The 256,466-nt window shown below is 37.2% G+C and overlaps 1 protein-coding gene across 10 annotated transcripts; it reads right to left on the reverse strand.

The window, feature by feature from the left end:
• Positions 1-3,187: 3,187 nt before the first annotated feature.
• ptprt (protein tyrosine phosphatase receptor type T) lies at positions 3,188-241,808 on the reverse strand. Of its 10 annotated transcripts, XM_084425072.1 has the most exons (35): positions 241,499-241,808; positions 195,287-195,408; positions 164,519-164,790; positions 158,596-158,677; positions 156,763-156,878; positions 155,488-155,662; positions 134,448-134,741; positions 107,938-108,234; positions 101,241-101,350; positions 94,298-94,499; positions 92,529-92,631; positions 90,145-90,418; positions 82,726-82,762; positions 80,810-80,866; positions 73,798-73,933; positions 68,869-68,901; positions 62,043-62,072; positions 57,846-57,997; positions 54,754-54,831; positions 52,315-52,350; positions 42,775-42,962; positions 35,998-36,085; positions 28,830-28,906; positions 27,285-27,321; positions 25,454-25,551; positions 24,461-24,577; positions 22,371-22,525; positions 18,482-18,617; positions 15,907-16,056; positions 13,939-14,112; positions 12,370-12,501; positions 11,376-11,501; positions 7,997-8,160; positions 6,821-6,956; positions 3,188-4,874 (listed from the first exon to the last, which is right to left on the reverse strand). In XM_084425072.1, the coding sequence occupies exons 1-35, from the start codon at positions 241,576-241,578 to the stop codon at positions 4,821-4,823; spliced, it is 4,518 nt and encodes a 1,505-aa protein (XP_084281198.1). In that variant the 5' UTR covers positions 241,579-241,808; the 3' UTR covers positions 3,188-4,820. The 10 variants fall into 10 exon arrangements, with proteins under 10 accessions (XP_084281198.1, XP_084281192.1, XP_084281194.1 ...); XM_084425066.1 differs by lacking the exon at positions 68,869-68,901 and having other exon boundaries at positions 12,361-12,501; positions 62,043-62,069; XM_084425068.1 differs by lacking the exon at positions 68,869-68,901.
• Between the last annotated feature and the right edge of the window lie 14,658 nt (positions 241,809-256,466).

The raw sequence follows: 256,466 nt of genomic DNA on the forward strand, positions 1-256,466 counted from the left end.
ATATGTTGAGCAATAACGAACAAATCGTCCTTTCTACACGTTTCTAGCACCGCATCACTCGGTTGATTTATAAACTCATTTAAATCAAAAGTTGGCATAATAAATATTATTATTAATAATAGAACAAACGATTCCGGACCTAAACCTATCTACCCGTAACCTAACTAAGACCTCTCTAGTCTTCAGAGGGTACCAATTGAGAGGCAAGCCTCCCCAGAATACCTCCAAAAACAAAAAATAACATAATAAAGAAAACAATAAACCAGTAGACCGTAGTGAGAACCGGCGCTAGACACGGCTCCCTGGTTTACTCTACCTACCCGGAGATCGCTTAGCACCACCATTATTATTATCGGCTCAACAAAACAAAATGAATCAGAGTAATCCCGGACGAGCCCCCAATTTATGTTACGAACCTCTGTTTAAATTTGGTACAAAGGGGAACATAACATAAAGAAGGACACGTGAACCAAAATACGATGCTTAATCATTTATTTAAATAACGAAACTAACCGTAACAAAAAGGAAACGCAAGAAAAAGAAAAAGATTTCTAAGATAACACAATATAAAAAGATAAACAATAATAGGACAACTCCAAAGTACCAAAGTACCAAAGCAACAAATTATTAACAAAACCACAATTAAGAAAAACCCAAAGGAGACAGAACAAGTCATTATTCACTGAAAATTGTGGTTGAATACATTTTTATGGTACTTTTTTGTCCTTTTCATAGCTTTTGGTAGCTTTTTTTTTCTTCTTCATTTTTTGGGGTGAACTATTGCTTTAATTTGAATCAAGATGTGCTTGTTTGTCTTGGTGCAGTGAAATGAGAATTTCAGCGTAGCACTAACTTTTTTTTTTTTAAAGAATAATCTTTTACCTCTTCGTTTGAACGAGTAAAGCTTTTCCAGCTCATGAAGGAGCATAATTGTTGTGTTGTGTGTGAAATAGCAAGAAGAGTTATAATGATTAGTCCTCAATATAGTGAACGCTTCACCTATAAACCCACACAACAGGCTAACACAGTGGTTCTCAATTCCAGTCCTCGGGACCCGCTGCTCTGCACATTTTGTATGTCTCCCTTATTTAACACACCTGAACCAGATCATCAGCTCATTAGGAGAGACTCCTGAACTGAGTGTGTCAGATAAGAGAGACATACAAAATGTGCAGAGCAAGGGGTCCCGAGGACTGGAGTTGAGAACCATTAACAACACAGTGATGAAATTCAAGAATTACATCTCTCTAGTGTGGCCGGAAACAAATATGGTACTGTCAAAATTACATTTTCAAGAAAAACAGCCCCTACTTATTATTGTGGAAAATTACTTTGGTGTGAAAATTACCCATACAGTATATCTTTTCTTAGCTAGTGCTAATCATTCGAGTACAGTGGCTTTGTGTACATGCAGGTCATGAGTTAGTTTTAAGGATGACTTTAGGTAACAGTGTTGGGAACGCTACAGGTACTTTGAAACTGTAGTTTGCTATGGTTTACTATAACTATATAATCTATAAGTTTACAGTTTACTATAATATCTCATCATGTAAATTCATCCATTTCTCCCAAAATACATAAAAGTAAGTGGCCGTTAATTAAACAGGGAGAAGAATAGATTAAACTTTATATTTTCACTTCGTCAAATTATAATTGAAAGGATTATTATTTCAGCTTCCGTCAGTGTATGGAATTTGTATTTAACAAAGTATAAATGTCTTTTTTGTAGTACCTCATTTAAATGTCTATTTGAATGTCTGAAACCTAAAATAAACATTATGTGGTTAAAAACACTGAATAGTTGGGGGGACAAATTGAAAACTGATCTGAGGGGTCAATGCCCGATTTTGGCCCCTCCTGGTACGGGCCCTGGACTGAACATGTAACACGCATGCGCATGACGTCACCGTTTCCACAAATTTGTGTTTTATTAGTTTACACAAAGACAATAGAGGTATCGTCTACAAAAACGTGCACTTTGAAACCCGTTTTCCACTCTGCTCTTGCTGGGGAAGTAAGATGTAAGATGCTGAGCTTTTCAGTAAGATGTAATTTAAATCGAAAACAGCACAACTTCTTTCTGTAGTTTTAACTCCTGTTTTCTATCAGATATCCTCTGCTTATATGACATCAAAGGTTATTTCTGTACTAGTATATGGAGTGGATCTCAGAAGACTCGTCTGCCTTTATACGAGTCTCTGCTGCAGTCTGGGTCTTGACTACTTAAAGAAGCACCTTCACCCTTCACAGTTCTCATTGTCTTTGATGTCGGTCCAGTTCATGAGGGCAGAGGAGATGAACACAGTCTACTGAGCGCACGGCCTTTTGTCTATCACAACCATCAAAATCATTTTCTTTCTCTGATTTTTAATAGTACATTATATGCAGTCTGCTAATGTTTTAAACAGTATTGTTTTAATGTATTCACGTGACCTCACTGCATTTCCTGATGTCATAATGCGTTGCTTTTATGATTTTTGCTGGCTAATCAAATGACTAAGGGGCTGTTTACACGACCCTGTTTTCAACTAAAAACTTTTTCTGCATTTTGGCGTCCATTTACGCGAGAATGGTGTTTTGGGGTCCTGAAAACAAACTTTTTTGAAACGTTTTCAAAAACTTTACCGTTATCATCTCTGTGTAAACAAAAACTTGAATTTGTGAAAACTGACGTCATGCGCATGCGTATTATATGTTCAGTCTATAGGTGCGTAGTGACATCGCCAGCTACTGGCCTGGCAGCAGAATGCAGTGTTTTTTGTGGGTTTCACAGATCCATGAGAATGGGGATCGTTTTGACAACGCTGTCGTCTGTACAAGAAAAACACACAAGAAAAGGTTTTCTGTTTTTAGTACATCATTCTCGTGTAAATGGACCCTACATGTAATTTTGTTTTGTTTGATATGGCATCCGTTTCATGCAACGCATTGGAAATAAAAGGTCAAGTCGAGTGCCTTGCATTATGGGATACTGCCTCCCACCTATTTTAAATTAAACGATTTAACGAAAAAATTAAATAACCATGAAATTTTCAGACACAGATGGCACTGTTTCCTCAGAATGACCCCATACCAGTTTTGTTTCCTCAGTGTCTGTAGGGTTGTAAAGTGTTGCAGATGTTCAGATGTCATTACTGGGAACTGTGGGATAGTAAACGAGAAACAGAATCGGCGCTTAAGAAAAGTTGCTGTTCAACATTTTGGTCCCTTTATTAATGTTGTCACAATTCCAAACAACAGAACCACCATGGTCATGAAATTACCAGCTCTACATACCACTTTGCTAGACAAATAAATGATAAATAATCATCGAAGAAAATAATGAAAAATACACATAGTGAAGTCAAACAAAAAGCAGGCAGTGAATTCATTAAAATTCAAAAGGATAAAAAATTAAATCACAGTCCAAAAAAAAGAAAGAAAAAAAAGTGCCGTAACCTTTGTTTTCAGTGAAACATTCATATATTCTTCTGCAAAATACGTTTCAGCAGTTCAGAAACAAATATCACAGTCAAGTCACAGTTTTCGTGCAAAACTCTTGGATTTACAGTTAAGTTCACTTGCTTTTTATCACACTGAAAACATGTAGATGTTTTGGAAAGCTTGAGGAGTTTGAAAAGCCTCTCAACCAAATTCTGGTTTAGAAAATGTTGTATTCAGTTGCCAGCTGTTTATTAGTCAAAATGTAGCGACACAATGTTCCTGATATGCATCTTGTCTATGGTTTGGTGGCAGTCCTTCAGTTTAACGTGAGAGTATGGCACTTCAAATCAAACGATGCAACAGGATTTACAAATACTGTAGATACAAATATACTTTGGGGGTAAATCTCACAAAAAAAGTTCCAGGACATAAAAAAAAAAAAAAAAAAAAGTACATGATTTCAGTTAAATTCTGTTTTTTTTCATAAAGCAATTATTTTATTTCTTTTTTTGACAATGTTTTTTTTTTTTTTTGCCTTACAGTAGACAATTAACAATGAATGGTCTTAAAATAGCCTCTATTTTCTTGATGCTAAATATAATTTCTTATTATACAGTAGTATATCATTATTTGTGAGATTCACCCCTGGAGGTAACAGACATATAAAGTGCAAATGACAAACAGAAAATACTTCAGATACATTTTTAATCTTTACCATTCACTGCCTACTAGAAACCAAAACGGTAACATCTATTTCTAGAAAGAACAAACACTAAAAGAAAAGACAGAAACAGCAATAGAACAAATATTACCCAAAACCTCCAACTTTCGAACACCTTTATGCTGGTCTGTAGGCGAGCGGCATACGTGTATGAGAAAGCAGGCAGAGTGAAAACGCACCGAAGGGAGGAACCACAAAAATCATCAGAATAACAAAAATATCCATCCTCACACTTCTCTGCAAATGCGCTGAAGCTTTGTTCTGAATTTTTTTCCGAATTTTCTTTAAATCTGTACAGAGCTCAGGGAAAGTCTATTTGGTTGATCCCAGCTGGCATGTAGAAAGAAGCTTTTTTTTTCACCGTTGTTCTTTACATTGATGGGTAACATTCAAGGCGTATAGCTAAAAAGGAAAATAACTGTACAAGATCACTTCACGGTCCAGGATACACGCTCTGATGCTGGACATTGACAGAAGAAGAAAGAAATGGCAAATTATGTTTTGTTTTATTTATACAGTATTTTACAGTGAAGGGTTGAACTTTAGTTCCCTGTTCTCATCACAGAAGCTCAGAGGAAAGCCTGAACGATGAGTTTGTGATGAGATGAGATGTCATTCTGGAGGAGAAGAGAAGATTGCTTTGCTTGTTTTTCCCTCTTCTTCACCTTTCGTACGTTCAGAAGGCGTTCAAGCTTTCCAGAGCCACCTCGTAACAGAATTTGTACTGCTCCTAAACAAAAACAGAAGCGATTGCAACATGTCATTAGCAGTTCAAAGGCAGAGAAAAGGACATTGTCCCTTTAACCCCTGCATTAATAATGCAGTATGATCAATATACGCTCACGTTTATTAGAGGAAAAACATCTGCTTATAATGGAGAAACAGGGTCAGCAGCCATAGCTAGTTGATACATTTTCACACTGTAATAAGAATGTCACTCTAGCCAATGGCTAGATTATTATTTTTTATTATTATTATTTTTTATTATTTTTGCAAGCACGAATGCAATTATTTATATAGAGACACTACTTTTTACATTTTCAATACCTCCCCAACCAACCAGGAACAAACTCCCTTAGAATAAATGAATTAGTTAAAATTCTAAATAAATTAGCTAAAAAAATATTAAAAACAATAATAAAAAAATAAATAAAAAAAAGTAAATTTTTTCTGTTTTTTTTTAAGAGGTTGCACTCACAAATAGGAAATTATAGCTGCTAACATATTTTTTTTTAAGAGAGTATAAATAACATAAAAATCACAAAAGATATTTCCGTGAATTTATTCAGATAAAAGATTAATTTCTTTTCCAGGCCCGGAAATCTCATGTTTTCCATGGCCAAGGGTAACCTAGTCTCGCACGGCCAGACCTTTCATTGGCCCAGGATCGCCCAGAGGCCGTTTGACTGACATGTAAAGAAACCAATCACAGTTCGTTTTGTTACGGATCATGTTTAGGGGAGTGAAAATGTAACGTTTGTCCCTACAATATTAGACCGGTGTGTAAAACTCTTGGACGTATTTTAAAGAGTCTTCACACTTTTGAAAATCCAGTGTTTAGTTGATCCTGATAAGCACTCATTGGGTGCGTTCCACTTCACTTTTAGACATACACTCGCCAACTTCCCTAAGCACTTCGTAGCCTCCATTTTGAAGTGAGTTCCACTCTGTCAAGTGGGCGAGGGAAGTTTATGTGAATAAGCCCTCATCAATTTACACTTCAAGCAGCTCTAAATCCCACAATTCAGTTTGATTGTGACGTCACAGCAGATTGCGCCTAACTGTAGTGTATGATATATTAATTATTTTGAGAATTACTTGCATAATAGTTTATAATATATTAAGATTTAATCACATAATACTTGTGGCTACCTTATGTTCACAGTCAAAGTTTGTACGATTGATATTTTTTTTCCGTTATTTTATTTTTCTCCAACAGCTCACCTATAGGATTTTATATGTTTCCTCCAGCGACTTGTATGCATATAGAATGGTGCATAAAAAAAATCATGCAACACACACACATCTCCTGGAAATCCTGTAGAATTCAACCAATCAAATGACGACTTCGAAACTCCTGAAGTGTTTCCGGTTAAGTGTGCCATATGCATTAGACGTTCATCCAGCAGTCCGTGGCCAAGACGTCTGGGAAATATTTTCGTCAAGGATCATATCAGATGCACAGCTGTGGAATCGTTCAGTTTTCTCCAACTGAGCGAGATGTTTCGAGAGCAATCAGTGAAAAAAGTACAGGACAGATGTCTAAATATGCCTGAAATGGCCTTCAATTGGATACAAGATGGGGTTTTTTTTTTAGAACTGCAGAAAGTGCAGCTGTCTGTCTCGGGTTTGAGGTGAACCAATGATTACTCTCTTTTTCTGTCTCAGAGCGATGAAGATCAGCAGACAAGAAAATAGCAAATAAAAAAATAAAACCTTCCCTAGTTGTGATCAGAACTAGTGTAGAAGAAGCTAACTATTACAAATGACTAACAAAGAAGCAACTCATGTTAATGCCTGGAACGTAACAAGCCTATTGGCTTTTTCCCCCCAAAAGTCCATTTATTATGTCCAGCCACATACTAAATATAAATACACACATTAATTATACACAATAAAACTAAAACACACTAGTTTATAGCAGATATACTGTTGTGACAGACAAGTGTAGCTCACCATTGTCTCCACCATGTTGGCTTTGTTGTTCCTCAGTGTCTTTACTGTGTGGAACACGTCCACGATGTTCTGCTGCTGGATCATCTCACAGATGCTACAGATGGCACAAAACGTCCCGCTGCGTCCTCCACCAGTCCTGAAGAGATCAACAACAATAAGCCATGAGAAACAAATCACACGTCCCGTAATGTCACAGATAAGCAGAGTTAATATCCCATAAAATCACAGCTTGACTTATGCTACGTTTCTGAAGATCGTTTAAGAACCTTAAAGCTGAAGTGTGTCGTTTTATTTTCACGTTAATATAGTTTCTCGTATCCCAGTGTAATGTGCATCCATTCGTAGGATGATTCCCTACAACCTCCAACCATTGATGTTGTATTATGCAAGGTTTAGAAGAACAGTCTTTACCAGAACTGAGATTACTAAAGCAAGACTGAGGGTTGGTATTTGAGTCTGGATGTCTGCTTAAACAGAGGACATTGCAGAAATAATGTTAAATCAAATAAATATCACTGACCACGGGTCAGTTTTACACGATTAGTATCAGTACAATAATGTGAGACAATCATCTTCAAAATGAATCGTGCGGTTTGCAGAATGTCAGCATTACTGTGACATCTTTAAATAATTTCTCTCAGGGAAACTGCTCTGCATTCAACAGCTGAACTTTTTTGACAGTGATGGGAAAGTAATGAAGTTGTCAGATCTTTTGTATCGCTCTGTCTTTAATTTGTGACGGTGATAAGATTGTCCTTGGCTCAAAGGCTGTGCGGTTTCATCCTTTAGTCCTTTTAAAGCTGCAGTTTTAATCTACGATTCTGTATCGACTGGTTTAAGGTGCACGCAGACTTGGATGAAAAGCTATGAAATGCACATCTTGAATGGTCTAAATGTGCTTTATTGAACTCATTTGAGCTACATTAACAGTGTCTGTCAAAAACTATAAAGAAATAAGTCTGGCATTAAGTACAAAAATTGTACAATTAAGATATGATCAGAAAGGCATTACATTTCAGGTTTATACAGCACATACCATACAACATGTGTTTTTCTCTGTTTTATTAGTCAAATCTGCTCCTCCCAGGGTTTCACCAACCAAGACTAACTCATTCATACGTTTCTGTGTTTATGGGTTTGTGCATAATAGCGTTGTGTTGTGGAGGTCACACTCACAGGCAGTGGACCACCGTGCGTCCATCGCCTCCGTCATACTGCTCCTGCCACTTGGCCAGTCGTCTGACCAGCTGCAGGATGGAGCGTTTGGACAATGGTGTGTCTCTGTACGCTGGCCAACCAATGAACTGGAAATGCTGGACCAGCCGGTAGCCGTCTTGAGGCTGGAAGCAGAACAGGAGATATTTTGAGAACATTTATCCAGAAGCCATTACTGTCAACTCATGTTTCACTGAGTAGAGGCTTTCACTTCATGATCAAATCAATTGATGGATAGTTTTTAGGGTTAAAGTAAGAGGCTTAAATGCATTTTCAAGTTGACTTTAACATTTTAGTTGTCTCTCCAAAGAGGCCTTATTATGACCTTTTAGAAAGTCTTGATTTAGTTTTTGGAATCTACTAGCTTGAATGTAAAAATTTTTGTTTGTGTGTGACATTTTACATTGTTGCGGCTCCTCTCTTCCCAGTCTGTCAGTAACACTCTGTTTAGTTCCTGTCAATATGAAGCCCCTTCTGAAAAGCACAGTGTACTCTGATTGGTCAGCTGGAGCAGTGTGTTGTGATTGGTCGACTACTTTGAGTGTGTTTGGGAAATGTCACGCCCCTTACCATATCAGTTTCAACACACTACTAACTCAACTCAAAAAGGCTCCGCCCACTTTTTTTCCTTGCATTTGACTTGGGTGGGAATTATGTAAATGAGTGATATTGTGACGTACGTTCCCGGAAGAAAACTCAGGACTACAATCGAGGCATTTCACGGAGTTCAGAAACACTGCGCACTGATATAGAGAATACTGTAACTCCCTTTTGGAGTGACATTTTGCAGACCCTTTTCATGCTCAAACAGCAACATCACACACTAAATATAAATGTAAAAACACAATAGGTTCTCTTTAAATGGAGATCAAATTGAGACTTTTGCTTAAGTCTACTGCAACTACTAAGATTGTTCTTCTAAAAAAAGATCTCAGATTTCAGAAAAGATCACAATATGGTCTCAAACTGCCAAGATAACCAGCAATCCTTTAGAGAACTCAATATGAACTCAAACATTTCTCATCAATCATCTTCCTAGACCAAATGATCTGAGCTGCTATTCACATACAGTACATGTTGCACTATACTCTTACTGGATGTCAACTATATTTTTATCTCTACGTATTTTAGAAGAAACATCTGAAACAAAGTTGATACTTAAATTAAAAATAACTGAGAACTAGCTTTGAAATAGCAGCCTGGGAACAATAAGCAACTGCAAGCTGGTAAACGATTGTAAGCATTTTGTCTGGATATATAACACTCACAGTACCTCTAATTCTTGCAGTGACACTGAAAAGCAAAAAATAAAACATCAAAACAGAAGCAAAAGCAAACAGAGACGTCAGCTGGATACTACAGTCAGACTGGATCAGCTAAATGAGAGTCATATTTCACACAATTTGCCATCGATGGAGCCATTTCATGGCAAATTTGTGAAGCTGTGGCACTTATTTATTTTGTGCCGCTATGCTGCGCCGACAATGATTAGCTACCCGGTAAACCTCGCCTGTCACCAGCAGTTAAAGAGAATGAGGGGGAAGAAAAGAGAAGGAAAGCAGGAGGAGGCGGGATGAGTCTTCTGTAACGTTTGACGCTCGGAACACGTCAAGCTTCAGTAATGACTGCTAATGTGCACCAACAGAACGCCGAAGCTAACTCGCATGGAAAAGAAGAAAGAAGAAGAAAAAAAACCTAAAAACTATGATCTGCTACACAAAACCGATCCATGGCTTATATCAGCTGGTGCAGGATGGTGGTCAAATTAATGTGATTTTTGTGCTCATGCATATTTCGCTAGCAAAACGAATCACGTTGAAAAACGCATGAGATGTGCTGAGTGTTGAAATCATGTGGATTGAGAAGGACTATATAGTCGTGGCCCCTTTTTGGCTTAATGTAATTTCTCACTTCACTAACTCAACTGCTGTCGCATTAGGAGTCAAATCAAAGGGACTTAAGTGAATTTTTATCTCTTCTTGAGCTGTAGGATTTTTGTGATAAAAAGCAGTTTTATTTTAGTGAGTCACAGTAAGGATTGTTTGATACAGTGCACATGTATATAAGGACATACATGGGGGTTCAAAATGGCTAATCTGTTGAGGTTCATCATCAGGAAATTGGTTTGAAAACCATTTTTTTTTCTAGTTCAATTTGATAGTGCTAAAAAATGAAGGTAAAAACTTTCAAGGTAAAAAATGAAAGTTTTAAACAGTTTTTATTTTTTGATAATGACACTAACAGGAATAATTTGATCGTCTTACTGTTGCTACGGTTTCCTCAGGTGAACGTGACTTTTGTTCACAAGCATCTATTTAGCAGCAGGAAAAATACACACTAACTTTTAAATTGATCTTTCGTTTTGATGCTGAAATGTTTGAAAAGTTCTTTATGAAATTGGTTATGTTATGTAAAAAAGTATTTAGTCAGTCATTATCACAAAATAAACCCCAACATATGATCAGAAAGCAAAATTAATATGTAAATATCATACATGTATACACACATATCGTCGCTGTCGGGCGCAAACCTTGTTTCTCCATATTTCTCCATTTTTTTCATCATTCCTATTGGTCACCCTTTACATCTGTGGGTTTTGCAAATATTTAATGAGTGAAAAGTATTGAAGGGAGCATGAGACTAAACCTCATAACTCCATTGGATCCTCAAACTGTCAGTCAAAACTCGTAACTCTGCCCAGCCTCGATCTTGAATGAAGTGCCTCACACATTTTGGACAGTCTCTGCTTGTTTGCAATGCAAAGGTTAATAAAGAACTTGTTCTTTGAATGAGTACAGCATTTCTTTACTCAAGAAACACTATATATAAAGGCTCATGTTTTGTGTGTTTGAGGAGAGGAGAAGAGTGTCTTAGTCTATCATTTGTCATCCAATCATAGCCAAACTGCCATAATAATCTTTAATAACATGGGATTTTGGCCAAATGACATAAACTGAGCTCCCATATAGCTACAATAAACTTTATAACCTGTAAGTTGATGAAAACATAATGCAATGCACTTACTGCCTCAGACGTCGCCGTTCTAATGATGGACAAAACATGTATGTCAGAAACTCCATTTGAGCTTGATTTTGGTAAAATGTGATTATAATATAATGACACATGCAAGTAATATCTTACAGACCCCAAACTTTTGAATTGTAGTGAACATATAAAATTTGCACCGTGGTCCGAAAAAAACTCAACTCTGACAACGCTCTGACAGACCTGATTGGAGCTTGTGGATCAGCCAAGGATAAAAATGAACACATTTCTGACTCAGTCACGCAGAGTTATTAAACATCCAACAGTCCCTTCCCTGTGCACTGACCCCACTTACTCGTGCCATGTTGCAGATCCTAAAAATGCGATTGATAATGTCCTCGTCAATGTCAGCGGAGATGAATTCAACCTGAATGGGGCCGTAGCAGCAGGAGCCTTTCTCTGGCCAGTACTGCATGCAGAGCTGCAGCGGGGGCAAGAATTACGGCAAATAAGAACACTGAGCAGAAGTTCACATCCAGACAACGTGACTCAATAATGGACATCTAAAGAGTGCGGGAGAAATAGAAATAACTCAATCATTTCAAAGTCTACTAATTTGAACTCAAATTGCAGTGTGCCAATGAAATCTGTTCCAATGATCCCTCACTTACTCAAACTTAAATGAGTCACATCATGATGAATCAAACTTCCTTTGATCTTCTGAGATAAAAGAGTTTGTTATACTATGAAAATATACTGTAACTTTCAGAACTCAAAGGAAAAGAGCAGAGAACTTCAGACCATTTATTGAAACTAAACAACTGAATCATCTCATTCTTAACTTCTTAAAATGCAGACAGTGATGGAAACAAAAATACAAATATGTTATGTTATCATATTAAAAGTTATATTAGTTATATATTTTATATACACTGAATGCATAAACATTTGATTATTATCAATGTTGAAAACAGTTGTCATGGTTAATATTTTTGTAGAAACCAATTTTTCAGGATTCTTTGATGAATAGGAAGTTCAAGAGAACAGCATTTATTTGAAACATAAATATTCTGTAATGTTATAAATGTCTTTACTGTCAGTTTTAATGCATCCTTTCTGAATAAAAGCATTAATCCCCCCCCAAAAAAAAATCTGTTGAACAGTAGTGTATATATAGTGTATGTACAAACACCTTTTGTTTTAGACTGCAATTTTGGATTAGCCCTCTTATTAGATTGAGAATCATCCAAAAAAAGCTATCTAACAATATGAGGAAAACAAACCCTATCATCCACCTTAAGAAGTGCAATAGATAACAAATGGAGGCGAGGGTCAAGTACCTCACATACCTGCGCAGCGTCCATTTCATTCAGCATCACAATGGTGGAGCAGTTGTAGTCGAACACTAGCCTCCAGAAGTCGGCCACGGTGTTGGGCAGAGGGTGCTGTGTTACGATGAAGGCTGCCGGCTGTTTGTGGCTCTAGAGCAATCAATAAGAGAACAAGTTAACTCTTCCTTCCAGCACTGAAGATGTGCCTGGACCCAACACATCCCAACGTGCCTAACATGTGTAATGACCATAACTAAATGGAGACCTGCAGAGGGACAGGAAACACAGAGACTGAGTGATAACCTTGCCAGGGGATTCATTGACATGGACTGCCGAGGCTCCGTTTTGAGACAAACACACACACTCTTCTACCACGGGTTGGCCGTTCAATTCATTTGCTTCTTATCTTCTTTTTTTCATCTTGTTGTTCTTTATCTGTGGTGCGTGTCTTCTGCCTTGATTATCCTTTTTGGATGCTGCGTGAAGATGCTGGTTTATGGTACGAGTGTGATTATGATCTATGTGTGGAGATTACGGAGATGTGATCTAATCTTGTACTTGTTAAATTGGCTTGTTTGTGAGATTGTCACTGTGTGATCTCCTGGGCGTTCTGCTCCGCTTACCTGGGATTTATCAGAGCGCACTATGAGAAGTGATGTAATATAAAGTGTTTTAGTTATTTACTTTAAAATACTATAAAATTATATATCCGTTATAAATACATAAAGGTAAGTATATATTAGCTTCCACACCAGCGGATAATAATGTTCTGTTTATAAGCGTGATCTGCAAATTTGTCGTCTGCAGCTTTAAAGGTTTGATCTCTTTAACTCAGGATGCATTCTGATTGGCTGTCAATGTTATTGTCATTCATCAGCAAGAAAAAAATAAATGTGAAAGTGATTCCAATGATATCCGTTATAGATGTTGTGTGAAGTCTGCTATTCTTTTATATTTAGAACGATTTTCAGAAGTCAATCTTCATCGTTATAGTTTTCGTCCTTGGTCATTCATTCTAGTGAATCTGTTTGTTTAGTCTTTAAATAAACCAATCCAAAAATGACTAAACTATTCAAGGCCCTACATGGCATTTTAGGTCTTTTAAATATGTAGCTTTTTAGTAGTATATAGTGTAAATGTATCAGTTCAAGTTTGATGATGTTAAATGAGTTTATTCGCTCAAAAAAACCCTCATTGTTTTTGTGCCCAAAACCTATTGCTCTGATTACATTATGAATTGCATCATTGGAAAGTTATATATCGTCTTTTATGTAACTTCAGTGTTGCTAGTTACTTGTTAGTAGCTTATAGCTAACTACCTTTTAAAAAGAGTATAGCTTGACTCTAGTTTAACTATTTTAAATTACAAGTAACCTATAGCTTCAATGTAGTTCAAATGCAGCCGCCAACGATTTAATTGCAATCAATGTAAAAAAAAAGAAGAAAAGTGGCCTATTTTTTCCAGTGTTGTAGAAAAGATGTGAAATGGTCATAAATACCAAAATAAAGACTGTTATACCATTATAAGTAGGAAAAAATATGACCCCTTTAAAGTTCAATGCAAGACAACAAAGCAATGAAACTTACGTCCATCAGCGCTGCATTGATGTAATTGCTGGACTCGCCGTCAACAGAAATGAGGAAAGGCAGGCAGCGGTCTACAGCGAGGACGTCCATGCTGCGGTTCTTATCGTGGTTACGCGGGAGCAGACCAACGCTGCAGTCCTCCGGACGAACACGCGGTGTCACTATATTCAGAGTCTGAGGAAGAAGACATGAAACACCTTTAAAACAGAAAAACAAATTGCTCTCAAACATAAAGCTGCTCACTTGGGGAGAAATGGTACATTTCGCACTGCTGGTCCAACCACAACCAATGCAAATATTTTAGTAAACTGAAGGTCAGTCATTACTTATGTATAAGACACACTGAAGAACATAGAGACATTGAAAGAGATGCAGATGGAGAGAGAGAGAGACAGACAGTGAAAAATGGCTTACAAGAGAGAAAGATGCAACGCTAGATAGAGAACGAAAGATCTGGGAGGAAAGAAAGATCGAAACATATTCATCATATTTTATGAGACGCCTCACAGATCTGAAGCTTTGCTTCCCCTCAGACGGCAGCAGCTCACTCATTTCACAGGGAATACAAAACATAAAGGCACCATGAAAAGAAACAGCTCAGCTCTGGGCTTTATGGGGCTCTTGCAGATCGCCAATGGCTCGTACAAAGCGCTTTCTCCCCTGGCGTCTGAGTCACTGTCTTTACTCACCTGCCTCATCTAATGCATTAAGGACACCACCACGCTTTGCCGATTGACTTTTTTAAAAGCACTTCGAATTTAGGGGAAATCATGCTGAAATCACACCAGAGAGCTTGATAAAGTTGTTAGAAATAGCCGCGAGGGCTTCAGTCATAATACAGTACTGCCAATCGACAGCAAAAAACCTTGGAGGATTCCGTAAATTAGGCCTCCATGTGGGCTGCTCGCTGATTATAGTTTAAGAGCCGAAGGAACACGAAGCATGAATCTTTAAAAACACGTATGTTTCAACCGTTTTTTAAGATAAATCACAAATGAGATATCTTCAGTGTCTCAATTGTTCCTCCTAGATTGTAATGGGATTGAATAGAGAACAAATGCAGGACAATATTCTGAGAAATTGGATGTTCTTTCAGAGGAGATTTCAAACAATCCCACAAGCTAGGTTTCCATTTTAAGATATTGCATACAAATTGCTGGCTGGAAAGCCAAGATGTGCAAAAATTAAAAAAGTGTGCATAAAAATAATTATTGGGGTGGATAATTTTTTTATCCAACAAGAAGATGTAAGCATGATCTACATTGGAAACACATTTACTGAATTAATCGCTCGATGCGCAACAAAAAACTGACTTTGTATCAACAGAGGATGTGATTAGATAGCTGGACTAATTAGCAGACCAATTTCATTGCACGGCATCTCAAATGTTGGTTTGGTTATTCTCAAATGCCTGCGCCAAAGGTTTCATGAGGTATTCCAATTTTGTGCATAAGTTAAATTCTCAACTTTGGATAAAAACATAGCTACAGACTGTTCATAGCTACAACTGCTCAAAGGTGAGAGATCTCAATATGAACTCCTGTTACTTCTGGTCAAATTCTAATAAGATCAAATGATCTGAGCTACGCTATTCACAATAATGTTTTAGGTCTGTACTTTTACTGTATGTCTACAATTGTCTCATACAAAAGAGCAACCCGTGAGAAATAAGAGTTGTAATTTAGACACAGTGATGCAATTCTTGTAAAATCAGAACACAGTTTTTTTTTGTAAAATAATACATTCAAAAGAGATCTCCTGGTGTAAGAATCGATTTCAGATTTTTTTCATAATGTTGAAATGTTTTTTTTTTTGTGTGTGTGTGGTGGCAAATAACAAATGATCAGCATTTTGTTGTATCTTCAGTATTTTCACATCTAAGAAGGTATCTACAAAAAAACTAAATAAAACAACAATGCTATTTTGGTGGAAATGTTTTATCGTGGTCCATTTGTGTGGATTTCTCACCTGAAACTCATCTTTGATCTGGCTGGAGTTGGTCTGAGGGTCCAGTCTGCTGATGTTGTAGTAGATGGCTCTGAATTCACACACTGGGATAGCCGTGTTCCCACACAAACACGCTTCCAGAATGGCATCATGCACAAACACATACTGCTCCTGCAGAGAGAGAGAGAGAGATCAACACTTACAAAAAACACTGTGGTACAGCCTTGGTAAGAGATGCTAATATCACGGTGCTTATGAAATTCAGCACCACGGTGTGTGTGTGTGTTAGTGTGTATGATACATATATGGAAGCACTATGTTTTATGAATCATGTTTTGTGCTTGGTGTCCAACATTTTCTAGTTTGCCTTGTTCTTTCTCTGCTGTGAGCTGTTTTAAATTGTAATAATGTTTCACAATATTACTGTTTATATATACATAACAGTATGTGTGTGCGCTACAAATATATTTGAATATTATTGAATCAGTTTAAGATTTAAAAGTAATGCAATATCTAGATTTACAAGTCAACCATTTTGAAAGCACTTTTAATTATCTCACTGATTCTAAATGATCGTAGGTCATATGAGACAACCTCCCTTTTTTAATGATAAAAACAATAATCACAGCTCTAAAATAATTAAGGGTTTGATTTAAACTTTTACATCTTCAAACCAGCCAGTGTACATAATTCATGAACATCCAAACACATACGTTTCAGAAGCCCAAATTCGAGCTGAGAGTGAATGCCGCACAGCATCATGGCAAATCATCAGGGAAATATGGAGTCGATACCCCTCACAAACGTTCGTATGGAGCAGTGCATGAACATTGATGCAAGAACCGCAGTTCGCTGAAGGGGACTCCTGCCTCAGGGACGTTTTATATTGATTTAAGCGTTGCAACCTCTGATGCTAAAGTCCTGTGGCGACAGCAGCATCCCTCGAAACTGCTTCAACCGCTGCCTTAAAAATGAGATCAAGGGGGCTAATATTAAACTCCTTCCTAAACCCCAGCCCCACATATTGGCCCGAATTATCCATATTTTAGCTCAACAATGCCTCCGGCTTAAAGGTTTGAATGCTAATGTAGGCCTTTGATCCACGCTAAGCTACAGTCAAGCTGAGCTGACCTCTCGTACCTATTACTCCATAACCTGGTGAGCACTTCTGCAGAGGTCTGAGGACAAAAGACGAGGAAAAAGCCTTTTAAAAGATTAATTGCTGTGTGTTGTGTCTGTGGAGGATTATCTTTGAATGGAGCTGCAGGCTGACACAAAGTGCCTCCCAGAAGCCATTATCACCGCCACTGTGTTTAGTGTTAGCCCTTTAAAAGCATGCTGTCCTCACAGCAAAAACCTGGAATATCTGAATAGAGCGAATAAAACAGCACGTTGATTTGATGTAGTATGTGATTTAGCAATTTATTATTATAAATGATTTATAATAATAGTACATTTATAAAAGTAATCAAATGTATCCAAAATGTTATATTATTTACAATAAAAGTCATTTAGTATTATACATAGGCTAATAATAATTATACTAAATAATAATTAGTGCAAGAAGGTTTTTCATGTCAAATGAGGCTTAAAGAGTTTTTAAACAGTTAACACTAGAGTCAAAATATGAAGAGTAAATTAATAAATAAATAAATGTATTAATTTATACTTACAGTGTATAATTATTGCTTTGTTGCATTTTAAAACAGTGCAATACTAATTTTCATCCACCACTAGGGGGCATGCATTTAAATTCCAATATTCAGTAAATTCTGCCTGTCATGGTCTGGGCAATTTCATGTTCAGGCTGTTTTGATGTTATAGTGTGTGGATTAATGTAGGGAAAAGAAAGGTTATCTAAGTTTTAAGTTGAAAAAACAGATGGCTTCAATATCATCTTCATAAAAGGCTATGCGAGTAAGCGAGTGAGGTTGCAACTGAGTGTTGAAAGTAACACATTTTTTTTTTAAAGAAGTACGACAAGTTTCTTTGTTTTCCCATTTATTGACTGGCAGCTCTCCTGTCCTCATGTTGAGAGAAATCAGGAGTAAGTGCAGAGGCGTTGTGTGAGCTGTGTGAACATGAGGATTATTGTATTTCTGGACTAAATGTGAGCAGGCATTCGCTCATCTCACTCAAACTTAATAAAAACAGTGAAATGCAAACTGAGAATATTACACAAATCTGCAATAATTAAATATGTTAACTTACATATGTATTTAATCACTTTATTATCCAATGTGTTTGCTGCTGACTTTTTAAAAAAGTAACCAAGTAATGTAATTAGTTACTTTATTTGGGAGTAACACAATATTGTAACGCATTACTTTTAAAAGTAACTTTCCCCAACACTGGCGACTGAAAAGTACAATAGTGACACTGGATAGTAAACGACTGCATTAGTGAGACTGAGTTTAGTGAGTGAATAATTAAGAAAGTGAACGAATTATTAATTTAGCAAATGATTAAATAATTCAATGAGTGAGTATCTAAGCACAATCTGCTTGCCTGAACGACAAACTCTGCGGTGAAGTTGTACAGGGTCATGTAAGATACACGGTGAAACAGTGTTGTTCAGGGCTGTAGGGCTGCTCACCTCAGTCTGGACCATGTTGACTCTCTGTGAGCGCAGCTCTCTGATGCAGTTGAAGATGTCCACTACACCCTCACTCTCTGCCATGTCCAACATAATGTCCACTGCAATGAAACAGCCTGTTCTTCCAGCACCAGCACTGCGGAAATTACAGAAGGATGAGATTCTTCTAACTGCATGATAACCTTCCACCAGCTCCATTTCTGATGGAAGACTACACTGTGATGGAGAGGACAGATCTAAATTCTCATTTTAAAATATTAAATGAAAAGACAACTTAATAAATGTATATTAAATTGTATAAACTACATATTATATTAATTTATATTAAGACAATATTAATAAATAACTCATTCATTAATTTAATAATTCATTCGTTTTTATTATAGCTGAAAAGCAAAAATGCATTTGGTTTGATGTCATGGTGGAGACTTTCCATTGAATACTATGGTTTTATTTTCTATCAATGAACATTTCCACAAAAATATTGAGCAGCACAACTGTGTTTAACATTAATAATAATAAGAAATGTTTATTGGGCAGCAAATCAGCATATTAGAATGATTTCTGAAGGATCATGTGACACTGAAGACTGCTGCAAATTCAGCTTTGATCACTGGAATATATTACATTTTAAAATATATCACAACAAAAACCAGTTCATTTAAATTGTAATAATATTTCACAGTATTACTATTTTTTACTGTATTTTTAATTAAATAAATGCAGCTTTGGTGAGATTAAGAGACTACTTTCAAAAACATTAAAACACCTTAATGTTTCCAAACTTTTAACCGGAAGTGTATACACACTATACACACACAAAACTGTTCAAAAGTATGGGTATTTTTCATAGAAAATAATACTTTTATTCAGCAAGGATGCATTAAATTGATTAAAAGTGACACAAAGACATTATAATGTTATACCTAACCTACAGAAAATTATTTTGCTTTTTTTTTTTTTTATAAAGGCATGTGTATTTAAAGCATTCTTCTCGCAGGAACTGCTGGTCTCCACAATCTACGCAATTTAAGATTTTACTATGCTTCTGGGGACATTCGGTCCTCACAACATGGATAAAACCTGACCCACACACACAACACATTCATAAGGCGGAGATTTCTGCTAGGATCCAAATGTTAGGTGTTACGAAAACAAGGTTCTGGCAGACCAAGATGCGTGTGTGTGAGAGAGAGCATTTGGACAGAAGATGTGCTATCAGTCACTCCAAAACGGCTCTCACACACACACACACACAGAAATACAGAGCAGCTCCACGGTGCCACAGATTGGCCGTCACTCACAGTGATTAATGGTGCGAGTGGTAAACAACTGACAGAAAGAAAGCAAGGGACGGAGAGGGAAAGAGACAGGGAGGATGTCCTTTACACCTCACATCTTCAGTCACTCATTCACTATTATTATTATCATCCCCGAATTGCCATAAGATACAAAGTGTTCATTAGTTCAATGTGCCCAAAATTATTATTTTTTTTGTTTTGCTTGTGTTCCTTTTTAAGGAATAATACCTAAAATGTTCTGTCATTTACTCAGCCTCATGTTTTAAATCGGTAAGACTTTCTTTCTTCAGTGGAACACAAAAGGAGATGTTTAGTAGAATGTCTTGGCTGCTCTTTCACATACGTTTAAGTAAATGACAGACACTATCAAGCAGCAAAAATGACAATAGAGCTTCATTAAAGCACCATAACAGTAGTCCATATCACTCATAAGTCTTTAGAAGTCATATGATAGGTTCTTGTTACAGTCCAAGATGTAACATTATTCACTGGTAATCTTCCCCTCTGTAAATCTTACATTTTAAATATGGCACATCAGTTTGTTGGGTCAGGTTTAATACAGTGAGCAACATTATTGGTTCTCAAAATACCTCATTATTGACATCAAACCTGTTGTGAGCAGCCAAGACATTCTGCTATAAGTCCTTTAGTGTTCCTCAGAAGTAAAGACAGTTTGTAACGTTCTGAAAAACTTGCTTGAATCAAAATCTTAATCTCTGCACCAGGAGCACTTGACACTTGGGCTAATCTGTTCTGGAAGTTTCTTCGTCACATCTGCTTCGTCTCCGGCATTGCAAGGCCGACTGCAAATTTACACTGCCACTTCACAGTCTCCTGCTGTCACCTTTCATTCCCAAACCTTCTTCCCAAACGGCTCCCAATTACTCCCCACAATTGTGAGTGCGTTTCTATCTATCCATGCATCCATGATGCGGACAGATTAATGGGTGAGTGTCTATCCATGTGCCGAAACGTCCAACATTTGTGAATGTGTCTGAAATGAATATGAATATGTGTGAAAATCATCGTTTCTCTTGTAACTCCCTGGGTTCTTTTCCTGTTACGTGTAAAATTAGTTATAATAAATAATTTATTTTATTTATGGGCGCCTTTCAAGACACTCAAATAATACAAATAATAAGATACATGAACAATAAAAAGAAATGAATACAAAAAAGCTGTATCAAACAAGTTATTCTGTCAGATGAGCATGTACCTGTTGAGCAACAATTTTTACCAATCATTTAGAAAGAAAACGTAAATTCGAAATGGGTCGAACAGGTTCTGGGTAATTATGATATCCGCACCAGGTTTCTTAAGTTTGGGAGTTATAGCTGCTACTTTAAGGGATGAAGGAATAATAGGAATAATATTAAGGGAAGAATGTATGATTTGAGTTATCAGGACTTAACCAGATGTGAATAGGATCAATAGGACAGTTCTTCTGGACTGCCAAACATTTGAGATAAAATAAATGTGTTTCATTAAATACAGTTAATGAAGTCAATTAATTTACCTAATTTCACATTAAAACAGTTCCACTTTGTTCTGATCTTTTACTAAATACTCATGGGAATAAAATAGCAGCAGTATCTGTGTCCAACACAAACACAACAATCCTGTACTCATACTCTCGTTTATCAGTAAACGATGGAGAAGAGCTTCTGAAGGGCAATGTTTGTCAGGCGCTATTTAACATCATGGAAGCTTAACACAAATAAAATATCATCTACCAGAAAATTAAAACACTTGTGGGTGGGCAATGTTATTTTTATATAATTTATATACTATTACAATACTTATTATATTATATAATATTTTGAATTACTTTTGTTTTTAATATTTTCATTTAAGTTTAAGTTTTAGGAAATGTGCTTTTTCATTTTTATTAGTTCGTTTTCATTTATATTTCTTTCTTGCTTTAATTCATTTTAAATTTTTTGAGATTTACTAATTTTAGTACTTAAATTTACACTTAAACAAGACATTTGATTTCGGTTACACTCTATTTTTAGGTGTCTGTGTTACAGTATAATTATACATTAAGTACTGAGTAATAGTAATTATCTACACTTACTATAGGGTTAGGAATAGGTTTTGGTTTAGGGTTAGTCGCATGTAACTATGCATAATTTATAGTTATTACTACAGTAACTACAAGTACCGTGGAATAATGACACTGTAAAATAAAGTGTTACATTTATTTCTAATAATTAAAATGTTTTTTAATAGTTTTACCCTAGCAACTGCATAGCCTTAATCAGCAAGTTTAATTCAATTTTTTTTGTGCAAATTTAATATATATATATGAAATGCATAATAAAAATTACTGTTTATGACATCACCTTGAAGATCAGCCTAAACAAACCTAAATCATTTAAAATTATAACTGGATATTTGTAGCAGCCACTGAAAGGCCTCAGAGAGTATGTCTAATTTAAATAATCAATGGATTTCTCGTTGTACATTCATAGTCACACTGTTAGCCCAACTTTACACCATACTTTGAACTTACAGTAAATGTATGTAAGAAAAGTGACAAAGGGACAAAAAATAAATAAAAAATAAAAATCAGGATAAGAACACACCTGCAGTGCACAGCGATGGGCCCTGCGTCTGGAGGATTGAGGAACTTGACCTGGCGGATGAAGCCCAGCAGGCCTGTGGCGTAGCAGGGAACGCCGTGATCGGGCCAGCTGGTGAAATGGAACTGCCGGATTTCCCGGATCTCGTGGTGACCCTTCTGCAAACAAGAGCATGTGGTGAGCTTAATATCTACAGGTGTCATCAACTGAAGGTAACAGGTATGTGATTATGGTAGAAGATGGGTAGGATTACGACACCCAATAAGTGCATGTCAATAAAAATCAACACCATGTAGTATGTTTTGCCAATAAAATACATTTATTGGTGAACCCTCTCATAATTAAGGTATCATGACGTCAATATGACACTGTAACTTAGTTCCCCAAAATGAGTGTAGCAAATGCGCTGAAAAGTCAGTCAGGGCCTCATGGTCAGTGTTTGAACCACAGCACAACATTACACATGTGGTTCGATCTGTGCGAGCGCTGAGGCTTTTCCACACACAGTGTTGTGTTACAGTAGAAACCTTTTCCCATTACTTCCTTACTAGCACTTAATGCTCTGATAAGCTTTTAATTATAATTTGGGTTTGAGAGCGGCGTAATCCATGCCTGGAGGTGCTGATACCACCAAGCGAGGACCCATGTAGCCGTTAAATGCGGCTTGTGTGCATTAGTGTGTGTGTCTGGAGAGTCGTAACTGAGCTGCTATAGATGATGAGAAGTACTGAAAGCTGAAAAAAAAAAAGAGAAGACGCTCTAAAGTCCAACTTGGGGATGAAATGCATACCTAGACACACAAGGACACTCAAGAATGATCATAAGAAAGAGTTAGCGTTATTTTTCCTCCCCCCAAATAAATAACATTTCACTTCGAGAAAATGATAAAAATGTCATTAACTGTCATTAAAATAATGACACAATGCAAAAAAAACGTAATGCAAATTATAATTTATAAAATATAATATACGTATAAATACACTTAAAAAGGTCTATACATATAAATCCTTAATAAAATAACTTCTAAATTAATTAATTATTACTTGGCATGCAATGTGACCCAGACATGTTTTCGTTAGATTTAAGGAGAAATATCGAGGGAGAAAATTTTCTCTGGAGAAATATCTGAGAATCAGAGATTTAAGCAAAAGTCCCCATTTGATATCCAGAAACCATCTCTTGTCATTTTCTGCTCGCACTCATTATGAAGCACAACTATGTGCTGAGAGGAGGATGTACCCTAACAACTCTCTTTCAAAGTTGAGGAAGCGTTTGAGAGGCAGCAGCCTCGTGAGACAGATGGATTGAGTGATTTAAGAAAGTTGCTGATGACATGCTGTTCCATACCGCGTTCTCCCCCTCAAAAACGACTCTCAGACACTAATTTCACCCACTATCAAAGCTTCCCTACATCTGTTCTGTTTGGATTACAACATTCAACAACAAAACTCTACCGTTCCTAAGAGCTTTCTTTGCGATTTACTTTCATTGCAAAATATTGTCTGTTGGCTTTTGTTGAGATCTTGTAAAGTTTGTTTGTTAAAACATTGTGGTTAGGTTTTTTTTTTTCCTTCAATTTATGCAGATCTGACATCAAGCTGTTCCTGTATAATAATAACAATAAAAGTGATTGAGTGAGAGATGCATTATGAGCTTAAACACAAGCTGATGGTTCATATGGTATGGATGAACATAAGTCTGGATGAACATAAGTCTGGATGAGGAGATGCATGCAGAGAGTGCTGAAAAGTTTTATTTCTGAATGTACTTGCGAAACAAAATGCATTAGTTTTCATATTTTGAATCAAGTTGATTTTTCCTATCCCATTGGCAGTTTTAATAAAAAAATGGTTATATATATATATCATTCTAATATTTTCTTTTTAAATATTCTTTTTTGTTCTCTTCTATAAAATTGCATATTAAATTACATATAGGCACTATATTATCAAACAGTCTCCATTTAGCAAAATTCCATTTTGGAAGCATTACTGTAAACAAACTGAGAACACCTGAGCAATGAAAGAGCAACCTCTGAGCAAATTGAGAGACATTTCTTTTGTATGGAGTACAGATGGAGGATGGGTTTTTACCTTCTGAACAGTAAAAGTCCTGATCACATATTCCGCAAGAGGCTCCGTTTCGATCAGCGTCACTTTGATGTCTCCGTACACCTCGGTCTCGTCAGGCCAATACCGCACACATTTCACCTTTACGGACACATACGTACACATTATAACACAACACCTGCATCTTAATTTGTTTCGGTATTACTCTATTTTACAGCAAGGTCTAAGTCAAGTCGGCATTTGCAGAAACAAGTCCCTGATGACATTTGAAAACACAGAGAGGTGTAATTGGCCACCTGTCAGAGAGGATGTTATCTCTGAATGAACAACCCCTGTGGTCCGAGTTCACTGGAGCCAATCATTGAACACCGCTCAATTATACTCATTGTGACATCAAATGGCTCTCGTTGGGGATATTGTGAAGGACTTGTGCACCTAATTGTGCTCCATTTTAGGATGTCCTCCAAAATGCTTGACTCACTCGTTTAAAGTTCCCCTTGTATATACAGAAACATCCTTCTATACGATTTCCGCTTGCATTTACAATAATTGGTAGATCATTCACACAAACTACACTGTAAAAAATATATATGATCAGTAAGTTATGACAACATATGTTTTTACATTGCTTTAACAATTTTTTTTGTCATTTCATGTAATTTAAGTTGAAATGACTTAAACATCCAAGTTGATTGTACTTAAAAACAGTCAATTCATTCAAGGCAGCAACCTTTTTGTGTTCGGATGGAACCCACAACCATGACGTCGATTGCTATGCTTTATTCTTTGAGATACAGAAACATATTGCACGTTTGCAATGATTTCTTGCTAGATGCTACTTCTAAAACACATTGCGCAAACATGCACCTCACAGATTTATATATTTGCGTGTTGTATTTAATGTTGACACACTGCTAGACCGTAGTTAAACGTGTAGCAATTGGAGGAGCGCTTTGTAAATAACATTCTTAATCCTGTGATATTTATTAAGGAAAGAGATAATTACAAGAACCCTACCCTGCCCACTTCCACCAGGTTGGTTACCATGACGATACTGGCAGAATTCTCTTGCCAAATCATCCTCCAGAAATCCCTCACGGTCTCCTGCATGGGGCCTACAAGAGAGGAGGAGGGACAAATTTAGAAGCAAACCACCACCAAGATCACGCAACACTCACAAATCAACTAGAAATAAGATGCAATGTTTCTTTATGGATTCACAAACAGTCCCTGAGGGAAACAGTAGTTCATGCTAGTATATCCTGGGTTGATCTTTCTGGTGACCAATACAGTTGAAGTTAATTAAGCAGCATGGTGGAATACAGCACACTAACAGTGAAAGCTACTTCAAAACTAATCTAGTTAGTAATTTGCATTTTTACAGTTGTACTATAAAATCTAATTCATTTTAATAACTTTTTTTTTTTTAGTTGCAGATGCACTAACTCCAGTTAAACTATACTTAAACTAGTAAGCTACACTGACAAACACTACCTACTCTGATACTATTAAAGTGGGCAATATCTTTTTAAATATGAAATACTAAAAACAATGACATACTTTATATTATATTTTATTTAATATTTTATGTACCTTGCATATAATCAAAAGGATCTCAATTAGGGTGACATTTTACTTAATTTACAAATATTTTACACTAAATACAACTAATAGAAGCAGAGTAAGCATTCAAAACCCAACATAATAGCTGCGTCCCAATTCAGAGGCTGCATCCTTCGAAGGCCGATTGCGTCACTGCGGCTCGGCGAAGGCTGTCCCAATTCAATGGCTCCTTCAAATGTGTCCTTTGTTTCCAGTGCGTTGAAGGATAACATCCTTCACGGCCTTGTCTACCCCAGAATTCATTGTGCGCCAGAGACGACAAGATGTTTTTGAGAGAAATTGCCAAATTACACTTTTAAACGCAAGTATTGGGTTTCAACTTACTCAAATATTGACTCATATCTTACTAAGATGAGATTATATATAATTTATACTCTTTATTATATAGAAATGGACCATGGTGAACATATTTTGACAGTTTGTGAACCCTGTTTTGTTTTTAGACAGTTTAATATAACTTTCAAAAAAGTCCAGTACAAACGTTACTGCCACTCATCAATGACAGCTGTCACAGTTGCTAGGCCACAAGAACAATTCTCCATAGGCTAAACCGTCCCATTTAACAACGCTCAGTCCGACCTTCATGGCCCTCGAAGGATACAGCCTCTGAATTGGGACACAGCTATAGTCTTTTAAATGGGTCATGAGACATCAAATGTGCCTTGATCTTTTGACAAATAAGATGTCTTTGTACCAATTCAAAAATCCTCCTCATTACAAACAAAGCTTATTTAATCAAGCTCTGAAAACGGCTTGTTTTGATATTTGGGGATCTGTGACATCGCACGGGCAAATTCATTTGCATTTGACTGTCATCAGGCAAAGACATTGACAAATTCATTCATCAATCATACATCATTGCCCACTGTTATTCAGACGCTTAATGGCTGACATTCGCCTCCACTGGATGTGAGCGTTGTGTCGCGTCACGTCAAAAGAAAATAGAAAACATTATAATCACTGACGCTGTCTACAATGGATACAGTATACAGATGCGCGTTCAGTTTCTAAAATATTCCATGCACTCGAGTCTGTCGACAGCAGGACAAATGGAAGAGTGAAAGAACGTTCGCTTTGACGTGTCCATTTTAAACAGCTCGTTCGCATCTCTGTACAGACTTAATCTAGGATGTTCTAATTAATCATATTTTTTACTTTGAATATATCAACATAGATGTGTAGATTGCGTTCATGTCAGAAGAGTTCTCTTGGTTTTGTTAATTACCTTGTGTGGCTATGTAGTGCCTTGGTCTGTGGTAGCCCTGGGAAACAGAATGAAAAAGGAAGATGAAAATTATTCAAATGAAACTAATTTCTCTACCTGCTCAAACCACATGCAACAATGAACTTGCATAAAGACTTTGTTTGAATCCAATTCAGCACTCAATGAGACATTATAATTTCACCTTTCTGATGCCTTTGGTTCATTAGCATTTTAACCACTGTGAAACAAACTGGCAACCAATGTAGCTTTGCTCCTGTCAAGCTTTTAAAGCATCGCTGCAGTTTACGACCGGGTCTGTGGTACGACGGAGAACATAATTGTTTTATTATCAGGAATAAGATTGGGTGGCCTGATTATAGCTGCTGCGGGGCGAGAAGCCTCGCGCTGAAGCATATCTGCACATGTTTACTCTCCATTTTGTAATGATCACAATCATATCGACTGTGTCTTTATGGTGTTCAGATCAAGTTAGTGGATTTAGAGGAGCCAGGGAAGCACTTTCATTCGAGCTGTCGCTAGCTGTGGACATGGAGCGTAGAGTCATTTGCAGCAACTCAGAAGAGCGTTTAAGCGCAGAAATCCACTGTATCTTTTATTTGTTGTAAGTGAGGCTCTCGGAAGCGTAACACATAAATGATGCATTAATCTACTAAGCCCTTCTTTGACAGCAAAGACTGAAGTTGTTCTGGCATTTTAAGGTGGTTGCGCAAGACACATTTTAAAGGTCATTAATATTATATTCAAACTTGAAGATCATTATTTCTTTATCAGCATATACTAAGCTTGTTTGATGTTTAAGTCAACTTATACATATACAAGAAACAAACATATACTGTACCAGAAATCTGGATATATGAATATACATCACCGTTCAAAAGTTTGGGGTTGGTAAGATTTTGTTATATTTTTGAAAGAAAGTCTCTTATGCTCACATAGTAAAACACACTAAAAACACAGTAAGTAACAGTAATATTGTGAACTATGTTTTACAATTTAAAATAACTTTTCTATTTGAATTTGAATTTTAAAATGTAATGTATTCATGTGATGGTAAAGCTGAATGTTCTGCATCATTACTCCAGTCTCACATGATCCTTCAGAAATCATTCTAATATGCTGATTTGCTGCTCAAGAAACATTTCTGATTATTATCAATGTTGAAAACAGTTGTGCTGCTTAATATTTTTGTGGAATCCATCATAATTGTTTTAAGGATTCTTTGATAAATAGAAATAACATGAAATTTGATCAAATTTTGACATTATTTGAGGCTCAGAAAACGAACAGTTATGTCTGGGTGAACGTGATTTCACCAAGTACAACATATTCCTTGATCAACATCTTTGTTAATCCTGGAACAACACCACAGTCAACCAATCAGATTTGAGGGACAGGTTTACAGTTTATGTCAGGTTAAGGCTTGCTCCTACATCACCAATCATTTCCCTCTGATTTTAGGTTTAGGGCTAAATTTTCAGACAGGAATGTTGTTCTAGGATCAACAAAAATGGTCAAGTATGCGGAATGCATATGTGTCATACTCACATCTATATAGTTGGCGTTTATGTAGTCAGAGTGGGGGTCTCCCTCCAGCAGTTGCAGTCTGACACGAGTGTGATCGTCTGTGGGGTCAAATATTCACAGAAGAGCCGGTCTAAAGTTACACATACACTTTAAAGGGGAGCTACACACACATGAGCGGTCCAAGAACCACAACTCTTGTATTCACAATGCCATTTACCCATGACAGACGTTTTGTGTGTGAAAAATGTGTGTGAAAAATCCACGTTTTTGGTTTCCTCCAGGGTCAATCCAAACAAGGATTGTCAATTTGAGTATACCACTTTAATATAAGGCACAGTATGAGATCTATGCCAGCAATCCATTTCAACAAAAGACAACACGTTTAGTGTGATTTACCAATGGGGCAAATGAATTGTGTTTTTTGAAAAGACCTGCAAACCTCAGCATCTTCTTTTTATATATATTTTAAAGCACTAGTTTCTAAGCAACTCAAGTCTGGGTGCCCCAAGTTCAGCATTGCACTCTGAATTGAAAATGAGGATCAGACAATTTTCCCCATGTACAGTTAGTCAAATGATGTAATTGATTTAATTAATCCAGCACTGCCAATCTTCATCTTGTCTTCGCTATAAATACTTGACCTGCTCATGTTTAGCACGGGTACCATGCCTTTCCACCCTTGAAAGGTGAAGCTGCATGTCTTGGCAATTACGACGACACTTCTGGAAAAGTGGAAGAGGGTGGAAACGGAAAGAGAGGAGGGGTAAAGGAAAGGTCTGACACTAGCTCCGCAAACCCGTGTGGCGTTCTGCTTTGATCACATGGAGAATGCAAATGCGCTGTTGAGGCATGTCGACTCCAAGCCAACGGATGTTCTCTGATGGCAGGCAGCTCCACAGAATCCCTCCAGATTTCTCTCCGTCTTTCAGTTTATTTCATTCCAAGGAGAAGTAGGCCCGTGTCTAGAGCTGTAAGCGGGTCGTGAAGGTTGTTTACTTTCAGACAGCCCCTCCTTCCTGTCCAAACCTGCTGCGTTTCTTATTCTATCTGCTCAAAATTCACAGGCTTATATTTTTTTATTTTTTAACTTCAGACTTTCTTTATTTGCTCCTCCTCTCTCGTTCGCCTCACAAACATCTCAGCTGTCTCTCACCGGTGCTTTGGTCTGGCTGCTGACCTCTCTGCTCCCCGAAAGGGAACATACGTGAGGGAAGCAGAAAAGAAGGAAATTGAGGGATGCGGAAAGAGAGCGAGATGGGGCTAATTAGACGCCACCGAGTCAGTTGTCATAACAGCGAGCGCTCGGCAGGGTTCTTCTCCGCAGTGAGGGGCCAGACACAAAGCTCTAATTGGGAGAGAATGTCCAGACTACAGACGAGTGCTGTGATGCATGGGTACAGTAGCTCTGAGTCAGCCCTGCTAAACTATCCAGATGTCTGGATGATCACCTAGACGTTACAGTGACGTATGATGATGAGTAGGGTTGCGTCAAAGTTTGAACTTTGTACTCTGTGATTTTTGTACAACCTGGTACTTTTGCTTGTTTAAAAGAACCGCCCCAAAAATGTCAGCAGTCTCTTAATCAGCGCGTCCTCTCTGCTGCTCTTATATATAACCTCAGTGTGTGAGTGCATTATACACCTAAACAGCCTATTAAATCCCCGCTTGGCAGAAAAGAGTGTCAAATGGGCCAAGTGCTGTCGCACACACCTCGTGGCGTGAGAGCGAGGCACTCTAATCCAGTTTAATCCATTTCCATCCGCTCTGGGATAAGACGCTCTGCTCATGAAGTCTACCTGAGAGGGTTTAAGAAAGTAGCAGAAGTGTTTATGCGAACGCTTGAGCTTTGAGAGCTTGGTGTTAGGACAAGTGTCATCCTAATCTGAAAGAGATTCATTTCGGATGGTTAATTTGCACCAATGGCAACAAAAAGGATATATTTCCCCACATACACAGGACTTATTATTATAGAAATTAATTTCCATCTGTTATTCGCACCATTTTGAAACCTCAGATTGGTTTATATGACTAGCTAAAGGAAAGAAACATCACAAATGAGATCCATTTAAAATCTCAATTTGTTTCTCCTAGACAATAATGAGATTAAATGGAGCTCAAATAGAGACTCTTGCTGATCTTTTCCACTTTTGGAATGTTTTACTGAGAGAAAGACCCCATCTCACAAATATCTCAAATGCTCCTGAGGTTTTTCTCTTAAGGAAAAGGCAATTACAAGGCAGAGATTTGTTGATAGGCAGATGAAAAGTTGATACTTTTGATACTGAGCTATGAAAGAGCAACCTCTGAATATTGATGATGCCTAAATCGATTAATCCTAATAATGTAAATAAGGTATGCATCTGACTTGGTGTTTATTATTGGTTAAGAGCATTAATCGATGACGATAAACAAACAAACAAAACCAAGGGCATAATACACTACACTACACGGCTCATGTGAATGCTAATACTCTTGCTTTGGTCAATACATCAGAGGAGTTTTTTTTTTTTTTTTTTTACCAGAAAGACTTCAAGGGAACATGATGATTCTGGCAGCACTACGTGAAGGGAATAAATGTCAGAATTTTAGGGAGCTCAGAGAGAAGAAATGAGAAGGTGTCTTCATCCAGACACATGGATCCACACATGCAGAGCACTTAAAAGAGCAAGACACGCTCTCTTCTGTGTTTGGACTAATGAAGACGAACAACCTGGACATTTATTATTCAGCAGGTGCCTTACCTTGCATATTTTAACCTCAGATCCACAAAGGAAATTATACTAACTGTTTAAAATGAGTGACAGTTTGTATAATGAGCCAATGTGTGCTGGTTATCCGTTGGGGTTTCATCCCTCTTCATGGGATGATTGTGTGATGTTAGTGTTAGCTACATGAATTGCATCATGTGAGAGTTTTTTTTCTGTAAAACACCCGAATTTAGCTCATACTATGACATAAAGAACCATTTCCTCTGCACTACAAGTACAGCTAACAAATCGGGTAACAGCAAAATGATGCAGCCAGAAATAAAGATGATGTCATCATGTGCTCACCCCTCATGTTGTTCCAAACCTATATGACGTCTGCGGGACACAACAAAAAGATCTTTTGAAGAACGCTGTTCCAAACAACATTGGATCCATTGACTTTCACTGTAATAACACTGATATATTTTTCAAAATATCCTTTTTTGAAGTTAGACAGGTTTTGAATGACATGAAGGTAAGTAAATGATGACAGAACATTCATTTTTGGGTACACTATTCCTTTAACTACCCCCCCTTTTTATGTACTTCTCATAAATATACTTAAAATGATCCTTAAGTATACTTGAAATATACTAAGTATATTTGGCCTATAATGTACTGAATCTTTTGATTAAAAGTATAATTAACCATTTTAAGTACACTTGGCTTGTAGTTGTGTTTACTCTATTGATTGAATAGCCTATATAATACTTTTTCCCACATATTTTTACATGCTGTCTTATAAAAAATCCATAAAGTATACTTAAATATACTTGAACTTGAAGTATGCTTATTTTTTGTAAGGAAACTTGTCACAGCAGCCACTGTACCTATATTTCTACAGATAAAGTGTTGATTAAAAATCGCTCCATGTAATATTTGCATGTATTTCACTCATGAGAATATTTAAGAAATTAGCTTAGCAACAGGTTTAGGGCCAGGCTCTATTTGCTATTTGTGTTCCTTTACAAAAATAATGTTGTCTTGGCAACTAACTGAAATAACTACTAAAATTACTAAAACTGAAACAAACATTAAAGTAATATAGAAATATATTATATATAAAAAAAAAAACTACTACAAATGACAAAAGCACATATAACAAAATTACTAAAACTTATGAAAACTAAAACTATAAAAAAAGTCTAAATATGAACACATTATATAACACTTTAATACTCAATACTAAAATAACTCTTAATGGAACAGACTTTGCTTCAGGAACATTCCTGTGATGCCTATGCCTATTTTCTTCTGCTTTAAAGATCTGAGGGTTATCTCCCAGCGAATGATTATAACTTTTTGAAATTCGACATTAAATTCATGAAATTCCTGTAAAATACTTCAATTTCAACTAAGTACAGAGCTGCTATCTTGTTTGATATTTTTAGGTGCTGTTTTTTTTTTTTATTCATTCATTTAAAAACAAATGCAACAACAGCATTTAACATGAATGAAAAGGAGCAGAAAGAAGTAAAACTTATAATGTCTGCCCCCTATCACCACAAAATCATTTACAGTTCCAGTCATTTGAGCTGTCTCATGCAGCCGTCTCTTTTTCTAAGACATCAAAACATTCCATTTTAACATTCCATTACCAAGCTCTCTCTGTTTCACTGTGTGTCGTTCACCGTGATGTCATTGTCCTCAGCTTTGGGATCAGACCCTTAGCTATGCTGTGACTCATCCGTTCCTTTACAAACCTGCTGCCAAAGCATTTACTGCAATCTCAGTCCAAACAGAGCTTGCGAAAGTGCTCAACAGCATGCATCTGTCAAACACCCTGTGCCAAATTATAGTATGCTCACTGTCTGTACATACCTCCCTCCCGACCATAATGGACGAAATATAATAATGAGGAATCATTTGGAAAAGATACAAAAATCTCAGTGTACACAGGGAAGGAGAAATTGGTTTTGAAGGTGAGCAAGAGTAAATACGAGCCGTCGTTCCAAACCACCCCCCCCTCATTCTCTGATATGTAAATGTTTGCCAATAACAGTTTATTTTGGGTGTAGAGTCTCGTGAATTATAGATGACCATATGGGCTTGAATGGCTGACACTGCCTGCTGAAACACTGAAGGGATGAGCGAGACTGGACAGATGTCTCTAATTGAAACGGCTTTCCTCGTCTCCCATAAATTGTCAAAGTTAATCAAGCAATGCACGGCCAATTTTGTTTGTGGGTTAATTTTTTTCTTGGCTCAGTTTGTAAGACATCGCTCCAATTTGGGGTGGTTAAACATGAATTCACATAATGAAATGCTTCACAAAACATCTTCCTCCTTTGGCTGGTTGACTTAAGACTTTTCAGTTACTTAAAAACCCATTTTCCAAGTCCAAATGCAATACAGTTTGATATTAAATGTAGTCACACATTAAAGCTAAAGTATGAAGCTATTATCATATATAGTAGGATGGGAACTATCTGCTTCAGAATATATATAATCATAATTACTATATCATTTTCATATTTTTACCATTTTTTGTGCTACTCTTTTAGTCAGTATGAGGCATACTTATTTAACTATTAATGAGATGTTTTGTTAAATGCAATATATTATTTTAGGCTAAAGTCACAGTTACAAGCAAACCAACGCCCTAGGCACATGGTGTTAAATAAAGCCATCAACATTTTCACTATTTTTCCACAAAAATGATCCTTTGTACTGATGAACAGCCTGATGGACAGTTTTCATTAGCAACTCGTATAATTAAGCGGGTTTAACTAATAGCAAATTCATCATAATACCCGCTGGCCATCAGCGACTGACAGGTTATTTCATTTAGCCCACTGTTTCATCTCATTTTAAGAGCGCCGTGGCAGTGACAACTAAATGATGTAGGAGAAATATATGTCAACAACTAGATATTACTGAATGCTGCTACATTAACAAAATAATTAACATGTTTTGACATTTGAAAGAATTCTTTGAAATACTTTTTTGTAAGAAGTGGTACAATATTGTGCAATAATGCGTTTTTTGGACATGGTACTACCTTAAAGCGCTGTAAATGTTGTAAATGAATATGCTCACAATTCCGTACCACACTATTTATCAAAAGTGCCATGATATTACTTTCTGACATCCTCACTGTAGCAGTGTACTTTCATAGTACTTTTCTTATTGTAAATATGATATATTAAAAACAGGGCATCTCACAGAATATACACTCACCTAAAGGATTATTAGGAACACCATACTAATACTGTGTTTGACCCCCTTTCGCCTTCAGAACTGCCTTAATTCTACGTGGCATTGATTCAACAAGGTGCTGAAAGCATTCTTTAGAAATGTTGGCCCATATTGATAGGATAGCATCTTGCAGTTGATGGAGATTTGTGGGATGCACATCCAGGGCACGAAGCTCCCGTTCCACCACATCCCAAAGATGCTCTATTGGGTTGAGATCTGGTGACTGTGGGGGCCATTTTAGTACAGTGAACTCATTGTCATGTTCAAGAAACCAATTTGAAATGATTCGAGCTTTGTGACATGGTGCATTATCCTGCTGGAAGCAGCCATCAGAGGATGGTCAGAAACAATGCTCAGGTAGGCCGTGGCTTTTAAACGATGCCTAATTGGCACTAAAGGGCCTAAAGTGTGCCAAGAAAACATCCCCCACACCATTACACCACCACCACCAGCCTGCACAGTGGTAACAAGGCATGATGGATCCATGTTCTCATTCTGTTTACGCCAAATTCTGACTCTACCATCTGAATGTCTCAACAGAAATCGAGACTCATCAGACCAGGCAACATTTTTCCAGTCTTCAACTGTCCAATTTTGGTGAGCTTGTGCAAATTGTAGCCTCTTTTTCCTATTTGTAGTGGAGATGAGTGGTACCCGGTGGGGTGTTCTGCTGTTGTAGCCCATCCGCCTCAAGGTTGTGCGTGTTGTGGCTTCACAAATGCTTTGCTGCATACCTCGGTTGTAACGAGTGGTTATTTCAGTCAAAGTTGCTCTTCTATCAGCTTGAATCAGTCGGCCCATTCTCCTCTGACCTCTAGCATCAACAAGGCATTTTCGCCCACAGGACTGCCGCATACTGGATGTTTTTTATGTTGTGCGTGAAAATCCCAGTAACTGAGCAGATTGTGAAATACTCAGACCGGCCCGTCTGGCACCAACAACCATGCCACGCTCAAAATTGCTTAAATCACCTTTCTTTCCCATTCTGACATTCAGTTTGGAGTTCAGGAGATTGTCTTGACCAGGACCACACCCCTAAATGCATTGAAGCAACTGCCATGTGATTGGTTGATTAGATAATTGCATTAATGAGAAATTGAACAGGTGTTCCTAATAATCCTTTAGGTGAGTGTAGAAATAAATAGTAATTTGTGTGATCGAGGTGATGAGGTGAAAGAAGCCCAAAATTTGACATTTTAGAATTTTAGAACACTATTTAGAATCCTTGTTGTTTCAGTACTCACAAGCGATGATATTGCCGTAGCGATTCTTGTTGCGGTTCTCGTCCTTCTTGGCAGTTTCCCATGGGGCCGTTTGTCCCTCAGCCAGACCCTGGAATCAAATCAAAAATACTTTCAAATCCAAATGTTCATCCATTACAGAGACTGTGTATACATACACAAATATAACTAAAAGACATATTAGAAGTTAAACTTTTCACACTTTGAGATGTTTTTCTGAAAAAGCAGGTCAGGTTAGGTGACTATTTTTCCTTGATATCACTGAAAGACTCTTGAGTGTGGAAGAGTCTGGTAATTGTAGACTCATTCTTTTGCCTTGGGGCAAAGACAAGACTCTGAAATTTCAGACAAGAGTGCTGAATGGTGGCCACTTAAAGCTGTAGTCCAATCTTCATCCTGTCCACCACACACACAAGACAAGCCATTTACTGTGACAGATCAAGAGAAACAACAGTGATCTGTGTCTGCATTAAAGAAAGACTTCATGGACAAAGTGATTCAAAACAAGCACATTTTAAAGATGAATCTGAGGGTTGATGCCGCAGTTAACCGAAGGCCTGTGAAATAACAGAAACAGAGATTCGGACGAAGATAAGAGTTCGTTCACAGAGCTCATGATGTGTCTCTTTTCTTTGCTTATGTTTTTCACATTTAATAAAAATTATGAAAATTCACCGGAAGGTTTCCATAATTGATAATGTTATTGACATGAGCTCACATACTGTCAGTCAAAGAACTCATTATAAATTCATTACCAGTTTGTATAATTAAGCGAGTTTAACTAATAGCAAATTCATAATAATATAACATAACATAAGATATTTCATTTGGCCCACTGTTTCATCTCATTTTAATACTGACAACTATATCTTTTAGGAAAATCACATAGTGAATTGTGCTGCTGCATTAATAAAAAAGTAATACTAAATAAATGAAAATGAAAGATCACACAAAAAATATCTATTTTTATATATAAAATTCTTATATAAAATGTTATAATTTTTTAATAACATATATAAAAATATCTATTTTGGTTCTCTTTTCATAGAGTGGATTTTACAGATTGTTTTAGTTGGGTGAATCAATCTGCATCAGATGGGGTCATGTATGTAGAAGAAATGTTTCTCTCTCCCTAGGCTGTATGATGCATCCCATCTGGAACTAGTGAAGCATCGAAGCCTGAACATAAAGACCGTATCATCTCTGCTGTACTGTTCCTTCACGTGCATTAAACATGATCTGGCACCTGTGAAAATCCAAACCTTACAAAACCTCATTTTTGTTGAACCTCTCTTTCATGTGCGAAATAAACATGATCTGGCAACCCTTCCAATAAATCAGTCACATTCCACTGCAGGGATCTGGCAACTCTGTCCATGGTCTCTTTATAATCACGGTACATTAAGGGTAACTGAGTCAGTTATAGCCAAACTCTGTGTCTGCCTGTCAGAATGTCATGCTAAAACTGTTTGAGGGCTTCTTAAATGAAGACATCTGGAGAGAATCGCTACACAAAAGGCCTTAAACCTTTGTCTTCTGGTAGTGAGCCAAACTTATTCTTCATTTGTTCTGTACTGGATTTCTCATGCAACCGCCAAAAATGCCTCTCTCGTCTTGTGATCTTCTGTTTTTGACGCTATTAAAGGTTTTAAAGGTGGGATCAGTAGTTTTTGAAAAAACACGTTTGAAAACTGTGTCGGACCGAGTACCAAAACACACCTGTAACCAATCAGCAGTGAGGGGCGTGTCTACTAATGATGGAGGAGAGAGCGCTCAGTGCACACAGCACAGACATTAGACGAACCACTACAGAAAGACAGATGGCAGATTAAAAAAAAAAAAAAAAAGAGGAAAATGTCTGCGGAACTTGAAATTAAAAAGAAGGCTTATGATCAGAGGTAGAACTCGTGTTAATATCAGAGAAGCTTGAGAGAACTCAAGGGGCGGAAAGGCCAAACATCGGACGCCGAGTTTGCTTTATTTCTTCTCGATAGGCGAGTAACATTGTTTAGCTTTGATTCACAGAAATAATATACGCTGGCCATTGCTCGAATATGCTCGTGTGTCATCTTTTCATTTGCGATCTTATTGTCATTCGCTTCAGCTATGAAAAAGACACATTCATTTCCACACCATATAAGCCTGGAGCATCTAAACCTCCTCCACTGTGTGTTTCAAGCGTCGGCTCCCAAAGTGTGTCTGAAAAGTAAGATAATATACTCCTAATATATGTTTGGTTCCTCATTTAGTGATCAATATAACCCCCTAATCTTGTTATAGTTGTACTATATTCGTTACTATGACTGTCATGCTCGCGCTATCGAGTTGATCATGATAACTTTGTGTTTTTGGGATGGGTGTTGATCGTCGTCTTCCACGTGAAACGGAGCTGAACCATTGACGCGTTAAAACACAAATTACTGCCAAAACACATTCGACGTGAATTACCATATAACACATTGCTTTCACTGATTGATGACATCATACCCTCGGCCGGCAGGCGCAGCAGATTCCGCCATAGTCGTTGCCTGGGTTACGGTCGCGTACGTAAGAGTGGGGTGGAGCTATCGAATTAGGGGCGAGATCCTTTTGGGGAAGTAGGGGTGTGTTAGTTTTGGTGATTTCAAATATCAACATTGGCAAAAAGTGTTACTCAAAAACTACTGATCCCACCTTTAATACTTCATAGAGGTGACAAAAAGACAGGGAACAAAAAACAAACAAACAAACCGCCTTTACTATGTGTGTGTGCACAAAGGCAGCAGACAAACTGTCAGACCTCTTCCAACCCCACATGATAACCATCATCTTCATCTCATTTCATAACCCTTACACACTTTCTATTGTTCATCACTTTGTTAGGTTGTTATCTAATGCAATGCCAATCACACATTAAATGTGTCTTAAATGTTGAAATACTTTATGGGACCACTGTAACCTTCTCCACTTTTTAATGTACCATTAACTACTCGCTTTTTCTTCTCTCTCTAACATGAGCACAGATGCAGGATCACACATCTGTCAGGCTGAGATTAATGATGCGATTGTGCTGACATACACACACAGGTGGCCATCATCAGCTTTTACCAACATGATCAGATCTGCATCATTCACTCCCTGTCCATCATATCTCATCCGTACCCTCTCCATCCCTTCTCAACGCTCTCTCTCTCTCTCTAGACACAGTAAAACACAGAAAACTTTCAGAACAAAATATATTTTTAAATGACTGATATACCCACTTGATATATTCATAATTGGGAAAATTATTTTGAACAACAGCCAACAATTTTAACCAATAACATGTTCTTAATTAAATTCATATATTAAATTAATTAAATTTTTTTAAATATGAACTTAAATTAAATGAACTTAAATTAAAATATTAAATTAAATCAAATGAGTCAGATTGTCTACTGATGAATCATAAAGTCCAGATTCAAAGCATTTTATAACACCTATCTGTCATGTGAGTGGATTTTAATTCATTAGCTAATCAGCTCATCGCTCTATTTTAGAGTGTTAAAAGGCAAAGTTAAATTATTGAGTAGCAGTAACATTAAAATCTCATTTACAGTAAAAAAAAAAATTCACAGTAAAACATGCAATATGGGAAATGCAGTATTTGCCCCTAATGTGCTCTCTCTCATATCAGCCAGTCACAAGCCAGTAAGCAAACACTCCATTCAACTCAGTGTAAATGTATTGAGCTTCTCCTCCTTCACTGCATATAGGAAAAATGACTTATTTCTGAGGCAAGGATAGAGATGGGCTGATGCAAAAAGCTGCCAACTTCATTTGCAGGAGGCTGAGAGGAACTTGTGAGGCAAATCAGGTTAGAAGAGAGAGGCGATAACAAAAAGGCGTTATAAAAACGTCTGCCTTGATGAATGACCCTTTAAACAAGGAGGCACGAGCTCTGGTGCTATCAGACTGCCTATGACAGGCATGAGCTGCCAGCAATACATCTATCTCATGTTTACCTCTACACTTCGGACGGCCCAAAACAGCCTATATAGGCCCATTCCAATTGTGAAATTAGGCTAGACCTATCCTAACTCTTAATAATCAAGTGATCCTGAGAAAGAGAAGAGGTTAGGGCTGACCTCTTTCTAGATCTCCTTTAGGCTTTGTGTGAAGCGCATTATCCTGAAGGCTAGATTTCTTTATTTGTGAAAATGTAAATTGGACAAAGTATATATACAGATCATGTACCGCAATTTTGATATGCATTCTGTTGTCTCCGAATAGTAAATCAGATGTATGACAGACATTTCTTCTTTAAAAATCCAATATCTTTGCCCTTTTAAAGATGCTCTCAATCCAGGTGATTGAAAATTTGGACGCAGAGAGCATTCCCACTTTAATTCAATGATATCTATTGTTGCCAGAGCTATCCATCAAGACTGGGTCTGAATACACAATAATAAGCAAAATATGATTTATACACTTAAATAAATTTCTCTGCTGAATCATGTTTATACACTCTTTTGATAGCCTACCTAAGACTATACCTACATTATTAAGCATGCTCAGAATAACTGATTCTAACATTCTGAATATGTTTACAAGGCAAAATATTCAGAACATGCAAACACTGCTTTCACTAATAATCTAATAAGTATGATCATACTAAAATAGTTACTACATGACAACATTTCTCTCATCTTGGAGGGCAAAAGGATCAAAAATTTCAAATAGTTATTTTTCAAGAACATATGGCCCCAAAAATGCAGAATTGTGAATCATCTTTTACTCACCCTCACATATTTATAGTCTGTTTGTCAAAAAAAAACCCCAAAACTACTTCATAGCTTCAGAAGACTTATATAGCTCAATATATATATATATATATACAGTATATAGTGCTTTATTTGATGCTTTAAAGCTCCACTCCCCATTCATTTTAATTGCGTGGACAAGAGTGGACAGATATCTCAAGCCTGTGTTTCACATAAGAAAGAAAGCGTTTAGAATGACACAAGGGTGAATAAATGAATTGTCATTTTTTAATGAAAACAAATTACAAAGTGAAACTGGAACTCACACAAAGCAGCTAATTCAAAGCCACAACTGGTAGGTAAAAATAAACGACCTTATCCTTCCTCGAGAGCAATTCAAGTTCTAAACAAAATGACAGAGCCACAACAATGCCAATGCACGCTTTCCAATCATAAAACAGTTTACCCTATTGAAACATCTGCAACTTAATAATGGAAAAAATCCACACAAAAAAACAAAAAAAAAACACATTTTTCTTTTCAAATGACAAGGAGACAATCTAACAGACGCAGTTTTTATGTTGGTGACCTTAGAGAATAAGCAAAGGAATTCTGTATTTGTTTTATTAAAGTGAACCGATCATTTGAAGAGACTGCAGACATAAGTTATCCTTCAAACTCGAGGTTGGCGTGCTTTTTTTAAAACTAGAGTATGACATGCTATTGACACAAGGGTCTTTGCATATTCCTACCCATACAATTTAGACAGTGAAAGATAATTGGTTTTATTGTCACGGGGATTGATGTTTTGTGAACCACTGTGTGGGCAGATTTTTCCTAGATGAGCTTCGTATCTCACGTGACCTTTTCTGAACAAAATGCCAGTATGTCATAGAGATCCACAGGCCTGCTTCTTTTAATAAGCACAGAGGCACTTTAATTAGTTATTCAAATGTTTTGGAAATAAAACAATATGAAAAAAAAAAAAACTGGAATCTGGCAAACAAAACTCATTATGGAGTAAAAAAAAAAAAACAAAAAAAAAAAGTATTTTAATAACCCCCTAAATAAAACAGTTTTAAGATTCATTTCACATCAATATTTTTTGGGTTCACTGTGCATACAGAGACAAAAACAAATTTCATAGTTGCACGGCTGTTATAATTACCACAGAGAGGCTTGGTCTAACAAATTCAGTGTATTCACTTTTATATTGTTTTTGAACATAATGTGTGTACACAGTCACCCTATGGTGGTAACAATTCATCCAATCCGTTTGTTATTTTCCCCATAAATCTGAAACAGTGTCTCAAAATGAGACGTTCAGGAATGTGCTCCAATGTGATGTCACATCGCACAGGCCCCGCCCACGACTGGCGTCAGAATCTGCCCTATTAGCTTAGCTCCTCCCCTGAGTGAGCTGTACACAGTCCGTCATGTTTATCTCCTTGCCAGAGCATTTAACAGCAACACTGCAGTGCATCCAAATAATACACTTTCATGATGCTGAAGAACTGCAATGTCACGTAATGGAGTGAGAGGTTAAAGGTTGTATCAGTGATTTCAGGCCCAAACATTTTTTTTTATTACATTCATCTGATCTTTCCTAACGATCCGCTAGCTAGGCTAGGCTGCCTACAGAGACGCGTTTTTTTGACGGCATGCTTAAAAACAGTATGTTTTGCTTCTACTAAAAAATGGGCATTAACAACATGATATAATAAATGATCTGTGGGGTATTTTATTTTGAGCTGCAATTTCACAGACACATTCTGGGGACACCTGAGACTTATATTAAATCTTGTCAAAAGGGGCATAATAGGTCCCATTTAAAACGTTAGCAAATTATATTTTGAGAGCTACAGAAAGATTTTCAGCAAAGTCTCACATAAAGATATTTTATGGCTTCATTCATGTATAAGACTTAAATATTACATGCAAATCATTGTCAATATTCTTTAATCTACTCTAGTGTTCAGGGAAGAAAGAAAGCAATATTAAAAGTTTCATTCTCGTTGATGTCAATCACTCAAGCTCAGCACACAGATTTCGCTCTTACCTCGTACTCCTCTTTAAACCCGTAACCCTGCCCACACTTCATCTGGGTGATGTGTTGGAGTAAGTCTGCCACTCTGATGGCCGGTTGGAACTGGCCGGCCTGGTAGGACATCTCCACTGACTCACAGCCTCCATATGGGTATGTCTGGATGGTCATCGAGGGCTGGGACATCTCACTGTGGCTGCCATCTGTGGAGGAACAATTCAAAATCCTTGAGTACCCATCACCAATGTCTGATTGCTGGTTTGATCCCCGAACCATGAGCAAGGCACCGATCCCTGGGTTGCACTTCCCTTTATTTATGGCAGAAAGCAATGCAAAGAAGCTCTACCAGCCCTGGTTATTTTGTATTATGAATAAAAATGAGTTGTTCTGTAGTGTAAAGTTACCTTAGAGCAGTGTGTTTAATTTACAATTTATCTTGAAAAGGCATAATTCATTTACATTTACAATCTCCCACGTATGTTACAATCTATAAATGTAAAAGCCTTAGGCAAACTAACTAGAAAATGTGCAGGTTGAACTGCTATAATTAAAAGTGGATATCTGTTTCAGACCATCTGAAGATCAAATTGGATTATTTCAATTTTTCCTACTGCTACTAATATTATAAATATTAAAATGTAAAAATATAATAAATGTTTTTTTCTGCACATGTATATAATCCCTATACAGAAAAAACAACAACAACATCTGTATCATTTTAAATGTGTATAATAGGCTTGCTTCAGTAGTCTGTGTTATCGGTGTCAAACGGTTTTCGGCTGTACACCGATTACATTACTTACCAACCACAACACAGCCCCCACTGCCTTTTTGATTTTTTTATAGAAATAAAAAGCATTTAATTCAGTTGGACAACGGACACTACAATTATAAACTAAAAGCGTCTGCTTTGCTCCATTCAGCAGGAGCTGCAGGGTCACAGCACAGTGCAGCAGGAGTCAGATTTCACTTATCATGTGACGAGAGTAAAGAGAGATGACTGACAAGACAATGGCAGAGGATTCTGTGTGCAAAAGATCCTGAGCGTCACTGACAAATATCTTATCTTGTAAAATGTGCAGTCAGTACCGCTGCGTGATACCTATGCGTGATCACGAATTCGAAAGCGAATGTGAATAGCGAGCACGCATTCAAAAGCGATTGCAATACCCCGCATATTGATAGCAGCTCCCGATGCCCGCAAATTATAGGCCTATACACAGAGTATGCATGATTGTGAAATAGAATGCAAAAGTGAAAAGCGAGCGCATACCCAGTGTTATCGATAAATACCGGTGTTGTCGCAAGTTGGCCAGAGGAGAAATGGTTTCTCCCAAGGTTTTTTCTCCATTCTGTCACCTGATGGAGTTTTGGTTCCTTGCCACTGTCGCCTCTGGCTTGCTTAGTTGGGGACACTTAATATTCAACCATACTATTGATCTGACTGTACTGACACTGTTGAATGAGAACTGAACTGAGCTTGACAATGACATCATTTTTTGCAGAATTGCTTTATAGATGAAATTAACTGATTTAATAATTGATGATCTTTACAACCAACAGCCGAAATGCATTATTTTCCTGTTATCACTGTGAAGCTGCTTTGAAACTATCTGTAATGTATAAAGCGCTATTGAAATAAAGGTGACTTGACTTGACTTAATTTTAAAAATATCCTCACCATGACATCCCTAGTGTATACTTAATTTCATATATAATTTAGGAGTATGCTAGCTTATAGATGAGCACAAAGCAAACAGACGTGGACTAAAATACACAAAACATCATTTTGTTTTTATGGGGTTTGATTAACTTAGCCAATCACAGCATACAGATACCACAAATTCTGTAGAACTTTTTCAAAAAGAAAACAAAGAAAAAACAAATATTTGCAATCTAGGATATCATGTTGCTCTCAAAAAGAGCACAGCTTTGTTTACTGTGCACTAATACCTCTCAATCAAGACCAAACCCGTGAAATCTCAGCTAAGACCTAGACTACTGTGAGCTATCTCTGCTTCATTCAATCACAGACTTCAGCGAGCACTTATGGATGACAGTATACTGAGATGCAGACAGTCCGTCATTGCAAACTCTTTTATTAGGATAAGACTGGGAAGTAGTTTATTGATGTTAATGAGTTCATTAACTAGAGGAACGGGGGAAGCAAATGATGGAGATTTTTTTCATTTGGCCTCCTTTAACCAGATAAAGCATAATTTAGATGCATAAAGGGATGGAATATCACTCAACAAATTATTAATGTGGCTATTTGCATCTTAATCGCCTTGAAAATTCATTATACACTTAAAGTAATTCTGGGGCTAAAAAATTTATAATCCACACCAAACAACTACGCTTTCGACATGGCAAAATATGAGTAATTTTGCATGACGTGTTAGTGCCATTGCACTTCTAGCGCCAGAAGCAAAAAGTTGAAAGTATTAGCGAAGACGATGCATTATGAAGAAAACGATTATGCCAGAATCATAGCTTCAGGAGGGTCTTTTTAAAGGGCACAAAAAAATAACCAGCAAAGAGATGCTGAGACTGCTCAATGTAACTGAACAAGTTCACAACCAGCACACACAAAACATCTCTGACTGACTGATCAGTGCACTTTGACATTTGTTAAGCCTTCGAAACATACTGTACATAGGCAGCTACTGAGTAATGCACCAAAGAGTTCCGGTTCCCGTTGACTCGTATGGACAAAAAATACAATGGAAGTCAATTGGAACCAATCTAAAACTGTTTGGTTACCAGCATTCTTCAAAATATCTTCTTTTACATTCCATAGAAGAGAGAAAGTCATACAGGTTGAGTAAATGATGACATAATTGTCTAACTATCCCTTTAAGTTAGTTATTTACAGATAGTTTTTTCAGATGGTCACACTTTTCCAACAATAAATGGTCCAGTGGATCTCTAAAGAACAATGCAATGACACCAAGCCAACATCTAAACCCAACAGCCTCAAGTGAGAAAAGCATAGCATTTTAACCTTAAAAGTAAGACACTGACAGCAGCAAAAAATGTAATAAATACTATAAACACTATTGTGCACAAAACCATGATACTTACACATTCCAAGTCATGATATTTATTTTGGACAAGGCAAATTCAAAATGGGAAAATATGTGCTTATGACTTACAGTAGAAACAGTAAAAGAGAAAAAAAAAAGTGTGCGATAGAGAAGTATACACTGGAGACTAAGGTCACTCAATTTTCTGCCCCTCCTTCTGCCTTTCTCCTATCAATTTTTTCTTAATTAATTATTCATGTGTTTTTGTCTCAGCAGCATGAAGCGAATCCCAAAGTGGCGGCCCAGTGGGTGTATTATGTTGTTAAAACGCGCGTCTGCCACATCCAACCCAGGGAAATATCGAAGAACTCCTGCTCTAGAAACAAAAGGTCAGCTGCACATTGTAGGTGATCTTATATATCAGACAAGTTAACGGTTTATGGAAAAACTGTTAGGTTTTGTAGTTTTGAATCTATAGAATGAAGAGTTCTGACAGTTGATACAGTTCATAAAATAAATTAAACTAAACCATTAGCACATTCTACTGTGAGGTCATATGGGATGTGTTTAGTCCTACAAACACCTCAAGATGATGGGAACATAAAACCATGTCAAAAAAACAATATAAATACTAAATATTCTTATATACGTCATTCCTTAAAGATAAAGTGCGTAGTTTCTGCACCAAACAGTAAAATAAATAGATTTTTACATTTTCTGAAAGATGTTTATTCATTAATAATGTTTTACATTGAAAAAAGTCGCATCTTTATTTGTGTGAAAATTGTGATAAATGACAAACAGCAGAATGTGACTTATCTGCATGGGTAACCACTATCCATGTGCATGAAAGTACACAAAAGAATATTTCTTTCTATTACATTCCTTTTTCTGACAATAGCGAGATTCATACAGGCATAGCGAGATGTGATTCATACAGGGCCAAATTGCATTTGGAGATCTTGTTCTAATATATTGCACATCTGCACATATGTATCTTCTCTTTGTAACACATTGCTCTCTCTGCATTCCTCGCAGTTGCAAAACATAGGTTTGAAATGATAAAACAATATAAATACTGTTCAGAATGAATGCAAAAACAAAAAGGTAGCAAGAGATTGTGTGCTTTTGAAACTACTCATGCATTTAATGCACATGCTACGCAACTCAATATTACAATGTGTGTATTGGACTATATTATTAAGCATACAACAGTTCGTGTTATATCAAGTGAAAGAGAGAGAGAAAGATGCATGCCAACTAATCTCCAGTCCTTACAGAGGTAATTTTCTCATTTCGGTCCTGTTCCATCCCATAATGGCTTGCATGAACTCTTTGTGGCCACTGCATAATGTGCATTCAGATGTAAACAGCTAAAATCACATTAAAGCTCAATTATCGGCATGCACAATTACATTATGATAAACTACTATGGTGTTTGCCATTAACAATAATTACCTATTGTTTATCACAATAAAGCACAGGTGACTAAATAATGACATTGCAAATTACTTTCAGATGTCATATGTGAATGGGTCTGCTCTATAAAATATGAGTATATGTACACAATGCTGTCAGGTAAAAAGAAATTAAAGTCATTATTATTATTTGCAAAAGATTATAAAAAGCTTTACCACAGGCATTGTTGCATCACATAAAATATGCAATATGAGGCTTTGCTATTTCTAACTTTTGTCCTTGGCTACAAATACTGCATGTCAACAATGCAATTGTGTCTATTTTTTATTTTTAAGACACTCTATTAAGTCTTGCGAGCTCTAAAATGTACGCTGAATGTCATTACGCTGAGTTGAGCTGGAGTTGTCAGGCGTCTTTCAGCTAACCAGCAGAATCAAGCCCGTCCCATAGCGGGTTATCCATTTCCCGGCTCTAAAACTATTGTTTCTCCATGAAACAGAACCCTTGTCTCTCTCTCTCTCTCTCTCTCTCTCCGTTCCCATTTCTGTCCCTCCATTCTGTTTTTTTTTTTTTTTTTAGTTTCCATCGATCCTACAGATACACTCCACTACAACATCTAAATCTTTCACTCTTTATCTTGCTCTAATACACTGCACATGCCCTTTTTCTCTACCATTATCCTCTCTTTCTAACACAATGTCCTCTCTCTCAGGTGCAAAAAAATGTTCACAATTGGACTACTCATCAGATGCACTGATGATCATCATCTCTGCGTGGTTTACCGGAGAAATGATTTTAAGAAACAGTCGGCTCGAGTCCTCCCTGACAGTTCCAACTGTATGTGATTACCAGGGCTTTCATCCCGCAACATGATCGATAGCCTGTAAATGAACTGGAAGCCTCACATAATAGGCAGGTTTATAAATGATTAGGGACCGCCAGTCTTTCTCGACCTCGTAATCTCAGCGACGTCATTTCGGCAGGGAGCATCTCCAGAACAGAAATATGACCGTCTCCGCTCGGAGCGAGTGATGGTGTCTGTAAAACACAATGAAAAGGCCTTCTTCCTCATTTAATGCCCCATTCTTTTATCTGCACTAGTGGCTGTATTTCCTGCTATCTTCTCTCCATCTCACTATCTTTACCCTCCACTCGATTTCACCTTTTCAATTCTTCTTTACACAATCCCTTCTTATTACAGTGATTGTTAGACACTAATCCATTCAACCATTGTTTTGTAGATACTCTCAATCTTAGTTGTGCTATCTATTCCTTTTTAAATAAACATTTTCACTTTTAATTTTTAAAGCAATTCAACAATAGAGTCAACAAGCATTTGAAACCCATTTTACTGCCGTGACATATTGAAACATGATATTCAATAGGGAAAAAGCAGACCAAGACATAATTTGACCCAACAGAATCACCTGAAATAGAAAGTCATTTCATATGCAAAGGCAAAAAATGATGGATTGCATGTGCACAATAAAACTAGGAGCGTGTTTTAAGAAAGCAAATTGCATGTTGATATTAAAATTGGAATTTGTTTTAAACTGTATCTTACTGACAATGATTACATCATTCGAATTTGTACCTTCTGATTTGTGATTGGTCATTTCTTCTTTTCTATTTAATCATCTACAGCAAAGACTTTAGATAAACACAGAATAAATCCCGCCCTCTGAATAAAAGAGCCAATCGCTGATTGGTAAAGTCATTGAGTCACTACAGGCTGATCCAGCCTGAATTATTATTTATTTTTTTGTCATTATTTGAGCGTTTAGAAACAAAATTTATGAGACAGTTGTTGTCAGATTAATCGTAAGCTTTGGAGAATTTGATGTTTCCCATTTCAAAGAAATATGAGCTGTACTTGCATGACTGAAATAGCTGCCCGAGGGGCGTTTCAAAGATGGCAGCTGAGTGAAATGACTTGCCTTAAAGGGACTTTGTCTTGAGCCACAAAGACAGTTTTGTATTATGTATTGATTCCTGTGCACAGCAATACACCAGCAAAATACACTGAAAACACTATATATAGTAACATTCAAAAGTCAAGTCAAGTATATTTGTATAGCGCTTTTCACAATACAGATTGTATCAAAGCAGCTTCACAGTATTAAATTAAAATAATACAACAAGGTTTGTTTCTAGTGGAATTTATTGATTGATAAAATTAAATATCCCCAAAATATCCCCAACTGAGCAAGCCAAAGGCAACAGTTCAGGGTCAGTGAGACTTTTTTTAAATAAATAAAACTTTTATTCAAGACTTGTACTTTGTTACAAAAAATATATATTTTAAATAAATGCTGTTCTTTCCTGATGTTCCTTAACTTTCACAGAATCCTGAAAAAATATATCATGGTTTCCACAAAAATATGAAGCAGCACAACGGTTTTCAACATTGATAATAATAATAAGAAATGTTTCTTGAGCAGCAAATCAGCATATTAGAATGATTTCTGAAGGATCATGTGACACCGAAGACTGGAGTAATGATGCTGAAAATTCAGCTTTGCAATCCGAGGAACATATGACATTTTAATAAATACTAAAATTGAAAACAGTTATTTCAAACTAAAATAATATTTCACAATATTACTGTTTATACTGTATTTTTGACCAAATAAATGCAGCCTTGGTAAGAATAAGAGACTTCTTAAAAAAACATTTAAAAGAATCTTACAGAACGGTAGTGCATATACAATAGACAATATATAATATTTATACAGAATCAAAGACTAAAATCTAAATATACCAACAGCGTCAACAATACTTTGGCTTGCGATTGCCAAGTATTTTCTTTAGCATATCTTCAGACGTCACAAAGTTCCACTCTAACTTGTATTCTTTTCCTCTGATCCATTCCTTTCTTCCTCCAATAACTCCCTCTCATTGCAGTTCATCTCTCATCCTCCATCACTCCCTACTGCGCTCCCTCAATCTCAGGTTTTCTACATGTTATTTGTCTGATCATCCCTCTGCATCACTGGGTCAGGTTGGGATGAATCTCTCAAACAAGAGTTATGAATGTAAAAGTACGATTGTTGCATATTCCACATCCAGTTTCCAAATATCTCAGTCCAAATGTATTGCTCCAACTGATAAATGCCAAAATCAACTACCCAAGTGCTTGATGGTTTTTCCCCACTTTGCTCTCTCTCTCTCTCTCTCTCTCTCTCTCTCTCTCTCTCTTCCTTTAAAACATCACCTGTGTGATCATCTTGCACTAAGCAAGCCGTCTCCACCTTTATAACCTCTGTAAATACGTTTACTCTCAGTGGTTTATTGGCGTTGAGTGCGTTTGTGTATGGGGGAGTCACAGTCTCCACTGCTGAATGTATCTGAAACCGAGAGTTTTCAAACTCCTACTAGAAGCTGTCTGGATCAGAGGTGCGTGTTTAGAGACCCCTGCATCTGAGCCTTTTTAGAGTGAACCTTTGAAATGAGCTTTCAGACTGACTTTAAGCCCCGAGCCCACAAAGATATCTATCAGAAATCCCTTTTGAAAAGCTGCCTGTAAACGCTTTCAATATCTCCTGAAGAATGAGTAAAGGATGAAGCTTTCCGTGACCAGGAAAAACTTGAGAATGTCAGCAGTCGAGCTGAAATACTGTAGTTTACTGTAGCTATTAAAGTGAGTCCCTGGTATGTTTTCATTCATCAGACGTTAGTCAGTGAAGGCCACGTAAAATGGCGGGTCATTGCTATAAATTTGAGACATTGTTGAAATCCAATTGTTTGATTTTACAATTCAGAAAATGTTATAAACTGCCACTTTGCAAATGTCTCTCAAAGCTTTCAACGAATCAAGTGCTGCTGAGATTAACTGGAAATGATCAATAATGATGAAAAATAGTGATGACTCGAAACACAAGAAGGAAACCATGCAAGAAGGCAAGCAAGAAAGCTAGAAAGAAAGAAAACAAGAAACATACAAATAAATGTTCAAATGAAAAACAAAAGATAGAATGAAAGGATGGATGGAAAGAAAGAGGGAAGGAAGGAAGGAAGAACAATTGAATTAAAAAAGAATGTCAGAAAGGAAGGAAGGAAGGACAAATAAACAAATACATTAACAAATGAATAAAAGAAGAAAGACAAAAAGGAAAGAATAGAAGAAAGGAAGGAAGGGACGAATGAACAAAAAAGAAAGAATAGAAGAAAGGAAGAAAAAAACAATGAATTAATGAACAAATAAAAGACGGAAGTATGGACAAATGAAAGAAAGAAAGAAAGAAAGAAAGAAAGAAAAAGAAAGAAAGAAAGAAAGAAAGAAAGAAAGAAAGAAAGAAAGAAAGAAAGAAAGACGGACAAAAGAACACAAATGAGTGAATGAAACAACAAACAAACAACAAAAGAACAGAAGAAAAAACAAATGAATCAATAATTAAAAGGAGAAAAATGAATGAATAAATGAAGAAGTTAATTAAAGAACTAAGGAGGAAAGAACAGAAGAAATGAAGGATGGATATGTTTGTATTATAAGCTATTGCCATTGGCTGTGAAATGGTCAAACTGTCTTTGAAAAGACACATTTGTGTGTGTGCATGTGTGCTTGTTTGAGTGTGTTTGTGTGAGCGTGCAAAACCCTGTCACACACCAATCTGCCAAATCTGAAAATTAGCATTCCGACAGCTAACGATCCGATTCAAATCACTTTCCACACATTGGGATATAAACATAGACTTTGTTTGAACTGACAGAGGGCTTTCATTCCTGTAATCTTGCTCAGCGTGGGACGGACGCATCAGCGTGAGGAGGACGCCGCTGACTCTACTTAAACCACATTAGCTGCCGCAAAATTACAAGATGCAATTAGTTTGATCGGGTGGGAGCAAAAGTCTACAGCGCCTGCTTTTGACTTCAAAGGTCAATGTTATGATCTTTCATCATCTAAACCCATACTTTATGACTCAGAGATTTTTCACAGATACACACGCAGGTTTGGAATGGAACTGGTGATTCACCTCTGAATATTCATATTGTCTAAGATCAGCTTCCTCCTACATTCAGATCAAAAGTTACAGAAGTAAGGGTTTAAAGTAATCCACATCTGTAGAACTGAACAGCGTGATTTATAAGTAGAGGAGGAAAAGTGTCTTACCTATAGATGCTGTGGCAGGGACTGGCTCCTTAGAAACTGTAATTAAAAACAGAATACAACTGTAACCCAATTTTTGCTTTGACACAAATGCCACACAGCTATTGTTGTAGAGTATTGTTCTGAGATATTGAGCCAGATTTACTAAACAGGGCAAATTAGTGTGAGAGCGCAATCCCATAAAAGCACAGATGGAAGTGGAAAGTTCTGCACGTGATCTACTGCAAATTAAAGACCACAGTCACAGCCGGATCATTTCCATAATGGAAAACGCAATCTACCAAGAGCAGCGCAAATTAGCGTCTGGTTTAAGACATGCTTTTTTTGGGTGGTAAATAATGGCGCAAATACTAGTAAATTGACTAGCGCAAACCTTAGTAAATCACCTAACATGATTCAGCATACTCTCCTCCCATGAATTTTGCATCTGAAAGGGAAACTTACGGTGGCCCAGTAGTGCACAACACAACGAAATCAAGCCACAACACAACGGAAATGCTCCCGACCACTAGGGGCTCTCGGAGCGCGGTAAAGTTAGTTTTCCTTGCCACTGTTCTATAGAGTCGGCAGTCTTACAAAGATATCAATACCACGATTAGTTTTAACAGTATGTAACCATTGTATATCGACATGAAATATCAATTTAAAATCACCTACGTGCATTATAGCTTATTTATACTCGAGAATGCTTTGACATGCTACAACGGTGCATGATGCCTAAGGTAACGTCTACCAGTTCCACCAAGTGGTTAAAACGTATAATTTGTATTAAAGGTACAATATGCAAGAATTTTGCATTAAAATATCCCATAATCTCAAGGCCAGTGTTATATATTTTGTTAAGTTGATTACTTACAATATCCCAAATGTTTCCAACTATTTTTAAATCGTGAGAAAATTGCGATTTTAACCAAGGAAACGGGGCGTTAGAGCAGGGGTGAGCTGGGAGTCGCCAGTCAATTGCGTCATATCCGCGTTACCCTCGGTTTCCGCTCGTACTGCGTGGAGTCCTGGACAAATGCGGAAGTTGTAGTTGTAGCGTCTATCAAGCAACAAACGTTAGCTTGTTTCGTGCAGTCGTTATGGAACACAATTATTCTTTACCGATTGCAGCTGTTTCCGTCGACAAAGCATGCTTAATTTTATATTTTCCAAATGTAGCATTCGGTAATAGTTATGTTTATGTAAGGGAAGTATTATTGCTTTAGATTTGTGTTTAGTTTATTGACATTGTTTATCACGTCTGGTGTTTATGGCCATGTAAATAAATATAGCATGTGTTATACATAAAGATTAATCAGTATTTTGGCAAATGATGTGGGTATGTTCAAATGTACTTTTACAACAATTGTTTAGAACACGTAAAACTGCGCCGCGTTATCACAACAATGAATTCGACATACAGTAACATCTATGATAACCAATTTAGTATTAAACCTTACTTTTCTTGCGGTTAATTCATTTTAATGAAATAAAAGTGTGATGAGGTTCAAGAGTCAGGAAGGAAGAAGACAGGGGTCGGCGTGACTGGGACTCGTACTTTATTAAAATAAAGCAAAACAAACAAAAGTCGCGCACAACGCGCATTCACCGTGGCAACCGCGACGGCTCAAAACAGTTCAAAAATGAGAGCTCGGATCCACCGGTTTTCTTTCTCTGCGTCAAATTTTCTCTTCAGTCTCTCTCTCTCGTTCCAGCGCGCGGCTTATAAGCGGTCTCTCCACGCGGATCACTGCAATAAGACAGGTGTTCGTCATTTGCACTTGACCTACTTGCGGGACGCTCGTCTCTTCTCTCTCCCATTACAGACCGCGCTGAACCACGCCCCCCTCGCCACAAAAAGCATGTCATTATAAAAATAAAACTTAACCTCATCCATGAACATGATTTTTCGATTCCCGTCTGACTGATTTACATCCACGGTGGAGTTTAAAACGACAGTTCACATCATTCCACGCTCCTTCACACCGTCATCAAGCTACGCCGTTGTTGTTGTTTGGAATGTAGCGCCCTCTAGCGGCAAAAAATTCTTGCATATTGTAGCTTTAATTAAAATTACTTTTAACATTTAAAAACAAATTCCAAATTCTTGGTTGTATTGGTAGGACTGACCTCCCTTCATGTATTTACAGTAAACAATTAACTTCAGGAAAAATTACTGTATTTCACGTAAAGAGTTTTTTCCATGTTCCAATGGTTTAAACATGGTAAAATGCATTAAACGTTCTGCATTCCTACTGGAAACTGAAAGCATAATAAAATTAGCCTAAATATTTCATAAAGGAACACAAAAGTGGTAGGAGAGCTTCTGCAGTTCTGCAGCTCTTTCTGTGATGGAACTGCTGATACATTGTAGGGTTCAAACCCACAACATTCTGGTTACCAGTCCAGGTATTTAACTACTATGCCTCATGAACGCAGTCAACACAGAATGCTACATACCTGAGTAGTAAGAGTTGAGGAGGGTTTTGCTCTGGAGGCCTTTACCCTGGATGGAGAAGGAGCATGGAGAAGAGGAGGCTGGGAAAGAGAGAGGAGAGCACTTAGACAATTGCTTTACATCCACCACATCATGTCTAGATTAATAGCAGTGCTGCGTTGTGACAATATCAGTAATACCAGAATACTGGATTATTAGTTCACTTTCTGCAAAGGAGACATCTCACTAATAAACTGCATCATGCTGTAGTCAGCAAGACCTTTAAATGCCATGGACTATTTTGAACATATCCTAGATCTGTATATAGTTTATAAAGGATGTCTGATTTTTGAAGACTCACACACACAAGGACTTGTTGAAAGTCACAAAAACACACTCCGAGCATCACACACTCCAGCAAAACTTCCTTTTTTACTTTCCAGTTTAATCACCTATCACTCCAGATCTCCATTTACACAAATCCCCACGTCTCACATGTGTCGGAGCATACGCATTCACTGACTCACATAAGGATCTCTACAGAAAATGCTTTCACAGCAAAAGCTCATGGGCCAGTGAGGTGAGATCGAGAGCGTCTGAATGAGAGAAGCGTGGAAGGTTAGAGGCAGGTGTCTCTGTGTTCATTTAAATGGTAATACAGCTAAAATGCTGAGTGTGTAGGCTGGGATCGCTATGATCTCTATCTCACACATCTTACGCTGAATCATCTTTAAAAAGCCCTGATACAAAAAAATATAATAATGTGTGATTGTAAGTGTGGAGCCAGTGAGAGGAAGGTCTGGATATAAATGAGAAAAAATGTCAGTTCCAATATGAGATATAAAGGCCCACAAGAATTTGGAGCCCAGATTGGAAGGTCTGTCATTCACAAAGTTCTATTCTCTACTCCAAAGATTTTCCTCCTGGAATCGACGCAAAATGTAAATTAAATTAAAAATATAAAATTCATAAAAAGAAATTAATTGGAACAAAAACAGTAAAGCCAGCTGTGGACTGGTTAGTACACATCTTGAGCGACCAATAAAATTAAAATAAATATTTTTTTCACTAAAAGAGGTACGTTGATTAGTCTATATTTAATACATTTTGTAATGTTAAGATCATGAGAAAATAGGATTTGCACTGCAAAAATAAAGCAAAATATTAAGCAATTAAATACTTTTTTTTTTCTAATATAACAGGAAATCTTAATTCAAGATATATCCACTGAAGACAAGTTTTAATATCATAAGAGTGTAAATGAGTACATTTATCTCATTGAAAGAATGTTTAGATATTTTTCTGAACAACAGGACAAAATATCGATTAAGAACATTATTTTGACAGATAAAAATCAATTGCAATTCGCAGTTCCAACACAAAAACTACCTGATGCAGCTTTAAAGTTTTAGATTAAAGTGTCTGATAGTGTATCACAAGGCCTTTGACACTTTTAAAGAACTGCTTACAAACAGCAGTTATGAGCTGGGCTGAGCTCTAGATTGTTTTTGCTTCAACACCACAGCTGAGATTCATGTCTATAATAAAGAGCCTGTACTTGTGCTATAATAGTGACTCTCAGACCATTAGATAAACAACAGATACAATAACAGTCTCCAACTACTCCGTGCCTGTAATGATCCGAAATAAACATACCAAATGAACTGCATTTGCACATCAACTGACCAAGACATTCAAAAGAACTGAGAAACACTATACACGCAGAACAATCAATGTTGATTTTAAAGGAAATAAATGTGATCATTATGCATAATGACATTCTCTCTCTCCATGCATCTTGCTCTTACTCTCTATTGCCTCCTCTTCGTCCAGCTCCATTCAAATTATTCTGTACACAAAGGCCACAGTGACATTTTGTGCAGAAAGCGACTCAGAAAGACCCGTCCTAATTACAGCCCCTTCACAGCATGCCAGAGCCCACTTAAAACTGAGAATGAAAGCACGAGAATGAAAAAACGCGTTGCCCAAATGCCACTTGCTATTCTTCTCTAGCGCCTTAAAGCAGCACGTCAATAGCGGACTCTCTTGATATGTAGAACGCTTCAGTCCATGCTGTTTAATGACAAAATAGCTCTCTGTGATTAGCGATGCTCAGATCTGTGAATGGCAGGTGCGAGACGGTGGCGTCCCATCATTTGGTTTCCTGACGGACGCTTAGTACAGACAATCAAGGAGAACGGTGAGTTGAGTTAAAATGACAGATTGTTGACCCCTTTTGATCCCTTTTAGGGCTTCCCGAGCTCATCACCGGGATGGTGGGACGTGCAGGAGGTTCGTGTGATTGCAGTAATGAGTCCTGAGACTGGAGCGCACACACACACTCAGGTGCTCAAAAGATCGAGGTATTTGGGGATCGTGGCTATTCTATGACCTTTGGACTTTGACTTTTGAGACTAGTGGAAAAGAGCAGGAAGTTCTCTAAAGAGAAGCAGTGTAAAATGTCAGAACATGAAACCATTGCTGTATCTTTGAACATACCTTCTGATGTTCATTTGTGTTTAATTTGCGCTACAACTAGTAAAGAGGAAGAGATGATCGGTTCACACTGCTGGAACTGAAGTGGCTATCAAAATTACATTTAGTGTTTGGATATACTCCATGTATGTATGTATGTTTGGATGTACTCCAAAAGTATAATTGCGATTACTGTGTGACAGGTGCGCTACAAATAATGTTTAGTGAAGTTTAACACAATAGAAAACAGCATAGACCAAAATATGGATCTTGGGATTTAAAGAATAGATTATAGTTCATCAAAATGAAGATCGATTAAAATATTTATTTTTTTACATTTTCAGTATTTCATTCATGCTTTCGGTTCATTTTTATTTTTATTTTGTTCATTAATGAATTTATTATTTCTTTCATTCGTGCATTCATTTATTAATTTGCTTGTTCTTTTAATACTTCAGTTCATTCATTAGTTCATTAATGTATTCATTCATTGCTTAATTTGTTCATTAGTGCATTTGTTTATTCTTTAATTTCTTTATTTGTTAATGCCAACTTTCCTCTTTAACTCATATTGTTATCAGAGCACAGGATAAACAGGTAATATCAAAAAACAGGGCAGCACAAAATTTGCTGAACTCACAGAATCCATTGAGGTCCTGGTTGCTGGTGGAGAACGGATCGTCCTTGTGTAACGTGCTGACTTTTCCTGTGCTTTTATCCGCCGTGCCTACGGGTCCCATCTCTCTCTGCGTACTGCTGCTGGCTGTCTCCTTCTGTTTTTTAGCTAGTTTCCTTCAAATTCAGCCACAACAGGACAAGTTTATACACATGATCAAAAAGAGAAACTTCATTGTGTTGTTGCAATGCTTTTGGCTAGTGCAAATCGTTTCACTGTTTTCCAATGTAAATGTCTGAAAAGTGAAAGTAATGACTTAACTTTTTTTTTGTGGACAAATTCTTAAAATCAGTTAGTTACTGCAAGACTTGCCAGTTTTAGGTTTGACATTCAGTATGTACAACAGCAAGAGAGCACTAAACCAAAGCACCGCCAAAACACTGACATACAAGATATACAAGACAAGCTCACACAGACAGACACATCGAGGAAAAGAAGTGAGAATGGCTTTTGACTATTCAAATGGCATCGACTGTAAGATTTCTGTAATATGATCAAAACAAAATTCTGCAGTGATATTTGCCAGTAAACCTCAAATCAAGAGAGAGAAAACTCAAAACCTTGCCATGCAGAACAAAGACACTAAGTCTATTGATCAGGAAGAATTTGCACATAAACATATTCACTCGTATATACTGCAAACAAATACATTTAAAACAGATGCTTTTTATAAAAGGGTTATTATAGAACTGTTGCAATGGGTAGAGAATATATATATTGACACTGGATAACAGATGCAATATTTCATTACCTACAGATTTACTACTCCTTGAAAGTTTATTTTCCTGATTAAAACTGTGGCACATAGGTAGTGACCAAGCTTTTAGTACTCTTGACACAATAAGCTGTTTTGTTCAAACCTGGTTTGCAACATTTCCTGATCTCATCCCACCTTTTCACCTGTAATTCCCTGCATTATTAACCATAAAAATGGGCCAAAAAAAAATCTATGGCAGTCTTTATAAAGGCAGCAGACTTTGATTTGTTCATTTGTCTGGCGGTTCATAAGCTGGAGTCTCCCCACACGTTAGTACACAAAACTTCAAGGAAGATATTAGTGTCAGCGATGGATTGGAGTCATCCAATAAAATGACTCTTTGATTCTCTAGGTCCCACAGAACACCATTTGACCTCAATATGAGCTCCCTTCTCTTACGGGGCCGTGCTGATAATAACTCTTTGTTTTGTTATTTTCTCTGCTGGGAATTTATAAAAAATAAAAAATAAAAATCAAATAAAGTTTCAGCTTTCACAAAAACCAGGCCAACCTTTAAAATTGGGGCCATTCTACCTAGGTTGGAAAATAAATTCAGTGTAACATTGGTTTTTAGTGAATGAGGATCAAAAGAGGACCAGCAACTGTTCAGAAGCGGGTCTCAACATCAAGCAGCAATAAGAGCAGGGTCACGACTTTCCAATTAAGCAGTCAAGCATCAATGTGATTGCTAGTGCTGAGATTTCGCTGTAGAAACTGCAAAACACAAACTCTACAACAAAACCTTGCGTGTTCCCTAAATGGACGGCATTTTCAGACAAAAGCATCAGCTCGTCCCACAACGTATGCTGAAGGTCAAAGTATTTTATAATACAACACCCATCAAATAATAAAACTAATGGAATACTGCAGTAATGGGTCTCGTTTCAAGTGCCACAGAATCTAGACTCATTGTAAGTGGAATAAACTATAGATAATCCTTATTTAATTAATGTCAGAGCAGCACCTCATTAAAAGTGAAGGCTCTACTATAGTTAGGGCACCATAAACGTCTTTATAGCACCAACTTTGTTAATGGCATATTGTAAAAGAGAGAGAGATAGAGAGAGAAGCGGGGAACAAGAGAGACATAGCTCACGTTGGTCAAATAGAGATGAAACGGTGTTAATTATAATGACACAATTATAATGACCAAAATAATCACGATTATTGTTCAAATTTGCTGGAAATGTAAAAAAAATATCATTACACTAACTTAAATCATTTAACCAAGTTTATATCGAAAACCAACAAACAAATAATAAAATTAGGAGCACTATGCACATTAGCTTATTTTTCATCAACTGGTTAAAATTTACAACAGTGCATAAAAAAAATGTAAATGTAAATCCATTCTCTGACTCTGACAGTAGGTGGCGCTTATGGAAAAGCAAAAATAGAGCTGTTTCCTTGCACACACAGCAGTGCTAAGCTAATAAACACTACTTTATTAGGCATTACATGGAGGTAAGATGAAAAGAAAATGCCATCGAAACTTTTCTGAAGACAGTCGTTTCATTCAAAAATACATTCATATACTTTATTCATTCATAAATTCATATAATTTCCCTCAGCACTCAGTTTTAAAGGTTGTAGCGGTGGTAAAACCTCACTGCCTTCCGTCACGTTTTCACACAAAACAAAACCTATGGACAGTATTTACCATGACTCTTTCAAATCGAAGGTAATACTAACCTTCAAGAATTTTATCATGGTTTATCGTCAAACTGGTAACCGTTTCATTTCTACTGTAAAATGAGTTTTTTTTCTGTTTTTTTTCTCTTAATTTAAGCATGAAATTCACCAAATGTTCATTGAGAAAGATATCACATTTGGTTGATCTAAAACTTCAATGGTGGAAATAGCACAAAGCATATGCATTTGTGACATGAGAACATGCAAAGACAAGGCAGCTAGCCAGGAGGTGCATGTCAAAGCACAATTAGTAAGCATGCAGAACATCTCAAAATAGCATTTACACTACCCCCTATTTTTCAGTTGCATGCACGCACAAGGTTGCAGTAGGTTAACTTGTAGTGCAAGGCATTAGCAAGGATAAGGTCATGGGTTTGATTCCCAGGGAACACAGAAAATTGTATTGACTTCTTCGAATGTCACTTTGGATAAAAGCATCTGCCAAATGTGGAAATGCATGCACACACAAACTTAAACATGCTGATAAATCAGGAATAAACATTAACAGCATGATATATTATGATTGCTATATTACTATGCCATCCTAAAATCATAGTACATACTAAAAAATATGCCGACAGTGATATTGGTTTTATTACAGTATATTCTACTAATATCTTAGTATACTTAAAAGTATGTACTTTTGTATGCAAAAGTTTCAGTTTACATATTGGAAGTTTTTATCAAAGCTTTTACAACATGCGAGATCTCATATCTCTTTGCTAATGGTAAACTCAGTATGTGAATGGGCAAGGACAAAAGGGAAGACACGATCATCGACTGCAATACTAAATCCGCATGTGCCGACCTCAACATGCATACTGAAACCATCACTCAATCACGCCCAGAACATAACCCCATTGAAACTGAGAACGAATCGTTCTCCGGATTTGGGGAATATATTGGCGTCACGGCTAGCTTAGCCTGTAGCTGTCTGTCTATGCCCTCTTAGATGCTATCCTTTTGAAAGAGCTCCTCCTGGCTGTGTTGTTACTTTCATCTATATTTCAGGAGCAGGGAGAGAGGAGTGAGAATGCACATAGTAGTCCGACTGTGAATCTGAGCTTTCAAATCCTTTAACGTGTGAGGTAAACATCCTGCAGCTAGGCTCTGTTGCACACAGAGCAAATTAAACAATCCCGAGTAGTAAAATGCTGAGGAAGGCATAACAGTCGAGGTAACAGTAAATAGTTTAAGCGTAATGGAAAAGTATAGGTGGAGTCCGCAGACCTCCACCTAAGGGAATAACATAACAGTGGAGCCACATCAATTTACGTGCACATGAGGGATATTTATAACTGTAGGCCTGCTAATATTTCAATGCAAACTGAAAAACTGTTAGATATATTGCACATAAGATGGTTTATGGGTCGAAAATGACTGTGTTTGACGGAACATGGAAGTACAGCAAAGTTAAAACATTGGTGTAAAGTGTGATGAAGTATAAGACTGATTTAACAGTTTACTCCAAATGAAAGTTCTCTTAGTTTCGAAAAGCTTTGTTCGCCATGGCAAAGTTAAGGTCCTAAGATAATTGTCACTTATTTTCATTTAATTCTTTCATTCTCTCACCTTATTCTTTTAATGAAATAAGGAAGTTTTAAAATACTTCTCAGAAACTGGTAAAAGAACTTTGTAGAAATGGATAATAGGAATGCATAAATTTAAGACAGGGATTGTTGTTCAGATGTTTTGTATTTAATGCTACTTACAGGTAATACGAGTAGGAATACGCATTTCTTCTGGAGCAGCAAGATGAGGACAAAATAAAATAAGAATATGTAAAATAAATTAAATATAAAAAAATAAGAAAATTAAGCAATTGTCAAATAAAGTATAAAAAAAATAAAAATATTAAAGTTTTAGTGAAAATATCACAAAATAATAAAATAAAATATCAATATGTAAAATATAATAAAATTAAATATAAAACAATATGATAATTAAAACATTACCAATTAAAATGTAATCAAATAAAAATATTAAAGTATTAGTGAAAATATCACAAAATAATAAAATAAAATAATACCAAAACAAAACAAAGGACAAAAAAAAAAAGACAAACACATTGATTAGTATCAGTACTGTAAATAAATAGATATTTAATGATAAAACTAGTAAAAACTGTTTCATGTGCTAATGACCACATAATGTTTTGATCAAATAAAAGAGTGCTACACAGCTTCATGTAGATCAGCTACGGATGTCTGCTACCTGAGGCTGTGCGGCTCTAGTTGCATTTAGGTTAGTAAATATCCTTTGCATTAGTAATAGTTAGTAATAGTAAAATGACCATTAAGCAATAAATGAAATGCACATCTGGCTCCCCTTCAAGTGAAAATAAAAATGAAAGAGAAAGAGAACAAAGAGAAGGAAGAGAGTGTGTGTGTATACTGTATACATGTAGGGTACAACGGAGCTAAAGGCACACCTCAACAAAAATGAGCATTTCACTGTTCTCATAGTGTATGATTGCAGACAAAATAGACGTTTTTCTTGAACATTGATGGATCAACACATTTTGTATGAAAATAGATCATAAAAGTGGTTTGCTTTGTTTAAAAATCGTATAAATTTATGAGGTGGCAAGTTGGGTCTTTTACCCTACACACGGGGTAAAAAGGGGCACAAGGCACAACGTATTTATACAAATTAGCTAAAGTAATACGTTTTGATTCATATCGAAGTTAATACTTGTTCAAAACAATCACTTCAGCAAAGTTACTTTATTCTGCTTATTTTGATAAATAAAATAAATAAATATACTGTCATTAAAATAATTTTAATAAAAAATATATATATTTTAAAAAAGTAAAGATTCTGAAAACATTCAGGGAGATCCCATAATTTTTTTAGCTTTACAATAGTAACAATAAATGTGATATTTTATAATATGTTATAATTAATATCTTTTTTTTTTATGGTTTCCTTATAAATATAGTGATTGATTATCTCTAGGTGGACACCTAACTTAATATACAGTATGATATTTACCATTTGAATCTAACCATGTCATGTCAACAAATGGAAAAGTCAGCCAGCTGTTTATTATCATGTTATTTATTGTGCATTAAGAGTGCCTTTTACCCCAAATTCCATACTTCCGTTATTGAAAAACTTTTGCTTTAATTACGTTAAACAAAACTAAAAAAAACATTAGCAAGACCTTTGCCTCAGAATATACTCAATCATTTCATTGATTCTCATTTGCTACATAAAAAAAAAAAAATTGATCAAATTAGCGCAGAATAAACTTTGTGTTGCTTTCCACGATGGCGTCAAGGATCAGCCAAATTTCCACGTGCATAGTCAAATGTGGTTGTTAGGAAAAGTGCTGGGCAAAATTGTATCCATCTAGTGTTAAAGGAGAAAGTCAATGCGCCTTTAGCCCTGTTGTACCTTATTGGTGGGAGTGTGCTTGGACAGCTAAAGGGATGGACAGGAATGGTGGGGGTTTCACAGACATATTGTAGCTCTGTTCTCTGTTATGAGCTTAACAGAGACAGAAAGAGAAAGGAGGAGGACAAGAGACACCAAAAGCAGTTGGCAAACACATCACGCTTTTGCTACTCCAAAATGAGGCCTTGTCATCAACGTGTGTCAGTGTTTACGTCTCTGTGGACTGGTACTTTCCAGGTAAAGACAAGAGGAGATAAGCTAGGACAGCAATAGTCTGATATGGTAATAAAGACCAGATGGTGTCTGTTAATGGCGATTCGATTAACTGTAATATTGGTGATGACATGCAAGTGAAGTTGTCAATTAGCGACTTCGTGGCCGTCTGCTTCCTGACTGCGCTCTCACTGATTTTTATCATTCTCCTGAAACACATTTTACAGATTTGTATTTTTTACAATTTACAAATAACCTTCACATTTGCCACTTTGTGCAAATCTTTACGCTAAAACGAACCCAGTAAAGGAATCATGCATTAGTTATTAGTAATTGCTAACAATTGACAAACCCCCTTTTTTTGCCACTTTAATCAAATTATTTTAATAATAGGAATTAATAGTCACTCTAATGAAATAAAAACACCATTCAGAATTTGCCACTTACTGTAGCGCAAAACAAACCCACAAAAGTAATGATGTTTCAGCCTGGGTTATCGCAGTTCATGCGAACAATATACAAATATCTTTCGAAAGACCCCACCATGTATAAACCTTTATGATTAAGAAATCATATACTAGCCTGAGTTATTGACATGTATTTCACACTAACGATTTGTAAATAATGTTCAAAACCTGCCACTTGTCACAAACCTTTACAATAATACACACCCGAATAACCATGCATCAGCCTGTCAGCACACACACAGCTGCATTGAGTCACACACACACTAAATTCCCGCCTGTACGCTTCCTGTATCATAAAAGCAAGCTATAGCACCCAAACTGCTCACTTTATCGCTAAAGCAGCACCAAAGTAAATATATTTAATGACCCTATGACTTCTCTGTAGGCAATAAAAACACAGTGTGGATATGGGCCGTTATGGCAAATGTGTTTTGCGGCGGGCTGACGGTGCTAAAACAGATGCAAACAGTCGATGCGTTTGGCGGCATGCATATGCAGCGGGGGCATCCATCTTTGGCCATTTCATCTCAATGGCCCTTTAAAATGGCCTGCTGACATTGTTCTGATGATATTAATAAAAGAGAGCGAAGTGAAGAGCACCACGGCGGGCGAAGGTGGCCATAAATATTAATAGAGTAGAACTGCGAGGAGCTCACAGCATAAGTGGCCTCTTTATTATTTTTTGGGGGCTCTCCTGTGATTTATCATCATTTCTGCTGTGAGGAGAAAGTGTGATACTCACAGTGATGTTGCACGCCTGTATTGTGACTTTACATGGGAAAGAATGAGGGTGAGGGAAGATGAGAAATGGTTTGTTAACTTGACAAAGGTTGGTTTGCCAAAGACTTTGTACAACTTTATTTCAGCTAATGACTAAATAAGATGCTCTGGTTTATTAGATCATAAAATTGTTCATTCATCCATTCAGGCTTGAAAGCATACGCACAATCGGCTGACAGGCACGTAGAAGTGTGCACACATGGACAGCCTCACACACCTACTCTATTGAATTTATAGAACACTATCTTTCTGTCCGTCCGTCCGTCTGTCCTATCAATCTGTCTGTCTGTCTGTCTGTCTGTCTCTCTATCTATCTGTCTATCTGTCTGTCTGTCTGTCTGTCTGTCAGTCAGTCCGTCCGTCCGTCCGTCCGTCCGTCCATCCATCAGTATTTAGTACCATGGTAGCTAAATCTGACATAATCAAAAGTAAAAATGTATATACCTGAAGCATTATATAATAGCAATACCATAGCACTTTGCTATATACCACAGTAATGAATGATTATCATGTTCACATATTATGGAATTTACATGGCACTACATAGTGTAAACCATGCACAATACTACCATGCACCAACTACCATGGTAAATGTCCAAAAACAAAGTATTACCATGCCATAATATGTAGATTATAGTTACAATTGTGTTGGTATTTGCATGGCACCCCAAGGTTATTCAAATGTTACCACAGTACCACTTGCATGTGTACCATGTTACTTTCATATGCACCATATTACTAAATCTCTTTCTCTCTCTCTCTCTCTCTACATCTACATACATACACACACACACACAATATATATAATATATATAGTCTCAGACAGTCTAACGGCAGATGAAACTAAACAGTAAATAAATTACTTAAGTGATTTGTTACAAAGGTGCACATCAAATATGCTAAACACAGAAATTTGAACGTGTGTGTGACGCGCTGGAACAGACCTTTTTGGTTCTAGCCACCACGCATACACGTTTGAGTTTCCGTGTTTAGCATATCGCCACCTACTGCACGACACCTGCACTACAGCTGATGTAAAATAAAGGATTGTGCTTAGAATAGCCGGTACTGTTTGGTTAAAAAAATGCTCAATCGGTCCCGATACCGATCCTTGAGATCGGCTCGGGACGTCCCTAAATATATAGTGTTTTATGCAATCACATTGCCCTCCGGTAGCAATCATCTATTATTTATGTCATGCTTTATGTCTAGGTCTGTCATTGATCGAAAGCGTAGATGTGCAAGAGCGTCACTCCTGTGTGTTGAGTGCAGGGTCTCACTTAAATCTCTGTGTGTGTGTGTGTGTGTGTTTAATGGTCTGGGACTGAGTAGTGTCCAAACGAACTCTGTCCGAGATCGACTCCCTCATTGCTCCAGAATGCTGACCGAGGTAGAAATAGATCAACACTTTGTGAAATAGCTGTCCTGCCTATGCATATGATTACACACTGAATCATCACATCCATCTATTTTCAGCATGGTCAGTCATAAGCCACTATATTTTACATATAATATATCTGCACCTCATGAGAGCTCTTAGCAATAAAGCACTGATCTGGAATCAGATAAAGCCACTTGTGCACTTCTTGCTTCATGCCAAAATGGATCCTAAACCAGGATATCTGATTGAAGGTATTTAAAGGGGCCGTGTCATAAAAAGTCCAATCTTCCTCAATCTTTTGAAATAATAGGGTTCTACACAAATGAAGGATCCCAAAGTAAGGAAAGTTTATTTTTAACAAGGTATTTTAAGCATTCAGGCAGAACAAGAGCAGATCAAATCAGCGTGGATTGTTCTATGAATCTGTCACAACGAGTCTGCAAAGAAGATGATAAGATAGGGCAGAGCCAATTATTTTACCTGACAGTAAGCACTGATACTTATTTCACCCGCAAAGAGGTTAGCCAATAATAACAGAGAGTGTTCACATATACACCACAGTCTTTGCAGATTCTTTGTACTGTGAAAAACGTAATTGTGGAAAATTATCTTTTACTTTAATTTGCAAGAAAGCATGACTGAAGTACTGTACGGAGCCTGTGAAGTGAAATTTACAGAAAAAATATACATGAACTGCACATTTTAATATTTTAGTTTTGCATTGTTTTTCAGGAAAACAGCATTTCAGTGCTTTGAAATACAAGACAGAAATTGCTATTAAAAGGGGCTGATGCATGTCAGCTTATGGAATATTGCTATAAATATTTCAGTGCTGTTATGTTTAAGAATTTCAAAGAGACCTTATTTTTATTTATATTGATTTATGGTGCTACAACATTCTATTTAACCGGCTGTAAAGAAAGCCCACAACGCATCGCTTTCTGGTTCCGTATTACAAAAAGCCACTTAATAGCCTATGCGATTCCAAAAAGAAAATGTACCATAAACCGTAAATCGTTCACCTGTTACTGTTGCCCTCTGTAATCCAAGCCAAACGACCTTAAGCACTGACATTATAATGTCTTCTCAGTAATGTTGCAGTTGTGTGGATTTTATAAGATTACAGAAAAGACCTGGCAACCTCGGAGCTTTAAGCTAAATCCTCTATACAGTTGGCTGTGTAGGTGGCTTGGCGTAGGAGTAATCATCCTTTGCCTTCATGAACATAACATATTAGCTTAACGGCGTAGTGCAGCACACGAGGCAGGGTTGTGACAGTATTAAAGAGGAATAATTACCAGCTAGCCTGGATTGTGGTATAAAGTGTCGTTTGAAGCCACTCTCAAAACGAACAAGAGCAAATGAAGTGGCCTTTTCACTGTAATTGTTGCACCATGGGACACATGCTAATGCTATTTATGAGAAGGTGATCTAACAGGCAACAGGATTCGCTATAGAAATTAAACTTATTTTAATATGCTAATGTAGTGACATTTGAACCGCCCTTAAATTTTCCCGGCACAAATCACTGCAGATTTCTCGAACATTTAACAGCGACAGTGCACAACAACAAGCAATTAAAATAAGAGTGAGAATGCAGAAAAAAAAAAAAAACACATTAAACACAGGCCACATTGATAGCGAGCAAAAGCGTAATACTTTCACAATTAACACCAACAACCATTATTACTCTGCTCCAAAACCTAGTGAACTACCTACGGAGTAAGCATTTTAAGGCATCATAGATGCTCAAAAGATGCTGCCTTATGAGACTCCTTGTTTTTAATGAGTCATCGATGTATCTTTCACCTCTTGGTATATATTCAATGCAAACCCAAAATGCATCATGAGCTCATTAAAAAAAAAAAAAATCTAAAATAGAGACGACGAAGAAAAATTTCAGTTCTTTTTACTGATAATAAATTATATAAGCTATTTTAGGCAATTTAGTGTTTTGCATGGTAAATTCGATTGAAATAAACATTCTGTATGACGCATGGAGTTATTGCATATGTACAGCGTGTTCCAAATCGGTTGCATTAGACGGCAGGTGGCTAAGTAGGCCGTGAGGCAGCTCACTAGGTTTCGGAACAGAGCTTATATTTAATCACTAATACAAACAAATCAAGATGATAGATTCCATGCATGTGCCAAAATGTGAATGGCAAATACAAGCAAAAAAAAAGTTAAATAAATGAAGATACGTGTGTAACACGACACAAATGGGATCAAATAAAACATAATGGTGTGCGAATGGGCTCAGGATGCGTACTGTGGCTAGAATTAAACATACAATACCCCACACTTAGAGTTCTCCAGGTGTGGATTTCTCTAGCAGACGTAGCCCAGAGGAGAAGAAATAAAAGACAGGGTATGATTTTAGGTTAAGTAACATACGCTCACACACGCACACAGACTGACATCACCTCTTCATACTTCACAGCAAATAATACAGCATCTGAAGTTTCCTGTGTGTTAGGCCAAACAGTGAGTGTATATGTTGCGTTGCATGCAACTCATTGAGGTTTGACTCTAGCTGAAATGGAGAAGCTTGAGTGCTGAGATGGAGATGTTACGTTGTCCCATGCCTCACATGTAAATGTTTCAGCTTAGCGCTTGTTATACATCAATCTACATTATAAACTTTAAAAAAAAAGTATGCCTTAAAAATGCAAAATGGCCAGTATACATCTGATATTAATCCATGTGAGGTTAGTTTTGAAGTGTCAGGAACATGTCTGGGTCACATTTCTTCCCAAAATCAAAAGAAAAAATTAAGACCTTTCAAGTAAATTTAAATCTTTTTTAATAAGCTGAAATTCTCATTATGGTAATGTGGAGAATATATGTAGATAGATATATATATATATATAAATATGAATGTATGCATCATGATAATGGTAAAGTGCTAATGAATTCTGAAGTATTTAAAAATCTAATGACAATCATCATAATGAGAAATGAGAATTCGAGGGAAAATGTTTTTAATTGTCATGAAAATTGTCACAGTGCAAAAATAGCCCATAATAGGCTTTCTTTTATTAAAAATACTTTGATTTGGATTGAAATGTGACCTAAACCTGTTCTTGACAGCTTTTGCGAGAGAAGGAACAATATGGCGTATTGCACAGGCAGAAATGTGAAACGGCACATTAGACTTTATGGAGTACCATCCCCAATGCATGTTCTTTCAGGTTGAGTACGTTTAAGTATCCAAACTGAGCGGCACCAGAGCCAAATCTCCTGTGACTCAATGCAAGAGGAGAGACACAATTCCAACTTTAAAAAGATATGCGAGCCATCCATTATTAATTACAATCTATCCAAGGCTTGGTCAAAGATGCCTGAGGGGACATTTTATTACCAAGAAGTAAAACATCACTTTGCCATTAGACTCAGCCTGTCCACTCCATTCGTCCTTGTATTATTAGTTTAAAAATGAAGTCCATCTCTCCTGCTTTTAAAAAAAACATGCTTTACACAAGCTCTGAGAGATAAAAAAGCATAGCTTATGAGCTCGCAAGCATTTTTGACGCCATGCACAGAAATAATTCATGGTGACTGAAAGACATGTAAAATGCTGCAATTCATGAGACATCATCGCCTGACTTAAGTGCTGGTGTCAGTGGCTAAAATATGAATGATCAAAAGAAGTTGAGGGATAAGCAATTTAGTCTTTTCTCCCGAATACAAAATGCATTAGTAAGCAACTAAAGAGCAGACATCTACAATCATTGCAAATTGAATTCTTGAGTTCTCGGATGCTAAATTCTTGTGCCCTAGAATTGGTTCCACATCCTCGTGAGCCGCTTCCCAAATTCCCTAAATTCACCTCAACGTATGTTATCTATTAACATGGCTGACCTTTTAAACAGCAAAATGAACATAGACGACATTGCTGCATGATAATCAGTAAATTAACAAATATCTGACATTATCACTGCTGATTTAAGAATGCCTTTAAAATTCCAAATGAATTTCTGAATTTGAATTGAGGTGGAAAACGAGATGCAGAATTGCAACACTGCCTGATATAGTCTTTCACTGGTACAGAAAGGTACTTAAAATGGTGCTTAAACATGTGCATGTGCTATGTATTTTTGTTTTTGCTAGCTCAGCAACACTTAAACATAAACTTTAACCGACTGCCTTAAAAGGTAGCTGCCTACATAGATAGCTGACAGGGATGCGGCTCACATGCTACAATACATTGGTGTCTAAATGTATGCATGATAGCTGTAAAGTTTTCAAACCAACCACAGTCTGATCTATTTATGTGAATCCAGACTTGTAGAACTTTTGTATTTGCATTTTACTTCTGCTACTATGACTCCCACACATCAGAAAACTGACAAAAAAGCACAAACTATTATTGTAATATTCAAGCTTCAAGATTCTGCCTTATGAATAGCAGAGGAGCCCTTCCTTCATCGACCGTGGAAGATGAACACCTACTAAGGCCATTCATGGCTAACCTTTTGATTCCTGCTCTTTTAATAGCGAGATCTATCATTAAGTTTCAATTCACACTGCTCCAGACAGTGATGCATTAACAATAGTGCTGTCAAGCACTCCTTTACACTTCATGGTAATTAGAGCTTAATGATTTAGCTGGTGTTTTCAACCACTATTGTATTTCTGACTGTGGCTCGTATTGGCAATGTGCAGTGCACTCTAACTAAGCTCCCCGTGATCGCCTTGTCCTTGTGAACAATCAAACAGGTTTAAAAAACAAAAATAAAAATAAATTAAAAAGTCCTAGGTTTAGGCTAATATGCATAAAGACGTGGTCAACTTAATCAGCTATTTGAGTATAGCAGCATGAGTGCGGACCATAACTATACCGTAAAGAAGAGGAATGGTCACAGTGGGATCTATATTCACTACTGCCCTCCTAGTATTGGACAATGTGAAAATTATATAATAACTTTCATCGATGTCAATGTTTTAAAGGACTTTCCATTGGTTCTTAAATGTGTAATCCATATATTTCAATTTTTTAAATATCTTCTCCAATTATAAGTAAGATACGTACAGTAGGAGTCAATTATAAGTACGATTTTAGTAAGCAAGGACTCGAGAATCGCTCTAGACACTTAAATTGGCTATTTTAAATGCAGAAAGTGTGCTTAACTACAGTGTGAGTCTGGATATGTGCCTAGTTATCATGCTCTTCTCCATCATTTGACGAAGTACTTCTGTTGTGTCTTCAAGAAAATGTACACAAATATTCCTTTAAAATAAAATACTATTTACCACCAGTTTTCAGTGTTCAATTATAGGACATTGTTAATTGTATCAGGCAAATAGTCCTGATGTTTGTAAAAATATTAACCTAAATGATGGCAAACTTACTTTCTTCAATGCAGCATACTATGTTTAGTATGTGATATATAGTAGCTGGTGGTCAATGGCCTATATATTGGCAATATATTATAAATAATTCAATTTAATAATGCAAAATGAGACATGCACAAACTTATTTCTTATAAAGACATATATATTTAATTATAAACTTTCATTTTTTTTATTGTGAATTTTCATTAAATATTAAGTTGAATTATTTTGCAATATAACATTAAATTATTATTATCTATAAGGTGAATATAGTGCCAATTCATTATTATTAATACAAAATGTTTAAAAACAGAAACAGTTTATCATCAAATATCTATATGGGCAATAGAATGCCAATGTAGTAGTGTTGTCTAAAATATAGTTTTTTCGATACATATCGATACTGAAATATATGAAACTGTTCTGATACTAATTTCCTGCGGTATCAAAACACTGATACCTGCTGCGCTTTCTCACTCTCTATTCTCTATTCTGAGTTGACACACACGCCTTCTCTCACTCACTCCTCTTATTCGCTCTGGTTGTATAGTGTTGGTGTTGAAGTGCCTGCATTTTAGCATAATTTTATTAATTCTCGCAGGTTTCGCATACACACATAAAGTCGCCTCGTAAAACAGCTCACAAGTCGTAAACACAGTCGGTTAGGTATATGCTGTGTGTTAGCTATTGCAACAAAATGACCTCATTGTAAAAACAACCAAACATTGAGGTGAGACAACTGTAACTCCCTTTCAGTCGGTCACTTTCGGCGTACGTCTCCATTCCCTCCTTCAGTGGACGAGGATTACATGTGTAACCGAGACATTGTAACTGATCAATATAATTTGAATAAAAGCCTAAATTAAAATCTGTTCATCATATAAAGCGATCGTGTCTGTTAAGAAGACTTGGATTAAACCGCTCAATTCATATGGATTAGCTGTTACGATGTGTCATGTACTTTTAGAAGCTTGAAAATATTGACTGACTAGATTTTCAATGGATAGACAAAAAAAAAAAGGAATAATACTAAAAACATACAATGGTATCAAATATCAGTATTTTTCAAAGTATCACATCACATTTAGAAATTCCAGTATCATGACAACAATACAATATAGGATAAACATTTATGATGTAATATTAGTATTTATAAATATCAATAATGCAAAATGAGGTATGCATAAAATGTATAAAAGATTTAACAATATTTACTGAAAATTCACTAAAATATTTAAAAATAAAGTTTATTATTAAATATCGATACATTTATAATGTAGACAAGACTGCAGATATATTTTGTAACTGAGAAAAGGGAACTACTATTTCTATTAATCTCAAAATGGCCAAACATCGGCTTATCGATATCTGATATATCAGTTTATTGCTAATAGGATATTTTTAATCGCATCCCATCTATCTCAAACTTTAGTTTTGACTTCAATTTAAAGGGTTCAGACCTTAAATAGCAGGTCGGACAAACACCCCCGTAATTCCTGTCTAGACTGAATAAACTGTTCCAGACGGACACTAGAGGAAAGACCTATAGGAGTGTAGAGCTGAGAGCGAGGTGTGTTGGCGTGCGGCAGGGACAGCAGAGGCACTATGGTGGGCTCTTGTAAGGCACAATGACATGAGGGGGTGTGCTGGGGGGGGGGTAAAGATGGTGAGAGGAAGTGATGTAATGAAAGAAAGCCAGTGTGCATGTTTCACCAGGAGACACAAAAGCTGATTATGTCAAAAGCAATGCTAACTAACACCTTCAAATTCTCCTGAAAAGAAATGTGCCTCAGCTATTGTACATTCAAACATGAGCAACTATATATATATACAGTACATACATTCTATTATTTATCATAATGTTAAGCTAAAAGTGTGTGCAAGCAGTACCTGCGTTTGAAGGTGAGAAGAACGCCCAGGAGAATGATGACAAACATGAGGATTCCCGCAATAACGCCTGCCATCTTTACAGTGCTGTCCACCTGTTTTTCAGGCTCTATGTCATTGGAATTCTGGGTAGATGCACCTTTAAAGCAACAAGTACATCACAAAGAAGAGAAACGGTCTTTAACTAAGACAAGAGCTGTTGAGAAATGTTCTATGGTGACACACACAAAACCAACACATACAAGAATCAAATGAAAACACATAATAATGAAGCCCAATCAAGCACGTCCCACATTCACACTCTTTCATTTGCACAATCAGTCCAAATGAAACATATTCAAAAGAAACACATTCAAAATTAAAATAATTAAATGCATTTAAATTTAGACAAAACAAATGCACTAGTGACACTGATCATTACTGTGTGGCGGGTCTATGGCAAAGGGGAATCGTTTATTGAATGGCATTAATTAACAGGCAACAGACAAAAAAAAAAAAGACCTTAAGGAGCTTTTCAAATACTGGATCACTGTGGTGAAATGAAACACTTTAGGGCCTTTGGATTTTGGGTTAGAGAATGCAAATAAACTGAAAGACAATTCAATGCAATAAATGCAGGCGTGAATTATGGATACAAGAATGATTAGAAAAACAATAAGAGGATGAAGGCAGAGAACAAGGGTAGAGATTCATGCAGATGTACAGTATGTGTGTCTTTGTGTACATACGGGTGTTGCATACTCGCATGCACCACATCTTGCAGGACGTTTTGTTGACGATATATTGTTATTTTGATATCTGTATAAAATCTATACAACCATGCATGACTTTTAGAAAATACTGTTCGGATTAGCGTGGCTCCACACCAACGGCTCGTTTTTTCCTTCATCGGGCATGAAATTCTACTGTGAAATTGCCATTATTTCTATGAATGAATTTCAGCTGTTTGCTGTTGCCGTAATTCACTTTTGAAAAGATCATAATCATCTTGATATTTTTGCATTTTATTTTCAAAATATGAACTAAATGAAACATTCCACCATTCGATCATAATCTACATCAATCTTAATAATGCAAAGAAGAAAGGATGCATATACATACAAAAACATTTTTTATATATAAATAAATGGTTGCATAAAATATCTAAAGATGCACAAACCTTAGAAAAGCATGTAATCCCTGCCTTCAATGATTAAACAATTATGTTGTTATTTTTACCTTCACTTTGCACTTTGAGAATTTTTCTTAACCTGCCAGTGCGACATCTTTAACAATCTGCTGCATATTAACACATTGATCTCTCTATGTGGGTGGTTTGCTTTCATGTAAGCTCAATCATTTGATTTATTTATTTCCCTCAAACCGTACAGTTCTTTTAAGCGTGAGAAGATTAAACATTCAAAAAAAAATTCTGGAACTGTATGCTGAAGAGCTAAACCTACACAAAAAGTCCTTTTATTAATCAGTATTTTTGGCTTGTTTTTCAGTTCTAAACTGCCAATGGTGTAAAAACACATTCAAGAAATTCTCACTATTTCATGCAATTTTGTTTAAGGATGTTGAGATTTTTTCACATAAGAAACCATGACGTAAATACTGCGGATGTGTGCCGACAGCGATTTGCAGTGACATAACAATCAGAAATCATTCATTTCCAGTGAGTTTGCCATTCACACAGAATGTTTTTGCGGTTAAAAACTCGGGTCAGTGGAGTTTTAGAGACGTGTTTTTAACTTGTTTTAATCCTCTGGGGTCGACAAACGTGCTGGCACTTTTTGGTTGATTTTTTATGGATTACACATTTTATTTTTGGTGGTCATTTATGCTAAACAATACATTATTAGAAACTACTTTTATATGTGTCCACTTACAATGAAAACAAAACATTGTGCTTTTGTAAAATAAAGAGAAAAAAAAAAATAGGGTGTGCTTTTTGCCGTCTCGTGTTTGTGAACTTTTTTTCTGGAGCGCGTCACAAAAATGAAACAAAACTCAGCGAATTCTTGCCACACCGACAAATATAGAAACATTTAAATATCTACTTTTACATTTAATATTTTCTGTTTATGTATGAGCATGCATGAGACGCTGCAAAAAACGCGATACAATTGCGCAACTGTTAAAGATGTCCATGTAGCGCATTTACATTGAAAAACAACAGAAAAGTAGCGCGGTGGAATGGAAAGATGCATTACGTGTGAACTTGCCCAAAAGCAACGTACGCAAACCCATGGGCGTCGGAACCATTGGATATGGTTCTTTTAAGGCCACTTTTAAGGCCAAAGAAATTGGACCCACTCACTTTTACCGTCTCTAATTCATGTCTGTTCACTTTTCAGAGCGCTGTCAGTCAAATCCATTCCACTTGAGGAATGCCCTAAAAACATTAAACTCCATTTTAGCAACAGCCTTGACTTCCACGTTGCTGCTTCTTCAAATCCATTCCACTTGGCTCATTCAGAGTCCAGGTAGATCTAAGTCAGTTTAATCACCGGTATATATATTAATGCGTTGTTTTCATTGAAGCTGCCCCCCAACTTTAAGTAATAAAATAGCTTCGCTACTGAAACGCTACATTATATTTCTCAGCAACAAGGGGTTACATCACTATTCTATTACTACTAATAAGTAATTAAACTCTGTTTTCACAGGATTGTAAATGCAACGCAAATGTTTGTTCATTTATTCATTTTTAGCATTTAGTCATTTACTTGTAATAAACAATTTAAGTGGGCTATTTAAAAAGTGTTATTTATATGTTAAATTATGTTTTTTTAAAAACATACGCGCAGAGCGTTACGTAATATTGTGTGAGAGTAGAAAGAATTCGTCCGCAGCCACTCAGAAAAAACAAACTAAAAAACTCCTGAGCTAAGTCAAAAATGTGATGTGCAGTCAGGTTCGAGTGTGTGCGCTGTTCAAACGAGTGTTCTCACTGATACGCTTGTTGTGATTCACAGAGTTTTGACGAGTTTTATAGTCTTGATATTGTTTCTTATTCAAAAGTGTGACAGATTTGAGATTTTGACTACTAAATTCTTGTCGTAGAATTGTCGAAGAAACATGTCTTTACTGGCTACCAAAGTGGCGTGTTAGGTAAATGCTAATTCTAGAACTCGCCGGGTTGCTGAAGCGCTTCCGCTATCGTATTTATCTTTTTTCACTCTGTTGTGGTAGTCCCTCGAGGACACATCATTAAGGCAGGAGTATTGTTTCCATAACTTCACAAACCTTTCCTCCATTGCATAATTCCACCTACTGTAGCAGCACCAACAACAGTTTTGGTTTGCCAAAGAGCTTCTGTGCTCCTATTGGTCAATGTCACAGATGTGACGGAACCCGTTTTTTAAATGCTAGTCTTTCTGTCGAGACGTTGTGAAGATTTGCAGATGCAGCATCGGTTGTCGTCTACTATAACACACTACAATAGATAAAACAATAGATTCTTGCGTCCCGATGCCCATTGTCATTTACGAATCACCACGACACCCTACGACAAATGAATCGCGCCAAAATTGGGCTGATTGTGTAGTCTGAACGCGGCAAGCAAGACACATATATTTTAAACTGGAATTTGAAAACGATCACAAGTTTAGTTTCTTCTGACCTTTGAAAGAACACTAAGCCAATCTCTTCTAACCTTGCTAGTCTTTGGAGTGTTTTCTAGCCAAACACTTTTTAGCTCCATCCAGAGCTGTCAGAAGGTGAAGGCAGCGCTATGGATGGTTTACGCGGATGGACTATGTGTTCTCCTGACTCTATCAATGTGGTAACTAAACTCCATGTCCTCCAGTCTGCTCTGATCAGATTGGGTTCAACAGTTCATGATTCACACACACAAACACATTCACACACATCCTAATAGACACTTTCGCCATGATGTGTTTTTTTTTCTGATACCATCCTCCCAACCAGCACTATCTTCACAACAACAATATTAATCTTGACCTACCAATTTTGACTCATTTTACCAACCCTTTAAGACATCACAAAATCACTTCTCATAGAGCTCTATACGTCAGCACACACCTAAAAACCAGATGAATTTATAGCACATACATTTAAAATACTGATCAATTTAAATGTGTGTCCAATCTACCCTCAAAATGCCATCTGGATAGAAAATGCCACCTACTTCTGACCAGTAATAGCAAGCAGTACATCATAGTTTTGGAAGTTTGTCTTAAAGTAAAATTTATTGGCCACTTAAAAAAAATAAGGAAAACCCCTTTGATGGGTTTCAAGAAAGCTTATCCAAACAAAATTGCTAAGATAATGCTACCCAACACAATTCCACATTGTAAAAGATGGCCAATACAATACGGAAAAATGACACACTTCAGCTTTCAATGGTGATTTTTACAACAGTTACCACACTTACCACTCACAACCTAGTGAAGGCAATGCAATAGCTATTCTATGTGCTTGTAGTTCTATAATTTTGACATATTGTTGGTTCTAATGACTCTCACACCTATCACACCTATCTGAATCATAAGGATCTTCGCAATCATGCAGAAGTGCTCTTTTAAGACCTATGCTATTTCCTTCCCAATATACGATTGCAAAATAATACAAAAAAAACCTCAAACTCCCCTTGATTAGAAACACTCGCCATGCATTTCCCTTCAACCACTTGCTCTGTTTGTATGCCCAATAAAAATATGTGAGTATGCAAATCCTTTTATTTTGATGGGGTAAAATTAAGTATAAAAGAGGAATTATTATCAAAGCCCATCATATTAAAACTTAATCCCTACCATATACAGGGGGCGTTGGAGTGGGTGCATTTTAATTGCCGACATTCAGCGATACTCTGTGGTTCTGTTAGCGTGTGAAAAAGGTACTTTTGTATAACTTTATTTAAAGCAGGTCTGTAGGCCGAGGGATTACGCAAGGGTTTATGGGGGTGCATATCACCGTTGAAATCTCCACGCCTATTGTTCGCCAGTCGACAGGATTACGGATGCATCGTTGGATGCATCTAATAGGATTATAATCTCAAATGGACTCAGATTAAGACTAGGCAGTCATGTAAACAACCCATGATGCTAATGGCTCAAAAAAGTGTCCCCCTTTACCAAATACAAAGAGGTTAAAGGGTGGATTTTAAATACATTTGACTTAAAATCCCATTTGTTTCTAATTCACAAGTGTATTTGGGTTAAAGCATTGCTGGTGTTTTTTGTTAAATTTTGTTAAATTCCAGATGGGAGCATCGAGAAACAAAGGGTATTTGTGTAATCAAACTGTCAATTGATTTCAAGCTCAAAGTGCCCATGCATAATGCATGATGTGCTGTGTTTGTTTCTTTTGCTTGTTTTTGGAACTGTTGGGACAATGCGGCAAACACAACTAGGTTTTGCTTTCTAATGCTTAGTGAATATTACTGGCCCAAAAAAGTGTTTGGAAAAGTCACATCTAAAAATGTATGAATTTCATTGCATAGGAAACAAAATATCAAACCGAGTGTATTTGTATCTGCAAATAGATATTATTTATTGATGCAAATTTTAAGTTAAATACTGTATAAATGTTCATTCAAAGCCCAACAATCTTCTTTTAGTAAATTGTGTTGCTTGAAGAGTGTGCTTGTACATTCTTTCTTTACAATAAAAGCTGCTTTCTTTGATATTTTTTTATATTTTCAATTAAGTTTGCAATTACTTTTTGGGGCCAGTGTGCACTCAAATTCAGCTCTCAAAATATAATTATGATCCTTATAACTGCATGTCAATATATATATTCAAAATGTAAAAAATGACGACAGCTTTAATCTGCATAATTCAGACGATTAAGCATTGTAACGGTTCACTAGCTGGCTAAAAGTCGACTATCTCCTGTGCAACGCAGATATCCAGCAAGACCCTTCAGAAATGTGAGACATTTTAGTGCAAGCAATTTGTAATTTCAGTCAGGGCAATTGAGCATATTGTATGTGACTGTAGAGTGAAATGGAGAAGCAATGAGACGTGGACTATATTGCACTGGAACTAAAGAGCTGACACCTGTGCATGTGTGTGTGTGTGTGCATGTGTGCGAGGGCTTGACATCTGATCTGAACAACAAAACCCTTCACCCTTCAATATATAATAGAAATAGAAGGAGGATCATATGAACATACAATAAGCAAATATAACAAACACACTCAATACTTCCACACACACATTGTATATGTGCACATGAATATATATCTGTAATAGAAACACACACAAACATACAAGCGTACTAATGTACACAAAAAACATGCTGGCAAACACACTCACACTCACATGCAAACACACACACACACACACACACACACACACACACCGGTTAGGCTGGCAGGGTCAGAGTGTATGACTGGGGTTATGTCGGGTGAAGCGGTCACATGTAAGGGGTGGAGTTTTGAGGTAAGGCAACGTATATCACTTTACGCTCACATTTTGCTCAGAAACTTATTAAGCTCTACTGTAAAATATCTTTAGGCATATCCACATTTAAACAATGGTCTGAATTAATAAAAAAATGGATTTAAAGCCAGCCATAAAAAGTATATATTTTATACACATATATAGCAAGCCATAATAAGTATATATACACTGACCCCCAGTAAGCAACAGATCATTCAAAAGCAAGATTATGTAATTTCTAAGAAGGCAATATTTGAATAAAAATCATAATGAAATCAGTTTTTCAGAGCATAACAAGGTCATGAGCAAAACTATAGTAGAAGGGGATATTTGTTGTTTTTAAACATGAAATATTAATATTTAATATGATCATTTAAAACATGTGGGCGGCACTATACATTCTCAGGGTACCAAATTACATTAGTGTCAATGAAGTCAATGAGAATCAGCTAGACTTTTTAGTGGACCAGACATGCAAAAAATGCATTGAGATGTCGATGGAGAGAAGCAGAATAAAGGAACAAGGTCTGGAAAAAAAAAAGAGAGAAGGAAACAACAGCAGAAGAAATGTGGATGAAAAGAACAAAGAAGAAAGAAAAGTTTGACTATGGTATAATATTCACCTTCACTGGGAATGACAAGTATGTAGGGCGTGGTATTTTGTCCCCTACCTATTACCACTAAGACAAGGTTTTACGTTCCAGGCCGGCATGCATGAGAGAAAAGAAGGAAAGAAAAAATAGTCTAAAGAATTATGCTTTCAACTTGATCATCTGAGCTTCCTTCCAGTGAGTAATATTTGGCTGGAAAGGAAACTGAAATGTATATGATACAACAGGTAGGCTAATGCGCAAGGGAAAATTACAATTACTCCAGAATCATCTAATGGAACTGACAGAGTAGGCATAAGAGTTAGAGAAAATCGTATATATATATATAAAAAATGCAATTTATTTCTCCAAGTTGAGGCCTTATGTGGCTTTTGTCTGCAATTCTATGAAAAGAATAATAAAACTGTAATAAAAAATGTTTTAAAATGAGGGGGAATACACTAAGACTGAATTGCGTCTACTGTCATTTATTTGCATTTGCATTGTTTAAGCACTCGATTCAATAAAGGAATTATGCTAATGAGGTGCCTGTGCTAATGAGACTACAAAATGTGTGCTGAATGTTAATATAATAGTGCTAAGATGTGGAGGATGCAGCAGATTCCTGCATTTTGACATACTTAACTGCGACCCACACACCTGAATTGGTTCTTTAAAATACAAAAAGTGCACTCTGAAGACAAACATATCTTAATGATAGTTTGCTGACCGCCTACTCAACGTGGGAGGTAATATTTCCACAATAATCGTACCAGGCACAAAACACTGGGTTTCGTGAATAAGGCGCAATCTTAAACCAGTTGCACACAAAAAAGAAATGTACAGTGCAGTGCTATTTCATTCTCATTCAACTAGAATTTAGATGGAGAGTGAATAAGACGAATAAGGTTTTTACTTAAATAGAACGCGCAAAAGTCACGCAACCGTTTTAGTGAATTCACCCCGTAATCTAAACCTACTAAAAACTCCAACATTAAAAAGACAAGGAAAGGTAGATAAACCTTTAATGTCTGTATTCAAGGCATCACCAATTTTAAACCATGTCTTTCTAAACAAAAGTAATTGTTTTTTTTTACAATCATAAGAACCCAACTCAGGACGGATCTATCTGGGATATGAAAGGAAAACAGGCCGTGGGAAGAAAAAAAAGCCTGACATGGAGCAAAATAAAATGAGTTCAGCAAAACAAACAAACAGGTGTGTGCAGAAGCAAGCTTATTGAATAAGATGGAGAATAAACCATAAGGAATGAAAGAAAACTGGAAAAGAAAGAATGGGGAAGGAAAAAAATGCGATGAGGCTGAAGCGCTGCACGGCTATAGTGTCTCTTTATCCGTGATGTCCATTAAATAATAGAAAGTCTCTTGTGATTGCTCTTTTCCTGGAAGTGATTATGTAAAAGGGTATTTTTTTACGGAGAGAGGGGGAAATGAAATGGAGCAAAAGAAACTGAACAAAATTGTTGGCCAGAGGCAGATAATCATGCAGGTAAAATAAAATGGGATTTCAGTTTTTTTTTCAATGAAACCGGGAGCGCTAATCTCAGTCTGATGCAAGTGAGGTTTTTCAGACTGTGCAATGAAAAGAATTCGTCCTTTTTTAAATATTTATATACACCTCATCATGTTTAGTAATGGGTTCCACTATAAAATCAAAGGTCTATTAAGAATACAGAGGAAATAACATTTATAATATTAGATCTGCTTAATTTCAACCAAAACATGACTTGAGTTTCATTGAGCGTGTTGGGCTACAGGAACTTAAATTAAACAGAACTATCCAAATATCAACCCAGCCAAAGAACTTTTCCAAAGCATGTCTCATCTGAATATACAAAGAAACAAGCAAAATAAGTGAATAAATCAATAATAATAATAATAAAATGTGTCATTCATACAAACTAACAATAAGTGAAACAATTCTCATACCTTTGGTAGCTAGTCGCACACAGTTGATTTTGGTTTCCTGGAAGAGGAGAGGAAAGTTTGTGTTTTAATTAAATGTCAGAATGATACTGTATATTGAGGAACATTGTTTTTGTCAAGCTTGAGTTATCTTAGTAATTGCAACACAATGAAGTGCGGGTTATTTTCCATCATGAGGTGCATGACATTAAGAAACAGTTAATTATATAACAACATTTCTAATGATAGTGAAGGATTCACAAATGCAGTGCTGAGGCCAAAACAGAGAGAAGCCAACATTACTGTTACATTTTCCCATGCATGTAAAGTCACTGCAGCTAAGTTAAGTAAAGGCATTTAAGGTGACCAAATTTGTACATATCATACCACATACTACTTGTTTTGATCCTAATCTTAATCCTAACAATAATATGAATACAACTGTTAATTACGCTGGCAAAAAACAACAACATTTCTAATCTATTCTAAAGCATTCGTGGCTGCCTGGAATGCCAGTTATGATGATAAAAATCGCACTTGGAATGTCATGTGTGGCGTGACAGGTGTTAATTAGTCGGCAGATTTCGGTGTGAAGTCTGCATGGAAGTTTTAGAGCTCTGAGACAGGAAGCCAGATGCTACCATGTGTTTCTGTGAGCGTTTACAACAGCCTCTTGTTTTGAATATCTGCTGTCCTCACGTAGACACGTGAACAATAATGCCTTCACATCGCAGGGTCTTGAAAGGGTTTGCTAATGGTAATATTTCATGAAGTCATATTGTATAGCAGCCTGTGTTACACATCTGAAAAGTGTGCCAATCTCAGCGTAGCCACAGGGAGCTCTTCAGCATTCATTGTTTTCTTCTACGCTCATCTTTCTCTTTTAGGTAAACTACTGTCTTGGCGGAGCAACAGTTTGATAAGAATATTGCAAGCTAGCTGCCCCAAAACACCTCTGGTTTAATAGCACAGACATTTGAAGGTAACTAGTTTATTACCAACACAGCAATGCAAGAATGAGCATTAAGTTGCATTTGCAATGCACTGGCTGAGCATTCACACCTGTGTTTGAGCTCATACCCTGATTAGTGCACTACAAGTTCTACAAATCTCACAAACACGCAGTTGTCAAAATTCACTACTAATTGTTCTTTTTTGCTTTATTTAGCACCACTCAATATCACTTAAATGTAAATCATTCAAATTAATCTGACAACTGATTCTTTACACCGATGATACGCCAGTGTTTTGCCAGATTAGAAGTGTATCTATGTATAATCTTTTTACTCTTAATTGCTTTTATAACTGTATCATCTTTAAATCTTTTTTAATTCCTTTTATAACTGTTTTAATTTTCCTTTCTGTGTAAAGCACTTTGAATTACCATAGTGTATGAAACGTGCTATATAAATAAAATTGCCTAGTCTTGCCTTTCCTTTACAAGTACAGTATGTTGTTACCAAGGGACATGAAAAAAAAACAGCCTAAAAAGTAGTTTGTTAGCATGGTAAATGCTTATTCTTTGCTATAAAAGTAACGTGGAATAAAACTTGATGCTATAGCTAGTGTTTGGTTGCTAAAATGCTGCTAAAATGTTGTTAGGGTATTCTGGGTGGTTGCTAGTTGGTTACTTGCTGTCTCAAGTCAAAAGAGTCAATCATATTCGGACCCCCATGTAGCCCCAGTGTCCTCCTTTAAAGTAAGTCTATGGGATTTATCATCTGCCAATCAAAACCTTAAGTCTGATTGCTTAGAAAAGTAAAAGCACACATGTCCTCAACAGGACCCATGATTTCAGGTATCATTTGCATGTTGCAAATTATTAAATGACTAACCCTAACATAATAGTAATGAAGCTCACCTTGGAAAACACCACTAATATAAATCAATCAGAAAAGCATATTGAAGAGGCAATACAGGCAGTCTCTCTCCTAGCATTTATTTTATAACTTCACTTTGCCATTATCTGTGCCACTCTTCAGAAACATTAAAAGTCCCCTTGGCAACACTTCACTGCACGTATCAATTTGGCTCACGAGAATCAAAACCAATATGAGTTTCTCAAATACATCCAATGCTGATGAATGCAAACACAACACAGACCTCAACTCACACTGTTGACACTGAAGAATTAACCGTCAATGCAGTGGAAAAGGGCAAATACTAACATGTGACCTTGCTGTCAGTGGCGGTTTGTCCCATCTGATTGTGGCATTGAAGCAGGGGGTGGATTGACACAGTGAGGCAGAGAAGGGTCCATATGTGAGCAGACCATCTGTCTGTCACAGAGTGCTATCGGACATGCAGGGTCAAACACACTAGCCGATGTAAAATGGGTGAAAGTAATACTGTTCAAGTTTGTGAAACTGTGAAATTCATGTGTTTACATGTTATTCTTTGGTACTTCCAAGAATACTATGATTGTACCATGGTAAGGTAAACTAACTGAGTAATCATCATGGTAAATGAACTTCAGTACCATAGTACATATCAAAACTCTGATACCATCACTGAATTATGCTACCTCTCCAGTACTTTTTGTAAGAGAAAAGGGTGAGAGGAAGGAGGTGAGGGCCGCATGTTAACAGTGCTTCGTTTCTGAGAGCAGCCTGAGCGCTGGGACTTAGGGAATGGAATAATAGGAGAGGGTCTCGGCTGATGGGAAACATCCCTACAGGAAGTGACAGCTGAGCTATACTGTCTGCCCCTCAAGTCAAATAATTCACTGACAGACTGTCAAAGGCTTTTTACGATGACTGGGTAATGACGGGGAGAAAAACGCAGAGAAAGATGGAGAAAGAGGTATGAAAAAGAACAAATCTTAGCAGCTCAGGGGAAACTGCAAGGTGAGAAAAGAGACTTCATGTAAACATTTAACTCAATTATTACTGATAGACTACACTATTACTGTTGGCAGATCGCATGTCAATACTGGACTGTTACATTTTCTAAAGGAAAGGTAAGTGATGCTGGTCTGTGCAATGATGCTAAAGTGTTGTGGCTCATTATCAGGGTGTTGCTAAGGTATGGCAAGTTGCTCTTAGCACACTGCTGTGCGTTTGCTATGGTGGTTAAGATAATCTGAAACAAAATGATATCAATAAAGAGAAATGAAAAAAGGGACATGCATGACAGTTTGGAAAGAACGTAAAAGCAAAAAGAGAGAAAATAAGCTAATACCTCCACAGACCAATCCAACTGACTGCAGTTTACTAAGCTTGAATGACACGTTTGCATTGATGTGTTTAAAAAGAACACGGGACTCTTATGACAAATGCTTAATGGTTAGCTTGAGAAGCTGAAGAATATGGATTTCATGTCACTGTCCAGCTTTTTGCCATGCCTACTAGAGCTAATCCACATGACAGCAGATTTACAGTCAATAAGTTTTTCTAGTTGGTCACTCACTCAATTCTGAAGCATGTTATGGATTAGTTAGTCATTACAGCAGTTTTCTTGACACGCTGGCCACAATTCTCTTCTGATGACAACAGCTACTGCTGGAACCCAGGAACACATATCTATCCATGGTAAACAAGTGAAAATACATTGTTTTCTGCAAAATTTGGGCCAATAAATTGCAAACTGTATACGCTATAGACAAACTATTAATTTCCCCCAAAACCAAAAAGCAACCACCCAGAACTCACTAACAATCACCAACAATGCCATAGCAATGATACAGCCATTCACACCATTAGCAACTATATCTTGGGACAAGAATGTCAGCGAGACTTAAACTCTTTTGACTTGGGCCAGTAAGCAACTATCTAATAACCACCCAGAACACTCTAGCAACCACATAGCAACACCCTGGTAACCACCCACAAGACCTTGGGACGATGAGTTCTGCACGAGCAAGCACTATTTGTTTTTATTTTGAATAAAAGTAAATATCTAGTTGTTTTCTATTTTTGTCATAATCGACTGTTGCATGTTGCACAATCAAAAAAATCACTTCCTAGAAGACGAACAAAAGAGAGATAACAAAATCACAAATTAAAGTATATCGTTAGCCTCATAGCATAATTGCCTCCTAAAATAGGACTTAGGCAATTATGCTATGAGGCTAACGATATCATAATTTAAGCTGAGTTCATCCAGTTTCTGCAGTATTTTGAACAGATTTTGAAATGGATGCTTATAATTATGAATTATGAACATGGGTATGAATGATTACAACAACCTCCTGAGGCAATCATCTACACATTAGGGGCTCGGGAGGAACAACGCTCCAGTGAGAATGAATAAAAGAAACGTGCAGTACAAAATGACAAAAGGAAAGTGTCATCAGCCAGTCGTCTGGAGGTATTTGAGACAGCGGCGCTACCATTTCAGGAGCTGTTGCTTTCGAGAGTAGCACCTCCAGTCTGGTGAAATGTATTACCAAGAGGATTAGGCAAAAGAAACTTAAAAACAAAACAAAAAACAATGGCACGAGTTGCTTTTGCTGTCTATAGTCTTTCCATTAATACAGAGCACTCTGTTTTTCATAAATAACAAAGGAAAGCATGACAGCTGAGTGCAGTGTTAGGTGTAAATGAAGAAAGAAACAGCAAGAGATTCTTAAAAAAACGTGTGAAACAAGCACGAGATGCTTCAAAAACACTCCCAACCGCCGTAAGAGAGAAATGTTTTGTCTCCATCCAAATACTATCAGCCGCTGATGAACTGTACAGAACAACAGGAAGAGGGTGATATACTAATTAACCCTTGATTAAGGCTATTTCATTTATTCAATTAAGAAGCAATTAATCATTTTCATGAATATATGAATACAGCTAAATATTTCACTGCACTTGTAACCAGTCCTACTCAATCCGCTTCGAGCAGGATTCGAACCGGCGTCTCCGGCATGGGAGGCGGGCGAGCTAACGCGCTAATGCGCCTCTTGAGGCTAGAGGAGTGAGGTTTACTTGCACAGCTTTTACTAGCTTGCTAACCACCATAAACCTCCCTCCCATCCGGGTCACGCCACCAATGTAACCGGTCCTACTTGACCAGCTCCAAGCGGGATTCGAACCTCCATCTCCGGCATGGAGGCGGGCGTGCTAACAAAGATGCTAAAAACCACAATCTCCATTCCACATTGAGCAAATGAAAACTCTAAATGCAAACCTATTGGATAGTAGGCAACAAGGCACACAATTTGGACAGTTCATAGGGTTTTAAAATAAATCAATAAATATTAAAATAAAATAAAAACCTACCAATAAACCAAAAAAAATGAATAATAATCATCTTCATTTTATTATTCCTATTATAATTTTTATTATTATAATTTAAATTCTAAAGAGCATCTTGTACTTCAAATGAAAAAAGTTTCAAAATTTGATTTAGAAATAGTGCAGCTAAATAAATATTTCTTAAATATTTCTTAATTTATGTGACATGTCAACTGACCATTTAACACTTGACCATTAAACACTTTGTTTGCTTGGTTATTTTTTTAATAATAGCTGCCACACTCCAACAATCAGTGATTTCCCCTTTGACAGGTCGTGGCTTTTAAATGCAAGCTGTTTTCCTCTAGAGTGTTTGTTCCTATTAGAGCGACACGCCAGTGGAAACAAAGTGCCACAAACTTATCCTGTCACCCGCCACACACCGAAGACAGGACGTTCTTTGCAGGTTCCATTTTGTTAAAAGCTGCATGTGTCTGTTTCAATCTCTGTCTAGTGTGAGTTCAGCCACTTAAACGACTGAGTGCCTCTTCACAACTCCGTATCCCTCTTTCAGAACAAAAGACGCCTGCAGCGGCAATTACTTGCTCTTTTAGCCCGAGTGTCTGTGGTCCTGTTCACAAACACACCGGAGGGACAAAAGCAAGTGGAGGAATCCTAATTTAGCTTAGAACAGTTTGAGACCACTATTCCCCTGACTGTCCCTCCCCCTCTCGCCATCTCTGGCAAGACTGATGTGATAAAGTTTATCGAAAGCGACCTGGTGCTATTAGCAGTGCCAGGAGAAGCTCTGTGGGCAGCGGCGCTCTGAGATGGCATCGTTTATGGACTGCTGCTACACTGAGAGATCAAGAAACCACAGTATTTTTGTCTTTAAAGGTCGAACTGAAGATGAGGAGGAAGCAGCCTATGATTGGCTTGAACAGAGATAAGAAAAAGTATTTTAACAACCCCAAAATTACATACTTCATCTTTAAGCAAATGAAAAGGCCTTTAAAAGTCATGCTGGCATTTCGCCTCTATGGAAAGTATTAATGATGACTAGCAAATTTAATGTGGACTACAGTTCCCTGCTCACGCTGACATTATAGAGCAAAGATCGTTCATTATTGTATTACTCATTAGAAACGATGTTCTGGTTTTATGAAGTAACTTTTACAGTGGCCCCTACATGTATTTGGACACCTAAGTGACACTTAAACATCTCTGAATGTTTAGATATATTGGGATACACTGAACAAATGTTGATAGAGAAAGACTAAAATAGTATTTTCTTTAAAAACAAACTCCAATAATCTTTGGATATTTACAGCTTTATTTTTTACAGTTTAAAACAAGACTTGAAACGTTCACTTGGTGTGATATTGTGTTATCCAGTGTAATCATATTATTCAGACATTATTAAGTGATGCTTTATTGTCCCAAAACATTTTGGGGACACTTTATAAAGCAGTGATATTGTTTTCTGTTTTTATGCTTAAATATCATTTATGCACCAAATGCATCAAGTCAATAAATGAATCTACTAATGACAACTGCTAGATCAAGCCGGTTTGAATAGCTATCAATATGACAGGTAATCTAACCACCGAATTGTATTGTGAATTTATCTGTTACTTTGCGCCGTGGAATAGGACATTTTTTTTTCAAATGGCACACATTTACACCAAGCGTTTCTCGAACACACTTGGAACAAGGTAAGTTGAAAACAAATCTGAACTACCAACCTAAATCCATATTTTATGCATGAATCTCCAATCAAATTATCTGGGTCACGGTCTGAGGTTGTTTTTGAGTGCTTTTCTCCAGCCGCCTGAGACTGAGAGATCGAATTGAATCAAATCCAATCAAATCGGGAACCACATACTTCAAAACGCAGTGCAATGCAGCAGGCCCAAGCAGAGCCTTTACAGAGCGCATTATACCTGCTAAATGCTAATGTGTGAAATATATATATATATATATATATATATATATATATATATATATATATATATATATTATACATATAGGCCATGTTCTACTAGACTTTTTACCATGATGAGAACTGGGGGGGAAATATGCTTGACTGCCATGAAGATAATGACATTGCAAAGAAGTTTCATTTTTAAAATATAATTTATCGTTTCATTATTTTTCATTCTGGGGTGAAATATGACCCAGCCAGGATTCATGAGATTTCCAAATCAATACTCAAGCGTCAACATTTATCAAGAACAATGAACTGGTAAATGAATTAAGCAGTAAATGAAATACTCACCCCATTGGCTTTGCTCAGGGCCTGAAAGTAAATGCTGTAGCTTTTGGCTGGTGACAGCGGTGCGTTCCAGTAGCCATTATAAGTCTTGTTATCTCCTATAGTAAAGGGCTGTACCACAGCAAGGCTAACAGGGGGAAGTTCAGCAGCGAAATAGTGAGGTGAATCCAAGATGGAGGCATTTCTGAAACTAACAGGAATGGAGAAACACTCCAGCACATCAGCGGCTCGGCGAACTTTCTTCTTCCGTTCCTCTTGAACCACCACTTGATAAGCACTAGAGAAAAAATAAGTTGCATTGATGAACTAAATATCAAAACAAGGACCTAATATGTCATTATTGTAGTTTCTCAAGAATATTAATGAAGAGGCTCAATTTAATTTTTTTTTTTTTTTAATTTTTTTTTTTTTTACGTAAAACATGAAACCTGTTCACAAGACATTTAATGTGAAACAAGACATTCAATGAGAAATCAGTAGGACAAGACTTGATTCAATGCATTGGGAATTATAAAAACTACCCTTCGTCTTAAGAATAACATGCACTGATGAATTGTGCACAATAAGACCAGCAGCATTACATTATGAAAAGTAAAAAGTGTCCATTTTGATTTCATATTTCTTTAAGCATCTGTTTGCCGCCTCTTGATTTGGGAAATATCTTCAGCTAGTGATGACACATGCAAAAAAAAGAGAGAGGCAGTTGTGTCCAATTTAACAAGTCATTAAAACCATCAACAACTTCTCTTCCCGTAGCTTTATAAGAATCACAGAAGGCCCTGTAAACCATCAAGAATTCTCAAACGCTAACAACTAGCTGCTAAACACCTCTATTGAACTCTCTTAAAAAAAAAAAAAAAACCTGCATGAGATCCAAAAATACACAGCTTCTCCTCATGAGAGAAAACTATGAGGCAGGCGATGCGGTAGAGTGCCAGCAGAGGGAAATCTCTACTACGGTAATTAGCTGGAGGGGAGGTGTGCATGGGGCTTTTTGAAAGTGCTCATCATGGGGAGGGATTGGAGAGAGGCATGATGTGTGTGTTTCAGAACACGGTGAATAGATAAGGACATTTTTTGAGCTCCCTGTGCTAATAGTACTTGTTTGCAATTATGTGGTCTTACGCCAAGAACATACTTCCCAATTATGTGCAATTAGGGAAATGTCTGTTTCGCCGAAAAGATGTGGCAAATTATCCTAGCCTCTAATCTGGCATCTTTCATAAGGGATAATTTCCCATGACCAAAGAGGCCTGCCTGCTTTTCTCTTTTAAATACACAGGATCTCCATTTCAAACTAATGGCTTTAAGTGCACGCTGGATGTCGTGTGTTGTGTGTCCGCTGTAACCTCGGTCGAAAGCTTCTGTAATTATAAACAATTTTCAGTTGCGGATTTTTCATAAAGACGCTTATGGATTGCCAGGGTCATATGCTTTATAGAGCACACTAACAATGGAAAAACATCCGTAACAGTGGCAAAATTATTTCCCCACTTGCTTATTATTAAACATGCATCAGTTTTTTAGGTTTTTGTTTCACCCTTAAATATATAAATATAAATTTACAAAAATGAATAACAATTGTAAAAATATAATATAATATAATATAATATAATATAATATAATATAATATAATATAATATAATATAATATAATATAATATAATATAATAATAACAACTCAGAATAGTGCATGCAATCAAATAATTGTCATAATTACTGATGAACTCCCATTGCACATCAACTGTGCAGTTCTTCCAAGTTAGTGGCGACTTGCAATTTCGAGAATTTGCCTAAATCTGTTGCACATTCACAGACTGAATTTCCACACAGAGAAAGACTCTGTTTGTGTGCCAAAACACAGCCAAATGGACCAGGATCCCCTCGAAGGCTTAGCATACAAATGATGCTTATTTGAATGACTGCATTTAAAAACCCTCAGGACCCCGAGTGAATCAACAGTAATGCACTTCTTCTTTCAGACTACGTGCTGGACCCCTCTTTGATGATCGGAGAGAGGGGTCATGGGTAATTTAGTGTATTCTTGTGTGTGTTTCGCATCTGTCTGCAGATTTAAAAATAATTCGTAAAGGTTTTTTTTTTGTGTTTTTTTTAAGCATGTCAATGAGAATCTACAGCTCTACAGCTGATGTTTGGACCAACTTTCAGGCTCCTATCTCGTTCATTAATTAGCAGCAAATTACGATTTTAAATTCACTCATCATATCCTGTCCTCTCTATATTCACATTTGAATGAAAGTGTCAAAAGACCACAATTGACAAGTACTTTCTAAGACAATGTGTTAATTGCACACACTATCAATCAATGTAAAACAAATAAACATAATAGATTGGACTGGCCAGTGGCATGATGAGAGGCAAACTCACCTGACAGGAGCCCCTCGTGATTGGGCGGGTTTTAAGAGGACGGTGATTGTCGTGTCTGTCTCATTGAGAGGAGAGTCGGTCTCATATTCAGGCATGGATGGAGCTGCAGACACAGAATTATGTTAAAGGACAAGGACTATAAAGAAAGAAAGGATATAAAGAAAGCACATACTGTATAGCTCAGAAAACCTCATCTCAAGTGACAAGGACAAATGGAAGAGAAAAAGATGTCTAAAAACTTTTATAAAAAGCACTTTTTGTCTAAAAAGCCCTTATTTTCGGTCTATGTAACACAAGCATGAATTAAGTGTATTTGCATGTATAAAATGACCAATATTTGGTAGTGTAGTATACAGTAGTGGCCAAAAGTGATATCCATCCTAGGAAATGAGACATCTTCACGCTTTATTCAAATATTATATTCTAATCTAAATTATGTAATAATATAAAAAAAAAAAAATCGAAATTATTATGTAATAATATATAAAAAAAATATATATATAAAAAATTGTATTGTAAAAGTAAATTGCTTTATTTGTGATAACACAGTGACACCTGCCAAATTGTGTGATATAATTTTGGGCCGGGCTGTCAAACAAAGAAATTATGAACATATGCAAGAATAAGAGAAAACCAATAAAATATTAATATCTGATTATGTTGTAGTCAATGTATGCTCTTTCCTGTGAGCTTTTTGTTTCTCTATGCATTTGCATTGCATATTAAAATAAAACCTGTAGCTTTAAAAACTAATATTTTTAGACAAATACCATGACCAAGTTTAGTTTTTTTCTTCCTTCATATTTGAAATATGAAAAAAAAAATCTATATAAAAAAAATTCCTCATATTTTGATGGTTTAATCAAACTTACAGTGTCATAAAAAGACAAATACCCCTTCCAGACATGACTTTTGGTCACTACTGCATGAATGCTCCACTGTAAGTACTGTACAACTTCTTGACTGTTTTTACAAACTAAGAAATATGTCGAAGTTGTTGTCTGTGTCTGTATGAGTGTAGCTTGTTTTGAAGCCTGAACTCAGCTGCCATTCAAACCCACTATGTTTTAATATTATGTATAATTAATATTCATGCTTTTGTAAAAACATTCATTTCACAGTATTTACTCCTATTAGAAAGCATACCGTTCGGAAGCCTTACTCAGAGGTCATTACTATGTAATCATACTGAAAATGTCACTCTCTCATTACAGTGTTTAGATTCAGTGAACAATACGGTTTTAATAAATGGTGTCTGGCGTGCTGCACAAATGCCACGTCATTATGAAACGGAACGAACTGACAGCCGCGGGCCACAGAAATTGGGCTGAACTTGTGGAGGATGTTGTTTACGATTCATGTTCTCATTATTCCGTTCACTTTACATTAACTGTATTCCAACGATATTCATTCCAATAACACAACACGCTAATGAGATTTTCGCTCCAGCAAAGCTTCTTTAAGATACAGGAAAAAGTCAAAATGACAGAACTAATTATGCAAATTTTAGCAATGCAAGTGATAATTAGGTAAGCAATCAAATGAAGCTTATTTAACCCAATCAGTTCATGTTCTCTGAAATAATTTCATACATTATCATCAGTCTGTCCGACATGAACGCTCTATATCCATGAAGAACAAATGTCTGTCACATTAACTCAATTAAAATGGAACCTGAGGGTCTGTTTTACCATAATTGTGTATAATTATCACTTCACTGTTGGAAAATACCCAACAATCTGAGCTGAACCCTTGCCTGAAACCCTCACCTGCGATCTTGGTGGCTATACGGCTGGTCACGGGTGGGCCGAAGCCTTTGTTCGTGCTGGCTTTCAACGTAAAGTAGTATGTGGTGCCAGGATATAACCCAACGAAGAGATGATGGGTCTCATTTTGGAGTTTGAAGACCCGGCCACGTTGTGTTGTCAAATCTGCACTGGGGTCCAGGGAGCCAAGAGCCTTATAGGTGATCTAATGAAAGAGACGAGTCCATTCGATTATCACAATCACTTCATCAAGAGTCTTGGAGATGCAGTGGAGACAAAAGCATGCATTCAAATGTATTATACTAAGAAATGACAATTATGACATAGTTTGTTTACCATTATGTCCTTTTGTACATTTGTATCAGTGAAGAGAGAAAGTCATACGGGTTTGGAGCAACATGAGGCTGAGCAAATAACAGAGATTTCATTTTTGGATGAATTTTTCCTTTAAGCATTTTTCTTAATAACATCAACCTTTTGAAACACGGAGAGAAATTTAGCACTGATTTTTTTTTTTTTTTTTTGCTGGATCTCTTTCAGTTATTTTGGCTTTTCTGCACTTATTTTCTCTCCAAATATTTGAGAGAATTTCAGTGACTAGAAATGCATCCCAAATACAATGAATAACATCTGCTTACAATGAATAACAAGCACATTCAGTGCACTGTGCTGTAAATACAAGCTGCTTATTAAAACACTTTTACGTGGATATGCTTCAAACATGTATATGTTGGAAAACAATATCCAGCAAAGAATTAACATGCCCCAAAACAATTACTAAACTAGGTTACAGATAACCATTGTCATGCTAAGACGCGCATTCGTCATATCTCAGAGGAGGCTGATGGAAATTGATGGTCACAGTGTATATGGGTAATCAAAACATTTTAGCCCTGACGTTTCACACTTCATAACTCCATTCCACAATTCAAATCAAATAAATTGACAGCTGGGTGCCTGGCAGGCCTGCTGCCTAAAAGCTTTTCATGCATAGTGGAGTGATTCAGAATGCCCTCTAAACACTCTCACACACACACACACACACACACACACACACACACACACACACACACACACACACACACACACACGCTCGTGACTGCTCACTGACCACAGGCAAAAAAGAGAGTCAGGAGAAGCAAATCTGCACATTCAAACCAAATATCACTCCAGAAAATCCACACACACGTACAGACACAAACATGAGAGAAAGACGCAATGATGAAATTTTTCAGACATCAAAATAAGACGACTTGTCATTCTAGTGATTCTGAAATTAAAAATAATATGACATCGACATGCTGGGTTTTTTTTTTTTTGAGCTTGACACCCCTGGAATATACACTACCACTATATAAAGTGTGTGTATTTAAAATATATAAGACATGCAGTAACAGTCTCCAAATATAGGTTTTCCTTTTCAAACTAGTATCACATTTTTATGCTTTCCAGTGGCATAGTTTTGATTTAATATGCTATCATGTTTAATGTTCGGTCAGTAAATCACACAGTGCCACTGAGGTGTGGCGGAGCAGCCCAATGTAATATACTGCCAAACACAAGTTTACATGTTGGATTATGGATTATAAATCAGTCTTAATAGAGAATTACAGCCTGAATGTTGCTTTTACAGCTGACAATTGACTGTACATGTGAACTGAAATGTTTAAACCCTCTTCATGCCTGTTTGGACAGGTATTTCCCTCTCTCAACGTTATAAACAGCATGCTCAATTCAAAAGACATCATCCCATTCTTATTTTTGCTCTTAAATGTAGCCCTATCTTGCCACAGACAACATTTCTGACATATCTCTCAGTTGAGAAAAACTTTTAAAAAGTTGAAGCGGTCAGTTAGATACTTTCACAGGTTTTCCTGTAAATGAAAGGGCATTAGTGATTGATGGCAGGCTTTTTATTAAAGGTGTTTTTAAAATACTATCTATTGCCTTTAGCATAGCTCCAGTGTAAATTTGTGCCCTTGTTCGGTGTTAATATACTCAAGCCAACAGCGGGTCGTATTGTTCTTCACAGCCCAATGAAAAAGAAACCGTGAGTTGGCTGAAGGGTATTGTTCATGTAATATACAAGCAGCTGGATAATTCGGCTGTAAACTGAGATTAGATAGAAAAATTGTCCAGTATTATATTCCAGTCACTAAATGGAGAAAAAAAAACACACAAAAAAAACATAAGAGATCTAAGGTCAGCATGGAGATCAATAGGCCTCCAATTACTCGGTCATCACTTAAATGTCCTGATGGGGAAAAAACACAAGTGATGATCAATCCTGTAGAAGACTGAAAGTATGAAATGAATAGGTGAGGATGGGGGATCTATCTCTTGTTCTCGCCTGTCCTCCCTCTCTCTTTTCAGACTCTGTTGTCAGGGGAGACAGGAAGTGTTGGCCAGGGGGCATTTGATGCCACGCGACAGACTGCTAAAAGTGGCCTAATGCACTACTGAACGCACTGTGGCTCTCTGTTAAAAGAGCCGCTTGAGTTTAATTGACCACAGCTGATTTGAAAAGGGTTCATTTCCCAGTTCAGTAAGGCAGCGGAGATGGGAATGTGAAGAAAACAGCCCTGTTTGTGGGAGATATTGGATTTATGGCTACTTTGCTTCAGCAATAAGAGAAAAAAAGAGAGAAATGTTGTTCCAAAACATAGTGAGCTGCCTTTTAAGGCATCATGTGCACTTGCAACAAAAAAGTTAAGTACGCTGCCTCTTAAGGTACCTTGTTTTGGTTAAATGCATTGTGATGCAAAATGCAAAGCTCAATAAATAATTACTAAATTATTTGAGTATTATAACCATTATTCGTTTAAAAAAAAATGTGTTTTATGTATACCATGCTGTGTAGAGCATATACATGCTGTTGTCTCAAGTCTTCTGAGTTGCTGCCTATATAACTCGTTCCTTATCAGACATTTATGAGAAAAGTAGGCAAATCGGCAACTGTTAGCAAGAGTTATACAAGCAGAAACGTGAAATGCAAAACTAAAAACCCAAGCTGGATTGGTTAGTAATTCATCGGCAGGAGCCTCGTTGAAGCTAGTCATCTCTTGAGATTTATAATTGGTAAACAGACATGCTGAGAACAGAATATTTAGTATTTTGTAAGTTTTGAGGGTTTGGGATGCCAGAAAGTAACTAGGTTACACAACATTTGGTGTAGAAAATAATATTGCACTCAATTCTGCATGCATAAAATATTAAATCAAAAAAGTGTTGAAGAAAATACAGCACCATACAAACACTAGTAATATAATAGTAGTAACAGTCAGACAGAGTTCCAGTTCAAAATTTAGAGAATTTCCATATTTTATCTGCCAAATAGATTCCACAAACTATGCAAATTTCATACACAAATAAAGTGGAATTTTCTGCATCTATGGTTCAAAAAATGTAATATGTCCCCAAGTCCCCCAGTGAATCTCTGCAATTTCATCACTGCTTTAAACAATGATAACAGACGAATCATTCAAATAGCGGTGCAGCGTTCTTGTAACCAAAAAAAGTGTACAACAATCGTAGAGAAATTAGTGGAAAATGTCTATAGACTTTGTGATCCTAAAAGTAATAAGTACACATTACATTCCATATATGACTCAGAAACAAGCATGCACAATATGCTACTAAAACTCTGAATATCTTTCAAAGATGCCATAAACCTGACAAACCCAGTAACTACAGCTCACTGCATCAACCGGGTACGTCCTTCTTCCCTGCCGACTACTAGCAATGATACACTAATGTCTGCTGTGTCGGACAAAACAAGAGCACTTAAATCTCACTGTCTCATGATACACGACAAATGGTAAATAAAACCGGCACTCTCAACATTAACCCAGATTTAGACCTTCCTCCAGCTGTCTGTAGACCACACATGCAGGACCGTGAGCCCATTAACCGGGTTTATCTGCTCTAGAGAGCTAGGGGTTACTGCTTCTCTTAACTCGAGTGCTTGCAACTCAACCGTTTATTGATGGAAATGAAAACAACACCATGACGTGAGGAGGGTGGAGATTTTTTACTTACAAAAGACTACTATGGTGGTACCGTGGCACATCGATGTCAAATAATAATACCATGGCACTGAATTATAATTTTTAGATACTATAGTATTTACACTAACATTCAAAAGTTTGAAATCAGTGTGATTTTTTTCGTTTTTGAAATTAATCTCATGCTTAGCAAGGCTGAATTTCTTTGATCAAATATGCAGTAAAAACAGTAATATTGTGAAATACAGTATATATATAAAAATATCTAACAGTTTTTTTTCTATTTAAATATATTTTAAAATACAATTCATTCCTGTGATGCAAAGCTTAATTTTCAGCATCATTACTGCAGTCTTCAGTGTCACATCCTTCAGAAATAATTCTAATATGCTGGTCAGAGAAACATTTCTGATTATTATTAAAGTTGAAAACTGATTTTTTTTTTTTTTTTTTTTTTGTGCAAACCACTTTTTTTTGTTCTTTTTTTTTTGATAAATAGCATGTTCAACAGAACAGCATTTGTATTATAAATGTATTTATTGTCACATAGCCTGCTTGCTGAATAAAAGCATTACCTTGTTTTGCTGACGCTAAACTTTTGAACAGCAGTGTACATTCTAAGAATACTATGCAATCATGATCATGAATTACCATGGTATCATGACCCTTACAAAGAAGTACAATGTACATTTATGGTCTCTGATGGTAATACTATGGTACTTTGAAATATACAACATTACTGAAATTACTGTACCATGTTTTTTAAATGGTACTCCATTGTACTTATAAGAATATCATGGTGCTAGATGTCTAAAATACCATGATAGTACTAAGTAGTGCAAAAAGTCATGGTATAATACCATGGTACATTTCGTTACATTTTTGTTGATGAATATTCATAATCCATAATATTTACATGATGCTTCATGTAAAGGGTATAATACAATGGTCAATTTTTGTTAGTTCAGTATAACTTAAAATACAATGTTAAACTATACTACAATGGTGCAAAAAACATGGTTAGATAGATATGGTACACTCAAGTTTCTGCATAAATAACAGTAGCCGCAGAGAGTGTCAATATCCCTGTCCATCACTTCTCCAAAGAAAAAACCGTCAGACATGTTCTCTCTGTAAACAAAGTGGGTGGTTTGTTTCCATGTAACTCCAGACAGGAAGCCACCAGAAACGGCATACGAGACACAGCGGTGGGGGAAAGACATCACGTCATCGCAAACTCACAACATGTCACGCAAGTTAAACAAAACAAAGATCAAGAATTAAAAACCTGGCGTGTGTAGAAATGTTCCGCTATTTACTCTTCCTCATTTGCATGGAGATAAAGAAAAATAAAGAAGCATGAGGACAAAAGACACCTTCCTTTTACACAACTCAGTGTTGATTAAGGAGCTGTTGAGGATCTTCTCTGTCTTACTTTCCCTGCGCCTTTCATATGCACACTCTTATTTTGTCAGCAAAGCAATTAATTTCTGAAAGGCTTTGATGGTTTGATAACAGGAGGCTGTTGTGCAGAGAAATGAAGGCAGAGGAAACATACAGAGAGAGAGAGAGAGAGAGAGAGAGAGAGATGGGGGGGTTGATCAAAAGTATGGATTTTGATGCAGGACATCTCAGGTACCCAGAAACTGATCTGAAATCCATCTATCTATCTATCTATCTATCTATCTATCTATCTATCTATCTATCTATCTATCTATCTATCTATCTATCTATCTATCTATCTATCTATCTATCTATCTATCTATCTATCTATCAATCATATAATGTGTAGATAGATAGATAGATAGATATGTTGTTTTGAATATGCTTTATATATAAACAGTATTTTTATACATTTATAATAACATAACACTTAAAGCAATACATATTCATATGGTTTACTATATAGTGCATTTGATATATAATACTACATATGAAGAATGTTTAAAATATTAAGGGTATCATATACAGTATATTGCAAATAATCTTTCACGCTATAAAAAAAAAAAAAGATAATTTTTTTGTTTTTATTGCAATTTTTTTGCACCTCTATTTTATTTCCTCCTTTGCGAGTCCAAACTTTTCTAAAGCTGTGAAGCAAGAAACTTGCTTGCTACAAACAGGGTCTTTTTGTGGCCCTTCCGCTGCATTCATCTCCGCACCTTCCCTTTCCTGCCTCTGAGCTCTTTGTCCTAAGTCTAATTTGTCTGAATCACTAAAAGCGAGGAGAGGAGGCATACGGCTGCTCAGATCTCCAGGATAATTCTATTGGACGCTTCTAATTAAATCAATGAGGGCTATTATAGCAATTATCCGGCCAAATGGGACTGCATTGTGTCCGCTCGATACATTTAGTAAATTCTGTCAATCTTCTTATCACCAAGATGGCACATGCAGTAACCCCATTTTAATGATGTCGCAGAATATGCGCAATGTCTCGCGTGTGGTTTCTCTTCCTCATCAAATCAAAGAGATTGTGAGGCTCTTTTGTGCCTCCAGCCCTCTCAAACACACACACACACACACACACACACACACATTAAAGCACAATCTGGCCATAATTTGTTTTTGTCATGCAGTGACTTCATTTCTCTGCTTGTAATGTGCATTACAATAAATATACATGTATATCCATAAGGCTGTCCAACAAAATGTCCTGCAACAAAAATGACTTTTACCAAAACGTATACTGCTACCTGATTTTACCACAGAAATACACAAATAAAGATAAACTGTTCTTACTAACTGTGTTAACAATCACCTCAGGTACTTAACCTCAGTTATTCGATAACTGTATAGCCTACCTTACTTATAAAAACTTCTATAAGTACAAGTTAGATTGTGTGTCAATATGGGGAAAAAAAACATTCAAGTCGCTCAAAACCTTCACCTCTGCTGTATAGAAGCAAATAAAATAATATGTATTTTTAACATTTCCTCACCTCATAGAGAGTAATGACTCCATTAGTTTCATTCGGGGCCTTCCATTGCATGAAGATTTTCTCCTCGTATGGGCCTGTCTGAATGGACTCCATAGGAATGGGGCCAGGAACTAGAGTAGACACACAAACACACATTTAGCATTCTAGGTTACATTGCCAAATGTTTAGTCAACAGTATTGTATCTATAATTCAAACATTCTCCCATTAAATCAACACCTTGATACAAAACGTGATTGTTTTGAGAACAGAGGTGACGTAGGGTGACAGAAATGGCTTCTGTTGCTGGGTAAAAGGTAAAGTGAGGTGAGCAGAGATTGGCTGACTAAAGAAGTAAAACTATGTCAAACACACCTCAGCCGCAATATTCGAAGTGTGAATTGTAACAGCTTTGCTACCCTTCAGTACCGAGAGGTGTTAACAAGTGCTACGAGTACAACTGCGCGCATTTGCGTGTGTCTATTTGCATATTTTGTGTGCACGTCCCCTCTGGCACACATTGCAAGTTTTCCAAATATATTCTTGTTAGAACATCATTAACACCCTAAAAACCTGTTTCCAAGATGTCATCATCCACACAAAGCTTCATTCTGCTCTCATATGCCAGCATGGCATTTTCAGAGATGCTATGACGTGACAATTTTATAAATCAACATGGAAATGTGCTAATTTGTGCCAGTTTGACAATAGCCCATACGTTACGTTAACTTGAGGCTAGTTGTCTTGGTTTGTGTCTTTAACTTGACTGTTAGCGATGACACACTAATGAGTCAGACTGTTCCTGACGGTGTGTGTAAAAAGAGCTAATGACTTAGCTAAAAGGCCGTTTAGTCCAACTTAGCAGCCCTATAGCGCTGTTGTTTGCTTTGCACTTAGTCGTGGCTAATTGGGAGGGCAGATTAAAGAGATGAGCGTAGCAAGGCCACAACGGGGCGAACGGGAGAAGCGTCTCGGGCACAAACAGATTAGCTGGCGGTCATCTTGAGCGCCAAAGAAAAGAACTAAAACATCTATTGTTCATGCAGCATTTCATTTACACGGAAACAACACAAAAGCCTAAACCTTTGACACTATCATTGCTCGGCAAGCGCTGCTATTTCCTCGAGGAAAAGCTAATCTAGCTGTACTTTTATTTTGGAAATCTTTTATATTTCACAAAAGACAAAGTTTCTTCGATCTCATGATTTTTGCCCTTAATCATAATTAAAAGCTGAATAATCTTCAATGGGAAAAGACTTAAAATACAAACACTTTTACTGTGAGTGTTTAAACTGAGATCTGAGAGGATGCATTCTTAAAACATGAAAATCATTCCACAAAATTATGATTTATGCAATAATGCCATTTTTATCCAAAAGTTTCACCATTACTGAACAACAATTTCATGTGCATATGAGTTTTAGTTCAAAACGGATTGATTTAACTGAAGTACTGGTTTGCTTTATTAGCAGAAATAACTTTCCTGAACTAATCACCTGAGAACAACTGCAACAAACTATGGGCCCTATTTTAACGATCTAAGCGCATGGACTAAAAGTGCAGGGCGCAAGTTCACTTAGGGCAAGTCCGAATCCACTTTTGCTAGTTTAACGACGGGAAAAATGGTCAGCATGCAAGGCTCATGGTCTAAAAGGGTTGTCCCAATTCTCTTAATGAGTAATGGATGTGTTTTGGGATTTACATGCAATAAGCCAATCAGAGTCTCATCTCCCATTCCCTTTAAAGGTCCCGTTCTACGTGATCCCATGTTTCAAACTTTAGTTAGTGTGTAATGTTGTTGTTAGAGTATAAATAATATCTGTAAAATTATAAAGCTCAAAGTTCAATGCCAAGCGAGATATTTTATTTAACAGAAGTTGACTACATAAAACGGCTCGATTGGACTACACCCCTCTACTTCCTTCATTAGTGACATCACCAGAACCGTGTTTAGACTAACCTCCGCCCACAGGAATGCTCCCTCAACTCTACTGGCTACTTGCGCACTTCTTATAACTTAGGCTACTGTGTTTACTCAGCTCTTACCGTGATTTTCTGAAGTAAAACTGACGCTTCATCTTTTGTGTGATGTACAATAAACTTTATTAAACTCATCAGTACATGTTTGACCATCATTCGGACCTGGTCCGAAACAGCAGACTTGTAGGCTGTTAATAAATAATGGATACATACAAGCAGATGACAAATACGTTATAATAACCGTAATTAAACTACTAAACCATACCTGTTTCATCTCTATACAGCACTCTGACTCTGTAGGCATTATTGTCCGACTCGAAATGAACGCCGTTACTGAGAGTTTCTGATATTATCATCATTCCGTGAGATGAAATTGTCCTGACAGACTGAGCGCGAGCTCATGAAGCTCCGCCCCCTGGGTCGTCCAGCAGCAGCTCATTTGCATTTAAAGGGCACACACTGAAACAGCTCGTTTTTCTGAGCCCCAAAAAATGTCAATTTAAACATGCTGTAAAAAATGATCTGTTGGGTATTTTGAGCTCAAACTTCACATACACACTCTGGGGACATCAGAGACTTATTTTACATCTTGTGAAAAGGGGCATAATACGGGACCTTTAAATGCCAGTTGCGCCCGCGCCATATGGCGGATTCGCTATTTACATGTCGGAATTTGATAGTGGAAAGACTGAACGCGTCCCAGAGCGCAAACGGATCTGCTCGTGCGCGAGGTAAAAGTGCGCAAGCAGAACATCTACGGGACAAGTCGGATTCCACCATATCTTTATGTACACAATAATAATCTTTTACACTGTAATCCTTTTATTTGAAATATTTGGCATGTTTGTGTGCTGCTCTACGTGCGTCCCTGTGTGTTTAATAAGCAGAGTGTACGCGCATTGTGGACCCACCTATAGGCGCACATTACTAACGCGCTCTTTAAATAAAAAAAATACAAATAGCAACGTGCCAACAATGCCCCAGAACACACCTCGTTCTCAGACCAGCACGCCCATGGGCGCACAAATGGGCGCAAATGCATTTGCTATTTAAACAACGTGGCGCAGGACATGAAAATGATAACTGCGTCGGACTGAAACTAGCAAAAAACACTTGCATCGCGCTTGGCGCAGCATTGCACCGGGTGTAAGATGGGGCCCATTATAAAAATGATATGAATATAATACAAATTAGAGTGAATACAGATCATTTGTCAATGGAAATCTCACTTATGCCAAAAAACAGAAAGTTTCTATTTACCTCACTGAACGGATCTCATCTAATATAATTTTATCTGTTTAATTCTATCGCGACTAAGTTCCTCTTGAAAAGGTAACGAGGTTGAGATATTTGCCCTCAATAGCTATTACAAGCTGAATAGTCACTGGCATTTATTCTTCAGTGGAAAAAAGAATTGAGCTAATCAAAGAAAAGGTGAAAAACACTCTCTCACTGAGGAGCTGATGTAAGATATTGTACTGCGAAGTGAGGCCAGTTAAATTACATTTCCAACAATTCTTCAAATAGCTTGATTGGGCACTAGCCAACAAGCATATTAAATCACTGTTACAATGAAATATAATTAGATCCAGTCCTCCGTCCACTGTCTTTTCCACTACATAACCATGCCTGTGCCTGGAATGCTTCTTTACATATTAATCCAGCTGATTAGCTTCCCGTGGGGAGACTATGAGTGATGTTTCATTAAGTTTGAGGTTTTTTCCCCCCATTTTATGCTTGCCCCTCTCAAGATACAAATACCTTTTAAAAGGTTTCGTAATTGTCGCACGTTCCATTTGGTTTCTGAATCTTACTGATTATTTTCATCTCTGAATAAATCACGAACAACACACTCGCTCTTTTCCTGTTTATGCTTGTTTACGGGTAAGCAGGTTTCAGTACAGGGTTCGGTGTTGTTGTTGACCTTATAAGGTGAAAATTGTCTGCCGTCCTCATGTTAATTTCACCCTCCTTCAATTATCACCATATAAGGTTACACAGAGAGACAGAACAGCCTCACTATTGATATGTTGCAGCTGTCCGTCAATTTGCTAACACAAAGGACAGCAATTATAGGTTTTCATATGCAAAAATACATAAAAAAGGAAAAACATCAGTGCGGCAGACAAGAGCAGATACTGAATAACCAAAAGAGTTCTATCCATATCAAACCATACTCATCAGAACATGAAAATGAAAATCTGAAAGAACATGAGATGAGCTTGAATAATACACAATAACCTAATAATCTAAGGCCTGACAACAAGCTTTATTTCACATGGTTTTATAGCACAGCATTAAAAACAAGCTGGGAGAAATTAACTGTAAATGGAGGCTGAGCGCTTCCCTCTGGGAAATTTTCGAATTAAGCGCTGCAAGCAAACCTTCCCTCCGTCTGAGAAACATTGTGTCTTTTCACAGACTGTGAAGCTTTAACATGCTCTACGTTTGGGATTTCCTTTTAACTGCAACACATCAATGGAACAGATGGATTAAAGGAGGATGGCTTTCATCATCTTTGTTTCATATTTGTTGCTTTTCTTTAGGAAGAGCAGGGCAGTGCTATGGTCTAACAATTCTGTTTCCATTTACTTCTCTGAGTGGATCTGACTTCTACACAGAACTGTAGTGATTCCCAAATACACAATGCAGAGAATCTAGTATCTTGTAATACAAACGCTTTCACAGTGAGCATTACAACTACTGAGATCTGAGAGGATGAATTATTAAAACATGAAAATCATATCCAACGTTCACAAAAGTATGATAATAATAATAGTAATAAATGTTTCTTGATCATTAGAATGATTTCTGAAGGATTATGTGACACTGAAGACAAGAGTAAATTTTAGATTTTAATAATATTTAATAATATTACTGTTTCTATCAAATAAATGCAGTCTTGGTGAGCATAAGACACTTGTTTTTAAAATAAAAAAAATCGTACTTCAACTTCAAACATTTGAAAGGTAATGTACACGTATGTAAATAATCAAACTAGCTACTACAGGCAACTAAAACTTTCACACTTGACCAAAATCTAATCAAAAAAAAAAAAAAAAAAAGATTCTCTTAGGAATAAATGTTGCCAATTAATCTGCATAAACTACAGTATGTGTGTATACCGTTTATACACACATACAGATTTAAAAGCAATTAAACAACCCCAGAAGAAACTGTGAATCTCCTGCACTAATTACAAAATTACATCCCTGAGATTATAGTTTAATAAAAAGCAAAAAGCTGCTTTTTTATTTCAGAATATCTCTAGTGAGATTAGTCTTTTGTTGTCACTAAAAACAGGACTATTGGTTTTCTTTGTTCTTATCTTATGTTCCAATGCTCTTATAACATAAAGAAATACTCTCTCCCTCCTAGGCTATAAAATGAAACAAAGTACAGAATTTGCCATCACTTTCGGCAATCTAAGTTTAGTTTGGCAAACTAAGTTTATTTTTGACCGCCACACAAAAGTAAGATGAATGACCACTATTGAAGAGTACTTCCCAAAAGATCACGGCATTTCCATCCCTGCACTTTGAAAAGCTTCAGAATTGCATTCAGCCGGAAAGAACATGTGAGCGCTCCAAGACAAAGACTTGAAAAAGACCCTTCAGTCCTCAAGAACCAGAGGTAAGAGTCATTCATTAAAACATGGATAATTGAAATAATAGCCTGGGATTATTGAACTTTTCCCATTTCCGCATTAAGGATGTGGAAAGTGCCACGGCATGTTGTGAAACTAACTTTCAAATAGCTACAACTGTCAACATTTATCTATAACAGCGGAGTCCCTGATGCAAAATACTGGCTATATATGAAAGGATGTTCTAGCCTGTAATAGCTGTGTTTACTTCACTGTACAAAAGAAAAATATTACCTCCAGCCTTTCTGTACATGTGCCATTCTTCCAGCGAAGGTTAGTGGTTAATTCACTTATTCTTGTTTAATTCAAATATCTAGCGCGATGCCAGGAACCAGTGTTAATCATTTCTGTACCCAACAAACCTCCATTTAAAATGTTCTTCAAACAACCTTCAAGTAAAAAGATATCAATTCAATGAGAAATAGACAATCAATGTATTTGTAATGCTTACAATTATACCTCTCTTCTGGGACTTTTTCTAATAAGGCTAAACCAGTGTTTTGGTATTAAAAAGTTATGCTATTCATGCTATTCACTTTCAAATATAGTTGTTTTGAGAGTTTTGCTGTCAGTATATATATATATATAAAATGTGAACATGACTCTTTGAAATACTTGAATCTGTAATAATGAAATATAATGACCACTAAACTGTACAATTGTTGTGTCTGGCAATCGATTTCCTACTAGCTGTGTTTCTTTCATGTTTCTCATAGCACTCCATGGTCTCTTTCCTTTCAAAATATAAAATAATTTCCTCTTTAATCAATATTACATTTATTTATTTGTGTATTTATTGTTTAGTAGCCATGGTTATGTTCAGTCAGGTCTACTTTTATAACTTATTTTAAATTAAATGAACCATGTGAACCATGCAAACATGATTAGTGCATTTATAATTTGTTTAATTTGTAATGAGAAAAAAATTAATTTGGATGTTTGTTTGCTTATCTGTGAGCTAAAGTTGACAGCATTGACAGCAACACTAAATTTAATCATTTGTATGCATACTATAAAATACTCATATTCATTTTGCTTAACATTTACAAAAGAGATTTCTTTTCGATTCCACCATCTTGCTTATTCAAGCTCACCGTCTTCCTCTGTCTGTTTGACGATCTCCTCGCTCTCCTTGCTGCCCTCAGGGTTGGCCAGCACCAGCCGTAGTCTGACCGTCACGAAAGGCCTGAGTCCCCTCAGAGTGTAATGAGAGGAGGTCGGTATCAGCTCCTCAGCGGCAAACTCCTGCTGGTTGAACACATACTGGTACTGGACGGTCAGGTTAAAACTGTGGCAGCGTGTCACCGCGTATCCAAAGGTCTCCCACTGCAGGGTCAGCTGACGGGCACGGATGTCCACAACGTTCACGTTCTGGGGACCGTTGACTGGATCTGTGGGGAGAAACAGGAAGGAAAGGGAAGGTCAGAGATAAATTTGACAGGAAATTTTGATTACAAGGTCATCTTGACATTGAGACAATTATCAGAAGAGATATTTTTCCTCTTTTGCTTGTTCCATACTCCACCAACAACCATGTTGAATGGATAATGTACATTTCTAATATATGTACACGACATTTCAAACGTTTTGGGGTTGGTCTTTTTTTTTTATACTCTTATGCTCATCAAGGCTGCAACTATTTGATAAAAAAAAAATACAGTTAAAACAGTAATATTGTGAAATATTATTACAATTTAAAATAACTTTCCATTTAAGTATTATTTTAAATGTGATTTATTTCTCTGATGTCAAAGCTCCATCATTACTCCAGTCTTCAGTGTCACATGATCCTTCAGAAATCATTCTAATATGCTGATGTGCTGCTCAAGAAACAATGACTATTTTTATCAATGTTGAAATCTTTTTTTGTGGAAACATCATTTGTTTGACATATAATTTTGTTTGTGACAGTGAACTCATTAAATATTATCAATCGCATGGTTTTCTGAAATACTTGATTCTGACAGGTCAATTTTTGCAGTTTGCAGTTAAATATTTAAAAACATGTTGTACAACAGTGGAAGTGTTTGCATTGCTTTGAACAACATGGCAGCTGATCAGGCATTAGATGTTGATGTTCAAACTTTGTTGTTTATGTGCAACATGTTTCGTGGTCAAATCACAACTTTTTTTTCCGATTATGACTTCTTTTCAACGTGTTAATTCGTTAAGCCGTCATTACGTTGTGCGTCAAGTTATCACTACGACACACCCCGTACGGCATTGATCCTGGCTTTTGTTCACACAGGGCGCGTTTCGGGACTGATCCCGGCAATGTTACTAGGTCCCCATCCCGGCATCAATCCCGGGACGTGTTTGCGTTCACACAGAAGGCATTTTTAAGGCAATTTCCCGGGATCAACATGCTGTGTGAAAGGGGCTAAACAGTATCAGAGACTCGCCAGTGGATCCAGTGGGCTTGTTGGACAAAATCTCTCACACTAAGTCCTCTAGATTAGAAGAAAAGCATAAAAGAGGCAGGCGACTGGTTTTTGACTTTGGCCTTGGACGAATCTTTAGGGAGCCGAATGTGAAAGGGAGTTTTAACGTCTTAAGATAGTTTACATCATGGCTGCTCTCTTAGGGCGCTTTCATTCTCAAAGTTCTTAGAGTTCCTGTGTGCAAAGCAATTTGAGCAATGTGAGAACTGTGTCACGTCTAGGGCAGACATCAGCGTTTTTCAGCTTCAATGGCTCATTCATCAGTGGTTCACACATGGGAGGCTTAGACTTAGACTTACAAAGTTTGAACTGAATTGTGTTCAGTTGCATTGTGTTCAAGATCAAGCAAACCAGACAGATTGGTAGGAAAGTCGGGGGGGGGGAAAGATCCATAACTGATTTGTTGTCTGTACCTAATAATAAACAGGAAGCCAAAGCCTCATTTTAGGTCCTCTGTGGTACATTTGCACTGTTGCTTAACTCTTTTGCTTAATCTTAGCTGAACAAATTACAGAAAAACAACAACAAATGACCCAAAACCCCAAATCTTTTGTTCCTGAAGACCAGATTACAGCTAATCTATTAATCAGAGTTGGTTCTTATCTAAAGGTGTCATCTAAGCAGATTTGAGACTGTAAATCCTACGTGACTAAGCCTCAGTAGAATGGCTATAAATGCAGAGACATATGTCTGATCGAGCAATGTTTAGGCTCTCGGCCAGCAAGGGTCCATGCCCAACATGTAACCCCCCGTCGAGGGGAGGTGTTGGAGGGGTAGGGGATTTGCCTGGTGGACAGGTGCAGGGTAACAATATCACCATTAAGCTGACAGAAAGAGGTGAATGTGTGAGAGCATTAGCAACACGCTAATGCTCGGCTGCGGGGTACGCCGTGGTGCCATAGGTGGGCTTATGGAGCCTGGATGAGGGCTGGTGTAGTTTAGCAAGGGGAGATGCTGATGGATGGCGAGCGAATAGGGTCATTAATCGCAGACGTTGGGGAGAATTGCATAAGAGAAATCAATCTTCAGTACTGCTGCTGCGCTGCTTTGGCGCGATCTCTTCAGACCCAAACGCCCTGCAACATTTATCACACCTCCACCATCCCTCTTGCTCTCTCTGGAACGAGAGAGGAAACTGCAAGCAATAAACATATCAATAGGTGTCCACCATACCCAGATGCGTGGGGTTTTTAAACTGAGATATTCAGATGAGGGAAAAACAGAGGCAGGGAATGAACAACAGCACAAAAACAACAACTGTGAAAAATAAAATAAAACAAAATGCGTCTCATTCGCCATAATGAAATTATATATCGGCCAAAAGCCACTCTGCTTCCTAGATATCAGCACAGAGCATTGAAAACGACATGATGAGCCATTTTAATTTTAGCTAAATGAAAGCATTTTAACAGTTATTTGCTGTATGAAACGAATGGAAAAACAACAGTAAAAAATATACATATAAAATGAAAGCATCATAAAAATGGAAAGATTAATAAAATTGTAAATAAAATTAATTAAAAAAAGAAATTAACAATCATTTACTTAATTATTTAAAAATGACGTAATACCCATTTATAAATTATTTTTAGATTAATTCAATCAAAAATACTAAATTATAACTAGATATTTTAACAGGTTTACATGCATCAAAAAAAAAAAAAAAACACTTTATACATTTTCAAATCCCTCCTTTCTGCGAGCTACTCTGCTCTGATTGGCCAGATGGCCCAGTCTGTTGTGATTGGTAGATTCCTAAAGCTCCCTTTAGATTCCTAAATAACGATGACGTCGATCTTACCATATCAATCCGATGATAACAAACCGATGTGTATATTTCAAATTTATTGCGGTGCACATGCAGGAACTGTATCAATAACAGCGCATATGTTAGCCCATGCACTAACGTGAATGACTAATGTAACATTAAAGTTTGCAAAACAAATCTTGCTCCATCCTTTATCTTTAGTCAAAGTAGTAAGAACGACAGATAATCTGCATTAATAGATACAGCTTTAGGTAATAGTGGCCCACAGCTGATTAGCATGAACTATTTTGGTAAGACAGTAATAACGTGTGTTAGCCGGATAGCCGGAAACTTAAACAACATAAAACACAAAACTACATATTTTGAACACTCGGTAGAAAATATATACATCAATAATTATTCATACTTACAGGTTGTGATTCTGAGGAACAAGCTGGACCAAATAAACTGGGTACTGACCCATCTTTCAAGAGCAAGCGTTTTGCGAATCCCGCATTGAACTCCGAGATTTGGGAAGCAGTCGTCAGTAAAATTACGTGTTTGAGGGCGGGTCAAGTTATTCGCGGGCAGACAACGTACAACATAGGCAGGCATTATGCAAATGTATTATCTAGCAACGTAGAACCATAACACAGTGGGATTAAAATTACAGACGACTCGTTTAGGCGGTTCAGAGTTGATTTTTTTTTTTAGGAGACAGTAACTTTATTTAGCGTGCACTTTTGACTTTTCAGAACGTTTACATTCACAAACAGCTATATCGCACACTGTTTGACAGGGAATATGCGAAGAACCATAATAGGGGCACTGTAATTACTATTACTCAGTACTTAAATGTATAATTACACTGTAACAGGGACACATTAATATAAGTGTAACCAACAATAAAAATCAGCAGGCCGACAGATTCATTAGTACAGTACTAAAGAGTCTGTGCTTTTCTTGAGTGAAAATGTTCAGATACTTGTTCAAGGTTGCACTTTGCCTTCAAAACTCACTAACCTTCACTCACAATGGTCATTTGTAGGCCAAAGTGGCACCATCGGTTACATGAAAACATGACCAACCTTCAAAAACATTTCCAACCAATCGAAGATAAAAAAAAAAAACACTTCAAAAGGTTAAAAGACAGTGTAGAGGGACACAAAATACTGTATATAAGCTTTGCTCCAAAAACCAGTGAGCTGCTTTGCTGTATATTGCCATAGACTGCTGTCTTGATATAAACAAAAGGTGCAATTCAAGATTATCTCAATAAGCATGACTAATAATGAAACTGATGTCTTGGTAGGCATCTCACAAAGTTTTAGAACAAAGCTATAGTCATTGTGTTCACAGCACATAACACAATTAAGGAATATTGGATGTGGACAGGAAGTACGCATTGAGTGCTGTTAATGCATTTATAGTATTTGATATCCAAAGTCTCCCAAAGACTTGAGTCACCCCATGCAGTGACACGACTCAAATCAATTAGATTAACACTGGGAACAGATGTTGGGTCGTTTCTCTCCAGAGTGTTTTTTAATTACTGTCTGCTTTTTTGTTGACGCAGTAAACAATACTTAGCATTTAACTCTGGATGTAACTTTAAAACTTCTCTCTTAATTAGGTGATGCGTAAAGCAAAACCGCTGTACTTTGCGCAGCGTGAAGTGAGAGTTTGTGAATCACGCTGGGACTTGACGTTTATGTCGGGTTACATTTACAGCTAAGGATCATCTTACGGCTGCAGAACTCACAAACATTGGCATCATATAGAGGAGTTCCTCATACATGTTCAGCATAAGCAGTTTTCACCTTCACTACAGCATTGAGTACTAAAACACAAGGCAAAGTTCTGCTACACTGTGCAACTGCATTTTAGCCAAGGGCACGCTGAAGGATCGAGTGTCACTGTGTGGCAAAGTTGAACATTTTAAACTGTGTTATATAAAGAGGAAAACTCTATTTTCTTGAGGATACCAGAAAGGATGCTTCGTTAAAGTTCTGCGTTGCAATTTCACACGATTCAGTACGTTCAGTGTGTGGATGGAGGAAAGAAGGGTAATTTAAAGGGATAGTTCACCCAAAATTCTAATTTTGCCATCATTCACTCAACCTTTTGTGTTCCACAGAAGAAATAAATGAATTCAGGTTTGGTACGACAAGAGGGGGAGTAATTGGTTTCATCATTTTTGGGTGAGCTATTTCTTCAAGCGGCAGCAGCTGGCAACATCAGCAAGAGTTTCAAAGGCAACAAAATACATTTGGTTTGAAGACGTTGCGATTTCACACTGATGATCTTGAGGGGGAAAAAGTAGAAGGGAAACAGAGGAAACGGAGAGATAGACTTGGCAGATCAAAGGCAATATACTCTCTGTGAGGCCGACACTGCCGTCTGTCTGGTTGTCCCTTTGTGGGTTTGCTGCTGTTGTGGTTTATCCTGTAGAACACAATAACCTCCAACAGCCAACTATACTGTCTATTCCATAGTGCTTGGCATTCATCTAAACAAATAAACCCTTGACTACATCCTTTTTCCTTTCCCTTTTATACCTACCTTGAAAATGTAACAGCACCGTGGTATACTGGACATGTTCCACAGCAATACAAGTGTTTTTCTGAACATGTATCATAATGATACTATGGTAATGCCATGGTATACATTAGTACATTAGTACATTCTTTTTTTGAAAGAAATTAATACTTATTCAACAAGGTCACATTTGACTGATTAAAAATGACAGTAAACCAGTAAAAAATAAAAAAAATAAAAAATCATATTTCAAATAAATGCTGTTCTTTTGATTTTTATACTAAATTTTGTTTCCACAAAAATATTAAGCAGCACAACTGTTTTCAACATTGATAATAATAAGAAATGTTTCTTGAGTAGCAAATCAGCATATTAGAATGATTTCTGAAGGATCATGTGACACTGTAGTGATACTGAAAATTCAGCTTTGCATTACAGGAATAAATTACATTTTTAAATGTACTGAAATAGGAAACAAAAGGTTATTAGAAATAGGTTATTTTAAATTGTAAAAAATATTTCCACATTTTTTGTTTTTACTGTATTTTTGATCAAATAAATGATTGATGAGCAAAAGAGACTTCTTTCAAAAACATCATACTTACTCCAGACATTCCAGCAGTGTTATTGGTTTATACTTATATTTTGGTATATGAATATGGTCATCATTCAGTAGCATGCTATATATCAAAATATAATGGTATTATCATCAGGTACCATCAGGAAGTTCTCTCTTGCTTATCTTTGTTCTTTCCTTCAACATCTGCAAGAATGAAATTATCTACTTCTTCAAATCCCTAAATAACTGAGACTGCTTTGTCAACCAAACTATTCATTGACAGGCAGGAAGACAAATCCAAACTGAAAGCTGAATACAAAGACAGAATCCTTAAGAAAATGCTCAATCTGCCACAAATGAAAGATGTTGAGAACAGCAGTTGGTCTGAAAGTGGAGAAGCAGCCTTTGCATTGACCAAAAATATAATAATTCTTTATCATATCTTATTGGTTCATTCACTTTTTTTTTTTTTTTACAGAAAGAAACTACAACAAGACAATGTGAAGTAAGGTGACATACTCTGTTGTTCTCAGGTTACCTCATTGCTATGGTTATTGCTATGTTAATTGCTGATTGCAGATGCTGAATAATTTCCCACAATTGCAGAAAACAGCCATTTTAACTTTCATCCACTGGTACTCGGTGGTCATAAATGGGTTAAAAATGGACAAGAAGCAGAGAGATGCATTGTTTCAATAAAAATAAACCAAAAAAAAAAAAAAAATCTGTACAGAAAAAAAAAAAACAATACACACAGGGGGGTTTTAAAACGAAAAGCCATAAGACACCCTCACGCAATTTATTCCCAAAAGACGACTCCAAGTCTGTCTTGTTATTGTTCAGCCTTCAACTGGTTGCTGGATGGGGAAAAAAAGCAATCACCCTTCCCTCTTCCCAAGTCAATCATAAGCTCCAAGATTCCAATCATTTAAACCTTCCAAGATCAAAACAGTGTGAACTGCCTTTCTCTCCACTTCCTGCCGTAATGACTTCATGCAACGAGGATCATGATATATCAAACGGCGGGCGGCGAGGAGGAGAGCAGATCGGTGGGAGTTGGGATAAGAGTGGAGGGAAAAAGTGCTTATATTCATGAACTCCACGGGAGGTTTCAGGACATTACGGAAAGAATGGGAGTACTTGTAAGCAATCTGTTGTAGAAAGGGGGCGATGCAGGGCAATTGTGAACAGACTTGGAGAGCTTTTGAATCAGAAAAGGTTGGAGCAGGCATCAAAAAAAGAGCTTGTGTGGTGGTCGCTGCTGTGTTTTTGTGTGGATTGCTGGGGTGTGAACAGAGTTTAACTAACATTTAGAACTCTAATTCTACAGACCAAGAAACCAAACAATCACATTCTGAACCCACAAAGCAATTCTGCATGCTTGAACATGCAATTTGATTTTCATATAAAACAAAATTGAGCTTTGTTTCCTCAAAGAGGTGATTGTTCCTTTGCTTTTTGTTCAGAGTTGAAGTGCTTTCTGGCCTTGGCTTGATGAAAAACCAAGAAAAATATCAACTTAAATTAATAATAAAAAATAAAATAAAAACTCTGATAACTGCAGAAAAAAAATAATTAAGCCAATCACAAGCATATACAGTATCGGCCCACTGTGATGAAAAGATGAGAATAAATCCAAAACATCACATTATTCAACCCACTTTCATGCATAATCAATGTCACACTGCTTAATTCAATCATCACACAATGATCGCTTTCTCTAAACTGCAGACGTTATAATTAGCATAAAAATATTAATGCACATGTGTGCGTAATTTTCTCAATAGCCACTTTCACACAGCAATCCCGGTAAATTGCCTTAAAATTGCCAGAATGACTTTACCGGTAAATACACAAATATGCTGTTCACACAAGCAACGCCTTTCTGGCTTTTTACCAATAAGAGACCATTCACATCAGCTCCAAAATACCGGTAAATTCTGTGACGTCAATCATCGGAAGTGATCTTTAAATGCTGCGTCGTTGTGAGAAGAAGCGCTTTAGTTTCACTACCTGCTCAATTTGACAAAATTATTTGACGTCTAAATTAAAGGCATAAAGGGATGATCAAACAGATTGCGTTTTTGCTCTTAAAAACACGAACAGCGCATAATAGTATCCATTCGACACGTTGAACAAGGCGTGGCTTAACGGTCAATGATGATCATCTTGCGCATATTTACTTTTATTTACATATATACATTCATCAACTCACACATAAGTTGTGGTAAACGGAAGCTCAGGCATGTTCGCTTGCCTTGCGAGAAGCAATGAAATTGACTAGAGGACATCTTCATAACAAAACAGTTCCATAGCTGTATTTATTTCAGTTCACTGTTGGCCTTAAAAAGTTTGTGCATAAAAGTGCTCAAAAAAACATTTTCTGAAGAAATAATGTACTAGGAACAAAGACTTCAGCTGTAAGGGTGCTAGTTATCCAAATGAAGAAGACGGTAGATGAGGTAATGCCAACATAAACATTGTTTGTATCACACTTTTGCAACATTTTATCACAATGGTGATAAAATACACAATGGTGATGAACATAATGACAAACAGCTGTGATGATTCATGAGTGTCCATGGAAACTAATGAGTGGAGGGAAACTTGATCAAAGGAAACAGGGAACTGATGAATACAAACTAAAAGTCCATGAAAGTGAAAGTAACTGAACATAAACGTGACACTAGTATGAGGTTACATGATATAAATTTTAATTGGCCGCTCAATCAGAGGCTGAAAAAGGTTACAATATTGCTATTCCCCTCCTATCGAGAATGAAAGACCTTTCTGTCTCAGATGACCTCGACTGGAAAAGGCCAAGGAGCACATTGCTATGCGTGAATTATGAAGTCACTCTGAGCAGCCTGAGTCTCAAAGGACCCAAACGCCTCAGTAGACAGTAGATCTGTGATATTCACTCAAAGCTCTAAAAGAGTATAAAAAACAATTGTAATAAATGATTGCATCATTATAGCAGTATCTTTGTTTCAATCCACTCTGTTATCAAAATTTGAGGGGGAAAAAACTCTGGGTTTTCAGAATTGCAGCTACATTTTTCGTATGATTAATTAAATGTAAAATTGTTGAATAAAGTGCAATGAACATAAACTACAGCAGACTCAAGTATTTGGACACTTGCAAGTCAAATGTCTGAATGCCATTACATTAAATGCAACAAAAAGATTTAGAACGGTGTAGTCTGATTCATGAACAAATGACTCTTTTTTTATATATACTTTAATATCAAACCTCAAATTCAAAAGTATGCCTATGCTAATTAAAAAAAAAAATATATATATATATATATACACCATGGTTTGCTTTTTGTATTTTGATTCAATAATCTATCAATCTACGCACTACTCTATCAATGAGGAAAATGACAAAAATGGCGAGATAAAACCGCTGCTTAAATGGCAAACGTTTTGATCACATGTGACCCTTCTCAATGCCAAGTTGACCAGTATATATCTAATTTACAATTATATATCTAATGCAATGACATTTAGACATTTGTAAGTGTCCAAATACTGGTAAGTTGCAACTTGTATCACTTTGATTTTATTCAAAACATTAAGGCAAATTTTCACGCTGAAGTGGGTTAAAACTGTTTACAGTGCATGCAGCATTAATAATCACATTATACGGTTTTTAAATGTTTTACAAACCAACAACAAATGTAATTGAATTTTCACTGGATTCTATTTATACCCATCTGCTGTGAAGGAAACTTTCACATTTTTCTGTCATTTTTGGACACACTTTAATGGTTGTGCCCAACGCCGTGTATTTGGTAGGTGTTTCTGGGAGCCTGAATGAGGGGGGCAGCTCCACCTGTCAGCCGCCTCTGGTCAGCACGCTATCTGCAGTCATGCACGTCAAGACGGGTGACAGCTCCAAAGGGAACTAAAGAAGAAGGCTGTGCTCGCTTTTCCCCTCCAACTCTCTTTCTTCACATTGTTTTCCTGCTCTCCAGTCAAATAGCTCTTCAACCAGCCATTCCCCTCAAGATAAGCCCCCCATCTAGCATCTCTCTCATTCATTTGGAGAACTAACTCTCTAATCCCTGCACAGATCTGTTGATCTTTAAACAAAAGGTTGGTTCATGAAAAAGCAAGCAGATGAACAAAATGCACCATTAAAATGAAAGCGAACACAAGCCTTTATGCCTTACGAAACGCCGTCCTCTGTGAGTACATTTCACTTTTCTAGACAAAAAAATCTGACAGTGCAGTAAAACACTTCCCTTGCAGCCCCCCCCATGCTGCACCGCGCTCGTTCACGTCTCTCTTTTAACTCTCCTTCCAGCTCTTTTATCAAACTGAGATGATTGCGTTTAGGATGGGTTGCCTGGAAACAATTTACAGAAGAGTTGACAATTAAATCATCGTTACTCTTTTAATGTGCTGTGGTGAACGTACCACCTGAGTCTGCCTGGGCTGGTTATTAATGATTCCTCATTTTTTGCATGCTGAGAATCTGACATTGTCATTGGCAGCTTATGTACCTGCTCCCTAATGCGCCAAAACCCACAGTGCATCTGGTTGACGGGTCCAAATATAGTCATGCAGAGTAGAATGGAAGACAGATATAAAGAAAGAAAGACTAAAAATGTTACTTTATCAATGTGGATGAAACCAAATGTATCATTCGATGCTAACCGACAACCTAAGTTTGTGATTTCATGGCTGATATAAATGATTAAAATATGGCATCTGACAGAATCATTTAATTTTTAAATGCAGAACATTTTTAACAGTGGTGTTAGCTAAGGTGAGCATCACAATTATGTTTCAAAGGTGTAATTAGGGATTTGTATGAAGGAAAAATCTCAAGAATTCAGTCTATTATGTGATATTTATAATATTCATGTAATTTAATTAAATCCCAAAATACTGGAAAATGATGGTTTATTATGCAAAAACATCACTGATTAATTTGACTGGTTTTTGATTAATTATTGTTTCTAACAAATTTTTGCAAACTTAGCCAGCTATCTGTATTAGCCAACTAATTATCTTGGTGACACATCAAACGAATTGAAGACAACAATGTAAAATAAATCACAGAAAATAAAACTTACATTTAATAAATTAATCAAAAAAATAATTTAGGTCAATATACAAGATCAATGACAACGCACTTTTCAATGGCAAAGCAGGTCTGGGCCAGTACGACATCCTTACAGTTGAGCCCTGATAAATGACTTATTGACTGGAGTAATGGACTCATTTCAAAATACTGCTGTTTTCACTGCATTTTTTATCAAATAAATGCAGCCTTGGTGAGCATAAGAGACTTTGAACAACATTGCAAAATCTTACTGACCCACATCTTCTGAACAGTGTAGATCAAGAGAACAGTGTGGAACTCTGGGACGAAATTTCCACACTATAATTTGGGAAGAGAAATGCTGCAAACAAACTCATTTTAAAGCAACTGATGATGACCCAAAGATTACTGAAAGCCTTCATCAAGAAAACCTGCATTATTCATAGACAAGTAATTAATGGCACTCTCTTCTTCTTCTTCTTTTCTCTCTCTCTCTCTCTCTCTCTCTCTCTCTATCTCTCTCTCTCTCTCTCTCTCTCTCTCTCTCTCCCCCTCCCTCCCTCCCTCTCCAATTTTTTCATTCTTCTATGTTCAGTGGTCCATCAAAATGGAAAGATGGCCTAAGGCCAGGCCTACACGAAAACACGACTCCAGTCTCGAAAAACATCTGGTTGTCAGAGAGGCGAATGTGAACGCGATGTTGTAAGTCTGAATCACAGTAGGATACAACCTAGAGCTACATCACAAGGTCTGCTTCTCCTGTAGATAAGGGGGTCCTTTGGGGGCTATTTTTAGCATCGAAACTCATAATCACGAGAAGTTCATTAAACGTCACCCAAAGCCAAACACAGCCTCCGTATGTTGGTGCCCAGTGGGCGCTACTCTCCCAACAAGCAACCGCCTCATCCTCCCTCTATAAGATGTTCAAATTAATTAAGGAAAAGCAAATTTTCCTCTCATCTCCATTACTGAAACAGTAGCTGCATTTCCAAATTATTTGAAATTCTTCATTTATTTCCTTCTCTCTAGAGCAGTCTTGTGTGAGACACATTTATGTGGCTATCTGCAGCAATTACACCCACAATTCTCCTTGTTTGATATATTGTCATCTATTTAATTTATATGCAATACAAACAAATAAAAGCTTGACAACCACTTTGGAGGGAAAAATGTTCATTTAAAACAGCAGAACAACTTAACAGCATTGCGAATCATTACATTTAACCTGGTTTCCCGCTCTCTTTCTAATGTGTTTACATTAAACAATTCTATATTTGTCCCTTGTAGTAAACATATTGATTTATTCATTGTAAAAGTTTGATTTATGTCCACAGATAAATCCAATTTTTTGTAAATCAACAAATAAAGCCACATTTCCCACGATCCAGAGGGATTGCTGTGATTCTGTATTGAAGTATTCCATGTTAATATATAGAGGCATGATATGAATAACAAAAGTATTTGAGAGGAATTGGATTCCACTGAGGATCCGATTGGGTCATTTTTGTTGAACAAAAGAGAAATTAATATTTATGCTGAATGTTTCTCTTCTCCTCCTCTCAGTATTTCTCCCTCTGTTTTTCACCCATTCAAGTCTTTTGTTCAAGTCAAAACAAATTCACAATAACATTCATTACAGTTTCTTCAAAATGAATCTTTGAACAAAGTCACCTGACATTACTGAGCACCAGCTCTTACCAGAAATGCCTAAAACTTAAGAATAAAGCAAAAAAACATATGATATACAAAATATATATATATATATCTGCTACTCGGGGCACAAGTTACTGGTATTTAAAATAAAGAGGTTTTTCCATAATGAATTTCCCAGGTTCAATATAAGACCTTGATTACTACAAAAAGTAATTTAACTCATCCATCAGTCTTTAAAGGTGCTCTAAGCGATGTCATGCATTTTTAGGCTGACATTTTTTTGTCACATACAGCAAACATCTCCTCACTATCCGCTAGCTGCCTGTCCCCATGAAACCACTGTAAAAAAACACAGTCTCTGTAGACAGCCCAGGCTCCACAAACGGCAACAAAAACAAAATGGCCCAACCTGGACCTATAACATAACAAACAGTGTTCCAGCCAATAACCGACAAGAATGATTTGGTGGGGGTTAGTGCGCGTGCATATTAAGGGGATGTTGGGAAGTGGAGGAGAGAGAGAAGCATGAAGAGGAGAGATGTCCTAGACAACGACTAATGTTAGAATTATATTCTCTTGAATTTTGATATGGCCGACACACGATCAAAGTGACGACATTCCGATGAACAAAGAGCAAAGAAGAGGGAAAAGGAGAAGGAACGCGCAAAGTCCCGAATTTACATCGGAAAAGCCTTCGAAAGGTGGCGAGAACTCCGCCGGCAGAAGGGCTTCCAATCCGACATTCAGGTGGCTCTGTTTTTGCTGGACAGGTGGGTAAATCCAGTCCGGCGTTCCTCACTGTTTCAGGAAGCACGGAAGGGAGGGGCAGGGGACGGGATGAGGAGGAGGGAGAGTCGAGCTACCCTCCGTTTTGTTTGACAATACTTCGAATGTCAACAAGATGTGACTTCACCTAACATCGCTTAGAGCACTTTTAAAAACAGACAAAAATCACGTTCGCAGTTATTAGAGGATAAACATTAAAATGTACTCCAGTTCCAAAGTTTGGAACTTATTTTTTAATATAGATTTTTTTTTTTTTTTTTTGTCTCTTATGCTCAAGGTTGCAAAACAATAATATTGTGAAATGTATTACAATTTAAAATAACTGCTTTCTATTTGAAAATATTTTAAAATGTAATTTATTCCGGTGAATTTTCAGCATCATTACTCCAGTCTTCAGTGTCACATGATCCTTCAGAAATCTTTCTAATATGCTGATTTGCTGCTCAAGAATATTTTCTGATTATTATCAATGTTGAATGATGCTAGTGTGATAAAACCACTTACTAACCAGTGTTGGGAGTAACGCGTTACAAAAGTAATTAATTACTGTAATGCATTGCTTTTTGCTGTAACGCGGTAATGTAAGGCATTACAGGGGGGAAAAAAGTAATATTTTACTCGGTACAAATGTCAGTAACGCGCGTTACAAGCATTGTTAGTTAACCTGGAATAAGGAGTTTTTTCTTCATACAAATTCGCCAAAATCACCGCGAGAGATCAGCAGAGGAGAAACGTCCGCGCAAAATGTTTCACTTTCTGTACGTTAATCAGACAGAGCCGAGATGAGTGAGCCTGCAGCGGATAGTACATTCTCAACAGCGAGAGAGGGAGTTTCTTTTACTGTCTATGGGAGTTTCCTGCTTACCAGTCGCAGTGGTCCAGCGCCGTTTCCATGGCAACTCTGCGCCGCGGCCGCTCCAGTGTTTGAAAGCGACATGAATGTTCAAAGTTCACGCGCACGGCCATTGATTAAACCACGTCAAAATCATGCAGCATTTACAAACATCTAGAATTAGGACATTACTTAAATAAAAATCTCATTAATATTAAATTATACATTTAAAACTGATTTTGGAGATCTATGACTCGTTCATAGACCAAATGGCCTATGCCCACACTACTGCAGTCACTCACAATAATAATTAAAATAAAATAAAAATATTTGGCTTAGTTATTTATTTTTATTTTTGCTAAAGTTTAAGCCTAAAGTTTACCCCGGGCTTAAAGTAAAAAGATGTCTGTACCATGCGTCCATGCAAAGTACCATGGTAATATTTGAGGTACCATGGTTATATCTGAGGTAGTATGTACCATGGTAATATGTACGGCAGAATGTACCATAGTTATATCTGAAGTACTAGGGCATGTACCATGTTAAATCTGAGGTACCATACTATGTACCATAGTAACATACTGTACAGTATAGTACTTCAGATATTATCATGGTACCATGATAATATCTGAAGTACTATAAAGTATGTACCATGGTTATATCTGAGGTTCTATGGTATGTACCATGGTAGGTACCATGGTAAATCTGAGGTACCATACTATGTACCATAGTAACATATACAGTACCATGCAATGTACCATGGTACCATGATAATATCTGAAGTACTATATAGTATGTACCATGGTTAGATGTAAGGTACCATGGTACTACCATGGTATACCATGGTATGTACTATAGTACATCATGGTAAAATTTCTTATGGGTCCAAGCTCAGTCGGATACCACATCACCTTCTACTGGATGTGTAATGAGCTAATTGAGCATCATACGCTACATTTAGATTGCCAAATCCATATTGGCAGTTATTTTGGTGAGAGTAACTTAAAAGTAATGCAATAGTAGTGTAATGCCTTACATTTTAAATACAGTAATATTGTAATGTAACGGATTACTTTGAAATGACAGTAACAAGTAATAAATAACGCATTACAGTTTCGAAGTAACTTGCCCAACACTGTTACTAACCCTGTCTTTTGTAAGTTATGTCCAATATTTCAACTCCTGTAATGACCATCTAAAGCCAATAAACCTGGTAACTTTCAAATATTATGTGCAAACATAACTCAGTTTACATGGAGAACAATTACAGCAATTCATCCACCTAGAAAAGTAGCCCCACCCGCTAAAAGATGATTTAGACAACTTTAAAACTCAAACAACACATTTGTCAGGAAGAATTAATAAAGTGCTTTAACAAAAATACATTTTTGCACATTTCTTTTAAACCCTCTTAAAAGCATCACAGGCTTTCATAGTCAGTGTATTACTGTACGGCACATTCGATGTCTGCTTGTTTTTACAAACTGAGGGACACATCATAATTATTCTTTGTGCTAATCGTCTATGGCATGTTACAGATGCTGTCAACAGAGCTTAGGTTATTTTAAACCCGGAGCGTTCCTTTAAGTACAAGTCTTTTAGGAGCTCAATCCCTTCAGTCACATTCAGTCGGAAAGCCACATTTGATGAGAGATCGTGATGACAGAGTGAGAGGGGAACTACAGCAGCTGATGTAAAATACAGAACGGCAACTGTATTGTAATTCAGGGAACATCTCCCAGAGGGCAATCTGAGGGTGTGATCAACCATCAAAAACTCGAGCAGACATACAATGTATTCTGATGTGGCTCAGGGAGGCGGACGGATGCTGTGTTTGGCAAATGGGGTGTGATGGGGCCTCAAACGTGGCACAAGAAAGATTTAGAACTCCTGTTGGAATACTGTGAGCACCTAAAGCACACAAGCTTACTGCATTACAGAAACAGGTGTAGAAAGGACTTATGCATACTAACATGTCTGTAATATTATATGGACATATTTTTAAAGGCACAGTTCACCTGAAAATGACATTCTATCATCATTTACTCAGCCTAATGTTGCTCCAAACCCATATGCTTTTCCAAGTCTTCTGAAGCTATATGATAGCTTTGTGAGGAACAGACCAAATTTGAAATGTATATTCTCTAGAACTGTTCTACTCAAATTTCATTTGCATACGGCACATCAAGATGCATGTCAATATTAACCAATGAGGTTTGATATCACTGACGTAGTGTCCATTTCTCCAAATATACTTTTTAGTTTTTATCATATTTAGTCAACATTGTTTTGTTATTGTTTATTCAGGTTTTATTCGACTAAATGTTTGGGCATTTTAGTCTAGTTTTAGTCAATGAAAACTTTGTATTGTCACAGAGAGGTTGCATAAGTGCATTTATTTTTCAACCACAATCGCAAACAGTAGTCGAGATTCATGTTTGGACTTATTACAGCAAATCACAGAAGGTTTGATGGCAGATTTAGTCGCGGTAAACAGCGCACGTCAGCTTGTGAAAGAACACAGACTGGATGACACTTTCATTTAAGCAACATATCTCAAATGGATAAGAGATTAAGTAAAACAATGAAAAATCAATGCAAAAATCAAGTAAAACACCGGATGGACAATGGATCCTTTAAACAGAAAAGCTCTGATTGGAGGATTTAAACTCTTCACATCTGGCAACCGCAAGCATGACAGCTCGTAGAGGCTTGTACAGCAGTCAGTAATATTTTATTCTCTTTTTTTTTCCTAAATAAAATAAACAAAAAATTAAAAGAAAGATTGCATTTTTTTAACTACATTTTAGTCTCGTCTTTTTCGTCAACGATAACGCACGTTATCGTTTAATGTCCTTGGTGTCATCTCTTCGTCGACTCGTCTTAGTCATTGAAAAAGGTCATCAAGGAACATTTTCGTCATAGTTTTCGTTAACTGATGCCAAACACATCTTGAAGTAACATACTGTATTTGAATGTGATTTCCGGAAATGTTCTGACTTTTCAGTACACTAAGCTATTAAAATACTGGTAACACTTTACAATAATGTTTTATTTGTAAACATTAGTTAACTATAAACTAGCAATGATTAGTTCATGCTAATTTCAACATTCACTACTACATTTGCAAAATCAAAAGCATTATTTAATGCACTGTGAACAAACAAATGAACATGAACAATTGTATTTTATTAACTAATATTAACACATTTTAATAAACAATGTAAAATTACATATTGCACATTGTTTATGTTAACTAATGCATTAACTAATGTAAAGAAATGAGACTGAAAAGTGTTACCAAAATATCTTAGATTTTATAATACAAGAGCCACACAGTAAAATATATATATTTATATATTTAATATACTGGAGAATGTTTTACAAGAAAATATTTCTATTTCAAATTGACATGTTTAATTCAATGTGTTCCTTTTTGTTTCTTTGTACTTGTCAAATTTACTAGCAATCTCTGAGTGAAAAATATTTCAAAGTAAATCCTACAATAATTCAATTGGTGTAAATACTACAGTGCATTTATAGTGTTTTTATGAGCCCGATCTCACGGGAAAACGTACAAATTCTACGAGGTGACTTATTCGTACGAATTCATACGACCTGACTCGTACGAATTAGTACGATTTTTTCAAAATCGTACATATTTTACGAATTGGCCAATTCGTATGAATTCATACGAATGACCTAATCCTGACCCCGCCCCTAAACCTACCCATAGACAAATCGTACAAATTCGTACGAGTGAGGTCGTACGAATTAGCCAACTTTTTATCATTCGTACGAATTCGTACGAATTGGTCGTGAGATAGCGTTGGTTTTTATAGCTTGTGTCGCCATTTCCTTTGACTGAATGGAAATTGACTGCAAAATATTCTTGTCCTGACCCATGACATGAAAGAAAATAAGTCAAATAAAAACAAAATAAACAAATAAAGTTCTTTACGACACAAGTTATTAGACATTATTTATTTACACTTAAATTAAATTTTAACCCCCCCAAAAAACGTGTCACCATTTACTCACCCTCATGTCGTTCTTTCTTCTGAAGATTTTGAAATGACAGGATTTTTGTTTTTTTGGTGAGCTATCCCTTTAATATGAAAGTTAAGAATAATATTCTTGAGTTTCCAGGGACTTAAATAATCACTGCCACAGGCTCTACTGCAGAGGCCTCACAAAACCAACTTTAGAATCACAAAAAACAAAGTTTCTATCTCTCTTTCTCTCTATACTTGTCTATCTCCATCCACTCTCTCTCTCTCTCTCTCTCTCTCTCTCTCTCTCTCTCTCTGCCCCCTGTGCATTATTCACCATCTCTGCACCGTGACCGCCTGGCGTGCTGGGAAAGACAATACGGCGTATCTATGTGCCTGCTCTGTTCCGATACAGAAATCTCCTCTACGTTTCTCTCCTGCCTCATTAGCTTGTCTTATTAAAAATAAAAAGCTGGATTTATAAAACATTTTTTTCTTAAATTAAAAAAATCTCTAATATACACCATCACACAGAAACTACAGTAATCAAGAAATAAAGATGTCCATGCTTCAAAAAGGTAAGGAGGTTGCTAGGTGATCATTATTAGATCATTATGACTACAAACAGGGAGCTCCGCCCCAAACTCATGCCATTGGCTAAACCACAAACAAACAATGTTTTAGTCAGACACTCTTCAGGCAGTTAACCTAGAAATGTCTTAAATGAAGATGTCTATGCACGATGATAACAGTGGTTTTTACATACTGTGGTTTTTAACAAAAACCGCATCACTGCTCCTTTAAAGAGTCAACTTTCATTACCATTCTGTCACTGTAAGGTTCCACTCACATGTTTTATGCAACTGCATTTTATTCAAAAGTCAAAAATCCATTACAAAAACCTCTCACTGATAATGATAAGGCTGTGTTCTCCATTACTGAGCAAACAGCTATTTTCATTCAGGTAAGACAATAGTGCACAGGCATGTGTGTTGCTGCCGTGCTGACGTCCAAAGATTCTTGACAAAAGTTGAGACTGTAATTGTTTCATGAGGACATGAGGTCATCTACAGGAGCTAATAGGCGATTTTATTGCTGTCTGAAATGTAAATGTCTTCTTTTTTTACACCCATTATCCAGAGGAAAAAGTCTAGGCTGATTGACCTACTGTTTAATTTAATTCCCATCTGAATTGCCAACTCTGAGTTTAAAAAAGAGAAAATGGCCAAAAATGAGTTTTGAGAGTAATCTTTGACTACTGATAAGTGCCACAGGGCTATTATTTGACACTTAGCAAGGTAATAGGAAACTGGATATTTGGCACAAAGTTGGCCAATTAAATTTGATTAATTTTAAATTAAAAACATGAAAAATTTCTCGTTGGAAAATTGTCCCTCTAACAATTTTTTTAAATTCCAAAAAACATATCAATGCATACAATTTATTGCAATTTCCAGCAGAAATGAATACTAAGCCGTTTTTCCGCTGTCGGGCCGAACGGTTCTAAGAATGGTAAGGAACAGTTCCAGTTATATTTTCACTTGAGCCTGGTTTGGTTCGGCACCGGACCGGAATTCTCAGCACGGAATGGAATGGGTAAAGTGATGAGAATGGTTTGGCCCGACGCTGGAAAAGCGGCTCTAGTGGCCATAAAACACCAACAACATTTATTCCTTTTCACACAAATTATAATCACAGGGTAGATTATTGATAAATAAAGATTATCATTTTGCTGCAATTCCTTACACAATGCTATGACCTCAAAACTCTTTCACCACAGTCGATGTTTTGTAAAATAATACATGTTGATGTTTGCATCATATAACCAGCTCCATATGTGTGTCTTGTCTAACGCAGCACGCTTGCTTGGTTGATAAAGACTATCGATTCATGGTTATGTTTCGGGTAAAACTGGATGCACTTTTATCGCCGCTCACTAGACATTTCACTTTGAAAGTTTCGCGAAATGTGCAAGACGAAACGTTATATAATTAGCAGGAATGTCACCAGAGGCATTTTTTTCCTGGGTTGATAAAAATGACATTGAATTTTAAAGGTATCAGCAATAGATGCCTGCTGATTCTATTCAAACAGTGCTAAAGACAGTAAAGGACACGTTAAGCTGCTTGAATCTCTGCATATATATAATATCATTAACTGATGGAATGCAGAGTGCAGGTCTCTCAGAGCACATCCATTCATAATGTTAGGACATAAGCCAGAAGACACATTAGGCCCTCTAACTCAGAAATATGTTGGTAATTAACTCATAAAGTGGAGGTGTTTTAAAATGTCATAAATTCAACAAAAAACTAGTCCCAAAGGCCACAGCAAATCAAAGAGGTTCTTTATGACAGGCCTTATCTCAAGGTTTCAGGCTAGAGGGGGCACGGTAATTGACCTTAGGGGTGTGTGTGTGTGTGTCCTGCTTTTCCACGAAAAGCAGGAAATGATGATGAAGGACCGTCCACAGGTAGAATAAATTTGCTTTAAGATCTCAGTGTAGAATTTATAGCGAGGGGATAAAAAGATGAGATATTGCCACTGAGAGCTTTTTTTTGTTGTTGAAAAATTGCTATATTAAATATTAAGAGCAGCACAGTCACTTCAATGGATATTCAGCAATTAAGAACACACACATTATCACCTCCATCTTCCTGCCCCTGCAGAGGATGAGGATTTATCGTGAGTGATATGGAAATATATTCAAATAAATCCACTTTGCTGGAGAGTCAAGCAGAGGACTACAGTCTATCCATCATTTGTTCTGGATGGAAGAGAAGAGAAAGAATGAATTGATGAGAGATCTTTAGACCTGAATTTGCTGTGTCACAGAGAGTGATAGAGCAGGTCAAAAACAAAAAGGTAAAGGGGAAGATGTAGAGCGGTATAAAGAAAGCAGGGGTAGGAAGGAAGGAAGGAAGGAAGGAGGGAGGGAAGGAAGGAAGGAATGAAGGAAGGAAGGAAGGAATGAAGGAAGGAAGGAAGGAAGGAATGAAGGAAGGAAGGAAGGAAGGAAGGAGGGAGGGAGGGAGGGAAGGAAGGAAGGAGGGAGGGAGGGAGGGAGGGAGGGAGGGAGGGAGGGAGGGAGGGAGGGAGGGAGGGAAGGAAGGAAGGAAGGAAGGAAGGAAGGAAGGAAGGAAGGAAGGAAGGAAGGAAGGAAGGAAGGAAGGAGGGGAGGGAAGGGAAGGGAAGGGAAGGGAAGGAAAGAATGAAGGAAGGAAGGAAGGAAGGAAGGAAGGAAGGAAGGAAGGAAGGAAGGAAGGAAGGAAGGAAGGAAGGAGGGAGGGAGGAAGGAAGGAAGGAAGGAAGGAAGGAAGGAAGGAAGGAAGGAAGGAAGGAAGGAAGGAAGGAAGGAAGGAAGGAAGGAAGGAAGGAAGGAGAGAGGGAAGGGAAGGAAGGAATGAGGGAGGGGAGGGAAGGGAAGGGAAGGGAAGGAAAGAATGAAGGAAGGAAGGAAGGAAGGAAGGAAGGAAGGAAGGAAGGAAGGAAGGAAGGAAGGAAGGAAGGAAGGAAGGAAGGAAGGAAGGAAGGAAGGAAGGAAGGAAGGAAGGAAGGAAGGAAGGAAGGAAGGAAGGAAGACTAAATTAATGACTAAATTAAATCATAAACAAAAAAGACAGCATGAAAGGTCAGAAGGAAAGAAAAGAAAAAGGAAAGAAAGAGCAATTTATTTATCTTTCCGTATGAATCCTGCTAGTAAGTCTGTGAAACTGCAGATATATCCTGAAGGATTACACCAGTGCTGTAGATGAGAGGCTGAACTCCAGGAAAGTTATTGTAATAGATCTCAACTGTCAACAGTATTTTCATCTTATCCAAAACTTCCTTCACTGACTCAAACAATATTAATATTACTGAGTCAATATCAGATGGATATTGGGTGCCATTCTTTGATCATGGCCTACTTAATAGGATAAGATAACTAGGCATAAATCTACTGGAACGGATAACCTATCTATTCAGTAATATTGTGAAATATTATTGCAAATTAAAATAACCATTTTCCATTTGAATATATTTTCAATTATTCCTGTGATGACAACAATACTTTTTTACCATTTTTAGCAGTTACACCTGTTACATGTAGTTACTATAGTAATTACTGTAAATGTTGTATACTACATGCAACTAAACTTAACCACACCCTAATCCTCAGTACATGTAGTTAATTATTAGTACTCAGTTCTTACATGTATAATTACACTGTAACACAGACACCTTAAAAACGAGTCCAACCAAATTCTATAGCTTGTGTCAAAGTTTGAAACCCTGCATTGACTCATGGGTAATAATAACTGAAGCATGTCCAATAGCAGAACAAGAGCCCTGAAGAGTGTGTGTCCATCCTAATTGTCCCGCAGCACACACACACACACACACACAGTTCCTCAAGCAGGCCTCACCTAGCCAACACCTCCACACCTGTCTGCTCTAATCAGTGCTGTGTGACAGATGTGCACCGCTGTGTGTGCGCGCATGCGTGTGTGACAGGTAGACAGTGCCGTCACTTCATAAACACATGTTCTTTCCGACACGCTTCACCTCTCTCCAATCCCTCTGTCTGTCCTGGCCTCTCACTCCTAAAATGCCTCCCTGCCTGATGCGATGAAAGCTGACAGTGGATTTCACATTGATCTCCACACACAAACGTGCCTCATGAGGCTTTTGATAGGTGCTGCAATCAGCCTTATCATTGCGTTCTTTGACCTCTCTCTCTTATTATCCCTCAAACTCTCCTGCTATATCAGCAATTTTAGACAGTGTGGATTTTTGATAAAGCCATAGACGTTTTTTTTTTTGTGGTACCTGAATGCCAATTGGACCCTTATACACCAAAAGTTGAAGAGCTCATTGTGCTGCGGGCAAGAGTCAGAATCGTGTGAGTTAGATGCCTGGCTTCCAGCTCATTAGATAGGCTGTAGCTTGAATCTCAAGGGCAGCGTGTCACCGGGGACAGTAGTGGTTTTGTTCCATTACAGAAAGTGTACGAAGGTAAAATACAAACATTATGTGTCCTGGGGTTTATATTTGTAGGTCTTGTGCAATATAAATTGTGGACATGGCTTGTAAAATAACAGGTGTAAACATACTAGGGCTGCCCCAGACTAAAGATGTTTCTAGTCGACTAGACGTCGTTCATTTCAGCCATTAGTTGACTAATCGCACATTTATATTAATTGAATTACTTAAATATATACTGAAGGGAACCATCATGAGCCTTTAATATATATAGACGTAACATAGCGCTCAAGCGCACACATAAAGCTATAGCCACAAAGCACCGGCAAAAGTAATGATTATTAATGTGTTGGAAAAAAAATGCAAGGAGACATTTTAATTATTTATTAATAAACTAGTGTGTTCTGAGTCAGTATCAGCTGCAAAGATGAAGTATTAGGGGGCAGCCCTAAAACATACACACAGGAAAATTAGAGAGAAAATGTAATATTTTGCTATGCGGTTGCTAAGGTGTTGTGAATGGTTGCCAGGTCATTGTTATGTGGTTGTTAAGTTCTGATTATTGTTACAAGGTTAGAGGGTTGTACAAATCCCTGCACTAAGTATAGCAGCTGTATTGTTAACATGCAATACTATCCTTGTATTTCTGAGTAAATATTGAAACAGAAGCGCAAGATATACTGTATGCGTGTGTGTGTGTGTGTGTGTGTTTCTGTACGCATACAATGACACCCTCCAGTTTGCTGGTGTATTTTAAAGAGGACACACTTCTGTGTGACTGTATTAGCATACCAATAGAGCTCCTGTGCTGCAGAGCGGAGGAGAAAAATTGAATTGGAAGGACAAGGAAGATCAGTGCTGTCGGCTGGAAGCAACTTCATTGGATCAAATATGTGTGCGAGTGTGTGTGTATATATTTAATAGACGGCTACCTGCGGCGAGCTGGCATGAACGCACTGATTATGCAGAACAGTCTCACCTGGACAAGTAAAAATCTGAAACAAGCACACACACATACTCAACTCGCACACATATCCATGGCCAAATACTCTAAAACAATAAAAAAAAAGAGCAGAAAACGGATGGTGAAAATTCTGTCATCAACACGCCTTCACCTTTACGACACATGCATATTTTTGCATCAATACAACCAGAAGTGCAGTGCACATCACACCAGAACAGGGATTTTTAACTACTTTTTTGACGTTTGGGTTATCCAAATCAAATTTTGACATTTTCAAGGTAAACTTCACATTTAGCACTTTCGAAGCCTAGTATGTTAGTAAAAATACAGAGGCCAAATTTTAAAGGAACGGATTTGTGCAAAAATTCAGAATTGAAGAACTGGCTCCCTTTCAATTCATGTTCAATTTAAATTTGTCTTGGAATAACAGGAAGAGGAATGTACTAAAGTACTAGTGCTGGGAAATGAACTGTTGTTCCACCCTGGTCCATAAAAGCTCATTTCTATAGGCATCCATAAATTCATCCATCTGTCTAAACTTTGTCTAGTTTGCAAACAAAGTTTGGTTTTCTTTGACTAGGAATCTAAAACGCATTCTCAATTCAGTTCTGAATGGTGCACAACTCTGCCTCTGCCTCCAGATGTCCGTCAGGATGTTTCAGGCTGAATTTATGAGAGACAATGTGTGAGCACTCACACATGCACATACATGTATGCATGATCATGTCAAAGAATGAAAGCATCTGAGGAAGTAAGGTAGAGGAAAAGAGAATGAGGGAGTGAGAGAGGAGAGAGAGGAGCCTCTCTGGATCTCCCCCACTGTGTCATCAATAACAATCCAGCTCCTTCATCACGTAACCCTCACCTGGATCTCACACTCACACACACAGTGACTTCCTTCACCTGGATCACAGACTTCCCTACTTTCAAGGGCTCTCTCATCTGCTCCCATCATCTCATTACCTGTCACTTTATCAGATCAAGAGTGTATCTGTCTATTTGAGCGCCGCTCCACATGCCACCCAACTGCGTTTATAATTACACCCGAAAATTGTTCCCACCTACAGCCTTTGTCTTCTCTTCTGCTCCCTGCCATCATTCTGCAGTGGAAATGTAACAATGTCAATTATCATTACAACTAACACCTTCACCCCCTCATAAATCATATCAAATCATCCCAGTCTCTCCCAATAGCTCATCAGGAAACTAGACAATAACATTTTGTCCCTTTTCTATCTTTTCTTTGTAGGTATCTAGTACTGACTGATAGGGCATAAGCGCTGTCTATTCACTCACTCTGCCATTACTGCAGTCTTCAGTGTCACATGATCCTTCAGAAATCATTCTATATGCTGATTTGTATTATCAGTGTTTTAAAAAAAACAGTTGTGCTGCTTAATATTTGTGTGGAAACATTGATAAAACTAATTCTTTGATGAAAAGAAAGTTCAAAAGGACAGCATTTATTTAAAAGACAAATCTTTTGTGACATTAGAAATGTATTACAGTCACGTTTGCTCAATTTAATGCATCATTGCTGAATAAAAATATTAATTAATTTTTCTTAAAAAAATATAGGAGCTTACCAACCTCAAACCTTTGAATGGCAGTGTATTATACGAATACTGGTAAATACAAGCATATTAAAATCATATTAAAATATTTAAATCAACACTAACTTCAACATAATAGCTGTGCACATTGTTTTTTTGAGTTATGTTTTTTCATGTTATGCAAATTAATTTCTAAATAAAGGCTTCAAACTCAAAAACATCATATGCAAATATTACACAAGCCTCTGGGAATTCAGTTCATTTCAAATAATTATTAAATTAAATACAGTATATATAAAAGAGTGGTTTAACCACTAATAACACACAGCTCCTGCATTACAGTAAACTCAGATGCTTTAAACAGAACGGGCACTTTATTGTAGTGATTGAGTTTCCTTTGCAGAATGAGAGAAACACTGAAGAGCAACAACCAGAAACAAGTATGTTACTGCTAAACTCTCCAAACATTGATCTATTACATTGCTCATCTCATCGTATTGTGTGCAGTACACAGACACTTACCAGCACATTTGGTCCGAGTGATGAGGGGCGGTCCCGGTGGCCCAGTGCCACCCTCCCCAGGTCGGGTCAGAAGAACTTTAATCTCATACTCCACATCAGGGTCCAAATGCCAGAGCTTGTAAGTCGGCGCATCCACGACGTGCGTCTCGGCCCAGTTCCCAGTGGTGGTGCGGTACTCCACCTCTTTCAGGATGATGGGGCCATCGCCGATGATGGAGTTGGCGTTCGGTTTGATCCACAAGTAGGTGGCGCCAACTGCAAGAAGCTCAGGAGGAGCAATAGGTGTGGGGGGCGCTGAAGAAAAAGAAGAAGACAGAAAGTTTACATCAGGTGATCTTTATTTATCACCACACAACCAACTTTCATGCATTAGCATCATAGAATGGCAAGTCTTTTTGCCATTTTATAATTATACCTTCTGGGAAGTTCCTACTTACAAATTAAGATGACATAATTATTGAAATGTGTTGATTGATTCTCTCTTTTTCTTTTTTTGCACTTTACATCGAAAAGCTTTTTAGCACAAGTGCAACAAAATCTAAAATCTATTTTTGAAGATTATTCTTCATCAATATCACACAAAACGTTTACAATCTAATGCAAACTATTATGAGCAATACCAAGCAGCGTTAATACATGAACAAATCCATATTTAGAGAAATAAAGAGACTGCACTAAGGTTCATGAGCCATCTCTGGGAATATTTTTTCAGCAAATTTAAAAAGTTGTTGAAAGAGCAATTAAGGGCTGTAGCAAGTAATCTCACTTCACTTTTACACTGTATTCAGCCATCATTTCATTTGCTTTTGTAGTGCAAAATGGTGAGAGGAAAATGAAGGCTGGAATTACAGTGAAGCGTGCGGCCGAAGCTTTGGAGCTCATTAAGGGATATCACACAGACTTGCTTGGCCGGCAGAATTGTTAGAATAAATGGAATGAAACGTTTCCTGGAATCCCAGTTGAGAAGGTGGGCTATAGCTTTTCCCTAAACACTTAGCTAAGCTCTCTCTCTTCCTCTCTCTCTCCATCGCTTCTAACCCACTCACATTAAATCCACTGGAGACAGCTTATGGCTTGCACTGCATTAACTTCCTGTCTCTGCCCGTCTCTTCCTTCTTTCTCTCTCTGCCGTTGAGCACCTCAGATTTACCCTCAAACCTGTGAAAGGTAAACAATCCTTCTTTGTTTCTTTGTTTCTTGCCTCCTTCCTTCATTCATTCCTTCCTTCCTTTCTGCTTTGACTTCTTCATTACTTCCTTATGCTCTTCTTTTCTTCCTTCATCTTTCCTTCCTTCCTTTCCTCCCTCCTTCTAGTTTCCTTCATGCTTTCTTTCCTTTCTTACTCCGTACCTTCCTTCCACTATTTGTTGTCCTCCTTTTTAGGATAGCCTACTTTCCTTATCCCTTCTTCCTTCATACATTTATCCCTTTCTTTTCTCCTTTTCAATAATTTACTCCTTTCCTTACTCCCATTAATTTTCCTTCTTTCCTTTCTCTCTTTTCTTAATTTCTTCCTTTTTTCACTCATTCCTTTATGTTCTCCAAGTTTCTTTCAATCATCCTTACTTTCTTCTTTTCTTCGCGTCTCCCTTTTTCTTCCTTCCTCATTTCTCTTTTTTTCTTTCCCTTCTTCCTTACCTCTTTTTTCCTTATGTTCTTGGTTTCTTCCCTCTTTCCTTCCTTACTCCATTTCCTTCTTCCATTCTCACTTTTTTCTTCCTTCCATTCTCCATTTTTTTTAAACTGTTTATTTGCAAAAAAAAATTCTTCTTACCATAAAAAAAGTAAAAAAAAAATATATATATATAATGATAACAGCAAATAATAACAAATAAATAGTTATTACAGGTCTACTACGTCTACATTTAGTTGGTTAGCAGTGTAAGTTGGTTAGCATTCTCCATTTTTAACCTTCCATCTTTCCTTTCTCCCCTTTTCTTTCTTCTTAACTTTCTCCATTTTACTTCAATCATTTCCCCTTTCTTGCATTTTTCCTTCCTTTCTTCTTTTCTCCCTTTTTCTTCTTCCTTTCTCCTCTTCTCCCTTTTTCTTCATTTCTCCCTTTTCTTCTTTAATTCAGTACTTTTATCTTCCGTCCTTTTTCTTCCTTTCTCCCTTTTCTTCCTTTCTTTCTTCATTTCTCTCTTTTCTTCTTTAATTCAGTACTTTTATCTTCCTTCCTTTTTCTTCCGTTCTCCCTTTTCCTTCCTTTTACAGGCTTGTTTATTTCAAGTAAATAAAAGAACCCTAGCAACCACATAGTGATGCCCTGGCAACCTCTCAGAACACCTTAGTAATGACCTGGCAACCAGCCAGCCACCCAAACTAACATTTTCTTCATAAAATGTAATAATTCAATTAGTTCAAACAATATTGTTTCCAAATTCATATTATATGTCCCTGATGTAAAAAAAGAAAAAAAAAGAAAAAAAAAGAAAATGAAAAATTCATTTATTTTATTTGATTATTTATTTCTCAGTTCCTGGCTTCCATCTTCTAATCGTCTTCTTGGCACTCTCTCTCAGCAGGAGAGGGGGCAGACAGACACTAATCCAGGGTTAGAGGTGAGTAGCAGTGCATGAAGGGTTCATCCGAGCATGGAAGAGCCACCCAGGCCCACTCTAATGAGAGGCTGCTGTCTCTACTGTGCCATGTAATCAACTGAGCCAGATTACCAAAGCCCATTTACCCACAGCTGATAACCACTGACTCCCTCCGTTGCCCGGAAAGGATACGCTAAGAGAGTTTAGACGTGACCCGTCAACCTCCGAAGCTTAAGAGCGTTTAGTGCTTAAAATGAAAATGAAGGTGGGAGAAAATAAAAACGATAACAGGAAGGAAGGTGGAATAATAAAAAGTAAACAGATTACCACAAAAAAAAAAAGACAAGAAACAAGAAAAACTGTATTTTACATTTTTCTACAGACACTGTCCACCCAAAGTCTCTATGATATTTTTTTAGACTCATTTAATGTAAATCTATTAATTTATTATTTAGCCCATTTTATTGTCTTAGAAGACTAATATACATGTAATACTGAAGCACAGGTGTTTTAAGCATATGGTTCAAATCCCTAACCTAACCATAAGCTATAATTTGCTTTAGTAAGCCCCAGTAATGATGACTGCAAAACATATCTTCAACTCTTTAGTGTGAAATGAGATATTGCTCACGGACAATGTCTTATTTATCATATAATGAACTCCAGCTTGTTGTTCATCAAGGTAGCTGTCACATCTAAATTGCAATTTTGAAATAGTGCCTTTGTTCAAATCATTAATACACTTCCATCGTTTAATGCACTTTCAGCAGTCTTTATGTCAGCACATTGTCCTGGCGTGGGCATTTATGGTCCTGCAGTTGATAAACTCGGCGATTAGTGGAGTGTTTTTGGATTGCACATTTATGATTGCAGCTGGATTGAAATGAGGTTTGGGTGCTATTGATGACTGGCTGAATCTTGATGATTGCTTGTTGATGATTGGCTGAGTGTTATTGTGCTCTGGATGATTGACACACTATTTTGAGCTTCCAGCCCTGATGATGTGTACTATATATATATATAATGTGGATGTTGATTAGCACAGTGGTTTGTGGCTAGAGAGATCAACAGATGTTCAATATGGGAATGTTAAATCATTTGATGTCTATTACTGTACATACTTTGTAGTGCCATTCAGGTCACTTATTGCTTATAGGAAGCAACAGTTTTGACAAAGAAATAAGATATTTTAGTATCATGACAAACAGCAACTAATAATCGAAAGTGCAAGAAGATAGAGAGGGAGTGCTTGTATATAAATACTTTGGCAGAAAAAAGCAAATATACGAATTACACAAAGGCTTCAGTTCAGTTAATCTCAGCTTTTTAAATTCTCCAGTTCTGATGTCAGTAAATTCTCTCAAATAGTATGATTCACGCAAGATTAGAATAACTAAGAAAATATGGTAAGCTCAGACAGACTAGACACACACTGCCACACAGTATGGTTACAGATAACAAAAGGAGCATTACCCATTCACCAGGGGTCCCTTTCACTCCAGGAAAACCCATTTCCTACAGACATGAGAGGTTTCCTGCACACACTATTTACTATTTCAAGTGTAGAAGCACAATCCTAAATACTCTCTTTTCTTATCAAATTCCCTTGATACGTAAAGTTCATCCCCATTTCCACTCATACTTTGCCATACGTTCAGGAATATAAGCAGGAATGTGGTTATTGGAGTCGGCTCGAAGCCCCCGTGCAGGTGTGTTTGTGTCCATGTGGCCGAACACCCCTGTAATTTTATCCTTTATCACCTGGTGTCCGCAGGGAGGTTTAAAAACCAGCTGGATTTGCGAGAAATCTCCAGAAATCCCACCCCGCTATCTGATCAAAGCCCACCGGGTCTGTCTGATAACGGAGCTGGGGGAAAGAGAGATGAGCTCCACCGTCAAATGGGAATTTGTAGCTGTGAAACAACAATAATTGCAATATGGTTTTTCACCTGTCAGAACAACCAATTCAACAGAGACCAAGAGCCAAGAAATAGATAGAGAATATGGCCACAGTATGAGAAAGTTAGATTTAACCTAAAACTGGAGTGTTTCTTAATATCCACATTTCAACTGACGCATTAAATGATGCATACGCATGTATGCGCAAGTGTTTTCTTGGGAATGTGACAATGAAATTAAACATATTATATATATTTAATATTTTTTATCAGAAATACAGCACAAACAGAAATATTGTGAAATAGTATTTATATATATTAATAAAAAATTTAATTTATTCCTGTGATGCAAAGCTGAATTTTCAGCATCATTACTCCAGTCTTCAGTGTCACATGATCCTTCGGAAATCATTATAATATGCTGATTTGATGCTCAAGAAACATTTCTGATTATTATCAATGTTGAAAACAGAAATTTCAATGTTCACAGAAAGTTCAAAAGAACAGCAATTATTTGAAATAAAAATCTTTTGTTTTTCCTGTCACTTTTGATCAAATTAATGCATCCTAGCTGAATAAAATTGTTAATTTATTAAAACAAAACCTTAATGACCCCATAGATCAAATATTGTCAAAAAGCTTTTTTTTTGTCAGTCAGTTATATCACCCATCTCTATAACACAAACACACACAAACCTTAAACCTATATTCAGCATCATGTCAGGCTCTTCCACATTTTGTTGCTTTTATCATTGAAAAACACATGTCTAATATGTTGGGCAAGACATGAATGTTCATGCCCAAAAAAAATGTAACAATAGGACTAGCAAGCTCTCTGCACACCTATACATCAGACCTCAGCAGCACCCACAAAGATCCTCCATCCCCCATACCTGCAGTCTCATGGGAAAGACTTCTGAGTGACTTAGACAGTTGTTTCGTCTCATTCACTTTATTGTTTGGATCAAACCTCAGAAGAATGGCTCAGGGGAACCAGACGAGAGATGCTGTCTGTGCCTTTGACCTGACCCTTATCCCTTGATGCAGTATCTCTTTGGAGGTTTGATTCTCTTTGTCAGGGCGAGGAACTACATTTCCCCTTTTTTCTTCCTTCCATCTAAAAACTAATTCTCCTCTAGAATTTTTTTTTTTTCAGTTGTGCATTGGTGTTAGAAAGGTTTCTGTTGAATGCCCTAGCAGAATGCTTTAATTCAAAACACCATATTGAGCATTGTGGAAGAGCAGGGAACAAGAGAAATACAGAGGAGGAACGCTGTAAACATACAAGCGCAGTAAGAACAGCGTGAGGTGAGTGAAGGCTCTTCAAACCCTCTTTCTGAAGATGTACATTCAGGTCTGGACAAATAAAAGCAATGCACGGGGAATGGATGACAAGAGAGGGAGAGAGTGAAAATAAGGGAGGAGGCGTCTTTCGCTAGACTGAATTCACAAACCCGGCGCTGTTCAAAGGCAGCATGCTGAGGACACCTGTGCATAAAATTCAAAATTCAGTTCTAAAAACATCTCTGGATTCAGTGGGACGTAAATCACACTTGCACACACACACAGAATCTCTGTTCCAAAACCTAGTGAGCTGCCTTACTGTCTGCTGCCTTCAGAGGCCGAAACGGAGACTCATAAGGCCTGAAACGTATGCAAACACAGATCTGAAATACAACACAGACAGCAGAAGACAATTTACATTAATTTTCAATAAAATTAGATAAATAATTGTGTTGATGCAATTGCATATTTGCATAGAGCATGTTTTGGGACTAGTGACCAATTTGGAATGCTCTACAAAGGTATAATAACTACACAAACAGCACTGCTTATGTGAAGGACACAATACAACTTTACTTACAACTGATTTCATGACCTTCAGATAAGAATGATGCTAAGCTAAAGATGCAATACTCTAATATGTATAAAAAGATTTTCTAGACTTGAACACTGTCTTGAAATAACTTCTTCATTGAGGGGCCGTTTACACGACACCGCTTACAACTAAAAACGGAAAACAAATTATGCATTTTGGCCGTTCATGTACATGAAAACGGCGTTTTGGGGGGCTAAAAAAAACGTTTTTGAAAACGATAACATAACCGTCTCCATGTAAACTACAAAAACACAGTGAAAACGGTGATGTCATGTCCATTGGTATTATGTGCTCAGTCTATGTGTGCAGTGTTTCTTTACAAAGTGACATCGCCAACTACTGGCCTGGCATAACAATGTTTTTAGTAGTTTTCCCATTTTGACAATGCTGTCGCCTCTACACGACAAACACAAACCTTTCTGGTTTTAGTACATCGCAGTTATGTAAACGTACCCTTAGATTGCCACAATGCTTTCTGGGATTGCATTCTCTGCAAAGTATATGCATAATGCTTTCTTATTTTTTTCTAAAGTCAGTTCACTTTGCAGCCATCTTGGCTATTTTCGACTTATGTAATATGCATATAAATACAGCACAAAGAAAGTTTATCCCAGCATTTGTTAAACTGTTTGTTTTATTAAAAATAAGTTGAGCAATAACATCTGACAACAATGGTATAATAAATTATTCTTAAATGCCTTTCAGTGTGTTCATAGAGAAAACATGGGCTCTTTTAACTGAAAGGAGTAACTTACATTTATACAGCCCCCATATGGAGTGTTGTGATTCTTGCAATTTATTTTTCTACAAGTGGTCAGTTTTATATTCCTTATACTCTCTCTGCAGCCTTTGTATCGGTAGTTCACCTACAGTACGATGACTTAAAATGCTATCTAGGTAGGCAGCTCACTAGGGTTTGGAACATAACTACTGTATTCTGTGAAAGAGCTATTTCAATGCATATACTGTATGCTGCGTATACTTTGAAGTCTCTGGTACTTGGAGAGCAGTGCATCAAACTAAATAAATAAATATTCACACAGACAAATAAAGTGGCTGCGAGTGTTTGAAGTGCTAACTCCTCGGCTCCTGCTTATCTGGGCTGTAGTATTACTGTGCTCTAATCCATCTCTGTAGTGAAGCCCACTCGCAGGCAGTCTACGGACACACACACAGACTTCCAAAATCCTTCACTAATACTTCTCTCTGTCGGTGTGTAGATAACTCAGTGCATCACCATCACCATCACAAACATAAACACCTCTCTCAAAAAATGCACACAGACCAGCGATGTTGGCAGACAGAACTGTGTTGAAACTCTAAATGATCAAGCTGTATTTCTATCCGATATCCTGAAACCACACACAAGCTCTGTTCAAAAACCTAGTGAGCTACCTACTTAGACAGCTGCCTAACATGGCACCTCATAAATAATTGATGTGGAACGCTCTACATAGGCTGAAAATCAGTACGCACGTCCAAGACAAGCACACTCACAATAAAGATGCGACTCACAATTAAATCCAATATTGTGATATTAGCATGTTGCTTAATGTTGTACAACATTTTAATACACATAAAAAATGAACATATATGGTTTTTAATGAGATTGAGCTCATTTTTTTATTGATACTTTGCAATACTGAATAAAATATATTTATAACATTATGTACATGTATATTATATGTACATTTTTACATTTTGGATGAATTTAGAGTATCTTGTCAAGACTGCCTTAATTTAAATAATAATAAATTTCAAGATCCTTTTTTTGTTGGATTATTAAATTTTTGGTACAAAATGTAAAAACAAACCAACAAAAAAAACCTTCAGCATACTTTGGAAACATACAAACTGTAATATACATAGGCTACTAATGAACAGTATAATTAACAAATAAAACAAAAGAATAGTGCAAAATAATAAGAATAAAAACAAAATAAAATAAAATAATTGCCAACTTGAAAGAGAGGACAGAAAGTGATTGGGAACAGAAATTGATAAAACAGTATAACATTTCAATTATTTATAAGCAGTATTTCATTAGTTAATTATTATTTATTTACTCAATGTGCACTATTGATAATTTATTTTACACTGCTTTGGCAATCAAAAAGAAATCTTATTTAAATGCAGTTTCTGTGTCAATTCAATTAAATGCCAAAAAGAATGCAGTCTGCAGTCTACTGCATTATTTTACAGTAGGTTAATATTCCATACATGTCCTTCATCAACTACACGTACATCATACCAAACAAGAGACTACAGAGAATCGATCCAGATTACGCCGTGAAGTACAGTCCCAGATTACAGCTGTCACCTGTCATTAGCACCTCTACCTGAGGCCATCCCTCGGTCTATGAATGCATTAGCTATATCAACACAATATTATTCTCTTTCATTCATCCTCACATGAAAGGTCGAACGCTGACCAGCAGCATATCAATAAGGCCATACTGGACAGAGCTTGCTATTATTCTGCTGATGTGAGTCAGTGGGGAGAGTGTGGTGTGGAGGGCCCTGAGGGCTCATGTCTTGTCAGAGGCAGAAAGGGGTTTCATGAACCATGGGGACGCCAAGACCTGCATACAAACTAGCTTAGCGCATACTGCCTCTGTCACATCGTGAGGTTACAGCGCACAGGCCCGGGATTCAACGAGAGATAGTGAATCTTCAAGAAGAGGAGTTTATTTCTACATTAGAATACTGCAGATTTTATAAACATATGGTGATTGCATTCATTTTATCTCAACGATGAACCAGATAAAACAGTTCCCTCCAAAATCCCCATTTAATCCAAAGATTTGTTTTAATAACCTGAGCAAATGGTTAAAAAGTAGGCCTAACTGTGCAAATGTACTGTAACTATACTTTCTCCCAGAATGAACTAAAACTCTTCTTTCTCCCACATCTCTCAGCCTCTGACACTGTGATGCAAATGTGTATAAATGGGCTAATAAGGCACAGAGGGTTTTGGGTTAAAATTGCATCAGGGTGAGATTGAGAGAGGACATGAGAGAGTGAAAAGCGACTGTCAGAAAGAATATTACTTAACACAGATTAGCATACATTAAATATGAAAACCGGGAGAGGTTTGACACCACATAGGCTTGAAGTAGAGATAAGAAAACAGAAACGAAAGAGAAAAAAATGAAATAAAGATGATAATGCAGGGAGATGAAAATTTTTGTGCGTCCAAATGTGTCTGAGACAGAAACCAAGAGTAATGACAGGATAGTGCTGCCCACAGGAAAGATAAATCGCAAAAGACATCTCAATTGTTTCTCATAGACGAAAGGAGATTAAATAGAGGGAAAATTGAGAGGTCTTCTTCCTCCCGAGAAAAAAAAGAACCCTAAGTTTTAAGTCTCCTATATGTTTGTCTTCTGGAATCTCAATAACGTCTCAGACTGTGTTCAGATTTGCCAAGATACCAAAGAAAAAGAGTTCTGTCAGGTCCACTATCGTCAAAGATGATTGACAGTTAGCATACAGCTTGGATTGGCGATGTGTTTCTGTTATGGGCAAGAACTCTCTGCCCATCCATGCAGCCTAGCATGGAAAAGAGCAGGGAGAGCAGCGATAACGGGTAAACAGAACAGAACCAACATGAATGTATTGCAAATATTATTAATGTTCAATGATTTAATGTACAACATGATTCAAGAAAAATGAGTCTGATTCGAAGAGAAATATCAGAAGGCCAAGTCCTGACTGGACAAGAGGAGGAGCTGGGGATGGAGGAGGGTAATTAGCTCCTGAGCAACACGATAAAGGTGCTGATATTACTGAATGCTCATTATATATAGGGATGCTGGGATAGGCGTCGTACTCCTATAGGTAGACGTGGATCAGCTGAGAGTCAGCTGATGCGAGCTTGACTGACGTGATGACTGCCAGAACTAACGCTATGCTTAAAATTCGCAGTAAATTCTGTTGTCAGTTCCCCTTTAATGCTTAATGCCGTTCTGTACACACACAGTAATTTACAGGAGTGACAACCGCATTTAACAACCAAATTGACTCCTGAAAAATGCAGGGAGTGGCAAACACATTTACAAAACTTCTACGCAGTGTGTACGGAATCGAACTGAACAGCTAGTTGTTAATGGTGTAATCAAACGCGTGTCATCAGCGATCTCTCTTCTGTATGTGCACGGTGCAAGAAAACCACAGGGAAAGCCCCATTGAGCTTTGACTCATTCGTGTGTCCAGATCTTGCTGGAAAATTAAGACATGCAGTGGACAAGAATAATAATAATAATAATAATAATTCATTACATTTATATAGCGCTTTTCTCGGCACTCAAAGCGCTTTACATAGAACGGGGGATCTCCTCAACCACCACCAATGTGCAGCATCCACTTGGATGATGCGACGGCAGCCATATTGCGCCAGAACGCTCACCACACACCAGCTTACTGGTGGAGAGGAGACAGTGATGAAGCCAATCGGTATATGGGGATGATTAGGAGGCCATGATGGACAGAGGCCACTTGGCAAATTTGGCCAGGATGCCGGGGTTACACCCCTACTCTTTCGAAAGACATCCTGGGATTTTTAATGACCACAGAGAGTCAGGACCTCGGTTTTACGTCTCATCCGAAGGACGGTGCTCTTTGACAGTATAGTGTCCCCGTCACTATACTGGGGCGTTAGGACCCACACAGACCACAGGGTGAGCACCCCCTACTGGCCTCACTAACACCTCTTCCAGCAGCAACCTGGTTTTCTCAGGAGGTCTCCCATCCAGGTACTAACCAGGCTCAGCCCTGCTTAGCTTCAGTGGGCAACCAGTCTTGGGCAACAGGGTGACATGGCTGCTGGCGTCATAGAATAAGCTCATAATAAAATTAGATAAATCCAAGTGCTTCATTTTCAAAACAAGACCAAAATATCTTACTGTACTTCAACAATCATCTCATTTGTCTCTGTATTTATTTGTCTAAATTAACTTTAGGAGAAAGTTATCTATGAAAAGACTTTTAATTAAACGACATTTAGATTTCCTTGCAAGTCGGCAAAAGAACAGTGTTAATGAAAGTTTAGGTTTCAGGTTTTGGATCTATATAAAGGAAGCCTCATCTTTATGCAAGAATGTCAAACCAATCACAATTCAGTATGCAAATAAGTGTTAGAAAGAAGACCAATAGCAATTCTATATAAATATATCAATGACATCATGAGTGTGTCATGTACATTATGAACATAATGGAAGTCAATGGGAGATTTTCAAATTTGATATCAAGCATAACATTTGCTAATACAAAAATGAATCTATACAGAATACATTTTAAAATTGGAGTCTGTACATTATGTCAAAAGATTTAGGCTCAATTAGTTGCAGCAGTTTAATATTAAGTTTAGGAGTTTAGAACAAACTAATTGTTTGAAGAATATCTACACTACTGCATAATGTAATGAAACATAATTGTGAACTCATTAAAACTCATGAGCTATGAACGAGCAACCTGTTAGCAATAAAATGTTCCTGTGGCTGAGAAAACAATCAAGAAAGGGGACACATGCATGCATAAGGGAAACATATTTACAAAGCAAATCCCAAAAGAGCCAAAGCAAACATGAATAAAACAGCAAAAAAAAAAAAAAAAAAAGACAAATAATGGGACTTTTTCCATGGTCACCAGCAGCAACATTCCCTCATATCACAATTACTACCACCTCTCTGCCTGTCTTTCTCTCTATCTCTCTCTCCTTGCCATCAGCCGGTGGTTATTAATGACCCCTGCACCCCTCTGTGAGCACCCCATTTATAAAACTCACCGTTTTAATCTCTCTCAGTGTGTGTTACTCCCCCACGCTCCCTCAGCCTCCAAACACACTCATACATTCAGTGGCTGACACCTTTCTGGAGGATTGAGAATGCAATGGCCAGTACTTACAGTTCAGGCACCTGCCCAAAACTGAGCACACTTCCTCATATTTACACACCATCCTTCTCTCTCTCTTTTTCTGTCAGATGCTTAACCAGTTATACAACTCATCCACAATGTTCCTTAAAGTCTTTTATGGTGTTTCCCTGCTTTTTAAAACTTGAGCCGTGTTAAGATTCTTTAAAATTACTCATTTAAAATTTTAAAATTATGGAAAAAATAAAAAACATAGTGAGGTTTATGCTTAAAACAAGACAAAAACTATTTGACTGTTTATTTTAACATACTCAGATATATTCTGATACTACCATTCAAAAGCTTGTTTTTTTTTTTTACAGTAAGAATATTTATTTTCAGAAAGAAAGGTTTTAAATTGATCGAAACTGACAGTAAAGACATTTATAATGTTACGAAAATCTTTTTCAAATAAATGCGGTTCCTGTGAACTTTATAGAATTTTTACAGTTTCCAAAATAAAAAATAAATAAAGGGATATTTCACCCAAAAACGAAATTTTCTGTTACTTTACTCACCCTCAGGACATCCAAGTGTGTGTGTGTTTTTTCTTCAGTAGAACAGTAAAGATGATGTTTAGCTGAAACCGTGGTCATTGGTGATTCATATTATGCAAGTCAATGGCTACAGTCACTTCAAGAGTCACAAAACATATACAGGCAAAACAGAATTAATACCTGTGGCTCCTGACGATACTTTGAGGTCTTATGAAGCAAAACAATCAGTCTGTGCAAAAAACTGAACATCATTTACAACATTATTACCTGTAATCCACAGCCTAGGCAAACAGTCCTGAGCGCGAGCTTCCTGACAAAGTATATGTGGGAACTCAAACGTTGGGAATCTGTGAAAAGTCAATCTTCCCGATTGGGATCGCGCAAGCCTTGGCATCCAGGATAAGTACCATTCTGATGACTAATACAATACACGTGTCCACACGTGTAAACAAACACAGCGTCAGCTCACATGCGAGATTCTCTGCGCATGTGTGATAATGTGACGGGAAGCTTGCGCTACAGAATCTCATGAACACGCTCAGGACTGTTTGCTGAGGCTGTGGATTACAGGTAATAATGAGGAAATAATGTTCAGTTTTTTGCACAGACTGATTGTTTCACTTCAGAAAACCTCAATGTATCGTCAGGAGTTTATTAATTCTGTTTTGCCTGTACTGTATATGTTTTTTGACTCTTGAAGTGATGTTAGCCATTGACTTGCATTATAAACATGTTCTTTACTGTTCTACTGAAGAGAAAAAGACACCTACATCTTGGATGGCCTGAAGGTGAGTTAAACTTCATTTTTGAGGGGACCATCCCTTTAAGCTTTTTCAACACTGAAAATGATAAGAAATGTTGCTTGAGCAGCAAATCAGCATATTAGAATGATTTTTGAAGGATCATGTGACACTGAAGACTGGAGTCTTTGCCATCAAATATTAATAAATGACATTTTAAAACATTAAAACAACAAACATTTACTATAAATTGTAATAATATTTCACTTTATTACTGTTTTTACAGTAACTTTGGTAAAAGAGACTTCTTTTAAAAACATTTTAAAAAAAATCTTACCGAACTCAAGCTTTTGAACATTTATTTTATTTTATTTTATTTAAAAGAAAACCAACAACCAAAACTATTTAACAAATGTTATGATATTCGTGCAAAAAAAACAAAAAAAAAAACTATTTGCTAACTGGCTAAGAACAAAAAAAATAATAATAATGTTTTGCCAACGAGTCAGGCATGATTTTTCTTCTCCAGTAAATGTATCTTGCATTAAGGATGTTATTTTTCTGCAAGTCTACTTAGTCTTCATATCTTCGGGTCAAGCTTTTGGCCCTTCCAGCTCAGCTAACATTGAAAGTTACGCCCCCAGCAAGTTCTCTTTATTAATTGTCAGTGTCTGGCTGGAATGGTGCCACTCATGCCATCCACGCTGCCCCCACCCTCTCCCCCTGGACTGAATCCCTGGCACTGCATGCATTAATTAATGCATATTTCATTTAGCATGCCTGTGCTGTGCAGCATATTGCTTTGCACTCTATTCATTTCCCCAGGGAAATGATGTTATACATCACCCCTCTGCTGGCTCTCCTAATCACACACATATTCAGACGCATCCACACACCTCTGAATTCCCAGGACGACACTGGAACCTCTGAGCACCTGAGGCGCTCACAGCCTGAGGGATATTGCCCCATTGTGAAACACCCCTCCCAGGACATGCTCGGTAAGGCCAGATGGCAGTGATCGCTGGCAAAGAAAGCAACAAACATGCCGCTCAAGAAATCATGCATGCAGCCACTATAAGTGACACCTCTGTTAGCTTCTATATTTGGCATGTTAATCAGACGCATACTAATACTACAAAGATGAGTCGTTACTGTACAAGAAAATCTGTTTGGATGAGTTACAGAAAATAGTCAATATATGCAAATGATAATACTCAATACACAATTTCACATACTAAACTAGTGTATATTAGATGGTAGAAACATTGTTTATCGCAATTATAATTAATAATCATAGATATTTAATGAACATGGCAGTCTTATTTCAAGTTGTTGCAACCATTTCATAAAATCAATAAACCATAAGTTTGATTTAGTGCCACTGTTTGGGTCCCTCTGTTTAGGTTCAAGGAATATTGAATTGATAGATTAATTTAAGCATATTTTTAATAAATGAGATTTATCAGTGCGGAATCTTTAATTTAACACAGGTATCCTTGAAATACACTTAGTTACATCCCTAGTTTGCTGTAGCTACTCGGAAATGCAAAATGTACTCTTACAATTCATTCACAAATTAGTGACCTTCAATAAAATGTGGAATTAAAGCAATCACTGCTTAAACACTTGAAATGACAGATTTGACAACAGCCTTGAAAATAGTTCACCTGCATGCCTAACATTGTATCACAGGATAATATTATGTTGAACTTATTTGCATACTTGCAAATGCTTAATGAATAACTCTACTGTGCTTAATAAATATAGCTTCATACATTGACCAAAATAAGAGATTATGTCCATTTGTACTTGAAATCCATATCATGAAAGCTATAACCAATCAAACACTACTGTTCAAAAAGTTTGGGGGCATGTTTTTGAAAAATGTCTCTTATGCTCATCAGGTGGCATATATTTGATTAACAAATGCAGTAAAAACAACAACATTGTGAAATAAATATATTTTAAAATGTATTTTTTTATTATTATATTATATTATATTATATTATATTATACACTCACCTAAAGGATTATTAGGAACACCTGTTCAATTTCTCATTAATGCAATTATCTAATCAACCAATCACATGGCAGTTGCTTCAATGCATTTAGGGGTGTGGTCCTGGTCAAGACAATCTCCTGAACTCCAAACTGAATGTCAGAATGGGAAAGAAAGGTGATTTAAGCAATTTTGAGCGTGGCATGGTTGTTGGTGCCAGACGGGCCGGTCTGAGTATTTCACAATCTGCTCAGTTACTGGGATTTTCACGCACAACCATTTCTAGGGTTTACAAAGAATGGTGTGAAAACGGAAAAACATCCAGTATGCGGCAGTCCTGTGGGCGAAAATGCCTTGTTGATGCTAGAGGTCAGAGGAGAATGGGCCGACTGATTCAAGCTGATAGAAGAGCAACTTTGACTGAAATAACCACTCGTTACAACCTTGTTACCACTATGCAGGCTGGTGGTGGTGGTGTAATGGTGTGGGGGATGTTTTCTTGGCACACTTTAGCCCCCTTAGTGCCAATTGGGCATCGTTTAAATGCCACGGCCTACCTGAGCATTGTTTCTGACCATGTCCATCCCTTTATGACCACCATGTACCCATCCTCTGATGGCTACTTCCAGCAGGATAATGCACCATGTCACAAAGCTCGAATCATTTCAAATTGGTTTCTTGAACATGACAATGAGTTCACTGTACTAAAATGGCCCCCACAGTCACCAGATCTCAACCCAATAGAGCATCTTTGGGATGTGGTGGAACGGGAGCTTCGTGCCCTGGATGTGCATCCCACAAATCTCCATCAACTGCAAGATGCTATCCTATCAATATGGGCCAACATTTCTAAAGAATGCTTTCAGCACCTTGTTGAATCAATGCCACATAGAATTAAGGCAGTTCTGAAGGCGAAAGGGGGTCAAACACAGTATTAGTATGGTGTTCCTAATAATCCTTTAGGTGAGTGTAATTCTAATATGCTGATTTGCTGCTCAAGAAACATTAATTATTATAAACAGCTGCTGTTTTTATAATTTTGAGGAAAACAATTTTTTCTGGATTCTTTAATGAATAGAAATTCATTTATATTATATATAAATGCATCCTTGCAGAATAAAAGTATACATTTCTTTAAAAAACAAAACTTTCGAACGGTATAGTCTATATATCCATATAATGAATCACATCACGCATACTGTACATTTTTAAATTGTGAACAGTATATGCAAACTATTCGAGGTATTAATAAGCAATTGAACGAATGATGATTGTGGTTTGAATGAGGTTTTTAGTTGGTTCTTAAGCTAAAGTTTCTATTTTCCTTTTTTTCCCAAAATGATCCTGGGACAACCAGGTCTTAGAGAGCAGATAAAGGACTTGAAACTGTCCCGCAGTGTTCACTCTAGCAGCAACAGCAATGCTAAATCATCTGCAAAGAGAAGCTTTAGATTCGCTGTCATGCTGGGTACACCTGGGAAATCCAGAAACTCCAACTGTAATGCAGGTTTGTCAGGCCTTAAACTTACTTTTACTGTCTGAGTCAAAGATTCATTTCTTCTTGAATTGGTGCTTTGATTCAGAGTTTAATGTGCATTGACAGTTATACGTAAGTCATATCTGTAAACGCACATAACATAATGGAAATAGGTTATACACGGGCAGTCTTACACACAAACAGTCAAAAGTGAAGCCTAAGCAATAAGAAAATATTAACACTCATATGTCCTCTCAAAGTTCAACCAATTGTGTTAGCTTGAGACGAGACAATCTGTTTTGTCTAATGGCAGAAGGAGTTTGGGAAACCTATTTGAAAACATTATTTCTGCAATTTCACAAGGGCCACAACAATTGCACACTTCACCTTAAATGATTAGTCAATTAAATCAAAAATCCACCAATTATTGTTCAGTCTACCTTAAACATTTTTTTTTACAGTTATCTCATTAGTATTCATAGATACTCATACATTTTTACATTTGAATAGACTGATACATATAATATCAACATATGGATAGCTTTTTATGCATGACTTCACAGAAATACAAAATCCTCTGTTTAGGTTTAAAGAATATTGAACAGATAGATTAATTTTAGCGTATTCCTAAAAAGTGAGACTTATTAAATATGCTTAGCACCCATAGTAGCACCCACATATAACTAATTTGGCAAAAAAAAAAAACAAAAAAAAAAAAACATAATATATCAGTATAAACTCAACATGAAACAAATTGTGTGCTGCAAATACACTTTACATAGAAATAAAGGGGTGATGTTGAATTACTGGCCAAACGATGTTCTAGTACTTTATAAAAAGCCAATTTAACTAATCTATTGCTATCTGGAATGAATAATAGCACCTAATAAAGACTAAAGACAATTAGCGGTGATGTCTCTGCAGTGATTAAAGGGTTTAATCATGTCTTTTTCCAAAAACAGCTGTGAGAAACTGCTGGATTTGAGCTATTTCTCCTTTTTTTCTTTCCAACTGCCATATTTTAAGACATGCTTGAATCCCAGGCAAAGCCTGTCAGGGGTAGAGAGCACCACTAAAGATGTTTTTGGCCATGCTAATCACACACAGTGCAGCTACAGCCAAACAGATGCTAGCAATTTTCTCAAGTTCAGTGACCACAACCACACGCTAACAAGCCTTGCAGAAATGGACCAACACTTTTTGTTATTTCTGTCGGTACAATGTCTTTGTAGCGAAGCTGAGGCTCTACCCCATTATATTAAGAAACAGAGAGAATCAAGGCCTCTGTACTAGTCGTTAGCAATGCTAGCTGAAATAATGAAGACTCTGTGGGTAACAATTCAGGAGGAATCCTGCTGCTGATGGTTGAAGCTAGTTATAAGTGCTGTATTGTGGGCTGTGTTTGTGTGTGTGTTTTAGTGATCTCTCAACGCGCACGGCAGCATTTGAAAGCCAATGTCCCTGTACACTGGGCCACATTTATGAAACGTGAGTTATAGTAATTTGCATAAAATCAAAGTAAACTTTCTGCATACATATAGGTTTTTCAGGACACAGACAACAAGAATGCAGAATGCAATTGTAAAATGTCAAATAAAATGCATCATTATAGCAAAATCTTTGTTTTCATTTCAATTATTTCTGCTTGATTTTTCAAATAAAGTAAATTAATTAAAAAGGTCAAGAAGTGCAATGAACAAATGCTAAACTAAATCAAAATATCTTTTGATTTTGCTTAAAGGTGAACTAAGTAACTTTTACCTTAACTGAACAGCTTCGGAGTCATTGGAATGGTTATATTACTTATTTTGGGTTGAATGGTGGTCGTTTCGCACCCCCCTGGTGCCCGTGAGCGGAAAATCCGCACTTGCAACTTTGAGCAAGGAAGGGAGTATCGCGTGATATCAGGTCTCGCGATGTAAACAATTGCTTTACGGCCAAAAGAAATCTGTTAAAATGCTGTCATTATTGCGCTCCCTCACGCTGTTCGAACCCGAATGAAACGTTTTAAAGAATGTCCCATCTGCTTTGATGTCGTTGATCTACTAGCCTCTGGTGTCTGAGAATCGCCAACGAGTTTTTTCGACAGTGTTGTCAAATATCTATTCCGAAGCTGTGGGGGGAGCTCTAGAGAGAAACCTGCGAGCAAAAAGCGAGAATACAGCGAAGAAATCCCGAAACTACTGAGCCCCGCTTTAAAACTTAACTGAACTTAAACTAAATTAAACTTAAGATTTCTATTCTAGTAAGCAACTGCTAAATTACACTGCACAATAATAGTAAACTGTTATTGCGATATTTTATTTAAAGTCCTCCTGTAGTCAATCATTTTATCCCTTAAAACTCAGCTTTGATCACAAAAATGTCACATTTAAACTTTTTTTTTCCTGTGAAAAAAAAAAATGCTTCATGCCTTAAAATAGCTTGAATGTAACTCTACACCCTTGCTTCAATTAGTATACATGGATCTATGAATATGCAAATTAGCCCCGCCTCCACTCACGCGATCAAAGATCTACTCTGTCAACTTTACTGAAGTAAACGCTCGCTGCACAATGGTTTCGCTCTTTACAACGTCGGACACATAATGGTAATTAATATGATTAGCCTTTTGCTTGATTATGTTATCAAACAGCTAATAATGTACAAACCATGCTCCTGTTTGCCATCTCAGAGTCAGACAGCTGCCTTCTAAAAATCACTATCCTTACAAACGCTTTGAACAACTTAGAACGTCAGTGGAGAAAGGCATATAGTTCATCATTACATCGTAATATACATCATATACATAATTCACCCGCTATATTGCTAAATGTACCCGATTTTTCATATCAACAGAAAAATGTACCGGGAAAACCTGGCTTCTTCTTGAGACTCCACTGCTTCAGAGAATAGTTAATGATATGCTAAAGCCCGCCGGCACGTTGACGTGATTGGTTACAAGGTAGTTTGGAAACACCAAGAAACGGCAGAGATTTTAAACCGAACATTATTATTAAATATTCGTTTATTTTTATATTAATATATAAATAAATATAAAATTGTGAAATATATAGATATGGATTTGTATTAACATCTGCACTTTTACAGCCAACCAAAAACAACCAAACATCTAGCTAACGATGCTTCTTTTTCATTTGCTATGATTGGCTAAATCAACATGAGGAGGATGGCTGTTGTCTAGGGTTTGTTCACACTTGTGGTTCAGTTCGCTTGGTTCGGACCAATAAAAAAGAAAACATTTAGTCCTGGTCCGATTAGCACACTGAACCTAAAGGCCTATGGATATGTTCACAACCTAATTGGTCGGCTTTTATTACATAACTTACCGGACATCAAAAACAATGCTGTGTTCTGGGCTAAATGTGTTCATTGTATGTTCGTAGCCTACATATGATGGTATTTAGACCAGCTGAGAACTTGTGAAGAGCTTATAAAACGTGTAAAGGAGTCAAAACAGTGGCAGGAATCCCTCCGTCACACACACAAACACAGATCTGTTGTGAGGAGACGTGGTTCTGATGTCTGTACTGAACTGTGATGGGCAACATCAAGACTATGACGAGAAAAAACAGCTGTGCTTGAGCATTCTGTCCTTTTTAGGGTCGCATCTTGTGACATCATGTCCTGTTTTTGGTTCGTTTACATGTCTTTGGACTGTGTTACGTTCATATTGCATTCGAACCGCACCAGAGTTAGTTTGTAAGCGGAGTGAGACTCATCTTTTCAGTGTTCTCGGTCCGCTTGTTTAGTGCACAACAGGGTTCGGATGGCAGCGTTCACACTTATTCAAATGAACCGCACTAACAGAGCAATCGCATCAGAGTTTGTTTTAATCCAACCAAACATGCCAAGTGTGAACACACCCTTAGATACAGCCAGTCAGCCAACAGAATTAAATAGCTTTTAATGTGGCCAAGTATAAGACTGACAATTGTCTTTGACAATTGAAGAGCATATCAAATATTATATGAATATAAGACCATTTCATAGGCCCAAACGTAATTGGATTATTATTACAAATTACCAATCACCGTTTGGAAAGAACAAATCCTTTAGAACCAGTGACATACATGCTTTCAGGTGTCCATACGCACCTTTGACGCTCAGCTCAGCGTAGTTGGACACACCAGATCCTCCATCGGAGCGAATCACGCAGCGGTACCGGCTGGTGCTCCGCTGTGACGTGTCTGTTACGCTAACGGTGGCGGAGAATCGCCGATGGTTCACCACACGGGTTACCATGAGAGACGTGTCTTTACCGTTCCATTGCTGAAAGACAGGAAAATGATCATCCTTGCAAAATCTTATAACTGATAAGAAGCACACATAATATGTTTGAAAGATATTTTACAAGATGGTCCATAGTGTCACATCAAGACAGAGGCACAAGCTCTTATAACACACTGTACACAGTGAGAACTGGTGTTATATCTTCATGTCTCAGAGCTGTTGCACAGGATTGATGGAGGCTTAAGGTCTCCAGCCAAGGGAACAAGTAATTTTATCCAAGACTTCGATAAGACATGAACACCGACACTGGCTTAGAAATCTTGCTGACAAAAATCTCCAACAAGATATTAAGTTTCCTCAAGTGATGTGTCTCGGGACCAAGGTTCAAAACCTCCCAACGCTCACACATAACAGAGATGCATAGAGATTTAAAAAACATGTTAAGCATGTATCATCAAACCAGAGCCTTGTCCACACTAATATGTTCTCTTCACACAGAGACAGCGTTTTTGTCCTGCGAAAATGGAGCTTTTTGAAACCGCTTTCCCGAGTGGATACATTTTTTCGCGTTGTAGTGTCGACTGTGAAAACGGAGGTTTTAGAAAATGATGACGCATATTTAGTCATGTGACACATATTGGTACCGCTATTGTGCTTGTTATGTGCTATTCACTTTTACACTGTCGCTAAAGATATGTTACTTTGTACACTTCTTATCGCAGTCCTGCAAAGATGACAGAAAATTTACGCAGAAAATTGCGTTTTAGACCAAAAATGTATTGGTGACTGAGTGCGACCTGGACGCATCAGTGAATGGTGAGATAGTTTGCTAAATAAAATAATCCTGCCAGAAGAATAGCTTTTTTACGTATGTTCCGTCTGTATCATCTCAGTGAGCTTTTATGAGGTTTTACGCATGCACAGTAAGGTGAATTTAGCTTTTTCCGACGTTTCAGTGTGGATGAGAAACATTTGGAAAACGCTAGTGTGAACGGAGAGTGTTTTGAAAGGAAAACGGCATTTTCAAATGTATCCGGATTAATGTAGACGTAGCCCAGGTTTGGTGTGTCTATGAATGTTTTTTAGTATGTTGTTGTCCCTTTGTGTGGGAAGTGTGTGAGGTTGTGTGTATAACTCACCTGTAGCCAGAGTTTGTCATGTTGTGACCATTTGCCTCCAGCAATACACTGGAAGGTTGCATTCTGTCCCACGTTCACCTCGACATTCTGCAGCCGCAGAAAATGTGGCGTCTTGCCTATTAAACAAAACACATATACCTTCAAAAACATCCCATAGCACCCATGCAAATGATATAAAGCACATAGACACTGATGGTTAACTATTTTGTGCTCCACTTAAAACAGGTGTACTTCATCACTTTAGCAATGAACATGTTCCACTAACATTTGACAATCACAAAGTGTTCAAAAACATTTTTATTTTTATTAGTATATTGTTTTAAGGCATATCAATTAATCATTTCAAACCTAACAAACATCTTTTTTTCAAACATTTAGCTTTTCTATCTTTTCTTACAAAATATCAAAACAAATGTCTTTTATTGTACATTTAATGACATTGTTTTTTGAAGTGTCCAAATGCTCTTTTGAGCTCTTGTATGTTCTATGATGGTACACATTTTTTTCTGATTGTACATTTAGAATCAACATCTGAAACCAAGAAATTTAATGGAGCTTGTATTATATTTAATACTATTTGCAAAAGACATTCTCTCTCTTTACAGGTGCATTTGTCTTTAACGACAACAACTCTTGCACTATCTGAACTCACTACAGCGGTCTCCACCCACTCTCCCAGCCAGCTTCATTATCTGTGAATGTACAGTAAGCATTCTGCGCAAAAGCAATATCATTCCTTTTCAATTAAAGTAATTCAGAATGTGGATTTCAATTTTAGTACCTCTGCTTTAACATGTGGAAAGCATTAAGATTTAATGATGAAATCTTAAAATTGCCCACACATATTCTTATAGCACATAAAGTCAAGATAAGATCTATATTTGTGCCTTTTCAAATCAGCTCTTATTATTAATTTTTTTTTTTAATTCTGGCTGTGTAAAATAAAATACTAGTTTACTGCATACTGTTTAATATACACTGTACACTATCTACTGTTTTTTAAACATTGCATGTGAAATGAAACTATCCATTATGCAAAGATCCATTGTGTTAAGATGAATTGCTATGCTTTAGATAAATGTGTCTGCTAAACTGATACATGTCACAGTCACGTTACATTGGCTTTCAGTTATCACATAGGCTAGACCGTCCCATTTAACAACACTCGGTTCAACCAATAGCTGTGTCCATGCCTTCGAAGTCCACGTCCTTTGAAAGATGCAGCCTCTGAATGCAATAGGTCATCTGAATGAAGGCGTGATACGTAACATGATGTGCCATTCGCAACCCATTTAACTTCTGTAATCGGACATAATTCTGAGTGAAATGGGATTTTCAACATGATTTTTTTTTTTTACAGTCAACATTTTTCTGGAATAAGATGCAATGATGAAACATGCACAGTAAGACCGGGGTCTTCTATAAGACGCATTAACCTAATTTCCTCATTGGCACTGCTGGCTTTGCATTAGGGACAGAGAGATCTAAGACAATGGATGTCACAGGCTAAAGTTCTCCTGTCATAACAAGAATGATGGGGGCCTGAAGTCTGAGCACTCAGCTCTGCAATCTGTCTCCCGCTCTCTCTCTCTCTCTCTCTCTCTCTCTCTCTCATCCACAGACTTGCTTGTTTGCTAGCCTTTTCCATCTCTGTTCAACCCTCGATCCACATGAAGTGCTTTTCACAGTAGTTGACAGACTGAGCTCCTACAGCGTAACCAAGACTGTGAAAGTAAGCAGGCGCTGTGTGTATGTGTGTGTGTGTGTGTGTGTGTGTGTGTGTGTGTGTGTGTGTGTGTGTGTGTGTGTGTGTGTGTGTGTGTGTGTACTCACGGCAAGGGTGGGCCAAAACGTGCATCTCATCCACTGCGATGAACCCAGGATGCCCTTGTACAGATACTGCCTCAAAAATAACCTAAATGAGAGAAGAGGGGAGAGGAAACCAAGCGTTTAAATCAAGTCAGCTTGTTTCAGACTGAACTGAGATGGTCAATTTATTTCAAGCAAGAAAAGGATTGAAAATATTTAAATTGGCACAGGAAAGATCTTTTTGCTAGATTAAATGCCTGTGGCTGGTAGCAAAAACTGCTTAGACTAGTCTTGCAAGTTAGTCACACAAATTTTTCCTTCAAGACTAGTCATAACTTTAAGTCAGTTATATAAAAAGGCATCAATTATGAATCTGAAAAGTAAGATTTTTAGCTGAAAAGTTAATTGCTAGTCGGCCAGACTAGTCTTAACTTAGCTGCTATAAATGTATAGTTTTAAAAATCATTTTAAATTTGAAAGAATAGCAGAGTCCACACCACAATTATAATGATTATGGCACTGAGGAATAATATCATTGGAATCACTTTCAGAACTATTTTTTCCAACTTATGAATGGTAAAAATATTGACAGCCAATCCGAGTCCCCAAACTTTAAGAAGCTGGAGCAAGACATAATAATCTGATAATCTTGTGCACACACATATGGGACTGGCATGGTTTGCATAACATACTGTACATGCCATGTGGTGAAGACATGTGTGGTCTGAACAATGCCCTCTCTCTCAGAGCTGCCAAGGGCTGGCACTAGAATGCCAAAACCTGGACACAGGATGCACTCGAGTCCCTGGCTTTCCAAAAAAGGCCTCACTGTGATCAGTCAAGGGACTGAATCTCCTTGCCCAGATTCAATTCTCACCATGTTATTAAGGGTGAGATTGTAGAGACTGAAGGTGTGTGTTTTCACAAACCACAACCAGAGAATGTCACGTTTCGGATAAGAAATGTTGTGGAATCTACTTTCAGTAGCTTTAGCTTTGTCTTGTTATTTACTGTAGATTGGTTCTCGATTCCAAACCCTACAAGAGACCAGTGTGAGTGTCCTGCCTCAAGACAGTCATACAGGTTTGGAACGACTTGAGTATTTTCAACTTTGAATGAGCAAACCCTTTGCATCGTAATTTTATCAGCCTTGCTTCTACTCAAGGACATTGCTGTATTCATAATTTATTCACAGCATTATGGCTGACTCAAATGATCTTTAAAATGGTCATGACATGGGGGAAAAAACTGCTTTTTTAAAACAAGTTCAAACAGAGCCAGAATTAATTTGCCTTTTTTCCTTATGCATATCATAAAACTTTACCCTTTAAACACTGTCACGATGAAAGTGGCACCCTACGATTTAAAATTCATCACGGCAGGAAACGAGTCAATTAATCCAGAGATTCGTTTTGGCAAAATTGGCCACTTATCTGGCAAAGTCGTTGCTGCAATCAAACTCTTAGTGGGATATTTTTCTGTATAGTTTATGCTCCCAGGGGCAGATTTTCTAGAAGATATTAGTTCTCGATATTTAACAGGCAATTTATTAAGTTCAACTCAGCAAGAGAAGCGAGTCCTTTTAAAAACTTTAAATGCCGTTCGCTGAACACAAACTGGGAACAAGTGTGAATCTCACAGTTTTTGTCGAGAACATGTACGGGTCATATTTCACCACAAAATGAAAATAAACAAAAATATGAAATATAAAATATAATTGTAATATTTTATCATAAATCATAAAATAACATTTTTATTATTAAAAGAAATATTACATTTAAAAAAGAAATTGCAATATAAATGTATATAGACAAAATACTCCAAGGCACTCACATTATGGCAAGCCGTTTTAACATTTAATCCTTAAAACCTACTAGTATCAATTTTCATGCTACTAGTACTTATTTTTTTAGATACTAGTATCTATTTCATTAAGTACTAGTGCTTATTCTTTAGGTACTAGTGCCTATTCTTTAGATACTGGTATACCTTTTTAAAAGATACTAGTAATTATTCATTAGATAGTTCTTTTTTTTTTTGAGACTGATACTCATTCATTAGATACTAGTACCTATTAAATATACACTAGTACTTATTAAATTGGTAGTACTTATTTATTAGATACTAGTACTTATTCATTAGTTACTAGTCCTTATTAGATACTCATACTTATTCATTAGATACCTATTAAATAGATACTAGTTCTTATTTCGATAGTGACTAGTAACTATTCTTTTGTTACTAATAACACATTTTTAATTTTTGCCATTGACTTCTATGGGGATCTGTCATTCAGATATCAACTATTCAGTTCTGACTAGTATGTATTCCAATTGTAACTAGTACTTAGTCATTAGACACTAGTAGTTATTCACTAGGTACTAGTACTTTTTTTTATACTAGTACCTACTAGATAGTACCTGTTCAATAGATACTAGTAGTTAGTCATTAGATACTAGTACCTATTAAATAGATACTAGTACTTATTCATTAGATAGTTCCTATTAGATAGATACTAGTATTTATTCCAAATGTTACTAGTAAGATTTTTTATTTTACTAGTAAGATTTTTAATTGAACTCTACAGTGGCCGTTCTGACTTGTCATAACATAAGACGAGTAAAAAAAAAAAAACAGTTGTGACTAAGATAAGAAATGTTACTAGTTACAATTAAAAAAGTGTCTAAGTACTAGTACCAAACGAATAACTACTAATATCTATTAAATAGGTAATAGCTGTATCGAATGAAAGGCTTAACTGCCAATAATAAAATTCAAACAACAGTTAAGTAGATCCAAAAAACGGTTCATACATACCAGCCAAACAACAACAATATCCAGAGACTGGGATTTTTGGTGAGCATTCATACAGTAATTCCTTTCAATCAAAAATTCTGAAAATTAATCTGCATCTGAGAATGAGTCATGTCAAAATAAGAGTATCTATGCGCTATATTACATATGCCTATTCATTATATATTTTTACTCTAATACCAATAAAAAGGTAGGCTATCATTATATTGTTATAAAAACGGCCTTCTGCAATTCAGTCCGTTTCCTGTGTCATCTCTCGTTGATATGTTGTTGGTTCATTAATATTCAACATTATTTGCATACTAATTATTTACATAGTATCTATTAAGGTAAGGATATATTTGATCTAAAATGTTACTAGTAAATAAAAAGATAAGAAATGTTACTAGTTACAATTAAAAAAGATACTAGTGTCTAAGTACTAGTTCCAAACGAATAACTACTAATATCTATTAAATAGGTACTAGTATCGAATGAAAAGTAATTGGATACAATAAATAAGTACTAGCATCTAATGAATACTTTCTTCACAGAAAAAGAGCCAAGGCCAATGAGTCTGAGATTTAAAAAATAATTAATCGTATATCATTTTTCTTTTGAAAAAAAATGAAAACACCATACAAGGTTTAAATAAAAGTTTAACCTGATAAAAAAATATTATAGTTCATCTGCAATAACAATGTGGACTTTTATAAAGATCCGTTTGACCATTTACTTTTAAATGCATCATTATGCATTAATATGAGGAGAGTTTTCTGCATGAAAGACCCACAACTGCAGATCAACATGCCTCTGCATTTCTCTCCGATAAGTTGGAAATGAAATTAAATGAAATTAAATGAAATGTGGAGGACTTTAACTGTGACAAGATGATTGACAGGCCAGTTTATTTTGACAGGATGCAACAGAGAGCAACTGTTAAAGACGCAATTGTATGACGTGATAGAATGTCCCAAAGCTTGTGTACTCTTTTGCTACACACTCAAAAGTATCTATTTTTTCTTCACATGAAAGTGAAACTAAAGATGAATAAGTCCAGATAAATGTGACCGCTAAATCGTTAAAACCAGTTAAAAGATCTTTTCGCGTTTCGGCAACAGCATTCTTAAATATAAATTTAATTGAAATTATAATATTTATAATATGCAATTACTACCAATTAGGGATGTTAACAATTAATCGACGATCGATTAATTGTCGATATTCATTTAATCGATAAAACTTATCGATCGTCGATTAAGCAGGTTCATGGGCGTGCGTGCGGCTCAACCGCAAACACGTAAAGCGAACGCACCAGAGTTACGTTTGGGACCATTTTACACCTTCATCATGACTATAAGTTTGCGTGTGCATTCGCAGCCTTTTGTTTTGTGCAAATGTAAATTGTAATATTGTGTTTATTTTATGTAGGCCTATCCATATCTGATTTATCTCATATAGGACGCATTTGGTTAAGAAATAACGCTGTAAAGCGTGATCAGCTTCAGCGTGCGCAGATCAAACGGCTATGCACAACTAATAATGACTATGATTGGGATTGTCATATAACATTATAAAGAGAACAATATTGTAATAAAACATTGTGAATTATTTGGGTTTAGTTTCCGTGTTTCATCGCGTTGCTCCAGGAAGAGCGCGTCCACAACACATCATTCTGAATGGCACGCACGTAACTTAGTTCAAGTTCACTTGTGCATTTGCGTCATTTTGTGCAGATACAAATTATAATATTATGTTTATTTTGTATATATCTGATTAATCTCATATAGGATGCGTTTCTTTGAGTTAAATAACACCCTAGCAAAGTGCTCCCTTTTACCGGTATTCATTCAGCACGCAGCTCAATCAGCAATGCACTACTAATAATAACTATGATTGAGACTGTCATATTACATAACATGAGAACACTTTTATTAAATCGCTGTGAATTCATTGGGTTTAGCTACCGTTTTCAACCCGTTGTCCCAGGAAGAGCGTACACTTTCTAACAAGCATGCTTCTGAGGCGGCGTTGGTGACACGTTGTATTAGTCGTTATATTTGATTATTAAATAAGTCATTTAATTAAATGATCAATCACATCGAAACATTTTACAATCGCCCTTTATTTATAATAAAAACCCACCTCATTCATTTGGTGAGGAACATAGCGTTTTGAGCTGCATTTGCAGACCCCGTCATTGGCTAAATGCCACTGCAGTGGACGCAAATTGCAGTATTAAGGCTAACGATTAATCGATTAATTGATCGTTAATTGAAACGACGATCGATCATGGGAATTTGTGAAAATTGACATCCCAACTACCAATATACTAAATAAATAAATGTGTATATATATATATATATAAATGTGTGTTATATATACTTATTGATCATATTAACTTTTTGTGAAATTCACCCCAAAAGCACACACACATGCACAAAAACTCTGATATTGCCTGCTGATCAAACAGATGCCCTCAGCAAATATTGCCTTTAGCAAATATTGGTCTGCTGTTTGCCAAGTGAAGTTCAGTATTCCCAGCACAGGCTAAATATTTGCTCTTCTCATTAGTTAATTCAATTACACTGCTAATCTTATGAGGGTATTTCAATCCACAGATTGATGGGTGAATCTATAGACAGAAGGAAGAGGAGGATAAGAGGCAGAGAGAGAGATCTGGGTGTAAAGAATCAAAAGAGAAAAAGAAGGAGGGGGCGAGAGTGAGAGGTAATAAGCAAAAAGACAGATCTAAAATTAACAGCTAAAAGCTTATTCACCAGGGCCATTTGTGGATGAGATTAGGGGACAGAGATTGCAGTGGTAATTGGAGTAGAGAGCAATCTACTGCCCCACTCTGCAGTTCAATTGGAGCCATTCACCACAAATATAAGGCAGAAAATAAACTTTAGTCGATTTCAGTGGCCAAGCTAGGGGACAAAATTTGCGGTACATTTAACTGTGCTTGCTATAGGGCTCCATCTTGCTAAAAAGAAAAAAAGTTAGTTGTCTTGCTAATCATGACCAAGAGAAGAGAGCAATTATTTGCTCCACTTCCATTGTTAGTGCTTAAGAGCAAAACATTTTCTTTATTTAAACCAGAAGAAACCCATGAAGAAACCCATGACTTTGGCATTGTTAGCGTCATGCTTACCTGGTAGGAGTTGGGCCAAAAGGTGCTGATGGCGAGTTCAGCCTTCACCCAGCCTTCAGTGACGGGTGCTGAGGCATTCCAGATGGGATTCCCCTGTGGTCCACCATCCACTTTTATGTAGACATTGAGGGTTCCGGGACTTGTCCCATCCCGGCTGGACAAGGAGTAGTGGAAGTCTATGCAGTGGGTGTCATTCTCTTTTAGTGTGGGGAGAAGCAGGTGGGCCTTCTGACCTGATGCACGACCTGAGGCATTCACCATCATGAAGGAACCTATAAGAGGAAAACAATGTACAATAGGTCAAACAAACTCCCAGAAACTTAACAGGAAGCAATAGAATAGAATAGAATAGAATAGAAGAATAGAATAGAATAGTATAGTATAGAATAGAATAGACCCCCCCCCTCCTCCTCTTCCTCCTCTTCCTCTTCCTCTAAATGAAAAGGATGTTTTGATGTTCAGTTTCTCGTACTCTTTTCACACACTGAAGGCTACACTGTCATTTTACACAATCATGTTATGGCCTTTTGTGCCTTTGTAAGCAGAATACAGCACATAACTGGCTAACTGCCTGCTATAAAAAACCACATTGAGATTGTAAGTGCTGAGACACTATTTATGAAATGATTCTGCAGACACCTTTTCATCTGTTTTACTCCAATTTTATGAGACAATGTGCAGCCTTATTAGTGTTTTGTACAAGTCTCTATTAACAACGGCACTACATTAGAAAGAAGAAAGATTGCAGGGCTTTAGAGGATACAAAAATCATGATTTTTAGTTAAGCTAAAGGCCCAAAGGTGGCTTTTTAAAAAAAATATATAAATTATGGTCATTATCTTTAAATATTCCCACAAAAGACTTCAACTTATTCATGTCGGTTAAAACGTTTCGGCCTTAACAGAAGTGACAGCCTGGTAATCAATCAAAACTCTGGCTATTCAATGGTATTTTTACAGCAATTATAGTGCTGGCCTGTTCATGGCTAGGTGACTCAAAGGCCTTAGAAACATTTCAGAAACTGTGTGCATATGCAGCTCCTTTCGCTAGAGACAAATATAAGCTAATCTACTATACTCAATATATGCTGCTCGCAAAAATTGTATTTCATCAGAACACACGGCTACTTCGGGATGCCCGCCAATGCAGAACCAGGCTTTTTGGATCCAGATGGTATACATACGTCAAGCTATGTGCATATGTTAAGGGCTAGGTTAAAACATCACATATGTAGGTCAAAATCAGTCCCAATTTTCCCGACACCTTTCTGCCTGGCTGTGCTAAATCACAGTGCATAATTTGCTAGGTGGGCAGAAGAAGCCATTGCCATAACACCCTATTCATCACAAGTATTATCTAAGACATGACCACAAGACCCGGGCGCATCACATCTATCAATCAACACAACCTTGAGCCCTGGGATGAGGCCAATCAATTCCGCACACTGATCCAATCTAGCGAAGGCCCCCTAAACAGCGGGCTGGTAGTGAACTCGCCTGATTGCATTTCATATTCACCCCTCTCGGCCCACGTGCATTTTCCATCAGGTATTCCGAGCAGACATCTATATATTCCCTACCGTTGATGATTGCCAATATATATGTTCGGGCAAAACGAGGCCTTTGAACCAAGAGGCAATTTAGACCGAACCTACAAGCATGCAATCAGCCCCACTACCACGGTCAATACGAGTGTCCTCAATCACACCATCGGCCGCTTCAGTAAATTACACTGTCTTAAGCTGAGCTAATGAGAAATCGGATGTAATGGTTCCATGATAAATAATTCAACACGTTTTATTCCAGGTGGACTGTTGGATGCACAAATCACTCTTGATAAATCAGCCCGCACAAGCATGACAACACTACAAACATGGCTGTGATTGGCAGAGTCTTGCGGTGGGACTTTGCATGAGAATGTCAAATGGAAATGAATGTTTACATCACGAAGAATGCGATGTTGCCGCAGCTCTCGCAGGAAAACATGTCGTCTCTAAATTGCTGTAATGGTATTACCTGATTTCAATTATTTCCAGGAGTCCCAATCCATTGGAGACACTCACATTCACTGTACGTTTCGTTTCTTTATGAGTTCTGGGTTGAATCAAAATATTATTTTATAGTCTATATATATATATATATATATTTGAGAAATACTTGCGCATTCTCAAGGGCAACACTATTTGGATGATAATTATTTTTCCTAGAACTGTGGGCACAGATAAACACAGATCAATGGCGATGAAGATTTCTCTCAATACTTACTGCAGACTGAAAATGGCTTCTGGAGTAAAACGCAGCACTTGGCGATCTCCTTTACTAAAATCGATAGCAATATGAGAGTCTTTCTCACCTATCAGCAAATGTGCCGTCAAAATAGAGTCCTCAGAAGCTTCACGGAATCACAGCTACACTGCTGGTGATTTAATGTTGTTGACATCAACTAATAACCAACACATGGTTTTCGAGACCAACGACAAGACAGATCCATTATTTTTTTCCTAGGACAGCGCAACAGTCTGTAAAGCATCTTCACAGGGGCCACACAAGGCAACCTGATAAGGTATCGCTTCGGTGCCGCTTGGTTGACAGCTGTCATCTCTGTGTTAATATGAAGAGATGTTATGTGAATTCATTTATGTCTATATGCCCTTGATTGGAAGATTTATCGGTTCAAACATCTAAGAAGCAGTTTTAGAATGGCGTGCAATTCACATCAATCTTTGAGACGCCTGGCCCTTGTGCAGCAATTTCAGCTCATTTTCTCTGAGAGGATTCTTCTGCGCGTGACTGCAAAGTACCAAGAGGACTTGCCGGTGAAAGTCATTATTCCCTCTGAGTATTTCCACAGGGAGCTCTTTGCACTAAATGTCACATTCCCGCCATCATAATATGATCCCCAACATGACAAATAGCAAAAACTCTGCAAGTTGTCACTTTAATATGCAATTATGGCAGGTCTTTGTACTTTGGGCCCTCTGCTGCTCAGTCTGATAAAGTCACGGCATTCCTCATTTCTGCCTGGCAGTTTTATCCCGGGAACAATAAAGTACTTATTTACCATTCAGCCAGGCAAGGGCGGTAATCTGCAATGTACCATGGAAGAGCTAATACGCTGAGAGGAAAAACACAGGGAGGAATAAAAAGGAAGTGAGGAAATAGCCTCAATAGGTGTGACAGCATACAGTATATCATAGATCAGTATCGCTTTGTGAATCCGCAAAAATATTCAGACAGTAAAAAAAAAAAAAAAAACTTTACAAATGCACTACCATTAAAAAAAAAAATTGGTTTTCAGTAGATTTCTTTTAAAGACATTAATGCTTTTACTCAGCAAGGTCGCATAAAATATATCAGAAGAAATACAGACTTTTATAATGTTACAAAATATTTCTATTTCAAACAAAAGATGTTCTTTTGAACATTCTATTCATCAAAGAATCCTGGGGGAAATCAGTTTCCACAAAACAATCAAGCAGCACAACTATTTCAACACTGATAATAATAAGAAATGTTTATTGAGCAGCAAATCAGCATATTAGAATGATTTCTGAAGGATCCTGAAGACTGGAGTAATGATGCTATTAAAACGTTTAAAATTGTATTAACATTTTACACTACTACGTTTTTTAATGTAATCTTACCAACCTCAGAGTTTTAAATTGAGAAATTGAGGTTCTGTAGCGTGAATGTGAGGGGGAAAATTGGAAAATGCATGCGAAAAGTCACATGATAGGACTGCATTGGTTGATTACACTGTGAATGAGATAATTCCCACGTATCAAGTTCACAACTGATCCGCAAATAACCTGAGAGGGAAATGGACAGACTAATTGCTAAGTAAACAATTCACCCACTCGGACATTACATTCTGAGTCACATCCAAAATGACTTATGAAACACACAATGAGTCAGTTTGTAGTGACTTCTCAGCTTGGTTAATACTTTTGTGTGTAAACCTGAGGAAGGTCAGCTGACCGAAACACTGCAAATAAAAATTTGTGATGATGCAAGCTTGAGTATTTATAAATAAATAAATGTGTAAAAACCAGATGCATCTGGGACTTCAATTTACATAAAACTAAATAAAAACCCACACAGTTTGCCTTCTCATATCAGAGGTCCACTATACGGCCCTGTTTTGGAGGAAATGGTAATGTGTCAGCTGCAAACATTTCATTTGGAGCAGCTGCGAGTGAGAGAAGATGCGTGCCTGATGCCCTCCCCCCAATGACAGGCTGCAGATGGGCCGTCCCATTATAAACGCATACATACTTTTCATAGGGGTCCCAAGAGCACAGTGGATCTGTGCTGTGGTCCATTTGACACATTCAAGCACAGTAAATTCCCCAATTCCCTTCTCACCTCATCCAGGGTGTATTTGTGAAAGTGTAAAAGGAATGGAATGGATGCTTTTATGGCAGAGAGGCAGGATGGGAGACAGTTGGGTACTTCCGTCAGGCCCCATATGTTTGCTGTCCTGGATGTGTAATGGACCTTCATGATGTGACACTATCCATGTCCTTTCCTCCTCTCCGAAGCCCTCATTATTACTTTTCACACATGCATGATCTCAATCAGAGCAGAAACAGCCTCGCCCTGCTTGTCGCGCCAAATGACACGTGATTGGCGTAGAGTCAACAAGACCCACTGGCTGTATGCCGCAATTCGCCATGGCCCTTTGAAATCGCGCCAGCTTTTACTTCCGATTCCCTCTTTCCATGAGCTCTCACAGCTATTTTCAAGCAGACAGTGGACAGTGTCGCAAACCCCAGAGACTGTGATAATCTGATAAGTGGAAAATCAATAATTGAAGTGTCATTATCAGAATGAAGACGCCATGGTTGGGCACCTTAATGCAAATCAGTGAATCGGCCAATGGCAAATCCAATAGATACAACTTCATCTGTGGTTAAGGATTGCAGCTCACACTCTCTGCTTCACTATAGGCCTTTTCAGAATGTTTGTAAACAATAGGCACCGAGTAACTTCCGGGTGGCGGAACGCGAGCGGCTTCCACTGACTAACTGAAGAGATCCAGCCGGCGACTGCAACAGTTACATAGTTAAAAACATTGTTGTTGATCAAAGTTGAAACTATGATGAAAACGTGTGGTGTTTGGGGTTGCGCGGCTAGATATACAGCAAAAGGTGTAGGGGTTTCATCGATTTCCTGTGGGTGAGGAGGTTATAGCGAGTGGACGTCGTGTCGTCATAAGTAGGAAATCTTAACGATCCCCTAAATTATATGATTCATCCAACGTTTACATTTCTGCAGCCAACCCTGCTTGCCCTTCAACTCTGCTTCGTGTATTCTCAAAACGGTCCATCTACAAAATCACAGCAGAGCATATCTTCCGCCGGGGAAATTCAAGACTGATATTAGTAAACTTGTCTCTTTTGATGAAGAGACTCATTGCCAGTCACTGCCTGAAGTAAAAGAGGGCTGCCCACTCTCACGCATTCACCGTGAGACTCACGCAATTGTCACTTTTCACACGCTCTCACGCCACACATCCATTTTCTCACGCAACTTACCGAAATGTAGATTCCTCATACATAATATCGACCAATCAGTGTTTTTCAACCGCGCAAAGGTCGATATAACAGCTGGAGAACAATTGTCACATAACATTTACCTCAGGAAAGCCATTTAATGACATGATAGGCTATATAGCACGTTATTTTGGCTAGAAAAAAGAGCTATAGAGAGTATTTTGCTAATTATGTGTAGGCCTACTATATTACATATTTATTATATTTTTTACTTATATCATTAAACACGCAATATGCATTACATTTAATTACATTTTAAATTTTTATTACATTTTTACTGTCGATGGTGGGCCTCCCTTCCAAGCAATTTACTAGCGTTGCCATAGGAACGCTTCGGCTTTTGCCACCCGGAAGAACGTCTATTACTGTTGTGACGTCATGGTGAATTGTCGTATATGTTTGCTGATTGGCTACAGAAGAACTGATGGTGACTATTTAAATCAAGGGTAAATGCATATGTAAATAGGAATCCCACCAATTGCCTTTTAACAGAACAGACATCTAATTAATATTCCAATAAGGATGTGTTTTGAAGACATACAGTGGACACAAGAAGTATTTGGACACTTTAAGGAATAGTTCACCTGAAAAATGAAAATTCTGTCATCATTTACTCACCCTCATTTCGTTTTAAACCAGTATTACTAACACTCGTCTGTAGAACACAAAAGATATTTTGAATTATGTTGGTGTCCAACAACATTGGACCCCACTGACTTTAATTGTATGGACATTTTTCAAAATATTTTCTTTTGCACTTTCCAGAAGAAAGATAGTCAAACAGGTTTGGAACAACATGAGGGTGAGTAAATGATGACAGAATTTTCCACATTTATGAAATTGCATTAGAACCAAGTAAACCAAGTGGCATCTACAAGAATAAAATTCTGCATGAATTTTCGCAGAACTTTTTAAATGCCATTTAACTTTAATAACTGGTGATGAGCAGTGATTTTTAATAAATATATGAAATCACAAGTTCATAACATAAACTCTGAACATGTTTCACTAGTGTTTGAGAAACTACAAAGGTACTTTAACTTCATTTTAACTTTTTGTAAAACGTGTTTTTTTTACTGCTTTAAATGAGGTCTTTCTTTATAAAAACTTGTCACTTGCAATGATATTTGTTCATAATTCATAGTCTTTCCAGATAGTTTTGTGGCCGCTGTGTATGCAGATTTTAAGAATGCTGGTCCAATTTGTTATGTTTATTTTGGCATTTGGCATTTGAATGTTGCTTTCTGAAACTGGGCATCTTGGCATTTGAATTACTATACGGTTATTTGAAATTCTGAAATCTGCATTTCAGAATGGATTTTAAAAGAAAAAGGATTCTTCTGCTTCTTATTCTACTACTTTTGTGTGTTCATTTTGCAACAAAGGATGGCCTTTTATCAGTTCCTAATAAAGTCTCCCTCAGTGGCCAAGTAGTTGAATTATACTCAGGTTGTCTCAAATTGATTGTAGTCTGGCTATTTATTATTAGCATCTAAAAGGAATGGACTGAAAAGATCCAAAGGTGGTCAAATTGCCTGGTGAGATCATAGCTAGACTAACAAGGGAGAGGAAGAAGAAAGAAGAGAAGGTAGAAAGATAAAGGGAGATGCAAAAATGTCCAATAATGTCTAAAAATACATTCTAAACAGATACACGTCTCCATGTCTGGAAAAGTTTCATATTTGCTGCGAAATGGTACGGAATAATGATTCGCAGTTGACAGACTGCAGATATGTGTATGAATGTGGAACCTTTTAAAACAAAAAAGGAACTGTCTAAATTGGTGCATTTGTGTCAGTATTTTCAGAAGCAGAGAAAGACTATTTCAACTCAAGCTCCATTTATACTCAAGTAACAAGTAAATTTAGCTCTAGGTCAAAAGATTTGTGTTGTGTTGGGACAGAGGACCTGTTTGCTCCAAATTTACAGTAGCCCTGGCCCTCTTATTGCCGGCTCACGTCCAGATTCATGACAGGAACAGGTGGCTGAGAAGAGGGGCACAATAGCGGCACCCTACTGGCAGCGTGCAACGAGGCAAACTTGATGCTTATTGCACCTTGTCACACTACCATATATCCAGTACTGTATTACTTCTATTTTTTGCTGAGACGATCTTTCCCGTGCATAGACCAGGTGTCCTTGAGTTCCAGGTAAAACCAGAGAATATACTTCTGATGTGCATCAAAAGATTGTTGAGCATCACAAAAAAGAAAGTGGCTGTAAGAAAATCCTCATTTTGACCATCAGGGCAATAATTTAGAAGTTCCAATCAACTAAAGATGTCACCAATCTGCCAGGAAGAGGACCTGTGTCTATATTGTCTTAATGCACGGTGAGGAGGAAAGTTTGAGTGGCCTCTCAAAGGATCACAGATGGAGAATTGCAGAGAGTACTTGAGTCTTGTGGGTCAGAAAGCCTAAAAAAAGATATCAAACAACCCCTACATCACCACATATTGTTTGGGAGGGTTTCAAGAAAAATCCTCCTCGCTCCTCCAAAAATAAACTTCAGCATATTCAGTTGTCAGACACGACTGGAACTTCAAAAGGAACTGGATCCTATGGTCAGATGAAACAAAAAAAGGGCTTTTTGGCAGCAAACCCAACAGATGTGTTTGGTGCAAACAGGGATAAAAAGTATTATACAAAATTATAAAAAGTATAATAAATATACTTCTGGATCTTATATGTTGTGGGCCAATTTTTTTGCTGGAGGTCCTGGACATCTTGTTCAGATACATGGTTATTATGGATTCTAGCATATACCAACAGATAAAAAATAAAACCTGACTGCCTCTGCTAGAAATCTTATAATGGGCCGTGGTTGGATCTTCCATCAGGACAACGGTAAAAAAAAAACAACAACATCAAAATCAACACAAAAATGGGTAATTGAGCACAAAATGAAGCTTCTGCCATGACCGTCCCAGTCCCTTAAACTGAACCCTATAGAAAATGAGTGGGCTGAACTGAAGAGAAGAAGCACCAACAAGAACTTGTGAATCTGAAGGATCTGGAGAGATTCTGCATGGAGGAATGGTCTCTGATCTCTTGTCAGATGTTATCCAAACTCATCATTCCTTATAGAAGAAAACTCAGAGCTGTAATCTTGGGCAAAAGGAGGTTGCAAAAAGTATTTAATGACAGGGAGCCAATAATTATGGCCAGCGTGTTTTGGAGAAAAGCATTTATTTCATAATGTGATCTACAAACACATGCAATACATATAAATTCTGGTTTATCTGCAATAGAATAAATATAATGAATTTATGGGGGAAAATGCTTTAGAATCGAAGCAAAGACTGAAACAATTTCTCCACTGCAATGTACTCTGACTGTTCAAAAAATGAAATAAAAAAAATTAAGGAAAAAAGAAAGAAAATGTATTTAAATGTGTGTTAAGCCTGACTTCAATGGATAAAAAAAGAAAAGAATGATACTTCAGTCAGTCAGTCACATTTGTTTATAAAGCACATTTAAAAACAAGTGAAAAAGAAGCGTATAGTGCAATTTATATTGTCATCGAACAAAATTGATATAAGATATATTTGCATATATCATCCACCACTTATCATCTTGACACCTACAGAGATTTGTCTTGCCAGTTTGGTTGAGATATCTTGGCTTCTTTTAACTGTTATGGTGGGCAGAAATCCGTTGCTGCTTAAGTAGTCCCTGTTACTGCTCCCTTGAGAGCAATTGGACACTCTCGCCTATGCTGCTGCTATAAAATGTTTCCAGCTGAACTCTTCAACCTCACAGAGGGAAGTGTAGTCCTGGGCCCTTGAGAGTGAGCCACGAGCGATTTTGTCAGCCGGTTATTTGAGGTTGTCCGTATGCTTTCACACAGGGACAGCCGCTGAAAGCCAAGTTGAGGCACTCAAATCACAGCGACAGACAAGACGTTTACGGATAACAATCAGGATGGATCCACCTTGGGTGAAAATGAAAACAGAAGCTGCACTCGTAAAGTTGAAAATTAGACGTGTCCAATGAAACTCCATAGGGGTTTCCCGGGGAACGTACTGAAGGGCGTCAGAGCAGAAGGAGGAAGATCAGAGAGAATGACAAAGAGTTACAAAGGAAATATTGAGAGAGAAAGAATAGAAGAAGTCCAAGTGCACTTTCTGGATAAGGAAATGGTCATCTTCCTTCTACCTTTAATGCTGTCTATAATAGTATCGTGTGGCCTTCTACGGATCAATCATTTTGACTTGTAACTCAGTTTGTAAGAACAAATGGAAAAAGAGTTTACAGAAACACGTACAATGGTTGTCTTGGACTCTCAAAAAAATTGACTTGCGACTTGACTTGGAATTGAAGATAGAGACTCGTCATTTTGATTTGGTATTCCCGATTATGTTCTCTCTTTACTACCCCACATGACAGCATGAAACACCACATTTTACTATTCATTCTACATTCATTCACTCCCTACAGTCTCAATATGCGCTTTTCCAATGGGCGATGAACATGCGTGACTTGTGACATGCGTCACACATGTTCATCGCCCATTGGAAAAGCGTTGTCATCTAAAGGAACAACAAACAATAACAATATAGCCAAGTCTTTACCTTGTCACAATCTTCATGTCATTTAATTTGAAAAGCAATCAGTTAATCTAAAGAGGAGCTGCGTGTGTTGCACAGCACAGCTGTCAGAAGTGTTTTCATGCCCTTTTCATGTATTCCCCCCACCCCTTAAATCAAATTAAGTTAAAATCAATTATTATTTTAAATTAAATTAACTTCATTTTAAACATCCAAGAATAATCCTTTATATAAAACTATAAATAAGAGCCAAAAACAAAGGGTAAGAAAGATTCTCTCGACTAGATGGTGGCATCAAGATTACTTAGTAGAGTGTATTAGTCAGTGAAAGGGAAGTGCACTTGGCAGGAATCAGGGTGTATGGCGTAGGGGATAATGACCTACAACTGGAACATCGCCCAGTGCTCTGTTCTGCTTCAGTAGTGGCACGGAGAGCATCACGAGCCTGGGGTTTACAGCACTTTAGGACACACACACACACACACAGTCATGATACAATGGTTCAACTGGAACCTTACACTTCGTTGGACACGGTGCATCATGCAACTGACAAGGGCTAAAAACATAGTGTGTAGTGATATCGATCCAGACATGCCCGCACACACACAATTTTTTAGTAGCCTCTCTGCTCTCTCACACACACACACACACACACACACACACACACACACACACACACACACGTGTGTCTTCTATTAGTCTCAATAGATACACTCGGTGGTGCAAACACCAACAAAGCGCTAACCTTTTGCTGGTTGCTGTGTTGGATGTGCCTGAGATCATCTACTAATGATGAGGTCACAGACACCCAACACAATAAAAACTTCAGCTGAGAAACTTTGGTACGGACAACTAATCAAAAAACAACATTGTATTGTTCAGAGATTGCTCTTGGACATTTCAGGATTCGTTTCAACATTTTCTCAGATGTTTATTTTAATATAACAAGAATTTGACGAGGAATGTTTGAGTTTATATTGGAATTTCTGACCTTGTTATTGCAGAATTTTGTATCTTAGAACCATTTTTGTACAGTTTGAGACATTGAGAAACATGAAATCTCTGAGAAGCATCCGTCCATTGAACAGCACTTCATCTAAGCTGATATAACTGATATAGTAAATCTCATTTGAGAAAAGAAAAAAAAAAGCATCTCTTTTGCTTTTCACTAAATTTAGACATCAAAAAAATGTATGTAACTGAAAGAGATTGAGGTAGAAGCAAAATGTTGGTTATCTGCCATCACATTAGCTAATTTTAGATTGTGACAGAACAAATAGGACAAAAGGAAAAAAGGAGGCAGGCCTTTCATACCAGAGGCTATCTATCATTAAAAACCCTACTGGGTATAAAAATATCCCTGAGCAACAAAACTGTCATTGGTCCTGTAGGCTTGTCATTTATCAAACTCTGGCCAATTGTTGTGAGGCCAGGAGGGAAAATGGGAATTCTGGGAGACATTTATCCTGTTTTGGGGCAGGATGCTGTTTTTGTCTCTCTCTTTCTTCTTCCTCTGGTTTGATGTTAGTGATTTCTCTTCATAGGTATCTAGAGTGAGAAGCGTAAACCCAAGGGAAAAGATGACACCAGCAGAATGTACGTTATCCTATCTTTCAACGGCATTGCATTTTCTAGCTTGTGAAAAGAACAATAGTAAAGGTCGAAGGCAATGACAGAAGTGTTACATTTTAAAGTTTAACGTGTTACATTATTACTCATGTTACTCCTAAAAAAGGTACTGTAAGTAGAGTGCATGTCACAAGCCACTTGCTATGTAGATCGCTTTTGTAATGTGAACAATCTAGTTTGTCACACTGTCGTAACTTACGACGATGTGGTGTTAGATGCACTGGGTAGTTCTACATGAATACTTTATTAAAAAGAGAGACTGCATTTATCAGTAAGTACATTTACAATTATTCACTTAGCAGACCCTTTTATCCAAAAATGACTTTCAAATTAAGAACATCACAAGTCATTTGTCATAAAAACCAACAATATTTATACAACAAAGGAATAGAAAAGTAACAAACATTTAAAATTCACTTGTTCACATTCACTTGTTTTAACGAATTGCGAAATAATACGTTTTATGTATTGTTTGCTACAAAATATAACAAGATTTATATTTTAAATAAATGCTGTTCTTTTGAATTGTCTATTAATTAAAGAATCTGGAAAAAAAGTAAATCAAGCATCATGGTTTCTACAAAAATATTAGGCAGTGCAACTGTTTTTAACATTGATAATAATAAGAAATGTTTCTTGGGCAGCAAATCGGCATATTAGAATGATTTCTGAAGGATCATGTGACACTGAAGACTGGAGTAATTCAGCTTTGCCATCACAGGAATACATTTTACAATATATTCAAATAGAAAAACTGTTATTTTAAATTATATTAAAGTTTCACAATGTGGCTCTTGGCTCTAATGATAAATTGCTTCTGATGTTCCTCTTTTGTAAGTCACTTTGGATAAGAGTGTCTGGTGAATGACAAAATGTAAATGTTTTATGTGCGTACAGTGGATACCTAAATCTTGCTCTTAAGATACATTTCCTCAAAACATCCATCCTGCTTCTGCCATTTTCATTCCAAACTCAAATCTCGAGGCTTGATGCAAAATTTCCACCAGCATATAATTAAAAGAGCTCTCAGGGGTCAATCCAGGTGTCTACAGAGCAAAAGGGCAAACAGTGGGTACCTGTCCAAAGGTAATATTTAGTGTGCATTAGCCTGTCCAGATGATTTCCACATCAAACATGTGCAAGACGGCACACAGATTCAATGTTATTTATATATAAAACAAAAAAATATTAGAAATTGAAGTCTATAACGCAGGCAAGACAGCATGCAATGTATAGTTAACACTGGGCCTTGTGCACTAATCCATAAATGATCAAATCATGACCATAATTAGCTAATGGCTCCAGCAGGCATCTCTCATGAAGAATGCATATAACCACAACTCTAATGACGTTCTGTCAGGGAGCTTAGAGGAACGGAGAGCGAGAGAAGGTGCAAGGTACACTCACACATTGAGATAAATCACCTGTCTGCCTTCAACAAATGCACAAGCGTAATAAATATCAATATTGCAGATTTATGTTCTTCAGACATAATTAGATCTTGAACAGTGATGTAATTCTCAGCAAACACACATTATTTTGTTCTTTACTGACTCTTGAGGATGAGAACACTTTCATTTTACATATATTTCAATACACATAATCAGTGATTCAATTTAGGAAGAAAGTGTTCTGAACACAACTGTAATCTCAACAACATCTTGATGTGTTCAGTGGTACGTGACAGCTTGTTAAAAATCAAACGAATAAAAGAGACAGTGTTGGTATTCTCCTTTTTTTATTCATTTAAATGAATCTGGAAAATAAATATTAGATGAAAATGTAAAATTAAAACTAAGAAATGTTTCCTTGGCAACTAACTGAAATAAAATAAGTTGAAGTAAACAAACATTTAAAAAGATCAATTAAAAGGTATGTAACAATATATATATATATATTTAAAACATAAAATATAGGGGAAAAAACTATTTCTATCACTAAAATAAAAATGAAAACTGAAAATACAGAAAATAACACTGTTGAGATATTAAATCAGGTTTAATCAGGCTAAATCAACATGAAATGTCATTCACAAACTATTTTCCTTCTATAATGCATTTAAAAGTTACATAAATATTCAACAAGAAAAAAAGTCACCGTGTCATATGGGATGCATTGAGACGTTCTGAAGGGTGAACTTTTGTTTTCCCCGTTCAAAAGCTCATACAGTGGAGCTTTAAGTCCTTTGTTTCTAGTTGAACAACAGTTTTACTGACCTTTCACTACGTCAAATGACAGAAGTAAAATGGATTGCGAATGCAGTTTCAAGTTGACACGACTTCCAGAGTACTGCAACTTGAACTCATGAAGGCCATAAAGACCATGGGCACATACACAAAAAAGTACTTTTCTTGCTTTATCAAACATTTTTGTCATTCAGGTTATCCAGACACAATTTCAACACTTAGAAGATTTGAGGATTGGGTTGAGACGAGAAGATGAAAAAAGCCAGTCTTAAGCAAAAAGGTGTGGTGGTACTACAAAAAAATGAAAACTCCACATCCCCTGGATTTGACATGGTGGAGATAGAAGTAATTCACACTCACACTCTCTCTCTCTCAATCACTATAACTATCAGAGCAGCAATGAGAGAGAAAAGAGAGGAATTCGGTTTATTTGTAAGAAAAAAAGAAAAGAAAAAAGAAAAGTAGGTCAAATGACACTTTATCTGTGATAGGGGAGAAAAGAGATTGGAAGTGATCCAGAAGTACTGGCGGACCACGTGCAGCTGTGTAGTAAGTCTTGAGGACCAATGAAAAGGCTTATTGTTGTAGATGCACTGCACTTATTACCTTTAAATAACCCGGTGAGGGCCTCCATTTGATAAAATAAAAGGAAATAGAAAATAACAGCTGTATCTAGCCCAGCTTTTCTTTTGGATTACCAAAACCCTGTTGCAGAGGATTTAATAAAGCCTTGGTTATCCTCAGATGTTATCAAGTTTTTGAAGGATGCACAATTCAAACAACACAACAGTCTGATATTTGTTAATGACAGCACCACATGAACAACATTAGTTTGTGTAAAAGCCGTTTACTCGGTACACTATAAGCACATCAACATGTGTAAGTCTACAAGTCTAAGATATGGTTAGGATATGACAGACTCAGAGAGAAAGGTGGAAAGTAACAGCGCTTTCTTTGCAGGACAATGTCAAACAGGTAAGTGATAATAATGGTTGAGGTGAACACTTTAAGTAGAAGGTAGTCAATGGAACAACAGGAGACAGACAAGCTGGAACTGGTGAGTACAACCACACACACCTTTTTGTGGCCAATGAACTTGAGGAATGAACTGATGTGTCTTACAGGGAATGGAGAAAACGCATAAGAGACACTTGAGTTGGATCACAAGGGCAGGTAATGCATGTAATACAGGAACAAGGTAAGAAGGTAATCACAGGAGGTAGGTGCATATACATTCCAAGAGCACGGAAAGATATCTGAGGTCCAAGTCGAGACTAGACAAGAAGTGCAACTGAAGTGTGTGCTTTTACACTGAGGGTGATAGATGTGGGAATGAGCTGCAGGTGCGGGTCATCAGTACTCAGGTGATTAGGATAGTAGTGAGGGAGTAATGTTGGAGCAAATCTGTCACAGATATATAATCCGTGATTTAACAGGCAGATGAATTAAAGTAACAATAACGCTAATACAACCAAATTATAAGAAACGCCACATGTACAATACTTCAAATGAGGTTGAACCTCCAAATTTAAAGACTTTACAAATTCTCCAAAACATTGTGTTTCAAGGTCAACATCAAACAATGTTTGCATTTTACTTCCGTAACAACATTATTTCCAAATACAATAGGCTATTCGAAAAAACTACATGGAAATTAATTAGGAAATGATTGAATCATGAAATGAGGGGAGGGGTTGAAAAAAGTAAGAGGTCTTGGTGACGTTAGTAAAAAAGGAAAGTGGAACAAGTTATTAGTGTACAAATGTACCAAGTACACCAAGAGAGGCTAAAACTGCAATGGGGCAAATATATGAGCATTGGATGGTGAAATGTTTGCTAAACCTGCAATACAAAGGAGAAGTGCTCATTTAAGATCAGAGGAAGCTTTAACTGAGACATAAGGAACGAGTCATTTTCTGCAAAATATCAAAGATGACATCTCAGTCTTTTCCCAAAGGCTGCAATCCTCCTAAACTCAGGCTTTCTCTGTGAAACAAGAATGATTCAAAGCACACTGAGGCAGCTGACCTTCCGCTAACACAATGCAACAAATGTGGAAAATAGAGAGAGAGAGAGTGAGAGATAGAGAGAGGTAAGAAATAAGTGGGGGAGGAAAGCAGATGCATAATTGTCCCCAAGGTAGCAGCAAAAGTGAAATCTGTTGTTGGTTTGGCAAAAGAAAAGGTCAGTGCTTTCAGAGGGCCTATTCAATATCGCACATACGCCCAGCCTGGTGGTTTTGGACGGCCACTCTTGAATCAAGCTTTTAGATGAGCCTTCATCGTTCCCCGAGGGTTGGAGAGAAATGCTCCGTCAACAAAGGCCACGCCAGGGTCTGATTGCAAGGAGGACAAAGAGAGCATTCAGCTGGAACCACCATATTATATCTGCTGATAAGCAATGTCTAAACACACACATGTGCATGAACACACACAGAAGAAGATAACCAGGCTAACAAAACAGTAAAGAAGGACAAAGACTTACGATAAATGACTTGTAGCAACTAAGAAAGCCGTATAGAATGAGATTTGTGTTGTGTGTTGTGATATAGGATGCTACTTTTGGGCTTGAACAGAGATCAAGAACAGAGATCTAAGGGCAAAGTAATGCTCCTTTTAGCTGGAAACACAATTTCTGTGCTTTGAACTCCTATAATGAAGTTGTAATACTATTGGCAAGTCTTTCTAAAAGGAGTTGGGAGAAAAATGAGACCAGAGGGTGTCCCTTTTTCTTGCAAAGCATCTGCCGAGATTGACTGTTTAGTTTTGCCCTCCCAGCTTTCTGTAATACAAGCTACACTCACACATGCAATATACACATAATAGGTACTTAAAAGCCAAGTGGTCATTCTATAATGAATAGTCATTAAGCATTACGTTACATGAGGCAGTTAGCAAGACATAACAACAGGTGCAAAACAGGAACAGCCTAATACGCTTAGCAAACATGAAGTATATCTGATGAGAGGAGGTTGCTCTGAATCCCTGAATAGATGACCGCAGATAAATTCTATTTCAATCACCAATTTAGCTAATGTAAACAGCCTACTTTCATGCTGATGAGTTATATTACTTAGAACGGCGAACTGATATATTTTTAGAATTTTTAGATGTCGGTATAAATATGATTAGCAGATGATGCCTTCTTTCACAGATGTACTGATGATGTATATGGCTGTATCTCACAAAACTGTCATCACATTTAAACCCAAAATCAAAAGAAATTAGAAAGAATATAGAGTATATATTTGTTTTACTTTGTATGAAATTATTACAAAATTGTACATAAAAAAAAAAAAAAAAATCTGTTCTAGGTGCGGTACATTTTTTTGCAATTGTGTATTTTTTTTTATTTTAGATTTGTGCACATTTCCCTCCAAATCTTATATTGCTGTAATGCCATTTACTTTAGAGGGATTTTTTAAAATTCATTACATTGGATTTCCATTAGTCTAATACAATGATATTTTTACTGTATTACAGTAAATAACTTTTTTTAAATAAACATAAAGGAATAAAAAAAATAAAATAAAAATTAGCATGAAGTTGAATTACTTAAAGTGGCCCTGTTATGCTATTTTAAAAGTTTTGTTTTGTTTTTTTAAAGGTCACTTTAATTTTTGCATAACATACATTGCACATCACCTAATATCTCAGTGTCTGAAAATGGTTCTTTCAAAGATTCAGTCTCTCCCTCATCTCCAAGAGCCTTCTCTGCTCTGATTGGTCAGATAGCTCAGTCTGTTGTGATTGTTCTTCCACTTACAGTGCGTGTTGAAAACGAAACGTCCATTACCATATCTGAATTTCAGCTCCAGAGCCTTCCTCAGCACTTGATACACAGTAATACGAACAGTAACAATGGCGTTGGGTTTTTTCTCTATCAATTCCAGTACAAATCCTCATCTTTTTGGAGTGGAGGCAACATGGATTCGCAACGCTGAAAACATCGTCTTCTCGACGTGTCGACGACATGAACCAAACTCTTCCAGTCTCAGCTACAACTACAGTGTTTGAGGGAGGGGTAAAGTAGATGTCATTTGTGGGCAGCCAATGAAGACCATAAGCTAGCATTATGCAAATGTGTTACAAGAAGTGAGACTGAAATTGCTGACAACTCTTACAGCAATTCAGAATCTATTAATAATTTCAGGAGTCAATAACTTTATTTGTCATGCACTTTGATCATTAAAACTTTGGGTAACACTTTATATTACGACCCGCAAACAACTGCGTAAGTAAACCGAAATTACGGTGTACGTTTCTGTAATTATAGTATACTTCCGTGTAGGTACAAGGGAACAATATGTTAAGTTTAGAGTAATAAAGGGGTAACAAGCAAATATACAACCTGCAAAGAACTTCGTAAGTAAACCGAAATTACGGTGTATGTTTCTGTAATTATAGTGTACTTCCGTGTAGGTATAAGGGAACAATATGTTACGTTTTGGGTGATAAAGGGGTACAACCAGATATACAAGAAAATTATTTATAATGTAATTATTTTAAAAATGGTACCTATTCTGTTAATATATTCCAGGCAAAAATTGTACGTCTGTTGTATATAAACGTTTTTTATCACATTTCTGGCAAAAAAAAATTCTTGTGCAATGTAGTTACAGGGTAATTTTGACATCTGTGGGTTGTAAATTAAACTTTGTTGTTTGAGTATATTGTAGAAAAGACAATGCTTTATTAAGATGAAAAAGTGTTTTGAATTTTTTTTGTAAAAAAAAATTCTTAATTTCCCATTTAAGAAATTAAATGGGATCCTTTATTGTATATGTACTGCACTTACCCTGTAACTACACAGAACAAGGGGGTAACAAGCTCCACTTTAATTTACAGCCCCCAGGAGTTACACTTATCCTGTAAATACACAGTTGAAACGGGTAACAAACACTACTTACTATGTAACAATACGAAACAACACTATTTGCACAGTAATTACAGAGAAAGGTACTCTTATTAAAAACAAAAAACAAACAAAAAAACCTTTTAATTACACAGTATATTTGCCCTGACATTTAAGTGTCATTGCAATACTTACTTGGCTTAACGTTAAGTAGTTTAGTAAAAAAAAAGCCAATAAATAGCATTGCCAATGTTTTTCGAAATCAGCTGTTTATTTTATATAAGTTTAATTTACAACCCACAGATGTCAAAATTACCCTGTAACTACATTGCATAAGAACATATTTTGCCAGAAATGTGATAAAAACTTTTATATACAACAGACGTACAATTTTTGCCTGGAATATATTAACAGAATAGGTAGGCTACCTGTTAGTTTTCAAATAATTACATTATAAATAATTTGCTTGTATATCTGGTTGTACCCCTTTATTACCCAAAACTTAACATATTGTTCCCTTATACCTCCACGGAGGTATACTATAATTACAGAAACATACAGCGTAATTTCGGTTTACTTACGCAGTTGTTTGCGGGTCGTAATATAAAGTGTTACCAAACTTTGCAGACCTTTTACATTCACAAACAGCTATATTAAACACTGCATGGAAGGTAATATTCGAAAAAGCAGAATAGTGGTACTTATTTTGCATTTAAGTAATGAGAACTTGGGTGGGAAATATGCTTAATATTGCCATGAAAATAACATTGCAAAGCAAAATCATATTTCTTTCTTTTGATTAATGAGGTGAGATATATTACCCAGACGTGTTCTTTAGATTCTTTTCAACAGGTACACATGATATAAGGAGTGCAAATATACTTTTTGTGGACTAAATCTCGGTCCGAGCAAGGTACAAGGTGAGAAATAAGATTAATAATGCCATGCCAATAATGTCAATGTAATTTAAATGATTCTAAAAAAAAAAAAATTCTTATTTCTTTCTTTTGATTTTTTGGGTAATATATGACCCAATATGTTGGGTCTGAACACCACCAGATAAATAAAAGTCACTAACTAACACTTCCTGAATTTAGCCTTTGTCACAAACTGGACCCAAACTTTCTTGGCGAGCGACTGAGGTTACATCACTTTAAATCCAGGATCAGTATAGATCTACTGGGTTCAACTGTTCCGAGTTGAAGCTCTGTTGCGGTATTTAATTTCAGCTGTAAAGTGGCCCTCTCATCGCCCAGCTCTGCTGTCTGCTTCACAATCTGTGGAAAGAGAGAGTAGAACATTTCTACTCTCTCTCATTCTCTCTCATTTTTATTCCCGCTCTCATTAAGCATGCCTTGCAGTGCCTCATATGTCACCCTGGATTTATTAAGTCACCATCAAATTAATTATGCCCTTCTCTCTGCCAGCCCAATGTAATCTTTCTGGTCACATTATTTCAGATTAAACTATTCCAGTGAAGAAATGGCTCCCATGAATGAAATTTGGTGGAACATAAGGTGCATTGTCTCATAAAATCATTTCAAACAGATGTAATGTGAAGAGAGTTAACTGATTTGTTGAGGACAATTTGCTGAATTGTAATAGCATGCTTACGAACAAGAGGCGAAAAATCCAAACAGATGTTCAAAAGAGAGATTTTAAAGGGACAGTCAACCCAAAGGAACTGAAAACGCCCTGATGTCTTTTCAAACCTTATCCATATCTATTAGATCTGAGGTCATTTATATGCTAGGGCACTCCTAAAAAGATGCTACTTCTCTATATGTCAAATTTATCTACTGGGAAAAAAACACATTTCAAAATAAAAATAAAAACACCTGGAAGCCAATCATAGTGATAGATTTCTGAAAGCGAGAGAGAGAATTTTGGCAAAAGAATAGAACTCAACAAAATGAATAGATCAACACAATTAGTTACTTTTATAGTAATTCAGTAACGTAATGTGCTTAAAAAGTATTACACAGTATTTTGCACAGAAAAGCCATTGTGCGATTCATCACCCATATGTGCAATACTCTAAATTAGCTAGCCTCTGTATTTGCTTAATTACAATGCAGAATATTTTCCTTTGTTTATTTAAAACAAAAACAAAAAACTCATCATGAATACAACATATAATGAGCAACAACTCCTCATCTCTGTGACTAAATCTAGTTTGCATCGTCTTGATAAACATTAATGATGTGCATAGCAATTTTAATATCTTGGTTAACAAATGCACATGCAAACCATTTAAAGACTCAACCAGGTTGGTACAACAGGGGAACAGATTTAAAGGCCTGTCTGCTCTTTCAAATGAACTTCCAGATTGCTACATCTTTTGATCAATGAATTGACTTTTTGACTTTGAATTGACCATGACTTTTCCAGTCATTTATGAGCACTGGATAAGGATTATTAACAACTATTTCAGGAGAGATTTTTGCAACCAAATTAACATAAATTGACAATTCTATAGTGAAAAAGTACATGTTCTACATTTTAGGACATGAATATATTAATTATGATATAAAATGTAGATATGATATTTAATTATTATAAAACCCACTAATTTAATTTCATGTTTTCTGTGTGAGAAAGCTGGAACATCCCTCTTTAAATATACTGCTCTGTGTAGACATAGACATTACATGTCTTCAGAACTCCCATACAGCATCAACCTTAAGAACTGAATGACCTATGTAATGCATTACAGTATGATTACTGCAGCGCATGCTATTCTTAAAGTATGATCAAGACTGATTTGTTCTGACTGAGGTAGTGCTGCATAAAGCTTACTATATATACTCAGCATGAAAAGAAGTACCAACTCTCTGCATTTCTCTCTGGGGCCACATTGCTCCTGACAGCAATGGCTTTTAAATGCTCTGCTGGTCAAACAATGGCATTGACTTATGGTTACCCATCCCTGTTTTCTCTATGCGTACAAAGGAAAAGGTAACCACGCACCGCTCAAGGTCGTCACCAGACAACAAATTTCTGGCCTTCGTTACGAGTGATGGATAACAGAAACTCCTTCATCCCGACAAATGATCAGAAAATTGTATTATCCAAGTACAGAGATAAAAGGATTACTACACAGAGGAGATGAGAATGTGAGCAATATGGGGACAATGAAAAATGGGGGATATATTGAAAAAATATTGAGGGATAAAGGGAGGATGGAAAAATGAAGCATTTCACTTTACGAGGTGCTGTACGAGCGGAGAGACACTGTTTTTCTGGCAGGCGATCACAGGGCCTTCAAGCACGTACACTGTAAAAAATTTGCTGTAGTTATGCAGCTGTTTGCCAGTAACTTACTGTAGATTTAAATTTATGTTATTTACTGGCAACAGTTTGTTCAAAGTTAAATGAACATTAAATATTAACAAGTCTTTGTCTTTACAGAATAAAACTATAAAATAACAATCTAATGCAAAGCATTCTGGGAACCAGAAATCTTCATCAACCTTTTTCAGTTTTTTTCCTTCAGATTTTGGTTCCCAGAATGCTTTGCATGAGGCTGTTATTTTAGTTTTATTCTGTAAAGATAAAGACTTGTTAATGTTTAATGTTCATTTAATTTTGAACAAATTGTTGCCAGTAAATAACATCAATTTAAATCTACAGTAAGTTACTGGCAAGTAGCTGCCAGTAATACTGTAATTTCTACAGATTTTTCTAACAGTGTATGTCTGTCAAATTCAACAGCCCAGAGACATACACCCAATCGTGAGGATGTAAACATTAAAAACATGTTTTTTTTCAAAAGAACTATACTAACGTTATAAGTACACTTCAGGGAGGCAAATTAAATAATAAAATTGCATAATTTAACCTCTTTAAATCCTAATTCGCTCTTCGATGAGAAGGGAGGCATGAACAAGCAACCAAACAAAGCAGAGATGGACAAAAAAACATTCTGTTTTCCTGGCGAGAACAGATGCATGTTTTGTCCTGTTAATCACAAGCTCTGATTCTTGACCCAAGCCACCAAGTGAGTGAGAGTGTGTGCGAGTCTGAAAGTGAGAATGCATCACTGGGAGTATGTTCACCGAGGCATGTAAACCAGAGCAGAGACATGTAAGTCAGCAGAGGGCCCGAGCGGGGCTTTAATGAAAGCAGCGTGTCAGCGGAAGGTGTGATGAATTTGGGAGACATGGGAGGGGGAGAGCGAGAAAGCAGAGGAAAGAAAAGGCAAACGGGAAGATCGAGACAGTGAGAGAAGGGAGGAGCGGAGGGCTCTTAGCAGTCGGGTCCCCAGTGTGAGAGCGTGATTCCGGCAGCTCGCAACAGGAGACTCATAGAGGCTATAGCTTTGCTTTATTGGAGCCTAGAAATCAGTAAACAAGACTGATGTGTGTTGGGATATGTTGCTAAATCCACTACCTCACTCTCAATCATCTCCTTCTATCTGTCTTTTTCTGCCTATCGCTCTCTATTTCTGTCTATTGTCTCTTTTGACCTGTCAATCTCATTCATGGCAATGTGCTGCTGGATACCCAGCTTCCCTCATTCTCCATATCTCTCTCTGTGTAACATTTGAACATAGTCACTGTTGTTTAATGTTCAAAACCACCTACTCAGTATTTCCAAATTACCAGATAAGACTTTACTACCACTTTAAAATGGCAGATTGTCACAAACCTCTTATACAACAAAGCCTCTTATCCTATTACTTCCAGCTAAAACTTTTGAATTTGGAGGGGAAAAAAAATATCTAATATTTTTCTGATAAAAATTGTGATTGCATCAATTCAAAAAAGCTTCAGGTTTGCTGCACCTGTTTGTAGGGCTGCGCAATTTGTCAAAAAATTGTGTTAATATATTAACACGACTACAGTATAATCATAATAATAACAATATTGTCGTTAAATAAAAATAAAATAAAAAATATAGTAATATTTCACTGTAAAATTATGCATTATGGATGCAGGTTTATAGCCAAGCAAACTGTCATCTAAACATTAACTCTTTCAAATGAACCTTTGGGAAGATTAATTTTAGTGCATCTGTTCACCTGGACAGTTAATTTAAATGCACCAGTTCATTGCTGATGTGTGTGTGCCCATCTTCTTTACTTCTCAACATAGTATTTTGCTAAATTCTGCTGTTTGATCACTATGTTTTTACTCAATTATATAAATGTGTTTTATTATATATATATATATTAGTGGCATTTCGTGAATAAATTTGTTCATAAATCATCTTAATTAAGATTCTCAATGTTTTTGTGTCAGAAAAACACTTCTTTGATTTAATTTTTTTTTTTTATTAATTCATTAGCTTGTAGTGTAACATGACTAGTTTAACTACTTTAAATTATGAGCAACTCAAAGATTCACTCAACACTGGTTTTTATGTGTCTATATGATTAAGTGCATGTGTAAGTGGGTGTACGCAAGTGCTTGCCTAGAGCTCCTTCCCTGTCAATTTCTTTTCAATTGCAACCTTTTCCGCCCCACTTTCTAATCTTAGAGGACAGAAATCAGACTCACAATCAAGCACTGCTGCCCATGAGAGCCCTCAAATCATCACGAAGGACAAAAAAATATGAAAAAGTAAAAGTGAAAGGCTAAAAATGCCAACCATCTGTAACACGCACATTAACACAATACTGCCCGGACAACCTATAATTCAGAACTCAATTACCATTACAAAAAGTGCACAGTATGCAGAGGGACTTTGGACACCCAAGAGGACGGCTGCACAGAAATCATTTATGATGATTAAATGACAGCTCTTTTGACTGGCTCTGATTTGTTGACAGCTCTGGCCAATCAGAGGATTGAAATAGTAGGACAAATATCATAAAGACATGAGAAACAAAGAGAGAACGAACTCTCTTTCTAATGTTCTTTCACACAAAAAGTGAAAGAACATTAAAAAATTAGGCTACGGTCTTTCATCTGTCCGTCAAAGACAGAGTAAATGCATTAGGAAATAAATGGCCTCTGTGAGTTCATTAAAGGTCCAAAAAGTTTTAGAAATCAAACACATAGCAAAGCTATGAACGCAGTCTAAACCGTTCAAAAAGATACTTGGTTTTTCTTTAAAAAAACAAACAAGTGACCCCAAACCTCACAGACTAAAAATACCCAGACCAATCTTACATTTAAAGGGATAGTTCACCCAAAAAGGAAAATTTTGTCATCATTTACTCACTCTCATGTTGCTCCAAACCAATTTATTTTTTTATTTTTTTGCCCCTTTCTACCTTGGAACACAAAAGCAGATGTCTAAAAAACATATGAATACTATTGTACGTGTTAATCAGAAACTTTCTCAATTCATATGTGCACACTGCTGCCTAAAATTTGATGTTTTTGGCATCAAAGCCACTGTTGAGCTTGACTACATGAATTAACTAACTAAAAGTACTGGTGCACATTCCCTCGCTCAACATTTTAGAGTGTGACATCGCAGGGATGATTGGTCTCCTCTCTGAGAGCAATAAGAGCATGTGCACCTGGCCACAACATCTCATTCACAGATGTATTTTCCCTGGAGGAGCTGGTCTCTGAAGCCCTCAGAGGGCGGCAGTAATGAGAGGAATGGATTGTATTGATGCTAGTGACCCGCGGTCCACGGAGGAATAAAATGAAACAGTGGCGACTGACAGGCTTCATTACGCTTCCTGTAAGAACACATTAAGGTGCCTTCATCCCCACCTGAGTCGCCTTTCTCTCTCTATCGCTCTACCTTTTCTTGCTCTGCCCGTAAAGAAAACAAACCACAAATGATACCTCCATATTATAGCAATTGATTCTCCTAGGCAACAATGAGACTAAATGGAGAAGAAAAGGGGATATGCATTTAAATCCACAAGATTTCTTCTAATACAAATATCCTAATATTCTCTCACACACTCTTGCCAAGATACTGAAGTTGACATTTAAAATCTGAATATGCCCTAAAACATTACTCTTCAAAGATCATATTATGATTCTATCTTTTTGCTCTCTGAGAGATTGGCATGGTAATAGAGATTCGCATGGTCATGGATATGGCAATATTAATGTATTTGGTCTTGGCGGAAAAAATGTAATAACATGTAATAACATTACATTACATGTAATAACCCTACAGCAGATCTATACAGGTGGAGCTGGGGAAGGTGGAGGGTATCTGAAAAAGCACTGCAGTCTGCAAACAGCAAACACTACCAGTATTTGAATGTTGAGCCGCAGCTCATAGGCCGCTGATGCAACAGCAACCAATCAGCTGCGCAATGTAGATGACAATGCAATCGCTACCAAATGAGTTAAGGCGAGACACGGCAGGCAAAAACATTGTTTTTTTTACTGGTCAATTTTGAGATTTTTGGATATTTGTCTTCAATAACATGTCTTCTTTTAGACTTGTGGTGAAAAAAAGTCTGAAATACACATTTAGGTCTTTATTTTATTACACTTTGTCTGTTTGCGTCTGTAGATTTCGCATAAATTCAACAAAAGTTTGCGTTCTTAATCCTCCCGCTGCTCCGCGATCTCTGCCGTATCTCTGCCAAATATGGTAATTTCCTTTTTATCAGCAACCAATCGTGAAAGTAAAAGGGCTGAATGCACAATCTCATTGGCTGATGATAAATCTTTAAAGCCGGTTTTCTCAAAATGACTTTTCTCTCATACTCCAAGTCCGAAATCTCCACGTCAGTAGCACCTATATACACCAAACTTTCCAGTCTTGTACCTAGTTATATTATGAAGACATTTACAGAGGGATTTGTAAATATATTATTCCTAGCCTGATTTATATAACATTTTATTCCAAAAAACATGGCGAAAATCATTTTTTTAAGGCTATTGACAGTATTGTCTGATTTACAGGATAACAAAAGTATATATCCATAAGTCCCTCTGTAATTTTTTTCCCATCTAATATGTGAACACAATGAAAAACTCATTTTTAACCTGGCTTTATCCAATACTCAGATTTCGTTTTTTAAAATATATGCAAATTAGCGCATATTTAATTATCATCTTATTTAATCTCATCTTAATGTAGGTAATCAACTGGGAAAGTTTCATGGTGATATCTGCTAGTTAAAATTTTTACCCTATTCATTTATTTACTCTGGAGATATTGAATTCCATCATCATGGAATTTAGGATATTCAACACTGGCTGTAATCTAAGTAGCACTTATTATGCAAAGAAGCACACTTCCAAAAAAGTCCCTTTAACGCAATGACTTTACCAATCAGTGATTGGCTCTTTTATTTAGAAGGCGGGATTTATTCCATATTGCACGTTGAACTTTTTCCCATTCATAGTAACATGAGTGTGTCGTCTTTTTATATCTAAAGTCTTTGATTAGGTCTCCTGAGCTATAAAAGAGCAACCTCTGAGCAATACAGTTTTCCTGTGGATACAGTCTTCAATTGCTACTTTTCATCAGGTCTTTTGCATCCTGGGTGTAATTCACTGAACACTGTATTAAGTGCCGTCTACAATCAGAAAGGAGAGACTGATATCGGTGCATCTCCACAGGGCTTAATGACGGAAGGATCATGCCGCGGCCCAATTTCCTCCCCTGATTAGACAATCAGATCCTGATGACATCAACACGCGCAGATGGTGCTTCTTCAGCCGTTTATTTATTAATGAGTGCTTGTGTATTTTTATCAGATGGGGCCTGATGCTAGTGCCCCCAATAGAGAAAAATTACTAGACTTTGATGTTTTCGGCTAGATTTTGTTTGATGCTGTTGACGACCTCGTTTCCTCAAAACAGTGCGTCTCAACTGGTTTTGCTTCAGGACCCAGATTTTACTTTGGACATCAAGTGGTGACTCAATACAGTGTCCTAAACAGGAATCACATTATAAAGCACTGTACCCGTTCTGGCAAAGGTGCTTTCACTAGAGTAATCCTAAACTTCTAGCACTTTGAAAGGAGCACACTAACCCCCCAAAATCGTCATTTATAAGGATGTCTTTTTTAAGCATCTTTTCCAATGGAGCGTCTGTAAGACGGGGTGCTTTTGTGTCAGATGTAGTGTGTAGGGAGCAAATGGGGTTAAATAAGCTGACGGGGAGAGACGCAGTTGTGTAGCTGACTCTATTGTCTTTAAGGGTGCTGTGAGACAGAGGTTGTTGAGCGCTGCAGGAGATGGCTGAGTGAGAGTGACAGCGAACTTGATTGCCATTTGTCTCACTGTGAACTACTGCCGAGCTTCAGAGAGAGATGGACTGAGAGAGAAAGAGATAGACTTCGAGACAGACTGGAGGCCAAAGTGCCTTCTCCACAGGGTTTGAAATGAGCTTTTTCACTCACCAGCCAATTTGGCTGCTAAATTTTTAAGTTAGTTGCCATTCAGAACTTCTACTAGCCAAAACAAAAATATCAGAAATAAACCAGATTATCAAAATCACAGCTTAGATTTAAATATATGTATTATTAAATCTGATTCGGAATCATTGTATTGCTTTCAGCTTTAAGACAGTCAATCACTGTTTGCTAGCCTGGCAAGCCAGACCTACATCAAGATGTTAGGTCTGGCAACTCACCATAGACACGCTCAATCCGAGGGGCGGGATAAACGGCTGTCTTTCAAATTCCCTCTGCACGCAATAGGACAGCGCTTCAACCAACCAGAGCGTGTTGATAGATTCAACTTTTGCCATATCTGGCCGGCAAAACTACGAACACATCTTCCTTTTTTTAAGAATGACTTAAGTGCCGTTCTTGGCTCTTTTCTCAAAGAAAAACTTAACTCCAAGTCCTCCAGAGTCGCGTCCAAAGCCGATGAGCAGCCGTCATTCTTTGTTTTCAAGTTAGCAGCCAGGGAACCGTCGCAACTCTGTCGTCATATGTTAAGCCCGTCCCGCATACTCTATATGCGACGTGATTGGCCTGACCCAATTTAGGTTTTTGCAGCTCGAAAGTCTATGGAGAGTTGCTAGACTGCCCTGGCTGCAAAATAAATGTTGCTGCCGCTAGGGTGCGTCTAGATTTCTAGGCTAACTGTTTGCGGATTCCACACAAAAAAATAAAAAATAAAATTTAATTAATTCTCTGTGACTTCTCTTATAATTGCCATGAGTTTACCTGCACGTAGCAATAAAGATGTCAGGGCACTTTTTGCCCAAAAGTCTTGGACATTCGGCCTTTATGAGAACGAGTTGGAAAAAGTGGCTTCCCGCGCCGAGCCTCGGACATCTCACATGCAGGCTTATGCACACCGGTCGTGCCATTCTGTATTTCAAGGCGGCAGTCCAAAACAGTGAATCTAATCACCATACAGGACAAAGTTCACTTCAAGAAAGAACAAAGTGGCATCAATGAGTTTGAATTAAGGTATTTGAAGAAGAAAAAAAAACACGAAAACGGAAAGGATGATCTATATTATTTCTCTATATTAAGCATATTTATTCAAGCCACAAAAACAAACCTGTTTCTGAAAAATGCACAATACACATTTCTTATATACTCTCCTAGGGTGAAGTCAGTACGTACATATATTTGTCCCAAATCGTTGTATTTTAATTTGAATGTTAACTATATGTGGGTGACGCTGTGGCGCAGCATGATTTTGAACAGCTGGAGTCTCAGTTGGACAGATGCCGAGTGGTGCCGCTGGTGTGCGTATGGTCATAGAAAGTGAAAGTGATGTGACGTGTAGCCACATCAGGAGACTTGCAATATAGTGCATCAACCTAGTGTAACAGTGCCCGCCCACTTTTTCCTGTGGCATTGGTTCTGAAAATATTTTTACCAATACATTTTCCTAAAGGGATTTTTAAAAAGTCAAAGAGTTATAATGTACGCCATAACCAAAACCGAACAGCTACGATGTAAATCACAACATCACAAATTTTGATTTGAAGCAAAAAAGAACTAAACGGCTTTAAAGAGGGAAAGAACTACAAGCATTGCAAATTACATAATAGTTTTACAAAAGGCATAACTTTAAAACTACTGATTTAAAGCTGCAGTGCGTAACTTTACGTGGGTTGTGCCTCGGCACGGCACAGCGCGGATGAATCCAATGTTTTGAGGAGAATGTGCGGCTGTCAGTCGCCGCCGGTGTGGATCCTGGCATTCTCAATCACAGATTCTACTTTTTGGAAGAAATGAAAATGTCCATTTGTTCAGATGAAAATGTCATCTGAACAAATAACATCCACTTTTGTTCTGACCAACTAAGGGAAAAGAAGCATGGCAGTAAATCGCGCTGATTAAATCTAACGATCGCTTATGTCTTACCTGTCCAGCAGAAAAAAAGCCGTCTCATCGTCTGTTTTGAACCCCTTCAAAACACGGAGTTCACGCCACCTTTCAAAACCCCTTCCGATGTTTTTATCCTTGTTTTTGCTTACGCCCGGTTACAGTCCTTTTTTCTGTAGCCACTCCGAAGTCCGAAGTCTTTTGCATTTTACAACGGGTGAATCTCCAGTCACTGGTGATTGTCGTTTGAACCTTTCTAGATCCGCCATCAAATTGATAAGTTTAATTATATCATGTGAGAAAAGGCTATAAATCTCCACCTCCAACATCCTCACACTCAACATAGCCTACTAGCCGAGACTCTTCTTTATGTGGACAGATGTGACGTAATGACACAAAGACATGCTCGAATTTCCTGTGGAAATCCACCAGTACCGCTGGAGTTAAAAACATTATTACAAGCTTACCGTTTTGAATCGAGCTACGGCAAGCAGATAGTTTTGAACACTGGCTGGTTATGTACTTGCTCAAACATTTATTTTGGATCATTTTAACCCCAAAAGAGTTACGGACTGCAGCTTTAAAGATGTTGATTATGTATATTACAAGAATATATATGTGGAATTTTTACTTCTGGAACTCTAATGATGCACTCTATAATGCATTGTAATGGTGTTTTATGTCAGTTTGGAGCATCATAGAAATGCTTCACATAAATTACCATTTTCATTTTTGAGTGAACTATTCCTTTAAAAAGTCTTCAATAGAAGAGAAAGAGAGAAATAAAACAGGAAAGAGTGAGGCATGTAGGTGTATCCCATACCTGTGGGAACGGCCGCGTCCATGGAGGGTCTCTCCCAGGTGTTGACTTGCTCCCAGGCGAAGCCATTAGTCCCCAACGCCACGCTGTAGCCACAATTACTGTAGTGCTCTTCAAACGAACAGCTGCCTACAGAACACACAGGAGAGAAAAGAGGGGAAGATGGCATATGTCAACATGATTAAGCCACGGAGTGCCATCATTACTTCATCTTCGCTAAAAACACGATTTTCCACCGCATTAAGCTTTATGCTAGCCGGGAGCCAAGGATTAGAAACCCAGGATGAAATAGCACACGTCTTCTTGTCTCCTATTTTAGAGAGAGGGATTATTTAAGCAGTAAGGTGCAAAAGGGTGTACTGTATTGTGAATAGAAATGGTCAATACTATATGACGTGCACTAGAGTGACACAGTGCAGCACAGCTTTTATGAAATAAAAAATATTACGATCACAGATTTCTATTAAAATATTGCTTTATCAAGCAAATTTATATATTCTCTGAATATTTATTTGTTTGGTTGTTTGTTTGTTTGTTATGGTTGTACATGCTGTATTCAGTTTAATTTTGATAAATTCCTATTTTAATTTTAAAAATCATTATATTATATTATTTTAATCTGATTGATATTACAAAAAAAAAGTCCAGATACATTATGATAATGATAATTTGGGACAAAATGTGAAACTGTCATTAAAAAAAAATCTATTAAAAAATAAATAAATTAAATTTAAATATTATTTTCTTTATGCAAAAAGAACTCATTGTATTTTTTTTGTGTGTGTGTCAGACGTACAGACTTTTGTGAGTTAATAAACAGGTTTTCAAATAATATTACTCTGACAGGAATACTGTATTGACCAATCAGCATCTGGGGCGTTGTTTCTGTACGACACAACGCGGAAATCTCTTTAGCTTGTATGCACGTTAAGTGCTCAGATTCAACATGATGAAACTTCTGCCTGCAGGATACTTACATTTATATTTCTGCAGATTTCAAGGACCAAATATTCACTGCCGTCTTAATTTGCCCCTGCGTATTAAGCAACACAAGAGGATTAAAATGCTACAAAAATAATTAATTTGCCACGAGCGCCGAAAGGCGATGAATCCTACAATACTAGCAAGATTCGCAAACCACATCAAAGGTATTCTCAAAGAAATCGCACAACCGTAAAAACAACAATTGTAAAATATTCAGAATTTTCCAGGGGGAGCGATCGGAGGGCCTAGTAGGAAAGAATTAACCAGTCAAAGACGTGATTTTGTGGAACACTTCTGCCCACTGGGGTTCAGTTCAGACAGCAGCAGAAGAAGAAATAGGGTCTCTTGTAGTTTATGTAACTCTCGGTTCCTAATTGACTTTGAAGTGTGCACACATTCATACTGCCACCCTGCTTGTCCTCAGCCTACGCTGGGGAAAGAAGACGTTTTCATACTCAATAAAAAAAAAAAGTGACAAACAATTAGCATAGCATTACAGTGCATGTTTTTGTACTGAATTTTGGGTTTGTAGAGGGATGTTTAGGTATTTGTACACATTAGTATATAACACTGTATCATTTATAGCATCTAAAGTAAAAAAAAAAAAAAAAAAGCTTTTTACATTTGTACAACTTTAGTACAAAGACTTTTTAAATCTCTGATTTGTCACTCTTGTTTACTCTGAGTTTACTCCCACAGGTGACTGTGTTAAAAACTCAAACACATTGCAGGACTTAGAATTTATCAATAAATAACAGAGTAAAGACCTTTATAAATGACTATTTTGTTTATAAATTCAATTCAATTGAGACTAAAAAAAGTTAAGTAATTTGCATTCTATGTATGGCTCAAGAAAGCTCAATCACTATGAAATATAAGTGAAACAATATTATGGTAAAACAAACATATTTCAGTCATTCATTCTGTAGAAATCACACAGAACATACAGTCTTAGACAAAATGTTCAATGGGGTTCTATTTAGAACCCTTAGGTTCTTGACTCAATTTTAAAGAACACTTTATTAAGGAGAAATGTCTTAAATGACTGCATAATACTTTCATGTTTAAACTGTTATTTCACATTTTCCTAGCGATAAATTAGGTTTATGAACCGCTTAATTCATCAAATTTAATTAAAATTAAAAATGAAAGAAAATTGGTTAATTAAAACTAAATCCATAAAATTATCCCATGATGGGAACCCCTAAAAGGTTCTATATATGAAGCGCCTGACAAAATCCTGTTAAGTTCTGTACAGAAACAGAGTGTAGTGAAACTAATGTCAAGTTTAAAAAAAAAAAGTGATTAAAAGTAATACATAAAAAAAAAACATTTCTTAATTAAAAATAAAATAAAATCAACCTGTAAATTCCATGAACTGTGTTCTATGAACCTCTAAGTCTCTAAAGTCAAACAATGCCTTGTTTATGCTGTCAACATTGAGCACGTTTACATGCACACCAATATGTTGTTAACTACCAAAAATCTGTTTATTGCAATATTGCAATGACATGCAAATCAATAACCTGGCAATGCAAGTAAACCACGTTTACAAGACTGTATAAAAAAAAAACTGGTTATTCCCCGATGGTGACGTCAAAACTTAGGCATCCATGTATTTCACGCTATTTATCATGTGAGTTGTGATGTTAAATAAACCCAGAGTATTTCAAAATGTCAGCGGGAAACTTACACAGACTCATTCTCCTCTCATTTTTGAAGTTTGTTCAACTGTACCATTTTTCCTTTGGCTGCACAAGATGAGAACACATCTTTTTATATTTCTTGGGTCATGAAAAAGTCAGAATTTGCGATATTTCTCTACTGCGAATCATTCACTGTGGCTGGATGCGCTCAAATCTGCCAAACACGGACGCTTAGTTTCTTGTCACACAGCGCACTTCAATAAGATGACAGAACGCAGGTTAAGGTGTTAACATCAGGGTAACTCCCAAAATCAGGGTAATGGGCAAAAAAAAAAATCTAGCTCTTTCAATCGGTTTATTCTTAAGCCATTTATGATCTTACGCCGTCGCTTAAGCATTATCGGTTTCAGAACGTGCATGTAAATGTACTCACTGTCTATCAAAATGTATAGAAATGTACTAAAAAAAGCTAGTACCGATATGCTAATGAAATCACATTGCACACACACTCGCACAAATGTATCTCTCCTCTAATTAATGTTGCCTACCAATTTGATCCATTATTGATAAGTTGCCCCACAGCAACAAGCAAGAGTTTCCAAACTCATCAGTGGCAGACGTGGCATCGGTACGAGCTGGACTCGTCCCTCACATCTGCTGCTCATTGCTCCACACCTCTCACAGCTCGCTGGCATATGCCCTACCGCTGGCACGCTGTCAATACCATGTTTATCGAACAGAGCGCTCGTGCTGCCCTATCAGGAGCTCTTGATGAACTTCGAGATGATTTCACAGCTCAGGAAATGAAGAAGTGAGATTTGGGGCAGATGTGGAAGAGGTGGGTGGGTAACATCTGCTAGATTAACAGAAGGATTTGTTTACGCTCTGAAAAAGAACTGGCATGTACAGGAACAGTGGTGGAAGGGTCTTACAGTTCTCTTAAAAAGTTGGGCCTGTTTCTGTAAAAACAAAACAAAACAAAACAAAACAGAAAACAATATGATGTGTCTTTTTTAATTTAACTCTTTCCCCATCAGAATTTTTGAAAAAAAAGTTGCCAGCCAGCTCATGCAGCATTTTTGATCATTTTCACAAAAGTTTCATGGTTTCATAAGTTTCATAATTTTTTTTTATGAATATTTGAAAATGCAATATATAAATAAAAAGAACAGAGCCTCTGCTTTAAAAAACAAACAAAAAAAAAGTTTTATTATAGCTTCAGGCATTCTTTTTTTATCAACATTTGAATGTGGGTAAGTTTAATAAAAAGCTACATTTTGAACAAAAAGCTGAGAAAATTGTGTTTTTATCAAAGACTACGCCTGGATCAGATTCAAAACGGTGATCAAAACATAGATGGAGTAGATCGAGTCCATCAACTCCCCTAATGCTTGTACAGTCCTATAGCTCGTCCTGGGTCGACATTTTATTCAGTAACGTTAGACACTTTTGATTTATATTCTGTTTAATGTTGATGAACGCATTATTTTACATAAGCATCTGCTTACATGCTATTGCTTGTTTCTGCTTCTTATTCGCCTGCGTTTTGATGAGGAGATTCAGTACTCTCAGAAGATGCATAATAGCGCCCCCTACCGTATAACAGTGAAAACACGGAAAGCCAGGAAAGCTGTCAATGTCAACTAACTGAATGTTTTCTTACTTTATTTAAGATCTTAGTTAATAGATATTGAAGTTATGTTCATGTTTGAGAGTTTAAGTGCATTAGTCATAAGCATATGCTGTGTCTTTCTTGGCCCTCACCAGCGGCATTTCCAGTCGAGAAGACAAATAGTCGGTTTGAAACTAAAGTGATTATGTCCACCCCACTAAACACAGATAATAGCTCAGATATCTGCTGTTAATGCAGCGATCAAAGTGATGTTTAAAATCTCATCATCTATATAGTTTATTTTCAGTTTCAAGCCACATTCAAATCTATCATATGGAAGAAATGAAAATCTACTCTAATCCTCTAATATACATATATATATGTATGTATGTATGTATGTATGTATACATTATAAATAAATGTATGTATACATTATAAAACATAATACAAAAGAGCTAGGTTTTTTACTGTTTAGATACATAAAACTATAAAAACCCTCTATGTTTAGCTCTATATGCTGCATGAACCAGGAGTAAGTCGGCCAATTTAATCCGTGAAACACGTACACACATACACACACTCTTTTTGAAGGCAACCTCGCATGGCTTGTCGCTCTGAATTAAGCAAGAGATAGGCCTGACACGAGCATACAACGAGAAAGGAAACTCCACATCACATACTTGTTTCCCGGCTCCCAACACCTTTTAGCGCACAAACACGTGCAGCGGCTCTCTAGCGAGCTTGTCACTCATTCAATGTAGCAACTCCGTCAACCTAAGCTAATGCCACTTTTTCCACCTCACCTGCCGCCTTTAACCTTGTCCGTTCGGGCCACAGAATCCATTGTGCGCCGCAAATCTCTCCCATCCATCATCTGTGCTACAGGTGCAGCCGTGCCTGCCGGACAGACGCTGATTTCCTAGTTTCACTTACAACAGAAGGACAAAGAGGTGCCAGTCCACCCACGCCCGAGCGGATATTTACCGCCCTACCCAACGCCAACTTCCTAATTGTTCAAACTCATTCATACGTCCCCATGTATTAGCTGTACACACCTCAGTGATTCCTTCATTTAGTACACATTACACCCACACAAAGACAGCAGGACTCGGGTCCTCCAAGAACAGGCGCCCAACAGACATTCACACTTTCTCCAGCGAGAGTGGGAAGTGTTGTGTTGCTCGAGTAGGTTTTCGCACCTTTAAAACGCTACAAGGATTACGGGGTTCTGTACCCCGCACCACTCCCATGGATCCACACGTTGTGTAACTAAAAATCACATTTTACACCTTCGGCTGCAACACTCTGGAGTTAAATATCAGCATTAGAAAAGCAGTTTTGACTGGACATTCTGTGCCAAAGCACTTTCCCCCACAGACCAAGTGAAAATGCAACATGCCTTTGCCAAATACTCAATTCTCACCTTTTACAATACCCTGCCGTTCTGCTGACAAATGCCGTGTTTATTCCTATACAGAGCTTTTTTGTTGAATAATTGGTAATTAACCAGTTACCAAATGCTTGTGTTTCAAAAACTCTGGGAATTTGATTAGTGCTAAAAGGTGACTCAGCTGAACTTGGGAAGTCTTCTCTTGACCTGGCTTGTTCTCACACACTGACTCCAGCTGGAATGAAACTTCCTACGGACATCAGCCATTATGCTGCTTTCACATGCTATCGGAATTATCATAAATACAAGTTTCCTAGTTAAAAATTGGACATGAACACCCTCTCACCCTCTCATTTACGTAGTTCCCAAGTTGGGCGGGCCACGAACTTTAAACATTGCAGAGGGAAGAACGATTGACTGGTATTGTTTATTAGTTTTTTCCACAACAGCTACATCACCTTGTCTTGTCATTAAAGTAGTGCATATTTACATATATGAAGCATATTGTATGTTTTATATATAGCGAAAATAACCTGTATTCGACCGAACTTCCAGAATTGTCCGCCAGCTTGTTATCTAGATAGTGCTGTGAATGTTTATATGGTTGTCAATGAATGGGATGCTAAATATCATTTTGGCTTTAATATACAGTATATGCCAATATAGCAAATAGTATATCTTACTATATATTAAACTCATGCAAAACTTGCCACCATGATGCTAAGCTGTTTGTCAGGACATTGCTAAGATGTTCTAGGTGGTTTTAATGCATTTTTAAAAGTGACCACTTATTAATGTGAGGAAACATTTACCATTGTTCGGCAATGTTCTGCAGGCGAAATAAGACTTCAATGGCAATCCATGGCACCTTTAGGCAGTTGTTTCGATTTTCAATGTTACTAAAGTGTTCTGGGTGGTTTCTTCCTGGTCCAAGTTGAAAGTTGATTAGAAGAGTAATACCACATGCAATTTCAGGTACCAACCATGTTTGAAGCACAAATGGTTTGTATATACAATACCTGTTACTTTTTCCTAGTGATGTGTATTTGTCCGTTTAAGTCTTTACAGCTCACTTTTCTACCTCATTTTATGGAGTTTCCCCCTGCAGACAGACAGACTCATAGTCTCAATACTGTATGTCCTTGGAAGTTAATTATTATTTTTCCCCCTCCACAGAGGCCAAGTGGAGGTTGGCAGCCGAAACAGCAGAATTCACATTCGGGGAAGGTAGAGCCGCCTCAGGTAACACAGAACACACCTCAGGAGACTCTCTCTCTGATTAAAAATGACAAATGTTCCAGTGCTGCACTTCGGGTCTTAAAAATTTGCCAATAAAAATTATTAGCTGCCACAAACTGCATGTCCTGCAGTTTTTCTTCCCTTAAAAAATGATTACTAGAGAAATGAAAGCTCATTCGGGCAGTAAAACACGTCTGCGTGTGCAACTCTAAACAACTGTTTCTGCCGCTTTGGACGGGTCATAAATAAAAACGTCCTACCGCTCTCTTGTTCGTCCCGTGGTCGGCAATGAGAGGACATACACACACAGACAGCAAATGTGCTCACAAACTTCAAACATTACATACCAATTCTCACATATTTTTATGATCATACTATATATTCAGCATCTTCTACAAATGACTAATTTACAACTGATGTTTTTGTAAAAGTTATGGGGTCTCAAAAAGTGTCAAATTTCACCCCACAATTGACAAAAAGACCTACAAAATAGTATCTCCGTAAAGACAATGAAGAGTGTTTGCTATGAGACATTAATTTAATCACAAATAAGCAAATTTCCCCCACATTCGCTTACTGTAATGCATTTGTTGTAAATTCCATAATTCTCAATGATTCTTGTAGTAGATTGTCACTACGTTAATACACTTTTTTAATTTAAATTTCTTTGTCAGCTTTATTTACAGTAAAACTTACTATAATACAGTGATTTTTAAAGCATAAAACAAATAAATACATTTTGCATTACAGTACAGAGAATGAAATACATGTAAACATGTCACAAAAAAATCTTAATAGTTCTATAACAACAAATAAAATAAATAATATTTAATATTTAAATATTTATTTATTCATTTCTTTTATTTAAATTTTATTTTTTGACAGAAATGTTCCTGACAGTTTTCATAAGGTTAGCAGCGCACTTTTCAGACAGCTGAAGATTTTTATTACTGAGCCACTCACAAACACACACCCTCATGCACACAGCAGCTTTTATATGTCTGTACATTGCCATCCATCTCTGTCCGTTCCAATCAGCTCAACTGCTATCACTGGCTCATATGCACACACACACACAAACAAACACAAACATGCCAGAGGAATGCACGCTTCAAAGAGCTGTTAAACTTCCCATTTAAGGGATTCAGCCCAGGAGGCAAAGGTTCTCTAGGATCTATATACAAGGACCTAACCCAAAGAATTTGGAGTTTAACTCACCCCACACCGCTTGTGCTACGAACATGAATAATACCTCAAATTGTGCATCTTGGTATGGAGACCATAAAACAGGTGAACAAACATGCCATAGAATTGCATGTAAAAAGCAGGCATCATAATTCTAATAAACAGATCAATGCATATAATTAACCGCAAACACTAGCTGATACTAATATGGTCTCCAATACCATACATATGTGTTGTCAGCCCATTTATACCAACCCTTAACCATTAATACAGTAGCGGCTCTCTATGAACATCCCGACCGCAGAGCACTCCCTGCGCCAATGCAACACTGCTCTGAAACCCCATGCACTCTGTACAAGCCATAATGGATCTCTGTGTCTGAAAACTGCAAACGTATAGTGAGTGTTTCCAGCAATGCGCTTTGTTAGATTTAATGTCACGCTGAAGCTTCAGGGTCATGCATGCCTCTTGGGAAATTTTCACCTGGGGAGATGCTTGTTACGCGTCACCTGTTCGACAAAACCTATCAGCCCAAAAAAGAAAAAGAAAAAGAAAAAGAAAAAGAAAAGAAAAAAATGACTGAAGTGGCAGAGCGAAGCTCTCAATATAAAAATATTGAGAGCGTTTAAGGAGGAACACTAAAAGCATTGTCAAAGTGCACTTCAAAGTGCCCTTCTGTACGGGGTTTGAACTGAACATGCTCATTTGAAATACTCCCGGCACCCAGGCTGTCAAAAACCTGAGCGTGTGAAATACCAGAGAGGAAAAAAAAAACTAAAGTTCAAGTGCTGAGTGAGAAATGAGTGTCAGAGATCTTCACCTGCATGACTGTTCTCGAGGAAAGCTCACAGTGACGTGCTTAACTGTGCAATTTGCATGAAGTTTTACATTAATAGGTGTAATGTTGCAGTTTATAGTGCAATAATTGAACTGCTCTTTCATGCCGAGGTGCAAAGATTAAAGTTCACCCAAAAAATATATTTGTGCACCGCAACAAAATAAGACATTTTCCAAAGAAACTTCATAAAAGCACCGTAAGTATATTCCAAATGTTCTGAAGGTAATTTTTCATGGAAAACTTTTTTTACATTGAGGTTCAAAATGGCACCTCAACATCATGCCATTGAATATGTCATGACCAAATGCAATGCAAACATTTATATAAGGGCAAAGGAGAATTGCAAGAGCAAGATTTTTAGTAAATAACCTGAATTTTGGTCTGTTCCTCCAACGCATTCTCATCCTAGGGCGTCATATACTGACGCTTTTGACATTTCGTCTACATCGAACGCACATGGCACCCTTTAGTGTCAATATGACACGCACAGAGCTTTGTTCGGTTATGGGTAGGTTTAGGTCTGGGGTAGGGTTAGGGTTAGACCGCTAGGAGGCGCCTTCTGGCCCGTATCTATCTGCGTCTCATATTGACGCTAAAGGGTGCCATGTGCGTTCGATGTAGACGAAATGTCAAAAGCGTCAGTATATGACGCCTTGGGATGAGAATGGGCTGGTTCCTCACACAGAGCTACCAACTGACTACTTTTAGAGAAGACAGATGTTAACACTATTGTTATTATTATTAATAAAAAAAGTAACAAAGCAATAAACAATACAATAACATTTTCATTTATGGATGAACTATTCCTTTAATTATCAGGGGAATTTTTTTGGAAGTCATATTGTGTAGCTAGCTGCTTGCTAATTTCTGCTTAGTTTCATTTTACATTAAAAAATAAAAAAAAAACTGAATAAAACATTTGCGTGTGTGCATGTGTGATTGTCAATTTGGCACTTATTTATGCAAATATGCAAGTAAAATGGAAACGTATTCTCATTTACTTCTTTTAAAGTTGTCGTTCAGCCTCAAGTGAGGTGTTAGTGAGAGTGGCTAATGAAACTCTGTCAGAGAGAAACAGAGGCAGTAAATTAGCATAGAAAAACATATTTCAATTGCCAATCTAATTTAGCACCCAGTGGCCTCTGGTGGGAGTGGTGTGTGTATTAGTATTCTACAAGGCTATTTGTGTGTGTGCGCGCACGTGTGTGTGTGTGTGTTTACCGTTCTTAGGCTGTGATTGTCAGTATTCTAGTCCAGCGCCACTTGCTGAATTATCAGCTGCATCAGGTCCCCGGCACTGTGATTAAATTGTGTAACTATGCGCTGGTGTGTGTACACAACAGCTTTTATGCAGATGTTAAAGCAATAATTAAACCCCTACATTAACAGTGCTGTACGAACACCACACAATAACAATGAGAAAGAGTTAACGTCACGTCAGTGTGTTTTTGTGCGGGTGCAGGAGAAACACTGCCACATTTCTGAGCTGATCCTTGCTTGAGGATTGCAATATTTTTAAGCTTAACTCCCACTCTTTTTGTCTTTCTCTAACTCTTTCCACCACTCTCTCTCAGGTGCTCATTACAGGTCCATCTATTGCTTCGTGCGCTCCGCAGGGATGCCCACTAACCCCCTTCTCTTCCTGTCTTAGCCCCTCTCTCCCCTCTAACTCCCTCCTCTCTCATTTCCCTCCTTTCACCCTTATCACTGCCTGTAGAGGGAGTCGTGCTGTCCTGCAGTGAGGAGAGAGAGGCGGGAAAAGACACAGAAATGAATTAAAGGATTTAAGAACTGATCTGAGAAACAGGGTGGATTCATTTACGAATATTTGTGTTGCTTAAAACCTGTATTATTTCTGTTTTTCTTCTGTGGAATGCAAAATAAGACGTTTAGGACAACGCATGTTTTTCAAAGAAGAGTTCTGCTCACCAAGGCTGAATTTATAGGAAATATAGGAAAAACAGTAATGTTGTGAAATATTATTACAACTTAAAATAACTGTTTTCTATTTGATTATATTTTATAAATGTAATTTATTCCTGTGATGCAAAGCTGAATTTCCAGCGTCATTACTCTTCAGTGTCACATGATCCTCCAGAAATCATTCTAATATGCTGATTTGCTGCTCAAGAAACATTTCTGATTATTATCAATGTTAAAAACAGTTGCGCTGCCTAATATTTTTGTGGAAACTGACAAATTTGTTTCGGGATTATTTGATGAATAGAAAGTTCAAAAGAACAGCATTTATTTGAAAGAGAAATATTTTGTAACATTGTAATTGTGCGTACTGTGTTGAATGCAGAAGAATGCAGTTTTATTATTTGCATTAAAATCTTACCTCAAACTTTTTAACGGTAATGTATATAAATAATATAAAAAATGGCCAAAAAGAAATCATTAATGTGCATCTGTAAGAGTCACAACAACTGTACTGCGCATGAGTCGAACTTGGCCGTCCGCGCTCATCCGCGGTTGAGTATACTTTGAAAGCTGTGCCGACACGACTGCACGGGAGACGCGTCTGAATGCGGAAAATTAAGTATACCCGGGCCTTAAGACATGCTGCTGCTATACAATAACATGTATATGTATTACCTGTAGCAGATCTATGCAGGTGAAGCTGGGGAAGGTGGAGGGTTTCTGAAAGTGCATTGCAATGCTAAGGCAAATGCTAACCAAGTATTTGAAGGTTGAGCAGCGAGCTCATTGGCTACTGATACAGCAGGAACCAATCAGCTGTGCCCTATAGAGAATGATGTGATTGCAAGCAGGTTGAATTAAAGGGACACTCCACCCATTTGCATTAAGCTTTGCATTGTTAGAAACCCAGTCATACTATTGAATGGTCGTGCAACACTCTCTCATTTTCCCCTGAGACGGGAGAAATCCGTTATTTACCTTTTACACTTCCTCCTACAATGACGCAAAAATCGTCATTTTTTGTGAAGTGTAAGAGGGGGGGATTTCTGTTGAGACTACAAGCACTAGTTCCTCATCTTTCCCAAGGGGCGGGACCCGCTCACGCTACAGACCTATTACAGATCAGTGGGTGGGACTTTACTCTCTGAAACTGAAAGCAATATCCTCCATCTTGTTTGAAGCTAAGCTAACAGGCGCTGTGGAGACAGATGTAAAGTTATGACAATAGCGGAGGAGAGTGATCAATATGATATAGAAGAGGATTTCGGAAGTCTGATGCTTGAATCAGGTGTTTGTGGCAACCTTTACAAGCCACATTATAGCGAAGAGCAGCCGAGGCAGAAGACCTGCCTGCCGCGGACGAGGAGCCCAGACTGGCTCGAGTTAGGGCGGACTGGTGGCGCCGGTGATCTCACTATGCAACTACGAACACAGAGATAGAGTCCGTCTGCGGCAAAGAATTTCAACGATGACAATTTCTCCTGGACGAAATCTCTGAATCAGACGAGGACACGGACGTTTGTGTTGAGAACTATCCTAGTTTCGCACCGCATATGTTCTGACTGAACATCCAGGTACCATGCAATAATTCACCTTTTCGAAAGAAATACAAACGAGGAGTAATGAGTTCGCCAACTAACTAGACATTTTGTGTGAATGTGAAATGAATTTCAAGCTCTGGTGGTACCTAGCCTTGTAGACGGAAGAGTGATTTCTCTTATAGGCAGATATGCGCTTTCTGGATTAGTGGGAGTGGCTTGCGGAGCTGTGCAATGTGGTGCATTGTGGGAGTTGTTGTCTTTCATACAAATGCGTCCTGAAGTTATTTTTTGTCTTTCCTCGGAAGGGACCAAATTCAAAATTTATATTACATTTCGACTACATATATGACCCACTTTAAATAAAAAACAATGTTCAAATGGGTGGAATGCCCCTTTAAGGACCTGTGCCATCAAGAGTTTCGTGACAGAACTTTGTATTTAGAAGATCTGTCCCTTTAAGGCATAAAGAAAAGTCAGTCAAACTGAAAGGAAAGCTTCAGAAAGATCTGTATGAAGCAAAGTTTCAGTAAGTTAAGTACAAAGTGGAGGCATAAAACATATGGGTGAGCGAAGGACAGGAGAAAGAGGACAGTCGGATGATAGAGAAGTGCTGGATGGAGTGATTAGTGAAACGAGAGCAGTAATGCATGCTGTCATCCTCACCATATCCCATAAGACCGTTCTCCTCATCAGCATGGAGGAGCTCAGATGAAATTGAATTCATTTGGCCCTCTCTCTCTATCTCTCTCTTTCTCTCTGAGGTGGGAAAGCAATGATCCATGTAATTATTATATATTATGGGAGGATTCCCAGTCAAGCAAAGCATCTAATCTTACAGTAATCCACTGCCCCTTACACATACACACACACGGAGACACAAACACACATTTTGAATGTCACTCTCTGGAATAATCTGCCACTGGATATTCTAAATGGACTGGGTTGCTGTCAAAGTCATGTATATGTTAACTAGATTGATAGACTCTTCACCTGTCCTTCATTTACTGTCAGGTCCTGTGTGGGTGTGTGACCTTCAGAATGAAGCGTGCATGCAAACGGTTCATTATCATCTGGATTGGTGGCATGTGATGGCAGATTCTGCGCAGGGACCAGAAAACGCACACACATGGCTTCACGCTCCTGTAACCTGTCATGAATATTTAGCAGACGTTCTGATTTCTTGCCGTTTAGCCAAGCTCTGCTGATATGACATTTTATTACTTCGCCAATTTAAACTCACACACACACACCCAAACACACACACACACGGTTAGGTAAACAGTACTATCACTGTCAGCACAACTTTAGGTCTGCCCGGAATCTGTCACACATTTTCTACATTTTCGTTGCTGATCGTGGGGGAAACTGTGGAATTCTGCGGAATGGATTTAGATATGGAAAAATATGCTAAACAGAGCTAAGAATAGTACACTTTTATTGGTAGCTGAAAGCATCATCGGAATTTGCAAAGATAAACCAACACACAGAGTTAAAGTTTTTAAAAGGGGTTTTCGCGTGATGACATTAAAGAGCCATTTAAGGTTCCCCAAAGAACAGTTCTTAAAAAAATAATTCATAGTGCGAAGAACATTTTACTAATCTAAAGAACCTTTTTCCACTATAAAGAACCTTTTGTGCAGTTGAAAGGTTCTATGGATGTTAAAGTTTCTTCATGGAACCATTGATGCCAACTTTGATAATTAAAGATGTTCAAAATTTTATAAAATAGATAGCATTACATTTACATTTATTTTCCCAAAAAATTGCCAAAAATGAATGTTATGAGATTAAAAAACAAAACAAAAAAAAACCCCTGTGTAACGCAAAATAATGTCAAGAAAACTTTTGAGTTGTCCTCACAGACTGTACACAACAAACATACAGCAAAATCTGAAGTCTGAATCACAACAAATGACTTTTATAATTGACTTTCAAAAACCCAGCAGTTATGAATCTGAATCAGTCTGACAAATCCTTCAGCGAATGAACTCACTGAAAAGTGTTTACTGAGTCAACTCACTGGGACATTACTTTCAATTAAGTTTGTTGGATATGAATCTGATAAGAATCTGGGGGGCTGGTCACAGTTTTCAACACTGATAATAATAATAAGTTATGTTCTTAAGCAGCAAATCAGCTTATTAGAATGATTTCTGAAGGATCATGTGACACTGAAGACTGGAGTAATGATGCTGAAAATTCAGCTTTACCATCACAGGAATAAATCATATTTTAAAATATATCAATATAGAACTTATTTGAAATTGTAATAATGTTTCACAATATTACTGTATTCTTTTTTACAGTAGCCTACTTTTAACTTTATTTTTACTGTATTTTTTATATTAAAAAAGCCTTGGCAAGCATCAATCATAAAAAGCAAAGTGAGAAAAAAGGCTGAAAACACCCCAAAAAAAACAAGTTTAAAGAAGCTTAGCCATCCAAATTCAAAAGTATGCACTCAGTACTGTTTCTATTCACTGTTTTCAGCTCTCCTACCTTCCTCACCACACAGAGCACCTGTTCAGACAGCAGATTTCTCCAACCCACAGATTCATGATCTCAGCCAAACGTGGAACACTGATCCAGAACCAGTCCCGCTGATCTCTGTGGAAATGACTCCGCTTTATTAGCGCTTCACTTTAGCGGAATCATTGCAGGATGGATTCTAGCTGGCTAAGGGCTGATGCTACTGATGAATTACACTCATTGTTTGGAACACTATCAAGATTTTAAAGTTAAAATAGAAAAAAGAAAAAAAAAAGAAGAAGACATACTGCTCAGACGGTCACATTGACAGACAGAGGAAGCCAGTAGTTTGGCTGTGGGGGGAGTGTGTCATGTGCACATGAACAAATCCACACACACCTGGGGTCAACCTGCCCAGCGCAGAACATAAAAGAGGTCATGTCTCGCTCTGAGAGAGTGAAGGTGCATTGAGGCATTGCTATGGGCTGCGGGCTTCCTATAAACACCTAGCAGAGGGTTTATAAGTTTGGACAGGTATGACACATGCGCACACACACACACACACACACACACACTGCTGATCCATGCTAAGCATTATTGCCTGCAAACAAAAACTTAATTGAGGTCACAAGAGTACATGTCGATCTGAATGGCATCAGCCCATGAGCTGCACTGAATATGAAGTGCATACTAACCCTAGCAGTTCATCTGAATCGTTTCGAGACTATACGCAATCCTCCATGTTTGCCTTTAGTCGTAAATGACATTGCCGTACTACAGGAGCACTTGCAACTCGTCGCCTAACAAGCAATTCATTACACAGCAATTAGAAAGCATATTAATTAGCGGTTTAGATATGTAACCCTGTTAAGCAACTCGTCATCATGTGATTAGTACTTCCTTCAAGTAAAATGCCCACTTAGGAACATATTCAGACATACTCTTGAGTAGATAAGTGCACACACACAAACATGCTTACAAAACTCTATATGGTGATAATGACAAAAACACTTGTATGGGCTGAAACAGAACTGCTAGTACACACACAACACGAGTCTCCAAAGGCCTCATCAGTCACCACATACTCAATGATTGAGGAAGGGGAGAGATAGATAGAAAACTGTCCAACATCCTCCAACTTCTATAAATGTGCTAAGAGGATCCAGACACTCCTTTAGGCCTTCAGTACAGCCAAAAAGCTCATCTAGAATCCAGACACTTCCAACTGTATTAAGCTTCTTTTTTTTTATGTACAAACATTAACAAATTTGACCTATTGCCTATTACCACTAATCTAAAAGCACTGTGATTAATTGAAGAACGAACCAGAGAGGTGTGAGTGTGCGATTTGTAAAAATCTTGCCATTTCATTACATTGAACGCTGCAATTTTCCAATCAACTAGTGGTTTACTCAAGCGAGGGATGCTGAGGAGGCCTGTCGAAGGTTGTGTGTTCAGCTACATCTTCAGATATCCCAGCCATACAGTTTACTGCACAACAAGCCAACCTTTAAATGGGACAGATATTTCCCTGTCAGCTCCTATATCTGAAGAGCACCTCAGACATCCACAGTCGTTTGGGTAACATATCTCAGCAAGGCAGGCTGAACCGAAACTAAATCACCCATAATGCCTTTCTCTGGAGTGGCCAAGCATTGAATTTCCACATATCAGGATCACAGCACAATTATGGTACATTTAGACATTTTGTGAGAGATACCATTTTATTTGTTTTACACTTAAAGCAGGACTATAAGGAAACTATATAAAAACCAACAGATGGACTGCATAAAGAACCGCAGTGGGAATAAAATGAGGTTCTGTGAGCCCGTCAAAGGCAAAAAAAAAGAAAAGTCCACTGGCCCAAAAGACACAGATGCTCGAGACAAAAATGACAAGAATGATGAATGGCTCCATCTTAAAATTCACCGGAGTTACGAGAGACACTTTCAGAGTCTACCATTCAAAAAGTTCTCCTTCCTGACTCCTTACAGCTATAAAAGAGAGAGAAATAACTCATAAATGCCCAGCACTGTTATCCTAAGATCACCGCAATCTAAAGGACATTTTCTCTAATATGCAAGGATGTATTACAACTCATCTTCCTCGCAGGCAGCCACACAAAATGGATCTTAATTAAAATAACAGAGAATTATAAGACTAGATTTGTCCAGTTTTTAGCAGTTTGGTTTACTTCACCAAATGCACCACCATTCAAAAGTTTGTGTTTTTTTGAGAGAAGTCTCTTATATGCTCACCAATGCTGCACATATTTGATCAAAATACAGAAAAAACAGCAATATTGTTACAAGAAAAAAGAAAATCTACTTGAATATATTTTAGAATGTAATTTATTCCTGTGATGCAAAGCTGAATCCAGTCTTTAGTGTCACATGATCCTTTTAATAAATCATTTTAATGTACTGATTTGCTGCTCAAGTAACACTTATCTCCTTCGATAAAAGTATAATTTTGCCCATTTTATCATCTATCAGGCAAAGGTAGAAGATTGTTTAGAAAAATAATAGCACATCCCTCTCAACAAGCCACATGATTTAAGGTATCATTTATGCCTCAAGCACAAATGGTGAAGCTTCATTCTTAGCATACAAGATTTGTTCAAAGGTTTCTAAAAAAAAAAAAAAAAAATGTTTTTTCTCTCTCTCTCTCTTTCTATCTGCTTCCTTTCTCTGGTCTATAGAGCTGAAAGAGTGACTGGCAGATGAAGAATACAAGTCTGTGTAAGTGGTTCGGTTCAGTTCATTTCAGTGGCCCTTGTGACCTCAAAGAGCTGTCAGCAGTTTTAGGGTCCAACATTGACAGAGAGACTCACAGAAACACACACACACACACTTAAACGCTCACTCTGAACGTTCCCTACTCAAAACAAAACCTCTTGGAAAGAGATATGGAGCAATATGGTCAAGCCAGTCAGACCTGCACAAACGTATGTGTTTGACAGAAAGCACCAATGATACCTCTAATGCCCCAAAAAATAAGTCTCTTTCTGTCTCTTGCAGTTTCATGTTTTACAATTCATACTTTCAAACTACCAAGCATCCATCCTTCAAACATTACTGAATGCAGTGAAGATGTACACATTGCAACAATGTCATTCAATATGTTCAAAACAGTCAAGACAACAACAAAAAGAAAAGAGCTGTATAAAGAATTACACACACATTTGTGAAAAGAAATGATATTAGTACTGTGATGTTTGTGTGTCCTTCAAGCAAATAATGGGCTTTACTACCCTGAGATCAAAGTCAATTTGTACGATCAGTTAAACAGGCATCCAACTGCGTCTTTTATTTGACTGCAAATACACAGAAATAAAGCTTTTGTTGATTTGAAAAACACTTGCTCAGTATTCAGTGCCATTCATTGTCGTGGCAGAAAAGAAGCCATCTGAATGATGACTTGGAAAAAGCAGACAGAAAACAGTTCATCATTAGAGTCTTATAAAATAACATTAACAAGAAAGAAAGACAAGGATAATGCAAGGGCGCAAGGAAGGAAAACAGATGGATGGATAGAAGGATGAGGAAAGGAAAATGGATGGATGGATGGATGGATGGATGGATGGAAGTATGAGGAAAACAAAATGGATGGATGGATGGATGGATGGATGGATGGATGGATGGATGGATGGATGGATGGATGGACAAATGGGGAAGACAAACAGGATGGCTGGACGGATGGATGGGAAAAGAAAGAGGATGGATGGATGGACGGATGGGGAAGAAAAATGGATGGATGGATGGATGGATGGATGGATGGATGGATGGATGGATGGATGGATGGATGGGGGAAGGAAAACAGATGGACGGATGGATGGATAGACAGATGAGGGAAGAAAGGATGGATGGATGGATGGATGGATGGAGGGAGGGACACTGGGACAGAAAGATGGATAGACTGATGGATGGATAGATAGACAGATAGGAAGAAAGCCTGGATGGATGGATGAACTGAAGAAAGCGTATTGGTGAAATAAGTTTATGTTTGACATTATGTGAAAGTTGCAAAAACAAATAGATTCAGTATTCCATATTGAATTCCTCTGCATGAGTACATGATATTCCTGAAAATAGAAACACAAACAAAGGATCATAGCCGAGGTCTTTACTGGTCCCTGCTAGCGAGAGACCAGGAGACCTTATTCCCTTGCCAATCTTAAAGAGGAAGCTTTTAAACACCAAACAAATTGTATATTCAAGGTCACACGCTTAATTTCTGGGTTCATTTGAGCTACTGTGCTCTCCCAAACCTTGTCTACAGTGATAGCGGAGTGTTTATGCCTGTGTGTGTATGTTGATCGGAGCAGAGATGGCTCATTAAGCAGTGTGTTCTGTAGGGGCCGGCGCAAGGCCTCGTCCTCCTGAATTCAGCAGTTTTTTACAGCCATTACCTTCTCCAGTATTAGACCTACACATTAACATTCAAGAGATTTTATTACAAATCTTTCCCCTACACTGAGCATGTGTTTGTGGTTAAAGAACGGCCAGTAACGCAGCAGGACACTCCAATGCTTCCCACTGTCTGATGGACGGCAACGATTTGCTCCATTTGCACCTGTGAGCAGGTAATAAATGAGGAGGTTCGCAGAGAGCTTTTACCCACAAGGACAAAGACAGCAATTTTCACCCTGAGAGAGGAGAGTTTACCTTGCACTACTACACACACATACACGCTTGAACCAGCTGCGTTGCACCATATGGACCATAATGGCCTAAAAATATGTGTGTGTGCGTGTGACAAAATGTGTGTGTGTGTCCATGTTCATTACAGCTTACATGGCTGTTTTTAGGGTCCATACGGTGCACAGACCGCTTTCTGCCACTTACAAAGAAATAGAAAAAATATTGAAAGAAATAGTTTATCACAAATGTACATTCATTAATTTGAGTACTTGTGTATGTAAAAATAATAAATAATAATAATTATGCCGCTACGCGTGGGCATTTTAAAGTTGTCCAGTTAGGACATGTCATTTTTGTAATAAAGACATTTTAATTAAGGAGTGCCTCGGCTATCAGAGAATTTTTTCTCTACACTGCCTCTTAAAATAATAATAATAATAATAATAATAATATTATTATATATATATATATACACACATACACTCACCTAAAGGATTATTAGGAACACCTGTTCAATTTCTCATTAATGCAATTATCTAATCAACCAATCACATGGCAGTTGCTTCAATGCATTTAGGGGTGTGGTCCTGGTCAAGACAATATCCTGAACTCCAAACTGAATGTCAGAATGGGAAAGAAAGGTGATTTAAGCAATTTTGAGCGTGGCATGGTTGTTGGTGCCAGACGGGCCGGTCTGAGTATTTCACAATCTGCTCAGTTACTGGGATTTTCACGCACAACCATTTCTAGGGTTTACAAAGAATGGTGTGAAAAGGGAAAAACATCCAGTATGCGGCAGTCCTGTGGGCGAAAATGCCTTGTTGATGCTAGAGGTCAGAGGAGAATGGGCCGACTGATTCAAGCTGATAGAAGAGCAACTTTGACTGAAATAACCACTCGTTACAACCGAGGTATGCAGCAAAGCATTTGTGAAGCCACAACACGCACAACCTTGAGGCGGATGGGCTACAACAGCAGAAGACCCCACCGGGTACCACTCATCTCCACTACAAATAGGAAAAAGAGGCTACAATTTGCACAAGCTCACCAAAATTGGACAGTTGAAGACTGGAAAAATGTTGTCTGGTCTGATGAGTCTCGATTTCTGTTGAGACATTCAGATGGTAGAGTCAGAATTTGGTGTAAACAGAATGAGAACATGGATCCATCATGCCTTGTTACCACTGTGCAGGCTGGTGGTGGTGGTGTAATGGTGTGGGGGATGTTTTCTAGGCACACTTTAGGCCCCTTATTGCCAATTGGGCATCGTTTAAATGCCACGGCCTACCTGAGCATTGTTTCTGACCATGTCCATCCCTTTATGACCACCATGTACCCATCCTCTGATGGCTACTTCCAGCAGGATAATGCACCATGTCACAAAGCTCGAATCATTTCAAATTGGTTTCTTGAACATGACAATGAGTTCACTGTACTAAAATGGCCCCCACAGTCACCAGATCTCAACCCAATAGAGCATCTTTGGGATGTGGTGGAACGGGAGCTTCGTGCCCTGGATGTGCATCCCACAAATCTCCATCAACTGCAAGATGCTATCCTATCAATATGGGCCAACATTTCTAAAGAATGCTTTCAGCACCTTGTTGAATCAATGCCACGTAGAATTAAGGCAGTTCTGAAGGCGAAAGGAGGTCAAACACAGTATTAGCATGGTGTTCCTAATAATCCTTTAGGTGAGTGTATACATATATTTAAAATAATTTCCACAATAAATTAAATAAATAAATACATTAGTATAAATAAAAAACAACTATATAAACATTATAAATTAACAATCAATAAACACACACACAGACACACTGTCAATATATACACTCAAATGAACAAAGTTCATTAGTTCAAAAAACTCAATTAGTTATAAAAATGAATACAAATTTGGAATCTCACTTAATATGGTAGAATAACCTGAGCAGTCCAATTTTACACAAGTACTTTAACTGTAGCCATTCTCACAATAAACATTCAATAATGTTCCTAAAAGGCAGTAAAACCACATCTACATGCACTAATTTTGCAATTAAACAGCAATGGAATTTAGTTAATTAACTATAATAATAATCTAGCACCATTAACATCAACATATTAACAATTAGCATGCTAATTCTCAGAGAAAATGTGAATAAAAGGCTCATGAAAATATCCCAAACCAGTGACCGCCTTTGAAAGGTAGGACACCACTTCTTTAAAGTGTTCTACAGATTGTATCTTCTTTGACCGCCAGTGTCACTCCTCTCTATTAGCATTCGTCTCCAGCTAATTTAAATGCTAATATATCCTAGCCTTTTCTCTGCGTGATAAAGCTAACAATCGACACTGGAGGCCTTTTTGCAGCTGAGCTATGAGGCAATTAGCTCAAATAGTATAACCATATACAGCGAGAGGAATAGAATATTAAAAAAGTGATCCGACTGCCCTGAGAGAAAACGAAGATAAAATGAAGAAAGTGAAAGAGTGCTGGGAAGGGTGATGGTGAGCGGTCAGAGAATAATTTCATAGTTTCGTGGACTCCTATTGGACTGCCTGTGATAAGAGAGAGGTTAAAGGTGAATTGGTAGAGGAAAGGATAGACTCAAACATTACTATCATGAAGTCAAAGATGGAGGGCGAAAGAGAGCCATTTCCTGTTTGCGATTTTATAATGTAATGCAGGGCGGCTTAGTCACGGTTAAAACATATTTCAGCAAAGGCATTTACAGATAACCAATGCAGAGGATTGAGGAGTTTCCTTTTATAATTGGGGATAGTGGAACATGATGGGATATGCAAATATACAGGCCTACCATGAGTTCCAATTATAGAAGTATAGACAGAACGATAGATATACAGAAAAATAGAATGAACGAGAGATAGATGGAACGAACGATAGACGAAATGAACGATAGACCGAACGATAGAGAGACGGAACGAACGATAGACCGGACAATAGAGAGACGGAACAAACGATATGAACGATAGAGAGACGGAAAAAACTATATGAACGATGGAGAGACGAAACAAACGATAGACCGAACGATAGAGAGACGGAACAAAAGATATGAACGATGGAGCGACAGAACAAATGATGGATGGATGGATGGATGGATGGATGGATGGATGGATGGATGGATGGATGGATGGATGGATGGATGGATGGATGGATGGATGGATGGATGGATGGATAGATAGATAGATAGATAGATAGATAGATAGATAGATAGATAGATAGATAGATAGATAGATAGATAGAATATGCTGGTCTTTTCAGCAGGGAAAATACAGAAAAATTTGAATAAATAAATTACACGAAAAGCCCATCTGGAAGTCACATATGCGTGTGTCTGCATCCATGCGGGTGTTTCAAAGCATTTCGGCATTTCAAAGAGAAATAACTGTCCTGTAATCATAGCCATCCTTTGCTCAACTAGATTGTTGTATTAAATATTCAGAACCGGTCAGACTGCATAAAAAACAGGAGAAAAATGATTCATAATGCAGGTAACACTAGCACAGGGACCCCTGGATGAAAGGAACTGTCATTTGTCACTGGCCTTTGTTCATCTTTCACAGCCTGTTGGGCATCCAACCATTAAGTAAGCATTATTAATTTATTTATTAATTAAAGTGCCCGTGGTCTCACCGTGATGGGCCGAGGGTGCAGCCTTACGTGTTATTTGCAGCTGAGGGGCCCACAGAGACAAATCCGACCAAACGAGAGAGACTTAATGAGAACAAATAGGTTGAGAATGCAAATGGTTGTTCCCTCAACTGCACTCTGCCACCAGTCACATCTCTGCATATTACAGCTTCAGTGTGTGTGTGTGTGTGTGTGTGTGTGTGTGTGTGTGGACGTCAGTGGGCTTTGCAAGAGCTCCTCCTGTGGTGTTACTCATTACTGAGTGGAGAAACTAGTGCTTGTGACTTTTACACCAGATAATTTGAACACACACACACACACACACACACACACACACACACACACCCACCCACACACACACACACACACTCACACACTCACTCACACACACACACACACACACACACCAATGCACACATACACACTTTCTGTTGATATTCAAGAAGCAATTAAGCTCTTCTCAGCACTGCTTCCTGACTTGATATCATCAGTATTACCTGAACTTCTCATCACTGTGGGTCACACACACACAAACATACACAAACACGTTTGTTTTTCTGTTACGGTAGGGATTTTCTATTGACGTATATTGTTTTATACTGAGATGATATTTTTCTATCCCCTAACCCTACCCATATACAGTATATTAAATTATATAAAAATATATGTGTCAATTGAAAAATATACAGTATATACAGTACAGTAGACATACACTACCATTCAAAAGTTTGAGATTGGTAAGATTTGTTTTAAGACGTCCCTTATGCTCACCAAGGATTCATTTATTTGACCAAAAAAAACAGTAATATTGTGAAATATGATTACTCAAAATAACTTTTTATTTTAATATATTTTAAATGTAATTTATTCCTGTGATGGAAAGCTGAATTTTCAGCATCATTACTCCAGTCTTCAGTGTCACATGATCCTTCAGAAATCATTCTAATAAGCTGATTTGATGCTAAGGAAACGATTGTTTTAAATATTTGTGCTGCTAATATGTTTGTGGAAACCGTGATACATGTTTTCCAGGATGTAAAAATCTTATTACTTATTACAGAGCTCTAAACAAAAAGTCAATAGGTCACATCTGCTAATAATTTTTAATAAATAAAGTATAAAGTTGTGTTCTGTGAGCAATAATAATAGTACTCATAATACTAATGCACACCTTAGCAAAGACCACAAAAGTGCACAAATTACATACATACAAAGGACACACTGACCTTTGTATAAGCAGAACAGCAGCACCGGTTCCACACGCAGTGCAGGTTCGAGACAAACAGCCGTAGGGTCAAGTGTCTAGAGTATTCATCGCAACTCCACACACACACACTCACATCAACGTCCTTGAAAACACATGAGCAGTGAAATAAAAAATAAAGCAGAAAAACAAAAAGCAGGTGATCTACTTCTACAGCAGCCTGCTCTTCTGTGGTTCGTCAGCTGGCATCAAGAGCATCGGTACCCTGTGGCAAACGGGGCAACGGCAGGACCACTGAGGCAGAACGAAGGTTGTGTGTGTTTTTCAGAGCATAACGGAGGTCATGGGGTGCCAGGCCGAGCTGTGTAGGTTATGATCAGTGTCAGCGTGTGTGTGCGGCTTTGTGTTTGTGTGTTTTCACACTCCAGGGGCCAGGGTTGATCGAGTAAAATGCTTCCAGGGCCAGCGGGGGGAATGGTAGCGTTCCATTAGGAGCTGAGTAGCGGGCACATTTGCCCTGATCTATCATTAGCCTGACAGGCAAGACTAATCAAGTGCTGCACATACAAATGAAGATCTCCCCCTGTGGCCCTCTGAAGTCTCTGGGCATGAGAGCGTGTGTGCTGGCATGCGTTTCGCACCATGCGGCTGTTGCCTAATCTCACTGGTCAACTGCATTTCAACTAATGCTAGAAAGAACACATGCAGTTACAAACAGACAAGCCAAAGAACTTTCATCGTAAACAACTTTCGTTAAAGCTGAAGCGTGCCATTTCTGCTCCACTACTAAACAGGCTTCAAAACAGACTTCCCAAACATTCACCAGCTGCCAGTGTTCAGCAAACAGGTAGTCCTGTCCTACATTCACAACACTGGCTGCTCAGAAAGTCAACCTAAAAATTTCACGTACTGTATTTTCCTTCAAAATCCTGTAACCTTGGGGGGAGGACATTTCTATTCTAACCCTTCAACCGGATTTCGCTTCTCTGTTTGTGATCAGATCATTTTAAGCCACTGAACTCCAGGAAAGTTTTCAGTCCAATGATCCAGTAAGTGTATTCATTCAAACAAGCAGTCCAAAAACTAGGCTGATCACATCAAAGATAGCAGAGTGACTCCAGTTGCGTTTTCAGTGAATTATCTATTCCAGCGAGTGTTTCGATTTAAAACACATGCTCTGTCATATGTTGTGGTTGTTTTTGAAGAGCTCGAGCCCTTACGATACGTAGACTAAACGGAATGTCAAAACATCCCACCGTTGTATGGCCAGATGATACCCAAACTTTGTTTCTCAGTTGGATAAAGCAAACCAGCATCTCGCTAGTTAAGTTTTGATGGATGCGATAGACGATTGTGGTGACGTACAGGAGCCATACAGTAAACACGCGAGAGTCTGTTATACTGATGTGCACACAAACCGTAAAAAATATGTTTTCATAACATATTTATATAATGTATTGTAAAAGATTTATATTCATAACATTCATTGCATTCATAATATGTATGTATTTGTTCTGCATCAGAAACACCTAGTGTTACTTTTATTTTGATTATATTTACTTTTATAAAAATTTTACTTGATATAATTTTTTATTATTATTTTAACTATCATTTTCATTTACAAATATAAAAAAGCAATACATTTGCAAAAAAAATTGTTTTTGTTTACTGCCTTATTTGTTATGGTTCAGGCCAGAACAAATTCTGTTTTTCAATTTTATGGCTGTGGTTTCAAATATACTGAATCCCCATCTTTCAATATGCATACAGACAATAAGCCCTGTAAGCGTAAACGCAGCCTAGAGTGCTTGGGTCGTGGTTTTTAGCTGTTAGATTGGCGCCATGCGAATGCGTGACTCGCTGGCGTGCAACATGTCATTAGTGTACGAGATCCACTTTCCCTTGTCACACTCCCTGTGCACTGTTGACAGACTGAGGCTGAAACCAGGCGACACTTTGAGTAAACTCAATTAGTCTCCCCGCCATTATGACACGCATCAAAAATAAAAGAAAATATTTACATAGTGTCTGCCGTGGACCAATTACACACTGGTGTGGGGGAAGGGGGAGAGCGGCATTAGCATATAATTTGCATGAAGCTTTAACTTTTAAAGTTTAACAGGTGACATTTTTGATGTAACTTTTACACAACAAAGAGGGTGAGAGCGGGAGTTTATATGAGGGTTTGTGTTTCATTGCACATTAATACATCCTTTCCACCAAAGTTTGTGATCAGGGATGAAGAAAAGTGGAGGGACACAAACAGAACTTAACAGATTGACTCATGAATATTAATTACGTGATGCAATGTTTGGCCAGTAATCCTTAGGAAAAGTGCTGCATAGTAAAATTGAGGCTTTAACTTCATTTTCGGTCCAAAAAAACTGATTGTGCATTACTGCATTCCAATATTACAACATAACGCAATACAAGTATGCATTGTTTTCTCAACGTTGCCACAAGGGGTGTTATAGTAGACATTAAAATAAACAAGCTGAAAACTGCAAAGAAATTCCCCATTCACCTAATCTCATTGCTGTCTTGGAGAAACAATTGAGATATCGAAGAGATCTAATTTTTTTTTTTTTTTTTTTTTTTTGGCTAACCCTCTCTCTGTACTTTATGACAGACCGTCACAGCATACCAAGAGCGAATAAAGATATATTAAATATAATGGGTTATGGCTTTATGACAGTCATCCAACAATATTGCAATGTACAGCTGACACATCAAACACAGAACTAATAATAAACCTCTGAGGCTACGATACTGACTCCGCTCATAAAGAGAGGACGTTCACACACACACACACACACACTGTCTGCAGAAATAGTGTCCTTGATACAATGTTACAATTGCATTAATGAAAATAGTGAGGGATCAAGCACACATACAAGGACAACAGACTTTTATAATGTCACAGTGTCATTTATGAGCAGCGATGAGGAACATACGATATAGGTTTTATTAAAAGTTTATAGAATATTCAACCCAACAATAAATATCAGCAGAGAAGCCAAACTGCTGTTCTATATGAAAAACTCACCACTACAATGCCGGGGCATTGCTATCCTACATCACTTTTCAAATTTGCCTCTACAATCTACAAAGTCATATAAAAACAAGATAAAAAGACAGTCTTCTCACACAAACTCTTATTAATTAAAACATACAGCGCAACCGATGTCGTCTGATTTACGAACAAAGCAGGTTTATGAACCAAATATTTTAAGTGAATCAAAAATGTATATGATCAAGTTCAACACAAAATAAATGGCTCTTATGAGCTGACTCTTAAAAGTGAATCAAACAAATAACATACGTCCAGTGCTTGATTAATAAACAACTGCATTTTATGAGCAGGTTGTGGAACATGCTTCAATTCATACTACATACTACAATTCAACTCCATACAAATGACTCTTATCCACCAAAGATTGATGTTTTCCTCTTTATCCCCTCCCACTGTCCGCATTCATTTTATATCCTCAGCTTTTTCATATAACATATTTACAGTCCCGATGAAGGAGAGTTGGCCATTATAGCGGCTGGAAGCCTAGCGCACTAAAGCTTCATCAAATAAACCGCAAGTATGAAAAGACAATAATGATGATAAATCAACTAATGGCTGGGGGGGGTATTGACCAGACACAGGTGCACACGAGGCCTATGAAAGGAAGAGGAGAGATAGATGATACGGTGGATAGAGACAGAATGCAGGTCTGATGGGGGCAAATTACAGCTAATGGTATTTTAGTTTTCTTTCCCACCTGATTCTATTTGTCCATGATTCTATTTCACTGGAGAGTATAACTCACCCTCGGTGTCTAATAGACTGCGGGGCGAGCCGAAAGGAAGAAATGTGCGCACCAGGAAAGAAATGTGCATTCCTGGAATATCAATTTATTATCTATCATTTATTAAACAAACTGATCATTTCAAGGGATTCATTGATCATTGATCCAACTGAGCAAAATCTATAACAATATACATTTTAGTTAGTACTGCCCTGTCAAATTTAAAGTTGAAAAATGTGTAATTAGTGTCACGACTACTGTCACCAAATGAAATTTTCAAAAATAATTCCTGTTTTAACAGTTTTTAAAACACCACCCCCATCTTCCATTGGTTGGACAAACAGATAGCCCCACCCCAAACTGATGCTATTGGTTAAAGGAACCGTATGTAAGATTGTGGCCAAAACTGGTACTGCAATCACTTTCAAATGACTGTAGAGCGGTGTATCCCCTCCCCCTCCCCCCTGACTCGAGGTTGCCAGTTAGGCTGCAGGATCCAGCAGGAACGTAGGCTGCTACAAGGAGCTTTCAACGGCAAGTGACGAGTCCTACACAGTAAGTTTTTTTTCTGTTAATTATGTTTATGCTTCATGAGAGATGTTTTGCGTATTTCGGATTCATAACAAGGTCTTTTATGTTTAGTAACGTTAGACATTTTTTATCCGACACGTTCATAGCTGCAGCTGTGGTAACTAGAGCAGAGCTGGCAACCCGGATGCCGAAATACTACTGACTTCGTGATTGGTAGATAGGTGGAGGGTGGTGCATCAGGCCAAAACACAACATGACAACATCAACATCAGTTGAGGGCTGCAACTTCACTTTTAAATGACAATATCCTGGCCGGACTACTGTTGTCAGTGATATAAGTATTTGAAATGCACATGATTTCTTAATGTCTAGTGACATATCAGGGCCATTTTATGATTAATTGAAATACATTTCTTACATACGGTTCCTTTAAGCTAGTATGGTTGTGTTGGGCTGGTCAGAATGATTGGATTGTACCCAAGAGCCAGTATAAGCATTATGGGGGGAAATAAACCTACAAATTCCTTACTTACATCTCTGAATATTAAGCTGGGATAGTAGAAAGTACTAGAAAGTTTAGTTTTTTTTATCTTTTCCAAAGCATTAACAAATAGCTGAATACAACTGAAATTTGCAAACTTGTACATATATTCACCTATATTAACCCTTACCATCAAAATACTTAAAATAAATATCAATAATAAACGAATAAATAAATAAAATGCAACACATGTACATTCTTCACCTTTAATCACTAAAATCCAGTGTATTTGATTCTACTTTGAGCACGTACAAACTGTGATGGAGGCATGTATTATTGCTAGTGAGAAATAGACATCTGTGGTACTACATTAACTCTAAATGAAATTTAACAATTAAAAAAAAAAGATTCATTTAAAATGGGCCAATGCACTAGTTTGGTTTGACGAAACATGGAATGATCTCCTGCTAGCTTATCTAACAGCAAAAAAAAGTCAAAACACTGTCAAGATACTGCCAATGAGCACAACACAATCAAATATTGTATTTGGGGATTTGCAGGGAGGAAAAGAGGAGAGAGCAGAAACAGCGAAACACCAGCAGCTTTCATCATATTCTGCCACCTTCATGCTGATAGAGAAAATTAATAGCTTCTTAACCGGGGAGAATAAACCAACCCCCTGCAAATACTTTCTAAATCATTTTGAAACAAACTGCTAACTCTTTTGGCCTGTAAAATGTCATTTTACAAAATCTTTCACTTATAGCCTGAGATAATAAAATGTGAAAAGGTGCAAGCTAGTCCATCCCACAACTATTACTCCCGATGTTCCTATTAACAGCATTAGCATGTTGGTTGATTTTAGATTGTGTATATTGGTATATAGAGTTAGGTTCAACTCCAGTGTATTCAATGTGTATTTTAAGCTACACCACAGCCAAATTCAAAGAAAAACACCTTGTTTATTTATGCAAAACCTGCTGAAGTTATCACCTTGTGCTTAAGGTTAAACGCAACCTCAAATAGAGTCCAAGAGCGTCTAAGCAAGAAAGGTCTTATTTCAAACCTGAGCACCACCTCAGATCAATGTCTCTGCGTCCTTGAGTAAGTCAATGGATCCCAGAGGCATTTCCAGGTACTTGCGCGAGTAAGGTCAATCTATTGAGTGAAACTTTATATCTAAAACTATACATATACTATATCTATATACAAAGAGAAAGATAAAAAAAAGACTGAATTTCCATTCAAATGAATGAACCAGCGTTCCATGAAATTCCACCTCACAATTCAACAAGCGGCCTAATGCTCTGCCATTTCAAATAATGAGGGGTGCTTTGCTGGATTTAGGTCAAAAGTCATCATTTTAATACTTCCCATTAGTGGCGATCAAGGCAAATGGTCTGCACAAAGGAGTTCCTGTTGGGTTCTGGCATCTCACTGTCGTGTCGAAGCCGTAACTCATCCATCATTTTTACGATGGCTTTGGTTTTCACGTAATTAATGGCCGTCAGCAGGATGTAAATGTGTGAAGATGAAAGAATGGGAAAACATTCAAATTAACACTGTCACTTTGAACAATGGGGAGCTGGAAAAGACGATTGCGGTCGCATTCACAGGAGATGAAGTAGCCACCAGAAAATGAGAAAAGCGGAGCATTTATCTTTAAGCGCAGGCAAAACCGATGTATGAACATCGGAGTACACCTTGAAAACAATACAATGTGTCTGAAAGTCATACATTTTGCTGACATTTTCAATATTAATTTTAATATGATTATGTAGAGATTCATGATTCAAAGAGAACTCTGGGGAGGCAGAGCGTGACACAGGATGAGCTATGGATGTATAATGTTCAATGAGGATTTGAGCTACAATGTACACAGTTTAATGATAAGATAGTATTATTTGGTTGATCATATTTTTCTCACTTTCTTTTTTGTGGATTTTAGTACTTTGGAAAATAATATAGTTCTTTTTTTTTTTTTTTGGACTGATCCTCAAGATTACCACAGTACAAGGATGCAAATTTCTGCAAGGTCCTGACCCCCCACCAAAGGAAAATATAGGCTATATATTGAAGTTGAGCCACCCTAGTCAAAAGCCTTCTCGCATACCTAGATCATTAGTTATCCAACTTTCCACCTTGTAATGGTTCTGTTATCTAGTTTATTGCTCACAATACATTTCAAAGAGTGCAAAAGAGTGCGCACATTTCTCTCGCTCTCTCATTTAAATCCTTTTACCATGGCCTCATCTTATCCTCTAACACACTGCTCTAGTGGATGACCTTTTCACAACGTCCAAATAATGCACCAAAGTGTGAATCCACTCCAGAAAATCGCCATTACCCACACCAATTAAAAACGTTTTTAATCTTCCACTGGGGAACAAAGCCTCCTTCTCGAATTGGCAACAGTATCTGTTGGATGTCCACCACAGACCTTAAAGGTTAATGGTGTCTCCGTAGAGGGAAATGTAAGGAGAATGAATGTGTGTGGGTCTTGTTACTCGCCTCTTCCTTCCCTTGACTTCTGACAGAGCCCTGACATAAGAGCCACCCAGTTTATTATGTTCATCCCACTGTGCTCTGAAAATATTACTGCCCCTGCCATCTTCATGGTCACGTTTTCTTGCACTCACTCCTTTTTATGCAAGCAATTTAATTCAACATGAACTAGCAGTCACAACTTGAGATTATTCAGAGTGAAATAGATTATTATATTATAGGGACATTTAAAAATATATATATATATACATTTTAAAGGTAAGTTCTTTCAAATAGGAACAGGTGGATGAAAAAGCAACGCAACAACAGCTGTTTTTAGTCATTGAGAAGCAGCGTGAGTAAAATAACGACAGTGAAACAAGCTGAATTACAAAAGCAAAGCACTTTCAGTGCGAAAATGAATCAGCCAATTAATCGTACTTCATCTCAATGCATTTGCCCACACGTTTCCTTCTGTGAATCAACTGCATGGAGCGGGGCAAAATGTGGCAGACAGTTGGGTTTCTAATGGCTAATGAGGGGGATCGGATAAGCAGTGATTTACGAGGGTCTGACTTTATCTCATGGGTCTGGATAGCTTCTTATTTATTAGATTGACAGAATGAATTGTGTGTGCATACTAAAGGTGAGGTTAAAGTCCTTTTTCCAATCTTGCACATTTTAAGGTCAGAATGCTCGACTACTTGTCAACAGTCAACTAGTAGGGTAATGAGTTTGATTAATGAGTTTATCTATATTTTCTTTCAATATATATATATATATATACTGTATATTAGGGTGACCATATTCCAGGTCATGTCCGGCCGGGATTTCGAGATCGCCCAAAATATCCGCAATTCGGCTTTTGCTTTCTCGTCGCCATTCATTTTGTTTACATGTACACCTTTTGATTCAGTAGTACTGAATTAATTCCGATTGGTTAATCTGAATGTAGTGTTTACATGAATGCTAAACAAGTGATCGGTTGATGTGCGTCTAAGCATTGCTAAGAAAATTCCTGTGTTTTCGTCTCGATCGGGATCCGTGTGAATCAGAATGCATGACCTGCAAAGCTGGCACGTACGTGTCAGTGTCAAATAACGTAATAATGTAAACATAATGAATGGTGACTGTAGAAAGCAAAAGACGAATCCCGGGCATTTTGGGCGATCTCGAAATCCTGGCCAGATATGTCCTGGTTAAACAGGAAGTATGGTCACCCTACTGTATATATATATATATATATTTTTTTTTTTTTTTTTTTTTTTGCTTTAAAATGTTAACATATTATGTAACTCAAGAAACATTTCTTATTGTTATAAATGTTGAAAACAGATGTGCTGCCTAATATTTTTGTGGAAACTGTGATATACTACCATTCAAAAAGTTTTGGGTAAGCAAGTCTAAAAAAAATCAATATGTTCATTCACCATGGATGCATTAAATTGATAAAAATTAATGGTATAAGATATTTATACTATTACACAATATTTCAATTTCAAATAAATGCTGTTCTTTTGAATTTTTTCTATTGATCAAATACACCCTGTTACAAAATGATTTTAACAAATATTAAGCAGTTTTCAACATTAATAATACTAATAATAATAATAACAACACATTCTAAAAAAAAAAATTAAGCAGTTATTTTAAATTGTAATAATATTTCACAATATTATTGTTTTTTACTGTAAATGTAGCCTTGGTGAAAATAAGATACTTTCAAAAACCTTAAAAAAATCATAATACTTTTTGGTTATTCTTTTGGCAGGTAGTATATAGTAAATTCGTTTTCAATAATATCACTGCATAAATAAATAAATGCACACTCAAAAGACAAAAGTTGCACACTCGTTCATGATGCTAGAACACAAACTTCTTGCGTCTCAAAGTTTGAGTGAACTTTAGCACACTAAACTCAGCAGACCCAGAGATCTTCACTTGTCAGTGCAGGGCTAAAGCTTTGTTTTCAGCAATAAATGGAGAAACAGCTGGATTTGGGATAATTACCACATATTACAAATGAACAGCCAGGCCAGAATGGGGTCCTTCAACACCTTTCCAACGCTATTCAAATTAAGATTCGCTTAGAACTGCAATCTGTCTTCATGGTAAGAGATTTATTATCAAATTAATCAAATCTTAACTGACAATCAAGACATTCTTCATCTCAATCCAATTAGACTGAATTTATTGATGGATTCATTGATGGCAATTACCGCGTTTGCATGTGCGCACACATCTGTGCAGGTTTCTTTGACTATGTTCCTCTCCATGAAAGAACTGTAGAGTAAACAGAAGGACAGGATATTTCTCAATGCCAGCCATATGATGTTTGCTCAGCTCTCCAGATCTGCACCGTCTGAATCATTCTGCCAACACCTTCCTTTTCCTCTCTCTCTCTCATCCACTTCTAGAATAACCCTCTGCCAGAAAACCTGAGCCTCATCCTCTTTATCTCAACCTCCCCATACCTCACTCCCTCTCTGAGGAACATCTATGCCGATTCACTTCACTGCTTACAAACATTGAGTTTCTGCTGTGTCCAAGTCCTCCTCCTGGGAAGTTTGTACTTATGAGCTCAGAAGTCATAATTATGAAGTGCATTTTATTCGCTCTCTTTTACGCTTACTGACAAACAAAGAAAACTTTTTAGCACTACTGCAACAAAATAAAGAGCAAAGGATGTTCATTAGTTGTGTAATTGATGCATTTGTATTTTATCCATTTCGCGCTGCCACCGAGACTGATCACAAGCCACGAGCGATAAATTATAAGAGGCGAGATTTATTGCTATTTTTCACAAAATGCGTGTAAATACGATCACATGACTTTAATGTATGTAGTAACAACATACATTTGTCTCCATTGGTACTAGTGTTTACATGATACCAAAATTTCTGTAGTCTGTATCAATACCAGTGAAATTTCACAGTTATCGGTACCATAGCAAAAACTATTTTATTTTTATATATTTTTAATTATCAATTCAAAATAACAATAGAATTATTAATAGAATTTATTTAACAAGTAAATCATACATTAAAGATTTTCAGTTCACATGCAGCATGAGCTCAGTGACTGAGTGAAAACTATCATTATAATAAATAAAAAATCTGTCTATTACTAATACTGCACAATGAATGTTTTATTTACATTGTGTTTATACTTTGGTAATAAAAAAAAATGATTGATTTGCGAGCATGTAGAGCTCACACAGAATAAATTGGATTCTGACCTATTAGAAAAGCCTCTAAATGCCCAAATGCAATTGCTCATAAATAAGCATGGGAGCATTTGAAAGCATCCGCTGATCCAACCCAGTACTTGGTTGTAAAAGTAAAAAAAAAACGTTACATTTTTAAAACTCAAGTATCGGTACCAAAGTACTGGTATTGACAACGCTACTACATACCATAAATTCATTAAACAGGTAGTTCTATTCCTGGATGCTGATTGGTCAATATAACATTGCAAGAATTCTAAAAACCCAATATAGTAACAGCTGTGACACAAAACACGTCACATGTCACATCTTCTCGTGGAAGAGTATTACATTTGCATAAAAAAAAAAAAAAAAAAACGTTTTAATGAAAATGTATAACTTTTATTAGCAATAAAACACTCGAGGCCTTGCTGTATTGTAAATGCAGAAATTGCAGGTACCTCACTGTGTATATATTCATAATACAGTACAGCATCATGTACTTAATTGCATAATTATTCATTAAAACCAGCAGTTCTACCTTGAATTTTTACTTTAAGAGTCACGTAACGTTTGAAGCCAAAATAAGCCAATCTGTGACAGGACATCAATTACTGCACGAGGTCAATTTTTCTAAGCTCACTGACTACAAAATTTGATGAAATTATTATTAACAACAACATTTTATGCTTCTGACTGTGCTTAACAGCCCTTAACAATTTAGTAAAATCATAAAATCTTTCCTGTGTCTCTCTCCCTCCCCTCTTCTTTCGGTTTGGTCTAAGTGGGAACCTCTTAGAAAGCTTTCTTTGAGACACTTACGGCTGTGAATGGAAATCCATCCCCTGCTTGTGCGCTCAGGACAGAGAGGTATAAGGTGTCACATTCAAACGAGTCCCCCGCTGTTTTTGTCCAAAGCTCTTTATTGCTCTATTGATTCTGAGATGACAGCGCTGCACGGAGACTGACAGTGATTTGATGGGGCGTCAAATGAGTCTGTGTCTCTTTAATGACACTGTAATTGAGCCTCACACGTTACGGAAACAAAAACAGCTCAATCTCCAACCCACACAGAGGTTAATAAACGAATGATGGGCCAGATAGTTAATTCCATCCAGAAGTGTTTTAAGAAAGTGCTGTATTTTACCAAATGGCGAGCAGCTGCAAAGCGGTTAACATTTCAAAACACCTACAGTGTTATCGGGAAATAACGTGAAACATTGTGAAGTATCGTGTTATGTTACATTGTTATTACAAAGTATCGGTGAATGCTTTGTGTCCTAATGCACAATGCAATCAACTAAATTTATTCTTGTGAATCAGTTCAAAATCTCAAAAATTCATGTTAAATATATAATAAATATGTATTTTTTTCCACATAAACCAAACAAAATCACTTTAAAACTATGAATAAGACATAAAAAAAATATATAAAAAATATTTTTCTCTGTCTTTTTTTGACATTGTCTCTTTTTTTCTCTCTCTCTCCTCTTAAACTCTCATGAATCTTTCAGGGAGAATGTCTGTAAATCCGGCCTTGCACACACAGTAGAAAAAAATATATAATTACTTTTTATCACACATTAAATCCCTCGACACCCTGGACATCAGAGAGGGTCTTTCTGCCCCTCCAGAATGAGCATGACCCTGCTGACTGAAGGGGAACGGATGTTTGTGCCCTGGAGAAATGGATGAAAGAAGAGTGGAAGATCTCGCTTTCATGTTCTCTCTTAGCATAAGACTGGATCACAGTCACATGCTTAATTGATTTAATGTCAGTGACATTATACGAAACCTAGCCTATCTGAGAATAAGATGCATGTCAAACCACAGGGGAAAAAAGAAATGTATAATTAGTTAGGCTGGGACTTCATTGTATCCATCTGGAATTATAAAAATATTTAAAAACAGTCTCCATGTGACAGGTGGTTGAGAAAAGAATCTAAGAAAACATAACTATAATTGTAATTAAGGTTATATTTTCCTATATAACATGGATTTGGAAAGTAAATAGGGTTTAATTAAAACATGATTTTAACTTGGTGTCATCATCTAAAAAGGAAAGGCATTTCAGAGGCTGGTCAATTTGATGAAATTTTAAGCAGACAAACATTGGAAATAACAAACCAATAAACCGTTCACAACGTGTTTTAAAACAGTGAATATGGTCCATTTTTGATTTCATGTTGACTTTAAGGAGCTATTTAAGGGGGCTGATTAAATAATAAATAAAATACAATAAACAATAACAGAATGAATAAAAACAACTTTCACTTCCTTACCTCATACACTTTTCACTGTATGAGCAAAGAAACTTTATTATCGGTTTTGAGTTACCTCAAATGCACAAATTGAGCGGACTTTCTCTTTTTAGGTGAACTGCGCCTTTAAATACTGACTGGCTCATAACGCCTCAGATATTAAACAAGGTTTTCACTTTCTGTACAGTACGAAAAGGAGACGTCTCATTTATAGTGGACTTGGCCCGCACTCCAGTATTGAGCTGTCATTTAGTCAGCCAAATAGAATAAGTGGGGAGGATTAGACCAGCACAGTCATGCAGATAACACCTCTGACAGTCTTCCTTTCTCTCTCGCTCTCGCTCGAATACTAAACAGGCCACTGAGTGACAGCTTGTCAGAGGGCAAGAGTGGAGCGCTGAAACCTGGCAACCCAGGAGCAGGGCGATAACAAGCAGGTCAAAGAAAACAATTACGGCCCTGGCGCTTTCTAATGGACACACGGGAGATAATCATGTTCCTGTGTGTGTGTGTGTGTGTGTGTGTGTGTGTGTGTGTGTGCATGTGTGCGTCTGTGTGTGAAATCCATTATGTCCCGACAGCCCTTGCAAAGTCATTTGTTGGTCCTCTCAGGTGTCTCATTTTTTCGACCACTTCAAGTGTTGTTCTTCCCCCTCTCCCCTCCTCTCTCTTTTTCTGTCTATCTCTCAGTTGCGGCTTTCAGCGTTTCATTTCTCCCTGATTTCTCGCATTGTTTATCCACCCACTCAGACGAGCTTTCCATCCCGGTCTAGAGCGGCAATCACAACAAAACATAGATCAGTCACAGTAAGGCAACTCGTTTGGTTTCCATACGTTGAAACGGAGTGAGGCTCATTTAGCCCTGGCAGCCTCGGCGAGAATTCACTCTCGCTATATGTGGCGGTTTCTCTCAATTAAGGATTTTTCTTTCCTTTTAAATTCCATTCATCATGTGACTTTACTCAGGGGGGGGGGGGGGGGGGGGGGGGGGGGGGTTCTTCTACTTTTTACTCTTGTTTGACTTTGAGAGGGATTTGCTTATAGCACAGGGGTGGCCATTAGACATGAAGTGTCTCATTCAAGGGCTCAGAAAAAGTGGTTGGAGAAGGAATGAGATTTCTGTTCATTATATAGAGCTTTTACCCATTGGGCCGTGTGTTCAAGGCTCATCTATGCCGTTTCTAATGTCTGTAAATCAGACTGTTGGCACAAAAAAAAAAAGAAGTAAAGTACAGGAAGTAGACAGTGTTGATGTGGACATAATTTTGCATCTTAATTAAGTACAAATTATTCAGTCAAATTCAATTATAAAGCAAAATCTTGTCAAACACAATCAACATTTCTTAAGACGCTTTCCTGGTCTCATTACGAAAGATTTATCAGTGCTCATTACTACAAAAGCAACAACAAAAAGAAAAAAAAAGAAGTGATCATTCTATTAAAATGTCCGCCTCTGTTAAAAAGTGGCTCTATATGACAGCTGAAGGTCAGATGAAAATTAATTGCAATGGTAAAAAATATCCTGTTTGAATATTCTATTGAAAAATCTAAACTAATTTATATATATATATATATATAAAAAAAAAATTATGAATAAAAAAACTTTTGATAGCTTTGATTAGAGTTAACTTTATATTGTGGTTTTGATATACAAATTTAAATGTAACTTGTGTTATTTTTTCTGAATATCTATAAATATATATAGACAGCAGCATAACAAAGTACAACAAATTAAACATAGTATACAGATGTTATTATAGACCAGGCTTAAACAAAAACACATATTTTATACTGTAAAAACATATTTTATACTATAAAATTTATGGGATGTTCTCCCCATCTTTACATGGAGTCCTTGGCCTGAAAAAGGTTGATGATCCCTGAGTGTGGACAATGAATAATCTGTAGACATTGTGAAATATTCATTGTGAAGCAGACATTGTGACATATGAATGCATATGTATTCATAACCACACTCTTAATAATAAAGGTTCTATATTGGCATCTATTGTTCCATAAAGTTCCATATAAGCCTTTTTCACTGCATAAAAAGTTCTATAATGTGGAAAAAGTTCTTCTTTTTCTTCACATTAAGGATTATTAAGATTTTCTTCACACTAAGGGGGAAAAATGGTTCTTTTAAGAAATGGTGACTGAAAAATAGTTCCCCTATGAAAAATGGTTCATCATGAAAACCCCCTTTTAGAACCTTTATTTTTAAGAGTGCATATCGATTCAAAACTATAAGGGTTAAATGCATTAAAATACTAAGTGAATTCAATTAATGAATCCTTCAACTACGCAATAAAAACTCTCTAGAAACGGTCTGTCATTCAGACAGACATAGCAAAGGTAAAGATGAACGGGAAAAGAATCAACAGTAGCCAAAAAGAAATATACAAACTCCTAAATGCCTCAGGCTCAAGGATTTATTTAAATTCATCTAGAAGCCCTAAAGAAACACACGCACACTGAGTGAACTGGATTATCCGGTAGTCTGGCAGTTTCTGGATTAGCTATTAGGCAGTGCACAGATGATAAGAGACTTCACTGAGCTGCAAACGAGTAGCTGTCAGAGAGCAGGAGACAGACAGAGAGAGAGAGAGAGAGACAAATCCTCAGCTCCCTCGGGGTATATGATCTCTCATTAGTTTTAATTAATCATTTTTATTAATAATAGGCGTCTCCTCGCAACATCGAAGAAATTAAAAATTCTGTCAGGCAAATAAATAAATAAAAAATATGCATCTGAGTTAGATAAACTTGCCCTGCAATAAATTATCATGCTGCTGTTAAACCAGACAGGGCCGGGGGCTAAATTTACATGGGTGGGCCGCCTCACCCCGGGCCTAATGAATAAACTTATGATTTATCATAGGACCATAGAGAGCTCTCGTCATCAACGGGTGTTTTTTTTTTAATACAAATTAATCATTTTTTGCTTTAATGAACCCATTTTGCCATATAAAAGGTGAAATTACACACAAAAATATTTAAAGACTAGGTTATTGAAAGAAAGCTCTATTCACAAGCACGCTTGTGTTATCTTTGATACCAATCTTTCATTTGAAAGTCACGTGTCTAGTATCTGTAAAACTGCATTTTTCCATCTTAAAAATATATCTAAATTACGTCATATGCTCTCATTGACAAATGCGGAACAATTAGTTCATGCGTTCATGACCTCAAGGCTAGATTATTGTAATGCTCTACTAGGTGGTTGCCCTGCACGCTTAATAAACAAACTACAGCTGGTTCAAAACGCAGCAGCTCGAGTTCTTACCAGAACCAGGAAGTATGACCATATTAGCCCAGTTCTGTCAAAACTGCATTGGCTCCCTATTAAACATCGCATAAATTTTAAAATATTGCTTATTACTTACAAAGCACTGAATGGTTTAGCTCCGCAGTACTTGAGCGAGCTCTTAACGCATTATAGTCCGTCACGTCTATTACGATCTCAAAATTCCGGCCAGTTGATTATACCTAGAATATCAAAATCCACTGCTGGCGGTAGATCCTTTTCCTATTTAGCACCAAAACTCTGGAACAGTCTTCCTACCATTGTCCGGGAAGCAGACACACTCTGTCAGTTCAAAGCCAGATTAAAGACACATCTCTTTGACCTAGCTTTCACATAATACATTATAGACTTCTATAATTTAATGTTATGCTGCATAGATTAGGTCAGCCGGAACCGGGAACACTTCCCAAAAATCCTGATGTACTCGTTACATCATGAGAAGAATGGCATCTACGCTAATTTTAGTGTCTGTGTTTATCCCAAGGTTTTTCCTGCAGCCTGCCGGATCCGGGCCGTATCCAGATCTGACGAAGGACCTTCACCTGGACCGATGACAACGCAGTGCTGAAGTGCCAACTAGTCTCTCCCTATGGAGGATCCCACTACCACTCTACAGATAAGGCGTTGTCGGGAAAATTCGTCTTGCGGTCCTACCCCAAAGCAACAAATAAAATAAAATTCCTTATCAAAATTTATAAGGAAAGACAAGTATTTTGTTTAGGCTTGGCTTGTAGGGAATTCCAAACCTGCGTATATTCTAACGCACATAACTATAGAACCCATTCTAAATGCGCATGTGACCGCCATCAGCGTTTCTCACAGGTTCGCGTTTAAAGTCTGTGTAGAGAGAATGGTGTCGTCTTAGCGGCCCCTAATTTAATAACAAATGATCATTGCGACGGAACCAAATCAATTAAAACTAACTTTAGATGGAAATAACTTAACTCTGCTGTAAAGCCGAAACAATCTCTGTTACCTTAAATTATACGCTTATCTCTGTAAAGCTGCTTTGAGACAATCTACATTGTTAAAAGCGCTATATAAATGAAGATGACTTGACTTGACTTGACTTATCAATAAAAAAAAAAGAGCACCAAAAGTATACAATGGGAAATACATTTAAATACCAAAGTTAAAGACATGGTACTTGAATATAGTGAATATAGTTCAGTACCAAAATATACACTACCAGTCAAAAGTCTGGACTCACTTACCTAAGTTCAATTTCTCATGATATTAATTCTTAAAATTAGGATAAATGAAATATAAATATCGGGATTAAAAAATACCTCTAAAGGCCCGAAAAGTCCGAAATTCGCGTCCAAAATTTTCGCACATTAAAAAATAAATACGACCTCACGTTATGTCAATCACGCTTGTACACTGCCTCCGAAACTTTCGTCCGTCAAAAAAAAAAATCAAATCAGGTTCGATTTTCTGCATTTTTCGCATCGGTAGCAAGCATTTTGAATGGTGTTTTGACAATTCAGAGCCACCGAATCACGAAAGCGAAAAACCCCATGCGATAATTTCGGACTCAGTGTGCAAGGGCCTTAAAGGCCCGAAATTCGAAAATTCGCATCCGATATTTTCGCACGTTAATAAATAAATACGACCTCACGTTATGTCAATCACGCTTGCACACTACCTCCGAAGCTTTCGCCCGTCATAAAATAAATCGGATCGGGTTCTATTTTCTGCGTTTTTTGTATACGTAGCAAACATTTTGAATTGTGTTTTGACGATTGAGAGCCACCGAATCACGAATACGAAAAAACGCAAACGGAAATTTCGGACTCAGTGTGCAAGGGCCTCAAGTGTCCAGAAGAAATGGGTGAGAAACACTGGAAATACCGTGTTCAGCTTTTAAAGTGGCAGTTTTTCGAGAGGCCAATAGCTTTAGCTCAGTTCGGTATACGTCACTGCAGCTGGTTCACTCTCCTTTATCTTTGTAAAAATACGTTTTAATTTTTAAATTTTGTTTATTTAAAAGATTCATTCAGAGCCTGAGCACATTTTTTTTTTTTTTTTACTTTTTACTTTTTATATTGGAAAAGTTGGACCAGTTTGTGGAGAAAAAAAGAAGTCAACAAGTGTCCAGCCCAAACTGAAACTCTTCAATGGTGTTTAAATATGAAATATAAAACAGAAATAACACTAAATGTTGTTATTTATTCGTTTTTAGAACTAATTAGTTCTAAAATGTGCAAAATAAAGTGAGCAGGTCCATCAAAACCTTTCATTGATAATATACAGTATAACCATAGTATTACCATCTCAAGGTATCACGCCACTGTACTCATTGTAAGGAATTTCACACTCTCGTCTATAGGTCGACCGATAATGGATTTTACCGATAACGATAACTAGGTTGGACCACGCTGGCCGATAACCGATTAATCAACCGATAATTTGAAAAATGGATAGTGAATGAAACAATCATAACACATAAAATAGTGCTGAACTTTAATAAAAAAAAAAAAAAAAAAACAGTACTGAACCATAAAAATGTACTATACTTTTTAAATGTAAATATTTATATATTAATTATACCTTGATCATTCATGTTAGTTCATAGTGCATTAACTAAAGTTAAGAGAATCGAGTTTAAAATGTAAAAATGTATGATCAAACGTTGAAATTAACGATGAACAATACTTTTATTAACCTTAGTTGATGTTACAAATGGACTCTTACTGTAAAGTGTTACCATTTCATATAAATACAATCATGCTTAAAGATGGCCATATTTAAATATCTACACAAAGGCCATAGCATTGAAATTAGGCACAAATGTAGATTGTTTGTATCCTCTCTCCCACTTTATTTGCATTTCTGATTTGTTTATATGTTTCTGTGGGCTGCATGAACATAGGCCTATCAATTTGCTTATTTACATCACTAGCTTGAAAAATGCAACTTCACTGAATAACAAATGCATAAATGTGACTAGATGGATACTAGTTATGTTGTAACTGCTTGAGGTAGGCTACAACTAATGTTAGCGTCCTCTAAGCCTCGACAGCAAACGTACTGCTGTTCTCCACTCCAGTCAACAAATTAATTAGCCTACTTTAATAAAGATATGTAAATATGTATTGTAGTGTACTGTATACATACCGTTTTGTCGTCTGTTGTTTTTGTCGTGTTTTAAACCCGCATCTAAAGTGTCCCACTCATTCTCACGTGTCAAAACAAACTCCTGAAGGCATCAGTGATTTGGCCTCTAGAGGCCGCTCTCGTACTGTATAAAGACAGCGGGCGCTTCTCAGCTGCCCCAGCAATGAACGCAACAGGGGAAAACTATCGGTATGGATTGTTGCCGACACAAAGACAGACAAGTTCTACAGAGAAGACTACTGAAAGTGTGACATCTGACGACTGGAAGATGACAAGGAACGCTGAGAGTCACGTTAGGGCTTCCCTCTTTGGCTCTCTGCTGCCAGCTGAATATATTCAATTAAATGCCAAATGAAAATCTTTCAGTGGGATAACTGCCACTTTTAAATCAATTATGGCACACTCAACCGCTTTGCCCATAGGCATAAGACAGTTAGATCTACTGCACCAGTTGTGCACTAAAACAGCTTTTAAATGAAGCAAACATCAATAAAATACAAGAGACATCCATCAATATGCGGAATAAATGTAATGGAAGCATTTAGTCCTGTATGTCCTGAGGGTCCCATGGTACAGTAATGGAATCAAACAGTAATACCATGGTACTTTAATATATATAATGGTACTAAATGACTCGCATACCATAGTATTTACATGCTACTTCAAAGAATACCATGCACACAATAGAATCAAGTCCAAAAAAAAGATGTACTTTTTTGTAATAGTCTTTTTATGTTGATAGCCTTGCTTTCATTTCCTCAGACTGGTGAATAAAGATAGGCCTTTACTTGTCAAGCTGTTCACTGAAGCACAGAGAAAGTCTTGTTGGCCCTGCCAAAATTACAAGCAAAGATAGAATGGAACACAAATTATCCTCGCAACAAGAGCCAGGCTACAGACGTGACACTAAAAAAGCATTGAAATTTAAAAACACTGGTCTATTGGGGCTTATTATATGAACATGTTAAGCCATGAAAGATATTACAGAAGCATGTCGTATTTGCTCAACAGGTCAACAGCACGTGAGAAGTGTGAAACAATCAAAGCTTAAAGATATTTCCAAAAGTCAACTGAAATTGCCATGCCCAGAAAGAGAATTAGCAATTACTGTTTTAATATTTGTCCATTGCGGTTTTCTGTTGTTAACTTTATTGTCTGAGTGTCAGTCTTTAGCACACAGACCTACAGCCAAAAGCTGAAATACACAAACGGCAGGAAAATTTTGTTTATTAAACATAATAATCGGCATTACTTAAACTTTAGCTGAACTTAACATTCTGTCCATTGATTAAAATAATTTTTGTTGCATGTTTTTAATCATTTGTCCAAAATTTAGTGAAGATGCTGTATTTCCATCATTATATATCAACATCTCTGTTTCCACCTGTCTAACTTGTACAATTGGGTAAAAATGGTAGAAATTATTGTGACAAGTTCTCACAGTTTCAACTCAATTTTCTACAATTAAATTCAGGTTGAACAAGTGCAATGAACTTATTATCACCACAGGTTGCAATTTTGGAATCACTTTATTTCATTTAAGGCAGTAATTAAACTTAAGTTTTCAATTTTTGTGCGTTTTACAGTAATCCAGGACATGTTCTTCTAGAAGTCATTGGCTTATTTCAACATTAAAACAGCTATTTGAAATATAATTGACTTTTCTAATCTTCCAGGAAAGATTAAAATAGGCAGTTCTCTATGTTGCTTTACAGTCAATAATTTCTTCTAAGCACATCTGAAAAACTTGCTTAGTTCTTTTCATAAATCATCCCCATCAACTGCATCATTATTGTTATAATTTAGCTCTTCAGTATTTTCTTTGAACACTTCGGGTTATTCAAGACAAAGAAAATATGATATTCAAAAAAAATATATATTAAGCTATCATATTTAAAACAAAAGAAACGGAGAAATCTTTCCTGCTCTAGGACAATTTCTCATCGACCCACGATTCAACCGGTGATGCTGTGGTTCGGGGTTTGGATGTGCCCAGAGCGCCACCCGCCGGCGGAAGGATGAACTGCAGTCATTCAGGAACGGAACGGACGCGGTGGCCGCTTCCCTCACTCTATACGAGACTATTTTAAGATATCATCGCCGAGCTCAAAAATTCCCTTAAACCGATCACTGATAAATGAGAAACTTTATAAATGACCCCCAACGCAAATTATAAATAGCTAAAATTAGGAGAAGTGACTGAGTAAACTTTTCTTCACCCAGTCTGAGGTAGCCTATCATACAGACAGAATATATATATATTTGCTTAGGGTTAGGGTTTTTAATTATTTTTTTTTAACCCAACGGATGGGTTTGTCCATATTTGACCCAAACATATAGTGAAAAAAAACAGCATTTTTATATATAATATAATGCAATATGATATATAATAGTGCAATACAATGTTTTATAACGGTCGTCTTTCCAGACAAAATCAAATAAACTTGAGTCCACACGCTAGTACTGAGGTAATAGCCTACCAATACAGCTCCGTTTAAAACATGTCTGATATGACTATAAAAAGTCACAAACGATAAATAAAGCAAACACCAAATCTGGTAGAATTCATATTCACGTTGTAACATTAAGTTACATCTCCCGTCAGAACACCGTCATTAATAAACAAGATACAATTATTAAAGTTTCATCCCGTCTTGGGTTACGGCATTCAAACCTCGCGTAACCTCCGCAAAGTGGCCAAAAGAAAGAGAACGGAATGCAAACTTGCCTGGAAAGAACTCTCCAAATGTGAGTTGAACGTGGAAAACGAGCAGCAGAACGGCGAAGTAGTTCCTTTGGTCCATTCTTGCGGTCACTACTTCACACACTCGCTGTCCGTGCGTGCGCGAGAGAGCTGACTGCGCGGACGCTTTCCCGGCATTGGTGATGTAGCGCGCGCGACTCAAGCCGGCAGTCGACAGCTGTCTGATTGTTGGGTTTCTGTACTGCTACGACAGGGTGTTTGGGGAGGAGAGTGGGTGCGAATGAACGAGGAGAGGGTTCCAATATATCCCCCAGGTCCTTAGACCTGCCTGCCAGCCCGTTCTGACACGAAATACTGGTGAGATGATGGTTTACACACTAGCGCGCGCTGAAGACGCTACGGTGCGCACTTGCGCGCTGCCTAAAAGTAATTCTACACCCTCTGAGCAATGAGTGAGGGAGGTTCTAGGACACTCTAGTTTCTTTGTTTTCCATGGTGTTATATACAGTGGCCCCGAAAGTATTTGGATTATTTTACTTAAGCCACACTTTCAACTGTATGAATAATGTGGGATTACATAAAATATCAAACCAAGTAGCATCAATTTCAAAGATAGCAGAAGCACATTTAATGCTATATATATAACACACACACACACACACAAAAAAATATCATTGTCTAAATAACGGATATATAATTATTGCTCAACATGAATTTAAAAAGTATATGGAGACTTTCTTGTGGCCAAACTTTATATGTGTATACATACACACACATACACACATACACACATAGACACATACATTTATACATACAAAAACACATACATACATACATACATATGTACACACACGCACACATACACACAAACACACATACATACATACACACACACACACACACTCTCTATACAGTACCAGTCAAAACTCTGGAAACATTAGTATTTTTAGTCTCTTATGCTCATCAGGCCTGCATTTATTTGATAAAAACAAAAAACAAAAAACATAATAATTTTGTGAAATATTTGTACAATTTAAAATAATGGTTTTCTATTTCTGTGATACAAAGCTGAATTTTCAGCATCATTACTCCAGTCTTCAGTGTCACATGATCCTTCAGAAATCATTCTAATATGCTGATTTGATACTCAGTTATCATCAATGTTGGAAACAGTTGTGCTGCTTAATATTTTTTTGGAACCTGAGACACTTTTCTCAGGATTCTTTGATGAATAAAAAGGCTAGGGAGATCTGAGACACGAAAGTACAGGTAGTCTGAGCATAACTGATTTGCAGATGGAACTTGTTTGATATTTGTGTTCAATTGTTTTTTTTTTTTGTTGCCAATGTATATATAGCTTACAGCATATCCAACACAACCATTGACTGCACACAATCCCCATTTTGAGATATATGTTGTGCATGTGTGTGCAAGAGAACACAAGATCTAGTATAGAAATGCTCATGGTCAACTCCATGGTTCATTTATAAGATATAAACTCCCTGAGTGGGCAGATTTCAGTTACAGTGTTTTATGGTTAGGCCTAATTTATGAATTCATTATTTAGTGATGTGGAAATCAATGCCTCATTAACACAGAAAGGTGCCCTTTCATTCTTCATACCAGCCCACACTTGTCCATGAACCTTCACTCCACTCTCAATCTTCTATTATCATCTCATCCTATAGGTTTCAGTAGCATAAAGGCTTTTTTTTAAACAAAATTCATCTCTGAATTAAAGCAGAACAGCTATCAACAATGCAGGTTATGGCACATTGTGTATTTGGTATGTCTTATTAGTGCTTATTAAAGTGGTGATAAAACGGAAGTAGCAACAGATGTTCTTCCATATTGTGACGTACATCCGAGTAAAACGGATTATTGAAAATAAAATAAAAATGTATGGGGTCTTGGTTCAGTCCCTCAGTTGTTGATTGGACGGTGGCAGCACTGAATGCAAGCTTGCACTCAATTGTGAGAAAGGGGCAGACCAAATTATTAGAAAAGTCTTGCATGCGTCACCAGAGAAAAGTCTGTTTCACGAGTTATGATATATTTTTAAATTAAAACACATTCATGCATGAATCGTTCAAAATAAGATAAATAACATGCATTTAGAAAACATTATATTACATTTCTGTCCAAAATGAGAGAGCATATCTCGAATGTACTTCCTTATAACTTTAAGATCAATGTGCACCACCATGACCCCAGTCAGCCACTCCCTATCTCATAACTCGGCAAGACAGCAAGAACTTATGTCCATGCTAAATAGAATGGCTTCAGATCAGAATTACTATAAGAGGACAAGAGTCACCGGTGTGTGATTTCCCCCCCTTCCTCTGAATGCACACAGATACATTGTGATATTCAGTGTGATATTGTTTTCAAAAAAGCTTAGAAGGGTAAAATAAAGTGGACCTGTTTCAAGCTTATATGACATACAATGATAAACTCTACTATTGTGCACATGTCTGTAATAACGCTTCATATAAAATATAATAACCAGATACTTTTGACTGACACCCAATTCAAGGCATTTGGCCATAACCACAGAATTAGCAGTTCTGTAAAGTCATCATGAAATCAAAATGGACATTTTTTTATTTTTTTATGCAATATTGCAGTGTATTGCACATCATTGTTTTATTTTTTTAAATCTATGTGTCTCAATCTTTAATCAAAATAATTTCTGCTCCCATTTGCAGCAACATCTCATCTCTTCTCTGATGATGTGTTCACTGGCATGAGGGCGGGACAACCTGTCAATCACATGAGATCCACCAATAGCAAGCCACAACCATCCAATCAATTCCTCATGGACAAAATCAAGTCCCACCCTTTCTTGCATGTCACAATAGAGTCACAATAGAGAAGAAAAACGATAGCAACTTCCATTTCACGCCGACTTCAAGTGCATTGATATGGATGAGTCAATCATACAAAATATGTGTGTATATATACATATATATGTATATATAAAATTGCAACATATTACCTCAGAGACGGAGAGTGTGAGTAGGAGGTGTCCATGAGCTAGGAGCAGGAGCAACTTTTGCTAAGTATTCTGATTAATTATTTAGTCACTTTGCCTCCACGTCCCCCCAATTGCCCGCGAGCTTCTCCTCCTGTCCATACGGTCATTTCTCTACTGTACGACAGAGAGTCGCGTGGTTATGACGCAATCGTTAGCCTATTTTTACAAAAACTGCTTCTACAGGGCCATAACGTAAGATACAAGGTAATGAAGCCTTTTATGCATTTTCGTGTTTCTTTAGAAATAAATAATGGACAAATGGAGTCTTTAAGCGCCTCAGATGTGAAGTTATTCTCTGTCAAAGTGACGCCAAAATGAATGGGAGTCAATGGAATGCTAACAGCAGGTGATGGTCTGCTAATCAATGGCGGCCCCCGGGGAAGCTTTAGTTTTTTTCTGAAAGATTACCCCCTTGAATTTACTCGAGGAATCATGGCAGCCTTACAAATATCTTTACCACGGTTAAAGGTATAGGCCAATTGTGTGTGTGTGTAATATGTAGCCTACTCTGTGCTCAAATGTTTCAACCATTTACCAAGCTATAATCCCAATCATTGGAAAGGTCATAAAGAACTGTTATAAACTTGATTGTCCCCCATCAAATGCATGCAATGTGCCAGCCTCACTTGTTTTCTCCAATATGCAGCGAACATCCCTCGGTTAGTCAATAGGTTCAATTGGGTGGCTTAAAGCCTGCTGGGTTGAGTTCGATGATTTAAGAGGCGCCCCTAAAAAATGTTTTGAACTATAACAATATTTCTTCGGGCAGCATATGAAATGGTGGTAGGGAAATAGCTAGACTGTATTTTTATGAGTTTAAAAATAGCTTTCTAATCACCAGAGAGATGGACTGGCTATTAAGGATTCAAAATGTCTCTATAGCAAACTAGAAGACACGAAAGATGTGTGGTGTTAAATTCATGCATTATGTATAAATATTAGTTCTCAACTTATTGATTCATCTATATGCCTGGAATCCACAACCTCCAAATGCAAATTATAAAAAGTTATAGTTAAATGCTTCTTCAAGTGATTCATGTAATTTTTTATAGTAGAGTTACAGTATTTTACACAATATTAGGGAGTTTCTTTTGGGAACTTTTATGATTAAAAACAACAGATTTCATTTAGCATTCTGTTTAAGGACACATTAAAACTTTTGCTAGCAAATGCATTTTAGATCTTTGTTTTACTCTCGTTCAATAGTTTTAAAAATGTAAGGACAAAAATAACCATAGACCATCAATAATTAATGCTCGATAGTGACATCCCTCAGCAATGGCATAATTTCCATCACAACCAACAGTTTTATATGACGTATACATTCAAATTAAACTAATAGTCCAAGAGTGGCTAGGTGAAGAAACAACCATTAGTTCAGATAATACACAGATGTGTACTGAAATGCAAAGCTTATCAGCCTATAAAACGTCATCATTGACAGTTTATTGGCTAGTCTTTATGCCTGTATCTTTGTGATTTTTTTTAAAATATTGATTCATATTTTTATAATACAAAGGCTGTTGTTTACTGAAACTCCTTAGGTAATATTCATTTTCTCTCCCATTGCAAATAGGCCCCACGACCTTCAAAACTCCTCGAGAAGTTCATTTTAATTCATCCCGCACACTACCTCCTAACACTTTCTGTCCTTCATTAAATACACTGTGCACAACAGATAATTGTGATCAGCCAGATCAGGTACTCCAGCACCCAGGAAGTTATTGGAAACCAGTGTTAGATTGGAGGTTGGTTTATTGGGATATTATGGCTGTGATGTGAAACTAACAAATCGCTCATTGGGACCTTCAAATGCCTCCTATCATAATCACAGGAACACTGACAATGTATTAAATTTTCCCTCTGTTTAAAGGGATAGCTCCACCAAAAATGTTCATTATTTACTCACCCTCATGTTGTTCCAAAGCTGTAGGACTTGTAAGTCATACAAGTTTGGAATGAATTGAGGGTGAGTAAAAGACAGTATTTTCATTTTTGGAGTCAGTGAGCATACAAAGAAACTGTTTGATATATAGTGGAAAAAAACTTATCATAACCAACCTTCAACTTCCAATTTAATTAAATAACTCTGCTGGTATCAAGGTAAACAAGTTGAAATTGTGAATGAAGATTAACTTTACAATAATTTGACACAATGTTAAGGTGATTCTTCAATTATGCACACTTTTATGTCCCAAATCTGATTAAAAATTCATTTTTTGTGCAAGAAATCTTTTTTTTATTATTCTTACATAAATGACATAAAACTTTACAGATTTTGGTTTTAATCTTGTCCGATGTTGTTTTACTTTTGAGCGACGCATTTTTCACTCAGGTTAAATTGAAAGTTCAGCCAAAAATTTTAATTCGGTCATTATCCTTCTCCCAAAGATAAAAGAAAGTCATAGACGTTTGGAACGACATGAAGGTGTGAGTAAATGATGGTGTTATAATTTTAGTATATATTTTTTAAATAAACTATTCATTTAACTACTTATTCAACTACTCATTTTATGACAAAGAGCTGCTTGTTTTAGTAGCCTAATATTCTTGAGTCAATGAGCATACAATAGATTTTAAGGGTTTGTAAACTGTTTGACAAAGCAGAAAGAACTCTAGATCCAATCATGACCGAGCTACAACTTCCAATTCAATTAACTAACTCCGCTGGCGTCAAGCTAAACAAGGCCTACACAAACAGTCGTAATTGCGAGTGAAGTTTAATCAAACCAACTTTTGTGTAATGAAGCTCTGTATCACCGGTCACTGACTTTAATCGATTACACAGCTGTGAAACTTCGGAAACTTCATCTTGTTTCAGTTGTTTGCCTTGCGTCGGCGTAGTTGTTCCGTGCAGGGCAGATACCGCTGCGTGACTTCACATGGACGCAATGCTCCCTCCCATGACTTCTCTTTCAATTAAAACTGTCTCTCCCCGTGGAGCCGCTTAATGAGATGACTAATGTGTGTAATATCAGCTTCACCTCAGCGCTGGAGAAGAACCTCACCACTGGCCTTTTAATACCAACGCATGTGTGCTTGAGAGACTCGGGACTCCCCGCTGTTTGCCAGAAGCGCGCGCTCCCGGGAGGGACAAAGACCTCTTGTGGAAATGAAGCGATTTTCCTCTGAACTCTTCTGATGTCACGACCGCATCTCAAGGATGCAGATGATGACCTGGAGACCTCGTTGTTAGTTCAAAGTGTTTAGGAGAAGGTAAGTGATGGAGAAGGGAAGTGTAGAGTGAAACTTGAGCGAATATGGAAGCCCATTACTCATCTAAAGAACTGCATGGATCAATGTTGATGCACTACCTTGGACATAATTTAATGATTGCATGATCAATAGTCATAATCTCATGTGCTGAGCACATTAAGAGGCTATCATTTGGAAAGCACCAAAGGGCATGGACGAGGACTGGGCTGAAAAGAGTCTGAAAACACAGAACTAGCATGCACAATCATATTCTTAGTAAGTGCACATGACAGTTAATATATTTTTGATTTAATCACACAGTGGCTGAAAATGGCCAATTATGGATAATTTGGTAAACACTTCCCAAAAGGCCAAGATTAGATTTCAATTTTACAAAGAAAATTGATAAATTAAAGGAGATAGGCTATATCAAGGCAAAGGAATTGAAAAATAAAAATATTAAAGGGATAGGTTACTTAATAAAGAAGATTCTGTCATTATTACTCACCCTCCATTTGTTTCAACCCTGCATGACTTTTTCTTCTGAGGAACACAAAAGAACTGGTGTCCAAACATTGGACTCCATTGACTTTCATTGCATTGACAAAATAAATAAATAAATTACATTAATATCTTCTTCCGTGTTCCACAGAATAATGAAGATAGAATTTACATTTTTGGGTGAGCTATCTATAGAACTATATTCACATGATTTATAAGGTGATTTATGTTAGACACACCAAAAGGGATGAGAGAAAGAACTTGAAAAAAAATAAAAAAAATAAATAATAATAATACACAGACAGCCTTTAACTATTCCATAAAGATTATAACCATCTACCAACAACAACAACAAAAAATAGTTACAAAAGGTATTTAGAACAAGAAAAAGTGGAGGAATAAAAGTAATAGTCATTTCCGTGTTTTAACGCAGCCTCACAACTTCTTTGTACGCCAGTCTGGATTTCAGCAGTCACTGCCGTGGGAATTAAGATTTTAACTATATGAATAATTCATGTGTTCAAGCATATTTCAAAATATTCATCTGTGCAGTGGAAGCAGTGAACAGGATGTTTGCCATCTTGAGTCTCTGTGTGTATATGCGCTCAAGTTTGTGAACTTGTGTAATTTCAGGTAAATATTTGCCAGATGATACCAGTGCTGTGAACATGAATTAAAAATGATTGCCTGTCAACTATTATAACTTGCATGAATACAATTTTCTGGAATTTCATACAAATACAATACCCACCTACTCATACTCATGGAGAATATACTAGGACAAACTATTAAATTGGCAATAAGGCTTTGGACGTCAAGCCTCATAACAAAGGACCTGATAGTTAATTTGCATTCTGAATGGAGTGTTAAATCTCACATTGTCCATGTCACAAAGACAGCTTTGAGATGTCAAATCTTTCCTTGACTGCATTATATTTTGGTCGATGTCTGTTACTTTGAGCTCATCTGCATGCTAGTGTACTTATAAAAGTGGACTAAACTATGTTTTGGTATATGTATATAAAATAAGCATTCTTTCTCTTCCATTAAAATGGAACCGATGCATTATATTAAAAAATGGAAGGTACAGTCAGTCTGTATTTTACCACTACACAACCAGGTTCCGAATTTATAATGGCATGTCAAAACACATATATGGTTTTCATTCATCTCTCTTAGAGTGCTAGACGGTGCGCCATAGCCTACGCGCACAGAAAACACAGCATTTGTCTGCATTCCATCCTAAACAATACCTCGAAACCTTCGGGGAGACGAGGGGAGAGAAGTGCACAAGTGTAATATAAGAGGAGATGAAAAATAAATAGCATTTTTATATGATTTTCCACCCCTCCACATCAGTTTTATAAAAGTGGTGCAATGGGATGCTATGAGAGGCTTCTCTAGTAAAAGGTATTGGGAGTGCAGAGTAATAATTTTCTTTCTCTGGCCGCTCAACATTGATCTGTGCTAGTGAAATCATCTCTGGGCTGTTATTAAATCATCATAGCACAGCGGTATACCACACACACACACACACACAGTTACACAGAGACAACCATTTCTTAATATTTTTATTGCACCGGTAGAATAGAAATTAATTTTAGATCTGAAGTCAGGATCTAAATTGTGCAGTTTGTTAATCATAATCAATCAAACATAATTTGTGACATTTATCATATAAATATTCGATTTTTCATATAGGCTACTACCATTCAAAAGGTCTCTTTTCCTCACCAAGGATGCATTTATTTGATCAAAATACAATGAAAACAGTAATAGTGTGAAATATTATCATGAACATAACACAAGTTGTTAAGTTGAAGTAGATGGATTAAAACATATTTATTCCAGTGATGCAAAGCTTCATTTTCAGCATCATTACTGCAGTCTTCAGTGTCACATGATCCTTCAGAAATCATTCTAATATGCTAATTTGATACTCTTATTATTATCAATGTTATATTCAAAGCACAATGTCAATTTTCAATGCAAACATTATTTTATTTTATGTTTTGCTTTTATTCACTAAAATATTTTATGAAATGCACCTAGAGTAATATGTAATATATACAATAAATAGTCAGTAGGTTTTAGGAATTAGTAGTGGGCTTGAGACAGTTACAGTTCTCGCTTCAGTTACGGACAGCTAGTCAAAGTAAGCCACTAAAGGCTAACGTGATCTTTACCTATATGAGGAAGTAGCTCAACTCAACTGCATTAACATATGTGTGTATATACACGTCTCAATGTTTTTCGCTTTGCACACAACACAGTCTGACGCTACATTTCGAGGATACACACAAGAAGCTTGCGAAGGCAGCACCCTCTGCTAATCCAATGCTAATACTAATCTCCTCACTGAGAAACACCCGCTCACACCTCTCCCTATGACTTCTGCGCAACGAGAGACATCAGCTATCAGTTGCCTACGGAAGAGAGACGTCAAACAGTGTGACTGAAAGAAAGACGAGGGAAGGCTTGAGAAAAGATATAAAATCCCTCCTGAAGGAACATAAAAACTCCTAGTTTGACAGTTAGGCCTCTAAGAATGGTTTTGGCTCAGAGTGTTTTTGCCGTGAATCTGTGGAGAGATGGATTTGGAGATGAAATGCGAATAGCGAGACGCAACATTTTGTAGTTGAGAAGCATGTTTTTCCACGAAAGCAATCACAAAGAGGATTTACAAGGTTTTCTTCGTCAATAATAGGGCACGTAAACGGCAACCCACGTCGAGAGGTCAGGCAAGGATAGTCCAGTAGAAAAGACACTGCAGGGTTTTCGGAGCTGACAGAAACCTGGCCTTGAAAATCCCCCTCTTAGTCCTCGCTCCCAGTGAAAAGTGTCTTCATCATTAAATAAGGGCCAATGACACACACATGGCCAGTCACCTCCCTGGCTAAGCAGATAATGGATTAGCAGATTATCCCATCTGAGCTGTGCTGTTGCGGCTTAGAAGACTTCGCAGTTCGTCAACATCCAGGCAGGTCAAGTTATCATAAAGGACGGATAATGACAAATGACAAAACGCTGGCACTGGCTAGGAAGAGCTTTAGATAAAGATTAGGGCTGTCAATAGATTTAAATAATTAATTGGGAGTAATGTGTAGAATTAGCTGAAGTTTTTCTTTCAAAATGCAGTGCCTTTGGGTTTACGTGAAATCCAAATGGTCTTGGTTTACTTTATGCGTTCCTACTCTTATTGTGCATTCCTGCAGCTCGGACGGTAGAGCTCGGCGCTTGCAACACAGGGATCATGGGTTCAGTTCCCATGCAGGGAATGCATGAACTTGGAAAAAGAAATATGTGCTTTGAATGCAATGCACGTCGTTTTGGATAAAATGCATAATGCATTTTAAGGGGGGTTGATCAATGGTCGGAAACTCATCCACAAGGCTAAATTGCATCATACACGTTTGAGCCAAAACTTTTAAATTTGCATTTAAAAAGGCTTTCCTCCATCATTAACTGATAAGCGTAAGTCTTTAGGCGATAAACAAGCCTACAGCACTGTTTTAAACACAAACACATGCGCTGGTCCTCTTATTATGACCAGTCAATCACACAGAACAGCCATTTTAAAGTCAAATTAGGTATAAGCATTAAATGTATCAAATCATTTAAAGGGGTTTCGATCTTTTAGATGCCACAGACTCTCAAATATGATCCTCCTCGTCTGAGAAACTCCCATCCTAAAATTTAAAAGGCAGCTATATATATTTTTATGTATAAAGACCCCACTGTAAAAAAATTATATTTTAAATGTGTAAAATATTATTTTTAAAATATTTAGTTTCCATTGTGTTGCATTACATTTTTGCCTACTCACTATACTGTATTTTTAGATGTATTATTTATTTAATTAAAAATATTTTTTTTTATTCTATTTATTTATTTTAAAACGTGTTTATTTTAAATCGCAGATTTATTTTAATCAATACATTTTTATTTATTATTTTTTAATCAAATGTATTTATTTAAATAAATAAACTTTATTTTAAACGTTTATTTAAAAAAAAAATAGTACGTTTAATCTTATTTTAATTATTTATACACTGTTTTTGGTAACGCTTTATTTTACAGTGTCCTTGTTTCATGTTACATGTATACTTACCATGGTAACAACAGTAAATTATGCATAATTACATGCAACTAACCCTCAACCAAATCCTAATCCCCTATAGTAAGTACATGTAGTTGCTTAATATTAGTACTTAAATATATAATTACACTGCAACAATGAAGTGTAACCCTGTTTTTCCTCCAAAGTTTTCCATGGGGTCAGTTTGAAAAGCCCTAAAATAAATTACACGTATTAAATTAATCTCAAATGCTAATTTACTATTATTTTAACAGCCCAAGTATACAAAGAGACACTTTACAACATTTTAAACAGTGAGAACAAACTAGCTCTCACCATTCTAGTGTTCATAGCGGTGCGTCTGTCGCTCCACATGATTTCTGCCAATGCCAGTCCCCAGGAGAAGAACCTTAACATGGGCTTGCTCTCTATTCATCCCGCTTGCTACCCCCTGGCGGTACAGAGACAACTGGGCATGTTAAAGCCAAGAACGAGCAAACAGAACATTATCTGGGATCCACGGATCACAGCCGAACACAAAAGCCTCAGGAGCAGCAGGGAGGATAGGCCGTCTGTGGCCAGAAGGCAGTCTGTGGAGCGGGAGCGGGACGTCACTCACTGCTGCTTCCAACTAACATATGCTAATGCTTTTTGTCCCATCTCGCCATGAGTCTGCCTCTGCTCATTGTGTTTATATTTTAGCAGTGTGTCGGTTCAAATTTCTTATGGCTCATTTTGTGTTCCGGTTCTAGTTCGGTAAATACTTTGTACGTTGCTATGTCTATTAAATCAGTGCTTCTACCTTCTCAGTTTGGTTATGTCCCACTTTAAAAGTGAAAAAAAAAAAATGGCTCAACCACCATAATATCATTGGCATCAGTATTAGTAATGTTGAATAATGAAAAATATTTACTTTTTTATATACAGTACTGTGCAAAAGTCTTAGGCACGTTAATATGTGAAAAGTACTGGCACTTGTGTTAAAATGCTGTAAAGTGAGAATACTTTCTAAAATAAAATCACAAATTGAATTTATTTATGATTTAACTATCATACAGCTCTGATGCGTCGGAGTAGGAAAGCATGGACTCTTCCAGACCCCTGAAGGTGTCCTGTAGTTTCTGGCACCAAGACGTTAGCAGGAGGTCCTTCAAGTCCTGACAAAGACCAATTTTGTGTGAGTTGTGCCACACTCAACACCTTCTGTTGGCTTGGACTAGACAGGATAGCCTTCATTGCCCTTGTGTGTCAGTGAACCTTGGGCGCCCATAACCCTGACGCAGTGACGCTGGTTTGTGGTTTGTCCCTCCTCGGACCACTGTTGGTAAATTCACACCACTGCAGACTGGGAGCAACCCAGAAGCCTTGGCGTTTCAGAGATACTCTGACCTAGTCGCCTTGACATAACAATGTGGCCCTTGTCAAAGTTGCTCAGATCTTTACTTCTGCCAGTTTCTCCTGCATCCAACACGTTGATTACAAGAACTGATTGTTTGCTTACCATCTAATCTGCCCAGACCGGAATACGTGGCCTTGTTAGGATCAACGATATTCGCTTCAACAGTGACTGGTCATACTATTTTGGCTCATTAATGTATATATGTATAGCTCCCAGTCATCTCAATGGCAAAAAGTGTCCCAATTAACCGGAATTCACCCTTTTTTTTTCTTCTTTTGTCATTTCATAATAGTCTTTATTTTATATTGGATATTGAACGTTTTTAATCACAGTTTTTCTGAATTGCTAAAACACTAAATCCCATTCTCTGAACCAAATTCTCAATAGCCTAAACCAATTTGTCGAATAAATCACTCTTTCTGTAAAGCATTAAACAAGTTAAGGTAGTTAAAACACTATCTCATGCAATGTTTTTGCAAAACTCTAAACACAGACAGGCAAAAGTTCAGCACAACTACAACACTCTTGTCATCATTTACACAAAATTGACTCAAAATTGTTCACACTTATTTCTAATGTTATGACCAAACCAACTGTACATAATACAAGTCAGTTTAGAGTGCCAAAATTGACTCAAAATGTTGCACTGAATGTTGATACCTATATGGATTGAAACGATATAAGAGAGAGAGGAGGAAGAGTGCGTGTAAGAGGTGGTGAACAAGGAGGAAGAGGACGAGGACGAGGAAGAGCAGGTGTGGAGAACGCTGTCAAGGCTGGATCTGGCTTTAGGGTTTTTCTCTTTGCCTGCAGAGACGACAGTGTGTGTGATGTGGACAAACTCCTCCGCCAGACTCAACATGAAGACGTGATGCTGAAGCAGAATACATGTACAATCTCTCTCACTGACCTTGATTTTGCAGTTGCACAACTCTTCTGAGTGTACTGTACCATGCTTTTCATTTAGAGTTTTTTACTGTAACCTTTTTGGCTTTTGCAGTTGGGTCACTGTATTTTCACAGTGCTGAATACAGACATTCAATACTATACAATATTCACTATACTTGCAGTGCATACAGTATACAATTTATTCACCTTACTAATGTAAGTTGTCATTACTATACTTTTTTACGTAATTGCAAATTTTGTTTACTTTGTTACAATATACTTTTTTTCTGTAACTGCATGCTTTGGATTCTGTGTTCTCCATTTTTTTATGTAGTGTCTAATGAATGATCTGTAGTGTTTATAATATTGACTCGCTGTGTGTAAGATCTGAAAGCATTGTTTGATTTTGAGCACAGATAAAAGGGTTTTGAGGCAATCGTTTGTTCTCTGAATGTGGTGCGAAAATTTGGTTTTGTGTTTAAGGTTTTGAGAAAGTGAGTGATAGTTTCAAGAAATGTGTTTTAGCAATTCAGAAAAACTGTAATGAGAAATCTGTGAACATTTATGTGTGTGTGTGTGTGTGTGTGTGTGTGTGTGTGTGTGTGTGTGTATGGCCAGGTTTCATAGACAGGGCATAGATTAAGCCAGGATTAGGTCTTAGTTCTTAGGGCATTTAAGTAGCTTTTATAAATGTGCCTTAGAAAAAAAGCATTACTGGTGTGAATCTTCAGACAAAACAATGGCACTGACATATTTTAAGATATATCAGTGCAAGTTGCTTTCAGCTCAAACATGCATTTTAGTCTGGGACTAGCTTAAGCCTGGTCTGTGAAACCGGGGGTATATTTTAGACATTTTTATTTATATATGCAAATATTACAAAATTGAGTCACATTATCAGGAAGAATGCAATGGAATTAATCGTGACTTAATTTATAATCTATAATCTTGCATTTGACTACACTCCAACTGTTTATGCATGTGTGCCTATATGGTTAAGCTTTGATTATTTACCTGTTACTATCCTTCCTCTCTCTGATACCTTCACTTCATCAGGGAACTTGAAGAAGCTCATTGCTGTACAGACTCTGCGGTATAGTTTTGACATGTAGGGAATTGCTCAGTCAGCTAAAACTAAATACACTGACAAACAAGAAAAAGCCTTCCTCCTCCTCCAGACAGGATATAAATCTCTGTCAACGGAATGCACATCTCATTTGAACCAAAATGAAGCTTCTTTTCATCATAAGGTGCAGTACATTTGCAGACAGTCCTGGCTAGAGGCGCATATGAGAGAGATACTATCAAACCTGGGAATTCATGCATAAAACTTTGCACAGATTTCCCTTAAAATGTTTGTGTACGCACAAACGTTGTTTATGTTTTTTGAGCTGCTCTCCTGGGTACAAATTCACTGCAATGAAAATGCCAGACCAATACGATTCAGCCTTTTAGAGGGTGTCCTAATGTTCATTTGATAGTGTCTTTGCAAAATGCAAGATCAATAACACCGTTTCATTTGTTTTCCTATTTTCTTTATTACACTCATAAGTTAGAATAGTCTTTCCCAATCCCAACTAATTTAAGGGCTAAAAGCTGACTATATTGATCTTCAATATTTTTTGAATAATGTTAATGGTAAGAAATATGATGCTCAGAATATCGTATATTTTTAGGTTGTGCAATATAGTGCTATAAAATAACTTGTTTTAGGCACCTGATACATTATCCATAATATTTAGTTGGTGACAGGAAAAACACAAGGCAAGGAAGGTAACACTAAAAAGTCCACCAAAAGTTGTAATGTCAGAGATTTATCAGTGACTGAAATATTACATCACAGTACTACCACTACACAACTTCTGATGACACAATCATTCACCGCTGGAG

Source organism: Rutilus rutilus, assembly GCF_951802725.1.
Source record: "Rutilus rutilus genome assembly, chromosome: 12".
Taxonomy (NCBI): Eukaryota; Metazoa; Chordata; class Actinopteri; order Cypriniformes; family Leuciscidae; genus Rutilus; species Rutilus rutilus.

Coding starts and splice junctions, on each gene's coding strand:
- ptprt (XM_084425072.1), bottom strand. CDS start 241,578: ATGGACCAAAGGAACTACTTCGCCGTTCTGCTGCTCGTTTTCCACGTT. Junction 28,907..35,997: donor CTACGGCAATATCATCGCTT/GTGAGTACTGAA, acceptor TTGACCCCACAG/ACGATCACACTCGTGTCAGA. Junction 27,322..28,829: donor TAAACGCCAACTATATAGAT/GTGAGTATGACA, acceptor TCTGTTTCCCAG/GGCTACCACAGACCAAGGCA.